Source organism: Diabrotica undecimpunctata, chromosome 9 (genome assembly GCF_040954645.1).
Source record: "Diabrotica undecimpunctata isolate CICGRU chromosome 9, icDiaUnde3, whole genome shotgun sequence".
In the NCBI taxonomy this organism is placed as follows: Eukaryota; Metazoa; Arthropoda; class Insecta; order Coleoptera; family Chrysomelidae; genus Diabrotica; species Diabrotica undecimpunctata.
The window spans coordinates 7,950,595-8,238,952 of record NC_092811.1 but is presented as its reverse complement, the minus strand read 5'-3'; the positions used below and the strand labels follow the sequence as shown (position 1 = coordinate 8,238,952).

Below are 288,358 nucleotides of genomic sequence, written 5' to 3'. Positions count from 1 at the left end.
TAGATATTTTCAAGTCAGCAGCAATTTTAAAATAGTTATTGACGCTGATTAAGACGCCTTAAGATCAAAGAAAATTATTTAAGATCCGGCCTTTATTTGAAAGAATAGGAAGAGGTTGCCTGACACTTCCTTGTAGATAGTGAGGTTGATGTGTTCAAGGTAAACCAAATCCAGAAGGATTCAAATATTTTGTTTGCGCCACTCTCAAAGGATTATTATTAGACTTCGATATTTATCAACGGAAAAATACATTTCTGTTGAATAATGATGATGTTAAGAAGTTAGGTGTTGGTCCATCCACACTTATTAAGTTATCTACAACATTATTAGAAGAAACACATGTATTTATGGGTAGATATTTCACCACGTTACCTTTACTTGAGTACATGTTAAACAAAAATATTTTTTTAACTGGTACCTACAATAATGAGATCCAGAATTCCCAAAGCAGTTCATCAGATAAGGTGATAAATCGATTAGGTCTTCGTTCTTCTGAGCAAGATGTAAGATCTAATGAATTAATTAACATAGTCCAATGGTATGATATGAAATCAGTTATGCTAGCGTCAACTGCGTTGCAAATAGAACCTTCAGATTAATGTAAGCCATAGTCAAAAAGGACACCCGATATGTTGAGGTACCTAGACCAAACGTAGTTAAAAAGCACAACGAATCCATAAGGGGAATAGATTTAAATGGCAGGATGATCAGTTATTATCGAATGGGAGCTAAAAGTCAGAAATAGATAGTCAAAACCATTTTTTACGTATTTGACCTTGTGATTGCCAATTATTTAATTCTATACAGAGATGACCTAACTAGAAACAGGTGCAAACCACATGACTTCAAACGTCCACTAAGAGAAAGATACAACACATTTCTGCAATGGCATCCGAGTTAAAAAACTCTGTTAGATGTAAGCTTGCAGGTTGTAATGGTAAAAAATAAGTTTATTGTGGATCATGTGACATATTTTTATGTTTAACGGAATATAACAACCGCTTTAAACGATTTTATTTACAACAATTTTGTATTGATGCGATTTTGATGTCTATTTGAAAAAAAATTTTTTTTTATACAAAAAATCATACGAATTCTAATATTTTATTAAAAAAAAACAAAACAAAAAAATCAGGTCAAGTCTCAGGAGGATATATCTTTTAAAACTTTTAAAAACCGGTATAAGATTTTTTTAAATGTATTTTTTATTTACTGGTCTAAATGAATAGCACAGCTAAGCAGTTGTTTAAATAAAAATTATAATTATTAACATTTATTCTCCGTTCATAAATTGTTGAGAGCACGAAATGTGCCTCAATCTCATAAAACGGTCGTAAACCAAAGGCGTTCCTGAGGTGTTTATTCATTAAATAATAATATAATATTTTTTAATACTGTTAAATATATATATAATATTAATAATATTTTAATACTAATATATTTAGCAAAAAAACAATTAAAACTTTCACAGCTAATGTTATGTAATTATATTATATTAATAAAAATAAGAATTTAACCATTAACAATTTTGTAAATAAGAATACCTTATCTCTTTGGATATTTCAATACTAATCTTCGCGTTTAATCACTTTACTAGAAAACCTGGAATTCATATCCGAAGGTACTATTCGTTGCAAGATAATAAGGATGTTATTCCCCAGATTTTTAATAATATAATGGGTATGCTTTGGCCACGTGCCTCGTTTGTTCAGTTTATATTTGAAACTTAACTTAAAAGGGTGAAGTTATTACGAACGAAAACAATTTTTTTGTTTAGTACGTTTTTGATCGCATGTAATTTACGGCTCGTCGGTGTGTCCGCGTCTACGGCAGTAATTAGCGTCTCGAATATTTCTTTTGCGAATTATATGCAGTGCGTGAGTGATTTTTTATTCCATATACCTACGAACATATACGTACCTTTCGCTCGTGCTCGTTTTGTTGGATTGTTTGTGATGATTTCATCATCAACATCATCAAGTTTTACACCGGTACTGTTGCGTACAGTCAGTAAGTCTGTCTATTCACCAAGAGGGAAGACTATTATCCTGAATGTTCACGATGCTCTGGTTTTTCAGAATCCCACAAACACTGTTCGCAACATAGTTGAAAGTTGTGCCAACATGACTGGCGTAGGAGAGTCAACTATATATAGGTTATATATAAGAAAAAAACACGGTATAGCTAACCCAAACACAAACGAACACTTAAAGAGAGGGAAAAAGCCTATTGAAATTGATGAATTTGCCAAAAATGGTATTCGAAGGAAAATTCATGGATTTTTTTTTCAAAAAAGAAATACCAAACCTAAACAAAATTTTACAAGAAGTTAGAGACGACCCGGATTTGCCTCATATCGGACGAACTAAATTGTAGCAAGTTTTAAAAGAATTAAATTTGCGGTGGGAAAAATCAGACCGAAAATCACTTTTGATTGACCGGGAAGAGATAATATCTTGGAGAAGAAATTATCTAAGATCCATACGAAAATTCCGGGCTGAAGGAAGGCCCATCTTCTACCAGGATGAAACGTGGGTAAACTCAGGTCATACTCTAAAAAAAATTTGGTCAGATAAAAATATATTAAGCTACAGACAAGCCTTTATGGAAGGTTGGTCTACTGGTATCTCCCCAGCTTCTGGTAAAAGCAGTAGATTAATAATTTCTCACATTGGCAGTAAAAAGGATTTGTTAAGCATGGTTTGTTGGAATTTCAGTCCAAAAGCACAAAAGACTATCACGAGGAGATGACAGCTGATGTTTTCGAAGAGGATTTTGAGCAGATGATTGAATACATACCACCAAATTCAATTATAGTATTAGATAATGCACCTTATCATTCACGACTAGTAGAAAGACTTCCAACGACTGCGTGGAAGAAACAGGATATTCTTGAATGGCTGCGGAATAAGTATCTGCCTTACGAAGATGGAATGGTAAAAGCAGAACTTCTAAAAATTGCCCGGCAACACAAATCTAAGTTCAAGGAATACGTAGTTGACAATATGGCGGAAAGGCGAAACATTACAGTCCTTAGACTTCCACCCTACCACTGCTAAATAAATCCAATTGAACTCATTTGGGCACAAATGAAAAGTTATGTGGCTAGAAAAAATACGTTATATAAAATACAAGCTGTACGTGAATTGTTATACGAGTCTTTATAACATATTACAGAACAAAACTGGAAAGATGCAGTAAGGCATGTAATAGAAGAAGAACAAAAAATGTGGGATCTTGATAACAGAATTGATGCGACCGTAGAGACACAACCGCTAATTATTAACCCTCAAGACGACTCGGATTCCGAAGTTGATCCTATTTATTTTGAATTTGAATAGTTTTCTAATCGTAATTATATAAGGTAAGTAATAATAGTTATAATCGTAAGGTATTGAAGGGGAAAGGCGCAAAATGTCGCCTGTCAAAATGTTCAATGTGTTTTAAATGTATCCATTTTTTTTTCAAATCCTGAGAAAACTAAACTGCATTTTTGAAAAATTTAAAGGCAGAATGAAATATTTTTTAGAATAAATAAAAAGTTTCTTTTGCATGCAATATTTTCAATTAAAAATTATACTATATTTTCTCTTTTATTTTCACCCCTGTTACATAACATATTAAAATAAACATTGTAGAAGTTTTCAGGGACTTTCTGCCCTGAGTAATAATGTAATCTTTCATTCTGCGTTTAAATTTTTCAAAAATATTTATTAGTTTTCTCCGGATTCGAAAATAATGGACACATTTAAAACACATTGGAAATTTTGCCAGGCGACATTTGGCGCCTTTTTCCTTAATTAAATAAATGTATCTTTTACAAATGGCAAGAAACTTTTTGTTTTTGAATAAAATAAATAAGTTTTATTAAAAAATACAATTTACATAAGTACAATTTAAAAAATATATTTATTTAGTTCAAATAAATGTTTCAATCATATACTCTTCAAAATACCCCCGTAATAGGATTATAAGGTATTGTATTCCTTCAGATATAAGGTGGGTTAGTCGAAAACGTCTTAAACCGTCAGTTTTAGGTTGGTTTTTACTATTATATCGTATTACCTATCCTCTCTGTATTTCAGTTTTCTAATTAGGGTTAAACTTGTAGTGAGCTATCAACAAATTGTGAACCGACTGTAGCTGATTTCGTAAAAAACCCAGTAGGAATCTTCATATTCTCACTGTATACTGACAAATTTATAATGTCTTTATTTTCGAGCAGACACAATGAATTCTATAAACCTTAAATCTAAAAATGACTTACGGTTTTGATACCACATATGTTGCTGTAGGTCATAAAAACTAAAACAAATGATGAAAAGCTAGAACGCAGTGTATTGTCCGGAACACTTTGTACAATAAATAATTTCAGAGAATAGCCTGACACAAAAGAAAGCTTTTCAATGGAATTGGCAATGTCGGGAGTTAATAAATCACCGAAATCTTTGTCAGAATGTTTAGAAAGGACAAAGCTATTTTATGTTTGGTCTCTGTGATTGATTTCCTTGGGCATTAAAGAGTATTTTGGGTAAATTCTATTAATTGTTATAAAATAATCGTTTTTAATGAGTATAATATATTAAAATAAAATTACTTACAATATATTATAGAAGCTAATTAAAGAAGTGTTAGAATTAGTAGAGGAAAAAAGAAATGTTATATGACGACGCTAGTTACTAAAGATTTCGAAGATATCTGTAAGATATCTTCGCAAATATGTGTATTAGATTTAACAGAGAAACTAAAAAAGTGTCGATAAAAAGGGGAAATGAAAAATTAGAGGAAAATGTGATGAAATAGAGTTATCTATAGTTTATTTTTATGAACGAGAGAGTAATTAGCATAATTTTAACTGGTAGCTCCGACCACTCCATGGGCGTGCTCAAGATTAATTGAAAAATTACTTTGAATAATTGTAAAAAATTTTTTTTTTTTTTTTTTTTTTATTCAGTTTGATGGCCTTGGCCGAGCCAATTAGCCAGACAAATTTAAAGACAAACAATTTTTACAATCAGAGGAATTTTTTACAATTAGAGGAATAAACATATAATCATCCGTACAATCTAACGTGCAATTAGTAATAATTAGCAATTAACAATTAATAATTAGTAATTAGTAATTAGTAATTAGTAATAATTCTTTTTTTTTTTTTTTTTTTCTTTTTTAATTTTTTTTTTTTTTTTTTTTTTTTTCCTGCGCTAAGACATAACCCGATTCAACATCTCGGAGGTTTACATCTTTTTTTTTTTTTTTTTTTTTTTTTTGTTTTTTATATTTCTTTTTGATTTTTTTTTTTTAAATTTTTTTTTTTATATTAAATTTTTTTTTTTTTTTTTTTTTGCTATAATACAATATTTACTTAAATATAAGTTAGTTTTAAGCTACAATTTATATTTACAGTTTTTGATATGTTCGTAAATCATTTTTAATATATTGATATCTCTAGAGAAAATCAAATTGTTCAGGTAGACGGGAAGTGGAATTTTTAATATAATAAGATTATCATAAAATTTGTTTATGTTTACTGATTCGTGGGAACATTCAAGAAAAATATGTAATAAGTTACCTTCTTTTCCACACTTGCAATTAGGTGACTCCGCGAGACCCAACTTGTACATATGAAGGGGGGTAAGAGCATGATTAGATCTTAATCTGTTTATAACCCTTATGAAATGGCGATTTGATAAAGTATGAAACCATCTTTTTATGGGTATTTCAGGCTGCATTTGTTTGTAATTATTTCCAGTTCTCGTGTTTCGATAATATGTTTGCCATTTTTCTTTTTGATGCTGTTTACTAATTATATCAATGTCTGAAAAGGGGAGTAAGTTCAAGGGAGCTTCTTCGCCTATGTCTAGGGCAGATTTGGCTAGGCTATCTGCTATTTCATTGCCCTTAATGCCCGCGTGTCCCTTTATCCATGATATAATAATGCTTTTCCCTAAATTTGTAATTTTATTGTAAATAGTCATAATTTCTAGTTCTATATGATTTAGTTGTTTGGACCTATGTACGTTTGTTAGTCTGTCGACGACACTCTTACTGTCTGTAAATATTATGCAGCTGTAGGGTTCGTTACTATGTATATGCCTTAATGCAAGAAGAATCGCTGTCATTTCAGCAGTGTATATCGATGATTCAGCTGGCAATTTCAATAATTTTTTAAATCCACTTTGAACATTAATTAATGCACATCCTACTTTGTTTTGTACTTTAGATCCGTCTGTAAAGTAAAACTGATAGTTTGGCCATTTATGCCGTGTAAATGATTGAAAAGCGACTGGATCTAAATTACTGTCCATAAAAAAGGTATTAATATGTTTTGAAAAAAGCTCGTCTAATATATGGGAATACATAGGTGAAACTTGATTTTCATACGTATAGAAAGTATGTCGGTATTGAGATATCCTCAGGTAACTATTTACCAGAAGAGAACATTTTTTCTTTGTCCAATATTTATGAGTTAGATCTAAAATTGATAAAATATGAATATCCTGTAGATAGTTAGTATTTTTCCCTATGGCTCTAGTAATGAATTTATCACTTAAAAACTCCCGTCGAAATTTCAGAGGTGGTTCTATCGCCTCAACTTCCATTATATTAACAGGTGTAGAATTCAAATATCCAAGACAAAGCCGAAGGCATTTATTTTTTTGTATTTCTAATTTATTTAAATGTGTGTTTGCGGCAGTTCCATATAAATGACAACTGTAATCGAAAATGGGACGAATCATAGTACGGTAAAATAAAAGTGCTACATTTGGATCAGCGCCCCAGTTAGTTCTACAAAAGGCTCTTAGAATGTTCATTGCATTTTCAGACTTTTTTATGACATGATGAATTTGATCCTTCCATAGGAGTTTTCTGTCTAAATAAGTACCGAGATATTTTATACAATTTTTAATAGGGAACTGAATTTGACCTACTTCCAGATGCCCTTGTGGAATTTGATGTTTTCTAGAGAAAATACAAATTTCAGTTTTAGATTCTGATATATCTAAACCAATATTTTCATAGTGATTAAGAACAGCTTTAATTGAGAGATCAAAATTATTTTTACATATATCCAATGATTTGTGGGCTGTGTAAACTACTACATCATCAGCATATTGAATAATTTTTGTTGGGCTATTAATACAATTTTCTATATCCATATTATATAAAATAAATAGTATTGGGCTTAATATGCTACCCTGTGGAAGTCCTATATTCGTAAGACGTGGTGGAGAGATGGAATGGTTGATTTTTAAAAAAGTTGATCTATTAGTGTACAATGTCCTCAGAAAACTAGCTATGGTGATGGGGAAGCCGATGTCTAATAGCTTTTTATGCATAATGTCCAAGTTAACGGTATCGAATGCAGAGGAGACATCAAGAAAAGCAGCCATAGTATACATATTATCAGTAAAGTTTATTAGTATGGATGAGACTAAGGCAGTTATGGCATCTTGGGTTGATTTTGATTTTCGAAATCCATACTGAGATTTTGGGAGAATATGTTCTTGCTCTAACCAATGTTCAATTCTATTTTTTATTAACCTTTCTAACGTCTTTAGGAAGCAAGAGGCTAAGGATATTGGTCTATATGATCTACTGCAATTTTCTGGCTTACCAGGTTTTTTAATAGGTATTAGAATATATTCCTTCCAGCTGTCTGGAATTTGTGACGTATCATTCCAAATGTCATTAAAAATATTTAATAATGATATTTTATAGTGGTGAGGAATATGGTATATCATGGAATATGAAATATTGTCTTTACCTGGAGCACTGCTATTTTGTTGACTAAGCACTCGCTCTAACTCCCACATTTTAAATGGTTCTTCTAAGCCAAACCTATCTCTTGACACTGTTTCGCTGTATTCTGGAAAATGTTGTGAAGGTACCCACTGTGGAGATATTTTCTTATGAAATTCATCTAGCCAACTGGATTCTGGATCTATTGGAATCTTGTTGGACTGTTTGCGGTTTTTAAAAGTGTTTACTTTCTTCCACACTTCACTGATTTGTGTTTTTGAATTTAGGCTTTCGCAGTATTCTACCCAATTCTGTTTTTTCTTTTGTTTGAAAAGTTTTTTTGCGACAGCGTCAAGTCTCTTAAATTCAACTAAATTATTTCTTGTAGGATCTTGTTTATATTTTCCATATGTAATTTTTCGGTTATCAGCGGCGGTTTTGCAACTTTCACACCACCATTGGTTCGAAATTCGTCTCTTATGTGTTCCGTTAGATGAAAACTTTGGTATTGCTAAATTGGCTGCTTTATTAATGTTTGCTATTAGAGTTTGATAGTTTCCAGGAGAATTTACAGCTTCTAGTACAGATGTGTATAATTTCCAATCGGCCTTGTTAAGATTCCAGATCTTGTGATAGTTTTGAGCTGTAAATGAAGTTATATGATCTGTTTCCATGTTAATGATAATCGGAAGATGATTGGATCCATGAGGGTCCTGTAGGACTCTCCAAGTAAAAAATTTTGAAATATCTTGTGTACAAAAGGTTAAGTCAATAGCGGATGGACTCTTACTAGTTGCTAATGTGGGCGATCCATCATTCAAGCATATCAAATTACAATGATCAATACATTCTAAAAGTTTTTTACCATAGCTGTCTTCAATTTCGCAGCCCCATGCGATACTGTGGGAATTAAAATCCCCACCAATAATAAACGGTTTAGGTATGTCTTTAAAGAATTCCAACCATTGACTTTCAGATATCTTGGTCTTTGGTTCAATGTAAACTGACACAATATTGATGGGATTTTTACCTCGGAGAATTTTAACTGAAATACATTTGTGAGTGAAAGGATATCTATTTTTAAGATTTATTTCTTCGCATCTTAAGTTTGATTTTAATAAAATGGCAGTTCCACCATATCCGTCTGCCCGATCTGATCTAAAGCAATTGTAACCTTTAAAATTATAATAGTATTTTGATTTAAACCACGTTTCTGAAAGCAATGCTATGGAAATATTATTTTGATATAGCAGATATTCTAGATTTACTTTATTAGCTACTGCTAAACGACAGTTCCATTGCAGCAAATTTATGTTCGCGTTTGTGTCTGCGAATTTGAAGACAAGGTATGGTTTACATGTTTACTAATTAATTCCACAATTTCAGATTTTGATACATCGAAATTGTTTGTTTGTTTTATATTACTTATAATATTGAGAACTACTTCTAAAACTAAACTTATTGTTGCATTTAATTCCTCTGATTGTAATTTTACTCCGGTTGAGTTTTTTAAATAATGTTGACTATTAAAAATTCCCCCCGAGACAAAAGAGGTTTTTGGTTGTGTAAGTATTTCTTTTCTTGAAATTTCAATGGGATCAGGGCTGGTTGGTCTGTGCCTTTTGTTTGGGTTTGAAGTTGTAGGAGAAGAAAACATATAATTAGTAAAATTGTTATTATATGATTTGGGTTGTAAATTGTGGGACTGTGAGTACTGAGGTTGAGAGGAATGATACTGTATTGTACTAGAAGGGGTAGGTCCAGATTGAGGCCGTTGGGAATAATTTGTCGAGGATATTTGACCACTTTCCATGGCAGAAGTATTATAAGCGACTATGTTTGCGTACGTATTTTTTGGGACCTGTTTATTTGCATCAAAGAAATTAATATTGCAAGAGCTCATGGTTTCCTTTACAATTTTTTGTCTTTTAAATTCTGGACAAGCAGACAAATTAGTAGTAAGATGATTTCCTTGACAGTTAAAGCACCGTGGTATGTAATCTGAATTTTTACAATCTTGTGTGGTATGGGACTCCTGACATTTGCTGCATCTTGGTTTACTTCGACACTGACCTCCCAGATGACCAAAACGGAGGCAGTTATAACATAATAATACTTTCTGGTTATACGGCTCTACCTCCTTGATAACTTTATTAATAGAAATATATTTTGGTAAGATTTGTGATTTGAAAATAACAATGCAAGACTTTGTGGGTACATATTCTACTATTTTACCTTCATCCGTAATTTTTTCTACTTTACGTTTTATTCTTTTGACATTAGATACTTCAAAAGTGCAATGTTGATCAAATTGTCTTATTTTATCTTTTATGTACGCCTCTGAAAAATCTTTTTCTATATCTCTAATAACACCTTGTCTATGAAGAATGAATTTTGGGATATACAATACAAAGTTATTTTTAACAAAAATATTTTCGTTTTTATTATTTATTAGAAAATTTGCTGATTTATAATCCTTTAACTTGATCCTAACCCTATTCCGACCTATAGAATCGATACTTATAATTTTATTGTCTATCTCCGGAAAGTTAGAAAGAATAATATCTCCGATTTTAAGTGCATTTAATTTACCTTTAAATTCGACCGAATTATTCTCAACATAAATATGATACGGGCCTAAATCAGTACTTACGTACAAAAACTCCTGTCTTTCTTTCGATGTGTTATCGTTATCGATGGTCATTGCTGTTGTTGTTTGTATATCATTTGTATTTTTTTGACGTATATCTGGGGGCACTGGGTCGTCTGGGGGTTTCCCCCCGACTAACTGGTCCATTTAATTGTTCTTAAAACTCACAATCTAATTTTATTTTTACACCTAATCTGCAGATTTATAAAAACACAATTTTTAAACGAAAACAGTTTAATTTCGTTCCGCTTTGTCGATAGGCACGTCCGATTCGTAGGTGAACTAGAACACGACTGAATTGTAAAAAATAAATGAATTATTTCAGTGTTATAAAGTGTTATGTGTATGTAATCAAAAGTGACCTCTTTTATCACACACTATATTAGAACTGACTGGCCTACATTAAAAAGGGTTTTAAAAAATTCACATTTTTTTTAATTTTTAAAAATTACAAAAGAGAAAAAGAGTTTTTAAAACCGTCTAAGGTATGTTAAATAGATGAATAAAAATATTAATATAAAACTTACAGCTACTTGTTACAAATCCAAATCAGATTCAGAAGATGAACTTTCAGAACCAAGATTTATAATAACTGGCTCGATCATTTTATCAGTAATATTGTCCAGCTTCCACATTTTTTCCTCTTCTTTAATAGTGTGATTTACTGCCTTTTCCCAGTTTTCAGGTTTTACATTATTTACGGCCTCCAAAAACAACTGTTTAACATCATGAATTTTAAAAGTGGTATTTTTTCTTGAAACTTCACTCTTTATCTGTGCCCATACCAGTTCAATCAGGTTTAATTCACAATGATATGGTGGGGATCTAAGTACTGTCATTCCACGATTTTTGGCAATTTCATCAATTTCGTATTTTTTAAATTTTTCTTTATGAAGGGCACACAACGAATAAAGTTCCTTTCTTATAGATCCGGGATGGTACGTAATATTTTTTGAACTCAGCCAATTCTGCAAGTCTTTTTTTAACCACTTGGTTGTGGGCAGTCCTTCTATAAGTCTGGAGTGATAACTTGCATTATTAATTACTATTACACAGTTTTTAGGAAGAAGATCTATCATTTGTTCGAACCATTCTTGAAAGACATCAGCGTTCATGTCTTCATGGTAGTCACTGGTACGAGTTGATTCAAAAGTTAATAAACCACCTTCAACAAAACCGTCTGAACTGCCAATGTGTACTATTATCAGCCTGCGTCCCTTTCCTGATGGTGGGTTTAAACCAGTAGATAAGTTATTTACAAAAGCGTGCCTTTGACTTGTAACAGTTTCATCCTGCCAAAATTTATTTGGTGTATGACCCTCGTTGATCCATGTTTCATCAAGATAAAATATTTTTCTTTTTTGGTTTCTCATTTCCTTTATGGTTCTTAGAAAATGTCTTCTCCATATGACAATATCGCTTCTTTCTAATAAAATAGACTTTCTGGGATTCTTTTTCCAGCGGAAGCCTATTTCTTTTAAAAGTTTCCATAACGTACTTCGACTCATTTCTGGGTAATCCTTATCATCTCGAACTAAGACAAGAACTTTATTCAATGTTGGAAATTCTTGTCTAAAGAAGAATTCATGCACTTTCCGTCGAAGTCCTTCTTTAAAATGATATTCTATTTGAAATTTTGGTTTCCCTGGAGCATTACGTGGCATTTAAAAACTACCACATATCTCTTCTTTAATAACTCTTGCAACTGAAGTACCTACTTTTAGTAAACTGTTAAGAATTTTGAATACGCCACTTGGACCTTCCTATATACAAAATGGAAAAACCCACTATCACATTTTCTGTGGAATAAGTTTAGAAGGTAATTATCTAGTCAATTACTGTCGTAGATTCCTGGAATTAAAGAATTTAATGTTTGATTGTTGAAACCCTTACTTCGTGGAATGCACTCATTTCAGATAAAATAAAACGTTTTATTTTATCTAAAGAATTAAACTTTCTTTTGCAAATAGGCAAAGAATTAAACTTTATTTTGCAAATAGATAAAATAAAACGTTTTATTTTATCTAAAGAATTAAACTTTATTTTGCAAATAGGTAGGTACTTATTAAACTTTTATTGGTTATATATAACCAATAAAATAAACATCTTACATTTCTTGCAAATTCATTAGTACCTGTTAACCTCCATCACTCCGACACTGGCAACCTTATTTAGGGATTAGTAACCCTCACAACTATTGTATTCTATTCTGCTCCAACCTTTATACCTGGTGGTCATACTCAATTTAAAATTGTTTTCCTATATACTTCTGTAAACTTGTTGACAAATATCTGTTTTTCATTGAGTCACCCGTATCAACAGTTTAGGGATTTGCATACATAATTTATTGTTTTATTATTCTCTCATACATAAAAATACACTATAGAAGAAACAAGAGTTTTATAGGCATAAACTACCATAAAGAATTTGAGAGAAAAAAAAAGATGGAATTAATAAATAGTAAATAAAAAGGGCACTAAAAAGCCCTATTAGCCCAAAATATTCCCTCTATTCTGGGTTAATAGGGCTATATCTATCAACCTCCAAATCTCCAGCGCCAGGTAATACTTCCAATAAACTGGTAAAATATTATCATTAAAATATTATTGACTGCTTAATTAAGGACAAAAGCATCCCATCAGACTGGAATGTTTAATATATAAGATCGATCAACAAAAACAGTGAGAGAGAATGGTTTGTGCGAACTACATATAATAGAAAAACATAAAGGTCTAAATCTACCTAGTCATCTTGCATTAATATATCTGAAAAAAGCTTTCGATGCTGTGCTCTTAAAGAAGCTTTTTAATATTTTGACAAATTAGTAAACTGCATGTTTTTGTAATTTATATATATCTATATATTAAATTCAACAGGTTTCCGGGTTGAACTGGGTCGATTATCACTGCGCCAAGTTTTCAACATCCTCTTTCGTGTCTTCCTTAGGGCTTCCAAGGTCTCATTTTTTCGAAAGCCCAGACACTTCTACGCTGACCATCAATGCACTACTGCTACTGGAAATAACGACAGTTTATTTATACTGTCGATGGTGACGTGGTTTTGTGGAGGTTGGCATGGGGGTTGGCTTGGAGGTGGGTGCGAACATATTTGACGGCGGGATTTTGATTAGAGTTTTAAGCGGTCGAGATTTTCTTTATAAGCGATGTCCATGTCGAAGGTAACCAGATGTCGCCATTGAGAATCTATGATTCCAGAGTTTTCAAAATCAATTTTGTGATATGTATGAAGATGGTATTGACCCAGAGCTAAAATTGAATCAGAATGGAATGTTCATAAATCCTATTTTGGATTCTACGATTTTTTTGGCCTATATAAGATCGGGGGCAGTCTGCATAAGGAATTTCATAAACACCTTCTTAATTTCTTAAACACTACTGACAAAATTCTTAAATTAAGAGAAATAAAGCAAATATTCACCCCCCAACAAAACTTTCATCTCTTGTCTGATCAATCAAAGACAACATTCCAAAAAACATCACAAAGTTTATGAAATTCCTTGTGTAGACTGCACCCCGATCCTACAGTGGTATTAAAAAGTCCTGCATCATCTTACCAAATACATGAAAATAGAAGTTTAAGGCATTTATCTTAAATATTTTTTAAACACTTACTGTCTATATCAAACAAGCACGTACACACAATATTATAAAATGGAAACTTGGTTAATAAAAAAAATGTAGTTCGAAAATTTTTTTATTCAATATCACAAAAGTTAGGCTATTTACATCAAAACGATATTGTACATCACATTGAAGTAATTTAAACTAATTTGAATATTTAATTGGCCAGCCCTTGTTTTAAATAACTAGTTCACATTTTTTGGGCATGGAATTTATTAATTTTTGCAGTTCCTCCATGGTAATACAGTGATGCCAAGCGTGGATTAGAGATTCGATTAATTTCGTTTTATTTGTTGGTTTGCTTTTGGAAATGATGTTTGATATCCTTTGCCACAGATTCTCGATGGGATTGAGGTCCGGGGATTGCGCTGGCCAGTCCATGCTATCAATTTCATTACTCTCCATCCCAGCTTTAACCAATTTTGCTGTATGGCAAGGAGCATTATCATCTTGAAAAATAAATTTTTCTTCGCCAAACAGGTCTTTTCTACTACGCTGCATCTTATTCTGTAATACCTAAATGTATTTGGTAGCGTTCAACATCCCAGAGACAACGTGTAGGCCACCAACTCCTCGAGCGGACATGCAACCCCATATCATAATGGAGGTTGGATGTTTAATTGTGGGAAGAACACATTTTGGAGAAAACTCTTCACCAGGAAATCTTTTGACGTAGGCATTTACAGCATGATTATTAATATTGAAAGTGCATTCATTACTAAACAGTACACTTTGCCACTGCTCCGCTGTCCAGATTCGATGTTCCTTGGCCCATTTCAAACGGTGCAATCTTTGATTTTTTGAAAGCAGTGGTTTCTTCCGTGCCTTACATCCTCCAAGTCAAAAACTAAGCAGTTCTTTTCTCACAGTGGAAGTGCACACGCCTACACCTGTAAATTCAGACCACAGATTCGTCAATTGGGTGGAATTAAGGCTTCTGTCTGCCAGACTTGTTCTTCTTAACGCAGCGTCATCCCAAACAGAAGTTTTCTTTGGTCGGCCAATACGCGGTCTGTCGTCGATTTTTCCTTGTTCAGCATACTTCTGAATGACTCTAATTACTGTAGATTAATTACAGTTTACTGCGGATGCTATTTCGCGACTATATTTGTCGTTTTTATGGTGAAAAATAACTTTAAAACGTTTTTAATCCGATAATTTAGTTTGTTTGGTGTGGGATGACATTTTGACCTTTTTATCAAAAATCAAAGAGCGAATAAATGTGTTAGGGTAACTACAGTGTTTGTATAGTCAAAATATGTGGCAAATTTGTCATTAAGATTCAATTTAATAGTACTTTAACGACTTAATAATCACCTCATAATTTTCTCGGATTATGGGAAATCCCTTCAATCTGATTATTTTAATCTTTTCTGTAGAATTTTGAGCTAGTAATTAAAAAAACATAAGTAAGTATACCGATAATGCTAATTACAATCACAAACTCAAAAAGGAATAAGCGAAAATATACAAAAAACTTGTGTTAAACCTCAAAAATTATAATAGAATAGATATAAAATAGAAACGATATTTAATACCGACAGAAAAATCTCAACCATTCTACCATCCATATTTCATGTGGAGACTGTGACAAATTGTATATCGGACAGACCAACCAAAGAATCAATGTTAGACGAGAAGAACATCGAAATGCCATCAAGAGGAGAGAAAAAACGTCGTCCCTTGCCCAACATGTCTCAAACACAGGACATACAATAAACCTGAACCAAACTACGATGCTAGCTAACTAGCAACCAGCTGTGCTAGCTACCAACTGTGAAAAAAACATCATATTATAATAATAGAGCCGTGAAATAAGCCTTCCTTCTTTTAATCAAATATGTAGTTATACTAGTTTTAAAAATTGTACGGAAATTAAATTGATACGGACTATAACGGTAATATTCAATTTGATCAGACTAAAACACTATTCAGGAGAAATCTAGGTGCTTTTATAGGAATATACGTATATTATATATTATAATTATTAATTAACAATATGTATAATGAATGTTTAAAATATCTGTTTAAAACATTATCAAATTTACTGTATAATTTGAAAATATCACAAAATATTTTAGTCTCCGCACAGTATGCCACTCTTTTTTGTATATTTTTTAGATGTTAAAATTATAATAAAAAGTTACGAGAGCATTATGCAAGAGACGGGAGAATGAGCTTGACGTGTTTTTCGAGATAGTGGTTGGCTAAAAGCTAATGGATAACTCTCCACGATATAACAATAATTTCGAGTGGGATAAAAACACGTTCAGTGTTGTGCGAGCCGCGGTGACATGAATGAATGTCATTTACAAGGCTGACTGAAAAATGTTACAGGACAACTGGGAGAAAAATGTGCGCTATGAATTTTCAATTAGATGTTATTTATGATACCATTGTCTCAACACTTGACTAACGGTTTTTAGGCTTACTTTGTGTTCCTCTCAATTAAATTAAAACTATAGATTTTAGTTGTTACTATTAGGTTTTTATTGAGTATCTTTTTTAATTTTTCTGTCAAATCCAAAAGATTTTATGACATATATTTGGAAATAAGAAAATTTATAATGCAGTAGTGAAGTTGATAAAAATTTTATTTAAAATTTTGTCGGTAAAAATTCTATATCTTTTGATCAAACTGTCCTATCGTTTATTTATCCAAGGACCAAAAGGCACCTCATCCTATCTATCCTCACTACCAAATTTATAATGTGAAGTGTTTACAAGTACTTGTAAACATAAATTGATCTTATTCTGATCTTGCCTTATCCATTATTATGGCAACACGGCAAGCAGGTGTAAAGACGTGTGAAATGTCTCTCCAAAATAAATATTGTAAAAAGTGTAAAAAAACTGTAGTAAATGGAGTAAAGTGCATAAATTGTGACGCTAGCATCCATGTGAGTTGTGCTCGAAAGAGTAACAATGTTAAGTTTATAAATGACGAGTTGATTGAATGTTGTTTACCAGTGAAACCTGAAGATCAAATATTTTTGGAAGCAATGGTAACAGATGATAAGGTAATTGATATTAACATATTCAAATATATAATTAGACAAAAAGATACCCTAATTAAAGAGCTATACGGAAAAATTGACCTTATGAGTCAACATATTGATTTACTAAAACAATTAAATTCGCAAAAAAATGTTGTCGAAAATCAAGAACAACTTATACATCAAAATAAGGTAATAAACAAAGACACACTTATGGATTCAGTCGAAACAAAATCAGTTCGTCAACCCATCAACGCGAACAAAGATCGCACTGTTGCCAGTTCTTCCCAGAAATGTGAAGTTACAAAGAAAGATGTTTCAGAAGCGATATTACAAGTAACTACAGAACAAAAGTTAAATGAGTACATATACGTAGGTGAAAGTAACCAGGAAAAATCTGAATGGACAGAAGTAGATAGAAGGAAAAAAAGAAAGCATTTAGTTGTGGGAAAAAACACTGAAATGATATTAAATGGAAAAGAAATCAAGGGAGTACATAAGTTGATAGACCTACATGTATACAGGGTCGATCCCGATATGACTGCGGAAAATATGAGGGAACTTATGAAGACTACATTTCCCGAAGTAGAGGTAGAATCCCTAAAATCAAAGCATCCTGATATTTACAGTTCATTTAAAGTTACAATTTTTAATAACAATTTTAAAGAAGCTATGTCTCCTAAAATATGGCCATGTGGAGCTCACGTACAACGTTTTTTTCACGTAACACCCAGAAAGCCGCAAGAGATGTAGATAAAAGTGTACGAATAGAATCAGCGGTAGTGCAAAAGAATATAGGAAACACCTGTTTTTGTGAAAGTGATATGATAAGTTCTGATAAACAAAAGTTGGTAGTAAATTCTGACCAAACCAGTTTGGTAAGCATTTTTCATATAAATACACAAAGTTTATTAAATAAAATTGATCAACTTAACATTTTTTTAAAAGATAAAACTTACAATATTTTGTGCTTTTCTGAACATTGGCTTAGAGAATCTGAATTAACAACAGTGATAATTGACAGATACTTTTTATCAACTTGTTACTGTAGAAAAAGTAGAGAACATGGGGGTGTTGCTATTTTCTGCGATGGCAAAATATCTACACGTCCAGTTTCTTTAAATGATATATCTTGTGAATATGAAGGTGAATTTGGTGCTTTGGAAATTATAGATATAAAAACTATTCTAGTATCAGTGTATAGAACAGGTAACGCAGATTTCCAAATTTTCTTAGGCCTATTTGAAAAATTATTAATATTCTGTTCTAATAATTATGTTCAAACAATTATAATTGGGGATTTCAATATTGATTTCAAAGGCACTTCAAATGAATTAAAATATTTTTCCGATCTAATTTCTTCTTTTGGTTTAACTATGAGGATTGATGAATTTACAAGAATCACTGCTACATCAGCAAGTTGTTTAGATAATATTTTAACAAATATAGATAATGAAATAGTTGTGTGTGGTGTTGTAGACCCATGCCTTGCTGATCATTGTGCTCAATTCCTGAATTTAAAAATAAAATCTGATCAAATTGACAATGATAGGATATTCAGAAGACACATAACATGTAAAGGCACCCAAATGTTAAAACAATCACTAAAATCTGTGGATTGGTCGTTAATAAACAATTCAATAACAGCAACGGAATTAGCTGAGTTCATAATTGACACATATGTAAAATTAACTGAAGGTTGCTTTCCAGTAAAAAAGTCAAGAATTCATTTTGAGGCACCTGTTTCTTGGTTTGACGATGAACTAAGGAAAATGCGAGTAAACCTTTCGAAGATAAAAATTACTGCTAACCTTACTAGTGATTACACTCTGTATAATCAATTCAAAAAACACTATCAATTAACAATATCAATAAAGAAAAAACTGGCATATGAGCAGTTTTTCTTAAAATCTGATAATATATCTCGAGATTCTTGGAAAGTCATCAATTATCATAGGAATAAAACTCAAAATAAAAAAGTAACTTCATGTAATATTTCATCAAACGAGTTTAATAATTACTTTACTTCGGTAGCGGGAAATATATTGAACTCGTTAGATGAGACAGATGAAAATGACGCCATGAATTTTTTGGAGAGAATATACTCCCCTTGCCACTCGTTGTTTTTAACACCTGTTAGTGATACTGAAGTTAGGAATACATTATACAGCTTGAAAAACTCAAAATGCACTGATTTTTACTTCTTAAACAAACAATTAGTGATAGAAACTCTGGATATTATTATTGATAAACTGGTCATACTTTATAATCTTTGCCTTATCGAAGGAATCTTTCCCGATGTATTAAAGTAACAAAAGTGTTACCGCTACTCAAAAAAGGATCTCCAGAAGAAATTGAAAATGATCGCCCTATTTCTATTATTCCCATTCTTGGTAAAATTTTTGAAAGTATTTTGAATAACCGCTTAATAGAGTACATAGAAAAGTACAAAATACTTCATTGTAATCAATATGGTTTCAGAAAAAAATGCAGCACTACTCAAGCAATTCAGGAAATTGTAAGGGAAGTAGTTGATGGCCTAGAGAGAGGTCACTTCGTGTCTTTAACATTGTGTGACTTATCTAAGGCTTTTGATTGTGTCTCACACACTTTACTTTTAGACAAAATGCACAAATATGGCGTAAGGGGAAATGCTCTTAATTTATTTAGATCGTATTTAATAAACAGAAAACAGGCCGTTTTTTTAAATAATAACTACTCCAATTTTCACAATGTTGAACATGGAGTTCCCCAAGGGTCTATATTAGGACCTACATTTTTTCTTCTATATCTCAACGATATATTTCATTATACCCACCCCTTAAGGTGTATATGTTTTGCAGATGATACAACCGTTATTAGTACCGACCAGAATCAATATAATTTAAATAACAAAATAGGAAACGATGTGCTTAAAATTAAAAACTGGTTTACACATAATAAACTAAAACTAAACGAGGATAAAAATCAAAATATAGTTTTCAGTTCAGATCGAAGACACATTTTTGGATATAGCATCAAATTGTTAGGGATTTTTATGGATGACAACTTAGATTGGGGCATCCATATAGACAACTTAAGTTCTAAACTCGCCAGTACAATATTTGTAATGCGTAACCTGGTTTATTTGGTACCTAAAAGTACCCTTAAAATGTGTTACTTTTCATTGTTTCATAGTCATATACAATATGGAATAGCTGTTTGGGGCAACTCTGGTCATGCCGACAGAATATTTAAATTACAAAAGAAGATGGTGAGGATACTTGCTGGAGCGGATTTAAGGGATCATTGTAAACCATTATTTTTGAACATGGGTATTATGCCTCTACCTTCGCTTTATATGTATGCAACACTGTTGGAAATTCACGATAATAAAAATAAGTTTACTATAAACTCCCAATTACATGATCATCTAACAAGATCGAGGGATTTAATTAGGTCACAACGATTTAGACTATCAAAGAGCACAAAGAATTCAATTGATATTCACTTGTATAACTATCTGCCTAACGAAATAAAAATTCTGTCTCCACCACTGTTTAAAAATAGGATCAGAAAGCATTTTTTAACATATTGTTTTTACTCAAAGACAGAATACCTCAATACACCTTTATAACGTGTACCCAGTTTGGTCAGAATACTGTCGATTTACTATCTACATATCACATTGTATTATTGCTATTAAAATGTACTAAGTTTTATGTAGTAGTTTATTTTTAGTCATCGATTCGGGAATATTTCTTAATTATTTGCACATTTTTGTTACTTCCATATTTCAAAGATTTTTTATGTGACAGTTTAGGTTTGTTTTTTTTTTGGTTAGAGATTTTTTTATCTTAAATTTTTAATTTTAATTCTTCTGCTAATACTTACATATGTATATTACTTTAGCCAATATGATTAAGTTAATTTTAAGTTTACATTATTATATCTTTTATTGTATTTTTTATACATACTTCAAACTTTATGTAAAGTGGTCAATAAACGTTCTATCTATCACTAACCTATTTATTAATACAAGTCCAAGATATCATGTTTATTGCTTTGCTACCTATTTTATATATTTCAAGTACCTTTATAAATATCTCTGTCTAATAAACTAAGCCACAGTCTAATAATTACAGTATTCTCCACAACATGAAACGCCTTTTGAAGGTTAACTTGATCGAACAATTAATTCTAACGGTAATATCTATTGACAAAGTTTTGGTGTTATGAAAGATAAGGTTTTAAATTAGTTATAAAGTGAAAGAACACTTCTGTAAACTCGCTTAAGTCTCACAGTTATGCGAATATTATTCACAGAGCTCCCTTACGTAATGAATTTTAGCAACTCCTTCAAAACTTAACCCCTTAAATCGGCAGAACGATGGTATAAATTTTCATCACGGATACCGATCTGTGTCCTTGTAATTGAATTTGGGAAGGAAACTTATAACCGAAAAACAGTTTGTCAAAAGAATTACGATCGCGTATATTGATCTTGGCTACGAAGTCTCCATATTAAGTTGGTTGTAATTGAATCGGTGAGCGAAAAAGAACAATATAAGCGCCAAAATGGTATTTTGAACTAAGGTGGATAAAAAAACTTATATTACGTTAATTAAAAGTGGTTGTTGAGAATTGTGAAATTTGTAGCAATTTAAATAAGGAACTTAATACTAAGCAGAAAGAAAATATATTAAAAATTAGTCAAAGACAAATTTAGTAATAAACAGAATCAGAAAGGACAATCGAAAAAAATGTGACCTTGCACTTTACTGACGTCGTCTTTACAGAAAACCAAATATAATTTCTATTTACGTTTACAATCTCTTTATAGATTTTAAACAAGCGTATGATTTAATAGATAGAACAATTCTACCTAATATATTGGAAGAATTTGGTATACCATCAAAATTAATAGGACTAGTGGAAATGACAATGACAGAAACAGAAGCACAGGTATGTATTGAGGGACAGATCACTGATGCGTTTACGATAACGCAAGGACTGAAACAAGGCGACGGACTGGCCCCAACGCTCTTTAATCTTGTTCTTGAATATGTAATTAGACGGTTGACGGTGAGCGAAAATAACATACCCTCAAACAAGTCTACCCAATTAGCAGCATACGCAAATGATATAAACATAATGAGCAGAACAGTGAATGCAGCGGAAGAAACCTACGTTGAGTTGAAACAGAGTGCAGAAGCAGTAGGGCTAGCAATAAATACAAATAAAACAAAACTACTCATACAAACCAGATCAAATAGACCGGTGCAACAACACTTTATTGACGATATAGAACATGTAAATAGACTCACATACCTAGGAATGGATCTGGTCGCAAGCAATGAAGAAGAACCGGAAATAAATAGAAGGCTTATGCTGGCAAATAAAGCCTTTTTCGCGATGGGCCACATATTCAAATTGCGAGACGTACACCGGAAAACAAAACTCCGGGTCTATAAAACAATAATCAGTCCCATAGTAAGTTATGGTTGTGAAACATGGGTGGTGACACAGAAATCTGCCAATGCATTAGATGTGTTTGAAAGAAAAATATTACGTAGGATACTGGGCCCAATAAGTGAAAACAACAACTGGCGAATTAAGTATAATAGAGAAATATACGAGCAATATAGCGAACCAACTCTAGCACAATACACTAAACTGCAGAGATTACGGTGGGCAGGGCACGTGGTCCGCATGCATGAGAAAAGAATCCCCAGAAAATTACTAAATGCAAGAATGCAGAGAAAAAGACCTGTTGGAAGACCTTAAAAGAGATGGGAAGACGAAGTCGATGAGGATGCCAGGAACTGCCTGGGAACGAGTTCATGAAAAAGAACAGCGGTAAATCGAGATGATTGGAGAAGCCTGTTGAAGGAGGACAAGGCCCGATTTGGGCTGTAGTGCCATTGGATGGATGGAAATATAATTTCTAAATATAATTGTTGCAGTTTTGAGAGAATTTTGAAAGTGATTATGGATTTAAACTCGGGCAGTCTCTTTAGAGCCATGAAAAGTGCTCTTTATACAGGCGTCCACACTCCTTCTGTATTCGATCTCAATTTCCAACAATAGTTACTCTAAATACTCATTCTTCATTCGTAGTTTATCTGTCACACATATATTTAATTTTTTTTCCATAGCTAATGTTAAAGTGTTGCTATAACAACTGTTTTAAGTAGATAAAGTATCACTTTATCACCACAGCAAGGGTAGATAAAGTGACACTTTAACAGCAACAGTAGATAATAGTATATTACTTTATGAGGCGGAGAAGCATGACTTTTCTTGACGCGCCCGATATTACGCGCCGAACGAAGTGAGGCGCGTAATAGAGGGCAAGTCAAGAAAAGTCGCTTCTTTGCTGAATAAAGTATACTATTTTTTCTTCAAACGTAGCAATTTTCAACCATAAATAGTACAATTCATACGCTATTTTTACTCGAAATTAACTGTGACAACTATCAAAGTCATCTAGATGTTAGAAATTAAAATAATTAAGTCGTCGGTGGGATTTGCGTCTCCCTGGTTACAGTTGTTTGCAATTATTAAAGACAGCTTATTGTTATTGCAACCGCAAGCGCAAATTTAGTGCGAAAATGGAAAACCTAAACGAAATTGAGTCCGCGGCTAATGATGCAGTAGCACGTTTGGGGCCCTCCAAGTCCGGAATAAAGTATCGGTTAGCGTACAAGCACTTCCAACAGTGGTGCGATACAAGAGGAGTACGGCAAGTTACCGAAGACGTTTTACTGGCATATTTTAATATAATGGAAAATGAAAATAAATGGACATCTTCTACAATGTGGTCACGATACTCTATGATAAAATCCGAGTTAGTTATTAGAAAAAATGTGGATATAAGCAAATTTTTAAAGTTACGTGCCTTTCTGAAAAAAACAAGCGAAGGATATACTGCAAGGAAGTCTAAAGTTTTCACTAAAGACGAGTTTGATAAATTTTTGTTTGAAGCGCCAGATAAGTTGTATTTAGGATTAAAGGTAAAAAAAATTATATTGCAAAGCATGTAGTATACTCTACTAAATTATAAAAATATTTCAGATTGTTTTGTTAATTGGGGTTACCGGCGCCTGTCGATGCTACGAAATGGTAAAAATGAAGACTGTGGACATTGAGGATAAAGAAAATGTAATAATTATCAAAATCCCAGACAGTAAAACACGACAAATTAGATCTTTTACGATAATTGGTCAAAACTACAATAAACTGTATAAAAAGTATGCATCACTGCGGCCTGAAAATTTCACAGAAAACCGATTTTTTATCAAGTACCAAAATGGAAAGTGTTACCGAAGCGTCATGGGAATACATTCGATCAGCGCAGTAACCCTAAAAGTAGCTAGTTATTTAAATTTAAACGATGCAAGCGCATACACGGGTCACTCTTTACGACGAACTTCAGCAACACTTTTAATTGATGGAGGCGGAAATCTAGAATGCCTCAAACGACATGGGGGCTGGAAATCAAGCACGGTTGCCGAAGAATATATATAGGATTCAATAAGAAATAAGAACGGTAATGCTCAAAAAATTTTAAACCCTCATGATTCGCCAACATCGGGAATGATTGCTGAAAGTTGTTCTCGACCATCAGTATCATCAACAATTACCAATGCGTATCAAGAGTCGGGAACATTTTTGCACGGTTTCAATTTTGAAAATGCCTCATTAACTAATTGTACTTTTAATATTACTATAAATAAAAATGATGTTTAATTGTTGTTAATGACATTTGTATTGCTGCTTTGTGACATGTTTCATATTGTTGCCATGACAACATTTTTCCCTCCGCCGTAAAGAAATGGGAAAAAAAACTGCTGCCGGCGGAGACATCAAACTTTGACAGGATCAAGTTAGATAAGTAATGTCATCATTATTTGACGTTTGAAGAAAAAATGTTTTAACTTTTTTTTATTCAATAAAATTTACAAATTCAAACACATTAAGGATTAAAAACAACTGAAATTTTACAATTAACATTATTAGAAATATCTATTTTTGGAGCATCACAACTTGTACTCGTTTGCTAAACACTTGATTCGAGGTACTGCATTAATTTTTTTCCGTCCAGTTCGTATTTATTCATTTTGTACACAAAACTCAACAATATTCTCCGCAAAAACCAAAATGTAACATTTGTTTGACATTTGTTCACAGAGTAATTCATATCCCTAGCAACGGAGCAACACAATTGCGATTTTTGTGCTAAAAATTACAATTTTCTTTGAAATTCTATTTTTCACCCGAACTTGAAGTCTTGCTATAGAAAAAAATGTTGTATTGCACACGACGATAAAATCGCATTATCTTGTCGAGCATAATTAGCGTCTCGACTGACGTCTCGACGCTAAAAAACGCTCTCGAAGATAAAGTACAATTTTATCGTCTTGTACAATAAATAACTATTGATCGATTTTAAATCTAGTACATTTACTTCCAAAGATTTTTATCCATTGTTAAACGTTCACATTTTTATCTCTGAGTTTTTCTATTACAAAATTTTTTTCATATTTGGTTTTTTCTACAAGTTTCAGATTTTTGTTTCTTATTTGATATAGTTACCTCTCTAGATTTGTTCTAAAGCTTCCATTTTTACCCAGAAATATATCAAAATTTTTTTTCCAAATTTAGGCCAACTGTCAAACTTTTATTTTTTGCTGTCAAAGCATAGACTAGCCTCATCTTTGAGATGGTTTCTGATTGTTTCTTTAGCTGCTTCAAAATTTTCAAGATATTGTACTTTCTTTTTTAAGTTATTTATGAATGGAACTAGGTATTATTGTCTTACATCCCCGCCAAACTGTATCACATTCCCTGAGCTTTGGATGAGTATTTCTCTCCTGTCTCCCATCTCTCGTTTTTGCGTCTTGATTTCCGCAATTTGTTTTTCGTTTTCCTTAAAGTGTTGCTCTATTTCTCGCCTTTCTTCTTGTATCGCGTTTTCAAATTTGATTTCCAATTCTTCTAATTCTTTTTTCTGGATATTCTTGATTTTCTTTTTCTGAATCTTTATCTCTTGTTTCTCGCTTTTTTCCTTCTTGATACTCTCTATATTTCTGTGGTTTTCTTCTAAGGCTTGTTTTGTCTCTTGTTGATTTTTTCCATGGTTTGTTTTGTTTCACTTTGATTTTCTTTTATGGTTTGTTTTGTTTCATCCATTTTTTGTGCTCTTAACCGCATAAGTTGTAGAATTTTTTCTATTCCCGATTTCTTCTAACTTTCTGTCTCTATAATTGTTGCTTCTAACATATCTTCTTGTTCTAAATTTTCTTCATGTTTTTTGTTTTCTTTGCTCTTATGTCTTATCATAGACATTTCTTTTCTCGAAGTAATATCCCCGCAAAATATGAAACTTTAAAACACCGTAAAGCTGCAAATATGAAAAATTTTCTCTCACCCAATGTAATAAATTGTCAAATATTTTCACAAAAAAAATGTTATCAAATGCAAATATCAGATCAAAAATAAAAAAAAAATATGAGAAATTGTACCTACAGAAAATTAATATGTCATAAAATTCAAATATGTCAAATTTGACCATTCGATAAATAAATTTTCAATCACCTGTTTTTCCTTTGGCTTTCCTTTCAAAATTGCAACCAGAAATACTTTAAAATGCCTTGGCGTTCGGGGCCAGTTTTTATGATATTTTCTTTACTACACAATAAATTTATTTTACTTTCAATTCGTGGCCTCTAGTATTTCCTGGAGGCAGGTTTTTTTTAGGATAGACAAAGGGAATAAATATTATAACACAATTTATAACCTTTTAAAACAATCACTATTTATTTCAATACCATATATAACTATCAACATAAAAATTGTATACACTGAATTATCTATTCCTCAGAGCAAAAGAAAACTTAATTCTGTTATTTCCCTTTTAAAACCAATTTATTTGATTTACTGCAAAATTGTTCTCATTAACTTTCTTAAAAATAAACAAATTTTATTATATGCAAATTTTCTCACTTTATCAATTGCTTTATGATATAAGTTTAAATAAAATATATGGTGTACATACAACTGACATTCTTTATCTTCTTTCTGCGATGTCTCCCAAAGGGATACTGATTTAGTCTCCGGATTGTGTTCCCGAAATACTGTCCAATTTTCCAAAACACGCGTTGCTCTGTTTCCTCCCTCCAAAAACTATTGCACACAAAACAAGATTTGGTTCAGTTCCTCCTCAAATAAAAAAACAAACACCTCCGACTCGTTTCACAATAATGGGACTCTTTCCGCAAATTGTGTCTCCAGCCTCTAATGGTTATCTTGTACAAACTTTATATAACTTTTTCCTTTTCTTACAGATTTAGGAGTCTCTTCGGATACAAGGAGTTTGAGATTCTTGACCTGGGTCTCGATCCGTCTACAACTGTTCTGTTCACCAACTTAAAATCACAGACAAAAATTTCTTTTTCACACACTGTTCTCAAACTGGACTGCTTGTTCTCGCTGTTAAAAACAAAATAGTGATTCCACACACTGTTCTTAAAGTGGATTTCTCGTTCTCGATCTTAAAAACACAATGATATAAATCTCCTGGTTCAATTTTCAAGTCAACTGTCTTATTCTCCTATCCTAGTACTTTCTAGCCAATATTCATTCATACAAATTTATCCCACTGCCAAACTTCAAATTTTCCTAATTTTAAATTTCAAGAAATTAAGTGTGTTTACGGTAATTGGTTTTTCCCCCCATTAACAGAATATTAACAGGATAAAAAAAAATTCTTATCTGCTACAAAACCATGTAGGTATAATTATGTGTAAAATTTTAAACAATACCTTCTTACTTTCTAAATAATCCCGAATTGTGGTTTTATACAAATGTTCTTAGAAACTATTCACTGTTTTAAATCCAGTGTTCTCCGAAAACACTTATTACAAATATATATATATATATATATATATATATATATATATATATATATATATATATTGTCATACTTTTTCTTTCCCAACCGAAGAAAAAAATAAATAAAAAAATCCATCGGAATAAAATTTTAAGATATCATTATAAACAAAATGTATATAGTAATTTAAGATAAGATTTAGTGTAGATAAGAATAGAAATTTGTTTGGCAAACGACCTTTTTCCGTTTCAAACAAAATTATCAAAAAACCTTTGTTTAGAATTAGAAGACATTTTACCTATAAGTTAATCTTTTCATTGTTTGTATAGTCGAGTATTAAATGACCATATTCTAATCTTTTGAAATATGTATAAATTGTGTATTGACAAAACCAATTTTAAAGTAAGCTATTTAGTTTTTCTCTGAAACCGAAATTAGGCTTTTCCAAAATCATGTTAAACACAATTTGAGCTTTTGATTGGATGGTCGTTTTTAAATGGGAATTTTGTGAGCCGATCATGAGACCGGAGAAGTTAGTTATAATTTGGTCATTGACAGAAACAGTTGTTTATCTCAAGATAGAGTGTGGTTCGTGAGTTTGGATACCGGCGTAAAGAAAAGAATTGAATAGTTCTGCAGAAGGAGATAACAAGTAGATTAAAAGAGGTCCTTGTATCTACCGTGGGCATCTTGTAAAGTATATGTGAAGTATTCTTACGGCATCAAGTTGACAAAAGAAGGTCCTTGTGTCATTAATAAGTAGCTGAGTTTGGAGAAGTGAATTAGGTGTTTTTTGTATAGTCTGCAGGAGGTTTGCAGAGACGTTAACAAGGAGCCGAGGTGCCAAAGAGGAGAGATCACATTGTTGAGGAGACTGGACTTTTCTGGGTATGTTCCAACATACAACTCAAGAAGAAAATAAGCTGTAAGTGTTTGTACAATTAAATTTTATATCTGTGAAGGATCGGTTTGACATCATGGTCATTAGCATTCAAATTTAAGAACTGAGGTTTTGTTAGGCTAATCAAAAGTTTAAAGTTTTGTTGTTTCTTGTTTCAAGTAAAGAAAATTTTAAGCAAAATTGGTTTTCACGTAATATAAATGTATGTAGCTTTATAATCTTATTATTATAAAAATTTGATTTATTTTCTTGTATGCTGATTGATAAGATAACGACAGAATTTAATAATTGTTTTATTCGTTCATATAAAATAAAGAAACGTAAATCTTTGTAATATAATATATTTGTATTCTTATCCTTTCTTCTCTCCCGATAAAAGACAACTAGAAAATCTTTTGAATCCATCGAACACAGGTAATATAAGGATTATTTTACTTTTGATAACAAATAAGTTATAATTCTTTTTTATTGGCTCAATAAACTAAGATTAAAGTCAAAATAAACAATCATAATAATATATATATATATATATATATATATATATATATATATATATATATATATATATATATATATATATATATATATATATATATATATATATATATATATATATATATATATATGTTCTTCTTCTGTTTGAAGAAAGACCCAAAATTAATATTTAAGTTATTCCCGCAGTATATTTTAACTCTGTTGGCGTATAAAAATTAATTACGCTCAACCGTCAATAAGTTCAGATGTCACCGAAAACCGCACTTTTCCCCTTTATCTTTTATTAACTTTTCTGCACCAAACCTTCTTTGACAAGGAACTTCGACTTGCTAACACAAAAGCAATTAGCCACCAACTTTTAATTAGATTTTAAGTATTTACAGAATCAACACCAAAAACCCTTAAAACAGTTTATTAATTTGAAACTAAACAAATTATAATTGTGAAAGCTTTCCATTACCTGTATTCCATCGGAAAAATGTTTTTTGTCGGTAACATTTTACTGGAGCGCCTAATTTATTTTTCACAATCATTTTCATTGACATTTGTCGAGGTTATTCATGCGTACACTCTTTGAACACTGTGTCAAAGGTTCTGCTTTACTTCACTTCTTTTTAATAGGGACGGTTAAAAAGAATAAATTGTTCCTGTTTAAAATCCGTTTGAAATTAGGCAAAATTGCCAGAGTATATAAACGCTTTGGGATATTTTTATAATAAAATGAAAACCAAAACATGAGAGATTTTAAAAATACTTCGAAGACTCGGAAATTATTTACAGCGTTGAAAAATTTACCACATTGGAAAGCATTTAAAATATTACCTATTGTATTCCGAGCAAAATTGGCCTTACAATTGCATTACAAGTTTTAGTCTATATTTTCAAATAAAAATTGTTTTGTTAAAAGTTTTGTAGTATCACCTCCTATGTGTTATCTTTTCTATTACAGAGTTGAGTCGTGGACTCTTACAGATGCTACCTGTAAGAAAATTGAGACTTTCGAAATGTGGCCTTACTGTAGAATCCTGAAGACATCCTATACAGACCACGTTACTAACCAGGACGTTTAATTTTTTTATTTATTATCCCGGTTTTTTTATAGCGTTCTCCGCCTTCCGGTTTCCAGTTTCCAGCTACGTTGGTCATTCCATTCGCCAGGGTGAAGGTTTCTTTCCGACATTGCCTTCTGAATGCCGCCCAGCCAGGATTGTTTTGGCCTTCCCCTCTTCCTTCTTTCCCTTGGCGTCCATTTTAAAATTTGGTTTGGCAGCCTGTCGTCGTCCATTCTTTTCACATGACCATACCAGATCAGTTGTCTCCTTTGAATTTCGTCAATGATGGTTGCCTTGACTCCCATTATATTTCTGATATGGTCATTTTGTATTCTATCAAGCCTCGATTTTCTAGCTGATCTTCTCCAGAAGTCCATTTCCAATGCAAGTATGCGTCGCTCAAGGGGTTTAGTAAGTTGCCATGTTTCGCATCCATAGAGCACTATACTTTTAAAGATGGAGTTAAAGAGGAGATGCTTTCTTTGATTTGATAGTTCTTTTGACCATAGAATCGGGTTTAGGCATCCTATCACCCTTTTTCCTTTCACGATTTATTGCTCTATCTCTTTTTCGGCGCGCCCACTCTTGTTGATTGTTGATAGAAAATGATATAATAATTATAAAAAAAAACTGGAGAAAAAAAGCGAAACAGATCAGAATGGAGAAGAATCTTGGCCAAGAACAGACCAAGATCCAAAAAGGGTTGTCGAGCCAGTGATGATGATGATGATGAATGACTTGCTGGACCAGCAGAGATCCAAAGATGGTATTTCTAGATATAAGCAAGTGATCAGTAGAATAAAGAAAATTTTATAAAAGAATGTTATGGTAAAATTTTGTGTGTGAACAAATTCAATGAACAAAGTTTAAGATTTAAGATAGTAGTTGGAAATTTATGAATAGAACATGATTTTCTGTCAAAGATTAAAGAAAAAAGTTTAAGTTCTCTTTACGAATGTTTGAAATATTCGAGACTGACTAATAACCCATTGTTTAGGGAGCCAGTGAACAGAAAGAAAGTTAATGAATGCAAGATCGGTTTTGTTTGGTTATTAATGGAATAACTAGAGGTATAAACGTAAGGAATTTCATAGAAATTGAAAAATTGATTTGTGTGTTTGAAAATAAGATATGATTGGTTGATAAAGAGATAGTGGAAAGGGAAGTGGGATGTTTGGTGTGTTACTAAAATTAGATTTGGGTTATCTATTGCTATGCTGTCGACAGAGTAACATGAAAGTAGAGAGAAGTTAATATGCCGAAAGGTTTTATCGGTAGAAAACTTAAATTTTGTACCAAGAAAGAAAATTTGTTTTTCGAAAGTGTTCATTTAAAAACAAAAGTGAAAGCAGTTTTGGTTTCTTTGTATGCTGACTGAGAGGAATGAAACAGTTTTACTAGCAACAGTATCTGTAAGTACGAAAAATGTATACTTGTATTGAGACAACTTAATATCCTGAGGGTAAAGGAATTTGTTTCGGACGAGAGATCTAAAAAATCTAAAAGTAATAAATTTGTAAAATACTTGTAAAATAATTTCACACCATTACACCACTTGTAAAATAAATTCCAAGAAACGAAAATAAAACAACAGTCACTTAAGTTACTTAAGTGGGGGCACCAAGTCTAATAAACCCAAATAGGCTATAACAATAAAGATAAAAGTCTGGCAAAAGTTCTCGGCTCGACGGTCGATGCAATAATAAATATTAGTAAGGTACCAAGAGTACGAAGTTCATAGTTTAAACTCCACTGTTTCTATACCGTCTAGTCCGACGCTTGGGTCTGAGAGACTTAGCGCCACCACTGCAGGGTTAAAATTGATTTCGTGCGTGTTACTACACTATAAATTCAATAGGATTGTCAGGGCAGACATTTTGTAGTTCGTTAACACTCGGTGGTAAACGGCTATATATTTATTTCTTTATTAGCACACAAATCCACTTCTCAATTATCATTTTTGACGGTTACATCTGTTGGAAGTCCGAACTAGAGAAAGTACACTCGCCTTGTTGCGAAATTTATTATTTAGTACCGCTTGCAGCTTATCCGTGCCATTGAGGTATACCCTGAATGCCAATAGAGAGGCAGGCGGACACCGTTATTTCTTTTCGAAAGTAATATTCTTAATGCAATACGGCAACATTGTGAAAACTCACCCACAAATAACCATTAAAATCAGGTGGGTGGTAGTATTTCATGAGCGTACCGTCGGGTAACATCATGGCATCAAAACCAACGTGCAGTACGTCTGTTAATAAACAAAATAAAAAAAGGTGGTTGTCTGTGAGAGAAAAGCAAATGATAAAATCGGTTTATGAGGGATTGCGTAGAAGATATCCAGATATGCTTATAGAAGACGTCGCGGCATTGTCTGGAGATTTAACGAAAGTATCGGCTCGTACGGTTTTCCGAATAATTCAAGGTAACAAACCTATCCAAAAACCAATCCATAAAGGACGTGCAAAAATTGTATTGGACGATAGTACGAAAAGTATAATCCGAAGAAAAGTTCATGGATTTTATTTTAGGAACGAACTGCCCACGTTAAAGGCTATTCAACGAGAAGTTAATCCAGACGCAGATGATACTTTAAATAAAATATCTATGAGAGTATTACAAAGAACTTTACATGAAATGGACTTTCGGTATGTGAAGAGAAATCGGAAAAGTTTGTTGATCGAGAGGGACGAATTAGTGATATGGCGGAGAAAATATTTGCAAAAAATTCGTGATTTTAGACGACGAAAAAAATTTATTATACGGACGAAACGTATTTCATACGAAATCCAAAGTATGACAAGACTTGAATATTAAAAGTGCGCGACAAGCTTTCATTGAGGGACTTTCAACCGGCTTAAAAGCACCCTCGGGGAAAGGAAGACGTCTCATTATAACGCACATTGGAAGTGATTCAGGTTTTTTACAAGATGGTTTAAATGTATTTACCTCAATCAAAACGGGCGATTATCATCAGGATATGAATTCGGATGTGTTTGAAAAGTGGTTTTCGTCTATACTGACTCTTGTAGATCCTGGTTCGGTAATTATAATGGACAATGCACCTTATCACAGCCGTCGTATGGAAAAAATACCGACTTCTGCACCTCGAAAGGCAGATATAATAGATTGGTTAAGAATTAAAAATATAGATTTTGATGAATTCATGATAAAGGTTCAATTACTTGATATAGTGCGCGAACATAAGAGTTCATACATCAGATTTGCCGTAGACGAAATGGCAGGCGAGCATGGCATCACCGTATTAAGAACTCCACCGTATCATTGTGAATTAAATCCCATCAAGCTAATATGGGCACAAATAAAAAATAAGGTAGCGCAAAAGAGTACAACCTTTAAATTAAAAGATGTCAAATTATTATTAGACCAAACCATACAAAATATAACCGCTTCCAACTGGCAGTCATGCATTAAACATACACAGAAAGAAGAAGCTAAAATGTGGGACGTAGACACGCGTGTTGATGTTCTTATCGAGCCCATTATCATTACTCCAGAAGACAGTAGTGATAGTGAATTAACAACAGGAAGTGATTCAGAAATAAAAATATTTCTTTAAAAAAATAACTAATAGGTACAGTTCTAGAGATTTTTTGTTGCTACATTCGGAGACTACCTGTGAGATCCTTCGTCTTACCTGGTTATAATTTTCTAAGTAGGTATGTACCTAATAACTATATTATTATTATTATGGCAAGTTTGTTTTTCACAATTGTAGTTTACATTAGGTTGCTGGGTCTAGAATTATTATTTTCTGTAAAGAAGTTGGTATTTATATGTTAATATGGATTTTATTTAAAAAAAAATATTGTACATTCTACCGATCTCAAAGTCGGTCACAAAGCGACTAAGTTATTTCGAAAATATTACCTATTTACAAATTCATTCACATTTACTTAAAACTCTCCTGTAGAAATTGATTATAAATAAAAGTTCAAAGGAAAAAACAAGGTTGTTTCGGGAATTCTATTATTTCCATTTTAATCGTATTTAATTGGAAATTTTCAGGTATTATATTTGTGTTCTTGGAAATTGCTCAATTTGAATGCTACGTCGTGTTTAGTTTAAAACGCATATTATGACTAACGAGGATTTTTCAAAAGGTTAATCTGACAATTCATCTACAGTTTAATGTCTTAACGGTGGAAAATTGTATAAAAAGCAGTGGAAGATATTCTATTGAGGAAATGCAAGGCGATACAATAGTTATTAGTTATTCTTACGTTTATTACTAAAAGTTCCGTTTATATTTTTAAGTTATTTTCTTTCTTGTTTGTTATGAATTTAAGATATTTATAAATAATAGATTTTGTTTATTATAAATTATTACGAACCAGAAGTATATTCGTGACATTTCATTATTATAAGGGAGAAAGTTTTGGATTTAAAATATAATATAATTTAGCACCTCGACAACGTAAGGTACAAAACGACGGCTTAAGTAAGTAAGTATAATTTAGCATTTCAGATGTTGTAAAATAAACATGTACATATTTCTTAAACTAAAAATAATATAAATGAATGAAAATATTGTGTGTACATCTGGCTTGCACAATTAATTGTTAAGACGTAATATTTTGAATATAATATTTTTACATGACATTCTAACAAAATATATTTAACATAAATTAACAATTTTACCGTGGACGCAAAAATATTTTTATGTGCAAGTTTCCTATTATTTTCCTTATTTTAAAAATATACACGCCACCATTGAACTACACGCGTCTCTCATCTCGGACCCCTCGAGGATCTATTATTTCTAAGCGATAACCTGACAATCCTATTGAATTTCGACTATAACATTCAAAATCGCCGGTCACTTCAAGTATTGTTTCTGAGAGAACGGTTTATTCTACAGAAAAAGTGCTAATAAACATTGTTGTTTAAAATTACCTCAGGTTTTTAATTGAAATACTTTTTCTACGGCGTACAGAAGTATCTCCCCTCCCCCCGAAGTAATGTTTTAATTCCAGCTTGTTCATCTCGTTTTTAGTAATAAAATCCCTGACGACTGTACTATAATAAGAATATTCATTAAGAATTTTATTTAAAAAAAAAATTTTTTATTTATAAAACGAATATCATACTTATAGGTACTGTTCTTTATAATGAACTTATACTTTTATGTTAATTTTATCTATTTTTCAATTTAATGTTTGCAACAGAACATCGTAAGTATTTTAGCATACATTTTGTTAAACTATGTATAAATTTTCTGCATTATTGATCCGAGAAATAGCTTTGGAACTAATAAACATAAATCTGCATACATTACTCGCCATAAACCCATCGAACACACATTCAAAATTAAGGGTCCATTCCAATTATGTGCCAACTCTATTGCAAACTATGTGTGGTCAAACACACCCTTTAAATAAACATTGCGAAATTCGTCAGCACTTTGATGCTTTAACAGTCATTGGTTGACATCTAATGGCCACTTGTAGATATACGATGCTCATGTGAAGTAACGTGATAATATTTACTTTTTCGTCCGTTTACTATTACCCTAGATTTTGTGGAGGTGCTTAACTCTCAAGAGTCTTCAAAAACTAAAATACGGTCTACCGCTCGAAGAGACACACCTTCTAGCAGTTACATGGGTAGCAGCGAAGGGTTTGGGAAATCCAAAGATATAAGATTAAATATTTTAAATTTAAAAAAATGATTAGGATGATATTCAAATTTAAGCTAGGTTCAAAAGCATTTATTCAGGTTCAATAAATTTACAAAAAACAAAACAATAATTGATTTAATTAATATTCGATTCTAATATATCTCAAATTTTTTAATTCATCATCATCATTCTGGTTTTACATTTCTAGGGGTTCTAGCCTTCTCAAGAATTTCTCTCCAGTCGTCCCTATCAATCGCCTTTCTCCGCCAAGCACATATTCTCATATTTCTCATGTATTCATTGATCTTGTCAATGCACCTTGTTCTAGGTCTTTCTCTTCTTCTCTGACCAATGGATCTATTAAGGAGCGTTTTTCTAGCTGGGTCATTTTGTTCCATCCGCATTACATGTCCTATTCACCTCAGACGTCCTATCTTAACCTGTTTTACGATATCAGGTTCCTGGTATATTCTATAAAGTTCTAAGTTGTATCTTCTTCTCCACACTCCATTGATTATTGTTTTGTAGAGTTTTATTTTTGGATTTCTCGATATAATTGTGGATTTAAGGAGGAGATTGAGCCCAAATAGCATCTGTTGGCCGTGCAAATTCTGCGGTTTATCTCTGCGGTAGTGTTATTTTCACTGTTGCAGATGGTAGGAAGATCTCAGTATTGGGCTACGCAGACGATTTAATTCTGCTATCCGAATCGGCCAAAGATGATAACAGACGAGACGAGAAGGCTTTGAAGAGAAGAGGGGCATGACGATTAACGCTGGTAAGAGTGCAGCTATTACGGTTAAGGCCGATTCACATTAGACGTTCAGGTCACGCTCCGCTCAAGTTCCGCTCACGATCAAGAATTGTGTACATTATTCACAGTAGGCGCTCAGGTGACGCTCCGCTCACGATCAAGAATTTCGGTATACTATTCAATTTGGCGGGACTCAGAGAATAGGCACAGTTCTTTGCATATATAAATTTGTTTAACATGTTTAAAGATTTTTCTAACAGTGATTTGGCTGTCATTGCTTTATGTTTGGACGAAGAAGAGCTTCAGTCAACCAATAAACAGCCAAGAATATGGGTGCACAATATTTTAAAAACCAGGAAAACAGAAGGGGAGTTTTTTACTCTGTATAAAGGTCTCTATAACGATGAAACTAAATTTTTTCAGTACTTTCGAATGACAAAACATAAATTTTATTGTACCGTATTTTATGTACAGTATCAAAATACAGTATATCTCCCTGGTTGTACAATTCCTTACAGCAGAGCACCAATTCAATCAACTGTTCATCATACATCGAGCTGCGAAAATCGTACCTTCACCTGACTGTTACTAATTCACACTACCCTGCCGCTCCACTCCACTCAGATCAAGTCACGATCAAACTACAAACTATTCTCCTGGAGAATCGCCGCGGTCAAAAGAGCGGGACGGAACGTGAGCGTTGTGTTTACTGTGAATAGCACCATTTAAGATGCGTGTAAGAATAATTGACCGAACCTTGAGCTGATCGTGAGCGGAGCGTGACCTGAGCTATAATGTGAATCGGCCTTTAACGTTAACCGTGGTAATAAGCACTCTTACTGCGTGACGTGTTTGCTCTTCTCTGTCGGCAACGATAGGATTCGGCAGCTGAAACCAAGTGAGCTGGTTGGATACCTAGGTCGAAGGTATAATGCACTGGGACAGGCCAAGGTAGCCTTCAACGAGCTGCAGACACAGCTCGATCGTATTCATCGAGCGGGGCTCAAACCAGCACAAAAACTGCTGGCACTGAAAATATACCTGCTACTGAGATACATTAACAACCTGCAGAGTCCCACCATGGGAGAAGGTCCTAAAATGAACACAAACATTGTCTGGCAGTTCAGCATCGATCGCACGTGAGTTGAGCCAGAAACTTGAGGACGCCTATAGTGGAAACGGACTTTGTCAGGGCTCTTCACCACACTCCGAAAGCTCTGTCCGGTTAAACAATCCACTGTCCTACTGGTCGGGGAGAGATTATATTAGGGCAATACTGCGAGGAAATCTACTTCCAACTAGAGGCATCCCTTTAAATCCACCACATGAAGGTGTCGTAGGTGCCGAAAAGGATGAGAACGTAACGAGAGCCTTAGTAACGTTCTATAAAAGTGCCCCACAGCATACTGGTACTGAATAAAGAGACATGATCAGCTTGTTACGTATCTTCGCAAAGCAGCTGAAAAGAAAGGGTGGATTTGCAAGCCAAGAATAAGATGCGCCGACGGGACTGTTAAGATACCTGACCTTGTCCCGATATCCTGGGAAAACTCTTTGCATGGCACGTACAGCCGCTGCTAATAAAACGGCACTGTATACTGAGCCTCGATTCCTTCAGACCATGCCAACCTGATATCCTGAGAAAACTATTTGCATGGCACCTCTAATAGTTGGAGCTCGCGGAACATGGTGTCAGTCGAATTCTCGTGTCCTGAGAATTCTTAATCTATCAAAGTTCGATGTCCGCAATTTGACTACAAAGGCCAATCAGGGTAGTATCCATATCCATAGTCATTTTATGAGGCCTTAGCATAAGTGACTTAGGTAATTTTACTTCGAGTGTAAGTACCGGCTTCTTCCTATCGAGGGATCTACGCTTGTTTAGTTAGGATTTTATCTTATATTGACTTGGGTAGATGTTTTTTTTGTCTGTTTGTGTTTGTGAATGTCAATTTTTGTATTAACTATTTAAAAATTTTTTTTTATATATTATTGCCCTCGATTTGTTGGCTTGGTGAAATTAGTAAATGCAGGGGGACGGTGGTGAAATTTCGCTAGATATTAGCTGGTCAAACATCAGACCATAAAGGGCCATACGCTGCTGGTTTGTTACTTTTTGGATCGGAACGGAGAGGAACGGACCAGCAGGAGAAGGCCGGTTTTCGGATGGCGGGGTTTGGTGACATGATGAACATAGCCGGCATCGCCCGGCCTACAAACTAAAAGAGGATAAGACAAAGGAAGGATAGACAAATTCGTTCATTGCTTCGATGACGTCGTTTTCTATAACGAGTGGTCGTATGATTTGTGATTGCGTGCTTATTTTTATATAGTTCGTTTTGTTGGTGTTTATCATTAAACATATTTTTGTAGCTGATTCTTTTAATGCTACATACTTCTCTCGTACAGCGTTTTCCGTTCTCCCAACAATATTGGTATCATCAGCATAGGCCAGGATTTGCACTGATTTATTATATATTGAACCAGTAGTTGTGATTTTTGACATACGTACTACTTTTTCCAGAGCCAGATTAAACAGTATACAGGAGAGAGGGTCTCCCTAACGCAGCCCATTATTCAGACAGCTCCCCCTGAATTCGTACTCTACATTCAACTTTTTCAAAAGTTAGTTTTGTTAAATTTACCATTTGATTTGGTATTCCTAGCTCTTTCATTGCTTTGAACATTTCTCTTCTATTCACAGAGTCGTAGGCTGCTTTGTAGTCTATAGATATGCGATGAGTACCAATGCCATATTCCAATGTTTTTTCCAAAATTTGTTTTAGGATTGCAATCTGATAAATTGTAGATTTACCACCTCTGAAACCAGCCTGGTATTTTCCTACTATCCGTTCTGGATATGGTGCCATACGGTAACATAGTACTGTGGAAAATATTTTATACGCTGCATTTACAGCATTCAAAGCTATCTCCTTTTTTGTGTATGGCGCAAAGTATTCCAATTTTCCAATCATTGGGAAGAGATTTTTGTGTCCATATTTATTTTATAAGCTTCTGTAATGCCATAATGGTATCATGGCCAACTTCTTCATATAGTTTAGCTGGGAGATTATCTATTCCGGGTGATTTGTTTCTGGCTAGTTTTTTAACTGCATCTTTAACTTCAAAAATCGTTGGTGGTTCCTCTTCCCCCTCGTCTGCAACTCTTACCTGATCTCTTTCGTCTTCCAGGTTTTCTTCTTCTTGTCTGCCTTCCACATTAAGTACCTGGTTAAAGTATCCCACCCATCTATTCAATATATCTTTCCTTGTTGTTAATACTGACTTCTGGATTGTCTTGTGGTTACCTTGAATTCTTTTCTGTTGATTTTAACTTTCTTATAGAATTGAAAGAGTTACAAATTTTGAAGTAATGCGAAGGATAGGAAAAGACCCAGAAATTTTGTCAACGATCAAAAGAAGAAAACTCGAATATTTGGGTCACGTGATGAGAGGACATAAATACGCATTACTTCAAAATATAATGCAAGGAAAAATAGAAGGAAAACGGAATCCAGGCCGTAGAAGAATGTCATGGCAGAGTAATTTGAGAGAGTGGTTTGGCTGTACCACCAATGAACTCTTTAGGTCAGCTGTAAACAAGGTCAGGATAGCCTTGATGATTTCCAATTTCCGATAGGAGTGGCACAAGAAGAAGAAGAATAGAACGCTCTGAATTTTTTCTCTCTGTTGAGGTTTTCTATATATTTAAGTTCCTTATTTAAGTGGTTTTGTTTTTTTCTTTTGTGTATCCTCTATTCTTCTCTTCTTTTTGTCTGGTAATTCTCTACAATTGTTCTAGTTCGTCGGCTTTCGTATCTTTCTGTAGGCTTCATTTTTTTTTTTGTTGCAATAAAAACATTTTTTAAACCAGGCGCCAAATTTTAATTCACTTGTTTAGTTATTATCTAGCTATTATCTATCTACCCCTTATCTGGGGTAGCGGGTGGGTACTTTTCACAATCCCGGAGGGAACAGACCTACTTCAGAGATTAGCGACCCTGCCCACGCTAGTTCATAATATTCCACCATCCCACACCGTGGAATCTCCCATGGAAGGTCCCATATCCTTTATCCTACACCCTCCATATGTATCCCTCCTAGTCCTCGACCCTGGTGAAGGGCAGAAGCGATCACCAGTACCAACGCAAGGCGCAAAAGAAATTATCTTGGACCGGCTTGTTATTGGAATTCCACAGGCATGACTAGGACAGTTTGAATGGCTGTGGTACTGCGGTGTTAAAAGTAACGGGATACCACAACACTACCTTTTCCCCAGGATAACTCATCTCATTATGGCAAAACAAAACAAAACAATGGCCCTCAGTCCCGGGCAGGCCTTAGATGGTCAGAGGGTGCGAAGAATCTCCCGGTGCCAAATAGATGATATCCAACGAATTTCAACATGGAATGTTAATAGTCTTTACGAACCAGGAAAACTACACAACCTTATAATGGAAATGAATCGACTGAAAATAAATATAATGGGAGTCAGTGAAGTCCGATGGACTGGATCTGGACAGTTTACGAAAGATAAAATTACTATGTATTACTCGTGTAGTGACCCAACAGATAGACATCACCGACATGGAGTGGCTATTGCTCTTGACAGGAAGACCAGTAAATCGGTGACAGATTTTGTTCCAATTTCCGAACGAGTCGTGTTGATCAAAATGACAGGCAAACCAGTAAACATAAATGTGACACAAGCATATGCAGATAAGTCAGAAGAAGAAATAACTAAGTTCTATAAAGATCTGGAAAAAGCAATAAGACTAACAAAGAAAGAGGACATAAACATAATAATGGGCGACTTTAACGCCAAGGTGGGTAAAGGAAGATATGAAGACATAATTGGAGAGTACGGCCTTGGAGTTAGAAATGAAAGAGGCGACCTGCTTTGTGAATTCTGCCAGGAGAACAGTTTTGTCGTCATGAACACATGGTTTCAGCTCCCACCTCGTAAGTTATATACTTGGAAATCACCAGGAGACCGTCCAAATCGAATAATTAGAAACCAAATTGACTACATTTTAATAAACAGAAGATTTCGTAACGCTATCAAAAGAATCGCAGCATATCCAGGTGCTGATATTGCATCCGATCATAATCCGCTAATAGCAGATGTGAGGTTAAAACTAGCAAAAATTAAGAGAACAAATACAAACACCAGCACGCCTATAAATACAAGAGAACTGATGAGAGACGAAAATCTGAAGAAGAGTTATGCAAATAAAATTAATGAAAGCATGCGAATAATAACACAAAATGATGATATCGAAGAGATGGTCAATGATATTAAAGGAACGATTCTGGCAGTAAACAGGGAAGTTAAAACACAGATCAGAAAGAGAAAGCATAACGAATGGATGACGGACGAAATTATGGATCTAATGGAAAAGCGAAGGCAACATAAACAACAACGTAATCAAGACAAATACAAACAGATACACAAAGAAATTCGCCAGAAAATTAAGAAAGCAAAAGAACGTTGGATGGTGGAAAGGTGCAACGAAATAGAACAATTGCAGGAAAAAGGAGATAGTTTTGGACTACATAAGAAAATCAAAGAAATATCGAATATACACAAAAGCCACCACAGAACAAGAATACGCAACGACAGAAACGAATACATAGAGTCAGAAGAGGAGATAGCAATGGCGTGGAAAGAATACGCAGAAAGACTTTTTAATGACGAAAGACCAACACAACCAACGCGCAAACTTCCTTCCGAAAACTTATCAGGGCCATCAATAATGCGAAGTTAAATAGAATATGCAGTTAGAACCACAAATATGCATAAAGCAACAGGTCTAGATGAAATTCATATAGAAGCAATAAAACTACTAGACGAGGAGAATATCGAAATCTTGGTAAAGCTGTTCAATAAAATTTATGACATATATGCTGGTTACATTCCGCGAGACTGACTGCAGTCATCCTATGTGATGATCCCAAAAACAGCTAATGCCACAAAATGTAATGAACACCGCTTAATCAGTTTAATACACTTTAATACAAAACTGTTTAGATCAAAGAAAAGATGTCTACCTCACCTTCATCGACTACGAGAAGGCATTTTACAATGTTAAACATGATATCATAATGGAACTACTACATAGGGCCGACATTGACCAAAACGAGATCAGAATTATTCAGAATCTATACTGGAACCAAATGGCAAAGGTGAGGATTGATCAAGACTAATATACGGATGAATTTGAAATCCGGAAAGGTGTCCGCCAAGGCTGCATACTCTCTCCAATGCTTTTTAATTTATATGTTGAAAATATATTTGCGGAAGCATTAGAAGACACGGAATTAGGCATTAAGGTGAACGGCATACCAATTAGCAACCTACGCTATGCGGACGACACAGTGATTATAATTGATAATTTGGAAGATCAGCAGTTATTACTTGATAGGGTGAATAGCATAGGTAAAAAATATGGCCTCAAAATCAACATTTTGAAAAAGAAATATATGGTCATTAGCAGCAACCCTCCAGAAAACCCGATAATATGCATAGGTGACGATCGCATAAAACGCGTGAAAACTTTTAAATACCTTGGCACCACAATCAATGACCAATCGGATCCACAACAAGAGATAAAAACCCGAATACAAATGGCAAGACAAGCTGTTGTGAAATTCAGACCGCTCCTATGTAATCAAAACCTAAATTTCGAAATACGCTACAGTATGGTCAAGTGCTACATATGGTCCATCTTGCTTTATGGCACGGAAACATGGACTTTGAAAAAAAACATCTATCAACAAACTTGAAGCATTTGAAATGTGGTCATTAAGAAGAATGATGCGCAAACCTTGGGTGGATAGAGTTCGAAACGATGACGTCCTTAAGAGAGCCGGCGTGGAAAGGGAACTCTTTGAATTAATTAAAAAACGCAAGATTGGTTACCTTGGGCACATATTGAGAGGAGCAAAATATTAAATACCACAGTTAATCCTACAAGGGAAGATCGAAGGTAGGAGAGGAGCCGGCCGCAAACAATTATCCTGGTTAAGGAATATTAAAGAATGGACAGGAATACACAATACAGGCGAGCTGTGTCACGCCGCCAAGAACAGAATTCTAGTAATGAGATAGTCGCCTACGCACTTTGGTGTATGGCATGTTAAGAAGAAGAAGAAGTTATTATCTCAGGGTTTCCTATGGATTCTGAAATACCTTTACTCTGTAATAGTGTTAAAGTATACAACAGGAGTAAAAGGAAAATAAAAGAATTGTCAAATAAAAAGAAATTATTTAAATATATTGTTGATTAAATACCTTGCACAAACAGTTGTGACATCACAAAACAGCTGCTGCTTAAGGCGTATTAAAATTTATTTGCAAAAAACTCATGTATATAAATTTTAATAAGGAACAGATAAAAATCAATAAATCCCAAAAAAACAGCAATGTCATAGTGATTGATGCTTTTTCCGCTACAAATATTTTACGAGGCGAATTTGCCGTTGATCTATAAAAAATCCCTCTCCAAAAAAAGACCTAATTCTAATTTAATTACGTTTGCTTGCAGGTTTTCGTGTTCTTTCTGTTTTTAGCAGACCGTTTTTTGTGACTGGTTTCTTAAGATTGTCCTGATTGAAAAGAACCAATTAGGATTTTGACGTCTTAAAAGCGAATTCGCATTTCTATAAATTGGAAAATAAATTGAAAATGTTTTATAATTTAATACATTTTGAATTTATAACAAGCTTTAATAGACAAATAAAACCTATACGGGATGTTTCAAAAAAAGGTAACCCTGTCTCTAGGGTAGGTAAAAACTGAAAAATAATTAGGGTTTGCTTAGTAAAAAATTTTTGTAACGCCATCCGTTTTCAAGATACAGGGCGTTGAAGAAAAAAAAATTTTACGCATTTTTTACGATTTTGCCGAAACTACTGGCAACATTGTAATGGAATTTTATACGAATATGTTTTGGAAGCTGATACATCCCATGAATTTGTTTTTATATCTGATTCTCATAGAGGGCGCTAGTTACACGGATCGTACTAAGTATTAGTCAATATAACTTTTTTAAGAGTATAATTATTAATCAAAATTTCAAGTAAACTTAAACATCATTCAATTTTACACGAAAAATGTAATCTTGGTAAAACTCGATACTGTGTACCGTTTTCGGAATATTTTGATTTGAAAATTATGAAGTAATAATTGATGCTGGTATAAAATAGTTAGTGATTAAACAAAACTCACAAGAAGAAAATTAAATTAATGACTAAGAACATAAAATAAAATTCAATTACAGTAAGTGTTCAAAATGCCCTACGTTTTCGCGAATACACAAGTCTATTCTTTTTTCTAAAGATTCCATTAACCTTCTAAACGGTAGGGGATCAGCTATGATGTCATTAAATTGACGTTGAATTCTTTCTTCCAATTCTTGGCGTGAATTTACCTCTGTAGCATAGACTTTTTCCTTAATATACGACTAAACTGCGTAGTCCAAAGGGTTAAAATCGCATGACCGAGGAAGCCAATGAATCGGAGCTTCTGCACCTCTACCAATCCATCGATTCGGAAAATGATTACTCAACCAATTACGACACCTTCTATCAAAGTGTGGTGGAGCTCCATCGTGCATAAAAAATAAAGATCTTCGCTCGTTTAGCGTTAAATCTTCTAATATCTCGAATAAGGAATTGTTTAAAAAATCAAGATACATCACCATTTAAATTTCCAGGTAGAATATGATAACCTATTAATTTGTTACCTAAAGTTGCTGCCCAAACATTAACTTTAAATGAGTGTTGGTAATGTGATACCCTTTTGACTCGTGGATTCTCATCACACCAGTAAAGTGCATTATGGGAGTTAAACATACCTTGTCGCGTAAAGGTGGCCTCGTCCGTAAAAAGAATGCATTTTAAAAAAATTTGGATTGTGGGCTGTCCTTTATCCAGTATCCGCCCAGTACTTGAAGAAGAAATATTTGTTTGTCTTGCTATATTCCTTACGCTAACTGTTGGATCTTGATCAAGTAAATTTAAAATATTATTTTCTTTATTAATTGTTCTTGGTCTACCAGAATTTATTTTATTTGGTCTCACATTCCCAGTTTCTCGACAACGTCGTTCAACGGCTCTAAATGTTTTTTTGCTTGGTAAGTTTCTTCTAGAAAACTTTTCTGCATAACGTGTCATAGCTGCACTAGAACATCCTAAACATTCGCCTAAGGTTAATAACATGTCAGTGTATTCAACATTTGAGTACATTTTGATTTGATTTTACAAAAAACAAGGTTTCAAAACTCTAATTATTGTTGATTTATCGTCATAACAATCAATAAATGTCAGATTTCCATGGCACACTTGGAGAAAATAGTACTTCAGAATTACTTCATAATTTTCAAATCAAAATATTCCGAAAACGGTACACAGTATCGAGTTTTATTATACTCTTAAAAAAGTTATATTGACTAATACTTAGTACGATCCGTGTAACTAGCGCCCTCTATAAGAATCAGATATAAAAACAAATTCATGGGATGTATCAGCTTAAAAAAACATATTCGTATAAAATTTCATTACAATGTTGCCAGTAGTTTCGGCAAAATCGTAAAAAATGCGTAAAATTTTGTTTTCTTCAACGCAATGTTTCTTGAAAACGGATGGCGTTACAAAAATTGTTTACTAAGCAAACCTCAATTATTTTTCAGTTTTTTACCTACCCTAGAGATGGCGTTACCTTTTTTTGAAACACTCCGTATAATCTTAAAAAAACATTATACCACAGTCTAGAAAATTATTGTAAAACAGGTTGTCATTTTATGTATTTTTGTAAGTTCGGTATGTAGTATATTACATATTTTCATCATAATATTCATTGCAGTAATCCTTTGATGTATTTAAATTACAAACAAAGATCTTAAATTAATTTTCGAGCATTTTCTCGCATATAACAGAATTTAAAAGCTGAAGCAAAAGTATTGAAGACTAGTTTTAAATTAAAACTCATTTCTGAGAATATCTTTTATTACTATTGAAAAGAGACTACAATCTATTTGTAACGGTATATCTTACTATATTAAAGTAAGACTTTAATAGTATTTACGAAAGGAAATTTAACGTTCCGTGTATATTGTCAAGTGTCCTTAAAATTCGCTATTTTTTGCGACTGCACAGTGTATTTAAAAAATGTAGGTAAATGCAAAACAAAGTTGAATACTATTTATTTTTAACAACGGTATAACGTTCACCAGCTCTTTTCCATATCCTAGGCCGACCATCTGATGACTATCTGTTGAATCTCAATTCATCCGTGAAAAGCACAGCACTCCAATAGTCAACATCCCAATTTTAAGATGTGCGCGAGCGAAGTGTAAACGTTGTAAAATCCTAAAGCATTTGAGATGTAACGAATGCTCCGCCCATCATCCTGTAAAGCAACAGCTTGTGTTACTTCCTTTGGTGTCATTATTTTTATGCAAGTTTTAAACAGGAGACAATACAAAAACCTACAATCGAACTTATAATCAGGTACAACACAATAAACTTAATTAATATTGAGCCAATATTTCACATTAATAGAAAACGTACGTGTAAAAATGTTGTTCACACAAAACATCTTTATATCGCTAATAAGGCATAAAATACAATTCAAACAAATTAAACAAGTTTTGGTCTAAACATCAACAAAAAACAAAAAAATCTGCGTGTCCAGGTAATTTTGCACCTCACTGTACATTTTCTTATATAAGATACCTTATTCTGCCTTCTTCTAGTATTGAGTATGATTCCGATTTTGCATACACGCCCTTTCCTTTTTTATTGGTTTACAGTTTTATCGAATAATATCCAAACGCTTCTCACACAATTTCAAAAAAACAATCAATTCGGCAGTTATTTGCTAGCAGTGTGACTAATAAAACGTAGTCCAGCCCAAAACTATTAATACACCAATAAAAATGCAAACACTCAAATCTAGTTTTATTTCTAAGACAAATAAAAAACCTGCTCTGCATTCACTAAATATAACTAAGTGACACTCCCTTTCTTTCTTTATTGGTTTACAGTTTTATCGAATAATATTCAAGCGTTACTCATACAGTTTCAAAGAAACAATAAATACACCAGTGATTCGTTAGTGGTATGACCAGTAGCACATAGTCCTACCCAAAATTATCGATTTACCAATCAAAGAGAAACGTAAAACTAGTTTTACAACAAGACGAGTAAAGTACCTGTTCCGTATTTATTTTATAATCTCTAAGTTTTTGCGTGGATGTACTTTTTTATGGATTGTTTTGAAATATTCAGGTTTTATTAATCACAAGACCCAACGTTTAAGGCAATATTAAAGATTTAGGGTAAATTTGACAAGATTTGTAAATACATAACGATTTTGCGCTAATTTCAGTTTTCGGAGCACAAGTTAATTTTTATAATAATTTATAATTTTACAATTCTAAGGCATGAAGAAGATAAAATTTCAAGTGTCCCATAAATAAAACACTGTCCTATAATGGAATGAATTATTAACTCTTAAACAATTCAATTTTATAGCTTATGTAAATAGGAAAATAAATTAAAATTATATATCTCTTAGTAAAAATTCTATATATCGCTTGAAACGTCATCAGGCATATTTCACTGGAGCATTCTCTGAACAAACTTAAATGAAAAGTCTTTTAGTAGACCACAGGGGGCTATAAAAATTACACACTACATCCGCTTTTCCAGTTGTTCTGGATAACTTGGAACTTGTCACAGACATTTTCCCGGATAGAGAGATTGAAAACATGAAACCGTCCTTTTCAAACATATCATGACCAGGGCCAAGACCAAAACAAGATATACTTAAACTTGTCTTGAAAACTAATCCCAAGAAATTGGTTTTGAAAATAGGTTAGTGTGAAAATAAAAATACAATAATTGCACAGCTTTAATTAATTTGGGAGAAATTTAATCTGTAAATAGTTGATATTTTCTATATGCTTGTCATTATTTAACACTAGAACAAAATAATATTTTTCTGTTAACTCGATTTTGTTTATTTTAAATATTAAATTGTTTGAACGTGTAAAACTATTTTCTAAATATTTAATCAAAATTTGATCTCAGGGCTCCTTTTATCGTTAATTATAATAAGTTAAAGTATTCTTCAAGAGTTTGGGTTTAGCAGCCAAAGCGAACACACCTGCAGACAACGACATCGACGAAAATAAATTCGCATATCGGACCTTTTCACGGTGTCGGAAGTCAAATAATAAATACAAGTGATTAAAGTAAAATATAGATAATAAGTGTTTATAAAAAAGAACTATCGATTCGTCTACATTGAAAAAAAAAAACTTAATTTAATTAAAATAGTGAAAGTAGCATTGATAAATAAATTAGATTTCGGCAAAGTGACAAAAAGATAAAAAATATTTATCGGTTGGTTTTTAAGATCATTAGCTAGATAATTAAGTAAACAATACAACAGGAAATCGTAAGTAAGCAGAATTTTAGTTTTAATAATAATAATAGTAGCTTTGATACAAACAATATAAACATATAGTCAGGGCCGGCTTCTGAGTTTTAGGAATAAAAGTGTTGGAGTATTGGACGCAGCCAGCGCAGGTGTGGGCGGAAATTTGAATTGAGTAGAGTTTTCGCACAACTGCACCCGTGACGCAGTGACTAATAACCCTAGCACAGAAAATTACTATAACTAAAGAACAATGAATTCAGATGAGGAGTTAACTGATGAAGGAAAAAGGAGGAGAGAAGATGATGAATATTACTCCAAGAGATAAAAAAAAAAACACTGAGAACCCCACAAAAAAGAGAAGAAGAAAACACAAGTGGAATCGACCAAATGATGAAAATGATGAAAGAATTAGCAATGGATGTAAAAGACATAAAAAAAGAACAATATAGATCACGAGACGAAATTACGCAACTAAAGAGGGAAATTACAGAACTAAAAGATCAACAAAGCGACTACAAAGATGAAATAAGAAAGATGCGAGAAACAAACGAAAAAGCTATTAAACAAATAGACCAATTAGAGAAGGAAATTAACGCAGCAAACGAAAAAATTGAGAAACTGAAGAGAGAAAAAAAGAGGAAAAATGTAGTAACACAAGGACTAAACATTGACACAAATGATCAAAAACTATTGCGAGAGGCCATAGAGAACTTTCTAGAAAAAGAACACAAGTGTCAGTAGATGTAAATGGAGCGAGAAAAATAGGAGAAAATACTACCTTAGTAGAACTTAACAGCGTGAAGAACAAAATTGAAGTAATGAAAAATAAAAACAAACTAAAAAACAAAACAGACGAGCGAATCTACATAAATGATGATATGTCAAAGGAGGAAAGAATTATCCAGAAAGAAATTAGAAGTAAGGCTATGGCAGAGAGATAAAATGGAAAAAATGTAAAAATAGGATTCCAGAAGCTAATCATAGATGGAGAAATATGGACATGGAATAACAGCCAACGACAATTAGTAAAAGATAAAAATGTAAAACAAAAAAACTAACAGCAAAATTTAAACAGGCTAAAATAACGAAGACGACTTGGCAAGATAAAGGTACAAGAGATGAACAAAATGTAAAGATCATTACTGGAAACAAAGTAATAAACGAATGCATATTAGTAGGGACATGGAATGTAAGAGGAACGTACGAAGAAGGAAAACTAAAACACATAATCGACGAATGCAAAAAATACAAGTTCGAAATAGTAGCACTACAAGAAAAAAACAATTACGGCAAAACTCAATGGAAATAAACGACTATTTATTTTTCAACAGCGGGGGAGAAAATAGAATGTTAGGCACAGGCTTTGTGGTAAATAAAAAGCTGAAAGATCTAATCGTTGACTTCAAACCAATTTCAGAGAGAGTATGAGTATTAAGAATAAGAGGAAAATACCAAAAAATAACATTTATAAATATACATGCACCGACTGAAGACAAACGTGTAGAAATAAAAGAAGACTTTTATAATCAAATAGATACAGTATTCGAAAATATCCCCAAATACGATGTAAAAATAGTGCTAGGTGATAGTAATGCAAAAATAGGAAAAGAAGAAATATATGTACCCACCATAGGAAAATACAGCTTGCATGAAACAACGAACGAAAATGGCCACTTCCTAATTGATTTCGCGAAAGAAAGAAATATGATCATTATGAGCACGTACTTCCAACACAAAAGAATACACCAAGGAACGTGGAGATCACAGGATGGGAAAACCATAAACCAAATTGATCATGTGCTTGTCGAAAAAGATATGCAAAAATGTATTAAGAACATACAGAGGTCCAGATGCAGATTCAGATCACTTTATAGTTGGAATACAAATGAAACAACTTATTCCAGTGCTTAGAAACCAGCGGAAGAAAAAGTATAAAGCAACTAAACCTGTGAGACTACTGACAGAAGAGGAACAAAATAAATATGAAAGAATAGTCAGTAGAGGATTAGATAATATTGCAGAAAGTGGGGATATTGAACAAACATGGATGCAAATAAAAGTATGTATGACCAAAGCAGCTCAGGCCAGTAATAGAAATATAAAACACGAACACAAAAAATGGTTCGACGATGAATGTAAAATGGAACTAGATGAACGAAATAAATTAAGAATGAAAATGATGCAAGAAAAAACAACAGAGATAGAGAGAAAATACAATGAACAAAGGGAAAGAGCCAAAAGAATAATAAGATCTAAGAAAAGAAAATACAATGAAGATAAATTAAAATGTATAGAACAGAGCTATAAAAATAGAGAAATTAGAAGCTTATATCAAGGGGTGAAAAATGAGAAAAAGGGGTACCTACCAAAGAAAACCTGTACACTACAAAAACAAAAGTAGAAGAAATTTAGTAAGTGACGAAGAAATATTGAGCAGATGGAAAGAATACTTTGAAGAACTTTTAAATGAAATTCCCACAACAGAATATGAAGAGGAAGAAAAAGCGAAGGAAAATGTCGATCAAGAACGAATAAAGGAAAGACCGCCTAACGAAAAAGAAATAAAAGAAATAATAGAGAAACTAAAGTTGCTAAAAGACATATGGGAACAAGAAAAATTACCGAAGGAATGGACCGAAGCGACACTGTGCCCTTTTCACAAAAAAGGCGACAAAAGTTTATGCCACAATTACAGGGGAATAGCCCTACTAAATGTTGCATATAAAATACTTGCAGTATATATAAAAGATAAGCTATCTCAAAATATAGATAATGACATAGGGGAATATCAATGTGGATTCAGAAGAGGGCGCAGCACAGTGGATCAAATTTTCCTACTGCGCGAAATACAAGCAGAAAGCTACGAATATGGGAAACCTACAATGACCCTATTTATCGTCTTTAAACAAGCGTTCGATAGGATAAAACATAAAGAAATATACAAAGCACTACGTGAAATGGGAATTAGTGAAGAACTGATAAGAATGGTAAAAGTGACACTCCGAAAAACAGAGAATAGGGTTAAAATAAATGGCGAAGAAACAGATAAGTTTGAGGTAAGTGAGGGGGTGCGACAAGGAGACCCACTGTCATCGCTGTTGTTCAGTATCGTCCTCGAAGTTACCATCAGAGAAGCTGGAATCAACAGGTCAGGACTTATGTATCAAAGAAAACACCAATGCTTAGCATTCGCTGACGACATTGTACTGATAGCCAGAAGTAAGCAAGAATTAAAAGAAATAATAAAACGATTAGAAATGAAAGCGAGAAAGAAAGGGATGTACATAAATGAAGAAAAGACCAAATATATGGAATGGACAGAAAGAGATTACCTACAAGAACAATATCTGACAGTAATAACAGATGAAAAAACATAAATTCGAAGAAGTAGACATATTCCAGTATTTAGGAGCGACATTCACGAGAAGACCAAATATGAAGGAAGAAATCCAAGTGAGAATTATGGCCGGTAACCGTTGTATTTTTGCACTTAACAATTTATTAAGAAGCAAAAACATATCTAGAAGGGCTAAGATAAGAATATATAAGACAGTAATAAGACCTATCGTATTATATGCCAGTGAAAAACGGACAATGAACAAGGAGACAATGACAAGTCTTGCTGCAACTCTGGGAAAGAAAAGTCATCAGGAAAATATTTGGAGGTAAATTATGGAATGGTATATGGATAAAAAGACCAAATATGGAATTAGAGGAGATGTATGGAGAACCGAATATCGTAGGGATCATAAAGTCACAAAGACTGAGATGGTTGGGACACATCCAAAGGATGGAAAACACGAGACTGCCAAAAAGAATGCTAATGGAAGGAATAGGAGGGAAAAGGAAGAAAGGCAGACCGAAAACCAGGTGGAAGAAGGATGTTGAAAAAGACGTAGAAAAACTTAAAATACCAAACTGGAAAAATAAAGCAACAAACAGAAAAGAATGGAAAAGAATAGTAACCCAAGCCATGGGCCTTCTAGGCCTGGAGAGCTAAATTATATATTATATAGATGTTTATTATTTTAATAAAAGTCAAGTTTTAAAACTAAAATTTCTCAGTTTTTAAAGATGCCATAGTTACTATATATTCAGAAACATGGATTTATATAAATAATCCGTTTTATCCCTGGGTGTTACCAGCAATTCCTCATATGTCGCCTCGATCAAAGGGAAAAGATAAATTTTAACTAAACATTTCCACAACGTATTGCAGGAATTGTTTCATACGTACACAGAATTTGTCGTCCGAAGTATCATTGTTATGTTTACTGTAAAGCATTCCAAAGCTAGAGCTAAAGCTGCTGCATTATATGCATCAAATTGGTAACGCTGTGTAATTAGCAAAATAATTTCTGTGGACTTGCGAAAGCCCAGAGACAAGTTGCAAGTGTTTATTTTCCAAGGATAACTAGCAGTTTGTTGAATTATTTACAATCTCTCGGATGCTTGTGGCGTACAATATTTTCTGAAATGGATTCCAAGTTTGAATTAGCGCAACTTCATCAACGCTTTCGCTAAATCCTTCAAAATGCGGTAAGTTTCGAGGCCAGCAAATAGAGAAACCGGATTTGCAATCTTAGTTTAGACTTTGAATACAATATAACTACTGCAGTGTTTATTCCGTTTAAAGTTTGTTGTATACTAAGCGCAAAATGTAAAATTTAGCTGTGCAAAACATCAATTTTAATGTATCTTAGTTTTTGGGGTTGTTTACGAAATGCTTGTTTAAAAGAATGGATATTAAAATCCACAAGAAAGAGTTACTTTTCTATAATCGACTTAGCCCAGTCTGGTTAAAAACAAAGAGTAAAAATGTTTCGCAGATACCTGAAGCATTTAAGACATAGGTGGGGGATACTAGATGATGAATAGATGAAAAGATACTCCTAGTTTTACCTTGCGTTTTTTTTAAGCAATAATTTATGGTCACAATTTGATTTTTTGTCTATAAATTTTTTGCCTTATATTTTAAATAAACAATATTTATGTCATTTTTTTATGTCAAGAATATCTTTATTTTCCCGATTTTTTTAATTAAAATTGATAAATAATTTACAGAGATATTTCCAAAAAAGCAGTTTTTTTGCACTAATTTAAAAATTTTATTAATTAACAAAATAAAATGGTATTAATATATTTAAACATCAAGGAACTACCATCTTTTAGATTTGTGCCAAATTCCCCCCCCCCCCCCAGTCAAATATTTTATAAGTTATTTAATTTGTTTATCCCTGAGGCTAATTATTTAAACTATTGAGCTTGCCCTATGCATGATGCTAGACACATTCAGCAAATTTCATAGGATTCTTTAAGACTTAGACTATCTCAGAAGTTAAATGCATATTGATTTTTCATCGAAATTATTTACAAAATAAACGTTTGAAAAAGGGGTATGTTTTTTACTTATAAACAATTGTAATAACTTCTATATTTTTCAAGCTACAGACTTATACGTACAACCATTGGGTAGCTGGTTAAAAAGCTCACATTAAAAAAATAAAAAACCTTCTATGACCAATAGGAACGAAGTTAGTGACTATTTTTAAAAAAATCATATCTCCATTGTTTATAAACATTAAGAAGTAAAATTTGCACAAATTTTGAATGAAAATCTAAACTTTATATTGAAACTTATAGCTATAAAATTTATCTAATTTTTTTAAACGAAGGTACTTTCGAAAGATCGACATAGGAAAGTGGAGAGGATATCTGTTTCAGCTCCTTTTTTTTTCGGCATCGGAACTTCAAATTGCAACACGTAGGAAAAATTTACATTATCTCAGCTTCCTTTGCAGCTGCAAGCCTCTTTTTTTATTCTGGGGTAGCTCGTCAAAATATGAATAACTACATAGTTTTCACTGGCCGGAAAATATGTGAAAACTCGGAAAAATTAAGTCCATTTGAAATTCACCCTAAATACTTACTTTTTTTTAAATGCTCGAATAGTCTGTCGCAGAATTAATAATGATGACATAATTTTCACCCCCCATAAATCTCGGAAAATCCCGGAAAATCAACATATGTTTTTTCATTTTATATCAATGATGTAATAATACTTATATATTTTATAAATTAAATTTCAGGTAATTTTTTACACATTAAATTATTATATTCCTTATATTAATTATAATTGTTTGTATTTTTATAATTAACAATATTGATTTTTATTCTATTTTTCTTACAAATATGATATACAATATTAAACTAATCTGCCTTACTGCTTTGATAAAATAAGTCGATTTTTTCATCACTTGCCTTATTAAATTTTGCAATGTTTATTGAACTTTGGTTACATTGGTTTAAAAGTAAAAATTTGGTTCATTTATTCGACTTCACTGTCAGGTCTGAACCTTTTTGTTGCAGGTTGTTTGTCTTCACTTATTAAGTCAGTCTTTCCATACATCAACATATTAATGGGCGATCTTAATGCCAAGGTGGGTCAAGGTAAGGTAGGAGAACAAGTAGGAAAATATGGGCTTGGAAACAGAAATGACAGAGGAGATCGATTGATTTAATTTTGTCAAAGTAAAGACTTCGTAATAACAAATACCTTTTTCAAATGACCTCCTCGACGGTTATATACATGGACATCTCCACAACATACCAAAGAAAAAATAGTGAGAAATCAAATAGACTACATTATGATAGCAAGGAGGTAGCATAATGCTGTTAAACGTACTAAGACGTACCCAGGACCTGATATAGGCTCAGATCATAACCCGGTAGTTACTTTGATAGAGGAGAGACCAAAAAAGATTAGAAGACCACACAGAAAGGCACTAGATTTAAATAAACTTAGAAACAAAAATATACGACAAGAAACAGGAGAAGAAATAAATGAAAACCTCCGTTCAGTGCAGCAACAAATTAACGATACAAACAACGTTACCCAAAAATTAAAGTACATAAATACAGCTATAGAAACAGCAGGAAAGAAACATCCCACAAAAACAACAACAAAAAATAAGAGGTGGATGACACAAGATATACTAGACTTGACGGAGCAAATAAGAAAGATGAAGAATTACCCAGACAAATACAAAGAAATAAATAAACACATAAAAAAGAGAATAAAAGAAGCCAAAGAGGAGTGGATTAAAGAACAATGTGAAGAAATGGAAACCTATGAGAAAAAGTAGGATGCGTTCAATATGCACAAAAAAGTAAAAGAGATAACAGGAAGCACAAAGAAATGCCAAATAGGTAAACTTAAACACAAAGATGGAAGTCTTATTTTAGATCTAGAGAATAAAATAAAAAGATGGACAGAATACCTGAATAAATTATTTTGCTAGGCAAGCTACGTCTAGGATATTGTAAAAGAAGGCTACTGGCTAACGCAAAGTTCTGCGTTTAGTGGAATAATGAGAAACCATTTTGTCCATGTTGTCTACGCCTCCTTTAGTTGTATTATAGAACTGAATTATTTCAGGTTTATTTTTTGGGCCACTTACATTATCGTTGTTATGCATTGTTGACAGCAAGATAACGCTCTTTTTTTTTTTTGGTACATATGAACAAATAGTAACACGATCTGCACTGAATCCGTGTAATGACGATTCAGGCTCACGCTCTGGCGAAGGCAGTATTTCTTGTGGAATATATAGTTTGTTTCTTTTCAAAGTACTAACTAATGATAAATTCCAAGACAACAGGAGACGGGCTAGTGGAAGAGTTGTGAAAAAATTATCCATTGTTATGTTTCGTCCAGAATTTGTGTATCGGTAAAACAAATCTTTTACTACGCGTTCACCTTGATTAGTTTCACGTCCAGTCGAATTTTTTCCAGTATAAATTTGTCCAGTAAGTCGATACGAATTATTGGAGTCACAAACCCACCAAACCTTGATGCCATACTTGGCAGGTTTTGCTGGCATATATTCCGTGAAACGTGTCCTACCTCTAAAAGGAAATAACTGTTCATCCACAGTAAGAGAATCCGACGGTACATAGTTACGACGTAAATTATCATTGAGAAAATGGAATATATCTGTAATAGCTGCAGCTTTATCATTTTGCAAACGTTCTGCACGTGTTTTGTCATTGTCAAACCGTAAGAATCTGCTGATGCTCCAAAAGCGATTTATGCCCATACTTGCTCGGTACAAAGGATGAGAGTCTGTTTTCCATAAATCTTTCGAGTGCTCTGAATTTGAATGCCGTACTCCTGCTGTAATAAGAATACCTAAGTATGCATCAAATTCTTCTGTTGTGAGTGACTTCCAAACATTTCGAGGTTTGTCGGGGTTTTCAACATTATACTTTTCACAAACGCTATTAGCTTTTCGATTGGTTTCGCGTATAATTATGTCACACATTACGTCACTGAAAACACATTTGAATGTATCTCTAATCGAAAGAGTTTTAGTAGAACGTACTGGGCCCGTTTTTTCACGCAAAAGGTTACGTTTCAGTGTTCGACTTGCAGTAAACGGTTTTCGTTGCGAAATTGTTTTATCTTTTGCAACCAGAACATCACTTTGGGAAGAACTTTCTTGAAAATCGTCAAAATCTTCATCACTACTATCGTCGCTGTCGGTATCGATTTCAATCTTATTATTGATATCAGTAAAAACGTCCTCTACGTCAGAAGCTTCATCTCCATCCGGTTTGCTTTGCGAAACATAGTCCTCATCTGATTCCTGGTTTTAGATATTTTTGTCTACTTCCTCATCTATATAGTCTATAAATTGTTGCAAGTACTTCTGTTGCTTTCCATTCGTCATTCTAAAATTGAATGATCTATGTATAAAACATTGTAAAAATAAACAGTAATAACTTACCTTCTAAATTCGTTAGCACTCATTTCTGTTCTTGCCATTATTACAAGTAATTACAACATAAAACACGCATATAGTCACAAAAATATTAACAACTTGTAAGCATAGTTAAATAAACCCTGATAGCAAACAAAGAAAAATCCCAATTGTCTGTTATTTTCGGAATGTACAAGCGAAGTTTACCGAAACATTGCCGGGTACCTGCGTAGCACGGGTATAGACTCCCGTATCAGGTACTTGGGTATTGACATAACGGTTAAAGGAGTTGGAAATCAGGATGAAAGAAACTCCCGTGCCATTTTCTACCGAAAAAAGAAATGATATCCAAGCCATGCTACCACATTTAGCAAGAAAATCAAAAACTTTTTACGAAAACCTTACAAAATGCTGATTTTTGAATTTGTAATTAAAGTTAATGAAGTAAATAAATAAATGTTATATATCTAAACTACATATTTAGAAAACTTTCTTGGGAAATTGTTAAAAAACCTTTATTTTGGTTGACGTTTCAGCAGGTTTCAGCATCAAAATAATATCTAACACATATCAATGGATTTTATCAAAGTATTTAAAAAAAAAATTAAATAAAATCTTACCATGAAGAAACGTAAATTAGTCCACATGGTAAGTTTTTTTATGTTATGGTAACAAAATTTTGAATAACAAATTTTAGAACATGACGCATATTCAACCTATTTTAGAACTACACTAAGAGTTGGAAATAATAATTCATTTATGGAAATATGTAAAAACTGTACTAAAAAACATTACTGTAGTCATTACAGTGAAAATCTAATATATCTGTAAAAACGTACCAAATATATTTAAAATTGTATTTCTAATCATCTCATCATCAAATATTGTCATATATATTTACAAAAATACCCTGTGAAATGCATTTAACAAATTATTTATGAACATGATTAGACTGATATATGCCTTATTATGGAGTAAAATGTTATTAAATTGCATACTAACTTTAAGAAGTTATATATATTTCTCTCCTAAAACAAATATTTATGTAAAATGCCTCTCAGCATCTAAATTTGTACTCTGCTTTAATATTTAGTTCTCACGACTTGAGTGAATACGACGAAATAACTGTAAACTTGAGCATACTTTGTAGTTATCTTCTACCGAATGAAGATCTCAAATACCCGGAATTAAGCTTTTCGCGGTTCTAATGCAAATGATCTTATTAATGCTAAAAATATGAGGGTATAAAACTTAATTATACAAATTTTGTAAACAGTGGTTTAAACCGAATGGGAATATGAACTAATGAAAACTATTGTTGTGATCCAAATACCGTTTTAGCTTTGAAAAAATGTACAGAGAGTTCTACCAATTCTTTAACATCTGATTAAACTTCAAGTAATCATTTGGTGTTGCAATTACATTTTTTTCACCTATAACTTTATATGTCTTAAGTGATAAAGGTGCAGTGGAAGTTTTAAAGAAATATATCCACTTCTAGTAGAAGTTTTTCCCAAATTTATATTGAATATGATCTTCATTATATTGTCTGATAATATGGAACATTAAAAATATTATTATTTTAGTATTTTGTATACCTATAGATACCTAAGTATTTTATATACCTCTCTGTCAACTATGATATCATATCTGCTTTAGCAGACACATATTGGTGGATGCTTTAGCAATTTGTACAATCTGATGTGCAGAGGTATAATACCAGATAATAAGGGCAAATTAGGAATTACCTTTTGTATAAATTCATTTATGTAGTTTTTTAAACTGATGTCCTCGTGACAATCTTTCGATTTAGAACCTAATCATCATCAATGACGCTACAACTCTTCGTGAGTCTTTGTTGCGTTTACTATTGCCTTCCATGTTTGTCGGTCCTGTGCCAGTAATTCCCATTGTCACACTCCCATTTTCTCTAGATCTTCTTTGACTGCATGAATTTATTTAGAACCTAATGTAAAAATTAAAAAACTTTTTTTCCACAGATATGCCTGACGTACAATAAATTATACACCACAAATATCTTTTAACTTAGTTATCTGTAAGGAGCATATTTCTTGATAACCGCCTAAATACTTTCAGTATTCAGTAATCAACCATATCTATAGTGTGTAGTTGTAGTTCTGAATTGCTGGCTTTGAAATATTTGGCGATAATATTGTGATAAAGTTTACAGTTTTTATAACATGGTCGAATTCGGAATACGATTTGCTAAGTAAGTAAATATTTTTCTGAAGCTATTTTCTTGTGGCATTTTAAATTAATTACTATTTAAATGGGAATAAGCCACAATTAAAGGTTAAAATACGTTTATTGACGTTTCAATTTCCACTTCGGAAATCGTTCTCAAAATACAAACATTAGTATTTTAACCTTTAATTCTGGGTTATTCCCATTTAAATAGTAATTAAGTAAATATTTGTTATACTGTATACAAAAAAAATATTCTTTTTGTGTTTACTTGTAGAGTTGTATAAAACACATTTATATTTCAATTTAGATTTATAAATTGGATAAATTATTATTTTATAACTAGAGTTAGGTTATTGTATGACAAGAAAATACCACACTATTTATTTTTAGGGGCATTTCATTGGAGGATGCGCTTAGTATGTTAGAAGACGATGAAAATTTAGTAGCAAATGTAGATAGTATTACTTTGATGCCTCCATTAAATGCATGTGACGTCCTAATAGACGAATAGGAATAATAGTCAATTGGCAGAGGATAGGATAGTACGAATAGTACTATCCTATCCTACTACCTACTACTTACTACCCTAGATAAGTAACCAAATGGACGAAGTATTGGCAGACCAAGAAAAAGATGGTGCGATAATTTAAACAATTTAGGATGCTAATATTGAAGAAGAAACAGGCTTTAAAGCCTACATACAAAAGAAAATAAGAAAAAGAACAAATTATTACACGAACCCTGTAAATGTTATTTTTAATGTCCTTGATAAACACGTAACTGTCCAAACCCTTATTCGACCTCCCACGTACGAATGAAATAGACACGTGCATTGCAACATGCTCACGGAAACCAAGAAAACATTTCTAAATGTGAAGACGTATTGTCGTTTTGTCTTTGTAGGATCTCAAACAACATCCGTCTGTTTAATTTAAATTACCAGAAAATTAAATTTATGAACAGTTGTGCTATATACCTATTAGTTTTTTGTTTCTCGTTGAGTCGTTATATTAAGTCTCTGAATTCCACCATTGTTATTTTTTATACCATTATTTACTGTAGAGAATTAAGAAGATTTAAAAAAATAAAAATGTAGAACGTATTCTATTGAATTAACCCTTTAACTGCGGGAACCTTAAAAATTGATGCCTATCCCATGCGCGTTAAATCCACGACTGCGATTATACTCGTTATGAGCAGTTGACTAGTTGACACTCCGGCGATTATACTCGTCTGGAGCAGCGCACCGTACAGGACCAATACACCAGCAGAACAGTTTTATTTTCAATTTCTAGTTCAGATTTTTTCGGATATCTGATTATGAAATAAGAGTTAACAAAGTGACAGACAGTTTTTATTGATAGTACAGAACAAAATTCGAAAAGAAATAAGAAACCACTTATTATTTTTACAGAGCTATAAAGATGATGTCAATTTTTGTAAAGCATTTAAATCAAAAGTCTATTTTTGTGTGGTAAATACCAAAACAAGGCAAAACACAAAGTGCTACATGACAGACGGAGCACATATATCTTGATTCTGCTTTTTTTTTATTTTTGTCACATACAACGCACCTCTTAGTCCGTTTTTTTTATAGGTTATCGGTAGAACTACATCAGGAAAATGTCTTTCTGTGAGCCTCAGGTAACATTCAGCTCCACATCTTCTGCCTCCTCCCATGCGGGAAGGTGGAACATGATATTTAGCTATAATTTCTTCTACTAATCTGAGTTGGAATTTGGCTACTGGAATATTTTCGCCAGTTTTAGCTTTATAAAGCTGATAAGAGTTTAATACAGCCAGATCCAACAAATGGAAAAACACCTTCTTGTACCATTTAACGGTTTTCCTGACACCTTCTATCGATGAAAGTAGCATGTCGCATTTGTCGACTGATCCCATATTATTGTTATATTCAATGATACAATGTAGTTTTAGTACTAGTAACAGCTAGTGAGCTTGCAAACTTCACGCTTATCTTGACATTTCAGCATGAGAAGTTTATCTGTAGATCTGGGCACAACTTCACCACGTTTAAGTTTTCTGTCAATTTTTGGCATAAATTTCCTGTTTGACTTTACTGTTCCACAGGTATTCGTTTTTAGATCGTGAAGGTGTGAGAATAATATAGGACTTGAGTACCAGTTATCTACAAATAGACTATGCCCCTTGTTAAATTAAGGCTTTAAAAGTGACATAAAAATGTCACCAGATTTTTCCAGTTTTTCAATTTCATATTCATCAATATCAGATGTGGCTCCCGTGTATATGATGATGTCGAGAACATAGCTGGTTTCACAATCACAAAGGAGAAAAAATTTAACTCCAAATCAAATGTCTTTTTAAAGGAATGTACTATTTGAAAAAAAGTCTGCCTTTATATAATAACAGACTTTCATCTATGCAAAGATTTTGAAACGGACTGAAATTGTCTCTAAATTTGGATTTCAAATGATCGACTATAATCCTTATTGTACGTAAACTCTTTTGACAGGCTCTTCATCATTATCAACAAAATGCTTCATCCGCAAAATTAGTAGAAAGCGATCTCTTGACATGAGGCTCCCAAAAATTGGAGTATTCCTAAAAGGTTTACTAGTCCAATAATCATTGACATTCGATTTTTTCGTCTGAGGCATCAACAGATTGATTGCTAAAAGCAGTACATTTCATTAATATTAACTGATTTCCATCGTTGTACACGTGAATTCGCATCAACCTGTCTACTTTCCTGTTCATAGTATCGGTTTGTCTCATCTACAATTTTCTTCATTATTTGGGGCGTGAAAAAGCTTTCAAAAAAATCTACAGCATGTGGCGTATCTGATAAACTGTCAATTTTACATCCAGAATTAGTATTGTCAAAAAGGTGTATGACCGGTAAAAACGTTTCATCTTTCCAAACAAATGCCGCAGCTTCCATAATTGTTGTTAATTGTTCGGCTGGTGTGTTGTTCAATTCATCTCCAGTTTTATTTTCTGCATCATCTTCAACCTCGTTTTCAGCAACATTTTGTGCTTTTTCCACGAGCGTTGATGCTAGAATGAAAGAAATGCTTATACAAAATCAACACAAACACAAAAATATACAACACACGTTTTGAGATCAACGTACAGTACAAAAAGCTTAATAAATATACATTTAGGTTTACCTTCTGCATCTTCTTTATCGCTTTTTGGCCATCCATCGTCACTCTCATAATCGTTCATAAAATCATCTTCAAAATCACTTTCTTCTAGCGTACGCGCGAGATCTGCATCAGTAAGATATTTTCGACTTATTTTCGCGACGAGTAGAACAATACTGATTCGGATTTGAGTTCAAATTGCAACCAAGCAAATATTTTGTATAGTACCTTATGCGAGTTAACTCGTCTAGAGCAGTCTGAGCGTATGTACTGTCGGTGTGCGCGGACAGAGACGGAACGCAAGATTCGACTTGTCTATGAGCAGGTGACGTCATATATCGAATAACAAAGCTCTACTGCATATTAAAACAGTTCTGATGATTTATGCGAGTTTACTCGTCAAGAGCAGTCAGTCTATAAAGCAAGTATACTTGTCAAGAGCAGTGAAAGGGTTAATAAAATAGCTTATTTGTTTTATTTGTTAGCATCTATGGCCGATTAATATATATATATATATATATATATATATATATATATATATATATATATATATATATATATATACCCGGTATTTTAGGCGTCACGTCCTTCCGGTAGGAATCTATGGAGGAGTATCACCGAGCCGCAAGCCCTTATCTCTTGCCGTACTGCTCCATAATAGGCCGATCAGACACCAGCATATTCTAGTCTAAGCCACAGATTCATCTAGAATTTTAAACTGCTGCTTTATTTTTGTTTTTCTGTACACCGAGCTGGGGACCGAACCCATATCCACTGAACCACTCGCAGTGAAGCGAATGAGAAGCCGGCTGCCCAGCCCGCTTGGCTATCTGACCGATTAATCCATCTGCTAAATACATATGTATATATATCAGTATTTTTATAGATAAAAATATGTAGATTAGAATTTTTATAGCAAAATAATGTATGAAATTTGTGATATAGTTCCTGTTTAAATTTTAGTCTACTATTTGAAATTTATAAATAGGGTTTATAATATAGAACCTAATTGCATTTCCAGTTATTCATAAGTTGGAAATTATTTAGTTGAATAGACAAACTTGCGGAACATTCACCAAAATTTCATTGCATTGCAACATGTTCATTAATTTAATGGGATCCATTCTGTATTAAGCATTGTTTATAAAGTGTTTTTAGTCTATACTGAATTACATTTGCAATGCAACATTGTGGCGAATATAATTTTATTGAACTATTGCAATGTATGTACAAAATAAAAACTCTAAATTAGAGGATCAACTTTTTCCTCATTCCCCAATTTTTATAATAATTTTAAACAAGTGACAATTGAAATCTATGCCGAGGTAACAAATATTTATAAAAAATTCTATAATTAAAATAAGTGTATTTTTATGTTCACGTTCATATATACTTCCTCCTTATTTACAATCTTCACTAATTTTGACTTATATCTAACAAAATCAATATGTTATATTTAAAAGTTTTGTAAGTTATGTAAAGCTTTTAATGTAAAATAGATGCAAGACCTAATGAATGTATCCAATATTACACGATCTTGAAACAATTTGAAACTAGGTTAAAAGCTTCGTCGAAAGTCATTTATTTGTGGCATGCTCAAATTTATAATGTTATTGGAAAATAATACGACAATGCTTGTCAAAAATGAATTTACCGTTAATGAATCCTGAAATATTAGATGCAAACTCCGTGTCGTCTTACTAAACCTATTTTTGTATAAAAGCTGCAGTCAAGTTTTTTTTTATATAAGTAGTGAGGGTCAAAAACAAATAATTTTTACTCTTTTTTGTAGTTTTATTAGCCATAATATTCTACAACTACTTATATTTATTATTCCTTATATATTTTTATAACCTAGACCTAGACTTCTCCATAAGAAAATTAAAGAAATGTGTGGGATCAGAAACGCTAGGCAATGTGGCACAATAACAAGCACAGATGATAGAGTCCTGACCACAATAGAAGAAATAAGGGTTGAATGGCAAACATACATACAAAACCTATTCTCAGACGATAGAACAATAAATATTTATAGACAAACAAACATCGAAAATAACGACTTGCCCATCTTAACATCAGAAATAAAATACGCCTTAAAAAATATGAAAACTGGAAAAGCCTCTGGACCTGACACGTTCATAGTGAAATTATACAACTTTTGGAAGAAGACAATTTAGAACTATTATCAAGACTCTTCAACAGTATATACAAGACTGGTATAATTCCACAAGATTGGTTAACGTCTACGTTTGTGCCTATACGCAAATCAAACTACGCAAAAAAATGTAACGACTTTCGATTAATAAGTCTCATGCCCAATATTCTGAAGCTATTTCTAAAAATTATCCATACCAGAATTTACAAAAAATGCGAAGAAGATATGGGTCCGGAATAATTTGGCTTTCGAAACGGTATGGGAACTCCAGAAGCTTTGTTCAGTTTCATCTTTCTCATGCAAAAGTGTCGGGATCAACAAAAAGATGTCTACTTGTGCTTTATAGATTATGAAAAGGCTTTTGACAAAGTCAAACATGATCAGCTAATAGAATGCTTGCAAAAAAGAACCTTTATCCAAACGACATTAATACAATACGTGAACTCTACTGGAACCAAAACGCCTCTGTCAGAACTGAAATGGGTGATACTGGAACCATAAACATCCAAAGGGGAGTTAGACAAGGTTGTATACTATCACCATTATTATTCAACTTGTACTCAGAGGACATCTTTGCACATGCTCTAGATGAAGCACAAGAAGGAATAAAAGTCAATGGAAAAATCGTGAACAATATCAGGTATGCCGATGATACAGTACTGATTGCTGGCAGTGAATAAGAACTACAAATTCTGTTAACCAAAGTAGTGCGAGAAGGAGAACTATACGGCCTTAAGGTGAATGTAAAAAAAACCAAAACAATGGTAATTTCAAAAAAACACACACCAGTTATAAACATACTAGTCAACAACAATCTAGTTGAACAAGTGAAAAAGTTTAAGTATCTAGGCTGTTGGATACATGAAACCTTAGACCAAGACCAAGAGGTTAAAGGTAGAATAGAACAGGCAAGAAACACCTTCTTAAAGATGCCACAGTTACTCACTACCCGTAATCATGATTTGTCTCTACGATACCGCATGATAAAGTGTTATATATATAGTGTACTATTACATGGCGTGGAAGCTTGGACATTAACAGTCAGCTCGTTACGACGTTTAGAGAGCTTTGAGATGTGGGTATTTCGTCGTATGCTGAAAATTCCATGGACCGACCGCGTTAGAAATGAAGAAGTTTTAAGGCGTATGCATAGAGAACGTGAACTCACAGAAATTGTCAAGAAGCGTAAAACGTCTTATCTTGGACACATATTTAGACACGACAGAGACAACTTCCTTCAGCTTATTATAGAAGGGAAAATAGAAGGCAGACGCGGCCCGGGTAGACGACAAATGACCTGGCTGCGCAACATCAAAGATTGGACAGGATTAGACTTTCAAAGTTTAATAAGTTATGATTAATAGTTTTTCAAGTGAAAAACATGTTACAAGAATAAATAGTTTCAATGACAAAGTAAAAAAGAAAACTATTTTTCTTTTTTTTATTTATTTAATTATTTTATTATTATTATTATTATTCGATTATTTAACTAAATCGATTCAGCCAAATTGATTATTAGCGAAACAATAGTAGCGAACAATAATTTGTATTACATTTATATGTTTAGATAGCATTCAGAATTTTAATTAAAGTTAAGAAACTTTATAGGTTGAACATATTGCACTGTAGACCTAAAATATCACTTAGTTTGTTGGGTATATCGTACAATATGCGCTTTGGCTACAAGATTTTTCTTGCAGCCAAAATCTTGTAGTCAGCGAAGATATATGCGTAGGAACAAGATCCATAGACCAGGTAATGGCCTTTAAATACCTAGGTCATGAGATTCGCATAGGAAAAGATAACCAAACCGTTGAGCTTCTCCGTCGTATAAGACTGACTTGGGCAGCCTTCGGCAAGCTGAACCATATTTTCAAATCGTCTGATATACCAATATGCCTTAAAAGAAAAACATTTAATCAGTGTGTTTTGCCAGTGTTAACTTACGGTGCGAAAACGTTGACCATGACAAGGAGAACAGTTCAAAAGATCCGTGTGTGTTAAAGGGCGATGGAGCGTGCTATGTTAGGTGTTTCACTACGAGACAATATCCCAAATCGCCAGCTACGACAAAGAACAGGAGTGGCTGATGCAGTAGAGAAAGTAGGAACACTGAAATGGAACTGGGCAGGTCACGTGGCTCGAATGACAGATAATAGATGGACAAAACAGATACTGGAATGGAGACCAAGAGATGGTGCCTACCGAAGCAGAGGTCGTCCACCAACACGTTGGAATGACGATCTAAAACGTTGTCATAGGAATTGGATGCAAGAGGCACAAGATCGAAATAAATGGAAAATTATGAGGGAGATCTATGTCCAGCAGTGGATAAGCGAAGATTGAATGATGTGATGTGCTTTGGCGTTAATGCTGGACATCTATCTAATATATGTTTGATTGTTAACTTTTCATCACAATTGTCATGCAAAGTTCTAGAAAAAATTATCAACAAGATTTTTTTTGTACTCAGAACAAGAAAAGCATTAAATTCGTGTTTTTGTGTTGTCGACGAAAAACATAATCGTACCAAACTTTTAATTAAAAAATTGTATTAGTACGCAACCTTTTATTTTATAGCGTTTCCTTAAAGCTTGTAAAACAAAAATTGTTTTTAACCAGATAACTTTGCGGAGCAATTAACCGCATTAAAAATTCTCTTTGTAAGAAAAAATTTTCCAGCTCTATTTAAAAGCAGCATAATTGTTATAAATATTAATATATTCAATTACGCAGGTAATTACGGTAAGAGCTTTTGCAAGGCACTATTTAAATTCAAAAAAACTTTGGTTTTATGTTTAAAAGAGAGTTTTGTTCGAACAAACTCGGTAAAGTTTGTGCTAATTTTAGAAGTAACTAAAAAAATTGAACAAGAGAAAACCGCAACACAATCTTTCTGGAAATTTTCTAGATAAATGACTCTGTCGGTAGTGGTTACTGAGAAAAGACGTTCTTTAAAAACCTTATTTAATTTGAAATACCAGGAGACTCGTATATATAAATAAAGTTTAGATGTATATAATAAATATGAAATCCTAACGAAGTATATTTTAAGATTTTTATATGCGAGTGGAGAAGGTGTTATCTAACGTCTGACATGTGCGGCATTATTTGTTTAATATTACTTTTTATTCTGTTTTTTTCATATACCTAAACATTTAGCTCTATTTCCTAGTAGTTTCAGATTTCCTGGTGCATGAAGGTGGTAACTGTACATCTCATTTACAAATTCAGTGGAAGAGGCGTTAAAATCAATTAGCATTTTCTTCAACTTCAGTTATGCGAAATTTAATCTATAAAAAGATCATACAAGTGTTATTACTGTGAAAGAGCTGCTAGAAAAAATCTAAGATTTTATTTTTTCCCGTGATAACTTGATGAAAAATTTGACAACATAGCTTTCCACTCGTAAGTGCCTCGAGGAAGAGTCTAGTAACGCGCATGTCCAAGAGTACCGGACAGCGTATATAAATATGAGTAGAATTGACTTTTGTAGTAGTAATCTAGTGCGCGACCAAGCTTGTCATCTTTTCTGTTAGATAAAATATTTACCTAGATGGATAAAAAACGTGAGGTCTAGCTACTCAAGTGGCACGAAGAAATTCCATACGATAAGGAATGCCGGTAGACTCTGTCAACGATATTGACGATGCTCTTGATACTGTGGAAGTTGAAGTGGACGATGAGCAGTGTAGTGAAAGTCACGATGAACAAGAATGTCAGTTCAAATATCTGTCGAACCGATATTTGTTGGAAAAAACGATTCAAACACAAATTAAAAGTACTAAGAGGGTAAACATCACAAGCTAACATGTTGGAAATTGTTTTTTTCCAAAATACCGTTATTAAAGACATAGTAAAATATACGAACCAGCAGTTAGAGCTTACGAGACCAGCTTTTCAGCGAGAAAGAGATTGCCGCCCACAGATTTTGATGAAATTAATGCTTTCATTGAGATTTTATATTTGGCAAGTATTTAAAGAAGTCATCATCTCGATACTTCTGATTTATGGGTCAGTGATGGAACTGTACAATAGCAGTGTCAGAAAAGATAGAGCAGAATTTGATGACTTAGTTTCAATATACACGATGTTTGACAGTTTCATCCAGAAGTGTTTTACACTTTGGGGCAATATACAATAATGAACGAGATGTTATAGGCTTTCTGAGGAAGATGCCGGTTTAGAAAATATATTGCTAACAAGCCGGCAAAATACGTAAGAAAATTTTTCTCTTTGATAGATACAAAAACCTGTTATAACTACGTATTATATGGAGATTTATACAGGAAAGCAGCCTGAAGGTTTATTCAAGTTACCAAAAGATGCCTCCAGTGTACTAAAACGTCTTTTTTAGCCTATAAATCAGTTTCGAGTAAAACTGATATTGACAAAAACCTTACTAAATTCTGGAAGTTGGAAAAATGTCCTAAGACTACCTATCTCTCAGATGATGATAAATTCTGTAAAACTTATTTTAACGAGACAACTTTCGAATACACTGACGGACGATTTACTGTATCTATTCTTCTCAAACTCGTCTGTTCCTGTTTACGTGATTCAAAGACTAATGCTATCAAACCATTTCTTAACTTGATAGGAAACCTGGAGAGAAATCTCGACCTGAAACTTTATAAATGAATGCATAAATTTGTCAATACAAAATTAAGAGTGGTTTCAATGGAAGTCAATCTAGCAGTTCCGGTCTTTCGGTTAAGAGCTTGATGTTACCTGAACCAACAGTACAAGATTCCTCATTTAACATTTTATTCCGTTTTAGAACGCATAACATTGTGTTAGGCATTGATATTGAGTATGGTCAGGTAATTATAAAAGAGGATCAACATAAATATTAAAAAACAGTACTGTAATGTTATAAACCTCAGATCTCTACTAATTCATATTTGAATAATTATTTTCTTTATTAATTTATTAATTACTTTAACTTTATTTCTCTTTTTACTATTTTTTATTTAAAAAGTAGTTGGCGCCCTCTGTTTTTCTCTCTCCCTCTGTCTTTCTTTTCCTTCTCTTTCTATCCAGTAGAATAAATATTCGCCCTCTCTATTTCTGTCCGGTAGACTAGATATTTTGTTCCCATGTTGACAAAAGCTATTTCTATCATAGGCTTACGTCCTATGTCATCTGTGCTAACTTCATTTCAATCTCCCACTTAGTTTCTGTCAGTCAACTTTTCTAACGTAGTGGGAATATAATTTTTTGTCTCTTTCTGAAATTTATAAAAGAAGGCAAACATTATTATAAGCCTCATTTTATGGTCTACAAAATTCTCTTGGGGTAAGTACTTTCATCGTAATCTTTATTCTATAATTCTGACAACGTTTCCGATATTCTTAACCTTACTTCTTTCGAAACCACGCTTCTTGAATTAATTATGATTTTTTCTTAATTTTGTGCAGTGGAAATCTTAACAGAATTTAACTAAGTGTAATAATAATTCTATTTCATTTTATCCTTGCCATTTGCTATTTGTTTTATTGTAATTTTTGTAAAATGGCAAGGAAGTTAAACCCCTTTTGATGTGTCTAATGCAAATTGTTGTATTTTTAGTTTATTGGGTTTATTAACAACATTCCAATTTTATTGACCAGTTTGAAAATTTATTGACCACGTTCGAGTTTATTACAAATCATAAATATTTATTAACCATTGGAGGACCTAACCTAAATTCTTAACAAAATATGGAAATTTATTAACCATTTGAGGACCTAACATCTACAACACACAAGCAGCCTATTGAAGTCATAAGTATCCATAATTATTGTTAAGCTTTGGCAGGGTGGATTATTGTTTGTTTTTTATTCTTTTTAATAAATATGTTTAGTTAAAATTTGTCTCATATGCTATCAGCTGAGAGTTCAGGTTCAATTCCTAGTTTAAGACAAGACGAACTCACACTTGAGATACTGAGCTAAGCAAGGCATAGACGATAAGCTCCCATGGTTAATCAAGGTATCATTTTTATAATAGTACTTCAATTCTCTTTGGTAGTCTTATCGTTACAGTACAGCAATTTTATCAAACTAATGAAATTCCACTCTTAAGACCGTCACTTACGGTTAAGTGTCTTCGACCCTCTTGGTTATTAGATCTTTACATGTGATAATTCATCTAAATTTAGAGGAGCATCCTGATTTGTCATTCATTCTAAGTAGACGATCTTTTTACTGTTGGTGAAAAACCTAAAGATGTTCTAAAGATAAAAACTAAATTATCTGATCTGTTAAACCGTTATGGATTCACCTTGAGGAAGTGGAAATCCAATGACAAACGCATTGCTGATTCTGACGAGGAATTATCCATCATACAGATTGGTACTGAACCACAAGAAAAACTCTGGGTTTAGCTTGGAACTCTGAAAGAGACAAATTTGATGTTCGATTGCCAGATTGCCGATTAGTACCAGTGGATCAAAGATATTTGATCCACTGGTACTAATACCTCTAGTTACAGTTACTTCCAAAATCATTATCCAAAAACTTTGGAAGTTATAGGTTTCATGAGATGAGTCTTTGCCCCTTCGACTACAGAGTGTATGGTAAAATTACAGATCAGAGTTGGCTTTACTTAACAGTCTCAAAATACCCATACAGTTTTTTTGTCCAAATCCTACTTCGGTTCAACTGCATGGATTTTGCAATGCTTCGGAGTTTGCATTTCGTGCTTTTGTCTATGTACGATGTATTGACAATATAAGGAAACATAACCTAAAACTTATTTTGTGCTAAAACAAGGGTAGCTCCAATTAAGATCATCGTCATATCCAGACTTGACCTATCCGGGTCGAAGGACCAGTACCGAAATAGTACGGCGAAAATAACCTAACTGGCTCTTGTCTTATTTTACCAGAACTAGAATATTTTAAATATTAAAATATTATTTTATTTTAACAGACAACTGTATATATCTATTTTTGGCAGAATAAAAATAATATGATTGAAGTTAGTTTTTTTTAACCCCTTCTGATTAGCACATTTAAAATCTGTTTGGACTTATCTGGTTTTATCATTCATTCTTTTAAAACCTTCACATATAAAGGAATACTTAACTCAGATTCGACATAAATAAAGTGGAGTTAGCTTGTTTTGGCAGCAAGTCGACGATATTCGGATGTGATAGCTAGGTAATGACTCAAAGAGGTAAGTATAAAATCTAAGCTAACAAAATGAGATTTCTTAGAAGAATGAAAAAAATATGTTTATTTTTGTATGGGTTTTTTTATTTCTCATCCTATTTTATTTATTGGCAAACATTGCAATTTCGTACGGATAGATTAATAATATAGATTTCAGACATTCACTACACGTTTATAATTATCATAAAAGTGAATTTTTAATTTTATTTAGCAAACACTCTCTTTTTTTTTAAGAACATAATAAAATATAATAAAAATATCTGGTGACATATTTTGTCCGATCTCGACAAAGAAAAATATTTAGGCCGTAATATAGTTTCTTTTCTTCGTGAATGTATATTTCAGAATGTCATTTGTGTAGACCCATTTATATAAAAGGTAACAGAACGTCCATCTGCTACATGTGCGCCCCCAGAATAAAAAATATGCTAAAAATATATTCGTCGCTGGGCAAATCATTTTTTCAAGCTTGTGTAAGTCGGTTATTTTATTGCTGGACATTCAAATAATATAAATATTATATTTAACATTTAAGCAAGAAAATGTAACGTGAGTAATTGTGTGAATTACTGTGAGCAAAAATCATAAGTTGAGATACGTTTATTGAGTAGTTCTAGTAGTGACCATCAGACTATTTAGTGCAGCTTCCATCACATTGGTGATGCCCAATCGTACTAATATCCCAATACAATACTTGGTTTGTCAATCTCACTCTCAATTAATGTTATTGTTGCTTATTTAATTTGTTATTATTTAGTGTCATTTATTGTGTTTCAGTTGTTTATTGCTCGTTTTATGTTGTTTTAGCTTTTAGTTCTTAATACATATAAAAATAACGTACTGGGACTGAAGAACAATAATAATCAACACAAAAACGTACCTGAATTACGACACGAAATAAAAATCAGTTTTCAGGAAGTAGAGATAACCATAATTTCACATAAAAATAGAAAGTCACCAAGACCAGACGGAATGACCAAAATCAGAGGAGAAAGTATAATCCAAGAGATGACAAAACATATACATAAATTAATATTGCACTGCAAGATACCAGACACATGAAGAAATAGCATACTGATACCAATGTTAAAGAAACGAGATAAAGAAGGCCCCAACAATTATAGAGGTATAAATCTACTGAACACCGCACTTAAGCTTACCACAAAAGTTCCAACTAACAAAATCAATAAACTAAAAACTTTATCAGATAAGCAACAAAGATTCAGATCCGGAAGATCCTGCGAAGACGCCTTATTTGTACGAAGACAAATCACAGAAAAGGCCATCGGGTACAATAAACCAGCATATCTATGTTTTATAGACCTGACAAAAGCTTTCGATGGCATCCAAGTCGAAGATGTTTTACACCTACTGTATAAAAAAAACATACCAATCAATATTATACACACCATCATAAACATCTACTTCTATATTTGAATACAGTCCGCGATAAATGGAAAACGAGAGAAACAGAAGCCAAAAACATAAGAAGAGCATGCAATATAGAAGACATAAATGGATGGGTGACAAAACGGAAACAGGAGTGGAACGAACACATTAGTAGAATGGCAGAGGATAGGATAGTACGAGTAGCACGAGATAAGTCACTAAGTGGATGAAGAGGTATTGGCAGACCAAGAAAAAGATGGTGCGATTATTTAAACAATTTAGGAGACTTATACTAAAGAAGAAACAGGCCTTGAAGTACTCATACAAGAAGGAAGAAGTATGGACTCTATAGCGACATTTGATAATAAATAGCGAAAGTTATAATTCGAAGATTTCTGTTGAAGAAACCAAAATTCAGACTTTGGCTTTAATCTGTGCCTTCTAAAAATTGCAGGGTAATACAGACAATGGTATAAGATATAAGAGAGATATCAAGAATATTAAAGTTATATTCCACAACATATCTCCTAGAAACTACTAAAAACCAATTCGCCAAAGATTTTTGCTTAAATGAAATAATATATATTGTTGTCATCTGTATTACCTTGCAATTCTTAGAAGACACATATTAAGGAGCTGTGTATTATTTGTGCACATTTATTCTTGAATAAGTATAGGTATGATATTTTAGTTAACATTTGCTTAATTTTACTTTTTAAAAACTTTTATAGCACAAAAAAAGCAAAATTACTAATGCAAAATGTAAGATTGTATGTTTCAAACCTGCTTTTTTAATAACTCCAAACTTATAAAGCAGCTTTTCTGCTATAGAAAACTTCAAAAATTTAATTACCAATCAAAACATCAAAATTTAAAATCCCTGCTCGAAAAAACATTTTGCCATTCACAGATATCTCCTGGAGATATAAATTTAGACTCAGTTATAATTAATTTGTATGCACAGGAGTTAAACAACGCAAAGTAATGAATTTATAAAATTAAATTGGTCCCGCAGTCACTCTTCCGAGTTATTAGGGCATAAAAAAGGTGCGAGAGATGAAAAATATATTTGAATTTTCATTAACCTTCCTTTTTAAAAGGAAAATTTTTGAGCACAGGCCGTTACAAACGGGGGTGGGGTTACCTTCAATGGAAAGGTATTTCGTGAAGTGGAATTTTGTTAAAATTCGTATTAAGAAATAATTCTTTAGTGAGGGAATTCAAGGTACGTGACACGTGGAACTCTTATATCGTTTGTTAATTACATGCAACAACGACCAAAGCCAGGACATTTTTTATATTGCTTTGATTAAGCGGCACTTTTCAATGAAAGTTAAATATTTCGGTACCTCGGAGGTAAAGGACACTATGTCCATTTTCCTACTTTTTCAGGAGAGCAGTTTTAAAATTTTTTAAATTTGTAGTAAATACTCCAATGTTTCTTATATTTAACCAAGATTAATATATTATTATTGTGGTGTGTATAATCGTTTTTCATTCCATTAAGTGTTATATACCTGAGGTTTACCGTTCCTTATTTAAAATTTTTTTAAAAATGTTTAGTTGGACATAGTGTTGTTTACCTCTAACAACTTTTTTTACATAATGTGGCATTGCATGTTAAGGTCTTTACGAAATAAACAATACAGCCACATTAAACAGCCTATACTATTATTTTATTAGAGGTAAATATTATAATGTTATAATAATTAAGTAAAATTATAGACAAGTTTCAAAAGTGTTAAAGATGCTCTATATCATCTTCATCTTCTTGTGGGTAATCGTTTGTGGTTACATCGCTATGTGTTAAATTTTGATAAAACGCATGACAAACTTACGGAACAAAAGGCAGTAATGCAATTAAGTCATTGTACTTTTGTTTTGTGATTGGTAATGGGATTACTGAGACTTGATTTAATTGGGTTGGAATCGTTACTTGCTGTCTTCGATACCTCATGAAGTCCACTTCATACATATTTTGATTATTGAAATCGGTCTTATAAAAGAACCTTCCAATGTGTTCTGGTTGGACTTGTAGGAAAATACATGTTGACAGTAGAACAAGGTCTTTATTAACATTTTTTTTTCTACTTACAAAAGGAGGATTAGATGACAATTTCTTATCGAACAGCGTTTTGAAGTTTTTGAAATCTGCAAGTTCCATATTGTGCACTGTGTATTTACCTGATGTTTGCCTAACTAGTTGTTGCCAGTCCCATGGTGTTAAAAGGCCAAATTGGAGAGGTTCTTTCTTTTTCTTTCGATTAAAGCCTGAACAGTGTCTGCTTCCATATGTGTGTGCCCTTTCAGTAAAAAATTTTGAGTGATCGTCTTTATTTGCAGTATCCAAAAATAGCACATTATAATACTTATATTTTTATTTTATCCATAGCAGTTATTGGTCCAAAGAGTGATGTCCTCTACTTGACTACCTGGAATTGTATTGTCAGCCCATTTCAAAATTGACGAGGCAATTTCATTTGCACCTCGGGTCCCTTTCGATTCGTCCCACAATATACATTGTACAGAAGAATCACTGGCATCATGTAATGTAAAATTTAATATCCAAAGCTTCCTTTTGTAGAAACTAATACAATTGTTTTTTAGTGGTGAAGGCAAACATTTTTGCAAATCACCAGATAGTACTTTGTATTTTGGTGACTCTTTAGCTATTATAAAGGCCAATTGTTTTAAGTTATACCGAGTTTTAGATTCAATTAGGTGAGAATCATGATCAGCCTGTACACTGGGTAGTTCATCTGCAGTAAGATTATTTTTTAATTGAGCGGTGAATGTACTGCATGTATCGCAAATGTCTCTTTCGGGCGGTTTAAACGACAACTTGAAGTCTTTATTAAAAATATCTGCGTACAACCACTTTTTTGTTCTGAGCTTTGGATCTACATGTCTTTCATTGCATTCATCAATGTACAGTTAATACATCTTTTCTATTATAAGTTCTGTGCCCAGATAATCTCTCTTACTCCTTTCTCTGGAATAATGACTCTCGTATTTTGGGAATGATTTAATATTTTGATGTATACTATTTATGGTTTCGGTAGGAGTTTTATTGGTTGGCGTGTGTTTACTCTTTGATCAGCTTTTATTAAACCTCATGGCTCAATTTTTTCAACATATTTACTACTACTAAATTAGATATACAAAGTGTGTTTACAAACATAACCTTGCACACCTTCAATAGCTGATTGTTCACTGTAAAATGGTAGTGTAGTGTATTATTTTTAGATTTGGTAGAATTTAGATCTTTTTTTCTTGATCGAAGAGTAGGTTGGATGTCGATACATGAGAAGATAAATTGCTTTTTAAGATCTGACACGTTTGTCTCAGTCCAGTATGAGTTGAAAATTTTTTGTCTTTCGTATTCTGGCCATCTTTCAGAGCATTTCATGCGACACATGCAAGGAGGCTTTAACATTTTTACAGGCATGTCTTTGCTTCTTTTACTGAGATACTCTTTCCCACCAGCTATTTTTCGTTTGCGAACATTACAGGCCCAATTTTGTTCATTTACTACACGTTTTTTACCTTTTTGTTTGCACTTAGTTATATTTTGTACATTTCTTTTAACACTTTTCTCTTCTTCTAAAATAACTTCATTATGTTCATTGAAATTGCCTGCATCACTGCTTAGGGATAAATCGTCCTAAAGAAGTTTTTTTTTATTGCGCCACTAATACGTCTCATATCATTGTCGTCCGATTCTGAGCATTCACCAATTAGAGGCTCATAGATTTTATCAATGTCCAGCTAACAAACCAGCTAAAAGAAGGACTTGAATCGTGTTTTATTATAATTTATGAAAATATTTTAATTCAAAAATAATGTTAAAAAATAAAAAATTTTGACATGACTTTAAATTACGAGTATTATGTTTAATTTCAAATCGAGAGCTGTCATTCGTTTCTCGTAAAGTGTAGCACAAAACTGTATTGAGTTGTGGCGTACTAGAATAAATAAACCAAACTGGAAAAATTAAAAATTTAATTTGAAATTAATATAAAATGAATAACTTTTACAGTGAACAAGTCTGGAATTTAAATATATGTATTATAATTCGAAACTGCTGAAATAATAGTATTTTGTCATATCTCCATTATTAAAAAATTCTTCAAACATTTTGGACATTAACTCAACCGTCTCTCTGGTTATTAAATTTATTAGATACCGTTTTTTGGTGTTAATAATAAAAATGATATTTAGCTAAACACATTTTTGAACGTTATTTTTTTATTTAGATTTAGTGCAATTCCGTTATCTGTCATGGCAACAATGAATTGTTTCACGAACCATTGTCTCCAGTCTGAACCAGAGATATGTAAGAGAGGCTCTCTTATATATCTCTGGTCTGAACACTGGTTTACATTGGGAAAAAAAGTGTACCATTTCTATATGACGGGAAGTGTAGAAGGCTACATAACACTATGTCCGGATGGTAAATGACGGTGCACACATATAGTAGAGGTAAACAACACCAAGTCCACATGGTGTTGTTTACCTCTGACTGGAAGTGGACTTGGTGTTTATTAAAAAGTCGGTAACTTGCAGTAAAATTGTCTCTAGACATAGTATGGTTTACCTATGTGTAGAGCCAGAAAATTGATATTCAAAAGTGCAATAATCTAAATTTCGATAAAAATGGACATAGTGTCCTTTACCTCCGAGATACACATTTTTATTTTTCATTTATTAAATATTATTTATGTGAAAACTATCATAAAGCACTGAAAATGTTGTTCCTTAACTTGATGTCAGGGTTTTTAATTTAGCCTTATGTAGTGACCGTAGCTCAGCAGCTTAGATGCTGCGTATCAAGTTGCTGTATCTGCTTAAAAACTCGAAAGTGATAAACTAAAAAACTTAACACTATACCTTAGCCAGAATATTACACAAACTTTGTAGCATTTAATTTTTCTGGTCTTTAAAATTTTGGTTAGCACCGTATATACAGGGTGTGTTTTTAGTGTGGCATCGGTCGATAATTCCATTATGGTATAGATTATTCAAAAAACTTATATAGAATAAATGCAATCTGCAGGAATAAACTCTTTTAGTTCTTGTAAATGGGCATATTTAGTATGTTTATAATGGTAGTGTTGCCAGTTACATCACCATAATTTGCGATGATGTTGTTTATCGCAGATATTATCTACCGTTAGAGAAATATATAGCAAAATTAGTAAAAACGAGTGGCAAGAATACCACGTAGAACTACTTACAGAAAACCGTCCCCAATTTCAGGAAGAGAATATAGAACATGCAGGAAATGGGGCATACGACCAGATAGAAATAAGCCTGGCAGAAGTTAAGAGAGCAATCAAGACATTGAAGAACAAAAAAGCCAAAGGACCCGGAGGAATACCAAACGAACTAATTAAAAACGGAACGGAAAAGTTATTCCGCATGCTACATAGAATGTTCGAAAGAGGACTAAATGGAGAAGAAATACCTGCGGAATGGACACAAGCATACATCACATCCATACATAAGAAAGGAAACAGGAAAAAATGTGAAAACTATAGAGAAATTAGTATAATATCGTCGGTAGGTAGACTTTACGGGAAAATTATTAAAGAAAAACTAGAAACTGAAATAATAGGAAAAATTGGAGAAGACCAAGCAGGGTTCACAGTAAGAAAATCATGCCTAGATCATACGTACACATTAGAACAACTGATAGAGAAGAAAATGGCAAAAGGTAGACCGGTCCATCTGGCCTTTGTTGATCTAAAGAAAGCATATGACTCAATACCGAGAGTCAAATTATGGGAAGCAATGAATGATCTCGGAATCCGACAAACACTAATAAAAGCAGTTAAAGCACTATACAAAGAAAACAAAGTAGCTATTAAATGTGGAAATAAAGCCTACAATCCATTTAAGACGACAAAAGGACTTCTACAAGGCTGTGCTACGTCCCCTACTCGGTTTAAAATATTCTTGGAAAAGACACTCAAACCATGGAGGAGAAAGTGCGAAGGAATGGGCATACCAGTAAGAGACGAATACCTATACACCTTAAGTTTTGCCGACGATCAAGTAGTCATCGCACAAGATGAAGAAGATCTCAGCTTTATGCTCAGAAAACTAGAAGAAGAATATAAAAACAACGGAATGGAAATAAACTTAGAGAAAACCGAATACCTAACAACAGAAAACAAGGATATGAGAAACCTAGAGATAGAAGAGGGAAGACAAATAAATGGAACAGATAAATTCAAGTATTTAGGAACCATAATATCGAATCAGGGAACAACAGAAGAAGATATAAACAACAGACTGAGACAAACAAGAAACATTATAAGACAACTAAACTCAGTGTTGTGGGATAAGAACATTACGATAAAGACAAAAAAGAGAATATATAATACCCTGACAAGAAGTATCCTGACATATGGGTCCGAAAACTGGACAATAAACAAGAGAAATAGAGGTAGAATAAGAGCAGTAGAAATGGAGTTCCTGAGGAGAAGCTGTAGACTTACAAAAAGAGACAGAATTGAAAACGCAGAGATTAAGCGGAGAATGGGAGTGCAATCAGACATAATCGACTATATAGAGGAGAAGAGGCTATCCTGGTACGGCCACGTCAGAAGAGCGGATAGAGGACGCTGGATAAATAAAATCACAGAATGGAGCCCGACTGGAAGAAGAAAGAGAGGAAGACCCCGAAGGTCATTCAGAGATGAAATCGACGAGGCTATGGAGAAAAGAACCCTGCGAGATGGAGACTGGAATGACAGGGAAAATTGGAGAAAACGGTTGAGTGAAGAAAGACAGTGAAAACTGTGGAAATCCTTAGTAGTAGTAGTAGAGAAATATATCAACTACAATATTGCAGATAACTTCAAGTTTAATCATACACACTGACCAGTTTAAATCTTTACCAAAACATTTGAACAGTTTTAAAATAGACCAGTCAACTTATTAAAATTGATTTCATATAAAATTAAATCTCTTCTATATCAACGCATATTTTCTAAACAGTCAGAAGAAGAAGTTTTTTGTCAATTTTTAAGAGATTAAACAGATTTTTCATTAATCCTCTAATTTGTTTAATAAATAATAAATAAATTTTCTTCTTTTGTCGGAATAAAAATGAAGTTAAATGTGTCGATAGCAATTAAAGTAAATTGTATACTCACGCTTAATCAAGCCATTAAGAGCGATGCTGGGAATATTTATATTCCACTATGCATCAACAATTTACCTATATAAATTACCATCTTTCTTGTACTCATTGCGTCGAGTAAGGACGATAAATATGCGAAAATGGTTGCGTTTCGATTTAATTTGAGTTTCTTACTCAACTACTCTAGTAGCATACTCTGGTAATTATTTTTTCTATAATTGCCGAGTAGTCGGTGCGTTTTGGTTTAGTTTGAGTTTTCTTACAAGCTCTCTCTGATGACGGGAAGACCCAGAAACACGTGTTAGGGAGTGGTAAGAAACTCAAATTAAATCAAAACGCAACCATTTTCGCATATTTTTCGGAATAAAAATATTTTTTCCATAGAGTAAACGTTTAATTTTACTGGCCTATAAGAACCATTAAAACATGAGTCACTTTCTACAATTGTGATATTAGATTGTACCTGTGGTGTTTTATTATTGTAACGGAATATTTTAGCCTTCTTGCCATACACGGTGGAGTGAATTTAATACAAACACTTTAAAAATTACAGGGTTGTAAACAAAATCAGTTTACAACCAAACATCCTTGAATGTAATTGAATTTTACTCAAGCTATTTATCCAAGAATCTCCTGGGTCCATAACCTTTTAAATATTAATTTAGAAATGACTTAAATAAACTCGTTATTATAAATAAATTATTTTAATAGAATCAACATGCTACATTGTTTTCTGCATTATCATTACCTCTCTTACAAAACACAATGGTGGCATAACTCATAATTACACAATAGCAACCTACACTTACTACCAATATGTATTTAACAATAAATTGGAACACTTTTGTGCATGGTAGAGGAGTTGTCCTTATTATGCAGATATTTATACCGTATTTTATCTTTTGCCTTAATTATAAATTAGTATGCATGCACAGTCTTCGCGGAAGTAGTAACAATACTTTATTAATCTTAAACTTAATTCATAACTTATCTTCATACACAAAATTCACGCTAAGTTTAGAAGTAAGTCTCGCAGTTAGAGGTGTGTATAGTTGAAACACAAAAATATGAACTTTATTCAAAATAAACTTTAGGAAATGTAGTTGTGTGTAAAGTTAAAATGTTGTTGATTTCGTAATTTTGTCAGAAAGTTTATTTTGCTCAGTACAATGCCGCAAGTTTGCTAAAAGAAGTTGTTTAAACTAAAACTACATTATATATTTACACAATATCTCCGTTTCATTGCAATTTTTCTACTATTAGTAGAGAGTTGTTAGTCTGAATTTACATAAAAGTACAAAATAGGCATTTAAGTATCAAATTGATTTATAATAAAGTAAATTTACATTTAATTTCTATTAAATAAATAAATATTGATGAACTACCATTGTCTTTCCAAAAAGGAAATTAAGATTAGAGAATGCCATTTTAGAATTATTTCAGAGTACCCTTAAAATGGAACTAAAGAATGTTATATACTCTGAAAACTGTCATGATGTGGTGTTAATTCTGGATAAAGCAATCCATACAAGCGCCGAAGCTTTTATCGAAAACACACTCTTCATTCCTAAACATATGTAGAAAAAATTCGATTTGGTCGGATGATGACTGTGACACACAGATTGAGAAAGATGCTCTTAAATTATACAAAATTTTATCCACTCTGAGTCAGTTCTCTAAATATCACTGCTCAAACAAGGCAAAATTTTTCTGTTTTTTGTGATGTCAGTGTTCTTCCAAACATTCACGCTGCTGAATGCAGCATACAAAATAATGTCCAATGTCATTTATGAAAGACTTAGACCACACGCTGAAAAAATAGTTGGCAAATACCAAAGTGGCTTCTGTAGACAGAAGTCAACAATAGACCAGATATTTGTTCTACGACAGATCCTCGAAAAAACAAGTGAATATAACATCGACACCCATCATCTCTTCATAGACTTTGAAAGCGCATATGACAATATAAACCGAGAATTCTTAATAAAAGCAATGAAAGAATTTAATATACCAACACAACTAATAGAACTGATAAAAGAATCTCTAAAAGTAGAAAGTAGAATCCAGATACAAAATGAATTAACGGAAACAATAGATGTGAAAAAGGGACTACGCCAGGGAGACGCTCTATCATGCATCTTGTTCAACATCGTGCTCGAGAAAATACTGAGGGACACAACAGTCAATACACGAGGAACAATCATTAATAAAAGCGTGCAAATACTAGCATTTGCAGATGATGTTGACATAATCGCAAGATCAAGAAGAGAAATGATAGAGGCATACGACCAAATAGAACGAGCTGCACAAAATAGTGGTCTTAAAATCAATCAGACCAAAACAAAATATATGCAGGTAAGAAAAAATGCAGAAATAAGGCAGCCACAAAATATAACAATAGGAGAATACAACATAGAGGAGGTAAAAAACTTTATATACTTGGGATCCCTAGTCACGTCTGATAATAACGTTACGGAAGAAGTGAAGAGGCGAATATTTATTGCAAATAAATGTTACCATGGCTTAATTAGACACCTAAGATCAGATAACGTCGCAAGAAAGACAAAATGCCAAATATATAAAACCCTAATAAGACCGGTACTCACATATGGCTCAGAAACCTGGACACTTACTAAAAGAGAGGAAACGTTGTAAGCCACCTTCGAAAGAAAAATCTTGCGACACATATATAAGGGCACAAAAGAAAACGGAATATGGCGAAGACGATACAACTCTGAACTATACAAAATATACCAGGATCCGGATATTATAACATTCATCAAAATAGGACGGCTGCGTTGGATAGGACATGTAGAAAGAATGGAAGAAGGCGAAATACCAAACAAAATATTCAAACAGATGCCAGTAGGAAAAAGAACAAGAGGAAGACCGAAACTGAGATACTTAGAACAAATAGAAAATGATATAACAACCTTAAAAATAAAAAACTGGAGAAAAAAGCACGAAACAGATCGGAATGGAGAAGAATCCTAGAACAGGCCAAGACTCAAAAAGGGTTGTCGAGCCAGTGATGATGATGATGAGTGTTCTTCCAAATTTTTGTGAGTTTGGCTGTTACCGATCTGGCCGTTGTGATGCGTCGATGGATCTCGTCTTCGCATTCTCCACTGTTAGTAATAACGGAGCCTAAGTAATTAAATTGCCTGAGCACTTCCTAACCTGCCATGTTTCTTATCTCTCCTTGGTTGTTTCTGATTTTATCGATGATCATTACTTTGGTTTTCTATATATTTATTTTTAAACCATATTCCGTCGTCACCGTGCCTAGCCTATTCCTAATTTGTTCCAGTTCTTCTGGTGATGACGCCAATATAACAGTATCATCAGCCTAACGTAGGTTTTTGATTTTTCTTCCTCCTATCGTTGCTATACCTTGACATTTCTCAAAAACTTTTCGAAACCACATTATTAACTCTTACATTAGCAGTATTATATACATATAGTTTTTGTAATAAATAGATTAGATGTTCTTGCACATGCACATTTTATCCCATTTTATAGTATCGAAGGCCTTGGAATAGTCAACAAATTATAAATATGTTTCTATGTTAAACTCTCGATAATTTGCCGAATATTAAGATTGTGTTCTCTTATTCCTCTACCTGAGAGGAATCCGCGTTGTTCTTGGGGAATTTGTATTAAGAGAATTGAATTTAGTCTTTTATTGATGATGGTTAGAAAAACTTTGCTCGAGTGTGATATCAATGCTACTGTACGGTAATTACTGCAATCTGTCAGTGAACCTTTTATATGTGGGAATAAACGTGAGTTCATTCCGGTCATTTGGCCACTTTCCGTTATTCCAGATCTTATTGTAAAATCTAAGCATTATTTCCGTCCCTAATTCTTTCATTTCTTTGAGTGTTTCAGCTGTTATTCCATCTTCGTCGTCTGCTTTTCTAAATTTTCGCTTTTTAATTACCGCCTCAATTTCTGATTTCAATATTTGAGGTTCTTTTTCATAACCTCTTTTCTCTATATTATTGTCTGGTGGGTCGTTGTTAGAGAATAGTATTTCGCAATATTGTTTCCACATCTCTGTGATAATGTCTGGGTTTGTTATGTTATTTTCACTTTTATCTTTGATGATCTGTGTCTTGGAATGTGACATCTCTGACCGGCAAGGAAATAGAAGATACGGAAGCAATGGAAAAAATGAACGTACAATTAATGGGAATAAGCGAGACAAAAAAGATAGGGAAAGGACACATCAATATCAATGAGAAATATAGTCTATATTATTCCGGAGTACCACAGGGTCACAGAGCAAAAGAAGGAGTCGGTATAATAGTTAATAAAAGAATAGAATCAAGAATAACAAACTACGAAGCAGTATCATCTAGAATAATCACAGCCCAAATAGAACTAAAAGACAAGATAGGAATAATACAAATATACGGACCAACAGAAGGTAATGAAGAAGAGATAATGATAGAATTCTACAACGAACTACAAAACGCATTAGACAAATTAAGAGAGACAAGAGAAAAAATAGTAATCTTAGGCGATTGGAATTCAAGAGTAGGTAAGGATATTAACAGGGGATTAGGATGCATTGGACAATATGGGGAAGAAACATTAAATAGAAATGGAATTCTGGAATTCTGCCAAACCAATGACCTGATAATAGGAAACACATTCAGTGAACAAACCATTAACGACAAATATACATTTGTGGCTGAAGAGAGAAATGCGAAAAGCTTAATCGACTATATAGTCTATACGAGAAACCTATAACAAAATATAAAAAACATCTTAACGGAAAAGGAACCCGAACTGTCCACACAACAAAGGATGGTCACTGCAAAACTGGAGGATGAAAAAATGGAGGAAGTGGAAAGAAAAGAGTACAAGAAAGTAAATGTAAACAAACTAAAGATAAAAAGTGTGCGAGAATTTTACACGGAGAAAACTAACAAAAGACTGAGACAAATAGAGCGCCAAAAAGAAACATAGACAATGGAAGAAAGACGGAATACATACAGTGAAGTATTAAAGACAACAGCAACTGAAGTGTGTGGAATCAAAAAATATAATAAACAGTTAAAAAGGACAAGGTGGTGGAATAAAGAAGTGAAGACAGAAATAAAAAAGAAGAAAATAGCATGGAAAAAATTCCACGAAACGGGATTAGAAGAAGATAAAGAAAAATACTATAGGCAGAGACGATTGGCAAAAACGACAGTCACACAAGCAAAAACAAAAACATGGAAAGAATTTGGAGAAGAACTTCAGGAAGAATATATAACAAATAATAGAAACTTTTGGACGACAATACGGCATATAAGGCAGAGAAAACGAAAGGAAATAAACGCAGTAAGAGATACTTCAAACCAAATACAAATAAGCCCAGAACAAATAGCTTGGGTATGAAAAGAATATTATGAGAAAAAATTTGATACCGAAGTGATAAAGGAAGACAATATAATCAATGAAGGCGAAGAAAACACGGAGCCAGAGCAAATAAGTAGAGAAGAAGTAATAGAAGGATTATCAAATATAAAAATAGGCAAGGCAGGTGGAGATGATGAAATTGAACCGGAAATGGTAAAATACATGGGAGAAGAAGGAATAAACTGGCTATGGAAAATATATAAAGAGGCGTGGGAAAAACAAACAATCCCTAAAGACTGGAAGAACAATATCATCGTGCCAATATACAAAAAAGGAGAACATGTAAACTGCGACAACTATAGGGCAATATGTCTGTCATCGGTGTGCTTTAAAATATATACGAAAATAATAGAGAAGAGACTGAGACAAGAAGTAGAAATGGTATTGGGAGAAGAACAAATGGCATTTAGACCGGGAAGACAGACAAATGACAACATATATATCATTAGAAACCTAATAGAAAGAAGCATTGATACGGGGAAAAAACTAGTATTAGCATTCATAGACCTAAGAGCAGCATTTGACACGATAGAAAGACATATTATAGGGAAATGCTTGAGGAAAATTAACGTACCTAATGCATTGATAAAAATTATAGAAAGTACTTACAAAGAGGTAAAAGGAAGGGTACAAATAACAGGGGAAAGATCGGAAGCATTTAATTGGAAGAGAGGTATTAAACAAGGAGATAGTCTCAGCCCTTTGCTATTCATAATAGTAATGAACGAATTAATAAGAAACACTAGAGTCAGAACTAATAAACTACAGACAATAATAGGTTACCGCAGATTACAACCGGTAACAATAGAGTCCTTAATGTATGCAGACGACATAGTACTAATAGCAGATTCCGAGAATAAAATGCAGAAACTAATGGATATATGGGTAGAACAAATAGAAGAACTTAAAATGGAGATAAACGAGGAAAAAAGTAAGATAATGATAATCAGCGGCAAAGGAGATAATGAAGATAATCAAATACAGATAAAATGTAAAAACTCAGAATTGGAAATAGTAACAACTTACGAATACCTGGGAAGTATAATAACTAATGATGGAAAAATAGACTGGGAAATAACAAATAGAGCAAAGAAATCAAACAAGTTATATTATGCGTTAGCCCCAATAATGGGAAAAAGAGAACTTGCACGAGAAACAAGAATAAAAATATATAACACAATAGTGATACCGACTGTGCTCTATGCAAGTGAAAACTGGACAATTCTGGAAAAACATAAGAGCAGGATAAACGCAATGGAGATGAGACATCTAAGAAGGATAGTTGGAAAGACAAAATGGGATAGATTAAGCAACGAGACTATTAGGAGAATGGCCAACCAGGAACCGATAATGAACAAAATAGCAAAGAGACAAATGAACTGGTATGGCGATCTGATGAGGATGCAATCCAATAAAATAACAAGAAAAATTTATGAAGCAAAAAACATCGGAAAAAGAAAAAGAGGCAGACCAAGAAAAAAATGGATACAGCAAGTAGTAGAGGCGGGAAAACTTAAACAAAAATCACTCGAGGAATTGAAAATAATGACAGGAAACAGAAAAGAATGGAAGAGGTGGGTAAATGGAAATTAAAATAGCTAGCCCAAATCCGACACCCTGTTAGGGTAAAAGGAAGGGGAGAAAGAAAGAAAGAAAGAGATCTGTGTCTGCGGTTTGAATTCTCTCGCTAGATACTTGACTTTTGAGAAAAGTTCTCTAGATTCTTACCGCTCAGCGCGTTCCTCCAGTTGGACACATGTTTTTAATACAATTATTTTTATCCCTTTTGCACAAGTGTTATATACACTGCTCCAAGAAATTAACGCACCACTTTAAAACTTACCATATAATAGGAAAATATTAACTGACATGAAAAGCATATTATTTTGTATTACTTTACTTTGTAAAACAATCATATTTAGTGATGTTGTCGCTAACCATCTTCAATATTCATAACCTTAACACAATCTTAAAACAGTTAACAACAAAATCTCCTATTTCTAAAAATAGAAATTGTTCAATTTTTTTGCTTAATAAGACGTATTTCCACCCCTGCTACGAATGACAACTTGGCATCGACGATTCATACTTAAAATAAACGGTCTTAAAGTATTCTGATCCAGTTCGTTCCAAATTTGGACAAGACGTTGTTCCAGTTCCTGCAGAGTGTTTGGTTGATTAGGAAAATTCCGTAGACGTCTACCAAGCTAGTCAAAAATATTCTCTATAGGATTGAGATCGGCACTATTCGCTGGTCATTCCATAACGTCGATTCCAACTTCCTCTAGATAATTTTGCACTATATTTGCAACGTGCGGTCGTGCATTAGAACAAAATTTTCGCCAATATAAGGAGCAAATGGCACAACGTGGTCTTGAAGAACGTCAACGATATATCGGTGAGCGTTGATGGTACCGTTATTCAACACCACCTCCGACCCTCCACCGAATAAAGTCGCATGTTACACTGTGCATACCGTTCGTTCGGACGTCGGTACACGCGAATACGCCTATCACAATTGTAAAGACAGAATCTGCTCTCATCTGTAAACAGAACTCTATTCCAATCAGCCTCCAACCAATGGGTATGATTTCGTGCAAATTCTAAACGCGCTCTGCGATGAGCTACGCTCAAGGCTGGCGCTCTGGCAGGTATACGATTTACCAAGTTACCTTCCTTTAGACGTTGGCGAACAGTTTCATTGCTAATTCGAACATTATGAACATCTTCAAGTTGGTATTGTAAGCTTCTGGTAGTTACAAATCGTTGTCTTAGGGTGCGAAGTCGTAAAAAACGGTCTTGAACGGACGTTGTTACACGATGTAGACCTTGTACTGGACGCCTAGAGTGACTACCGGTCTCTCTGTATCGTTCTATCATTCGTGAGACCGATGTATGGTGTACGCCGAACCATTCCCCTAAATGTCTGTAATTCCAACCTTCTTTGTGCAAAACCACTATTTAAGTACACTCTTCATTGGTCAAATTTCTCGATTCGCGTTGCATTTTGATTAAAACAATAGCAAAATGTTACCAGCAAACAGCAATAATTCACACAACGTCTGAAAAATGACACTAACCTCTTATCGACATTAACAAATTTACAGCACCTTTCTTTGTGTTCCTTAGAAACCGGTTGAAAGAAAAAAACAATACAAGTAACCTGATAAAAACATTCCAAATACATGGTATACTCCATACAAAAATGAATACAATTAAATTTAAAACACCAATGAATCGCTTTTTTTTTGGTTTTTGTTAATGGTGCGTTAATTTTTTGGATTAGTGTAGTTGCATTTATGGTGCATATCTCCATTTATTTTGGTTTGGAATTTGATGTGCCGTTTCTAGTTTTTTTTTCTACAAGACTGAGAGTCTCTTCAGTCATCCAATGCTTCTCTTAACTTTTCCGGGTGTTTTAGAGTTATTTTTGTCTTTATTTGTAGCCCAGTCTGGTTATACAAAAATCATCGATTTCAGGGCAAAATGTATCGCAGATATCTGAAGCTTTTAATACATAAGTGGGGGTTACTAGATGACGAATAGATGAAAGATACTCCTATTTTTACCTTGCGTTTTTTTTAAACAATAATTTATGGTCAGAATTTGATTTTTTATCTATAAGTTTTTTCCCTTATATTTTCAATAAACAATATTTATACCATTTTTTTATATTAAGAATATCTTTATTTTCCCGTTTTTTCAATTAAAATTGATAAATAATTTACGGAGATATTTGCAAAAAAGCAGTTTTTTTGCATTAATTTATAAATTAAATTAATTTTTTTATTAACAAAATAAAATGTTATTAATATATTTCAACATTGAGGAATTACCGTCCTTTAAATTTTTGCGAAATTTACCCCCGATCGGTCAAATAGTTTAAAAGTTATTCAATTTGTTTATCCCTGGGACTAATTATTTAAACCATTGAACTTGCCCTATGAATGATGCTAGACACATTTAACAAATTTCATAGGATTCTTTAAGACTTATACTATCTCAGAAGTTAAATGAATATTAAGTTTTCATCGAAATTATTTACATAATAAACGTTTGAAAAAGGGGTATGTTTTTTACTTAAAAACAATTGTAATACATTCGATATTTATCAAGCTACAGACTTGTACGTACAACCATTAGATAGCTGGTAAAAAAACTCACATTTAACAAAAAAAATAAACCTTCTATGAACAATAGGAACGAAGTTAGCGACAATTTTTTTGTTAATTATATCTCCATTGTTTATAAACATTAAGAAGTAAAATTTGCACAAATTTTGAATGAAAATCTAAACTTTAAATTGAATTTTATAGCTATAAAATTCATCCAATTTTTCGAAACTTAAAACCTTTCGAAACGAAGTTACTTTTGAAAGATCCACATAGGAAAGTGGAGGAGAAACTGTTTTAGCTCCTCGCTGCAAAATTTAATATTATGGTTACGGATTTATCATTCAAAAGCTTCAACAGTTCTGTAGGAATTTCATCAGGTCCATTTGCTTTTCCATTTTTAGCGTTTCTTATTGCGTATTCTACTTCTTCTTTCAATATGTCTGGCCCAGTTGCATTGATTATCTGAGTTAAGTTGTTTCTATCGTCTTCAAATAATTCATTCAGGTATTCTGTTCATCTTTTTATTTTATTCTCTAGATCTACAATAAAATTTTCATCTTTGTCCTTAAGTTTACCTATTTGGCATTTCTTTATGCTTCCTGTTATCTCTTTTACTTTTTTGTGCATATTGAACGCATCGTACTTTTTCTCATAGGTTTCCATTTCTTCACATTGTTCTTTAATCCACTCCTCTTTGGCTTCTTTTATTCTTTTTTTTATATGTTTATTTATTTCTTTGTATTTGTCTGAGTAATTCTTCATCTTTCTTCTTTGTTCCATCAAGTCTAGTATATCTTGTGTCATCCATCCCTTATTCTTTGTTGTTGTTTTTGTAAGATGTTTCTTTCTTGCTGTTTGTATAGCTGTATTTATGTACTTTAATTTTTGGTTAACATTGTTTGTATCGTTAATTTGTTGCTGCTCTGAACGGAGGTTTTCATTTATTTCTTCTCCTGTTTCTTGTCGTATATTTTTGTTTCTAAGTTTATTTAAATCTAGTGCCTTTCTGTGTGGTCTTCTAATCTTTTTTGGTCTCGCCTCTATCACAGTACCTACCGGGTTATGATCTGAGCCTATATCAGCTCCTGGGTACGTTTTAGTACATTTAACAGCATTATGATACCTCCTTGCTATCATAATGTAGTCTATTTGATTTCTCACTATTTTTTCTTTGGTATGTTGTGGAGATGTCCATGTATATAACCGTCGAGGAGGTAATTTGAAAAAGGTATTTGTTATTACGAAGTCTTCACTTTGGCAAAATTGATTCAAACGGTTTCCTCTGTCATTTCTGTTTTCAAGCCCATATTTTCCTACTTGTTTTCCTACCTTACCTTGACCCACCTTGGCATTAAGATCGCCCATTAATATGTTAATGTATGGAAAGGCTGACTTAATAAGTGAAGACAACAACCTGCAACAAAAAGGTTCAGACCTGACAGTAAAGTCGAATAAATGAACCAAATTTTAACTTTTAAACCAATGTATGTAAAGAAAATAAAAAAAAGTAAAGTTCAATAAACATTGCAAAATTTAATAAGGCAAGTGATGAAAAAATCGACTTATTTTATCAAAGCAGTAAGGCGATTAGATTAATATTGTATATCATATTTGTAAGAAAAATAGAATAAAAATCAATATTGTTAATTATAAAAATACAAACAATTATAATTAAACTTTGATCAAATAAAAGGCATATATCGAGCACAGTTTAATAATTTAATCTTGCCCAAGTACTTTCGATCCCTAGATCATCTTCAGGGGCATTTCGTCAATTGCGGCCTATCTGACAAGAACAAAATGTCATAAACATACAATTGTACATTACACTACACTACAAAAGGACAAACAAACACTTTAAAATTATTAAAGAAAAGCTACATTGCGTGCCGAAGCCGGAGACAGAATGATTCGTTCTTCAATTTCCCCCTTTTCAAAAGTTTATTTTGTAAATAATTTCGACGAAAACTCAATATGCATTTAACTTCTGAGATAGTCTAAGTCTTAAAGAATCCTATGAAATTTGCTGAATGTGTCTAGCATCATGCATGGGCAAGCTCAATAGTTTAAATAATTAGCCTCAGGGATAAACAAATTAAATAACTTATATAAATATTTCACTGATCGGGGGGAAATTTCGAACAAATCTAAAAGATGGTAATTCCTTGATGTTTAAATATATTAATACCATTTTATTTTGTTAATAAAAAAATTAATAAAATTTATAAATTAGTGCAAAAAAAATGCTTTTTTGCAAATATCTCTGTAAATTATTTATCAATTTTAATTAAAAAAACGGGAAAATAAAGATATTCTTGACATAAAAAAATGACATAAATATTGTTTATTTAAAATATAAGGGAAAAATGTATAGACAAAAAATCAAATTGTGACCATAAATTATTGCATAAAAAAAACACAAGGTAAAACTAGGAGTATCTTTTCATCTATTCATCATCTAGTATCCCCCACCTATGTCTTAAAAGCTTCAGATATCTGCGAAACATTTTTCCACCTTTTTTTTTGGATTGTTTCGTGACAAGAATATAATCTATTGGATTCTTGTATCGCCCTCCAGGCGAAGACTATGTTGATAATTTGCGTTGTGTTTACTATATTAAGATCCATATCGATGTCGATATAGATCTTAGTATAGTAATGAATAATGAAGCTGGACCTTCAAGTTCCCAAATGCTACAGGTCAATATGACACAAAATAATGCTTTGGTAGAAAAGAATGGGCAAACTACTATAGCTTATAATAATTGTACATTTACAAGGAATGGTATTATTTATCTCTGAAAGGTACCGTTGACCGTTAGAACCGTACAAAATTGGCTGACATAATAGAGATACTGGAGAGATAGTGGCCTGACAGAATCAACCCGTATATATAAGGGTTAATATCAAATAAATTTATGTTTTTCAACGTACTGTTCTTGTCATCATTTCATAATTATAACACGTGACTAACACAAATCCTATTTGAGCCATTATATATATAGCGCCATCCAAACTGATGAGGTTTTACCGGATATGGAAGTGTGAGATACCGCATCCGTTTATTATAAAGTAGGTGCGAGTCAAAACCACTTGAATTTGATAAACCGTTGTATCAACTAAACGTCATTATATAATAAATATGTTACATAGCAGTAGATCGAAATCCGAGAGGATATTAACGGAGTTGGCACATTGGTCTTGAATATAATTAAAATCAATATTTACAAAATGGAAAATACGCATTTGAATTCAAATTAAATATTGTGTACTTTATAATGATTGACAGCACAGTACCCTTATTATATCTCTACGAAAAATAAATTATTTGTTACAGCGTCTTTTTCTCTTCTTGTTTTTCTTTTTAGGTAGACGTAACTCTGTCTGTTTTGCAATGTGCGTCCAATAAGTTGTCTTGCCGTCTCTTGCCGTCTTTACTACTCTATTTATTGTCATTCGTATATTCAAAAATACTTCAAAGTAAAAATTAAGGTGACATCAAAATGAAGTGGGGAGTATTAGAAGAAGATATGAAGGAATCAGCTGAAAAGCGGTTAGGTCAAGTGAAGAAGGAAAAAAAAATAATGTTTTGATACTGATTGCAGGAAAAGCCCTAACAAACAAAACATGGCAAACCTAAAAGATATAGACAAACCAAGTGACGAAACTATAAATAAATACGAAGCATGAAAGAAACATGCGAAAAAAGTATGTAGAAGCAAGAAAACGGAGCCTATGGATAAAAAGCTTCAAGATTGAAGATTATTACAAAAATAAAAACGTGAGAAACTTCTACCTGGAGGTCAACAGGAACAGTGACCAAGGCGCAAGAAAACAGAATTACCTCAAAAGTAAAGAAGGACAACTAATAGGAGATAAGCAGAAGAAGCTGGGTAGATGATAAGGGCATTTCGGTTCTTCATTAATGAAGAACCGAAAAAAAATGATGAGGAGCAAGTGGAAATTGTAGGGAAAGTCGTGGAGGAATAATAAAATCATATAGAGCATGAAAAATAATAAAAGTGCAGGCAGCAATGGTCTTTCTGCAGAACTAATTAAACATGAAGGAGAATCACTTATAACGCGGAACAAAAAACTAAAAGATATGGACTAACCAAGTGACGAAACTAGAAATGAATACGAAGCATGAAGAAAACACGCGAAAAAAGTATGTAGTAGCAGGAAAAGGGAGCCTATGGATAATAAGCTCCAAGAGATTGAAGATTATTACAATAATAAAACCGTGAGAAACTTCTACCAGAAGGTGAATAGGAGCAGTGACAAAGGTGCAAGAAAATAGAATTACTACAAAAGTAAAGAAGGACAACTAATAGGAGATAAGCAGGGGAAGCTGGGTAGATGACAAGAGCATTTCAAAGAGCTGCTTAATGAAAAACCGAAAAAAAAAAAAATGATGAGGAGCAAGTGGAAATTGTAGGGAAAGTTTCGGAAGAAATAATAGAAATCATATATAGCATGAAAAATAACAAAAGTGCAGGCAGTAATGGTTTTTCTGCAGAACTAATCAAGCATGAAGGAGAATCACTTATAACGTGGAACAAAAGGGAGGTGCTAAGGATTTCCAAACTCTTTAAAGCGAAGGCTAGGCAGAATGGACTGATTTTTAATAAGTAAAAAACAAAGTATATGGAATTGAGGCAGACCACATACGAAGACACCCAACTGAAGACTACCACAAACAACGAGAGTAAAGACTATTGCTTTGAAAAGTAACCGAGTTTGCGTATCTAGGAGTAAGCCTAACAAGTAAAGGAAAAGAAAGTTAAGATATTAAGAAGCGGATTTTGAGAGAAACGAAGACGATCGAGGTACTACACAAACTACTAAAATCAAAAAACATCTCCAGAAAGGCAAAATTTAGATTATACCGAACAGTGTTCCAACCCACGCCACGGTTGTATCATTATTGAATATGTTGTTAAGGTGTATTGTTTGGTTTGGTTTTATTGTCATATGAAGCTCTAGAACAACATTAGATCATTGTATTTTTTTCTAAAAAAATTGTAAATTTTAGGTAAAACAGTTTTTTAGAGACTTTTCTTTTAAAATATAAAAATCGGCATACCATAGTTTGACAACTTTTGAAAAATACTACAAAGTTTTGTTTTTTTTGCACCTATGAATATATTTTATCGCCATAATACTGTTTGTATGATGTCATTTAAATGAGTAATGCAAATAACAGAGGGCTACAAACGTCATTAACCATTGTAAACAGAGCAGAAACTATATATATTGACTAAGTAGATTTATAGTTAAAGTTTACAGTGGCGAGTGTTTACATTTAGAATTATTTCAATAGATTAGCCTTAATTACAACGAGCTAGTTTAGCTAATTGCTAGTTTTCAAAAGGTTTTTCGTCTAATTGGAGTACAATTTTAGTGTAAACTGAATATTCAGCATTTATTTTCGCGAATTCACAATTGCGATTGCGAATGCATCGGAAAGTGTAAAGAAAATTGTTTGTCTTTATTTTGTACAAAGTACTCATTTCAACTATGAATAAAATATTAGTTGTCGTATCGGTTGCGTATCACATAATATTTAAATTTGTAGCCCTTTATGTTTTATTATATTTAAATGTATGTATGTTCATGTATATTTGTCTCCTAGTTTTACTTGTTTCTAAATAAAGTTTTATATAGTCCACTCGCACACCCAATGCAAAAGGAAGAAATCAGCGAGTCATAGATTCAACATATATATATATATATATATATATATATATATATATATATATATATATATATATATATATATATATATATATATATATATATATTCTTCTTCCTTTCTGATGGCTTTTTATGTTATATAAAGTTATTGATTAGCCTCTAGAAATTCCTTTAGAGTTTTTGAAATTTTAACTTTACCTTATGCTTAATTAATATTGTTCTGAAGCTATTTTCTTGTGGCATTTTAAATTAATTACTATTTAAATGGGAATAAGCCACAATTAAAGGTTAAAATACGTTTATTGACGTTTCAATTTCCACTTCCGAAATCGTTCTTAAAATACAAACATTAGTAAATTGTTTAAATAGAATATACACCAAATCTTCGTGGACTTTAAACAAGCTTACGATTCTGTTAGCAGAAGAGAAGCATTGAGGGAAACCATGGTAGAAATGGGAGTAGCTGGAAATCTGGAACGATTAGCACAGGTGAGTACAGAGAACGCTTCCGCACGGATCACAATTGACAACACCACGCCGGAGGAATTTCTCATTAACTCCGGGCTTAGACAAGGAGATCCTCCTACCCCCCTGCTATTTATTTTGCACTGAAACATGCGGTAATAAAAGCTCAACCACAAGTGACAAACGGATTTGCCGCCCAAGGATCAAAAATACTATTGGCGTTTGCGGATGACGTGGACATAATTGCATAATCCACCAGAGATGTAAAGGAAGTTTTCACCCTATTCGAAAACGGAGCCAAGGAAGAACCCAAGACCAAGGGTTAGACAAAACGTAACAATCAATGAATACAACTTTGAAGTCGGCAAAGAATTCAAGTACCTGCGAGCGATCATAACATCTGAAAATAAATATGAAAATGACGTAGCAGCCAGGATCATTGCAGGAAAGGGGGCATATTATTTATTAATGACTGTACTTAAATCAAAAATACTCTCAATACCAGCAAAAATAAGAGAATAATTCGTCCTATAATAACGTATAGAAGCGAGATATGGACTCTGGACCAGCGGGAAACAACAAAATTACTGGTACTGGAAATGAAGATACTGTGGACTATCTATGAGCCTTGCACAGAAAAGACAACAGGAAAGTTTAAAAGAAGACACAATGATGAACTCCAGACAGTATATAGAGATTAAAACATAGTACGCTACATTAAAGTAAACCGAATAAGATGGGTGGGCCACGTACTAAGATCGAGTGACGAAAGACTCCTGAACGCCACATTCTGGGAAAGGCCCGATGGCAGAAGGTCAGTTGGCCAAGAAAAAGATGGAAGGACGCAGTAGCCAGTAATCTACGCAAAATGGAAACACAGCAATGGGAAATAGCTGCTCAGGACCGACAACAATGCAGGGAAATAGTAAACGCGGCCAAGACTCGCATAGACTTGTAGAGCCAAATGATGATGATGATATTATATTGTCTGTTGCACATTAAACATAATCTTGTTCATGTAAAGCTAGTACAATGCGAACATATGCGTACAAGCTAGGACATGCCACCAAACAATATTTTGGATGAAACATTATTTTAAACTTATTTTCAAATCCTGAAACCCAATTTTTACATTTTTTTCTCAGAAGTAAGGTCCACAATCTTTTGGAAATATGTTATTAAATACACAATAAAAGTAATACAAAAAATGTTTATTTAACGGTTTTTGAATAGTTTTTGAAAAAATATTAAAAAATATTTAATATCTGAAAAGTCGTTCAAATGTTCAATGTCTTCCAATTGTTCATTATCAGCATCTGTTGGCAAGAACCAATATTTTCATAAAATTTATCAATTTTTTTTCTGTTTAGTGCAATATGCCCACTATATTTTGATTTCAAATCCCTGGAAAATAAAATTGACTTTCTCAAACCTTTCTTCCCAATATGAACTGCCTTATAGCCTTCACGGTCACATGGTAATCTTGTATGTCCTACGACCAAGTATTTGTGCTCAATAGAAGTGAAAATGTCTTCTATAGTAAGCTGTTTTCCATAAACAACATAGGGACCAATTTTTATTTGGCCGCTGCAGTTATCTGTGTTCACTATAAGCTTATCAGCAGTGGGTCTATTAATTCGAAAATGTTTATATAAAATGCTGGCCACATGTACATGTAGGTCTTTCCACTAATACAGTCCATGGATTCCGAGGTTATAAACCCATGCCTTTCTTGAATAAAACGCTGCTCCCACAGTTAAATTTGGCACTGGCACAGCCTGTTATAGGTCAAAACTGATAACCATTGCATTTCCCGTAGCTTTAGCCTCCTCTGGGGCTTAGTGTCCTGTTTAATTAGATCCTGCATAGCCTGGGCAAGTCTTTGATGTAACTCTCAATAAATTTTCAATGCCTTTGCAATTTCTTTGTCAGGTTCATTATTAATTTTTATATTAATTTCATCACATACTTTACAAGTATCGCTCTTAGGTAACTTAAAGCCTATATTGAACTCGGAGTAGCAGAATATGCGCCTATATTTATCTTGGGCTACTGTCACAAAATTATTTTGGCGGCACCACTCAAGATATTGACAGAAAATTGACAGATCGGACTCTGGGTAGACTTTGGGTTTTTTTGCCCGCTGTAATGACTTGTGTATTTTGGTATTAAATTAATATGCTGCCTAACATTCTCACAGTGTTCTTCTGGTATTTTCTTCTTATTGTTGTCATGCGTACATCTTTCATCTGAATTTGGAGTAAAAACACCTCCTTTATTTTGGTCAACTAGTCTTTCAAGACGTTTTTTTAAATGCCGTGTATGGCAAGAAACTTTTGCTTAAAAATTTTAATATTATCGCCATTTATTCTGACTCTATATTTAATGGAATTATTTCTGCATGAATGATCTCGTTTTGTTTCCTTTGGGTAACTTCTCTTCCTTGGAATTACTTTTAAAGTTGAATATTTTGCTTGACAAAATTACCCAGGTTCCAAAAAACAATAAATATATCATTTTCCTTACCCGTCAAAATCTTTCTACAATATTTTGTGCAACTGCAAGGTGCACCTAATTTTTTTGGTTCTATTTTCTCCCCTTTTGTGTTTATATATAAACAACCTAGATTTCTTTTTATCTTTATCTTAATTTTATTATGTCGTTTGGTATTGATGTGTCTCCATCTAAGGCGCCTTCCTTTCTGGTGTTAACAAGACATCTCGAGAAGCCTGTGGAGTATAAAGCTCTTCATTTTTCTGCAATAAAATAGGTATTTTACTAAAAAGGAATAAGCCACAAAAACCTTTAGCACAATCCTAATATTTTTAGCCAAGCCACACATTTAATAAACTTACCGTTTCTATGTTTATATTTTACGAATCGCTGCCACTTCTGAACACTGTGTAGTCTTTGTCATCTTCGCTTTCATTTAAAAACGGATCTTGGTGACTGTGTTCAGAATCAAACTCAGAAAAGTCTATTTTCCGTTTACATGCACGAGAATGTTCCGCCGCCATTTTGATTACTACTGTGGCAATATAAAGTAATGGTGACACAACGGGACTTACTACATTGGCGCCATCTGCAGGTACTCGACATAGATCACCCCTTGTGAATTCCAGAAAATGGTGGCCATCATTATTCCGGTCGATAGGACACTTTTCGCTTTCTTCGGAGCACGTTTGCTAGGTGCCCTCCGTTTGATCTCTGGTGTGTATTAGTGGATTCATGTTGCGCCGACGATTACGAAACGACGTAGAAACTTCTTCGGATTACGCTTAAATAGCGCCAATCACTACTCTGAAATGGTCTCATGGTTGAGCTTGTTACCCGGAGTGAGCAAACGCGGCAATCATCGCGCCGACAGCTTTCTCATCCACAAAATTGCACGCAGGATATGACATACGTCGCTTTTGAGATATATACTGTCATCGATATCTGACGTACCTGTTGGCGGTCTGTCAATACGAGATCGTGGATCTTTGCCATCTTATCCTCCGTGGTAACTAATTTCTATGCACCTGGACGTGACTCATCAAAAACCGACGTGTAACCACTTTGAAACTCATTAAACAAATTTTTGAGGATTGCCGTCAAAGCAGAAGGGTCACCGTAGATAGCGTCCAATAGCTTTTTGATTTCGCTGTGCGATTTACCTTGCAAAAATTAGCGATTTACCTTGCAAAAACATTTAGGGTTTCGAAAATTAGCGAACAGATTTGGAAATCAATGAAAAATAAAATTGTGCCCTAAAACTGTCAGCATGTCACTGAAAAAGCAAGGCTACATATCAAGGGATCAAAAAAAAAATCCCTACAATAACACTTCTGCAAAGGCAACGAAGAATAGATTTTTGTCAACGTTTTCGAGAAAAAATTTTTAATAATGTTTTTATATCTGATAAAAGTTGTTTCCAGCTTGGTGCAAATCATCTAAACGTCTTATCAAGCTTTAGGACGACAAAATCCGCTCCTAGGGTTTCGAAAATTAGCTAACAGATTTGGAAATCAATCAAAAATAAAGGTGTGCCCTAAAACTGTCCGCATTTCTCTGAAAAAAGCAAAGCTACAAATCAAGGAATCCAAAAAATATCCCTACAATAACACTTCTGCAAAGGCAACGAAGAATATATTTTTGTCAACGTTTTCGAGAAGATAATTTTAATAATGTCTTTATATCTGATAAAAGTTGTTTCCAGCTTGGTGCAAATCATCTAAAAGTCTTATCAAGAGAAAATGTTACCATTCAAATTTCCAAATTTTCCACTAAAATAATGGTTTGGGGAGCAATATCTCAGCGTGGTGCTACATCTCTCTGTATAGTTAATAATACTGTTGATAGTGCGAAATATTGTGACATCCTAAATGGTTTTTTTTTGAAACTGCTCATGTTTTATATCCAGATGGGTGACGTTTTCAGCAAGATAATGCAAGATGCCATACTTCCGTTTATACTCAAGCTTGGATGCAAGAAAACGAATTGACAACAATTCCGTAACCAGCAGCATCTCCAGATCTTAGCTCCATTAAAATCATATGGGAACTGATGAAGATTGAAGTGGAACGAGCACCGTCACGAGATAAAGAAGATTTGATTCGGTCAGTTTTACAGCCCTGGAACACCATTACCGAAAATTATGGCCTTGACCTAGTTTCGGGTGTACCTGGACGTTTAGTTAAGTGTTTAGATTTAAATAGAAGTTGTATAAGTAAATGAGAAATTTTGTATTTCAAGTGATAGAAATATAGAATAGAAAATTATAATTTTGCTTTTTTTTTCTGGATACTTTCTAGACGGACTATAGATTGTTCTCTAGATATGGTTGCTATCGGGCGGTGAGGCTACGTACTTATTGAACCACATATTTATCTATATTTTTACTAATCAAATTTTACCAAAATTATTAAAATTGCATATATTATTACGTCACCTTTCCATCTTATTACATTAAGGCAATTTATATTAATTTATGATATGTGATTGTGTTCTAATTAAATATTTTAATCAACTACATAATAACTGACATTTATTATGAAATCATTTTCAATCAACGATGCTTTGTACTTCGATAATTAATTAATTGGGATATAAACGTATTCATTAAAATTAAAATTTTAATGATATGTTTCAGCAGACATTTATGTACAAAAATTCAATTATTTGGTTTGTACAATTTTCCACCTATTAGAACCGTTACTGCGCGTTATTTTTTGATTAATTCGTCCATAATGAGCAATTTTTCAGATGAATAATTATTATTATTATAATTTTTGAATGAAATTACTTCGATAACAATTTATTAAATATTCTATTTATTGCAAATAACATACTTCCATGTTAACTTCGCTGGAAACCGCCAAAATACCGTTTTCATCAATTAGACTCCAAATATGGCGACGTGCTCATTTTCGGTAACCATTTACGTAGGCGAGAACGTCTTGAATTCTCTCAAGGACTCTCTGAGACGAACAGTGTCAGAACGTCGATCAAATTATAATGCGTTTTTAATGTGTTGTTTTCCCTAGAGACTTTTCTTGGTAATTTTTCTTAACTTATCTATACAGAAGGTCGATATATTGATGTGATCTTTGCTATAGTTGCGGCTTTTATTAAAATTTAAAGTCTCTAAAAGCTTTTATGATACCGGTATAACGTTCCGTCGACGTAAAAAGAATTGTAAAGTGATACGAAGGAAGTTAATCACTCTTAAAATAAAAATGGAGCCACGAACCCAATACTAAATACTTACCAAAAAAGATATTAAAACAAAAACTTAAATTATAATCGAATTGTCATTGTTCTACTTCGAAAATTTTGTTATAATAGTCTAGGCGGGATCTGTTTTGGGTTGGACATTTTCCATAGGAAGCTATTTTTTTGCTGGAATCCCTTCAGGATGTGCCCAATATCGATAATCACGATATGCGCCAGTCGCAAATCCTGTGCTAAATTTTTTATTTAACAAAATCTGAAAACAATTGAAAATTTCTCATTTTTTTGCTCCTGTTTTCGTTTATAATTCGGAAAATATTGATCCTAGAGAAAAAATTATAGGAAGTCAAAAGTTTCGTTATTAAATTTTACACAATATTTTGTTAGCTAGAAATTGAAAATTTAATGTTTATTGTTGAAAAAATAGCAATAATTGGAAAAAAAGTACAAAAAAATAAAGTTAATCCTTTAAATGTTTTCGACTTTCTAAACTTGATTTACAAGCTACATATTCCGCCTAGAAAAACCTTTTAATATGTTTAAAACGTGTACTAAATTTTGTTAAGATCGGTCGGATAGGTTTTGCATAATAATTTTGCAACCCAGCCTACTGGAAAAAAATCGCAAATTTTCAAATTTATTGTAGGCCCTAAATAAGGCCCTCAGATAGTTGCCAATTTTTTTACACATAAAGGAAGGCTCAATCTTTCAAACGCTTTTTGTAAAATTCAAATCGGTGCACTAGGAGAGCCTACAAATTTTTTTAAAGTTTAAATATTTTTTATATATATTAGGCTTATAAACAAATTGAATAACTTTACGAGCTTTAAACATATCAGTTTCAAAATTTATACACTTAAAGAACATTAAAAGACGCTTCTTTAAAAAAAAAGACACATTCGGTTTACTGGTTGCCGAGATATTGAAGGTCAAAGTTGGCATACATTTGCCGTGTAATCATAAGTGATAGAGGGCTCGTTTTTAAACAAATACCCTCGTCTTGTCAAGTACTTTTTATATGAAAAGTTTTACGTAATGCGCTTCATGGCAACATCCATAAAAAAGACAAATAAAAAACCGTTTTCGCGTAAAATGTCGCTCGGAATGCATGACAGGTGGTGGTGGGGAACATTCACTCGAAATGTGAATCGGTGAGTTCAAAATCACAGCGCGCGCTAAAAATTGCATTATTTCGGCTTCTTGTTAACCAATTTTGCTCTTTTCTTTTGAATCGATGTCTCGGACGACAAGGATTTCAAATATCATATTTTCAAATACCATTTTTAATTGCAAATTGGGAAATTTGCAATAAACAATTGTATGTTAAACAAGTAATTGCATTTTTTCTTCATGCATTTTTTTTGAGCTTGCAATTTATACATTGAAGTAAATTGTTACTTTTAGTAAACAAATATGTATTTATAAATTGTTAATAAATAATTTAAATTGTTAAAACAAAGGCGAACGAAAAAAAAATTTTTCATAAATAAACTTCATTTTGACTCAATCTTCAATCATTTTTTTTAAGTCTTTTTCTTTTTTTTGGAAGGACAAGGATCTTCAGGTCTTATTTCATCCTCAAAACCTTGATTTTCCATTTCAATATCTGCATCCTCGATCTGTAAATTTAATGTTTCCTCTCCTTCATCTGTAGCTTTATCTTGTGCCTCTAGAAAATCTAAGGAATCCATCGACTCCATATCCATATCTCGTTCAACTTCTTCCAATATTTACTGTGTTCAATATTTTTACATGTCTGACCATTGCAGTTAAGACAATAGTCAGAACATTTGAGACCATGTTTGATACAACTGCATGTTTTTGTACAAAGTTTTTTACATTTGCAGCTAATATTTCTGAATAATGAGTCAGGTAGTAATACCTGCTCAGTTTGTATTGGCTCAAGACCATTTTGAATTAGTTCCCACCCCCACTCAGTAGCATTCAGGTTATTTCCAAGCCACTGCTGTACTTGGAAATATACACGAAGCGAGTATTGCTCAGCTGCAGATTGTGTTGGTGGCAGCATGAACAATTGAACATTTTTGCAACCTTTTTTAAAGTACAAGTAGCGAATTTTATTCAATGTAAAATCGCACTTCGAGTGGCCCATATACAATACCGATACAATTTTAATTGCGTCTTTTAATGTTCTTTAAGTGTATAAATTCTGAAATTGATATGTTTAAAGCTCGTAAAGTTATTCAATTTGTTTATAAGCCTAAAAAATGTTTAAAATTTTAAAAAAATTTCTAGGCTTTCTTAGTGAACCGATTTGAATTTTACAAAAAGCATTTGAAAGTTTGAGCCTTCCTTTATATGTAAAAAAATTTGCAATTTTCTGAGTGCCTTATTTAGGGCCTACTATAAATTTGAAAATTTGCGATTTTTTTCCAGTAGGCTGGATTGCAAAATTATTATGCAAAACCTATCCAACCGATCTTAACAGAATTTAGCACACGTTTTAAACATATTAAAAAGTTTTTCTAGGCGGAATATGGTGCTTGTAAGTCAAGTTTAGAAAGTCGAAAACATTTAAAGGATTAACTTCATTTTTTTGTACCTTTTTTCCAATTATTGCTATTTTTTCAACAATAAACATTAAATTTTTAATTTCTAGCTAACGAAATATTATGTAAAATTGAATAACGAAACTTTTAACTTCTTATAATTTTTTCTCTAGGATCAATATTTTCCGAATTATAAACGAAAATGGGAGCAAAAAAATGAGAAATTTTCAATTGTTTTCAGATTTTGTTAAATAAAAAATTTAGCACAGGATTTGCGACTGGCGCATATCGTGATTATCGATATTGGGCACATCCTGAAGAGATTCCAGCAAAAAAATTGCTTCCTATGGAAAATGTCCATTATGGCCTGAATTTCTACAGATCCCGCCTAGTCTATAATTATTTAACAGCATCATAATCCCTCATTCATTCATATAAATATGGTATAAATACAAAATCTTACACATAATACATATTTTGTATTATCATATCGAGACCACGTCTTCGCCTATCCCTTGACAAATTTCCAAACCACTAAATCTTCCCAGACGATACTCCATTTCGGAAATAATACATATTTAAGCCGATTTTATTCTTCTTGTAAAATATTCATGGCCATATTTTGTTTTCCATGTCGTAAGATATATTAAATCCGTAGCTTCTGGGGACTGAATAACTTTTATCTAAGTGACGGTGATGTAGGCCAGTAAAGAAAAATATTCGTTGCAATAAGTTTTTAGTTGATCGTCCAAAAACTTTCCGTTAAGATAATTTTTCAAAAAGTCATTATTTCTGAATTTTTAGAGCATGAACAATATATCTATATTGATTTTTATATTCTCAAGAAATCGAATTTAATAAAAAGCGGTAATAAAACTTAATTTCTATGAGGTGTGGAGATGTAGAAGGATTTTAAAGATCTTAATGATTAATAGACGATCCCTTGAGTAACGTTTATCCAGTTATCCAAAATAATTGCATTCATAGTGGGCTATGATTAAGTATTTTCTTAACTTAAGGACGAAAATATCTTAGATAAAATATCGGAAATGATATTGCAACAATGATTATGAAAATATTTCTAAGTGTTCTTTTTACTTACCGGAAAAGAACGGCTTAGACGCACAATTAAAATAACAAGTCAAATATTCAGAGAAATATTTCTAAGAGTTCTTTGACTTACCGAAAAGAACTACTTAGACAAAGTACAAATCAAAATATAAAATAGAAAAAGCAAGATAAATATTTCTAAGTGTTCTTAACTTACGGAAGAACAACTTAGACACCAAATAAAAGAAAAATAAACAATTAAAATAATCAAATAAAATATCAAACAATCAGTACATGAACAAATATAGATCAATGTAATATTCTAACCTGAAAAGGTCTGAATATACAATAATGCTAAAATAAAATGGTATATAGGAAATCAGAAATAAAACAATAACTTAGTAGGAACAATAATAGCACCGACTAGGTCTACAGTAGAAGAGGCAAGCTCGATTGAACGATGAGAGAAAATTTACCTGCTTTTATGTAAAACAAATACTTTGTTTTACGTAGCAAAAGTGGAATTTCCCTGCATCGAATCAATTAGAAATTTGGATTTGACCGATATCCAAATTCCTTGATGCGTCCGGCACGGCTGTCAGCTCCCGGCTGACACGCCTCTGGAAGACAGGACAGACATAGTTATACAGCGCATGTCATTAATTCAGATATACTTGTCAGTTTACGTCAACTTTGACTTTTCAAGTATTAGTAAACAAAATAACAAAATCATTTTCAAAAATAGTTTTCACGGATGAACAAAAGCAATCTATGCTCGAAATGTATTTTAGAAATGACCAAAGAATTAATGAAGAATAGGTTTACTCCAACCGAGATGGTTTTGAAGATTTTGTTGAAGAATTTTCTAATGTTGCTGTTTATTATGACGTCTTTTACAGTACTATTCGGATATATATGTACATGTTGGTGGTGAACATATACAGCGTCTACTTTGATTTTTTTATTACTTATATTTACTTACAATTTTGGTAATTTTTTAATTTTTGATTAAAGTTCTGAGTTAAAGATTTTGGCTGATTTTTTTATGTTTTTCAATGTAAAGTAACATTAATTTAAAACCAATGATACAAATTCAGATTAAAATAAGACATGAGTAGTTTTTTGCTCGGATAGCCAGTTGTAATGAGAATAATTGTGGATCATACATTACCGTACCTACCGGAAACCCACTCATAAAAACCGTTATCTTAATTCCAAGTCACATCATCACCCCGCCCAACCCAATTCAGTTGTCAACACTCTCATTTCTCGTTCCATAAGACTTAGCGACAACAATCATAGATTATCCGGAATCAATTCAATAAGGCAAACACTCTTACAAAACGGCTACCACAAAACCCAAATCAAAAATAGCATTCAAAAACATCTAAACCCCATTCCATCCAAAAAAGAAATCTTGCCTCCGGATCAACCCAAAGTCTTTCTACCTTTCATTAAAGGTGTCACTGACAAGATCAGTAGAACTCTTCTTCCTCTAAGCATTAAAACCATCTTCACTACTCACTCCAAGTTGTCCAATCTCGTCAGATCCGTAAAAAACCAAATCCCTAATGAAGACCATGGTGTCTACGAGATACCTTGTTTCAGTTGCCCACATACATACATAGGACAGACAAACCGACGAATCCATAACCTTTTTTACGAACATTCTATATCAGTCAAACATTCCGATAAAATAAGACATGAGTAGTTTTTTGCTCGGATAGCCAGCTGTAATGAGAATAATTGTGGATCGCTTTTCATAATATAGTATAACATAGAGAAGAAGGTACAAATATGGGCTACCATTTTGTTTATTGCTGATATCTTGACTATTTTTTAATCGAAAAAGTTCAAATTACATAATTGGCATGTAGAATTGTTTTGCTCTTTTGTGCTAGTCCGTTTTTCTGCCTAGTAAGATATTTTTTTTCTGTAATGTCATAAAAACACTCACGGTGTCATTTAAGTAAAAAACGGAAAGGTGATATAAATATGGGCTAGTAGTAAAAAATTTTTATTTTTATTTTATAATTTTTTATATACAATATTTACACATATTCGTCTCTTTCTGCACCAGAATAATCTACATGTGCCCACAAGTTGCACATAAAGCACTAAATCCATTTTTCACCTCGATAATCCTCATAAAATTTTCCGTCACAGAAAATAGAATTTACATCCGTATTTTCCGGATCCGTTACACCAAGAATCGCTTCCAAATCCATATCTTCATCAACTGGTTGAAATTCCTGCTCATTATCGTTGTCAGAAGAGCTTTCTTTTTCCTTTTTATGCCGCCTCTCTGACTTGTTTTAATTTTTTTTTAGTCACCTTCCTTGTTGACTCAGCCGTAATGTGTCGTTTTACTGCTTGTACATTTAATCTCATAGTTTTAAATAATACCAGATGAAATTAAAAAACACGCCAACGCTATGAAAAATGGAAAGACTCCAGGACCGGGGGGACTATTTCAGCTATTGGCTTATATTTTTAATTTATTCTTGAGAGGAGAAGAGCTACCCCCAGAATGGAAAACTGCATATATCAGCAATCTATACAAAAATAAAGGCGACAGAAAAGATTGTAAGAACTACCGAGGAATTAGTGTAACTAACTCAATCTGTAGAGTCTACGGGAAGATAATTAAAAGCCGAATTGAAGATTGCTGGGAAGACGCTGAAGATCAGAGTGGCTTTCGTACTGGTCGTTCTTGTATAGAGAATGTGTTTCGCCTAAAACAAACAATAGAAAAGCGTTTGGAACATAAATGGAGACACACATGGTATTTATTAATCTTCAAAAAGCGTATGACAGTGTCCCATTAGCCAAGCTATGGCAGGTGCTAGAAGACAAGAATATTCCACCGATTTACATTACCTAATGCTGTAACGGAGTTGTACGATGATATGACGAGTGTAATAAAGATTGGACAAAAAGTGACAAAAAAGATAAAAGTGACCAAAGGACTTCGCCAAGGCTGCTGCATTGCACCTACACTCTTTAAGATTTATTTAGAGGGGGTTTTGGATATTTGGAAAAGAAAATGTGAACCTATGGGTGTTAAAATTGAAGAGCATACACTGTACAGCTTGCATTTTGCTGATGACCAAGTAATACTTGCAGAAGATCAAGATGATATCCACTACATGTTACGAAAAATAGATGAAAAATATACTAAGTGGGGCTTATCAATTAATCCATCAAAAACAGAGTACGTAGTAGTGGGAGGTGAAGGAAAGCACTTAGAACTAGGAAGCAAACAAATTCAAAATACTGATAGCTATAAATATCTCGGTGTAAACATTACAAACAATGGTCGGAATACAAAAGAAATAGCTACTAGAATTGGTCAAGGAAATTCAGCAATACGTCAACTGAATAGTATACTTTAGAATAACCACATCACCCGAAACACAAAAATCAGGATATACAAAAGTATCATAGAAAGCATTGCTACATATGGTTCAGAGCTTTGGGTAATAAATAAAAATGACGCATCCAAAATAAAAGCAATGGAAATGAATTATTGGAGAAGATGTTGCCAACTCACTAGAAGAGATAGAGTAAGGAATACTGAAATCAGAGAGCGTATGGGCATAGACATTGACGTCCTGGAAACTCTAGAATACAAAAGGCTAAAATGGTATGGCCATGTAGAAAGGATGAATGAGCAACGATGGCCAAAGAGAATGTTACAGTGGATCCCCACCAACCGCAGGAAAAAGGGAAAACCAAGAAGATCGTGGACACAAGAAGTAAAAGGTGCAATGGAACATAGGGGTCTACAAGTAGATGACTGAAACGATCGCAAGCGTTGGAAGCTAGGTTGCGAGAAACGGCGGCAGCTGTAATAAACTCTACCACGATTTGTAGATTTTTTCCTGATCGATGGCACTGGCGATATTTCAAATGGAGTTACAAGCTTCTGCAAACCAGAAGGACCTCGTTCACTTATGTTGTTGGCTTCTGGTGTTTTTGGTAGGATATCGGTTCAATAGCTTGCGGAGTTACAAACTTCTGCAAACCAGAAGGATCTGGTTCACTGATGTTGCTGGCTTCTGGTGTTTTTGGTAGGATAGCAGGTTCAATAGCTTGCGGTTCTACATGGCTGTGATTGTTACTTTCAATTTCTGCTGCAATAAAATCTGCATCTGAGAACATAGTCTTATTCAATGGATAAATTCCAGTGGCACGGAATCCATTTACAGCAATTTCTCCAGTTTGGCTTTTTGGGTATGCTTTGCCAAAATGTTCTCCAATATCATAATAAGAGAGGGCGCGGTTATTATGACGTAACCATTATCTGATTTCTTCGCTATAGTATGTCTTAAGCGTCCCCATGAAAGTTTTGTCTAGCGTTTGCATTTTGTGTGTTGAATGTGGAAGTAATGAGATTATAACTGTGTTATTCTTCCTTGTCCGATTGATCACATCTAAATTGCGAGTATGGCTGTAGTGTCCATCCAATCTAAAAAATACAGGAAACTAGAGGGTTTAACGGTATCTATGAAGTGTTTAAACCACTGTGTAAATAAATTAGACTGCACCCAACCAGTAGGATGAACGGCTGATATCGATCCAGGAGGAGTACCTTTTATGACTTGCACATTCATATTCTTTCCTGGAAAGATTAACTTAGGTGGGATAAAATTCCCTCCAGCACTCATACATGCAATTAAAGTGATCAATGATCCTCTCTCAGCCGAAGTCAGCGATGCGATTTGTCTCTTTCCTTTGAGCCCCACTATTGCTGCAATTTTATTTTGCACAATGGTTAGGCCTGTTTCATCTATATTTTAAACCTGATTACTTGAAAAATTGTGTTTACGTATCATTTGTTTTTTCTAGATGATTAAAAAATATTGGACCATTCTCTTTGTTAAAGCTAGCTGCCCGTCCAAAAGACGTTCCAGTTGGTCTCCTTAAAGCCAATGTATTTTTACGACGCGCCAAGAACAAATCTATCTAACCTCTACAAGCTTTTTTGAACTACATAGAGGAATAATTAAATCCATTTGATTCAGCCAGATTAAATGTCATTCGTTTGATATCAGTCCGCGTTAAACCATAGAATTTCTCTTCTATTTGAAGAGTATAGTCCACCAAACATTTTTCTAAATCGGGGCCAAGAATAGTTCGTCTTTCCAGTTTCTTAAGTACTGCTTTATCTGGACTCAGTTCAGTAATTTTTGCTAACTGTTTAACTGTCGATCTCGGCACATATAAGTTTTAGCTGCTTTTAATGTACCCATTGTTTTATCTCTCACAGCTTGAATAGCAGATTTCATGCTATCTGGATCCCAGGACTTTCGTTGTTTTGGACTTACAATACTTTTTCTAGGCATTTTGAAAAGAAAAAAACCCTGTAGATCAAACTGATACAAATATGGGCTAGCTCATATTTGTAGCACCACACAAATATGGGCTAGCTCATATTTGTAGCACCACGCTAGCCCATATTGCAACATAACCAAACATATTCAAATATTAATAACTAAAATGAAACACAAACTAATGAAAAAAGTCGAAAATATTATGAAAATATCAGCCTTTCGCTTACGATGTGTGATAAAATATTAAATGTATTCTTAGTTTTCCGAAAAAAAATTGAAATAAAAACATACCTGAAAAATTTCTTGAACAGCGTCAACATATGTGATTGTTTCAACGGTGACTGGACCTAGGTAACTGTAATCTTTATTAGTTGTTATTTTAGACTAAAGAGTGTCTAGTCAAACTATTGACGTATAGATGGTGGTGTGTATTTCATATTAATTGCGATAGCCCATACTTGTACCTTCTCCTCTACTATATTATATTATATAGTATGGGGTAGTTGGGGCTAGAAACATGCACGGGACAACAGAACACACCTCATTTAAATTTGCCGCTAATGTCCAGTTTGAACCTATTTTAGTGACAAACATTTGGCAACAGATAAATATTATTTTTTACTATTACAGTGTTATAGTAATTTACAATAAATAAAGGATGTAAAAAAAATTTCAAATGCTTTATATGTGATTGACAACATTTGAAGCAAATCTTATAACAGGAGTAAAAAGTATGACACAAAGATGGGCAGTATATAAATACTACATTCTGAACATTAAGGGCTATAAAAGGACCGGCCTAACGTACAACGTTTGACAAATTAATCCAACATAACTCTTTAAACCCTTCTCTAATCCTAATTTAAATTTTCATAGGAATTAGAATTAATTACTCCGAATAAATAGGGTATTTATATGAGTTTTACCCGAGCAATGTTGATTCACCTAATTAAAAATCAATGAATATTCATAAAATGATACTTTGCGTAATCACATAAATCTCATATCCCAACTAATTATGTCCTTTTAAATTGGTTTTATTTTGGGTACAAAAAATGATAAAGTAATATTAAAACTATATATATATATATATATATATATATATATATATATATATATATATATCTATATATATATATATATATATATATATATATATATATATATATATATATATATATATATATATTGTTATGATATGTAAAATCGAGAAAAATATTGGTTTGTTTAAAATATTTCAAAGTTCAAAAAACATTAAAATAATTCAGATAAGTAGGATAATATCCAACAAACATTTCGAAGAAGGAGAGTTATTAATTTCTTGAATTACCTGTACTAAACAAAATGTAAGCTTTGCATAAATTATTTCTTTGTTATACTTGAGTGACCCGCATAATTTTAAGTGAAATCCCAAAGACAATTGAAATACATTAGTGCAGTGATTAAAGACAATAGAAGGGATTATAGAAAGAGGTTTTTGTTAGTTTTTAAGAATTATAGAAAAATATTATTTGTAAATAAGTTTTAGGAAATTTATAATTATAGGTAAAAATTTGTTTGTTATCGAAATGAAAAAATGGGGGAATTGTGACGAGTTTTGATTGGCGGAGATTGAAAAAGGTGGGATAAGTATGTAGGAAAAAGTTTAGCGAGATTGAGGAGAGAGAAAAGATACGGCAGTTGGTTTCCAAGTCTGTAAGAGGAAGAGTGATTGTTCTCTGGCGGTTCCTGAAATGTAGCAAGCAGTAGTGTTGAATGTTAGTGAGTTTTTGTGGAGTTAGTGTATCTGACAGAAGCTGAAGCAGCAAAATATTGTAAGTCATATTTCTCTACTTATATTCCAAGAGTCACTGTTCAGGCCAACAAGAGATTCAGTTTATCGTAAAGAGAAGATATTCCAAGAGTCATTTTTCACTCGGGCCAACGAGAGATTCAGTTTATCGAGAGGAGAAAGGCTATCATAATTTGAATGATTTGTGCTTTTGAAGGAGATCATTAAGGACGATATACTTGCAACAATCTGTGTAAGATTGCTGATTACATAGGGAGCGGTTGAGAGGAGATAATACAGTCTACAAGGAACAAGGATTTGGACCACTCATCATCAGAGAGAGATATTTTTGTTTTTCTGCAGTTTTTTTCTTTTATTGATAACACAATTTTTACACGTAATTTAGAAAGGATATAAATATTTTGATTAGGAGAGTTAGAATAGTTTGGAATTTTGAGATTTCAATTAATATTGTTTGTACCATAAATTTTGGATTGTTCACGTACGGAGAACAAAATTTTGAGAATCCTTATATGAGATTTGTTTATTGAAAACTTTTGAGTGTGAATTATTTCATTATTTTTATTTCAATATATAGTGTTAGATCATATGGTTTTTTTTTTATTATTCCGGTATTCTCTGGACCTTACCTTTCACATGTAATAGCATAGATATTGAAGCACGAATTTAACCCTGAGATAAAAGAATTAAAAATTGTGATAGAGTCATAATCATATCATTTAAATAATTTAAATTAATCAAAAAAATTAATTAGCTAATTATTGCTTGGTGCACCAAGACTTTAAATATCACAATAATATATATATATATATATATATATATATATATATATATATATATATATATATATTTATATATAAATATATATATATATATATATATATATATATATATATATATATATATATATATATATATATATATATATATGTTAGATCACTAATCACGTATTTGACTTTTTAAAAAAGAACTTTATTTGTTACAAATTAAATATTAAATAATGGTACAAAATTAAATTAATTTAAAATGACTACAATAACTGGACTGGTCGAAGTTGCAGCTAAGAGTGATTCCGGCATCTGAGAATGGTAATTTATAGGTTTGGTATGAAGTGCTGAATTGCTGTTCCCATGAATGTTGGCCAACGGTTCGTACAAAGTTCTAATGCGTGCTCAGCGGTTTCTATGGGAATGGGATGATGAAATCTGAAGTCGGCGAACTTAAGCTAGTTCAAGGTTAATATTTTCTCATATAACAGCTCCCCTTATTAGTGAAAAGTCAATGCCATTGCTTTGACTTTTACAAAGTAATTGGTGTTTCTGCTTCGCTTTCCTGTTGGACATTGGGTCTTCTTCTGAAGGAGGTTAAGCTTTGAAGTTTCTGTCTAATAGAATTTCTGCGTGGTAGTGGAGTTGGAGGCTGATCCTGGGACAAGGAGATTGCAATTTTTGGGAATATTTTGGTTCGGTATTTGCAGAAAAGGTATAAGATAACTAGGATAATAATCAGGGATAAGGTTGATATAGTGAATAAGGGTAGATGTTCCTCAATGAATGATTGGCTCATAATATGGTCCAGTTCTTCTGAATATTGGTCCAATTTGTGTTGTGCAATATTTAAGTCATCTACGTTGATTTTACTGAGTTTTAGTGGTTTCAATTTTGATAGGTGACTCTTTGTCTCAAAATGGTCACAGCATCTGTAGGGTACGTTAACTGGGTGACTTCTATACGTGATATTTGTATATTTCTCAATTTGGTCTCTAGCATGAATTCTGGTACTGCCAATGAATGCAATACATTCGGGAATTAATCTTAAGATTGAATTTGTTTTTATTATTTGTGTAGTGACGTCTTTCCTTGCACATTTGATTGTTACTGGTAATGGATCGGAAATGGTTAGTAACCATAAATTTCGGTCAATTTCTTGTACATTGTAACCTTGTGCCAAAAGCATGGACATCTGGCAAGTTTTTGGTAAGTTGCTGAGAGGTTTCAAAAGCTGGGCTTCACATATAGCATCTGTGTCTATGGGATACGGAAGAATGTTTGTACACATTCTTTGGTTTTGACTGATTTGTTTGCATTTTTCGGTGTCCATGGGTAAAACATATGAAATTGAATCATCATCTCGCGCTATGTATTTATGAACAGTTGAAAGTATATGATGAAAACCAGTTTGATTATCTAATATTGGTATTGAATATAATTGATACAAGGTGAATATTTCGGGATCAACTAACGGAATTTCGAGAACGAAAACAATTTTTGAATCAAGCTGGTAAGCTTGCAGTTTTATTATGTCAATATACTGAGCTATATTTGACATATAAGTGGGTAGAGGCAATACGTTATTTTGTAATGACTGTGAGATTTCTTTTAATGCGTCCATTAAGTCTATGGGCGAAATAATAGAACTATGTAGAATTTGCAGGCGAGAGAATGTGATAGAATTTAGTATATCATTTAAATAATTTTCTAAAAATACGTAGCTTTCCATTAAGGACTCACATAAATCTAGTATTTGTAATTGTGCTTGGTAAAAGGAGATGTCATTATTAATGTCCAGAAGTGTAGTTTCGATAGTTTTTAAGTCTTTGTTAAAAGTTTCTTCGTCTATTTGCAATTTTTGAATTGTAGTGTTGAAAGTTCTTATAACTGAAGTGGTAACAGATATTTGATTTTTTAGGAGATTTTCAATTTGATTTTCATCGGAATTTATCTTATTTATACATTTATTAAAGTATTCGCCATCAGAGGCGTCTAAATTTCCAGTAATAGATTTCCAGATTGTTCCAATACCATTTACTAAACCGCGTTTTAGGCGTTTATTATAAGGTACTGTGTCAGAGGTTATTTCTTTATATTTTAAATTAACGGAGTTTGAGATTTGTTTTAGCAGACTAACATGTGTCTGTACTTCGGCTTGAAAGGCAAGTTTTCTCGGTGTATCCACGTTAATAAATTTTTCTAACAGGTTTTCCAAAATTCTGTCATTATAGGATATTGTAGTTTTGATAGGTAATAATTCTTTGTAAACAAGTAAAGTCCATTTGTCATTAGATATTCGTATAGTTCCTTTTTCATGAAAAAATATTCCAATTGTGTTATTAATTGGAGTGAGGAGAATTTGGGATTGGACGATAGGAAGGAGTCCATAGAATCTGTAAAGGAAAATTATTCAAAATAAGGTTTGAGTCTGTCAAAATTTACTTTAGAGGTTTGGTTAGTTTTGGGGTTAAGTATAATTGCGGAATTTGTAAAAACTTCTTGAATTTCGAAAGGTCCATTAAAAAGATTATCCGATTTTGATTTAATTTGGGATTCTTTTACGTAAACTTTGTCACCAATTTTAAAATCAGGTCTTCGTTCTGAAATATTCTCGTCAAATCTTACTTTCGCCTTTTCTTTCTGTCTTTCTGTTTTTGCTCTGGCTACTTTGTAAAAATATTCCATGCGGTTATTCAGGTCTCGAATATATTTACTCATTAGTGTTTTTTGATTGTATAGAGTTTCTGGTGGTCGGCCTGCAGTGTGCCCAAATATAAGTTCATATGGTGTGAAACCGTGGGTCTTATTCTCTGTGTTGTTATAGCATATTATTGCATAAGGAAGTATAGTGAAGGGATGATCGTTTGGGTTCTCGGCTTGATTTGCTCTAATCATTTCTGAGAGTGTGGCATGAAACCTTTCTATAGATCCATTAGATTGTGGATGGTTAACGCTAGAAAATGTTAGTTTAATGTCGTATAATTCGCATAGATCTTTGATTATAGCATTCTCGAATTCTCGACCGCAGTCACAATGAATTCTTAGTGGTGTTCCATAGTGTTGAAAAAAGAGTAGGAGTGTCTTGACTACTGTTACTGCCTTTTTGTCTTCCAAAGGATAGGCTTGCGTGAATTTTGTCAATTCGTCACGAATAGTTAAAGCGTAGTTCCTAGTAGGGTATTCGAATATGTCCATATTTATTCTTTCGAATGGTGTTTTTGGAGTTTCTGTTATGACTAGTGGTCCACTTAAGTTTTTCCTGCAAATCTTAACTTTTTGGCAAATTTCACATGCTTTTACAAATTTCTCTACATCTTTTGTTAAATTCTTCCAATTGTATTTCTGCTTTATTCTTCTGACAGTTTCGTTTATTCCTCGATGTAAATTGTTTTTACCACAATGGTAATGATCTAAAATTTGAGGGATTTCGTCTTCGCTGGCTGTTTTAATTATATTTTGACAGATTCTTAATTTTAATTCTTTGTCAGCAAAAATATAAGAAAATATTTCTAGGATAGGTAGTTCGAGATTATTTTCGACGCAATATATTTTTGATTCATCGAATTGATCTTTATTTGCAAAAAGTACAAGAAACAAGTGTGATATTACTCGTTCGGGATCAAACGGTAATGGTATAATAAAATATTTTCGATCTTTTACAGTTTTGCTGTGTACAATATTAATTCTTCGGTTACTATATTCCATGTTTTCTTCGAATATGTCATTCATTATTTTCTCGTGGAGTTCTTCAAGTTTATTTTGCCAAAAAAATGTAACAATATTTTTGTTGGATTTGTCTAATAAGTCCGTATTCGATGTTTCAATTTTAGAATAATCGATTATTGACTTTGTTCTATACAGTTCGATAAACTTGTCAAGTTCTTCGGACATTTTTTCTATATTTTCTTCATCGTCGTCTTCGTTTTCTTGAGTTTCCGTGTCATCTTCATTCGATGCATGTAATGAGATTTTTGATTGAAAGTTTGCACAATCCTTGAAATGGTTAATCTTTATCCTTGAGAGGGCATCTGCATTTCTGTTTATTTTTCCTGCGCGATGTTCTATTTTATAATTGTATTCTTCGAGTTTTAGGCGCCAACGCGCTAATCGGCTTCCGGGATCTTTTATCGAGAAAAGCCATGTAAGGGGTCGATGATCGGTAATCAGGGTGAATTTTCGGCCAAAAAGATATGGTCTAAAATGTTTGACTGCCCATACGATAGCTAATAGTTCTCTCTCTATAGTCGAATATTTTGTTTCGGCACCGCATAATGTTCTGGAGGCATAAGCTATGGGTAAATCTTTTCCAATAGGGCCTTGTGATAGAACAGCTCCAATCGCGAATGCACTAGCGTCAGTTGTTAGTAAAAATGGTTCCTCAAAATTGGGATATATAAGTATTGGATCTGAAGTTAAAATATTTTTGAGTTCGTTAAAGGCTTCTTTGCAATCAGAATTAAAAATAAAAGGTACGTCTTTCTGAAGTAGTTTCGTAAGGGGTTTAGAAATTTTGGCAAAATTTGGAATAAATCTTCTATAGTAACCGGCTAAGCCTAAGAATGACTTTATTTCTTTGGTGTTCTTTGGTTCCGGGAAGTTTTTGATACAAGATATTTTAGCTGGATTTGTTTTTACACCATTTTCTGTTACAAGGTGGCCCAAATATGCTACTTCTTTTCTTAAAAATTCGCACTTGTCTGGCTGTATTTTTAAATTTGCTTTTCGTAACCTTTTAAAAACTTCTGTTAGTCGTGACATGTGATCATGAATAGTGGGTGAGTAGATAATTATGTCATCCATATACACTAAGCATCTTTCGTTTTGTATTCCTAAGAGGATGTTGTCCATTACTCTCTGGAAAGTAGATGGAGCATTCATTAGTCCGAATGGCATGCGAACAAATTCGTAATGTCCATTTTCGACGGAAAAGGCCGTTTTCTGGATGTCTTGTGGCTCGATTTCAATCTGGTGAAATCCAGACGCTAAATCTAGTGTTGTGAAGTATTGGCATCTTCCTAGTTGGTCCAATAGTTCTGATATTTGTGGTAGAGGATAACGGTCTTGTACTGTGAGTTCGTTGAGTTTTCGATAATCAATAACAACTCGCCATTTTTGTTTTCCTGACGCATCTAATTTCTTCGGTACGACCCAGACTGGACTCGACCAGGGCGAGACGCTTTTCTGGATTATTCCTTCTTCTAACATTTTATTAATTTGCGTCTTTACCTCTTCCTTATGTATTTGAGGATATCTATAGGATTTAGTGAAGACAGGTTTAGCGTTGTTTGTTTCGATTTTGTGTTTGATTTCGTTTGTGAAGGTCAGTTTGTCGCCTTCGACATAAAATATATCTGCGTATTCAGTACATATATCTAGAATTAGTTCTTGTTCTTCGCAATTTAGATGATCAATTCTTAGTTGTTCTTTAATTATTCGTGTTCTATCTACTACGGGTTCTTCAAAATCATTTCCGTTGTAGGATAGGATTGTCTCCGAATTTTTGAAAGGTTCGATGGAAATGTCTGAAAATTCGATTGTCTTCGGCATAGCATTAGCATTTAGTACGGAAGTTAAGAATTCTCCATTTTCATCTACATGGACTAATGCATGAGGTAATCTAACTTTTTCTATTTCTTGAGCTGATAATATGGCATCTGTATTTGACAAGTTGCATTTTAGTCTGCATATTTGTTCGGTCCGGCTGTCAATGGTAATTCTGTTTTTTCCTTTTATTCGTTTTCTCTCTGGTCTTTCAAGATTTTTGTCTTGATCTCGGTTTTTTACGATAGCATATTTTTCATTTATAGGGTTTTGATATTTTAAATTTGATTCCTGTTTAGAATCTGATTTAATATTTATTTTAGGTTCGTTTTGTCTTGTTTCTGTAGGGTGTGTCGGTATTTTGTCTTTAGGAGGTGTGTTTGTCTCGTGTCCTACTTTGTGAAGGGTGACAGTTTTAAAATTTGTATGCAACTGTCGGGATTTGAGATCTATTACGCATTCATAATGATCTAGAAAGTCTAGGCCTATTATGCCATCGAAATCAATGTCTAAATTGAAAATAAAGACTTTGTGAGGATTATTGTCAGTGAAGGGAATCAGGACAGATTCTGTTATTAACAATTTTTGATCGGTTATACCTTGAATAGTAACGTTTTCAGGAAATCTATTATGATAATTGCGTGCTGTGTTTTCTTTGAAAACAGTGATTCCAGCACCTGTGTCGATTAAAAGTTTAAAAGTGTTGGTAGCATCGTTAATGTAATATAAATTTTTGGAACTCATTGTATGAAATGGGGTTACATGAATGTCTGTTCGGGAAAATTGAGATCCGGATGAAAGTTGTCTAAGTTGAGTGCTTGGATTTGTTCTTGGATATTCGTAATATCCGTTGAGGGGTTCGTATGATTGGGAGGATGATTTTGATTCTGAAGTGAAAGAAAATCCTGATAATTTTGTGTGTTATTGGTTTCGTAAATGTTATCAGTTTGTGGATTATTTTCTGTATAATAATCTGTTTCATAGTTTTCATAATTATCGGTATTATAATAATTATCTGTATAGTATTCGTCTGTACAATAGTTAGTCGTCATTTCATCAGGGTATTCGTTTAAAACATGTGCTCTTTGGAAGTTTGGGTTTCTTTGAATAACAGATGGACGATTTTGATTTTGAGATGAAAAGGAAGGTCTCTGTTGGTTGAAATTTGGATTGTTGGACGAATATTGATTCCTATTAGGGTTCTGATTGTTTTGATAGTTGTTAGGTCCATTATTATATTGGTTTTGATAACCGTGTGGCCTAGAAAAAGTTTGGTTTGGCTGTACGAAACGTGAAGAGCGGCATTCACTATTTAGATGACCAATGCGGCCACAATTTGTACATTTTGTAAACTGAGATGAGGGTCTTCTCATTGGTTGAGAGGGTTTAGGAATAGTTGATCTAGAATTAGATTTTTGTTCTTCAAAATATGACAATTGAAGTTCGCGTCTAATACGATTGCTTGCTTCAATGAGATCTTTTGGATTACTAGCCCTAATAATTTGTCCTAGACGAGGTTCTAAACCGGTTAAAAGTGTGTTTAGGGCCATGGTATCGATTAAGTCACATTGGGCAGTTTTTTGATCTGGGGATAAATTTGCTACTTGGATCGAGGCGTGCATTTTTGCATTCAGAACTTGTAAACGGTTAAAGAAAGTTAGAGGAGATTCGTTAGATAGTTGTCTTAGTCTTTGTAAGTCTTGTATTAAGGAGGTCAGGTCTCTACTGTCTCCGAAATGTAGATTTAGTAATTGTTTTATTTCTGTATAAGAAATTGGTTTTCTAGAATTAATAAGCTGTGCAGCTTTACCTTTAAGTTTATTTTTTACGTGAATCGTTAATAGAACGCGCTGATCGCCTGTGGCCATTTTAAAAGCACAGTCGCACGCATCTAAAAATGTAGAAAGAGAAATCGGATCGCCTTCAAATTCTGGGATAATAGAAAATATTTCCGAAAGCTTGTATGGTTCGATTTCTTGTTGAGTCTGGGAACGTGTCTCAGGCATTTTTCGAGATATTTTTAAACGAAAATGAAAAATAGAAGTATGGAGAAATATAAAATGTATCAGTATATAAGGGAGAAAAAAAAATGTGGTGGTATATAAAGGACAAAAATGTATCAATATAAAAATATCAAATAATATATCAACAAAAATGTATCAAATATACCAAATAAAAATATATCAAGAGAAAATATACCAAAATATAGCAAGTAAAAAAAATATGTCAATAAAATATCAGTATAAAATAGTATGTAAAGAAATATCAATAATTTCAAATATTAGATAATCAACTTGTATTTTCTTTTATGTATCTTGATTAATTGACTTGCAGTATAGTCAATTTCGTAAATTATTATAACAAAATTATTAACGAGATGATTCAAAATCCACTTACATAAAGAAGAACATCGGGACGCCTTGTTCTCTCTGCTCAGCTACCAGGGGCTTCACTAGGTGTTCCTTCCGTAGATTACAGGAGTGAGGTTGTTCGGAGATGCTTTCTTCTTTAAGGGTTGTCTTGTTCTCTCTGCTCGGCTACCAGGGGCTTCACTAGGTGTTCCTTCCGTAGGTCACAGGAGTGAGGACTTCCGTAGATTCTTGGTTCCGTTAAGGGATGAGAATCCGCCGCTGCCAGTGAGTATACACGTGTTCTAGCAACGTTAACCGGATCCTACTGACTTTGCGCCAATTGTTAGATCACTAATCACGTATTTGACTTTTTAAAAAAGAACTTTATTTGTTACAAATTAAATATTAAATAATGGTACAAAATTAAATTAATTTAAAATGACTACAATAACTGGACTGGTCGAAGTTGCAGCTAAGAGTGATTCCGGCATCTGAGAATGGTAATTTATAGGTTTGGTATGAAGTGCTGAATTGCTGTTCCCATGAATGTTGGCCAACGGTTCGTACAAAGTTCTAATGCGTGCTCAGCGGTTTCTATGGGAATGGGATGATGAAATCTGAAGTCGGCGAACTTAAGCTAGTTCAAGGTTAATATTTTCTCATATAACATATATATATATATATATATATATATATATATATATATATATATATTGAGATGATATTAAACATAGGAGAAAGAAAAATAGTGTTTAAAAAAATAATTTATAAGTTATACACTAAATAATATTAGATATAAAAAGTATTTGGTTATTTTAATAAGTTATATACTAGAGAATATTATAGAATATATTTATATGAGGGCATTCTTAAGGAATTAACATAATAATAAGTTAAAAAGTGTTTTTGCAATGAATTTGTTTATTTTAATAATTATAATATTGTAAATATATTTAAGTGAGCCATCTTTATAGGCAACTAAGTATACTCTTAAGTAAATTGGATAGTATGAACTTTTATATAGAATTATGGATTAAAAATAGTGTTATTTATTTATTTAAAATGTGTAATTTATATATAAATTTGTATTCTGATCTGAAAAGCCTAAATTTCCATAAAATTCTAGATATAATTTTAGTTAGAATAGTAATCTTCTAGATATCATAAAAATAATTATCTAGAAAGACGTCAATAGACAGAATTTAACCTTTGTTCGCACTAGGGTCTTCGCGAACATGGTTATGTCTATGAAATAGAAAGATTCGAACAGATATTTTTTCAAGAACATTCGTGAACAAAAGAAAATGATATAAATATGATGCTATTTGGATTCAAAGAGGTCAGTAAGCAGTCAGTAAGCAGTCAGTATGAAGTCAGTATAAAGTCAGTCGGTCATAATTTCAATATAGTGAAGTCAGTTGTTCAGTAATTTTAAGATAGTAAGGACAGAAAGTCAGTCAGTTAGTCAGATTTTCAAGATAGTCAGTCAGAAGGTCCAGATGTTCAATATAGTAAGTTCAATGAAGATTAAGAAACAGAACAAAGAGAATATTATTAAAGATTAAAAATTATGTTATGTATATTGTGATTGGAGATATATTTATTGGAGTTAATGTATGTTGGATCGGAGTTAATATATGGTGATTGGTGATTGAAAGAAAAAAAAAGATTATTAGAACGAAGAATAAATAGAAAAAAAGAAAGAACAATATTTTACTGATTTTTAAATACTATTAAGAAAAAAAAAATTCTAAAATAGTGGAAGCTGATATTGAAAACATTGTGGAGTATTTGGCAAGGCAAGTTTACAAAAGAAAGATAACCGAGGCTGAGAACGAAGACATTGAGTGGTGATTAAAATCTTTATTTTGGAGAACAGTTTCATTTCGGGGTCGGGATCGGGCTCAGTCGCCCGAGCCCCCAGACACTACTACAGTGCTCACCAACCAATGCATTACTGTTAATGGGAACAGAGGACGGTTCATTTATACTGAAATAAATAAAATGAACTCAGACTGAGACCTCGGAAGCATTGAAGAACATTTCATCATATGGGACACTATATTATGAATAATATGGGAAAAAATATGAATTTCATTTCGCTTAAGTACCTTTGTTTTTCACAATATTGAAAATTGTTATTATGAAAAGTTGTTCAAAATTAACTTAAAATTTCCGTTTCAATATGTAGTTAGATGTTTCCAATTGATATTTTGTTTTTATTTTCAAGATTAATGTTTCTTGACGTACCTCGTATAAGATTGAAAAAACGTATTATCTGATAGTTGCATCTTAGATTATAGATCATGCAGAACTTTATGAAGAATATATTTTTTTCGTAAAACTACCGAACTAACTTTCGTAAAACTACTTACCGAAATTATTCATAACGGCATTAGAGTATGCCTTTAAGATGGTCCACTTAAAGAAACTTGACCAAAACCAAGTTTATGGCAAATATGGTAACCAATAACCATTTAACTATTCAAAACAAAGTGGTAGAACTGGTGGAGAAATATACGTATTTGGGTGATGAAATAAGAATCAACAGGGATAACCAAATATGCGAAATCCAAAGACGAATTACTTTAGCGTGAATAGCGTTTGGAAAACTGCGAGATAGACTTAGGACCAACGTACCAATTAGCCTCAAAAGACAAGTATTTGACCAATTCGTATTACCTGTCATGACCTATGGGACAGAAAACATGACTCTAACCAAGACTACGGCGTCGAAATTGAGAGCGGCACAGGGACGAATGGAACGGTCTATGCTGGAAGTGACGTTGCAGCAACGAATAAGAAACAAAGATCTGCGAAAAAGGACGAGTATTGCTGATGTTGTGGAACGGATAGTGGAACTAAAATGGAATTGGGCAGTCCATGTAGAGAGAATGTATGACTCACGATGGACGAGCAAAATTACACATTGGAGGCCAAGAGCAGACAAACGTTGTAGAAGAAGACCACTTACATGTTGGGCTGACGACATCAGGCGTATCACCAAAAATTGGCAACAAAGAGCACAAAATCGCAAAGAATGGAGGAGTTTAAGGGAGGCCTATGTGATAAATGAAGGCTGGATGATGATGATGATGATTAAGAATAAAAAAGTTTCCCAAATGATGCCAACTTAACCCTCGGTTAGTGTTCTGGGGTATACCGTACCCCAGGTACTCCCTTTATTTCTATAAAATCGAAAGTAGATGAAACAGCTTCTTCTAGCGCCTAGTAGCTGTAGTTTATACATGTTTTCTCATGATACCCTTGTTACCAGATGTACATACAATTTCAATTTAAATTAGGAGTTGCTCAAAGACGGCTGGGGTGTGTGATACCCCGGTACACTACTGTTGTAACTTTTATTAGTTGTTTTGTGTTCTAGAGGTAAATATACATATTTTTGATATTTTTCCGAGATGTACTATGATTTTTATTTTTCTTTCAGCGATACTGAATTATAGAATAATTATGTCTTACGAACAAGAGCAGGAAAGGTTAAAACGTTTATGGGCGGAGTTTGGCAGTATTTCTGACGATGATAAATCGTTCATTGGTAGTGAATCTGAGGAAGAACAAACAGCATTAGAAAATTAAGAGACAATCATATTAGAAAAAAGGGCTCAAGGAGAGACAGCACACAAAAGGGAGGATTCTGAAGAAGTGGAGGCTGAAGAAGAAAGTGATTGGGCTAGTTTCTGGTACTAAACATAATATTACTTTCGATAACTAATTTACCAGTTATCCGCTCATGTTCAATCTACTTCAGACTCATCATCTTACATCGGTTGGGACAGTTAGGAAGAAAAAAAGGCAAATTCCAACAGCACTTCTAAATACACGAGGAAGAGAAATCACAGTTCAAAATTTGCCTTCACCTTCAAAGAAGATATAACGGCTGTCTCATATGTGCCAAAAAAGTCAAAAAATGTTCCTCTTTTCTACATTGCATCATGATGATACTATAATTGAAGACACTGGTGAAAAGAAATTACTTGAAATTATCGACTTTTACAATTCAACCAAAGGCGGTGTAGACACATTGGATCTGCTAATTACAGCGTACCAAGAAATAGTCGTCGTTGGACTTTGCCACAATTTTTTTCGTTTTTGAATACAGCTGGAGTGAATGCTCAAGTTATATATAAAACAAATATAAAAAACTATAACTAACTAAACCTAACTTTTTTATTTTTTAATGTATTTTGGCGAACATTTTTTTATTTAGTTTGTAGAATCTTAGGCTATAAGTTTATTTAGAGTTGTGTTGTCAATAAAATTTTTCATAATATCTAAGTGTATTATTGTTCACTCGTGTTTTTTGACTAGCATAATTGCAATATGTTGGATAAAAGATGTTTACCATTTAAATATAAGACTTTTACAGTACCATATTTAATTTATTTGAATCATAAATAAGTAAAAAACCAAAATTAACTATTTTAAAAGATTAAATTTAAAAATTTTAACTTCCGCGTTAGTTTAGTTTGGGGTATGACATACCCCGGAATACCTCTTGTGCTAATTTATCTAGGCACACTAACGCAGGGTTAATTGGACCCTGTATATAGAGTAAGGGGCAAAATTATAGAATAAAAACATTTTTTCCGGACTGGGCGGCTGTCATATCAGTGACATTAGCCATCTGGAATCATCTGCTATCTCATTTGAAAGTTCAATCAATTCAATTGTGGATGATTTCTGGAGTTATTTTACGAAAATATTTTATTTTATAAATTGTTACAAATCTGCTATCTCATTTGAAAGTTCAATCAATTCAATTGTGGATGATTTCTGGAGTTATTTTACGAAAATTTTATTTTATAAATTGTTACAGCCCTGTAACATATTTTGTTTCATTTATTTAATAATTATAGAGAGTACATCCCTGTACTTGAGCTCCCTGCAATATATTTACTCTATGGCTAAAAAATTCAAGCTTCGCTAAATGTCTTGTTAACGTTTTTATTATAAATAAATATTTTTATTATTATATTATATTATCTCATAAATCAGACCCTTTTATAATATTTTAAGAAATATTATTTACATTATATCTGACGCATCAACCTGAAGCGATATTAATGTATTAATTTTATTTATTAGTATAAAAAACAATTAAAAGCAATATATTTTACCTCCCTGCCTGATTTATGGTCCTATTGTTTGTTTTCTCACTAAAAGGAGTTTTTAATAGCCTATCGTAAATAATTTTATTATTTTCGAATTAAAAAAACTGCGAAGCCACAAAAAGATACTAAAAAAATCTCCCCTCGCTTTGAAAGTTTCTTTTAAACCTGATTTTCCCGTATGTAATCATACACACTTTATCTTGTCCTCAGTTAGAACAATTAACTCAACCGTCTTTGCAATTATCTTGTCTTTAAGGAACTGATATCGGTGTTATCAGTAAATAGAACCATATTTCGTATTATTTATCACACGTACAATTAAATACTTTCCGACCGACATAGTGAAGGATTGTTTAAACTCAGTTTTTAAGAAACATTCAAACAAAAGTGTTTGTAAAACTCAATTGTGATCAAATAAAATTTTGTCGTCAATCACTTGAAAAAATCAAGTGGTGTAAGATTTGGAGATCTTAAGAGCCAATTTGTTGTTCTCTGTCTACCAATCCGTCTCCTAGAAAAACATCAAAAATCACGAACAGGGGCAAAGTACAAATATGCACCATCTTGCTTAAACAGTATGTCTTCATTTGGTAAATTACGATTATTTTTATTGACAAAAATAACTGTACGGGCGGGCATACATATTTTTTTTTTAGAAATCAAGATATCTTTGCCTTGTAAAAGGCAAAGATCCAATTCTATCCTCGAATATAATAATAATAATAATTTATTCATCCTGAAAGATCATTTATATGATGGGAAGATGATTGAAAAGTCTTATACCCATATAATACTGGGATTTTTCAAATCGTGCTGTATTATGTTTTGGTACTCTGATGAAGTCATTTTGTCTAATTGAGTGCTGGTGGTAATCAGAGTTTAAATGAAAAGTAGTTATATTGGCTTTTACATGTCGTATACATTTAAAAATATATATAGAAGGTATGGTTACATTCATAGAGGGTACTGTTAAAATGTTGTATTTTTTTAAATATTGTCGACAAACACTCTTGTAGAATTCACAGCACTACCCCAAAGATTTATATTGAAGGCCAAGTGATAATAAACAATTACACAATAAACATTCAATAACTGTTCCATTTTAAGAAAACTTTTTAATTGCAATATTGCGTAGAAACTACTATTTATTCTTTTGCAAAGATGATTATTTTGAGATTCCCAGCTCATGTTACTATCAAGATAAAAACCTAAAAGTTTAGTGGAAGTTGTAGAATAAACCAGGCTATCGAACATGAGATTGCTAAATCACTTATGCACAAGTTGCATCAAATCGAGAAACTGTATTCGGCAATTTGGATCATCCTCCTGGACATTATACATTTTAGGCGGATGGTATTTCTCTTTTTTTTTAGTACATGTAAAACAAACCATTTAGAATGTTCATATTAGCTGCAATTTGTCTTAGCCAAAGCCTCTTAGTGAGGTAAAAATTTAACTCTGTGTTTTGTTTCAGAAGCGTCAACAGAACCAAATACCTATGACACAAAAGGTAAGCAGACATCACTAGATCCTGCAAATTTGTACCAACCAGATGATCCTGACATCAACCCATACCAAAGAGCTACATCGCTGCCTTACGATAAAATGTTATTTTCTCTTCCACCACAATTAACCACGGGAACATTAGAGTACTTCTCGGATACAATCTACAGCACCGAAACAACGTTTACTATGAGTGACAGTGCGGTATTTATAGACAAAAGCGTGAACAGTTCGAAAGGACTTCAAGAGTATCCGTGGCCGGTCAAGCGCGAAGCAGTAGTCGAAGGTGATTTGGTTATTGGTGGTCTGATGATGGTACACGAAAGAGAAGATAGCATAACGTGTGGTCCAATTATGCCTCAAGGTGGCATACAAGCTTTGGAAACTATGTTGTATACGATTGATCAAATAAACGCGAATAAACTGATAGTGTTACCGAATATTACTCTCGGTGCTCACGTGCTGGACGATTGTGATAAAGATACGTATGGACTGGAAATGGCAGTTGATTTTATAAAAGGTAAGTGTAGGGTTTATAGTCGAATAATTTCTAAATTTCACGTTGTGTATTAATATAAAACAAAATCACTTAAACTAAAACTGTATTGATGAAGAAGACATGTATAACTCCCTAAAAAAAAAAGAAATTTAAAGTAGCGCACAAGTCTTAACGTTTAGTTTACGACAAGGTTTTCTCCCTTTCCTTGGCAGAGGTGTTACCAAAAGATGTATGTGTAACACTAATGCAATCACTTGTATAAACACCGTTTATATTGTTCTGTATGCACATGCTACCCTTAGCAGTGCTTTTCTTTGGGCTTTTTCTAGCATTCTGCTATATGTCTTGATATTAAGAACTTGTTGCCATACCGGTGCCACATAAAGTATAACTTCCATTAAAATTATCCTTTTGGCATTCCCTGTCTTTCCACATTGAGCATAATTCTTGTCAGCACCAAAGTTCTCCTTTTATCCTCTTTCGAATGACGTACTTCACGTGATTACCAAAGGTTTGCCTCGTATCTAGGACTATCCCCCAAATTCTTCACTTTTTTTGCAGGTAAGTTTTTTTCTCCTTCCAGTGCAAAATCTATGTGGTATCTGGTCCTCGGACCTTTCAGGATCATAGCTTCAGTCTTCTCGAACGGCAGTATGAGATCCCTGCTTCCCATCTACGCATGATTGACCAGTTTTCGTTGTTTTTCACCAGCACCACCAGGTCATTTGCATACGCTGTTGCCTGTACACCAATGCCCAGGTCGGCCTTCAAAATCTAGTTGTAAAGAACATTATAAAGCAGTGGTCCCAGGACGGAGCCCTGTGGCTCTTCAAAAAGTTACCCCTCACAATATTGATGCACCTATCCGTGAAGTAATGCCTAACTAAGTTCTGCACATACGGAGGTATATCCAAGTCGCCCAGTAGTCTGATGATAATTTTATATTACTATTAAAATCTTTTCTTATATCGAGAAAGAAAGCCACCATCCTTCTGCTCCTACATGTGGATATGTTCTTCTTAATTCAGCTTATGGCGTTTACCGCCGATTCTTCTTTCCTAAACCCATACTGGTGGCATATCTCACAGATATGTCACCTTTTTGCATTATTTCCCTCTCCAGTCTTGTCTTTACAAGAATCTTAAAGATTTTGCCTAAAGTATTTAACAGGCACGTAATGTAGTACCATTACCAATATACTGGCAATATCATTAACTTATGCCGCAAAGTATATCATCATCATCATTATCATCATTCTCAACATATTCTACTGATTATGGTGCATCCTATCCTTCCTTACTTATTCACTCTTCATTTCTGCCCGCGATTGTCTAAAATTCTCTTTTCTGTACCATTTTGCACCGGCTTGTTTCCTTATATCATAGTTCCATCTTAAATTCTTCGTCTTGGTCTATTGACGCCTCTTAGATGCCAAAGTGTCATTCTAGTGGACCAGCTATTGTCAGCTCTTCTCGCTAAATGTCCCGCCCAGTGCCAGTTAAAGATTTAATTCTATGGATTATATCAGTGATCTTTCGATATTATCTCTTTCTTTAGTGTCCAAGTTTCGCAGCCGTATGTCATGATTGGTAGTATACACTAATAGGATGTTTTTTCTTCATGGAAATTGGCATCTTAGATTTGAATATAATTACATTTCTATATAATGTACCAATGAACATCAGGCAGTGGCGAAGGAAAGTATCCGACAGGGCAGAATGGAAGAACATTGTTAAGCAGGCCAAGACTCACAAAGGGTTGTAGCGCCATTAGAAGAAGAAGAAGAAGAAGAAGACATTTCTACCAAAAGATGCCCAAGTCAGTTTTATTCTTCTGTTGATTTCTGGAAGTGAGCAGTCAGATTTATGTATTAATTGTCCCAGGTATACATACTAGTCTACTGTCTCTAGTGCAGTGTTATTTATTTTTACATTTTGGACATCCACTAGTTCGTTGTAAATGGTTTTTGTTTTTGTCAAGTTCATTTTTAAGCAAACTTCATTGCTAGCTTCATTTAGGTCGCTTATAAGTTCCTGTAGTTCTGCAGGATTATTAGCAATCAGAACGATGTCGTCTGCAAATCTTAGATGGCTGAGGTATTCTCCATCAATAGATATTCCTTTGTTCTGCCAGTTCATTTGACTAAATATATTTTCTAAAGTTACAGTGAAGATATTTGGTGATATTGCGTCTCCTTGTCGAATAACTGTGGTAATGGTAAATTCTGGAGTGTTTTCATAAATTTTTGCCTTAGCTTTTGCTTGCCTGTATATATTTTCTAAAGTTTCTATGTACGGTTTGTCAATGTCTTGGTTATTCAAAGCTTCTATTGCTGCCTTGGGATATATATAATCGAAAGCCTTTTCGAAATCTATGAAGGTTAATGCTAGCGGTATTTCATATTTTTGAGCTCTACTCATTAGTTGTCGAAGTGTATAAATATGATCCATGGTACTGAATCTACTTCTGAAGCCAGCTTGCTCTCTCGGCTCTACAGCATCTAATGCGTTTGTTAATTTGTTGTTGATGATCTTTGTCAATATTTTATATATTGGTTGGTACTAGACTTATAGGTCTGTAGTTTTTGATATCCTCTTTCCATTTTCCATATTTAAGCAGTTTCACTGTTATAAAATTTATTCCAGCTGCTTTACGGCTTTTTATTTTTGCAATTGTCGATTCTACTTCTTCCGGAAGGATTTCTGGTATATCTTCTTGTTTACTGATTACTTAGCTGAAGAATTTAGTCACGAGGTGTATTATTTCTGTCTGTAATTTTGGTGTTTTCGTTTGTTAGAGCAACGCTTTACTTCTTCCCAATGAATAATGCGTGTCTTATAGTTTTCTTATAGTTTTTTTTTATTTTCTACTGCATTTTCTACCAGCCTTTCATTGTTTTTTCTTATGTCTTTCTTAACCCAGATACTCCTAAAACTTTTTATCTCAAAATTTTTATTAAATTCTGCTATGAATGGCTTTCTACTTCAATTATATATGAGTTTGACAAATAAAATTTTTCATTTAGGTTGGCCGTTTTTGAGTTATCAGGTGTATGTTATAACCAACAGTAGGAATTCAAGCTACATAAGGATCAATGATGTCATTATACAATAAATGAAACTAAGTATAAAAATTAAAGTTATTCTTTATTATGGTAACTAAAAAAACATGATTTAGGGTGAAGTGCAACAACGCACTTGTTACATCTGAACGCTGCCTGCTTATGACATACACAACACCTTGTTTGTTTTCTTGATAAATGACGATATGGTGTAATCTATCGTACCTTGACTCAAAATGTGTAAGTCGACTTTTTTTTGACGGCCTGCGTTTAGTTGTTTTCTTATACATTTCCAGTAATCCTGACGCTATGCATCTTCTGAATGCTAGGTGATCCATTTTCCCACCATTCCTTTTATGCAATTGCCAGGCATTGTGCTCTGCCATAACAAAACAATGCGAAAATAAACTAAAGTACCATTTCTTGCTTCTAATACCTATTCTGTATAAGCTCATATTTTGGTCTGCACGGTATACTCCTCCTATATTTTCATTATATTTTTTTATCATAAATGGCTGTGGGATGAGTATACTTTTCTTTTCTTTCTGCGAATATCTTTTCACTTGTAGGGTTAGCAGTGGTGAAGTAGCATTTAATGCAATAATGTCGTTATTATTGTCGTTCCATTTACATACTATAATATTTTCGTCCTCTACGAGTGAGTATTCAAATACACCTCTCTGATCTTTTTTGAAACGCTTGAAATTTTTTAGAGGACAACCCGGAGCTCGATTTTCTCGAATTGTTCCAGTGCATTTTAAATTTATTGCTGTTAGCTAACGTAGTAATGGAAGTGAGGTAAAAAAATAATCAAAAGTGAAACGGCGCACCTGGATTATTAGATTGCAATTTATCGGCAAATGACAATACGACACTGGCTCCTAATCCTAATTCCTTGTATGTATCAGAAAGTGGAGTTGTGGCACCTTGATAAGGTTCAAACCACTAGACATATCTCTGTTTTGTGGTTCCGACCCATAGTTTATAGCCCCATCTAATGGGTTTTCCTCAGATAAACTGTTTTGATCCATGCTGCCCATAGTAAGGGACCATCGCTTCATCAACACTGTGATCTTCTTCAAATGGACAAAACATGAAATTTTTTATTGATTATGTCAAATAGCGGACGCATTTTAGCAAATTTATCGCCTTTCTGTAATTCGATATTATCAGAAACATGTATATTTTGCATAATAAAATTAAAATCTACCTCGCGATATAGCCGAATACATCAACTTACACCCTGCGTCATCGTTGTTTTCCCAGTACATAGACCTTCGAGGAAATGAGAAATATCCACTTAGAAGTAATATCCCAACAAAACACCTAATTTCATTTTGATTTATATCTCCAGAGCGATTGTGTTGAGATGCATATAGATTACTAAAATGTGTAATTAGGTCCACAACTTCATCATCAATGAAAAGGGAAAATAACTGTAAAGGCGTGAGACTATTTTTTTGGGCACTTACTGGCTTCCAGTCGGAAAAATTGGGATCAATATTTTGTTTTTTCCAGGAATACTCTCATTTTTTCTTCGATTTAGGTTGTGGAGCACTTACACCAAAGCGAGACACACACAGACAACGGGAGGTTATCTTCATTATCAGAATCTTCAATTGTAGTATCTTCTGGACCCGAAATAATAATTTCAGCTTGTACTTCTAATTGACTACCTGGAAGGTTATTTATGTCAATGTGGTTTACATCCCCCCGGAATCTTCGTCGGTATCATATTTTTCGGATGAAGGGAAGACAATTATACCATCAAGTAATGAAGATAGATCATCTAGGTGTTCAATCTCATCTAATAACTCATTGAGAGTCAATGGTTTCGTCCAATAACTAAAAGTTACAAAATGTTATGACTGAGTAGCATGTTATCCTACCGTATGTTATAACATACAGTCGTTTTTGAGCATTATTTTTCCCAGAAAAAAGAATAAAAATTGATAACAGTAATAACTATAGTAAAATATAATCCAAAACGAAAGTAAATGTTAAATCTTTCTGAAAAAATAATGCCAAAGTATCCTCAAAATACTTACTTCCTTTTATCCATTTTGTATATACCACGTGCGCTAATATTTATTGCAAATTTTCGACACCCTACTTAACTAAACGATGACTGCAGATAAATGCAAACCACTACTGATGCGTATTTAAAAAGCAGGCTACGTTGTGACATCTAGTAAATAATAGTAAAAGTCGAATAATACAGGAATTTGTAAAGCGTATGTTTTAACGGACAGTAGGAGTATCTGGGTTAATACTTTTAAGTTTTTTAAAGCTGTGGTAACACAGCTGTATACAAATAATTCCATAGGCTATATAATCCAACAACAGTTATATCTTCTAAGTTTCATTTGGGTCATATCTCATACTGTTTTGCAAGACAACGAAAAAGCTGATCATGATTTACGTGAAGCAATACAAAATGCGTCGTCGTTATTAGTGACTACACTGTTGGTACTATTTTTTAAGTGTTTCGTTAAACAAAAAGTGTCGAGTGTGTGGGAAAATGTATTGCACTAGTCACAATCGTTTCTTCATAATATTAAGACTACAATACATTCATGGTTCGTAAACCAACTGAAATTATAATGTACTCTGTAATTTTACACTTCCTCCGTGGTTGATACGGTTGATAAACAAAAAAATAGATATATGGAGAGAAAACGGAAAAACGTATCAATATAATATATGAGATACTTATCAAAGTACTATCTGTAACACCTCGAAGAAAAGAAAAATTTTTGGGTGTATTCAAGAACCCAAGAAGGGATAAAGTAAAATTTCGAAATGTTACAATTGAAAAAAAAAAAAGTTACATTGACAAATAGTAGCATAAAGCATTTTTTTTAAATGCTCTACAGACAATTTCATATTTTATCAAAGAAAGTTTGACAAATACAGCTTAAAATACTTTAAAATGCATAGAATTTTTTTTTTATTTAAACAAATATACCCGTATCAACCACTAAGGGTTATTAGGGGACATACACAAACTAAGGGGACAAACTTTAATTTGATCTAGAATAATTGGAATATCTTCTTGGGTTTTAGGCTTTTTCTTAGGTTTTTGAGTATCGAGAGGGGGTAGGTCATTTTCAAGAATTTCAGGAGAGGATATTTGTCTTTTAGTTGCAGGAGTAATTTCAGTGGTTTTTCTATCGCTTTCAATTACTAAGGAATTTTCTTTGAATATTTTTGGTTGATTCAAAATTTGTAATTTATTGTTTTTTTGTGAGGAAGTGGTTTGGTCCTTTGTAGCTGATGCATAATTTTGTATGGTATTGGGTTCTGGTTCCATTAATGTTTCGGTATCTTCTTGTTATTGGTTTCGTGGTTGATCTTGTAGCTAATTATATTTTTCATTGGTAGAGTTATGTATATTCACGTGGTGGTCAGTTTCCATTTGATTAATTGAGTTGCTTGATGATGATAAAGAAGGACAGTCAGAATCGTGATGTCCGACAATCTTGCATCTGGAGCAGTTTAAACCATCTATGGAAATGTATAGTCGATATGATGTATTGTCGAATGAGATTAGAAATGAATCAGGAATTGATGCATTTTCTAAAGGACTTATGAACATTTGCCTCCTAAAACTGAGTACGTGGCTGTATTCTGAGTCTTGCATGCCTACTCGTAGAAACGTCATGTTGGAAGCGGATTTTATACCCATAGTTTTTAAGTGCTCTTTAATTATGCTATTAGGTATAGTAGAACATACATTAGATATGATGAGTCTCTGGGCAGGGCTTATAAGTCTTCTTACTTTAATCTGGTTACCATCAATATTTATATATTTGTGGGAGCTAAGAAATTGATCAACTACATATATTTAGAGGAGAGGTAGATGCAGATGCGGTTGTTTGCTATTTTGGATGCCCAAACAACATTTTTGGGCTGTACTATTGATCCAACAGCTTTTGTATATTCGAAAACTTTTATTCCTTGTATGGTTGAAAGTATAATACCTTGGTATTTTGAAGGATATTTGAAACTGTTTAATGCATTGGAGTAAGATATATGTGATGTAGTGGGTATATTTCGTGAGGTAGTAGCTGATTCCGGTTCATTCATCTTCCCGCTGAGAATTTACGTACATTGGCAGAGAGGATCTGAAACCGGACCTGGCCACTTAATAAAATTGAACAGCAGCCTAGCCTAATTACTTGTTAGAAGCAAGAACCAGCAAAAAGTTGTTGTCGATAATCGATAAGTTGAATTGAAATCGATAAAATATTTTGCCTTTTAAACTTCTGATTTTAAGGTTATTAATAATGCAGTTTTGTGCTCACAGAATTCTACGATTTTCAGTACACTGTCACATTTAACTTTAAGTTGCAAACAGTATAAAAATTAAATTGACTGTACGATATTAGTTGACCTTTTTTTACTAATCACATTTCGTTCGTGTCTTGCTGTCCATATCCCGCATAGAAAATTAAAAATTGATTATAAGTGTTTATACGTTTCAAATTATTTCATTCCATTTAAAGAGAGAAATACACAATTTAACGTTATCTCATAATAAACTTATATCTCATAATGAACTAATACCTATGTATATTGTTGTAAGTGACCCGTAACACTGCTCAAGAACGGCTGTCTCTTCTTCTACCATAACCTTATTTACAAGTAGAGCCACATTCGTCATCCTTTGTCGTATGTCCTATGAGAATTTGCATAATAAACAGAGTGAATACACATTACGCTACGTTATTACAAATTCCTAATTCCATATCATCGATCATTGCGGATATGAGGTACACCGCAAAAGGAAATTGGTGTCTTTGAAGCCGTATATTGGTATATTACGTATTTTGCGGAAAAGCTCTTAGTGGAGTATTCGCGAAAACTGGATAACTAGTGTCTTTGAGATTTAACTTTTCTCATATTATTACTCTATTTATTAAAGTAAAAAGGTTTTGACGTTGGTTTTCGTTTAGTGATGGAGTAGCTTCCTGCATAATATGCATTTTCTATTAAATATATTAATGTTTTTGGTCTTTATTATTTTGTCTAGGGCTTGATCAATTTTAATTTACTTTTTTTTGCAAAGACGCGGTTAGCTGATATTTCTCAACATTATAACTATCGATCCAACTTTTAATTATTGAAGATTGTGAGGTGCAATCCTGGTAAATCCAGCGAGTTTAAAAATTTAAGCGGATAGTTGACGACATCGTCTTGGTTAGTACTAGCCGAATCAACTGATTTATATATCCTTAATTCGCCTGTAATTTGTTCTTGAATTTTGAAATTTAATTCATTTACATCTATGTTTTTTGCAGCCAATATAGCCCGTTCGCTTAATCAATTATGGTTTCTGTAATTTTGAGCAACATCTGGAAAGACCTTTTGAATAAGTTTATCTTTTGATCGAGTTAACTGACAAAAACTTTGAGGAAAGTTAATGCAACCAGTCAACACCAATACAGACACCCTACAGGAAATTTGCCATTACCAATGTCAATGAGTTGTTTAGAGAATATGTCTTAAGATGGGCCATTTTGCAACTCGACACGCATATTCTTGCTTAAGTGCAATACCTCGACATGTTCCCACAAATTGGAGGACTTTAAACATGGATTGAGTTCATTAGCTGGCGTTGATGGTGGAATCACTGGCAATTTTTGACGAAAATCTCCTGCTATTAAAATCATTGCACCACCATAAATGATTGCTCCGTAGATCTTGTAAGGTTCTATCTAAAGCCTCTAAATATTTTTTATGTGACATCGTGCATTCATCCCAAACAATCAATTCACATTGCTGCTAAACCTTTGCCATTGCAGAGTTCTTCGAAATGTTGCAGGTTGGAGTTTCATTGCTTTGCATGTTTAAAGGCAATTTTAGTGCTAAATGGGCTGTTAGACCACCTTCAAGCAAAGTTGCTGCGCTTCCCGACGAAGCGAGTGCAAGTGCAACTTTATTTTGTGAGCGAATTGTTGCTAATATCAATGAAATCAAAAAGTTTTTCCTGTACCACCAGGTGCATCTAAGAACCTCCTGTTTTATCATTTGTTACTTTCATAAGTGTATCAAATACACTTCTGTTCATTCAATAGTGAAATATTTATTCGAATTAATTCTTTCAAAGTGTTGAGATCATATAGTTTTTTTCAGTGCAACTCTTAGTTAAAAGCATCATGCATTGGACGATTGGGAGCGGTCAGGCCTAATTTAAATAATAGTTTGTTTGACATCATGAAGCACATGTCCTCAATTGAAAGCAATTCTTCATTGTAACTTTCTTCGCTTATTTGTATATTTGGATTTTCCCTTCTAATCCGTATTTTATACAAAATATCATCACACAATATTATCTTTGTACTTGATCCACAAATCATTTGGGTTTAATGGGAAGCATGTAGATATGATTATAGAAAACAATGTTCGTATTTGATGAGCTTGTGATGATATTATTGCATCATTGAGAGTTTGATCCCAATGAGCGTTATTTTCTAGCAGTTGCAAACGTTGGCAGGCTTCTCTGTATAATCCACACAAATCACCATCAACAGTTCGTAAATGTTGGAATGATGTTGGGCCACATACATTGACCAATAGCAGTCGTAAATAGAATATATATCTGGGTATCCAGGAACTGGTTTTCCTTGTTTCCGTCGTATAAATCTCTTTGAGGATTGATTCCAAGTATGATATTTTGGCATTTCAAATATGTTTGTTATATGTTTAAGCAAAAGCATCGTTTTGACATATCTCAAAAAAAAACTGGTTAAAGTAGTAGATGGTGGCTGAGCAGCTCTTTGTACTGCGTTCTGTGCTGTAAGATATACTCATTGTCCATTTTCTAAATGCACAGCTAAATGAACAACAGTAGGGTGTCTCTAATGAATAGGAAAAGAAAATATTCGCCAAACTGCTTCATTACTACTAACATAGCGACCCATTTGGTATTGGGTAACTTCATCATTGGAATTCTCTGCATTAACACCAATGACAGCCATATCACTTTGGTTACATATTTGCAAATGTATTTAATAGATTTCACTGAATGGCAAGATTCAACGTTGATGTGCGCTTTGAAGGTCTTTGGTAAAATGGGTGAATATGGAACAATCCAGCGATTATCTATTTCAATATCTTGAATTTCAAGATAAACTTGAATTAGAATGATTAAATTCAAATTGACTCTACATTTCGTTAGAAAATATTGGTATAGGATAAATAAAAGGGCTGTTTTAGGGTTTTCCCGGTAATTATTTATATATTTCTTGCCGTAAAAACCATAAACCATCCTTAGACTACAAAGATCATTTTAAAAAAAGAATTGTTAAGATTGGTCCATGCGTTGTTGAGTTATGCGCTTACCAACACATTTTGCGATTCATTTTTATATTATAGATAGTTTTATTAAACTTACGACAGCCCAGTTTTTGTCCACTTTTACTTTGTTTTTCAACTTTTAAATCGGGTAAAGGCCGACCTAGTTCTTTAAATTACAGTTTTTTTTCTAACCACCAAAAGAGTTTTTAAAGATATTAATTTCATGGTGAATACAAGCAAATGGGTTGCTTCCATAAAGTCCTCGTAGACACACCGTCTCAGGACTTGCAACTTCAACGTAGAGTCATATGTCGCCATGTTACCCAATCCAACGGTAACTTTAACATCCTAATTATTTATAAGATATAATGTCAAACAAATGTAACTAATTATTTGTTAACGGGTTTTTACCCATATATTTAGTGGCTACATTCATGTACTCCTAGACACCGATGATGGATTCCGAAAACGTTTTGTCTAACACAGCCCGTTTGGGTTTTTAAATATATACCTTTTACAAAGGATTTTAATTAATTTTTTAATATATGGTATACAGCCAAATACAGGAACGTAGATTCCTTGTGGATTGTTTATTTTTAATTTTAGTCACATTATACCATTCTTGCTTAATAGATGAGTTAAACATATTGTCTTTTTACCATGCAACGACAACATTTAACGTTGGACGAGATGAATAGAGCCGTGGGCCTCCTTCAAGCTGGCCTCCTTAAAGCGTCGTAAGTCGTTTGTGGCGTCGGTTTAGAGACACTGGGAGTCCAGCCGGGCAACATCCAGGACGTGGTCGCTCTACAACCGTTGCTCAAGACCAATATTTAATTTTAAATGCCAGAAGGCAGCCACAATCACAGCACCCGAACTGGTTAATGAATTACAGCTTGCACATAATGTAACAATTAGCAGCATTACTGTGAGGAATCGTCTCCATGACGCCAATCTTCGTAGTCGGCGACCACTGAGATGTCCACCTCTATCTAGAGGCAATCGCGCTGCAAGATTAACCTGGTGTCAGAATTGGACTGACAGTGACTGGGCCACAGTTTTGTTTAGACGAGTCTAGATATGGATTTCATCCAGATTCTCGTCGGACATAAGTTTAGAGACGACCCAGAAATGGAGAACAATAACGACAACTTCAAGAAGTGTAAGCATACAGAGGTGGTACATTAATAGTATGGGGCGAAATCATGATTGACGGAAGAACTGACCTTATTTTTCCACGAACTTTTCTCACAAGTCAGCAATATTTGGAAACTCTTCTTGAACCTGTCGTGCGCCCGTTTGCTGCTGCTGTTGCAGAAAATTCTTACTTTATGCATGATAACACTCGACCACATGTTGCGCATATTGTAACAAACGTGCGTTGGAGCATGTATGGGACATGCTCCAACGAAGAATTACTCCACATATGGGAATATCTACAATGAGTTTCAAATAAAAGAGCTTCTGAGAGAACAATGGACACAACTACCTTAAGCAGACATTAACAATGTGAATCGGAGCATGAACAGTAGATGTAGAGCCAACGTGGTGGCCACACTTCATTTTAAGTTTACATTTCGTATTTTTGACATTTTATGGTGGTATGTAAAACATGGGTGATTTGCAATAATTTTTTTTTTGCTCGAATTTTCTATTTTTTTGCAATTTATGGTTTTTGACATATTAAACAAATTTTGTATTATTTTTTTTAAGTTGATTACAGATAAACAAAATACGTCTATTTATAAAAATATCCCTAGACTTTTGCGTTGTGTGTTTAATATAGTTCTATCTCTGTCAATAATATAGGATGCTTGTAAAATCTTTCTCTTTTCATAGGAGCCACTATGATGCAGATTATCCGGTCTACAGTGGTTGCTAGCATCGGTTGTGAGAATTGTATTGCGCGCACAGTTGCCAGATTTCATATAATTTATGAAGATAAAAAGAAATACATACAAAATAAATAACAGACATTAAGATCTTTTAAAGATGAAAAAATATGTTTCTGCATAGTTAGCAAGGTAGTGCCATGGCTATATGACGCTACTTAACGGACCGCCACTAGAAGAATATCTTTTGGTTTAGAGAAACAGCGAAAAACGTTATTAAATATATTTTCTATTCCCAATAAGTAATTAAGAACCTATTAAAATGTCATTATTTATTATCGCAGTCATTAAAACGAATTTGTTTACTATCCATGTAATTAGTAAAATTCAGTTTCTTCTAATATATACTTAAAATGTAATTAGAAATGTAGAAATCTCTGATTGGATGTTGTTCGTACCGTTGCTGCCGTAAAGAGCGGCAACGTTGTCAAGAAAATTCTCATTTAGTTTGCACGGCCATATCTTTCTTACACTTCATTGCATCTCTGAAATACGCTGATAAATATAGCTAATTTATTTATGAAAATGTTGAAACAATAAATGTATCTCACAATATTAACAAGATCTATCATTTGTTGCTAATAAATTCCACAGAGTGTTATTACATTTCCCTTTGCTTTATTTCATCTTTTTACAGATAACATTTTAGTCACATTCGTAGTATAAATAATTTCGTATTGGACCCGCATCGTATATCAGAGTGAAAATAGCCGCAGTTTGGACTTAATGCCCTGTTAGGTTGCTTTCAGTGGAAACATGTCCATTTACCCAAAAGGTTACAAATTGACGTAATTGATACCGTCCCGCAATATTATTAGGAAAACATTTGGGAACAGATCTTGTAAATGTGTATGTTGTCTGGTGGTTTTTGTTAAGTGGATAGTAAATTTTATATTTCGATTTCTTAATATAAACAGTTTTTTGCCTGTCGTAGACAGATTTGCAGGTAATCTGACAGGAAAAGTTTTCCATTCCAACTAAGAATGTATAATTTTGTTAAATATATTTTTGTTTGTATAATTAATTGCCTTTAGGTCAACTATAGCGAAGGCAGAAATGATAGAGGCAAACAACTACTGACTTTCCTTTTGGAAAACAATCTCTATCAAATGAACAGCTTCTTTAAAAAGAAAAAACACAGAAGATGGACATGAGAAAGTCCTGATGGAAAAACAAGGAACGAAATCGACTATTTCTTAACAAACAAAAAAGAATTATTTAAAGACGTAAATGTGCTAAACCAGTTCAGTACAAGCAGTGATCATTGGTTAGTAAGAGTTAAAATAACGATATCAACCGAAAAAGAAAAACTCAAAATGATAAATAAGAAACAACTAAAGAAATGGACAAAACCAACTAACATTCAGGAGTTCGAAAAATATATTGGTAATTCATTGAAAGATACAACAACAGCAGACATCAATATATTGAACAAACAAATAATCAACACAATGCAACAGGCTCAAACTAAATATTGTCCGACAAACAAAAAAGATGAAATACTGAGTCAACCCACGAAAACCCTTATAGAACTAAGGCGACAAATGAAAGGAGATAACACTACAAGCAAAAAAGCGATAAATCAAATAAATAAGACGATCACAAAGGCAATAAGAAAAGACATAAGAAACTACAATGTAGAAAAAACAAAACAGGCAATAGAGCAAAATAAGAACATGAAAGTTTTGAAGAGGAGTGTACAAAAGGGGAAAATAGAAATTAACAAACTTAGAAACAGCACTGGAGAAGAAACAACGAACAGAGATGAAATATTAAGAATAGTCGAAGATTTCTACACAGAGTTATATAGATCAAGAAAAAAAGATAACAATACGGAACTTCCAATTACACTAAAAACTGGGATATTAAACCAAGGATCAGATTTAATGCCCGATATAACAAAGTCAGAAATCAAAGAAGCCCTAAAGAAAATGAAAAATAATCGAACCCCGGGTGAAGATGGAATAGTATGAGAAGCACTAAAAATTGGAGGGGATGTATTACTTGAAAAAATTAAACAACTTTTCAATATCTGCCTTCACAGCGCCAATATTCCAACAGACTGGAACAACGCTACTATGATTTTATTACACAAAGCAGGAGACAAAGCAAATTTAGAGAATTACAGACCGATTAGCCTCCTCAGCCATATATATATATATATATATATATATATATATATATATATATATATATATATATATATATATATATATATATATATATATAAGTTGTTTACGCGAATACTAGTTAAGAGAATGGAAACAAAATTAGAGACTTATCAACCAAGGGAACAGGCAGGATTCCGAAAAAGTTACGGAACAAATGACCATCTACAAAGTATAAAAACCCTAATAGAGAAAGCAGTGGAATACAATAAACCTCTAGTTCTAATATTTATCGATTTTCACAAAGCCTTTGACACAGTTGAGCTAAGCAAAATATTACAGGCGCTTAAAGAATGCAGGCTAGATTATAGATATACTAAATTATTATACAAAATATACCTGCAGGCAACAACCACTGACAGATTACATACTAACAGTAATCGCATAAAAATAGAACGGGGGGTTAGACAAGGAGACCCAATGTCACCTAAACTTTTTAATACGGTGCTAGAACATGCTTTTAAGAATTTAGATTGGATGACAAAGGGAATAAAAATAGATGGAGAATATCTAAACAACTTACGTTTCGCCGATGATATACTTATAATAGCTGAAGATCTAGGTATGGCAAGAGAGATGGTACAGGAACTCGTTGTGGCTACAGAAAGTGTAGGTTTAAATATAAATATCTCGAAAACAAAAATCATGACAAATTTGGTACCCAACCAGAACATCAGTATTGGTGGGAAAGAAATAGAACTCGTAGATAGATATAAATACCTGGGACATGAAATTATGATTGGCAGGGATAACCAGACTCATGAACTAAAGAGAAGAATCGGCCTTGGGTGGGCAGCATTTGGAAAACTGAGAGAAACTTTTAAAAGTGAGCTGCCCACATGCCTAAGATAAAGGCGCAAGATAGACGGGGTTGGAAACATGAGGAAGAGGTCTATGTTCAGCAGTGGACTCTTGAGGCTGGATGATGATGAGGTTAACTATCTGGGGATCTCCGATTTATTCCAGGTCGTATTGATGAGAGGTCTTTAAAAAAATCATGCGATAAGTACTCTACTCTGTAAGGATTTTTCAAACGTGCTTGTTGCATATTATTGCACAGTCAGTAGTTACATTAATTGTTGATTTTTCAAATCAATCTTTCTATCGTAGAATGCATGCTATCTGCCTCCATCTCAGAATTTCTGTTTTGAGCAGCGCAACCATCGCTATACAAAATTTAATTAGTTTTTTTTATCACGAGGATTGACCACTACTCTCTTTTTGAGGAAATTTACTATTGTGGTTGCAAACTTACTAGCTGTTACCCGACCCTTTGTTTCATTTTACATAAAACATTAACCTTGCTGGCGCTTTAGATTGTAAATCGTAAAATTATGTACTATAAATTTTGTTTTGTAATAGAGAGAGCTCATATTGGACTTTGGATAGAGTAGCACAGAATGCAGATCAATTGTAAACACTTCATTTGCTGATTCTTTTTTAGTAACATTTTCTTGACGTGCTTTGTTTTTCAGCAGAGTGTGAAATTTGTACTCATCTTGCGAAATATTCTTTGTTTCAAAAGCTACAAAAACATTGCACTTATCCTTTTTAGGCTCCAATAAAGATAAATTTTGCTGATCGAAAATTATGGAAAAGATGCACACAAAAATTTTTGCAGTAAGCTCTATGCCTATGATTGCCATACTGTTTCCAAGAATAACTTTGTAGCATTTTAAAATTCCTTGGTATATATTGAAATCCCCTCGTATATGTAATAAAACACCGAAGAATAATGTCAGTGTATTTTTATTTCTTTTCGTACAAGTTATAACACCAAAACAGTATTTCAATCCGTTTTGCGTCGCCAAGGTCGATAATAAACCATTTTAAAGTTTTTTGGTCCAAATTTTACGTCAAATTTGTAATATTTTCTCGTTTTTTTGTCCCTTTTCATGGAAACTGTGTAGCAGTGGTAAGTTGAATGTGTAGTTACAGTTTAAGTTAAGTTTAGAAGATGGACCATTGAAAGCAGACGTGTTTAGTTATGTCGAAAAAACTGGCAAATTTGATAAAAAAAAATGATTTTTACTCATTGTTATGTGTCAATTTTGGACGAGTAATCAATGTTTTTTTATTTTTTGTAAGCCGTCTTCCATCTGAGATATTTGTAAAACGGCGTTTACAACAATTTCAAAAATACCCACATGGTTCCAGTTTTTTTAAGAAGCTGAGTCTAAAGTTTGTGTCCAGTGCCAATTTTAACCTCAATTTGCTTTGTTCTAAAAAGCCTTTCCAAAATACTTTTTCACAGTTTGGAGATGAATTTGTTCGTGTGGCAGAGAGTGTACGTCTAGTTTCCAACCCCAGAAATTTTAGTGAAACCCAGGTAACTCTTTTTGTTTTTTTTTTTCTGATAATAATTGCTTTCATTAAAATTTAAGAAATTGTAATAATTGAAATTGTAAATCTTAGGGTGTGGCTTAGCTGTCATTTTATTTGTTTTCAGTTTTAAGATTTAGTATTGACATATGACAGCTAGCACTATTTTTGACATTTGGTAAATATCTAAACATATTTGAGATTTTGTTTTGTTTTTTTTTTATGAAGGTTAACCTCTATGCATAGTTTCACTTAAAGGATAATTTTTTATTTGTAATAATTTATTTCTGATACAAATTATTGAGAGAGAAAGGTATTTGCATCGTTAACTTAGGGGTGGTTCTCCTGTTACGTATTGTAAACTTTCAACTGGTGTCGTTCGAAACGCACCTGTAGCTATTCGTAGAGCTGCATTTTAAACAGTTTCTACGGTTTTTATTACTTATACTTTGCTTGATGAATAAATTATTGCACCATAGTCGAGTTTCGATCTAACTAAAGATTTATATACATGTAATAGTGTATTTTGATCTGCTCCCCAGTTTTTGCTGGAAATAGTTTTCATAAAATTTAATCCTGCTTGGCATGATTTTTAGGTTCTTCTTTATGTTTTTTCCAGGAGAGCTTTTGGTCGAAAACCATACCTAAAACTCTGATATTATTTGTAAAACTGAGGGTTTGATTATATAGCTTCAGATGTGGAGTTAGAGTGTTATGTTTTCGTGTGAACAAAATACATTTAGTTTTTGTCGGTGAAAATTGTAAACCGATAGTCCTAGACCATGATTCTAATTGATTGATTGTTTGTTGTAAATGTTTTTGAATAGATGTAGAGTTTTTTCCTTTGGCAAGTAAAACTAAGTCATCAGCGTATAATCTTATTTTAACAATCGGTCAGCATTGTTGAAGTATGTCGTTTATGGCTATTAGAAAAAGGGTTGAGCTTATAACTGATCCTTGTGGTACTCTGTTCTCTTGAACTTTTTTATCTGAGCTAACGTTGTCTGATCGAACTATGAAGCTGCGAGATTGAAGAAAATTTAAAATAAATTTTAACATATTGCCTCTGATATTCCAATTATGCAATTTTTGTATGATATTAAATCGCCAGACAGTATAATAAGCTTTGTTAATATTAAAAAAGACTGCGATATAATCTTGCTTATTTGCAAATGCTTCATATATTCCTGACTCTAACGGCCGGTTTCCGAAACGTTATTCAAATCTCCAATCATATAATCAAGTATCAAATTTGATCAATTGTTAACAAGCGACAGGTTTCCGAAACGAAAATTATGGTAAAATTACGTGATCACCGATTATAGATTATTTGACATACGATTTTACATGGAAACAGTAGAATCGATTGTAATCGTTTATTATTTCTGTACGAATTGTTCTTTATCTTGTTCTAAATTAAGAAAGTAATGTTGCTATTTCACTTTACCATCATTCCTGTTTATGTGTAATCTGCATTCTGAAAATCAACAAACAAACATAACCTAACTAACTAATAATTTTGTGTCGTTCGTTAATGTTTACCAATTTGTCATTTATCATCTTCAATTCTTAAACTGAACCTTTATAACAATATATTTGGTTTCTTTCTAAAAAACAGCTTTTTATAAAACATCTTAGGTTTATGTATCTTACAACGTAACCAAAAATTTTATTTTATTTACTTACAACCATTGGTACATAACCAAAGATTATAAGATTAATCGTCCAAAAATCTCAGATTACCTGACAAGCTAGTATGACAGAAGTTTGACATAGATAGAACGATAATTAGCGTTTCGGAAACCCAAAATACTTCTGACAGGCTGTTAATCATCGATTATTTGCTTGTTAGATTAGTTAATGTGTGTTATGTGATTGAAGTTTGATCGATGTTTCTGCAACTCAAAATGCATTTAATCGACTGTTAACAGTAGATTACCTAATTTTGATAATGATTAGCCTTTCGGAAACCGACTGTAAGTCTATTAGGTTATTTATAGTGGATCGATTTTGCCTAAATCTGCTTTGTTGTGGAATAAGGAGTTTTTGTTGTTCTAAATACCATATCAGCCTTTTATTTACCATTTTCTCTAACACTTTACATATAATATTGGTTAAAGATATTGGTCGATATGACTCAGATGATGGCCGGGATTTCTCAGGCTTAAGAAGTGGTAGTATTATTGCTTCGGACCAAGTTGATGGAAAAACCTGGTTACTCCAGATAAAATTATAAAGGTCTAGTAATAAAATCCACAAGGAAACTAAGTTTCTGTAGCTGGCTGTATACCATGTATCACAAAAACATTTTATTTCAAATTTTTAGTAAAAGGTATAAATAAAACACCCAAACGGGCTAAATCACAAATACAAAACGTTTTCGGAATGTAAATTCCATCATCAGTGTAACAAAGTGCACATGCTATGAGCCACTAAAATATATGGGTGAAAACCCTTTAAATGTTATAAATTTACAAATATGTTACATTATATGTTATTTACAATTCAGATGTTTAAGTTTAAGTAAAAAAGGAATTTTATATGGTTGACATTTGCCAGAGATTTTTCCAGGATTCTTTTCTATTCTTTTTTAGAATGTATCTTGCCTTAGCTCTTCGTTTTTTGTAGTTCGTTATACTTTCGTCTGTTTTATGATGCTTTAGTCTATTAAAAGCTTTCTTATACACTCTTGTAGCTTGGCTGAATTCAGGTGTCCACCACGGAAGAGGTTTATGTTTCTTTACAATTTTTGTTTTTCTTACACACGTCTCTGCGGCTGTGTGAGGGTTTGTAAAAATGTATTTAAAAACTTTTTAATGTCGTTTGATGATGTGAAGTTGGCTTGGTTAATGTCCTGTTCGATCTGTTTGGTAAAGTTGGTCCACTCAGTATTTTTAACATTCCACTTTGAGATAGGAGATTCGATATTTGTGGTTTTCTGATGCGTTAAAGAAATTATAATGGGGTAGTGGTCACTACCATATAAGTAGGGTAGAACGTCCCATGTTAACGTAGTGGATAGAAGTGGGTCACACAGAGAAATATCAATTGCCGATGATTTTCGATTTTGTATGTTTAATCTGGTTGGTCTTTCGTCGTTAACTAGATTCAGATTTTGGGATGTTATAATATCTTCTATAATTCGACCTTTCGGGTTGAGTTTTATGGAACCCCACATCGGATTGTGGCAGTTAAGATCTCCAACGATAATTTTAGGTAAAGGTATTTGTTCCAAAATAGCTGTTAAATCTTTTTGGGATATAGTTTGATTTAGTGGGATATACATATTACATAATAAATCTTTTGAGGTATATTTATTGCGATAGTTATTAATTCAATATTATTTGAAGTCACTGGTAACTGTGTGCTTATGAATTTTTCATCCACGTAAAAATATTACTTTGATTCTTATTAACTGTTAAGCAAATATAAAAATCTAGGAAATGCTTGAGGTGTTGAAATTGCAAAAACTATTTTACTACACTATTCTTTATTTTCTCTTTTGTCGAGTTTATATATTTACCAATCACGTCCAGAAACAGACTATGTATATACTGAAATTTATTTGTAAAAGCACTTTTACTAAAGTTTTTTATTACTTTCTTTTACCCGGTTATGGAAACAGTATTAAACTATGGCTGAATGAGTAGCCATATAAAACATACATTACAGTTGTTTTGGTCAGTAAGAGGTTTATATATAGAAGATTATATCAAACGTGAATATTAAAACGTTTTTTACTTTTTTACCGAAAGCGGGAAAAGTTCCAAATTTGGTTTTTAAGGCTTAACATAAATCCTTGAACAAATTTCCATGAAAATCGGAGTAGAGTCCGAAATCCGAAATTATGCGAAATGGACATTTTTCTTTAATCGCTTATTTTTAAATGCGATGTTTTCGGTCCGAATTTGTAAATCTTCTAATACTCTATTATTTGGCACGATTATACTCAGATAAAAGTACATTAAATATATTTAAAAAACATTCACAGTAATATAAAAATATTAATGTTTCTAAAATTAAATTTTTTTTTCAATTGTGTTTTAAATAATGTACGTTTAGGTTCAGAAAACAACAATATTATTAGCATGAGACGGCAGTAAATAATGTTTGGTACTATAAAAGGGATCTTGCAGAATGTAGAAGTCACAGGAGAATGGCAATGCAAAAAAGATGTAAAATTCTAGCCATATCCATTAGAAGAAAAACTGAAACCATACACACACGTATGTGATCAACCCTGCCCCTAAGGAACATGTGTATACCCTTGTAAAGTGGGATCCATATGTCCGAAGATCAAACCAGTCACACTTCGTTATTGAAGTGGTACCTATCTGACCCCCAGGCTTTTCCTCCACCCCTCCTCAGCGTGTGACTTACGTGAGGAGGTTTATGATCTGAAAATTACTTTGTGTGTCCTGGGTAATGGGACTTGGCTTTATTTCTCAGAATATCTTTAACGTGGTATTCCGAAACCATTACTACCTTTATCATTCGGGGAAATCGTTGGTTTGCTTTGCCGACTCTGTAGAAGGTGATTTGCTTTTCCTGACAGCCAACAGTATTCAAAACAAGCTTAACCTTATTCGCGTCGTTATTTTTTCTGCGTTCTGCATCCCCAGAGAACGATTCTGTTACGCCTCTAATTAGAATATTTTTAGCACGTGTTATGCGATCTACAGCTTCGTTAACAATATTATCCGTGAATTCGGTAGACTTAAATAAATCAATCTAACTCAGTTATTTTATTATCAAAATCATTAATTTTCGTACGAATTTTCATTTTAAAATCTAGCAGAAGATCTTTTATTTCTGAAATATTAGAAATATTGGAGCTGCATGAGTTACAAAGTATACTCAGTCTACGAAGTTTTTGTCGAGTGACGCGATCCTCCGAAGAAAGGTCGGTGCATGTGATATGTATTTGTCGCTTACATCCATCGCACTGGAGTTTGCGGTCAGCTGTCGCTATCGTTTTAGAGCAGTTCGAACAAAAAGAGGTGGACGGCATGGTCCGGTTTTTTGTGTATGTAATTAGTATTTGGTTTTATATTAATAAATTGTAAAATGGTACTCACAGTAATTATTTGCTGTAACTGCACTTTTACACAAAATTTTTACAAAAACTACTGACTATTGATATATAGAAAAATCATGCAAAATTTCTTTGCGAAATAATTATTTTCTACAGAGTAATAGTGAAAGTCAATACGAGAACAAAATTTGACGTGTGTTGTCAACCAACTAGCAGGTATTTGAAGCCTGACAATTTAAAGCCAATTTCAATAAATATCTTTAAATCTTTTTATCTTTCTGATTTTTCAATATTTACTTTATTGCAAAAACAAAACTTTAAAACATTTTACAAATGAAATCTACTCTTGAGGTAAAATGGTAACGACAATGATGTCAACCAACTTCATTCACAGTTACAAAATTTTCAATTCTGAACAGAAAATCACTGATCTTTCCTTTGTAGATTGTATTTGGACCATACCCAGAATCGTCCACGCTCCACAGCAATGTGATCTGCCACTATTCTCCTCGGCTTTCTTCTTTTCGTATCTGCAATCCTCCTGCAGCGACTGTACGAAATAACTGACTCAATTCTCCAACAAAAAGTTAACTACGATATCTTAATCCTAGGTCATATACAAACAATGAAGAGATTATAATGAGTATGGGCTTTCTAATTCTATATAAAAAGATTTTACCTGCGAGTGTTTAGAAATCAGTTTGTTGACAGTCAAACTTTCTGTTAATCTAATTTTATCATAATATAATACATATTTTGTTCACCAGGATGTCTTGAAAATTTATTTAAATGGTCTATTTGGCTGAGAAAGAGAAGTATGACAATATGTATATATATATATATATATATATATATATATATATATATATATATATATATATATATATATATATACATATGACATCTGATGATGCCAATGAAAATTGGCGAAATATAATGAATTGTTAAACAGAGTACACTTGGCTTTTAATCAGCTGTATACCCAATTAACCTCAACCCCCCTTTTTTTATATCTATATATATATATATATATATATATATATATATATATATATATATTATATATATATATATATATATATATATATATATATATATATATATATATATATATATATATGTGTGATATTAAAAGTCAGAGGTGCGCCAAGCAATTAATTAGCTAATTAATTAATTAATTAAACTTATTTAAATGATGCACTTATGATTTTATCACACTATTTAATTCTCTTATCTTAGGGATATATTCATGCTTCAATATCTATGCTTTATATATGATAGGTAAGGTCTAAGGAATACCGGAATAATAAACATATATGATACAGAATTATATATTAAAATAAAATTCACACTCAAATATCTTCAACAAAAAATATCTCATATAATGATTATCAAAATTTTGTTCTACGTACGTGAACCTTCAAAAATTAATGTTATATACTATATAAATTAAAATTTTAAATCAAAATTGTTCTTCTATATCTCCTGATACATATTTCTATCTTTTCTGAAGCAATTAAAAAAAAACTTTGTTGATAAAGAAAAACTGACGAATGGTAAAAAAAAACTATCTCTCTGATGATGAGTTGTCCAAATCCTTGTTCCTTGTAGCCTACATTATCTATTTTTAGCAGTTCCATAGGTAATCAGCAATCTTAACAAATTATTGTGAGCCTCTCGTCTTCAATGATCTCCTTCAGATGCACGTATCATTCAAAAAAACGCTAGCCTCTTCTCCTCTCGATAAACTGAATCTCTCGTTCCGGCCTGAACAGTGACTCTTGGAATATATAAGTAGAAAAGTATGACTTACAATATTTTACTGAATCAGTTTCCATCAGGATACACTTAGTCCACGAAAACTCACAAACATTCACTTCTAATGCTTACTATCACTTGGGAACCGCCAAAGAACTACGACTGTTCGCCTTGCACCCTTGGAAAAACAACTGATTATCTTTTTTCCCTCTAAAATCTAGCTAAACTCTCCTTCTTACATAAATCTCCCACTTTTTCCACTCTTTGCCAATCAAAGTTCGTCATACGTATTCCCATCTACCATTTAGATAACAAACAAACATTTTTACCTACAATTATAAATTTCCTAAAAACTATTAACATGCTAATCGGTTCTACAAATTTTTAAAAACTAACGGAGAATTATACATTTTAAATATTTCGATTCTATTGTCTTACTTTACTTTTTCGTGTCTGGATCCGACTACAGTTTTTCTGCCCAATATCGGGCTACGTCTACACCCTTTGTATTTGCGAGCCATAAATCATCGAGGGTGCACTGTGATGGGCAAAGTCTGCATACTCTCAGGTGCTCCATGTTCTGTATTTCCCCACATTCACAAAGTGCGTCTATTGTCTTATTCACCGTATCGGCGTACAAGTCTATTTGGAAAATCCACTTTCATTGTTCCATTATTTCACTTAAGCTACCTCACGTCACTAGAATATATATTTTACAAAGAAAATAATTTATGCATATCTTAAAATTTGTTTACTACAAGTAATCCAAAGATAATGGACTTTCATTTCTTCGGAATATCTTTTATAGTTTATCAGTTGAAATATATTAAGAGCAAACCAATATTATTTTTAATTTTACATAGCATAACCATATATATATATATTTCTGAACATTTTTTCCTAATTCTGTGGAAAAGTCCGTTGAAAAAGCCGACCCTGCTTTTAACTCCCTTAGGGTTAAAATCAAAGAGAATAGATAATTATTTCCATTCCTTTTAGTCACTCCATTTTTTAAGGGCTTAATACAACCGTAGTGACTTATACTGTCATTACGGTTGTAGTTCTGCTTATTTTACATGATTTTTGAGGAAAAGACTAATTACTTGCTCTAGAACGTTGATGTTTTAATCCGCATTAGTTAAAAATTAATATTCTTCTTTTTCCAAGCAGTGTTTTATAAAAAAGTCTATATTTAAAATGCGAACTTTTAGATAGCGAGTTTTCCGTAAAGTCGACGGTGATTATAAAACAACAACTACTTATTAAACGTGTATACGGGTTATCTCCGCATTTTTCTTTAGAAGCAATTTTATGTCAGCCGAAATTCTCAGCGTCTAAAGATAAAAATTCTGGAAACGTTAATAAAATCAACTTATTTCTGACTACATATTTTAAGGCATACCAGTTGTGATAAAGTACAAGGGCAGGCGCTCAGTTCATTTTGTTTTTTATGAACATATTACTGCTATCTTTTATGAGCCGTTCTTATTTAGGTATACTCTTAAGGTTTTATATCAGTGCGACGTATAAAACACGAAAAAGGCCGACATAGTGATAGCTTTTAAATGGGACTAAGTCAAATTCAAAAAATAAACGAATAGATAAGTTTAATGGCTTTTAAAAGTTGGCGAAACGAAGCGAAATAAAAGTACATTTAGATTATGATCTCGACAGATATTAAACTACCCTTTCTCTACAATAAATTCTAAAAACAACTCTTTTGTTTTTGATTTTTAGAGTAAAAGCACCAGTTATTATTCTCTTAAGGAGAGCACGTCAATATATCTATGAAATGTTTTGACACTGAAATGTTAATCTTTCATGTCTGAAATTATTTTACGTGTGTTCTTTTGTAAATGTGCAAATGAACCAGATACTGGCTACAATGTTCGATACGATATGTATTAGTGATTAGCCATCATTTTTTAAAGAGATATTTTACTACTTAACTCGTAATTTAACATACAGTCCATCTAATTTACAAACTGTAGCACGTCATCGGCGTCATAGCCCGTGACGTCACATGATATCAACACGAAATATTTAGACGGTAAGTGTGTTCTTTGTTAGAATCACTTTGCCGAGTACACCGGCATTACAGCCATTAGACATATTTTATTATATACTCGTAGAAATAATATTTAAAGATTTCCATTATTGTTAACTTAAAGAAATACACAATAATATGTTTCATCTAATTTGTATAAATGCATTATAAAGCGTTTTTATGAAGAAGATTTGTTCGGAACACACTGTAACTCTAATCCAGGGATGGCCAACCCGCGGCACGCGTGCCACTCTGTGGCACGATTGAGTCCTATCAGTGGCACGCGTAGCGTTTTGGATTAAAACACTTTCAAAAAAATTAAAACTTGAAAAACAAAAAATAATAAGAAGAAACTTGGTAGGTTTATGGAAGTTACGATAGATGCGGCATCATTGCATCCTCTGGCGAGCGATATTGCTGCGATTGGTGCACGTGATCCTAGCTGTCGTAATGTGCAATAGGACTGCGTTACCCTTGCTTAGTTTATTTTAAACTGCCCCGTTGTATGTGCACATTTTGTCATCGCGCATTGTTTCTTTAAAATTTTAAAAGTATTTGTTCGATATGTCCACGAGTAAGCCTTCGACTTCAAAACGAAAATACGAAGATGATATTGCAATTCGCGATTTTCAACCTGCTTGGGAAGAACAATTTTTATTTACTAATCGTAATACTTCAAAGCCTGTTTGTTTAATATGTGGATTGTCTGTAGCAGTTCCGAAAAAATTTAACCTGGAACGACATTATAAACAACTGCATAAGGACTTCAGCAACAAATATCCTATTGGTTCACATTTGCGAGCCGACTTTATTGAAAAAAAAGAAATGGAAACTATGGTTAAAACATCATATGAACTTTCTCTGCTGTTAGCCCGGAAGAAAAAAGCCTACTCTGATGGAGAGGAGATAATTAAAAATAGTCTGGCAATATTTGCTAAAAATGTGGGAGATGTAAAGATCAAAAATATGGTCGATAATATTGCATTATCCCGAAATACAGTCATGCGCCGTATAGATGATATGGGCCAGGATGTTGTTTCCCAAATTATAAGTGGATTAAAATCCTGCAAATTCTTTTCTTTAGCGTTGGATAAAAGTTGTGACAACACAGAAAATGCGCAGTTAAGCATTTTTGTCCGTTATACCAATGATAATTTTGAAAATGCCGAAGAGCTTCTGGATTTGCGCCAACTAGTCACAACAACAGGAGAGGACATTTTTCAACAGCTTAAAAACGTAATCGAAGTCAACAAAGTTAAATGGTCAAAATTAGATAGTGTTTGTACAGATGGAGCTCCTTGCATGGTTGGTAGACTAAAGGGGTTTGTTACATTACTGGAAAACTATTTGGGAAGAAAAGTTTTTAAGTACCATTGTATTTTTCACCAGGAAGCTCTTTGTGCCAAGGACCTAAACATGTCATCTGTTGTTGACCATGTAACACGCTGCATTAACAAAATACGAGCTCGGGCATTGAATCGACGACAATTTCGAGAACTGTTCGCGGAAGAAACGGAGCAAGATGGAGAGTTACTTCTCCATTGCAGTGTGCGCTGGCTCTAAAAAGGAAATGCACTCGAAAGGTTTTGGAACTTGAAGGAGTGCGTCTTAAAATATTTGCAAGAAAACAATGAACTACCCAGTGAGTGCTCGTTACTTAATGATAAAGATTGGCTTTGGGATTTAGCTTTTCTCACTGATATTATGAGACATTTAAATTTATTAAATTTAAGATTACAGGGAAAAAATTGTATTTTTCCTACTCTAGTTGGTCATATATCTTCTTTTGTGAATAAACTTATGCTTTTTTGTAACGATTTTGGAGAACAGAGATTGACACATTTCACATTAATGCAGGAATTAGCCAAGAAGGTCAGTAGAACTCCAAATTATGACAAATTTAAAAACCTTATATCTATTTTGCTAGGTTCATTCAATACCCGGTTTGAAGATTTTCAAAAAGACAAAATGAATGTTGACCTTTTCATAAATCCTTTTTCTATTTCTCTGCAAGATATCAATTGTTACTCAGCTGAAATACAGATCGAAATTATTGATTTACAGAACCACACTATACTAAAAACCAAATATAGGGAAATTATTTCAACTGTTACTGATCCCAATTATATTGAATTTTGGAAATTTGTACCAGCAAACAATTTTCCTAATTTACACGAGTTAGCTCTAAGATATTGTTGTAGATTTGGTTCAACGTACGTTTGTGAGCAAATGTTCTCTATTATGAACATAATAAAATCAAAATATCGGTCACGATTAACTGACATACATTTAAAAAATCTAATTCTGTTGGCTAGTTCCGAAATTAATCCCAATATAGATGAATTAATTAAAAAAATACAAGTTCAAATACCACATTAAATAAGTAACTGTTTAATAATTTGAATTTTAGATAATAAGAAAATATTTAAGTTTTTTTGTTTAACGTTTTTATTTTATTTTTATTAACAATAAAGTAAGTTTGTTGTTATGTTTTACTTATTACGTTATTTTTTAAACCTCCACTATCTTGACTAAATGGAAAAATGTGGAATTTACATAAGAAATACATATTGTACCGTATATTATTAATGTTAGTATGTCGAAAAATTTTAGTGGCACGCCAAATTTTTTTTGTTCTCATATTGGCACTCGACTTAAAAAGGTTGGCCACCCCTGCTCTAATCGAACGAAGGTGAAATTTTGGCATAAATTGGTAACACTTATTTGACAGTTGCGGTGTTGACAGTTTAGTTTTGTTTTTATTATTTACTATTAATTAAACTATGTTGTTTTTTAAACAAGTGGCTCAAATTGTTTTTAACAAGATTATTTTTTAATTCTTGTTTTGTTTCTATTTATTTACATTAAATATTAATTTGTTTTCTTGTATAATCCACTTTTGCAATAATTATGTGACCTATTTGATTTAAAATGGATTCAGGATTTTTTTATACTTTGGCAACTATGTCAACTTCGATCTCTGACGTAGATAATGACGTGCAACGGTTTGTAAACTGGATGGACTGTAGGTAGGTAGGTACATATTTGCATAAGCAATGATTTTGTAGTGAGTGTGAACACAAAAAAACAGTATGTCAAAATAAACTTTTATTTTTTATTCTGACAAGATTCGCAAATATATACTTGATCTGTGTACCCATGGAATCTAGTTACGGAAGTTACATGATGTGTTCTAAGACATATTTGGCATCTAATGTCTTCCTTATACTTAGTACTATTTTAGTACACAAAGATAACATACACCTTTAGAAACTTTTCAATTTTTAAAATGTGATGGAATGTTTGATACCAAGTTTGTATTTTTAGAGCGCGAAAGAATGTTTGATACCGAGTTACGATTTTGGAAGTGTGAAGTAATATTTGATTATGAATTATCAGACAGAATTGTAAATTTTGTTGAGGACCGTTTTGTAATATCATCAAATCATTTTCGTTTGGGTACAATTTTTTTCTCAGGGTTTGGAGATTTAGTGTGAGCGAGAAATATTTTTGGAGATAATCTTAAATTCGATTCTGGTGTAGCAACTTTAACAGATTTAGGTAATGGAGGCCCAAAAACCTTAATATTGTTACTTCTACTTTCCTGGTGTAGAGGTGTTAACATTTTGAAGGAAAGTCAACTTTTACAACTTTTTTAGTTTCTTTGAGATTATTTCTATAAATTGTCTACTTTCTTCTTTGGACATATTTAAAGTTTTAGCTTATTTTTTTAATTTTTATTATCCGAGCTTTTTATTTTCTTTTGCTGTTCTTTAATAATTTGTTTTTTTTTTCTTTCGAATTCTCTGTGTTATTTCTTTCGCTCCTCGTTTAATTTTTTTTCCATTTTTTCTTTTTCTACATTTTATCTATCTGATGAAGTTAGAATATATGGAAACTTTTAAGTTTGCTTCTTGCCTTTTCATTCTGGAGTATCTGGCCATACTAGGTAAGTCGCAATAGATGTATTTGTAGTATTGATAGGTATATTTTCAGAGATGTTTAGGGTTGTTGTGGGTTTTTTGGACAAGTTCGGGTTTATGTTTACAATTTCAATAAAATCTATTATTATAGGTATATCATTTATCTCGAAAATTGATTCACTCGTTTTTAAAACTTTTGCTTAAAAAAATAGTGCAGCAGCCGCAAGGCGTTATGCAGTAAAATACCCCAATCGAAATACACCCGATAGATGATTATTTCTGACCATTGATCGTCGTTTACGGGAAACGGGTACAATCCAACCGCAAATTCCTGGCAATAGTGGTTGTCCAATAATGGATGCAACTGATGAAGACATTTTAGAAATCATTGAAGAAGTCTCTGGAACAAGTACAAGGGTAATAGCTGCTCAACTAAATGTTCCTCACGTAAGGGTTTGAAGGCGTTTGAAGGATCAGCTGCTTAAACCCTATCACTTAACAACGGTTCAAGAGTTATTGGTTGAAAATTATCCTAAAAGGATTGGCTTTTGCGATTGGTTGTTAATGGAAAACACCCGAAATGTTAATTTTATTAGAAATATTTTGTTTACCGACGAGACTACCTTCAGTAGAAATGGAATAACAAACTATCATAACGAGCATATTTAGGCCGACGAAAATCCTCACGCCAAAAAAACGACTCAGCACCAAAGGACTTTCAAAGTTAATGTTTGGGCAGGAATTGTGGATAACAATCTAATAGGCCCAGTATTTCTTCCCAACAATTTAAATGGTGATAATTATTTGCAGTTCTTGGCAAACGATTTACAAGAGTATTTGGAAGAAGTGAAGATTGCAATAAGGCAAAATATGTGGTTTCTACAAGATGGCGCTCCACCGCACTACGCCTAAAAGGGCCGTAGCTGAATAAAAAAAAATGTATTTTTGAAAAAAGTGATAAGAGGCAAAAACATTTTAAAAATAATGTGTTAAACTAATGATGCCACAAAATTCATTTGATTTGAACGTACTCAAAAGTTTGGGGGATTTAGGGCTCAAACACTCAACGGGTCAACACCCCCCTTAAAATTTTTCTGTGCGCTTAGATTTTGTTGTTTCTTTTTTATAAAAAATTCTTTCAGAACAGAAAAGTAACGTGTTCATTTTTATTACAAAATGTCAAGTAGTTTAGGAAATAATGCGAAAAAACAATTTTTATTTTATAACTTCAAAGGGCTGTAACTTTTTTTGTGTACACTTTTGTACTAAGGTAAGTTGGATTCAATAAATTTATTTTTGTCCCCGGAATGCGTGATTTATGACATACCTTTTTTACAACACCCTGTATAGGATGATTCATTTAAAAAAATTGAGAAAATCGTAATTTTGTTTTGTAATTCACCCTGTATACAAATTTTAGTCAATGATTTTAATGAAACTTAATTTAAAAACTACAATCTATTCTAAACTACAATATATAAACTTCATTCACAATTATTAATAGAACTGACTTATGCAGAATTTAAAAGTATCCCGCTGATAAAGTCGAAGCCATAAAGGGATTTGCCTCTTCAGGTAAATAGTAAAAAGGGCCGGCTTAACGAATTTTATATTTTATTTGTCATTTACATTACATATTTAATTTAAATAAATATCTAGATAATTAAGGGAAAAAATACATAAACTGATGGAGTATTAGAATTAATTAATTATTATATTTTCTGTGTCGATTCTTTATTAAATATATCCAAATTTTGAAAGTAATAAACAATTTTTGTTTTGTTAAATTGCAAGTGAAATAATAAAATGGTAAAGTGAAAATTAAAATGAATTAATGTAGCATAATGTATACATATAGCTAAATATGATTATATTTTATACTTCATGTAAGGGAAGAAGTTTTTCAATTGTTAGTAAGGTATTCTGAAAAAGTTGGCATCAAATGGGAAATTTCTTTATTATTAATTTCATGAAAAAAACTATTCTTCATAAACATCTCTGCATTGCATAGAAATCGATAATCAATCATCAAATTTATAAAATTTTAAGTGGTATACAGCGAAAATCAAAAATATTGATTTATGCTTAAAAGTGAAGTGCTTTTAAATTTAGGTGCAGCATAAAATGTTATTTTAATTTGGTTGTAGGAATTAAAAATTATTTTTAAATTTAGATTCATGGCCTTTTAATGATGTATCAGTAGGTGCATTAATTTTTAATTTTATTTCTAATTTACCTTATTCAATATCCAAAATCAACAAATGCAAAAGTATTTTTTTATTTACTTTTTACTTTAAATGTATTATTTAATTATTAGAAGGCCATGAATCTAAACTTGGACATAATTTTTAATAGCTACAAACATTTTAAAATTACATTTTCTTGCATATCTAAATTTAAAATCACTTTCCTCTTCAGTATTAATTAATAATTTTGATTTTCCCTATCTACCACTTAATATTTTATAAGATTATCGATTATTGATTTCTATGTGATGCATAACTTTTAATTAAGAATAATTTTTTTTCGTGAAATTATTAATAAAGAAATTTCCTATTTTTTGCCAACTTTTTCAGACATGAAACGAAAAAGTTAAACATAACAAGTCAACGTGAATAAATATGAACCTTTTAAAACGAGTAAATCGGTACTCACCGAAGGGACCTCAGACGTTCAGATACAATTAGCGTCTCTTTGTAAAGACAATGAAGTCGACTTTACTAAAGTAACAAGACATTTACTCAACACAGACACTACACATTACTCCCCTGAGTTAGTGATAAGTTATAGTCTAAAAAAATCAATATGAAATTGACTGGCCAGTGTGAAAACCAGTGCCAATAAAACACAAAACCCACACACAAAACATTTTCTTCGTTGAGACTTAAAATAATGATTAATAACAATAATTATGGGAAATATCTATGTTTATAAAAAGAGTTTTTTGAGTATTCTTGAATGATAATATTTGATCTGATTATATGTACCTATATACAGTTATGCTATGCTTGGCTATTATGCCGGTCTTGGCAGCTTTGGTAGCTGTGATAATTATACAACAATAGAGTATTTACAAGGAATTAGGTTATTAGAATAAGGTTTTACAGCTGTTATTAAAATAACTTTTATAATGAGACACTAAATTTCTGGATACTGTATACATCGTGTTGATTTCATAGGGATTTCGAAATAAAAATGGTCATAACTTTTTAAATACTGTATAAAACCTGTACAGTAATGCAAAACCCAGTACTATAAGAACAATAATTATGAGGAGAATACACATTTGGAGCAGATGGTAAGCAAAGGTAGTTTTTTATGCCAAGTATTAATTATTGTTTCCTTCGTCAATTTCGTATTTTTTTTCGTAGTTTATCCAATTTTTTTTAATATTCCTCCCTTATAACTGCCTTTATACTTAAGTCTTGCTGTTAGCAATGATAAAATGGTTTTGTTGATGGCAGTTTATTCCAATTTGCTGTATTTGTTCAATTATACACCTATATTTACTTGCAAATATTTCAAATTAATAAACCGTGTACACAAAAGGTGTTTCAATACAAACAACTATTAATATTCTCTCTCTTCTATTGTTATTTACGATGCAGCTTAAACGTACATAACACCAACTATTACCGAACAATCACTATTAACACCACCAAAACCACAGTACACCTGAACGCCGTTCCTCTTCACCAGTACCTAACTCTATTAGTTGTTAACAATCGAATAATAAATTGAATTTAATCCGGATTTCAGCCACGCGTGTTCTCTTACAGAAGTGCTTAATTCTCGACGAACAAGTTGTGTTAATGGGACCAGAAGTGTATCTACGACGGGATAAAAGAAGAGATTTATTTTAGTTCTGACACTATAATTTATTTTCGCTCTTGGAGTATCGATTGGTATCTCTAAAAAGCTTTTTATAGCCTTTCTTTAAATTACGATCACGGCATTAGAAAGAACATGTAAAATATTGGCCTTATGCTTAGATTTTTGTATGATTTAATAGCCGTTAGTAGATAATAGAAGACTACGGCAAAAACCAGTAAACTATTTTTTTTTTTGAAAATGAGCTGAAATAAATTTGAAACCAGATGTTAAAAATAAATTGAGAAAAATGTAATATTGTATTGAAAAAGCAACTTATCAGACCCTACACAAAAATCATTTAATAAACCTTCGAAAAGGGAACACAGTTTCGATGTGGCCGCCATGTTTTGGTGCCTGTACGTTGCATATTACTACCTCTCGCAGGGTTTTGCTATTGCTATTGATTTTTCAGTAGATCTACTGATTTTACCTTTAATTTACTGATATACTGAAACACTGAAATACTGAAGAATTAAAATATGACCTGGCAACCTTTCTGGAGCCGGTTTGGCTTCAGTCAATTCCATACGATGATGCGTCCCCTCTTTTCCTTGTCTTAGTCTGTAAGAATATTTATATATTGTAGTAATAAATTAATAAAAAAGTGACTATTTCACTAGACTATTTTTAATCGATAAAACGTCATAGCAACGCCACGTTTGGTACTGACAAAATTTTTTCCTGCCCGTGATTTCTCAGCGAGAAAATTGTGACAGATCCGTCACGAAGGTGTCTAGTAATTATATTATTATCAAATTGACCCTTTCTTAGATAAATCTTTTAAATATGCAAGACTGGCCAGAGAAACCAAGCAAAGGCAGCTTCAAAGTATTCAAGAAAAAAGAAAACTCAGTACAAAAGCATTATCCATCGAAGACCTTTAAAAAATCATCCAAAGCTACGACGAGGCAACCCCCGATGGAGCACAAAAAAGTTTTTTCACCCTTGTGTATTTGAACTTGCTTGCAGAGGCAATGAGGGCGTAAACTGTAAGATTCACTTTTTCCAGAAGGAATTTGATGTTATGAAAGAATTTACGGGCTAAATTGAATACAACAGCATTTTCCAAAACCAATCAAGGCAGTTCGAAAAGTTTGGCAAGGAGCAAATTCCTGGTAAGAAATTCATCAAACAAAAATTTATGCAGTTAGATTATTTTTCAAATTAATGGAAAAATGGGGACTAAATATTTTATCAAAAAGACTCTTTCTTACCGTTCACCATAACTAGCAGGATTAATCTTCGGTCAAAAACTGTTCACTTGAAATCAACACCGTATCTAAGTGGACAAAAATGTCAGCTGAAAAAATTGGAATGGACACAAAAAAATAAGTCCAACCATAACAAAAGTGATTTAAGTTAACTCACTGTATTGTAAATCCGAAAGCTAAAACTCTAACCGAAGATTGAGATAACTTATTTTCTTAACTAAAACTCCCTTGCATTATTGGAGAAGATACCATGACCATAATTATCTGTAAGGCTTACCTAAAAATGATAAAAACAGGCCATCAAATTGTGAAGATAATTTAGAATCAAGATTATGCAGTAATGAATAATGAACAACAAACTTGCCAAACGAGACCAGGAAACCCAGATTGATTGATGTCACATTTTGTTTACTTTCTCTTTGACAAAACTTCGTGGTCTGTAGATCCTGATACTTTAGGATTAAATCACTTCATTATAAGAGTTGTAATTGATATCTTGAGAACTAATGCTTCTTCTTCTTCTACTTCTTGGAGATCTTTCGATCTGTTTAATTCTGAAGCTGCCTCTGGTTAATTTCCTCGGAGGTAGATTGCCAACTATCCCTCTATCTTTTAGGTGGTCTTCCGGGTGGTCTTGAACCGGGTGGGTTGTTTTCTAGGGCAATTTTTGGGAGTCTATTCTCATTAATTCGTCTTACATGATTGTACCACATCCTTTTACGCTGCCTTCCTCATCTTACAATATCTTGAATTTTGCACTGCTCTCTGACGTTCGTATTTCTCACCCTGTCTCTTCTTGTTTTGCCCACTATTATTCTTAGGGTTTTTATTTCGGCAACCCTTAGCATCTGTTTCGTTTTGTTGGTATCTTCGCGCACTTCTATGCCATATGTCAAGATCGGCCGTATGCAAGTCTTGTACATTCTAATTTGTATATCTGTGCGCATATACGGATTTGACCAGACTATCTCTCAGAAACATCCCGACAAAGTGAATGCTTTATTGATCTGACTCCTTAGGTCCTTTACTGGGTCGTGTGTGCTTGATATATCTATGCCCAGATATCTACATTGCATCACCTATTCTATGGTGTTGTTCTCAACCACTAATTTACATCTAAGCGGATCTTTTGCTATTGTCATACATTTTATTTTGTTGGTAGAAATTGTCATATTTAGTTGGCGGCTTATTTAAAAGAACTGAAAGAGCTGTGTCTAAAGATCATCTTCTGATTCGGTAATAATTGCTGCATCATCTGTGTGACACACCATACCAATTCTTTTGTTGCCCATTCTGTATCCGAGATTGAGAGATGTTACTTTGTTTATAATTTTGCCCATCAGTAGGTTAAACAAGAAGGGGCTTAAACTGTCGCCTTGTCTAATTCCTCCCGGTGTTGGAATATTTTCAGTGAATTGGTCTCCTGCTCTAACTTTGATTACATTGTTGTTTTTTCGGTTATGGACTATCTTTGTTATGTTGGTCGATGTTTTATTTTCTATTACTATTATCATGCTAACATCATTTATGCACTAATGCTAATATCATTTATCCCAGTACTAAGTGGAACATTAAAAAAGTCAATTGGTCTAACCTAACCTAACTCTTAGTTTGTTTATAGCTTATTAACTGACAGCTCTCACACGTCCTTAAATACCCAAGAAAAATATAATTTTCTTATTAACTGTATTATTAAAGCTTCTAAAAAATTTACTTGCCAATATAACTAAATGTAAACGGACTCTCCTTCTGTGGGCGGATTCGAAATGTGATCAATCCGTTGCGAAAAGAAAGAAAGATTAGTAAACTAACAAACATCCTTCTCATGAAAATTTTTGTCAATGTAAAGTAGTAAATGCTTGTGCTTAAACTTTCCTGAAATTAAAGGCCAAACAGTTAGGTTGATTGATGTTAATTAAATAAACAAACTCAATGTAGTCTTATTTGGAACCAAGTAATAAAATGACAGGAAAAAAGTTAACTTTCCATTGCCTCTAAGTAAAGCTTCCATCTGATCAGAATCATTTTCTCTTAATACATTTTTCAATAGCTGAATTATACTTTGTCATTGATAATCGAGTTAGTACTTCACCAGGATTTGATGCAGTCAAATATACTATGATATCTAAAAAATCCGTAAAATAGTTTCGAAACAAATCAGATGTCGCTATGTCAAATGTCAGATCTATCAGATGTCGCTATTGCGTCCATAACGAAGCCATTTTATTGTAGCTTCTAAAGACACAGAAGATTTATTTTTCACGTTGAGAACGCCTATGAATAGCTGTTCTGATGAGCCTTATTAAGGCGAAATACGTATAAACAGATACATAGACGCTTTGTGCGTGAAATCAAATCTTTGCTGTCTTTTTCATCCTATGATATCTGTTGATGAATGTTGTCTTATACAAATAAATACCTTGATAGGTACCTAGGTGAGAAGAGTGTGTCCCTGTTTTCCTAATGTCAATGTAAATTTAACTTTGTGTTGGGGCATTGAGGTATACTATAATAATGGATACTGTCTTATTCCTTTTATATCTGGCTGTAAGTCGAAGCGAAAAAAAAATTGCATAACAGTATAAAAATATATAAACTAAATATTTACTGTGCTTAGAAGAAGGAATGTAGTTCTTATTATTCTTATTAATTTTAATTTCTGCTAAAAATGAAAAGATTTTTGATCTAGCAGAATCCAGCTAACCTACACCGGCTCTGTCAATATAATTTACTAAGAATATAATAAAAAGAAGTCACTGGTAGGTACAATTTAATTTTTAAATTATGGGATTTGATCAGTAAAGACGTACTTTTAAGTGACGTATAATTTTTCATCTAGGGTTTACAATTTCTTCAAAGAATATTTTCCCGAGCAAAGCATTACAGCTTTATCAAAATATAAAAAATTGATAACTGCAAAATAATTAAGATAAAAGTACTCGACGTTTTGTGGATAATCATGAATATTAATGTCCTGGGAAGCCATCGTTAATTATGTAAAATTATTTAAAAGAAATTTTGTAGACGAAGGTCTCCCTTCTGAATACCGAAACTTGGAAAATGCCGAACTTAAATCCTTTAGGGTTTGCTTGTGATCATTTTGGCCGTAATTGCTACTCCACAGGACGCAATGTCTCCCACAAAATCTATAATGCTGCTAGAATCGAGTATATCGGTATTCAAGGACTGCGGTGCTTAAAACCGATCCAATAGAGGTAGTATTTATTGTGATATGGTAAGTTAACAAATAGTGAAATATTTCATATCATTCAAATCATTTTAATTAATTTTATATATATATATATATATATATATATATATATATATATATATATATATATACCGTAGAATGGGGTGACTTTGATTCTATAAGGTGACTTTGATAAAACATGAATATTTTGTTTCAAGAGAGTATACAACCCAAATGTTTCGTCCGTTATGGTGGTTGTCTGAACTTGATTTCAGTGCACATGTTGATTCACTATAGCAGAAGGTGTTTGTGGCCAATATCAAAAGTATACGGTTGTAAATTCACCATTGAAGTTTTTGTTTGAATTTGAAGATTTTATATTGTGTTACTAAATTTAAACATACAGCTCTTACAATAGAATTGCAGGTAATTTTGTGTATGTTGCCTTAATGTAGGTCTAGTTGTCATTATTTTAAAATATTTAACCTAACTTATTTCCGTAACTACTCCATGAAATTGAATGATTTCTTATCCGGGGTCACTTTGATACATTTTTCGGGGTGACTTTGATACTTTATTTCTTTTTATAGTTTGCTTAATGAAACTTCAAACCGTTAATTATTTTCAGGATTTCGTCATTATCTGCATGAAAAGAAAAAATGCCGCGAGTTTATAAACGAAAGTTGGGATCAAGAAGCTACAAGAACTTCTCTGACGAAACTCTTGAACATGCTCTGCTTCAAATAGTAAACGGAAACTTGTCTGTTAAAGCCGCTTCAGAAAGATTTAAAATTCCGTATGGTACTTTATATAATAAATACAAAGGGAAGCATGTGAAGAAGCCAGGGGGCCAAACTGCGTTGACGAAGCTGGAGGAAAAATCAATCGTGTCCTGTATTGTCAAATGTGCAGATTGGGGATTTCCATTATCGACGCTAGATGTACAACTTTTCACTAAGAGTTATTTAGAAAGAACTGGAAGAATTATCTCTAAATTTAAAAACGGGGTAAGTCCTGGTAACGACTGGGTAAAACTTTTTTTAGAGAGACATAGTCAGCAAATCTCTGAACGACTTGCGTCTAACATTACTAGAGCTCGGGCAGGTGTCACAAAAGAAACGATAGAATCATATTTCAATAATTTAAGAACAACTCTCTCAAATTGCCCTCCATCACACGTTTTCAATTACGATGAAACCAACGTTAGTGATGATCCGGGGAAAAGAAGATTGCTTTATAGAAGAGGGACCAAATATCCAGAACAAATCACTAATCATAGTAAAGCCGCCACATCAATAATGATGTGCGGTGCTGCTGATGGTACACTACTCCCTCCTTATATAATATATCGCAGCGAACATTATGTGGGATGCATGGACATTAGGAGGTCCACAGGGCTCTCCTTGTTGTAGTAGTGGATGTTGCGCAAGAGGAGCTAGATATAGCCGAACAAAAAATGGGTGGATGGAGGTAACTTGTTTTACAGACTGGTTTGAGACCATATTATTACCCCACGCAAGACGGCTGGAAGGTAAAAAAGTTATGATCGGCGACAACTTGGCGTCTCACTTTTCAGATCATGTTTTAGAATTGTGTGAATTGCACAATATTGAATTTGCGTGCCTTCCCAGTAATTCAACACACATATGCCAGCCTTTGGATGTGTCTTTTTTTAAACCCATGAAAGTCTCTTGGCGAAAAGTTTTGACGGAATTTAAATTGCGACACCCAAAAATTACTGGTGTACCTAAAGATCAATTTCCGTCGTTATTAAAAAAATGCTTGGAATTAATGGATCAGACAATTGCATAAACTGAGTACAAATGTAGAGATTGTGAAAAAAGTGCAATTAAGAAAGTTTTGAAGAATGGGTTCGAGGCTTGTGGCATGGTCCCTTTCGATCCAAATAAAGTCTTGAGTAAGATTACACCAATCAACCATGATGTTGATTATGTAGAACCTCTGATTAACGACAGCCTCACAGACTATCTGATGAATAAGAAGTCCGAGATAGAGGTTACTAAACGGCAAAGTAAAAAGAAACTTCATATCCAACCTGGTAAAAGTGTAAGTCGACATATAACGGCAGATGACAGCTCCTCCGATAGCTAGTTAAACAGCTATAATAGTGAAAGCGAAAATGAAATTGAAAATGAAGATTCTGTGGAGGAACAATCATATGAAGATGAGATGAATACAAAACCCTCCCTTGCTGAATTGAATGTTGGAACTTACGTGCTTGTAAAAATTATGTCAGGTAAACAAAAATGTAAAAATTACGTATATGCCGGAAGGATACAAGAGAAATCACCTTTTTTACGAATACGAACTCATTGGACTTAAATCACTGGATGAGACCCATAAACATTTTAAAGTTGTGGAGACCGACGTTTTTAACGCTCCTTTCGATGATATCTTAGCAATTCTGAAGACCCCATCGGTTGAAACAAATGAAACAGCAACTACATGTACATTTCCTGGCAGAGTTGATGTTAAAGAAAAATAACTTTGATTTTGTTTCCGTTCAAAATACATTCTTTTGGCTTTTTTTACTATTTTATACTGTTTTACTAATTTGCTAAAATGTTTTTTACCTGAATAAAGTATTAGCTACCTGTAAAATTATTTATTATATACTAATTATTGTGCCTATAGCAGCTGTCAAAGTCACCCCAAAAATTAAAATTGAAATATCTAAAAATTGGCTTAATCGATTTAAAAATGGGTTGACATTGACACCTCTACAGCTTTTATGCATCGTCCAAGCTATTTTAAAATAGGGTATCAAAGTGACCCCACATCAATGGGTGATTTTGATATACCATTACTTATTTTTTTTTGAGAAAATCCTCAATTTAAAGATATATATATATACTAACAGTATAAATTACATAAACATAAGATGCATCCCAATGGACATTTTTCCACATTTTTGGGATCACCCATTCAAAAGTTACGTAAGAAAATATAAAAAAAATTAACAAAGTCACCCCGTTCTACGGTATAGATAATTCGCACCATTAATTCCATAATTCCATTACGGTATAGAATATCCAAAAAACCTATTTAGAAAAAAAATTATTTAAAAGTAAAAATTTCTTTATAAAAGGTATAATATTAAAAACCCTATCGGGCTACATCACAAATTAACACCTTGACTGCAGCAGTTAAATACTTAATATACTAGTTCTTGCGTCACATGCCCCCGGAGATACGTACACACATGCCCCCTATGGCTTGTGTGTATGTGTTAGTACATTATGCCATCTACTACACAGAAGTATAACTTTTGCATATATTATATACAGAAAACTATCTCTTAAACACGACATGCCGCCAACATCCGGTGTAGCACAGATAGCTCAGCTAATAGTCTACGCTTTTTTTGCAGAGTTGTAATCAATTATACATTTTGGTTTCACAATATCCTGTTTTTGCCTATTCTGCGTTCCTATTGGAATCAACTGTTTATGGGCTGGGACACTTGAAATCATTAACACAGGTCTCTTATCCATCCACTTAACAATTCTTAATCTATCTTTCATTTTTCAATGACCTCTGTTCGCTTCATCTTCTTATACTGGTTAAAAATAGGTGGTATTCCTTTTCTGTTTCCTCTTAGAGTCCCACAGTACAACATATTTTCTGCTAACAATTTTTGACCAATTTTACTACAGCACAGTTGAAAAATTATGCACATGCCCCTAGAAATACGTGACGCAGTGAAGGTGTTAATATTCCATCATCAGTACTCTCTGGATATACATATTAAAAGCCACTAAACACATGGGTAAAAACCCTTTATATGTTAAATTAACTTTGAGTTACATTTTTTAACTTCATAAACTATAATATTTAGGTTACAATAGAAATTGATAACATGACATTGTTATCAATTTGGACTCCACTGGAGGTTGCTAGTCCTGAGACGTCTACGAGGACTTGTTGAGAGCAACTGATGATGAAATCTATAACTGTACGCTCACCAACGTTCAATTGGCGTTTGTCATCTGGTGGTTTCTCAGTGTTAACTTTGTAAAGGATAAAAATTGGAAGCATGGCAAGCCCAAAATTTTTTTATGCAATATTTTGCAGGTTTCGAAGGTTTGTTCTCGTATTATGTAAACTTCGTGTAATTACTATTTTAATGGGAATAAGCCACAAATAAAGTTTAAAATAAGTTTGTTGTCGTTTCAATTTCCACTTCGGAAATCGATCTCAAAATACAAACATTATTCGTGTGACCTCTAAAAGACAACTGTTATACAGTCATATGACTTATAATTTTTTTTCAAGTTCCTCTTCAGCTTTGTCCAAATACTACGAATTGGAGCGAGTTTGTCTGTTTTTGCACATTCAGCACGTGTGTTTTGATTATCAAAGCGTGTAAATCTTAGAAATATTTTTAACTGATTACCGCTCATAATGTCACGAAAAAGAGGTAATCTTCAATTTTAAAACCAATTTTAATTTTTATCGACGATCAAACAATATAGAATTTTAGCCTTGGAATGATTAAAAATTTTATTTAAAAAATTGATTATGCCGTTGTTTGGGAAAGTATGTGGTATTTATTTTCATGTTTTACATTTAATATTTTTCTTTTGCTGTACTATAATGTGATCTAATTCAATGTTGTATTCTAACGACTTTGTTAAACTATATTGCTTCCTGTTACTTCGTAAAATCGAATTGTTAAACTTATCTATCTATGTAAATCTTATTCATTATGTTTTAAGTACGGAGAATTTGACTTCTTTTATTATTTTTGTGTTTCCAATACACACAAGAGTAAAGTATCGTCAAAGAATATAGACGCTTAGCTTAGCTAAGCGTCTATATTCTTTGGTATCGTATTACCGTGATAATTAACTTAAATTATCGCCTTTCAAAATCGCAATACAATAGAGTGATTTATAGGTATACCCTCTTGGTATACGGACCACCACGTAACGGTTAGAGGATTCTTTCTGACCATCTTGACCATCTCTGACCTTCTGAACCAAGTCTCGAGACGACACTTTCAACATCGAAACAGCGAACAGTAACACGGGGCGTCCTTCCTTCTGTGCCTCGACTGGGGTCGTGACACACCGCGACCAATTCTTCTGCCTGTCACGAATACATCAATATTTTAAAAGATGAGTCTATGTTCTTTGTACAGACAACAGTATGAGTTAAGACCAGCTAATTTCGTCATTTATTCACAGTTGTATTTGCTATTTTTCACTAATTTATTTACAGTCAAAATATTCCATTTTTTCTTCATTATTATCTCTAAATTCATTTAATCAGCAACCTCTAAGTTTTATACAAAACAGCCGTCGTAACTGACATATTAAATCGCAGGTCACTTCACTTTTAGATCGGTGCATTCTATAGAAAAAATGCTAATTAATCTTTTTGTTAAAAATTATCTCAGCTACATTTTTTATTTGAAACATTTTTTTCTACGGCGTACAAATTCTTAATAAATCGATGTTTTACGTCCCTACGAGGGGAATTTTAGGAGGAATCTCGGAGGTGGGGGTGGCAAACCTTTTGCAACTTTTTTGAGGTCTTAAATTAGCATTCTCAGCAAAATACCGCTTGTTTGTATCATTTTTAATGGTCAAATCTATGACGACTGTACTATTTGTATTGACAAATAATGGATTCGCCAAACAAGAATATAATAAACTTCATTAACAATTTTGTGCATTTTAATGTACCTTTCTACTATTATTATTTTTTAATATACTACTTTTCATATAGGTACTCGCAATAGAGGTATTATCTTTTAGAGTCGCCAGAAACCACATTAAATCGTGAAGTTCTGAACTAGATCTTACTTAATATTACTTCTACGAGTTAAATATTAGCGTCTCCATTATTAATTTCCCTATAGAAGTTTCTCTTTGATGTCGGCTTTACTAAGTCGAATATTGTGCACTATAATGTGAACTTAAGCTTATGTAACTAAAATAAAACTATAACCTCTAAGCATTGTACAACTACCATTATCGTATTATCCTTATAGGCGTATTTTTATCTATATTTAATATATTATTTCACAACGACGTTACCGTTATAAAATATTTATATTTCTGACAAATTATTAAAAAATATTACAGCATTTTTTAGTAATATATACACAGTAAGATCTCGTTTTATGCGGTTGATACCGATACCTTTTTGCCATAACATCGTAAGTCTCGTTTAGTAAATTTTACAGTACGGCAGTTTTTTCAATGAACGTGTTTAGAAATGTCCAATTGAAGTGAAAATTGGCATCTGGACGTATTATGATGAGTGTTTGAAGTAAAGTAATGATTTTTCTTCAAAATAATTTCAGTTTTTTTGTAATTGGACTTACGTTACTTTGGAAGCATCAAAAATAATTTTGCTACTGTTGTTTTATACAAGTCCAACACTTACGATCATTTTGGTAAATTCAGAAATAATTTCACATTGTGATTTTTATCGTAAGCTCAGCACTTACGATAAAAAGTATGTTTAGACAAAGCCCCTTAAAGTGGCATAAATAATATATAAAAAAATACCAAAAATCGTTTATTTAAGGTAATTTATTTGTAAAAAGTAAAAAGTACAATAGGCATTTAACTGAACAACAAATCGCTTTAGTCATAAACTTGCAAATAGTCATAATCTAATGTTATTGCATGTGCTATAATAAATGTGAATCATAGCTAGTCAGCAAAAATCTAATTTTGGGGTCCTTCATTGCTTTCGTCTTTCTCATCGGATTCTGCTAGCTTATCTGGCGTAGCTGACGTTTTCATTAGCGTATATTAATTTTGAAACCTGAGAGGAATTATATTGCAACATGATAAAATCTAAAATATTCTGCTTCTGCTCTTTCCAGTCTTGTTATAGGGAACATGCTTACCTCTCTGATCTATTTTGGAAAATGAGGCTGACGTAGAGTTTTCTTTCGTATATCTCAAAGTTATTTGTGAAATATCCAAGGTTTTCAATAAAAATTGTTGGCACACCTCGTGTTCCACATCATTCCACCTAATGATATACTTGTACGAACATTCTCTTCTGCTTCTTCCAGCCTCTTGTTTTCGACGTTTTATTTCAACATCTTTTATGCATGAAAGCAGCCAGTCTCGTTGCCTTTGTAGGCTTCCCAAGTCCCAATAAAAATCGAAAACATGTTCTCTCACTATCTCTGGTAATTTTGAAATACACTGTTTTGGGCAATTAATACTGCAAGGATTCTCTCTAACAGACTTTTTGGCACCGAACTTGTGATTACTTTTCCTTATTGCCTTTTTGCACGGTTTTTTCTGTTAAAAACAAGGTTTTCCCATTGCATCTTCTTTATTGTCAGGCGAGTTGCTGCCACCATTGCTAATATTTTCTTCAAAGGAATATTCTGAAGAGTGGCGACGAAAACGTTTAGCTGTATTACAGGTACGACTATTTTGATCATTTTCGTTACTGGAAGAGTCATAGTCAACGAGTTTCACAGAGGGTCGTGTTGAAACTACTGACTGGTTCTGGTGAAGGTCATCATCAACTGAAGAACTTGGCACATTACATTTGGATTTTATTTCTGTTCCGTCGGCAGTGATATGGTAAATTATAGGTTCATCTAAACTAATTACGACCGCGCCTGAAGATTGTAAATCTTTCAAGTTCGAGATTTAACCAACTTGTGAAGGAATACTGGTTCTAGAGCATGTGGTTGAGTCTATAATGGTGTCTAAGGACTTTTGTGATACCAGTGAAATCTCTTCGAATTCGCTTGATACATACAAAGATGCTGAGTCTTTTACATCATACGAAACTGAAGATATTTCAAATAATTCGCTGTCAAAGTTAGTCACCCACATATAGTGAGAGGGACTCCAACTCATGTGAAGACTCAGACCGAGTGGTTACCAAAGACGGTATGGCATTTGATTCTTCCGTTCCTTGAGAACTAAGAGCTAATCTTACTAGATGTCTTGATCTACTACTCATGGCGATAATCTGAAATAAAAGAATATTTTATCTTGTTTGTCGACTTTAAAATATTACTTATAAAAGTTCTATTATTTTGAATTATAAGTGCGCCCAATGTGGCCTCCAGTCTTCTTGTCTTTTATTTTTTTTTTTGGCAATGTGTGATTAACGGTGTGGCCGTCCGATATTTATTTATTATCTTGTATTATTCAATCTTACGCAATATTACGCGTGAGATGAAACATCTAATATTCACCAAAAATGTGTCAACCGAGGTAAGACACCTTGTACGAAAAATATGGAACTTGTAGTACCTTATAATACTCACTACAAAATAATACAAAAAGATAGGAATACGATTCCCTTGAGACGAAATAAATCTAGAACAACCATTACCTAACACACCAATACAATTACTAAGAAACCTCTATAATTTAAAAAAAAACTGTTATGTTGAGAAAATTTTGATTTTCAACTACATTTTTTACTAAACTTACATAAATAATAACCGAAAAAATTATTTTGTGGTACTTACGTTCTGACTCTGCGGCTATACACAGTGCACTAATAGATCGTAACGCACTTCGCTGCATCGTAAGTAGCAATTTTTGTACCACGTGACTTGCACCTTACGATGTTTTAGTGACCATGCGATGTTTTCACAACTACAAAATAGATTTGTTCACATTTTTATGTAACTTACGTTACAGCAAATTCGGTTTTTTTTCCAACACTATGCTATTATACCTTACGATAATTTTGCTGGGAGGTGCCTGGCGGCTTGATAGATATGATGCTTCAATAAAACTGTTTTCCATAAATTTGTCACTTACGATGTTATGGCAAAAAGGTATCGATACGTACCATAGAAAAGCGCATATAAAAAAAACGGGTATAGCAGTCCAATGTGACGGCTGGTATAAGTTATACTTCTATACACGCGTTCATCGTTACAAATTTATATGGGAGTCAATCTGCACAATAATTACATATGTAATGCTATAGGTAAGAGACAGCAGAAAGAGAAACATAATTAGGTATATAGGTATATGGTGCATCGTTTGCTTTGTATAAACAACATTTGACCTGTAATAGGAGTCTAGTAAATGAAGGATTGAATCAATATTTTGATGAAAAGTAATGGAAATAAAATACCATTATTACTAATATGCAGCTACATTGTGCAGCTATGGAGTCTTGGACAAAGAAGTGAGAAATCAAGTACAAAAAGCAAAAAGACTGACAGGATGAATTAATAACACTATATGGCGAAACAGTCACATTACCACTAATGATATGTGCCAATAATGACATATGCCTCAGAAATAAGACCCGACACAGCCACAACACAAAGGCTACTGAAAACGGCAGAGATGAGAATGAGAATACTGAGAAGAGTTACAGGAAATATGCTGAGAGATCGAAAGAGAAGCTAAGACATTAGAAGAAAATGTACCGTACAGTGTATAAGCGATTAGACAATAAATAGAAAAAATTAAAATGGAATAACCCCATAAGCAGAATGGGGGAGACCTGTGTCGTCAAAATAGCAAGAGGTAAGTCACCAGAAGTATCGGACGGCCGGGAAAAAGACGGATTGACAACCTTCCATAGATATATTAATTCGTCAATGAACAAGCAGAAATGCTTATAAAGAATAAGAATAAGAAGAAGAAATTCAATAGGGTCCGACATTGGACCAAGCTATGTATTAAGTATCAAGTTTTTAGGATTTTTCCTTTATAGTTATAGCACATAAAGGCAGAAAAATAGACAGATAATAACTATTGAGTCCTTAATAATAAATATTAAAAGGGTCAAAAATTTTAGTATATAGTTAGTTCTCATAAATTATGGAGATAATTACAACATATTCAACATATATTCTAGCAAAAATGAATGAATTTATTCAATATGCTAACGTGGAAAAAGAACGAAATAACCCAAACAACTCTTTTCTGAACCTTAAAACTTGAATTACTAAATTTTTAGGTAACTGAACTAAGCCTCAGTTTTATTAATAGCGTCTTGGCGTCATTTTGTAAAATACTTTTAAATGGGACCATGGAGAAATTAATATATTATTTGAAAGCACTTGTATAAATCATTAGGTCCCTTGTTTTTATTTGATTCTTTGTGGCACCATTTCAAAATCCCCACTAAATTGTAAAAATCTTATGGATTATATGGATTATATATGAAAAAATATATGGATAACGCTAATAGTATCATATATATGCCAAAAAATCTTAATTTACAAATAACATCTACCTTTTTTGAGATTTATCTCCATACATATTACATATAAACATATACATAAAAAATTTAAAATAACAATCATTCTATTTGCCCCTTTCATCTCTACGCCCATGTCTACTATATGCACTAAATATTCAATGATAAATAAAATAGTTTAAAAAATTAAATAATGTTTAAAATTATCGAAACAATTTTAAAAAAGATATTATGATTTTTCCATTCTTTGATTTTTAAAATCAAAGTGACAAAAATCAGAACATAATAATTAAAAAAATATATTCCCTCATTGAGATCGAACTCGCGACTTCTGGTTCTAAATACCGCGCTTCAACTCATTCGACCAGTAACCTTAAATAATAACGTGGCTAATCAATGTCATTATTTGACAAGAACATTATTAAGATGTCAGTTTTTGGTTGTATTTTGTGTTTGTGTTTATTTATTTATTGTATTCTAAAAATAGAAATGTTATTACGAATCATAGAAGTTCCAGGAAGAATATTTATTTGTAAAAGACTTTGGCCAAATGTATATTTCTATCGAATTATTATAAAATAATAATAATATTAATAAATATTAAATATATTTACAAAAGGAATTTTTATTCTCGAGAGAGAAAGAGAGAGAAAATATATCTTCTGTCTCTCTCTTACCTATAGCTTACATATGTACATACGTAATGATTTTGCCGATTCACTCCTGTACAAATTTCCAACGTCGAACGCGCATATAGAAGTATAACTTCAATAAAACTATAAATCACAAATCACGCATCGTAAGTGGTTAAAAGGGTGGAACCTTGTACATTTACCGACAAACGACGGGACTGGATGCTCTAACTATACATACCAATAGTTTTGACTGATCGCAGGGATCGTAAACCACAAATATTGAGGGTGGAAATGGTATTCCGAGTTGCGTTGATCCTGTTTTTATATTTTATCTTTTTCTAATCTTTTTTTATTATGAAGACATTGGGACCAGAAGGGGACATGCCACTAAACAATATTTTGAAGAAAACATCTTTTTAAACTTATTTTCAAATCTTGAAATTCAATTTTTACGTTTTTCTCTTAAGTAAGGTTCACAATCGTTTGGAAATATGTTATTAAATACACAATAAAAGTAACACAAATGTTTATTTAACGTTTTTTGAGTTTTTGAACATTTTTCAAAAAAATATGAGGCTTATCCCCTTTTGTATAAAAAAACTTTATTCTTAAAAATGAACCTAAAATACAAAAATAAAAAATTCAGTTGTCAATATTTACAATATCTGAAAAGTCGTCCAAATGTTCAATGTCTTTCAATGGTTCATTATCAGTATCTGGTAGAATCTGTTGGCGAGCACCAATTTCTTCATAAAATTTTAGGAAAGCTGGCGGAATAAACTGTAAGAGCTGGGCAATATTTTTAATTTTTTTTTCTGTTTAGTGGAATAGGCCCACTGTATGTGAATTTTAAATCTCTGGAAAGTAAAATTGACTTCCTCAAACCCTTTTTTCCAATATTAACTGCCTTATAGCCTTCATTTACAAGATGTTTGATATACATTATGTTAGGTTGTCCAAATGAAAACTTGAGGCTTGATATTTTGGAAAAGTTACCATTTTCATTCTCATCTGTATAGCCTTTTTCATAATCTAGCTTTGTAATTCTTTAAAAGAAAAAAAATCAGATTGTTTCAATACAATTACCTTAAAGCAGGTTTTTCTTTTACATTTTCTCACTGCTTCGTACCAATCGTCTGGAGTATTCGATGACGCTTATACTTTTCAATTGCTGCGAAATCACGGTCACATGGTAATCTTGTATGTCCTACTACCAAGTATTTGTACTCAATAGAGGTGAAAATGCCTTCTATAGTAAACTGTTGGCATAAACAAATTAGAGACCAATTTTTGTTTTGGCCACTGCAGTTATCTGTTTACAACATAAGCTTATCAGAAGTGGGTCTATTGGTTTAAAACTGTTTATATAAAATGCTGACAAGTTCATCGCTACCTCGCTTGGCAATAATTTCTGGCCACATATACATGTAGGCCTTCCCACTAATACAGTCATGGATGCCGAGCTTATAAACTCATGTCTTTTCTAAATGCCTAAACTCCAAATCAATTTTCATTGTCTTTGCAATTTCTTTGTCAGCTTCATTGTTATTTTTATATTCATTGCATCACATAATTTACAGGTATCGCTCTTAGATAACTTAAAGCCTATATTAATGTCGGAGCAGAACATGCGCCTATATTTATCTTGGGTTACTGTCACAAAATTATTTTGGCGGCACCACTCAAGATAATAATCATGATATACACTGGAAATTGACAGATCGAAATCTAGGTAGACTTTTTTGGTTTTTTTTGCCTGCTGTACTTACTTGTGTATTACTTGTGTATTACAGGTTTCAAAAGGCATTAAATATATCATTTTCCTTGCCCGCTAAAAGCTGTTTACACTGTTTTGTGCAACCGCAAGGTGCACCTAATTTTTTTGGTTCTATTCTCTTCCCTTTTGTATTTATATATTCACAACCTAGATGTCTTTTAGTCTTGTACTTAAATTTTTGATGTCGTTGGGTATTCTTGTGCCTCCATCTAGAAGGCGTCTTCTTTTCTGAAGTTGGCAAAACACCTCTAGAAATCTGTGGGGTATAAACATCTTCATTTTCCTGCAATAAAATAGCTATTTTACTAAAAAGGGATAAGCCACAAAAAACCTTTAACACAATCCTAATATTTTTATGGCTTTTGTGGCTTATTTCCTTCTGTAGCAATATAACGTAATGGTGACACCATGGGACTTTCTACAGCAGCGCCTTCTATGAGAAAACAGCTAAAATTTTCTATTTGGTACATTAATATGGTTGTATAGTGTGCGATTTCTACTTTAACTCATTTTTGACGAAATTGTGGCTTGTCCCCTTCTGGTTCCAACGTTTTTCTATTTCTCTTCGCCGATAAAAAACATTACTTCACGTTCTATCGGATCATAGCTTTACAATGTCAAACTTCAACAAAAACAAATATTGTATAATATACCTCTAACAATAACTTAAATATCAAAAGAAATTTTGATGATTATTCTTTCACCGACTTACAATTTTTGTAAAGTTTTTTTCTAAAAACCCGCAGTAGAGTCTAATTTATGATTAGAGGCTGCGTTAACTTCCCTAAATTGTAATTATCTTATCAGTCTACCGTCTGTCTAATTAGTGAAGGCGGATGCCGGCGTAGAGGTTGTACAAAGACGGAAACCTTTTTATGCCAACTCACCTTGTTCCCCCAGGTGATGGATGATTGTTAAAGATAAAATTCAAATTAATGATTAGCTAAGTATTCTATGACAGAAATAATACTGGACCTCAAATATGTATTCGATTGTCGAGAAATATTATGGTATTGTAACTTAAAAAAAAAACATTTAAATATAATTATACCACTGTATACATATATATATATATATATATATATATATATATATATATATATATATATATATATATACATATATATATTGTACCGCAAACCTAACCAGACACGTGAAATTAGGAATCTGACATCTCTATGACGGTTCTGATACAAGTTTGTGGCGTCTTATGAAAAATTGTGGGTTTTCATACAAACTAGAAAATAGTAGTAGTTTCTCACTATGTGAGAAACCATGTATTGTCTCCAAACGACTGTATTTTTTGAGGCATCATATGAGAAATTTTTTAATTCCAAGCCACTTCAGTTCGTTTTTTTTTAGATGAAACCTGAATATTCCTAAAAGGGGCATATAAACGTACTTGGCAAGATGACTGTGTGAAAAGCATCAGAAAAGGACACGAAAATACAGGTAAACGCTTTGTTGTTTTACATGCCGGAAGTAGGCAAGGATTTGTTAAAGATGCTGGATTACTGTTTTCTACGAAATTGAAGAGTGCAGACTATCATGATTATATGGATAAAGAGTCTTTTAAAAAGTGGGTTTTCGAAAAGCTGATACCAATGTTGGAGGAACCATCTCTAATTATTATGGATAATGCCTCATACCATAGCTCTTTAATAGAAAAGTTACCGAATGCCAGTTGGAAAAAATCGGACTTACAAGAATGGTTACGAGCGAAAAAAATAATTTTTTATGACGATTTGGGCAAGACAGAGCTATTGAGTCTTTGTCGCCAGAATAAACCACAAAATACCAGGTACGTTATAGACGAGCTACTCCAAGAACATGGGCATCAGGTTTTGAGATTGCCTCCATATCACTGTCAATATAATCCGATTGAGTTGGTTTGGGGCATTTCTAAACAATACTATGATCGTCATATTGGAGAACATGGACGTGGAGATGAAACAGTGAAAAAAGTTTGGGGCGATGCATTAGCTGAGACAACACCTGCAGTGTAGGCGAGTTGTGTTAACCATACTGAAAAATTAATTCAGGACAACTGGGTAAAAATGGTCACATATGATGAAAATGAAAGTAGGATTATCATCGATTTGGCGGAAGATTCCAATGATAAAGACAGTTCCAGTGAAGACGCTGACTGATTAGCTAATTAATCAAGGTCAGTACGTTGTAACAGTTCAGAATTCGCTACAGTGCTTAAAACTTAAAAAAAGCTGTATCATTTTTTAATTAAAGTGGGTTAAATAATTAACACTTTTTTGGGTATATTTCAAAATCCTTTTAAAATGTACTTTTCGTTATATCCTGTCCTATTGTACTGCAAGCTAGAAAAATACTTCTTCGCAATTTATACGTATATTCCGTTATTAGAAATTTATTGAAAAATAATTTATAATTTTCTTTTATAACTATTATTTCGTTTGACATGCTACATTTTGCTCCGCCACTGGAGGAGGTAAACGAATCGAGCTTAGACAAGGAAAGACAGATGAAACAACTTATTGCAAGTGTTTTTAACACGCACACGCCAAGAACGATGAAAACGATTATAATAAGTTTTATTTCTAAAAATATTTTTGTATAATTTGGGTGGTGTTCCATTGTGGTATTGCTAAATCAATTTGTCTATCGAGATACGAAGCACTGCGTGCAGATGCCCATCTATATTGTTATTTATTACTTACGGTATTGCCGTCCCACGAAAGTTATTAACATTAACCGATTGCGGTCTTCCATTCCGGTATACCCAATTAAACAAGTTTCGCCATTTTCTGTCTATCGTAAATAGTAACCCTAATAATACACTAATTTACTCCACGTTAATACTACGAAGTGTGTACCTCGAGGGACATCTGTCGGATAATTATTATTCAAAGGCTCTCCTTTAGTCCTTTGATAATTACGTTCGAATTTCGAGACCACACGTATGGTGTTAATTTGTATGTGAATCTGATTTCGCACACGCTAAATTAAAATCTCCGGAATGTATCTGCTTCATAATCTACATGCTAAGATTAATTACAACAACAACATCCAATGTCCGCCCAAGGAGAAAGTATAAGTTAAAGTAGTAGTACAAGGTATTTGACAACACTTTGATGAAACAATATTTTAAAACGTGGTTGCCCTATAATCGTCTGTATTTCACAGTTTTATTAATTTTTTTAAAAATACCTGGTTTGAATCGTACTTGAAGAAGACGAAAAATATTTTTACCAGCTTCTTCCTTCACTTTAAAAAGTTTATTTCTTTTTTCATAAAGCTGTTAAAGCTTTAAAATTCGTTAACCCTCTACCGCGTACGAAATCTTTTATGGTTTCAAAATTTAAAAGTGTTGTAGTATGCATAATATTCACCACCTATCGAAAATTTTGACTACGTCAGAACAAGTACTCAGTATACTACGCGCCTGTATGTTTAGCTGCCTACTAGTCAAGAGATAGGTCGTTATAACCTTATTCGTTTGTACACGTGAATAGTAGAAATCCTCAATTTAGAAGAGTGATTTCATAGTTTTAACGCCGAATATCCTTAAATTTAAATTTACACAGTGATCCTCGAAAACTACCCGTTTTCTCAATTGCAATTTGCGTTTCCTCATAAGAAATTACAGAATATATTAAGTAGTATATTTATTTGTGCTTCTTTATAGTAGACTTGACCAGAAGTTGTCGTACAGTGTAGCCAATTTTTGTTCACAAGTAGTAATTATGGTCATAAAAAACCTGTATTCTTCCACACAGCGATTATTACCGTCATGAAAATACCAAAAAACATAATTTTTTCAATAGTAAAAATTAAGCACAAAATTGTAATGAAATAAATTTTATTTATGTGTTTTGTTTCGTTACATATTTAAATTTATAAAATGAAAATCGATATTTTAAAACATTATTTTTCAATCGTTTGGCAACGTTGAAATTAGCAAGGAAACTCCGATTTAGAATTCCGACCCAGGCATAGCTGTAAAACTAGTTTTTAATATTTTTTCGCCAAAGAAATGCCCATCAAGACATAGCCGATGGTTCATTTACATTGGCGTTTCTATGGGTAGTACATGTGTTGCATTTTGTGAGTATATTTTATGTGATAAGTTTGTAAACTTATTATTGTCAATACTGTTTTAAAACGTGTTATTGATAATAAGAGTGTTATAGTTTGTCGTTTTATAGTAAATTTTTAGTAATATTCTGTGATTATTTAAATACAATGAACGAAAAACCGAGTTGTTCCAAGAGAAGACAGCAAAATTCTGATGTTGATTCCAAAAATGAAAAGCCGCAAAAGAGACGGAAAATGTTAACGTCCGAAGAGAAGGTAATGATACAATACGTCTATGAAGGAATTGTCGGCAGAAAAATGGCATTCAATGTTAGCCAAGCGGTCGACATTTGTAGCAGTTTAACAAAAGTATCCGTTAGCTGTATTTATCGTGTACTTAAAAATACATCGGAAAATAAAAAGCAAGAAAAAGGTAAAACTAGAGGTAGGAAAAGCATTGTTTTGGATGACGAGACAAGGAATATTATACGTCGGAAAACTCATTCATTTTATTTTCGGAGTGAAATTCCAACACTGAAAAAAATTTCTCAAGAGCTCGAAAAGGGTCTTAATCAGGGCCATGCGCGAAATGAACTTTCGATATGTAAAACGCAACAGAAAAAGTATGCTATTAGAAAAAAATGAAATTATTTTGTGGAGAAGAAAATATTTAGAAGAAATACGAAAAATTCGCAGCACTGGACGCAAAATATATTATTTGGATGAAACCTGGATTAACGAAGGTCATACAGTTGGAAAAGTTTGGCAAGATTTAAATGTCAAAAGTAAACGCGAAGCATTTATAGAAGGCTGGTCTACAGGATTAAAAGCTCCACCAGGAAAGGAACGGCGCTAAATTTGAGCGCTGGTTTAAGAGAATCTTACCAAAATTGGAATCTGGGTCTGTGGTTGTTATGAACAATGCACCATATCATAGCCGCAGACTAGAACAATTACCGACGACGGCATGGCGGAAAGGGAGAATAAAAGAATGGCTTACAAAAAAGGGGATTGCATACGAAGAATCAATGCTCAAAATTCAGCTACTTGACATTGCACGGTTAAGGAAAAGTGAATATCTTAAATACGCTGTGGATGAAACTGCAAAGGAATATGGTGTCAAAGTTCTGCGTCTACCACCTTATCATTGCGACCTTAATCCAATTGAACTTATCTGGGCGCAAGTGAAAGGAGAAGTAGCACGCAATAACAAAACGTTCAAATTAAACGAAGTTACTTTTTCCGAAGAACTTTTAATTCAAGCAATCTCCCATGTAACTCCAGAGAAATGGGCTAAATGTATAGGCCACATAATTAAAGAAGAACATCGTATGTGGGAACTTGACACTCATGTCGAAGTTTTGCTAGAGCTAATTATAATTACACCAGGTGAAGATAATGACAGCGATAGCAGCACTGTATCTTCAGATTTAGACAGCGAATAAAATTTTCTAATAGTTTAGTAGGAACATCAGCATAAAAAACCAAAAACAAAAAAAAAACGAGAAGAACATAGTAAGTGTGTATAGTGTTTGTGTTTAAATAGAATAGTACAATGTATTGTTACATCAAAAAATAGTTTTATTTTGTTTTTATAGAATTTTATTTTGTTTTATAGGATTTTATTTTGTTTTGTGTTATACTGTTTAAGTGTTTTGTTCATTTTATTTTAATGGGACAATATGGCTCTTGGCGAACACCCAGTTAAAAACAAGTAACGCGCCACAAAACATACCTTTGGGGTGTTGTGGAAACTGTCTTAAAATTTGTTTTTAAATAATTTTATTGTGTAACTCTTTAAGGACGGGTCACGTCAAAAAACGTTTTAGCGTAACTTGTGCGACAGCCGGGTGGCATCAGTAAGCTTTCTGCAAAATTACTTGTTTTTTATAGCTTTTTGTTTGTGGCATTGTAATGCATTTTTAGGAGACTATAGGGAATAAGCCACAAAATATTTATTTATAGGTTTAATTTACTGATGTTTCGATCTCTATATAAAGAGATCGTTTTCAAATATACAAGTGATAGTAATATTTATTTTTCTATGGCTTTTTGCGTGCCTTTCTGTATATTTAGAAATAATGTTGGGGATAAGTAACAATATATTTAATTGAAATGTTTAATTTACTGACGTTTTGATCTCTATTCCAGAGACCGTTTTTAGAGTTAAGAAAAAAAAAAGAAAATAAATAATATAAGATTATATAAATATATAGTAATAAACAAATAAAATAAATATAACTATAATTTATATCTTTGAAAACAATTTTTGGAAAACTTCAGTAAAAACCTGCAGATAAATATATTGGGGACTATTTAGAACAATAATATTTAAACAATGTAATATAATTAACGTTGAAATAAAAGTGAGTGTACGCCACCTGAATTTTCATACGTCTTTCCCCACTTCTCCGCCTTCAAACGATGAATTACTCTTATCTCCCAAATAGTGAAATTAGAGCATAGTAAATGAACTGTACCTTATGTATGACTCCAATTTGAAGCAATATTTTTTATCGAAATAGTGAATATTTGTTGGACAAAATATTTTTTGGAGAAAGTAAGTATTATTTTTTAGTGTATTAATATTTTTCTATATCGAATTTCACATTATTATCTAGCTTTATGATGTCATTTATTATCAAACCATATACGGTTTCGTATGCATTCCGTGTAAATTGGTATAAATCCGTAAAATCAATAAATGATTTCGAATGCTATTTATGAATGTGTTGCTTGTGTGAGTCCATTTCAAATAGGTAAAAGAAATAAAATGAGACTTACTCACAATCATTAATTTTAGTACCAAATCGACCGGTTTCGCTTTCTACACTTTGCAAGCATCTTCAGGTCAAACGGTACACAGTATGTCAATTTAATGCTAAAATGCTATGGATTGGCATCTTCTGGAGATGTTTTCCCACTCGCCTCCCCTCCACTGGTTTCGGCTTGAGGGGGCGCGTCGTCGTTCGTAGTTGCTTTTCTTTCTTCGTGTTTGGCGGGAAGGGTGTTTGTAGATTTTAATATTGGTATCCATGTCTTGTTAATTTTCAGTCCTTCTTCTATCCGATTAAAATTATTTGGGTGCTTATATATTTCCACCGCTTCCCGATACAACCGTGGGTAGTACTGTAAAGTTTTGTCCAGCATCTGCGTCTCTTCAAACAGTATTCGATGTTCTCCGCTTCCCAAAGCGTGTTCGTCCACGGCAGATTTGTCGATATGTCCTAAACGACAATGGCTTTTATGTTCATTTATCCTTGTGTTTGTGTATCTTTTCGTGGTTCCCACATATACCATTCCACATGTGCATGGTATTCGGTATACTCCAGCCGTCGCTAATGGGTCGCGTTTGTCTTTCACCGATCTTAAGCAGTCTTTGATTTTCTTTGTAGGCCTGAAAGTGGTCTTTACGTTGGCTGAAAGCCTAACGCAGTTTATCAATATTGTACTTGTCTGACAACTAACAAGGAAGTTTCTTGAGGGGAGAGATGTTAACAAATAAAATATGAGTAAAGTATATGTGATTGTTTGTTAAATGAAAGTGATGTTTTATATTATTTAAATTGCCAAAAGTTATTTATATTTATTTAAGAGATATATTTTAGAAATGTGTGTTAATTTATTGAAATTTTTTTTTTAATTTTTACAGTAAGAGGATAGTTGTATGACAATGAATAAATGAATTTCATTCATTGTCCTAGAACTGTCCGCTTACTGTAAAAAATTTTACCTTTTTTTTATGTCTGTAAAAATATTCTTTTGAATTTGCATATAATATGAGCAAAATATCCTTTTGTTAAAAAATGTTGCACAAAGATTTCAATGATCATTAGTTTAAATCAGGTATGAAAAGAATATTATTTTTATGTCAAAGTCAAAAGTTATACAACATGAAACTATAAAAGAAATATCAGTACTAATAAGGCATAAAATCTTAATTTCAAAAAAGAGTTCACGCCGTAAAGAGAAATAATAAAAGTACAACATTACCCTTGTTCGTCAAGAGAAAAATATCGCGAATATTAAAAATTTGCAAAAAGTACGCAGGATAATTAAAAATCCAAGCAAAGTTCCGTGGAAAATAACAATTCTTCTGCAGACGGAAATGCGATGGGTTTATTCTGAAACGAGAAGTAGGTCGTGATTTTTCATTCCATAAAGTTTAAAAATAATATTGCGCTGCGTGCATATTTTTCGTGGATTTATGTTTATAAAAAAAGAGAAATTAAGATGTAATTTAAATTAGGGTTCGCTTTAATTAGTAACCACCTAAGCTACAAGAGTGTACGTTTTAAAAAGAAAAAATATTTTTAGCATTTTTGTGGTTTTGCATAGTTAGGTAGCTGTTGGCTTGTTCAGTCGGAGCTTTTATAATGCGGTTAAAAAAAAACAAAATATTTAATGATTGGAATAAAATAACTCAAAGTACACTAGAGTAAATGTTAAATTATTTATAGTCCATTTCCAACATATTGATAGCACATTATGTATGCAAATCCCTAAACTGTTGATACGGGTGACTCAATGAAAAATAGATATTTGTCAACAAGTTTACAGAAGTATATAGGAAAACAATTTTAAATTAAGTATGACCACCAGGTATAAAGGTTGAAGCAGAATAGAATACAATAGTTTTGAGGGTTACTAATCCCTAAATAAAGTTGCCAGTGTCGGAGTGATGGAGATTAACAGGTACTAATGAATTTGCAAGAAATGTAAGATGTTTATTTTATTGGTTATATATAAAATAATTTGTGGCCGTAACAGGGGCCGATTTGTAAAAAAAATGAATATTATTTTAATCAAATTCCATTTCAGATTGACTGCTTTCTTCAGAATCTAAGGAATCTTCAACTCCAATGTTAATTATTACCGGTTCCATCAATTATATATTTTTTATAAGCTGCTTTATGTTGCCTTACAATAGGTAATAATTCCTTTTTTGTCGAGTTCTCCTTGTACTCAATTGCGTGTTTATCCAACCATTCGATTATCTCTCCTTTTTTTCCATGCCGTTGTTGGCAATTTTTCTGCTAGTCTTGAATGGTAACTAGCATTATCCATGACTATGACAGAATTTTTTGGAATTAAATCCAACATTTGCTCAAAATATTCTTCAAAAACTTCAGCAGTCATTTCCTCGTGGTAATCTTTGGTTGATTTTGAGGCAAAACTTAATAATCCACCATTGACAAAACCGTCTTCGTTTCCAATATGGGTTATTATGAATCTGCGTCCTTTTCCAACGGGAATATTGTTTATTTCAGTAGATACACCTTCGATGAATGCCTGACGGGAACTTTTCACATTTGTATCAACCCATAGATATCGTACAGTATGACCTTCATTTAGCCAAGTCTCGTCCAAATAAAAAAATGTTTTCCCTTCTTCTCGGTACTTTTTAATAGTTCTTAGATAATCTCGTCTCCAACATACAATGTAATCTTTTTCAATTAAAACGGATTTATTTCTATTCGTTTGCCAACGAAATCCCATCTCTCTCAATAGTCCCCATAATTTCTTGTTGCTTATGATTGGTAACTCTTCGTTTTCTCTAATTAATGTTTGGATTTTGTCCAATGTTGGAAATTCTTTGTTAAAAAAAATGAGTGGAGAGGAGTCTTATCATGTTTTTATGTATTTCTTCAATTTCCAAGGGTTTACTCCCTCCACTCTTCTTTTCTTTCTTTTAGGAATCTATAAATTGTTGCTTTTCCAACCCCTGTCATATTTGAACACATGTTAACGATTTCACGAACATTACTTAAAGGGCGTTGATGTACAAGTGCATCGTGTACATTTAATATTATATTTTTCTCTCTTAGACTGAAGGCACCTTTAAAACTACACTTAACCGGGATAAAACCTGTTGTCGACGTCATTTTTAAATGCAAATAACAAAATATCGACACCAAAAACGTAGGTAGGTAAGACATGAACAATGTACATCTACAAACTAAATGGAAGATGCAAACAATTTCTAATTTATATTATTGACATAAGCTGTAATGTGGCATACAAACTACTTAAACTATCATTAGTGAAGCCTTATCAGTAATTCCAGGTAATCGTTCAAAGAAGGTATTCTTTTTGTGTCAGGCGATAACTTGTATAGAAAACAATAATCACCTTTAAATTACTGTTTACATTAATTTATTTCGTGAAACATTAAATTCTCTCGTTAATCACCCGTGTATAATTAATAATAATCGTGTGGCATATATACCGACGATTTTTACGCACAAAAAAGGTATAGTGACATTAGTGGACACTTATTTTACAGAATATTTTTTAAAAGATAATGAATTGTTGACGACATCCTAAAATAATAATTTTTTTTATTTATTTCAAAACAAGTATAGGGTGACGCCTATGGTTTTTTGACCTGTTGAGGATTTGCATACATAATGTGCTGTCAATATGATGAAAAAGGACTATAGATTATTGTTATATTACAAGAAATGCTTAATGTTCAATGTATAAGCAGTAGATCCAGAATAATTTTAGGAGCTGATCAATTAGTTTAGCCATGAAACCAAAGTAAATTTAAAGATTTTTAATCCCAAGTACACTTAGAGCTAAAATATTAAAAGAATTACACACAGGACATTTTGGCATCGTTAAAATGAAAGGCTTAGCCCGCAGTTACTGTTGGTGGCCTAATATAGATAAAGATATAGAGTCACTTTGTAGGAACTGTTATAATTGTAATAAATTTAAAAGTAATCCAACTCCTGACGATACTTATGTATGGGAAAAAACAAATTATTGTTTTGAAAGATTACATGCAGATTATGCTAGACCATTTAATGGAGGCTAGTATTTTATATAAGTTAATTCCTTCAGTAAGTGGCCAGAGATAGTTTACACTAAAAATATCACTACTGCAACTACTATTAAAATTTGCAGGAAAATTTTAAGTAGATATAGAATTCCTAAAGTATTTGTTAGTGATAATGGAACACAATTTACTCCTTAGAAATTTAAGAATTTTATGGAACATAATGGAATTATTCATAAATGTACAGCTCTTTTTCATCCAGTTACAAATGGTCAGGAAGAACGTTACGTAAAGATAAAAAATAGGTTTAAGAGCTATGAGTTTAGAGGAAAAGAATAGAGAACATGAACTTTGCAAATTACTGCTACAATATAGGAAGGTCCCACATTTTTTAACAGGAAAAAGTCCTTCATTTTTAATGTTTGGGAGAGAGAGAGAAGAAGTTTAGACTTAATAAAACCAGATACCGTAAATAAGAATTACAATTGTAAATGCACCAGAGATATTGAATTAGGTACCAAAGTTTCTGCAAGAGATTATTTTAATTAAACATGGAAGTTTGGTAGAGTTATAAAAAGATTGGGTCTTTTACATTATTTAGTTGAATTAGATGATATGCGGATTTGGAGAAGGCACATTAATCAATGAAGGGTTATAGGGGAAAAGACACCAACTGAACAATTTTCGTCTACACCTTGAGTACCGTTAGTAGAAACAAATGAATCACGTATTTCAGAAACCTATAGTCTACGTCTACCTATAAACGCAGGAGTGGTGCCTTGGCGCCTGAAGTGAACCAAGGACCAGACTGCAAGTAAGCCTTAAAGCTTAAAATATTACTAACTAGCTAATCAATATCTAATATTTTATTATCGTAATTTTAATGATACTTATTTTTAAATGTCGCCAAAAATGCTTTTTATGAATTTTTGAAAAAACATGCATTCAAGTATTCCGAAACTTCAGATTGTTTGCTACAATAACTTATTTCAGTCCATGAAGCTGCACGTCGAAGCCGCATAAAACCAGCTGATATTTCTTGCAAGCCTGATCGACTAGCTTCTTTTGAATATACACTTCAGGGACCAACAGGTACAAATAAAATCTGTCGAAAAGCATTTATTACCATTTTTGGCATTACCAACGATCGGTTGCGTCGCCCATGTTAAGACGAGAGGACAAGTTCCTATAGATAAACGAGGTAAAAATCAATCTGGCAATGCGAAGTCAGGACTTGTTATAGATTCAATCATACAATATATTGCTTCGTTTCCGGTCAAAACTGCCCATTATACTAGTATAGAATATAGGTATTTAAATAAAAAATTAAATATTTTTATAATGTATAAGTTGTTTAAAGAGATTCACCCAGAACAAAACGTCAAATATTCATATTATAAAAAGATTTTTAAAGAACAATTTTCATTGTCTTTCAGTCGCCCACAAGCCGACACCTGCTCTACATGTGAAGAGTTAGAAACTAAAATAAAAAGTAAGTTCTTAAATGAAACAGCAAAAAGAGTGGCACTGGCAGAAAAAACTGTTCATAAGAAACGGGTAAACAAATTTTATGACAAACTTAAAACCATTTCAGTACTTTGTAAAGTAGATGATAATGTAGGTGGTATTTGCATTGATTATATGCAAAACCTGCAACTATCGGTTATTCCTGTCTAGGAAACATTCTATTTAAGACAACTTACTGTTAATGTTTTATGTATTCATATTCTGAAAGATGATAAGGTAACATTGTGTGTGTATCATGAGGGAACAGGAACTAAAGGGCCTAATGAAGTTGTATCATTTTTATTACATTTTCTTGACAACAATCCAGAATTTAAAAATTTTAACCATTTTCACTTATTTTCTAATGCATGTGCCTCCCAGAACAAGAACTATACAATAGTTACACCTTTTTCTGCATTAGTTTCAACTAATAGATTCAAAAAGATTGAACAATATTATCCCACCGGGGACATTCATTTTTACTGTATGATCGGGATTTTTCCGTTCTTAAAAGGAAAATTAAAAAATCAGACAGGATTTACACGTTAAAAGAGTATATAGAGCTTATCATAACATCTAACAAGATTTAAACCGATTTACTGTAGTTTTGCCGAATTCTGATAACATATTGAACTTTAAAGGATGGTGGCCCATGTATTTTTAAAAGACGATGCTCTCCAATGAATCTTTGAGCTGAAATATTCCAAGAGATCAAAAAATTGCTTTTAAAATATCCAACTTTCGAGACTTTATTAATTCGAGTGATCGCGATGGAATTGTTATTACAAAAGAGTACCTAGATGGCTTGATAGATCATTCTTTTCGGCTACGAAATAGCAACAAGGATGTTATTAGTTTCCCTACAAGAAAAGCATACACCGAAGGACATATTCCTATTAATATCAAGAAGATGCAAGACTTGAGAAAACTGGAAAAGTATCTACCAGATAATGAAGAAGTCAAGGACTTTTACGGAGAAATTTTTAATTTGCCAACATGCGAGGGAGATTCAAATGAAATAATACAACCAGATGAGTGATTACTACAGATATATTATTCTGTATACCCATATTTTTGAACAAATGTTTATATAAAACATAGTTTCTAATTTTTACACCTTGAAAAATGTGTATATTTCCAAAACCCCAAAAATCCACCAAAGGAAAAAAGAAAAAAAAAACATATATAAAGCTAAAATTCACCACTTTTTTATGCAAACTAATTAAAACACATTAATCTTATGATTTTATTACAAAAGCAAAACAGGTTTTTTAAAATATTTCATGAAATAATGTTTTTTCTAATTTCTCAACATTTTATAAAAATGGAATTATGGGGTTTTTGAAATATGTAATTCAAAATACAAATTACATTCAAAAAATTCATGCAAATTTACTTGACAAAATAATTGAAAATAAAATAAATTCACTTTCCAATACAAATACATTGCCTGTAACAAATGATAGTGCAGAATCATCTAATCATGAGGCTCCAGGTTCTTCATCTATAACAACTGATGTGATTTCTGATCTCGAAGTTACACCTACCTTACGTAGATCTTCAAGAATACGTAAATCCATTGTAAAAATGAATTTGTAAAGAAATTCATTGTCAAGGGAAGAAAATTGTTGTTTGTTGCATATATTTGAGTTTGTATTACAGATGGTAAGAGAGAGAAAAAAAAGAAATTACTATTTAAATGGGAATAAGCCACAATTAATGGTTAAAGTACGTTTATTGACGTTTCAATTTCCACTTCGGAAATCGTTCTTTTTTCTTGGTATTTTGAGAACGATTTACGAAGTGGAAATTGAAACGTCAATAAACGTACTTTAACCATTAATTGTGGCTTATTCCCATTTAAATAGTAATTACTTTAAAATGCCACAAGAAAATAGCTTCAGAACAATAGAAAAAAAAAAAAGAAGAAGACAACCGTATGGCAGAAGGTTAAGGTTAAGAATCGTAGTTTTTAGTATTGTACTCACATATTAAAATAAAATAGTTTTCAAATTTGTATTGTATTATTATATTGAATTATGTTGCACTGTATTGTAGTGTATTTTTTTAACTATATTGTTATTTTTTAATACTTACGAATATTGCATTTTAATTTGTATTGTATTATTATATTAATAACAAAATAAACAATGAATTTTACTGCAGAGTATGTGTAAAAAAAATTTTTGCATTCAACTCCTTTCATACATATATGAAAATAAAAATATACATTTTCATCAAAATATTGATTCAATCCTTCATTTACTATACTCCTATTACAGGTCAAAACTTGTTTATTAGTTGTTAGTAAGTTGTTATTAATTCTGTTTCTCTTTCTGCTATGTCTTACCTATAGAATTACATATGTAATGATTGTGCAGATTGACTCCCAAATAAATTTGTAACGGCGAATGCGTGTATAGAAGTGTAACTTCCATCGGCAGTCCCACTGGACTGCCACACCCGTTTTTTTAGTATTGTACTCACATATTAAGAATAATAATAAGTAGTTTTCAAGTTATATATATATATATTGTGACGATTAAGGTTTATAGAAAATAATTTATAAGTTATATACTACATAATATTAGATATAAAAAAGTATTTGATTATTTTAAATAAGTTATATACTAGAGAAATTTATAAAAATATATTTATGTGAGGGCATTTTTAATAAATTAGCATATAATAATTGTAAAAAGTTTTATTTAGTAATTTTAATTTTGTAAATAGATTTAAGTGAGCCATGTGCCTAGGCAACCAACTATACATACTCCAAGTGTCAAATTAAGAATCATAATACGAATATAAGTGGGGTTATTATAATAATATATTGTTTGAAATGTGTATTTTATTAAATTAGAGTGTTAGTTACTAATTTAATTATATATTCTGATCTGAAAAGCCTAAATGTCAACAAAATTATTAATAGAAAAGAATGGAATTCTCTGGATCTCCGGAGATGGCCATGTTTGCGAAATGGTTTGTTCCAGAAAATTCAGACAAGTATTAAATAGAACAAATTGGAACATGATATCTTACGAGATGGTTCTAGAAATTCAAAAACATATAAATACCCGTGATTTGGATTCAAGATGGCAGTTTTTGAAAGTTTTTAGTCAGAAAAGTTTTAGATAGTGCAGTCAGAAGAGTTTTTTGGGCAGTTTTTGGAAGTTTTAGTCAGAAGTCAAGCAGTTTATTATGAAAGTTAGTTGGAGTCAGTGAATCAAGTACAAATAGTCAAAATGTTTAATATAGTGAGTTAAATGAAGATTAAAAATTATGCATATAATTTAATGCACATTTATAATTATACACAAATAATTATTGAAGATAAAAAAAGGTATATTGGAAGAAATTAAATTATATTATGGTTGGAGATTAGTATAAATCAACTTATAATAATTGGATATTGGTATATTGAAAAGAAGAATAAATATAAATGCTGTTTGCTGGTTTGGTTGGTGGTGTATACATGCTGGTGAAGAAAACTATATCTTAAATTGGTAGAAGCTGATAATTGGAAAAAGAAATTTCACAAAAACAAGGATAACCGAAGTACGAAGACTTTCAGTGGTGACTAGAATATATATAGTGGAAAACAGTTCATTTAGGCATTCAGTGAAAGAAAGGTACAAAATTTTGTTAATATAATTTAATTAGTGTCATAACAATTTCAATTTTGAAGATAGTTTGTTTAAATTTTAGATTGTCTATAGAATTTAATTAGTTTTATAAGAATATCAGTTTAAAGATAGTTTATTTTAAATTTACATTGACTAGGTTAGATATATATGTGTGTTTCATAATAGTTATAATAAAGATAATTTAAAAAAGTACTTACAAGCTAATTCTTTGAGAACCGCGATAAAAACCCTATATATTATATTATTAAAAATACTCATTGCTCATCATTCAAACAAAAAACACATCATAACAATTTGGCACCCAACGCGGTGGCTCTCTATTTAAAAGAATTAGTTTGGGAAGATAAGTGCTCTCATATAATTAAATTAATTATCAGTAGAAAGAAAAAATTATAGATTTTATTTTAATTATATTTGAACAAGTAAAGTCTCAAAATGTCTCAAGGAAAGAAAGGTACAAGAAGCAAAAAGAATGAAGAAGATGTGGAAGTAGAAACACAACCTATACAAGAGGAGAGTTTAGTTCAAGTTCCACAAGATACTGCAGAAATGAATCCAGAAAGAGAGGAAAATGTCAATATGGCAGCTTTGATGTCATTAATGATGCAGATGAACAAGACAATGGAAGAGAATTCAAAAGAAATCAAAGAAGACATGAAAAAAATGGAACAGAAAATGGAAGAGAATACGAAAAAAATGGAAGAGAATTCAAAAGAAATCAAAGAAGACATAAAAAAATTGGAAGAGAATTCAAAACAAGTCAAAGAAGACATGAAAAAAATGGAACAGAAATTGGAAGAGAATTATAGAAAATTAGAAAAGAAAATAGAAGATAATAATAATAAAATTGTAAAACAAATGGATAAAAAACTTGAAGCTGCAGAGAAAAAAGTAGCAAATGAAATAAAAAGTATACGGAATGACTACAAGAAAAGGATAGACAATGAGAGGACAGAAGTAAAGAGGATTATTCAAGATAATAAGATAGATATAGAACAGAAAATAGAGTTACAGAAATGTAACTTAGAAGTAAAAATTAACGAAGACAGGAGAAACACAGAAGAAAAATTAGACGATATACAACAAAATATCCAAATAAATTGTAATCAAATAAGAAATGTGGAACAGAGAATAGATGATATTTCACAAATGAGAGACATAGGGAGACCTTACTTAAATTTAACAAATGAGACTGGGATTAAATTCTCTGGTAATATAAAAAATTTGCATCCTAGAGTATACATAAATAGTTTAAAACATAAATTAAGATTTGTGAATAATATTAATGATATTAAAGATTATATTAGAATGACATTAAATGACAATGCAGCAACTTGGTTTGCTAGTATTGAGAATGATTTAGATAATTTTCAAACATTTGAAAATAAATTTTTAAATTATTATTGGGGTGAATTAGAGCAAGCCAAGTTTAGAGAAATTCTATATTTTGGAAAGCATAATCAAAATTTAAAATCAAATATGGTAGATTATGCATTGAAATTGATAACAGTAGCAAAATATTTAGAACCACCACTTAGAGAGGATGAAACAGTCTTAAATGTATCTAGACATTTTGATGCTGATGTTGTGCAAACCGTAACTGTACAAAATATTCAAACAATAGATAGTTTTATTAATTTTATTCAAAGAATACAAAGAGGCAATATGACAAGTAATAATAACAACAGAAAAAACAATAATAACTTTCAATATAATAAAAATGATATTCAACAATATAGACAATCATATAACATTAATACTAGGTATGGTAATAATTTACAAAATTTTAATAATAATAACAGTAATCCAAATAGACAGAACTTTAATAATAATACTAGTTATAATAGACAAAATTTTAATAATAATACTAATTATAATAGACAACATTTTAATGACAGTACTAATAATAATAGACAAGATTTTAATAATAGAAGAAATACAGAGCGACCTAACTATAACAGACAGGTAAATTGTGTTCGAAGGAATAGAAGCTGTGAAGACAGGGAACAAAATAGTACAAGGCAGGAAAATGTGAGTAGAAGTCATAGTAGGGAAAGACATAGGACATCAGATCCAAGTGGTCAGATACAATCTGACAATTCTAATAATCAAAATTTTGTGCAGTAAACTTTCTGAATTACAAGTTAGGCCATTGCTATTATGAAAAACCTTCTGAATTTATTTCTTTAGATGAAGATAAAATTATTGAATCTATTAATTTAATTTATATAAATGCTTTGGCCAAAAATAAAATGATTAAGATTATGATAGATACTGGTTCAGAAAGTACTTTAGTCTCGGAGAATTTTATTTTTAATACATTAAAACTATCAGATATAATAAAGATTCCAAAAATTAAAATTATTGGTGCAAATAATAAGAAGTTGGGTGAAATTGATAAACTAGCCAATTTTAAAATTAATATTCTTAATAAAGAAATTAATATGCAAGGATTTATTGTCAAGGATTTATGTGTTGATATATTAATGGGAAATGATGAATTGGAAAGGAAGAAAGTAAAGATAGATTTTGAAGAAAAAATGGTAACTTTGGAAGGGCAAATAATTAAATTTATGCAGAAAGATGAGGTAGAAGAAGGAATAAGAGTTGATAGGATATTATTAAAAGAAAATAATGATGTTTATGAAGAAGAAATGTAATTTGATGATAGGGAAATGTCCCAGAAGAATGTAAAGAATAATTATTGTAGTGAATATTTAAGGAATGGAAATTTTAAGCAGATAGATGCCTACGAGGCGGAGTGCGTAAAATTGGAAGCAAGGAATAATGAGTACATATTGAAGAATAATGTGATTTGTAAAGAAGAAGATATGATGAAAGTTTTAAATTGCCCTGAAGAATATAAATCAATAGTCATTTCCATATTGCAGCAACACAAGGGACTTGTCAATAAAGAAAATAGAATTGCACAAAATTATATCCATAGTATAAAAGTTAAAGAAGAAAAAGATTTTAAAACAAAATCATACCCAATACCATATAAATACAGAGAAGAAGTAAACAAAACAATTAATAATATGTTAGAAGATGGGATCATTGAGAAGGCAGACACACGTTTTATTAACCCCATAGTAGTAGTACGAAAAAGATCAGGTGAAATCAGGTTATGTTTGGATGCAAGGAATATTAACAAGATTACTGAAAAGCAATTTGAAGCACCAATGAGTATAGATGGAATATTAAGAAGAATTACAGGAATGTCATTTTTCACTAAAATCGATTTACAGCATAGTTTCTGGTTAATACCTCTAGAAAGAAAAAGTAGACAGTATACAGGATTTCAGATAGATGGAGTAGTATATCAATTCAAAGTAGTACCATTTGGACTTCAATCATCTTGCAGTGCTCTATGTAGATGTCTTCATGATATTTTGGATCAATATGAACATTTTGTAATTCACTACATTGATGATATATTAATTTTTTCTAAAACGGCTGAAGATCATGAGAAACACCTAAAAACTATAATAAATAGATTAGACAAAGTTGGACTAAAAATAAATCAAGAAAAATGTACATTTTTTCAAAAAGAAGTCATATATCTAGGTTATAAACTTAACACTAAGGGAATCGAAATGGATCCAGAACGGACACAAGTCATTCAGGAATATAAAACACCACACAATTTAAGAACTTTAAGAGGATTTATTGGAATAATTAATTATTATAAAAGGATGATACCAGATCTAAGTATAAAAGAAATTCCATTACTTGAACTACTGAGAAAAGGTGTAAAATGGAGATGGGATCAGAGAAGAGAACTAGCATTCCAAGAAATTAAAAACATTTTTCTGTCAAATTTGAAAATATACTATCCTGACTACACACAGCCATTCATATTAAGAACAGATGCATCAATAGAGAGATTATCAGGGGTATTATTACAAATACATGATGGGGTCGAATACCCAATACAATTCATTTCAAGAATCACAAAGCCACATGAAAAGGGTTACTCAGTTTCAGAATTAGAACTAGCAAGTATAATACACTGTGTCACAAAATTAAGATTTTATTTGTTGGGTAATGAATTTACAATAGAAACAGATCACCAAGCTTTAACGTCTATATTAAATAACAAATATGGAAACAGTAGAATACATCGGTGGAGTCTAATACTTAGTGAATACTGCTTTGAAATCAAATACATTTCTGGAAAATCCAATATAGTGGCAGATGCTTTATCAAGGTTAGAAAATACACCACAAAAAGGGCAGCGCACAATAAAAATTGGATTAAATCAATTAGTAGAAAGTACAGGATTATATTCTAAAGAAGAAATTATAAGAGATCAGATCAATTTGAGTGAAAAACAAAAAGTCCTTAGGAAAGATGGGGTATATTATAAAATAATAAATGGCATAGAAGTATATGTAATAACTAGAACTTTAGCAAAGAAAATATTGAAAAATTTACATAACAATTATATGCATATTGGTTCAAGAAAGCTATGGATGCTATTTAGGGACAATTATTTTGCAAAGAATGACATAAGTATAGCAAAGGAAATTACTACCCAATGCCCAATATGTCAACTAAACAAAGAAAAGAATTTCAAAAACCAGAACACATATAAATCTAATGTGGTATATGAAAAACTAAATACAGTTTCCATGGATTTTATTTCAAATTTAGTTCTCAGTCCAACAGGAAAAAAGCATATACTAGTGATAGTTGATTTATATACAAAATTTATTAAACTATATCCCTGCTCTAGAACAAATGTTAAAACATTAAAATTATATATTAATCAATTTTTCGAAGAAATAGGACCATTTAGAAATTGCATAATAGATAATGCTACATATTTTAACAACCAAAAATTTCGGACATTTTGTGAGAAAAAGGGAATCAACATTCATTTTACAAGTATCAGACATCCTCAGGCAAATCCTGCAGAAAGATATATTAAAGAAGTTATAAAATATTTAAGGATACTGTGCCAAAATCAACACGAAACTTGGCAGCAACATATACCAAAAGTAGAGTATTTTTTAAATAATACACATAATTTGAATACAGAGGAAGTACCAGAATATTTAATGTTTGGCCATATAGGAAACAGAAAGTGGATTAGTGAATATAATCAGGATATGTTAGAACAAGTAATGCAGAAAGTGAATAACCGAATTAGGAGGAAAGCTGAAAAATATATCAGAAGACAAAATCGAAATATAAAAAAACCAATCACATTTCAAAAAGGAGACCTAGTGTTAATTCGTTCACTTAGAAAAAGTAATGTTAAAGAAAACCGTTGTAAGAAATTACAACCAATGTTTGAAGGTCCATATACAATTGAAAATCAGAATGGACTAAATAGTTATGTGTTAATAGATGCAGAGAACAGACTAAGAGGCATATTTCATATCAACGACATTTTTCAATATCATGAAGAGATTGAATAATGATTTCTATACCTTTAACACAAATATGATAACACTAATAACTTACTGATAGATCCATTTCATAGATAGATGGTAGATTTCTTTGTTGTGAATAAATTTGACATCATACTTGTTGAATTTTGTACATATGGAAATTGTTTGGTACCCTAAAAATCATAATTTGGGGTTAGATACTATAATTGCTATAAAAATGTCTTTCTAATATAATAAAGTGGAAAAACTTACCAATTTATATTGATGAAGTTATTTTGAATGGAAATAATTCCTAGATTTTGTCTATAAATAAACAGAACACCATATCTATTATGTTTTTAATTAAGGTTATATTTTATTCTCTGATATCGCATCCATTGCTCCATTTGACATGACAGTTTGACCATAGAATAGCCGAACTGTGCTCCGTTGTTCTCTGTTTTGACATAGACAGCGAACAGGGATGTATTTAACACATTTTAAATAAAAAAAAATTGAATTATTAATTTATTAAATTTAATAAGGTATGAGAAAATTAATATTTAAAAAAATAATAAGTAAATTATTTATTTTAAATATTATTTTTGGGGTATTGTGACGATTAAGGTTTATAGAAAATAATTTATAAGTTATATACTACATAATATTAGATATAAAAAAGTATTTGATTATTTTAAATAAGTTATATACTAGAGAAATTTATAAAAATATATTTATGTGAGGGCATTTTTAATAAATTAGCATATAATAATTGTAAAAAGTTTTATTTAGTAATTTTAATTTTGTAAATAGATTTAAGTGAGCCATGTGCCTAGGCAACCAACTATACATACTCCAAGTGTCAAATTAAGAATCATAATACGAATATAAGTGGGGTTATTATAATAATATATTGTTTGAAATGTGTATTTTATTAAATTAGAGTGTTAGTTACTAATTTAATTATATATTCTGATCTGAAAAGCCTAAATGTCAACAAAATTATTAATAGAAAAGAATGGAATTCTCTGGATCTCCGGAGATGGCCATGTTTGCGAAATGGTTTGTTCCAGAAAATTCAGACAAGTATTAAATAGAACAAATTGGAACATGATATCTTACGAGATGGTTCTAGAAATTCAAAAACATATAAATACCCGTGATTTGGATTCAAGATGGCAGTTTTTGAAAGTTTTTAGTCAGAAAAGTTTTAGATAGTGCAGTCAGAAGAGTTTTTTGGGCAGTTTTTGGAAGTTTTAGTCAGAAGTCAAGCAGTTTATTATGAAAGTTAGTTGGAGTCAGTGAATCAAGTACAAATAGTCAAAATGTTTAATATAGTGAGTTAAATGAAGATTAAAAATTATGCATATAATTTAATGCACATTTATAATTATACACAAATAATTATTGAAGATAAAAAAAGGTATATTGGAAGAAATTAAATTATATTATGGTTGGAGATTAGTATAAATCAACTTATAATAATTGGATATTGGTATATTGAAAAGAAGAATAAATATAAATGCTGTTTGCTGGTTTGGTTGGTGGTGTATACATGCTGGTGAAGAAAACTATATCTTAAATTGGTAGAAGCTGATAATTGGAAAAAGAAATTTCACAAAAACAAGGATAACCGAAGTACGAAGACTTTCAGTGGTGACTAGAATATATATAGTGGAAAACAGTTCATTTAGGCATTCAGTGAAAGAAAGGTACAAAATTTTGTTAATATAATTTAATTAGTGTCATAACAATTTCAATTTTGAAGATAGTTTGTTTAAATTTTAGATTGTCTATAGAATTTAATTAGTTTTATAAGAATATCAGTTTAAAGATAGTTTATTTTAAATTTACATTGACTAGGTTAGATATATATGTGTGTTTCATAATAGTTATAATAAAGATAATTTAAAAAAGTACTTACAAGCTAATTCTTTGAGAACCGCGATAAAAACCCTATATATTATATTATTAAAAATACTCATTGCTCATCATTCAAACAAAAAACACATCATAACAATATATATATATATATATATATATATATATATATATATATATATATATATATATATATATATATATATATTTCATTCTACATTACATACACAGTACACAACATTCTTCTTAAAGCAACTAAAAAATAGCCGAAATCCTCATGCAAATGGTATCTTTGCATGTCTAATGGTTACACTTTATACAATTTTATAATTTCTTTTAATAATATTTTCAGTACTAAATACAATTAATTACTACATTTGGATACGTATATTTCTGTCTATACAATATGGTATGTTGACAAGTAACACCGTCATTAATATTAGCTCCAAATCATCTGTCAATCAACTGTCTAAGTTGTTTGTGTTGATCTATTCGCCGATGTCTCCTATTTGTCTATATTATTTACTTGCATGTAGTAAACCGTATAAGCGAGACACAGTAAACTTATTGTATATTATATTATTAACAGTTGGGTACATAAAGCACCTTGCAATATTTTATATAATTGAGTTAAAGGGATTAATTTCACTGGCATTCGTCAAAGGGTAACTCTTTTCGTTGACGCTTAATTAAGGGTTAAATGGTTTCCTGGCATACATCTATCTATATAAAAGACTGATAATAAGTCACACCGTTTGTCCAGATAAGCTGACAGATAAAATAAATTCAAATTATCTGATTTATAAAATATAAAATATTTATTTGCCACATAAAGTACTAAATAAAAAGTTAACTGGAAAATAAATTGTCTTCATTGTAGTTCGTTATAATGTTGTAGGTGATCGCGAAATCAAAAATATAACCTAAATATTGTTGTTTAGTGTAGGTTAGAGACATGGATATTACAAGATTTAATGAAATTGGAGAGTATGATCAGTATGATGTTTAATGTTTATAAACTTTTGTTTGTAATGATGTTTATGTAATGATAAACATTTTTTTAAGGTTAAGATTAAGTAAACCGACAATCATCTATATTCTGAGGAAATATTTGAGTAAATAGTTGTTAATACATGAGTATAAAAGTAGGTGTATACCTATTTTTATTTACTTAGTTTAGGGATTCAATATTTTCATAATCTTGACAAATAAAAAATGGATTAATTAACCTTTTTCAAGAGATATTGGTGCTATTGATTGAATAATAGTAGTATCGGAATCCGAAATGAAACATATGCACATAGTACCTGTGATGTCAGATTCTTTTAATAATTATAAAATGCATTCAATTATATACAAAAAAGAATAAGTATACAAAATATCCAGAAAAAAGGAAAAATTTCCAGTAGGAAATTTTCAAAACTTTCAATAAATCTTCTATATAATATATATGGAATATTGGTTTTAAATTCTAACAATTTCGTGATACTTCTTGGATATGTTTTTCTAGGTACCTACCAGGTAGAAGTAAATAATTCTGTATTCTTAAAAAGAAGTTTAAATGGAGATAATAGAAATGGGTTTTTACAAGAAGATTCTTATTATAAATATAGTCATTTTTATGAAGTCCACTAAGCAATCAAATTTCTATAATGAATTTTATATTAGAACCAGATATGCAACATAACTTTTTATGTATGGAAGAAAAGGTTTAGGTACCACAGTAGACTCGCGATTATCCGAGGTAATTGGGACCGTGACTCGTCTCAATCTCGTATACCGAAAAAACTCGGTTAACACTGAGATTGGTTATATTGATAGAAAAATGTGTACCTACGTAATTAATGATTAATGTGTTTATTTAAATAACTATCTATCTATCTATCTATCTATCTATCTATCTATCTATCTATGTATATAAGGATTTTTACAGCTGTCGCCGCCTTCCTACTTTCAGCCAACGTCTCCAGTCCTTTCTGTTCTTCCATTCTCCATCTCTAAGGTCTCGTCTTTCCATGCCCTCGTCCCCTTCATCTCTATTGGGCTCCATTCTGAAATCTTTGCTATCCACCTTATATGATCTGTTCTTCTCACATGTCTATACCAAATTAAACGTTTTTCTTCGATGTAGCTGAGTATGTCTTGTTCTACTGCCATTCTTCGTTTTATCTCCTCATTTCTGATGCGATCCATTTTTGTCACTCTGCAGCTTCTTCTCATAAACTCCATTTCAGTTGCTGTGATTTTGGACCTGTTTCGTTTATTTATTAAACAATTCTGTGCTCCATAGGTCATTATACTGCGTACCAAGGTGTTATAAATTCTCTTCTCTGTATTTCTGGTAATCTGCCTATCCCACAGTACCCCGTTCATTTGTTTAATACATGTTCTTGTCTGTGCTAATCTGCTGGTTATCTCTTGCTCGGTGGTTCGATTTTTTGAGAGTATGAATCCTAAATATTTGAATTTGTAAGTGCCGTGAATTTCCCTATTATCGTCCATTTCCAAGTTTCTCACTGGTTCTTGCTCTGTTGTGAAATCTTGTTATGTATCATGTTATATAATATATATAATATTTATTTTAATAACTAAAAACTAATATAAAAGTAGTATAGAAGATAAAAAAATTTACCTTATAAATGTCTTTCATTGATTTTTGTTTCAACTTCATTCCTCTTTTTGAGGCGTCGATGCTGCGCCAACGTTGAAAATGGAGGACGTCGAATGGTGTCGATTCTTCTTGTTGCTCGATGTATGCGAGAGCTGCTTCAAGGGACTTCAATCCATCGGAATTAGAAATCTTTTATCTGTATCTTCTTCTTCTTCTTCTTTATGGGTGACGTTTAGAACTAGATTGGCAATTGCAACATCTGTCAATTCCAATTCTTCATCTAAATTCATCCAATCGATGATGTCTTGGTTTCCGATTGTTTGTTCTACTGGTAATTGATTGGCTAGGTTGGCTAGAGAATCAACTTCACAGTCATTAGTTACATTTTGAACATGTTGTGTTTTGTTGTCTATCTTAAATAATTTTTTCCAATACTTCTGAATAGTGGACACTTTTACGTCGTCCCAAGCAGATGCAATCCATCGTTAATCGTGATCTTCAATGCCTCAATTACAGTCATCCCTTCATTTCAGTACCTGAAAAAGCTTCTGCCAATAATTCCTCTTCATTACTTCTGTAACGCCTTGGTCTAGGGGTTGAATGAGAGACGTCACATTGGGTGGAAGGAACACAGCTCGTATGTCACCACTAATCAATTCACTCGCATCTGGGTGGGATCGTGCGTTGTCCAACAACAACAAAGCTTTCTGGGGCAGATTTTTGTTTATTGGGTAGGCAACAATGACTGGCACGAAGTCATTAAAAAACCAGTCCTTAAAAGTGTTACAGTCCATCCATGCATTGCGTTGGTTGCTATAGATTATAGGTAAGCAATTTACATGCCCTTAAATTTCTAGATTTTCCAATTAAAAGAGGTTTTAATTTTAATGAACCAGAAGCATTGTTGCAAATCATGATTGTGCCTCTCTCTGCTTTTTTTTAACCTGGTGCAGTTCCTTCATTTTTAGCAGCTAGTGTTTTTGATTTAAGCATTTTAAAGTTAAGGCCTGTCTCATCATAGTTAAATATTTGGTCTGAAGTTAGTCCATCTTTAAGGATAATGTCTTGTAATTTTAAATAAAATATTCTAATTTTAGTTGAGTCAGCAGTAAGTTTTTCGCCTCAAATATTTAATTGTCGAATGCCACATTTCTTCTTCCATAAGTCAATCCATCCTTTACTAGCACAAAAATTTTCTCCTCCATCCATAAACTTCTTTTGGAATTCAATAGCTTTTGCTTGGAGTATTGGACCACTTATTGGACTGTCCAATCCTTTTATTTATGAAAACCACAAGAACAATGCCTTAGAAGTTTGTACATGGTCCTCTTTCTTCACAGTCTTCCGGGCCAATCCACTACCACTACTCACACTTCGGCTGACTGTTCAATTTCATTCCACTTACGCTTCCAATCTCCAACAGTTACTTCTCCGACACCTAAATCTAAAGAAATCTTCTTTATTGATTCACCCTTGTCCAACCTCTTAATTGCATTCACTTTTGTTTCCAAAGATACAACTACTCTCTTCCGCTTTCCACTCATATTGCATAGAAAGATGCTCTCTTACACACACAAAAGTAAACTTGAAAACTATGAAAAATTAATTATGAAACCGAAACTAATAAACTCGAATAAATACACAAAACAGTATACAAAAGAAAAAATTTTACCGTACAGTAACTTGATTTGACGATCTGAACGACAGCAAACAAATCGGTAGTTCAATTCACACCGATTGACATAAAAAGGAAAGTTGTAGACAAAACGCGACACAGAAATTTCGGGAAATAAGGCGGTGACCAATTTCTGAGAATACCGACTCAACATCAGCTTGACCTAAAGCATACTTTACACACAATTCTCTTCTTATCAATAATCCACAATTTTCAATGGATTGCCTATATAACAGACGCCGATATAACTTGTGACCATCGACCCCTTTGTTATTACTCGATATTGTGATTCAACAAGTACGACTATAAAAGTAAAACCTGTCATCGAATGCTATAGTCTGTGGACTAGTACGCATTTCGATGCGCATCGCCCCACCTTGAACCCCCATTGGCTCTTGACCTGGAAATCCCTATTTATCGCTCGAACAGCGCATATAAATATTGGCGATTTTCAGGTCAGCAGGTCAGTCCCTCACGGGCTCTCCGAGAGCTTAGTGCTCTCGGGGCTCTGCTTCCTGCATTTATTTTCCATACTCTGTGGCTGAGAATTGTTTCAACTTAACTTGGTGTTTTTATTTCGACGAAGAAATTGTCATGTAAGAAATATCTTGCCTTTTTCAAGGCAGGACACCGAAAATAAATATTTTTTAAGTCCATAACCCGAAAATGGACTTAAGTAGAGGAGCTCTCAACGTTTACTCCGAAGCCCTCTACAGAGCACCCAGGGATATCAGAAGGTGGTTAGACCCTTAATTGTTCCCCCGAGGTGACAAACCAAGGCAAAATTTTGACTCAGTTAACCGAGGGACTCGGATAACCTAGACTCGAATAATCGCGAGTCTACTGTATTTCATCCAGTGAAAGTGGCTGTAAGGTTGAAAATATTCAACCGTTCTAATCTACAGCAACATTCTACGGGTATAACCTAGCGAGAAATCAATATTAAGACAATTTTAAAGATGAATTTCCTAATGAAGACATTACTGAACTTTTTGAAGTTGAAGATGTTTGAGCTAACCTTATATATTATTTTATTGTTATAGAAAAACATAAGAAGAATCATTAAAGATTTGTATTATTTTTTTATTCGTTATTAAATTTTTCTTTACATAATTTAATTTATTCCTGCCACCTCAAATTGTATAATCAAAACAGATATTAAAACATTATTGCCATTTCTTTGACAATTAATTAAACTGATATGTTTGAATGCTCGAATAAATGAATTTGAATAAAATGAAAGGCAGATATCGAGCACAGTTTATTAATTAAATCTTGCGCAAGTACTTTCGCTCCTAGAGCATCTTCAGGGGCATTTCGTCAAATTTGGGCTATCCAACAATATATTGAGAATGTCATAAACATTAAAAATGATACATTTACACTACACGACACAAGAACAAACAGTTTAAAATTTAAAAAAACCACGAAGCTACATATTGGTGGGCATCAGGAGAGAGAATGCCAACTCTCTCCTGATGCCAACCTGTTTTAATGTTTATGACATTCTTAACCCTTAATATCCTAGCGTGACATATAAGTTATGCAATATTGTGTAATTTAAACAGCGCCCTGTAAAGAAACTTGTGATAGGATCGCATTGTGCAATTTGACACTTCCTCTAATGCATGTTTACTAGTTTCCAGACATATTGTGCGAAAATTTTGTGCTTGTAAACATTTAAAATAAGCTGTCCATAAATATTTAGACAAGATGGACATCAATCTAGAGTAAGTACATTTATTTTTTTATCTTGCAAGTTTTTAGCTCAAAAAGTAAGTTAAGCTTTACGTAAAGGTGCATAACCTACATCTTTCAAATTTTATTTGAATATTTCACTACCACTTCAGTATTACATATATGCAACGCTAGGATAATGTACTACCGTATTTCAGCAAAAATAAACATCAGAAGTGATTTCATTGCCAGTGAATTATTTACTAAGATTTATAAATCATTGTTAACTGCCAGTTGATGTTGAGTAACGATGATCATTGACCAGATAATATCATGTATCAGGTATCAATTTCACGGTCGCTGTGTCATCAGACGCGTTTTTACCCTTGAAGAAGCACTTCAAATAGCTTACGGTGATGTAGAGTTAGATTTAGATGCCATCTACACAGAACCTCCAGAAGTAAACGTCCTCCCAGATGAAGAGTCTGAAGATGAAATTGATGATGGAGATTTTGACCATTTGCCAGGGAGACAACTTCGTGCCCAAGCCGAGGTAAAACTTTTAAATATGAATGATAGAATTAGCCCCACTGAAGCCAGCGCACCTAAAGATAAGCCATCAAATTTTTCATATTCTTGGTTAAAAGAAGGTGATTTTCAAAATCGTCTGGATACTTTTCCAAAACCAAATTTTTCTGATTATGAGAATATAATACCTGTTGCATTATTCGAGTTATTCTGAGATGGCCCGTTATTCCAATACTTAGAGTCAGAAACTAAAAAATATGGTCTTTTCAAAAATATTGCCGACCCACATATCTCACTTGAAGAACTAAAATGCTTTATTGGCATTTTGATTCAGAGGATACGATCCAAAACCAGGAAAAAAATATTACTGGGATTCAAAACCAGACATGGAGCATCGTTTTGTTAAAAATGCAATGAGGCGTAATAGATTCGAGCAAATTAGGCAATTTGTACAGTTGGCAGACAATAATAGCATAAACCCAAAGGATAAAGCATGGAAAGTCCGTCCCCTTATGGAATTATTTACAAAATAAGTCCATAAAGAACTTCGTGCCCGAAGAAGAAATATGCTATGACGTATCTATGGTTAGATACTATGGAAAGCATTCTTGTAAACCGTTCATAAGGGGAAAGCCAATGAGATTTAGATTTAAAATGTGGTCGCTAAACACAAAAGACGGTTATCTAAATAATTTTAATATATATCAGGGAAATAACCCAAAATCCAGCTAAGTAGATGAAAAAAATTATATGGAAAAGCTACTGCTCCACTGCTAAACATGTTGCGTGAGTTACCCACCAATAAGAGAAACCTACCATATAAGCTCTTTGTAGACAACTTGTTTACCAGTGTTAACCTACTATCCAATATGTGAGAAAATGGTATTTGGTGCACTGGTACCATTCGTGAAAATCGTTTACCTAAGGGTATACCTTTACCCTCTAAAACCGATTTTCAAAAACACACAGATCGGGGTGATTGTAGTGGCGTTATTGAACGTAACAACATTATACTTTTTGTACGTTGGTCCGACAATAATATTGTTACTGTTGCGTCTACCTCTTATGGCACTTAAACCATGACACATGTAAAAAGGTTTTCTAAGAGAAGAAAATTATTCAAGTACCTCGTCCGTGTCTTATAGGAAAATATAACTCATCGATGGGTGGGATGGACTTGATGGATCAAAATATAGGAAGGTGTAGGATTGGTATTAGATCCAAAAAATAATGGTGGCCATTATTTACATGGTTACTAGACGTATCATTGGAAACCGCTTGGCATATTTATAAAAAGACCGGCAATTCTATAAAACAAATAGATTTTCGCAGAGATATAGCCACCTCATATCTTATGAAGTGTGGTACAGAAGCTAAAGGTGCAGGTCGACCAAAACCCTCAATTTCAAGCAGTCTCGGTAGTCGAACCAGAGACACCGTTAGACTTGACAGAAAAGATCACATCTTGATATATATTCCAAACAAGAAAAGACGACGGTGCGCATTTGAAAATTGCACTTCTGTTGTTAGAACCATGTGTAGAAAGTATGATTTGGGGTTGTGCGTTGATTGTAATGAGCAGTTTCATACAAGATAATTCTCTATACATATGTAAAACATAATTGAAGGGCCACGGGAAAGAACGATCAGACTCCATTTTTGGTCGGAATTTAGATATTGGCGCCATATTTTAGCTTATCTTGGAAAGAACCCAAGCATGGTTTCATTTGTACAATAACGATCACCGTACAGAAGATATTAAAGGGGAAAGATATAAGCCAACGGAAAAGAACGATCAGGTTCCTCGCGCTGACGGCTAATAACGATCAGATTCCGACGACCTTGTAACTAAACGTAGATTGTCGTTTGCATCTTAGCGTCAGTTTTATTCTGTTATCGCTAAGAGAGCTGCTGCCGTTTTATAGTTTTTATTAGTTTGTTTTTGCGAAAATTCATAATGTCAAGTGATCTTAGTGATAGTAATATATCTAATGAAAATAATCAGCCAGGAGATGTCAAAAGGGGAAGACTGTAAGTGTATTCGTTACAACTGTTTTCAAGTCATCCTTTTGAATGAAAGACAACGATTAATTTCTCATTTTAATGAGTTAGGGGACTACAATGTTCAAAACAAATATTTAACAGGTCTTGTCACGGTTATACCTGTTGGTAGACGGAGAAGCCAAAACCCTGAAGCTGAAGCAAATTTTAATCAATCTTCCTATAGCTATAGAGTTCGGGTAAATGTGAGTGGCTGGTTACAAGATACTGTTGTTTGCTATAAAGCGTTTTTATCTTTACACGGCATCACTAATCGTCGTGTTCAAACCATAAAGAAAAATTTACTTGAATTTGGCGATGCTAAAGAAGATGGACGAGGCGGTCATAAAAACAGACATAATAAGTTGACCGATGAAACAAGAACAATGGTAATGAGCTTTATACAGTCCCTGAAAGGTAGGAAATCTCATTATTCTTTGCATGATACTAGTAAAATATATTTACCTGCAGAACTTAATACAGCCAAACTCCATCCTATGTTTAATGAATCACACAATAATAATAAAATAGGCTACACTACATTTCGTAAGATATTTGTGGGTGATTTCAACATATCATTCGGCTACCCACGTAAAGATACATGTAGCTCTTGCGACACTTTCAAAGCTAACATTGCCATTACGACGGATAAAATTGCTAACTGCACTGATGCAGAAAACAAAACATCATTGACAACAACACTGCAGACACTAATGCATGAAAAGACAATCCATTTACGGAAAAGCGAAAAGTTTTACACCATGAAAAAAATATATAGAAAAAAATCACAAAAAAACGAAACAATGGAAGCCATAACGATGGATTACCAAAAAAACCTCCCCACTCCCAACATATCAACATCTGATGTTTACTATCGCCGACAACTCAACTTCATATGACTGGTGGAAAGGGTGCCGATGATGTTTGTTCGATGTTGGAACATTTTATTTTGGATATTTTAGACTCAAACATACGCGATCTGATAATTTTTTGTGATTCGTGCGGCGGACAAAACAAAAATTTTACCGTAATTCGCTTTCTCCACTATGTAGTGTACTAGCTTAATCGATTCGACCTAGTGAAAGTAATATTTCCTATTCGTGGACATTCTTACCTAGAATGTGATAAGGACATGAGTTGTGTGTTGTGTGTTGGTGAATTCCAAATCGTATACGGAAATACCGGACGACTGGAGAGATGTATTAAAGAATAGTCGCATTAAACCATCACCATTCAAGGTAATAAACTGTGCAGATGAAGTTGACTTTCAGACATGGACCGAGTATTTGTCCCATCTTTATGTGCCAAAATGTCCTACGGCGACTAGGCCTATCAGGATTTTAAAAATAGAAAAAAACCACCCACGGTTTGTGTTACACAAAGACCACTATTTTGGCCTATATCTTACAGCCGTGTTAGTTCCCTCAAAAAATCAGGCACGTAAGAGAAAATTGAAACCTGTTCCACTAAAGAAGCTATATAATGAACCTCTGCCTATTAAGACTGCTAAGTTGCACGATTTATTGCACCTAACCCAATTCCTGACAAACTCTGAAGCGCATTCCTTTTACCAAGGACTAGTTTCCGATGCCGGTACGAATGAAGGTAGTGATGTGGAATTTGCCGACGATCCACCAATCGACATTTAACGCGCAAAATAGATCAGATCCAGATCCAGTTCCTTAATTAAAAATTTGAAGATTTCAAGTACACATATAATTAGCAAACTATTTTTTTTTCATTTTTGTATTAAAAAGTCATATAGTAATAAACTAATAACTAAACATTTTGTATTTAATTTTTCTGAACAAAAATAAACGACTTGAAACTTTAAAATTCGATTTGTACAAAATGAACAAAATGTGAGTCTGATCGTTCTTTCCCGTGGTCCTTCAATTTTTGTTTAAATATAGAATTCAGAGTGACATATGTCACAGCTAATAACTTTTTTTTAAATAAGCTCAGAAACTCGACTAGAGGACTCATACGAACAATAAATTACCATAAAATATATCATTTTTCAAAAATATAATAATTCAGGATATTAAGGGCTAATATACTGTTGGATAGCCCAAATTTGACGAAATGCCCCTAAAGATGCCCTAGGAGCGAAAGTACTTGGGCAAGATTTAATAAAGAAACTTTGCTCGATATCTGACTTTTATTTGATTAAAACAAATTTAATTAATTAAATATTGGTGTGTTCGAAAATAAATTTTAAATTTATCTTTCAGGTAAGTAACTATGCATTTTGTTTTTTTTTTTTGAGGAAATTAACATGTTAAATTTTCTGGCGGTTATATTAACTTGGTGCAGCATACTTTGTTGCACCAATTATTGCTAGGTATAATTTGGCTTTGTTTTGGATTGGTATGGGAAATAGATTGGTTTTAGACAATGCAATTTTTTTAATCAAAATACTGTAAAATTTCGTTGGATAATTATTCATCTCCAAAATTTCTTTAACTTTTTTCAGATACAAGATCGTTACGCAAATCTGACAAAATATTTTAATTAAGTTAATTATTTACAAAAATAACTTAATATAATAAAGTTTTATGTTATAAAATGTACAAATATTGAACCTGATTCTAAACTAAACTTCGTTGAAGGATTGAATTATAATGAGATAGCAGGATGAAAAAAAGAGAGTAATGGAATAATTAAACATCCAACTTTGCTCAATCTAAAGTTTCAGTATATTAATCTTCACTTCTTAAGTCATTAACAAATGCTTAAAAATGGATTAAAGAATTTTAGGCTTAAACTTAACTCGCCTTTTTTCCGTCTTGAACACATAAAAAAGTTGTTAAAAGTTAGTGAAAGGTTTAATGAATTTTTAGTTTAATGATTGGAATAATTAACGCGGTTCGTATATTTTAAAATAAGTATATCTTAAGTAATAAAAATAAAACTTATACTTAACATTTTAGACATTTTTAATTTTAATTAAAATTTCTATTCGAAATTCGAATAGAGAACATCTACTTCCATAATCGAATACAGGCAAAAATAAATCATAACATCTAAGTAATACAGGATGTTTCGTTAAGCCCACTTATCCCACTTAGACCACTTATATTGGACGAAATATTACAAGCAGTAGGTAAAGGTTATGGTTACAGAATGGGAAACAAAGAAATTCAAATATTATATGATGCAGACGACGCCGCATTAATCACCGAGACAGAAGACGAGCTCCAAAAATTATCACACATCTTCAATACAACAGCCAAGAAATACAATGTGATAATATAAGCAGAAAAAACCAAATGTATGACAACACCTAAATACCAACTACGAAGTAAAATCAAAATTGAGGGGAAAACAATAAAGCAGGAAACAAGGTTTGGCAAACACCTTAGACAAGACACAAAAACAAGAATCTGTAAAGCAGCAATTAGACCTACATTAACATACACGGCGGAGACGAAATAATTCGACAAATATTAGTGAAAAGTCTGTTGAATAGGGAGAGAAACGAAAACATAAGAAGAGCATGCAACATAGCAGACATAAATGGATGGGTGACAAAACGGAAACAGAAGTGGAACGAACACATTATTAGAATGGCAGAGGATACGATAGTACGAATAGCGCGAAGTAAGTCACCAAATGGACGAAGACAAATATGGTGCGATAATTAAAACAAATCATCATCATCATCATCATCATTTAACCCGGATCTATCCACTGCTGGATATAGGTCTCCCTCAGTCTTTTCCATGTATTTCTGTTTTGTGCTGTTTGCATCCAATTTTTGTCGATCCGTTTTATGTCATCAGACCATCTTGTTGGTGGACAACTCTACTGTTCTCCGTCTTATTTCCTTGTTCGTGATCCGATCCCTACGAGAAATGCCTAACATCGTTCGTTCCATGGTTCTTTGGGTAACACAAATTTTATTTCTTACTTTCTTGGTTAGTGTTAATGTCTCTGCACCATATGTAAGTACTGGCAACACGCACTGATTAAAGACTTTACTTTTAAGACACATAGGCAGTTCTGATTTAAGCACATAGCTTAGCTTGCAGAATGCCACCCAAGTGAGTCCTATGCGGCGGCTTAGTTCGCACGTTTGATTATCTCTTCCTATGCGTATCTCATATCCTAAGTACTTATATGAGGTGGTTTCTTCAATATGCATGCCATTTACTGAAATCTTTTCGCTTAACACAAGATTTGTCATGATTTGTGTTTTTGTGTGGTTGGTTTTTAATCCTACTTGTAGGGAGGCTAGGTATAGTTTCTCCAGTTGCGATACTGCATCATCGATTCTGTCAGCAAAAAGGACAATATCGTCAGCAAACCTCAAATGACTAAGCATTTTTCCATTGACATTAATTCCTTTTTCACTCAGATTTGCGTTATATTGAAGAAGAAACAGGCTTTCACGCCTACGTACAAGAAGGAAGAAGAAGAATAATATATGGATCGTAGAGGTGTCGATAGAAAAAATGTAAAATAAATCTTTATATTACTGCATTGTAAGACCTCCAAGAGGCTCCCTATATCGCTGTAACATCCTTTACTAGGTTCCACTCATTCTCGTTAGAGATCATAAGTTAAACAAGAAATTTTACTTTGATCTTCACACTTTAGCCCATTTCATAATCCAGTATTTTTGCCAGATGTCCCCTATTTACCAATCACTGTCATAGTAGAAGCAAGTTAAGCATAACCTTAAACACCTACTTCTGTAGTCAGAGGATATTTTACCCCTCTATTTCCACGATTGATTATATCTTGATGCGAGGTCTAACCAACAGCCTGGCTACCATCGATTCGTACTCTTCGCCATTTATTTATTATTTTCTCCCACATTTTAGATGTATCTGTCTTTCTTTTATCTTAAAGTATTCATCTTCTTCTCATTCATCAAATCTATGATATTTTAACCAATAACTGCTTAGAACTGCTTTTCACTGGATATTTGAACCTTTGTAAACCTACCTTAATTAATTTCAAAAACCCTATTTAGGCATGAACTCTATTTATTCTGAAGTATCATCTTCATTGATGGTTGGAAACAATCTCTGATCTGATGGACAAAAAAAGACAATGCATGTCATCACGTGCCCTAGTCGTGGACTAATACACACTCCAATGCACAACGCCTTGCCTCAAAACATCTACGATTTTTAATACGGACTAACTGATCTCAAAATGCTCATATCGAAACATTTAAATATGAGACATTTTCAATTCACACCTAGTCTTGCTCCGGCTCCCATATAGGTTGTCCTGTGCCCTGGGAGTCCGTTGCCGGGACTCTGCTTTCGTTTTGCGAACCGAAATTCGTGGCTGGACATTTTTGACTTTTTAAAAAATGTTTTTATGCATCAATCATGTGAGAAATGCCAATAGTCCACCAAAGATGGAACATACGATGAGGACACTTTGAATGAACTGGTCGAAGTTCCTCTGTAAGGCACCGTGGCAATGGATAAGTGGCCGTAGTTTTCCAGGCACTTTCTGCCCACATGGTGATATGCCCCACGTTGGGCGCCATGTCGTACGGTTGGATCATCCTTCACATTGTCTGGAGTTCCAGAATGGTTACCAACCGCCGCTCTTTTTCGCCAAGGAGGAACGAAGGTTTTTCGATTCCATCCTCTAGTTACTCGGGGAGATATTTATCCTTGACTTAAACTTAGCGAGAGGTTCACTGGGGGCTGTGTTGTCAACAAGATGCTACCAGCAGTGTAGAATTTTTAACAGTTCGAATTTCTTAGACTTGAATATATATATATTTATCTTACATGAAATATTTGCCAGTATTCTAATCACAGTAGATACCTCGAATATTAACAAAAATGCTGGCTACTCAAGCCTCAACGTGTAACCGAGTTTACATTCCTCGAGGTATAGGACTGCCGGCAGAGTGTCGACTCTTCGACTAGCCCTGGATTGCGGAATAATTGTAAGTCCGTTCGGGTATTTTATTTATTCTCGCAATCACGCTCGAGAGCGATGGGCTCATTCCGTACCGCCACCTCTCATGAAATAAGTCCCGTAGGGGCCTTTGGTATAGGTGTGAGGGATGAGGTTTGGTATAGGTAAGAAATAAAAACGCAGAGGTTTCTTTGAGTGGGCTATTTAGCCAAAATAGGTCTAGTAAAAAATAAAATTCCACGGTAGTTTTTGCACTGGAGTTTGTCTTTTTTTTTTACTGGTCTATGCCACAACAGGAAAACATCCATTGTACAATAAAACAAGCGGGAATGGGAAGTTTTTGATAAATTTTGCCACCAGTAAAAACATGGTTATAAGTTCCACGTGTTTCCCACATAAAGATATACACAAAATGACATGGACTTCACGAAATGGAACCACAACCAATCAAATCGACTATGTGCTGATACACAAAAGGGCAGCCAGTAGTATCTCAGACGTGAGAACACCACGAAAAGCATGCTGTTATGAGAGTTAACAAAAAAAAAAGAAACAAAAGACAACAAAGAACAAACTAACTGGACCTGAAAAAATGAAGATTCAGGAATGTAAAGAGAAGCTCTAAGAAGAAGTCGCACATGAATTAAGGACGCTAGAACTGCACTTCATAGAGAGCAAATAAAATAATATTAAGTTGCAAGACGGAAAGCATGTTTAGTCTTCATCAAGACAGGTTATGTTTAGAATAATGTTAAAACTAAAGTAATTATTTTGTTAATATACAGCTTTTTTAATTATTAAATAAAATGCCTCTAAATTAGAAGCAGCAACCGAGCTTAAAATTAATTACATCATTTCCCTGCAAATGTGGCATATTTATTCCATAAAATGTTTTTTGAGGTTTAATTACCTTGAAAACTTTATTTAATTTTAGTTTTATTATTCTGCAGTTAGCGCCATATAAACATGCACAAAGTTTAAAGCAAATAAAAGACACTTGAAAATTTTATTTACCGAGAAAAACGTTGGCAGCTGAACTGAACATTATCTGAGTCGCAGCGCAATAGCGAAACATAGGTACAAACATGATTAGCAAACAGGGAAATGTAGTCAAAGCTGGCCCGTCGCCAAATGGATATTGGGGACGAGACAAATCAGAACAGGATGGAAAATGCTGATACGCTCGACAAAAAAATAAAAAAATAAATCACCGCTTAATCTGTGTTGCAGATAACATTTTGTGGGCAAACGTAATTGCCTCGATAGAAATATAACGCTTTGTTTACCGAGTTATAGTTTCATGGATGAAAACTCTGCAACAAAAAAGATAGATCAAAGAATCAAAAAAGAAAGATAAATCAGAGTGATTTTAGTGTAAAATTTGGATTATCTCACTTAAAGAAAACATTAATTTTGTCAATTTTCTTAACCTCTGTCAATCACTTGTTTATAATATCCATTTCAGAATTTTGGAACCGTGTAAACCGTCTCCATACAGACACCTGTGACCCAGGTAGTGTTGGGTTCCTAATACCCTAACGAAGTTGTGTCAGAACGAGATGCCCGAGGGTGTTGAACCTTTGACACTTTGTCCCGTGACCACTCCGAGATAGTCGGCGTCCAACTAGAAACCTCGATTCTGTGACTCTAGACATCAGGATGGAAGGACTGGTTAAGGAAAAACATTTCTCCTGATGTCCTGCTATCATCCGATTTCCAATTTGTTTCTACACATTTATCGGCAAAACCTTACTCACATGAACCAGCAAAGAGAATTTTAACCCACTGCATTAGGTGGCTGTCATCTCTTCTGCACTTAACCTAGGTGCTACCAGCTCATTTCAAAATTCTGTTGCGAGTTCCCTCTCCTCTTAATATTTTGAAGAGAGCAGCTCCCTGATAAATTTGTGGATCCGTGTCCACCACCACTCATCCCTCATCATTTTCTCCACCATTTTTCTCACGGAATCAAACATTCTGCAGTTACACTCTCCTTCATACTTTTCTTGGCTTAAATAAGTCTATCCGATGGGTACTATATGCTGGTGGAGTCACTTTTCTTCTTGTAATTCCTTCCCATATCTGAGTTTAGTTATCATCATAATATATCTCCACGCAACAAAAAAGTATGCTACATTTTTTTTTAAGAAGAGGGTGTAACGATGTGCATCATTAGCACTTTCCACCAGCTATTCACCTCTTTGTACGCACTCAGTCCCACCGACACCTACCACTACCATTGATGAGCGCTGGAAATGGAACACAAGCCAGTAATATCTACCGTAACAAAGAATCGAGTTGGAGCTGGAGTACTGATCTTAAGTTTCAATTGGTCGTTTTGCGTTTCTCGTTCGTATCGAAGATTTACAAACTACAGCAACAGCTTTGCTACGGCTTTGATAAATTCAGAAGCCTAATATCCAAAAATAACATGGCGTTAGACAGTCGAGTAGATACAAACTCAAACACGGAAAACCAGCGAATATGTGCTACTATTTCCACTTCTACAGTGTTAGCTGCAAAAGCCCCACCTATTTTGATAGCCTTACACAAAAACGACTGTAATTTTCTGTATTTTTGACTGTACGAAACTTTGATGAATTGAGAGCAAAAACGTTAAAAGCAGAAAACTTTAGAGATCCGTATCTTGCTTAAAATTAGCCCCAGATTCTTTTACTATAGACTGTTTTCAAGGTAATTAATTTTTCTTATATTTATATGTAATTATAGAACGATGTTTGCGAAAAAATGGGGAAAAATGACCAAAAAATGATGTGAATGGCAAACTTTGAAAAGTTATATCTGGGATAGATATAATCCTAAATATTTTTATTAAACGTCATTATAAAGATTAAGAATAAAAGTTTTTTTGTAAAGAAATGCATATACCTATACACAAAGAGAAATAATAACGAGAATAGAACACTTTTTTTACACACTGTAACAAATTTTAGAACACTGTAACAATTTAGTACTTAGTATTTATTCCTCTAGCTCTAGTGATAACTTGTACCCTTCTAGGCATGTTAAGCAGAAGGTCTTGGATGGTTCCTTGCGGAAGTCTTTTCCGTTTTTCCTGTGCACTACTTCTCAGTTCTGTAATTGAGTTTGTTGCTGAATTTCTTGCTCGTATGTCTTTTGTATACTCGACCACGTCCATCTGGCTTCCATAATTGTATCCTTTTTTCATCTGTGAAAAGAAATCTTTTACATTGATGTTGGTTCCAGTTAATATGGGCTCTTACAAAGTGTAACCGTTGGGCTTTGTGCCGTGTGAAAGCCGCTCTGGTGCAATCACTACTTTATCGTCTGCAAAGCTTAGCGTGTACACGTATTCGTTTCGTACCGGATTTTTTTTTTTCATATAGTCAAGGCTTTCTCTAAGTATATTTTGAATAGAGTTGGAGATGTGAAACAACCCTGCAGGAGCCCTTGTGTTGTGGTGAAGTCTTTTATGAATCTTGTTCCCATTTTAATGGACACTTTATTTTCTTTATACAGAGCTTTTGTAGCTTTTATGAGTTCCGTCTGTATTTCTAATTTGTACATTGCCTCCCATAGTTCTGACCTTGGTACAGAGTCATACGCCTTTCTCAGGTCCACAAGTGCTAAATGTATATCTTTATTTTTTGCTTTTTTCTTTTCCAACAGTTGTTCCAGTGTATATGTGGTCTATGGATGATCTTCCTACCGTTCATGCCTACCTGATCCTTCCCAATTTTGACTTTTATCGCTTGCTCTCTCTTTTCTCGCAGTATCTTCCCCTATAATCTTCCTATTGATGATATTATGCTTATTAATCTGTAGTTTTCGCATTTTTTTTTATCTCCTTTCTTAAATATAGTTGTCATATATGCCTCCGTCCATTCCTTTAGAAGCTGTTCTCCATTTATAGCTTTCTGAAATATCCTATATTTCTAGTAAATTTTAATATACGTAAAACATTTCAACATTCCATTCAGCATTAAACAAAAAATATATAACATTTCAGAGATAAATAATAAACAAAAAATAATGATCGAAAATAAAATATGCAATATTTTTGTCTGTGAGTATATAATTGTTCGCTTGTTTGAAACTCCTTCCTCTTGTTTCGTTAGTCTATTTCCCGAATACAATCTGAAGACGAACATCGTTAGAAAGTCGATCGATACAAACTAAACATTTAAATTCAAATAGGATTTGAATGAATCTTTAAGCAGTCATCTGCAAATCTGACGAAGTGAATAATTCTATCATTGTAAAAACGGATCTAATTTAAATAATGTACAATGTTTTAGAGTAGAAGTAGAAAGGACTTGTAACGTTATAAACGTCACATCTTTATTAATTTATATTTAAATAATTATTTTACTTTAATTTCTTTATTTATTTATTAATTCCTTTGCCTTCAGCTTCGTTTTTACTATTTTTTCTCCAAAAAGTAGTTGGCGCCCTCTGTCTTTTTTCTTTCTCTTTCTGTGCCGTAGAATTAATATTTGCCTTATCTCTCTGTCCGGTAGACTAAATATTCTGTTTTATGTTAACAGAAGAGCTAATTTCATCGTAGGCATACGTCCTAAGTCATCGGTGCAAACTTCATTTTAGTCTTCCTACTTTCTGTCAATAAACTTTTCTAACATAGTGGGAATATAATTTTTTGCCTGTTTTTAAGGCAAAAATTATTATAAGCTTCATTTTATGATATTTATATATTTTATTATATTCTATAATTCTAACAGCATTTTTCAATATTCGCAACCTACCTTCTTGTAAAGTCAAGTTTTCCAGTTTTGTGCAGTAGGAATCCAACAGAATTTAACTAAGTTTAATAGTATTTCTATTTCATTTTATCCTTGCCATCTGCTATTTGTTTTATTGGAATTTTGTAAAATGGCAAGGAAATTAAAACCCCTTTGATATGTCTCTAGTACAAGCTGTTTCTTATATTTTAGTTTATTGGCTGTATTGGAGATTTTATTGGCTATATTATGAACTGTATTACCAGTTTATTGGCTTTATGGGATATTTCTAGAAGTTTATTGGTTTTATTGGTTTTATGGGATATTTACTGGAGAATATATGGAATAACATGCTCTGGAAGACCTAACTGCAGCTGTCAGGAGGACCTAATTACCTAATTGGGAAGCCACAGATAATTGGTGGTAAGCAGCCCATCGACGCCATGATGCCATAAGTATCATCCAAATTTTATTCACTGTAAAGCATTGGCAGGGTTGATTTTTGATACTTAAATATGGTTTTTTTTTTATTTTTAATAAATATGATTGGTTAATAATTAATTTATTTGCTATCAGCTAAGAGTTCATGGTTTAATTCATAGTTTAAGAAAAGACGCATTGACACTTGACAGACTGAGCTAGGCGAAGCATAGACGATAAGCTCGCATAGTTGATTGAGGTATTATCATATTTTTATAATAGTATTTCTCTTTGGTAGTCTTATCATTAAAGACTGGAAAAACAAAATGTAACATTAAATTTACCAATAGTAAATTTTGCCTTTTTGTGCTCTAATACGTTGAAGTCATAATAATAGTAGTACAGGGAAATAAACAAAAAAAAGATACTATTCGAAAGATACTATATAAAAAACGTATAAGTTTTATGTAGAGATTTCGGCGTCTTTTTTTAATACACTTAATCGTCCCACTTCTAACGTTAGATGTCGAGAGAGGTGATTCTAGCTTTTTATAAATTTTCTCCATGCTTTTCCGTTTCCGCCATTTGTGATGCTTCCTGTGAATAAGGTAACGAGTACAGTGATTGGCCACTTAAGGAATTACCAATTTCATTGAAATAAAATTGTAAATTAGTATGTTTTAAAGTGAAATATTTTGTAAGGGTTTTTTAATAGCAATAAAACATCAAATTTTATAAAAAATCAGGTTATTTTAATCAGACATAATACTGTATACCAAAAATTAACACAAATTTGAAAACTTACAGAACCACACAGTTATTGGCCATTTGCAAGGTAAAACCAATGGTAAAAGATCCATAGGAAGACGAAGAATTTCCTGGCTAAGAAACCTAAGAGTGTGGTATAGTTGCAGCTCACTAGATCTTTTCAGAGTAGCCGCCAATAAGGTACGGATAGCTGTGATGATAGCCAATCTCCGATAGGAGACGGAACTTTATAAAGAAGAATCAAAAAAGTACAAAAAATATTATTTTTCTTACTAAAAATCGTTTTGCAAAATTACTGTTATTTTGGACGTCTACACAATGGGAATAACTTTTAAGCAATTACTGGCCCGTGGATAAATTAATTTTTTATATAACATAATGACGGTATTAGATTTTTGTTTTGATACAGGGCATCGACAACCGCTTATACGTATTTCGACCTCTTTAGGTCTCGTCAGAACGGTATAGCCACTGCTCTGAACAAAAACAAAAATCTCTCCCTCTCTCCTATAAGCGGTTGTCGCTGCCCTGTATCAAAACAAAAACCTAATACCGTCATTATGTTTTGTTACTTACTTCGTTTGGAGTACCAGAAACTGAATTCACTACGAATTTTGACCAGGATGAACGGCATGTGGAATGCAATTTTAGATTCCCTTGCCGAGTAATTTATCCAGCTGTTTGTTTCGCAAGTTTTAGGAAACACAGTGGTAAAAATTTGAATTCGGTTTCGCTAGGTAGAAATCGTTTGATTTCTCTTTTTGTTTTTAGATGGCGTAGTTACGTCCGTATATAGTTATTTTGATAACTATTGTCTAGGATGGGAGAGATTTTTGTTTTGGTTCAGAGCAATGGCTATACCGTTCTGACGAGACCTAAAGAGGTCGAAATACGTATAAGCGGTTGTCGCTGCCCTTTATCAAAACAAAAACCTAATACCGTCATTATGTTTTGTTACTTACTTCGTTTGGAGTACCAGAAACTGAATTCATTACGAATTTTGACCAGAATGAACGGCATGTGGAATGCAATTTTAGATTCCCTTGCTGAGTAATTTATCCAGCTGTTTGTTTCGCAAATTTTAGGAAACACAGTGGTAAAAATTTGAATTCGGTTTGGCTAGGTAGAAATCGTTTGATTTCTCTTTTTGTTTAATTTTTTATATCTAAAAGCTGACAATTTTACAGTCCAACTTAAATAAAAAACAAAAGTTATTCTAGAACGATTAGGTAACAAGTAGTCCTGTAAGTTAAATTGGATTTATAAAATTTAAAGTATTAAAATCTCCATAACATATTATGAAAAAGAGAGCAAAATGTTTCGAGATAAGTGAAATTTTTAATTTAGTTTTGCTTTTACGTTCTGCATTTTAATAACGTGAACATATTAGTCGAAAACTTATCGGCAGTATCAAAGTTTTATATATTTTTTATTCCTAATATCGCACGCTTGCCTTAAACTTATTAGTTTTTAAAACTCAGGATATTAAACTTCTAAACGTGGGATAGACAGTTGGTGATCCGAGTGATCGATAATTTAATTTCAAGTTCATATAAAGTATTAGATTAAATTAAATATGAAACTGATGTGTTTCGCGTTTAGTGAATGTGTGCGTTTTTTCGTAAAGTCGTAAAGTTTGGTCATAATGTTTGTAGTTTACACCAAAAATTTCGTGATCTGTTCCTTTGTGATCATATTTTTATAGATTACACTAAAATTGATCTTTTTATTTTCGTACAATACTGGTACATTTATACTAAAAGTTACCTGACTTTCCTTTTACTTTACCTGTGTTCGGCTTTCGGTTATAGCGTTGACTAAAAGTTATAACATGGCTATTTCTACACTGAAAAAAATGATTTTCCAAACGTATTAACTCTTTGGAAGTTAATCTTGTTTATTATTTTTTTATAGTTGTTTTTTGCTATTTTTATATGTTTATATGTTTATTTTTTATACGTAATGTTGTACAGATCGATAATAATAGTTTGACAATTAGTGGCTAGCATATTTTTGCTTCTATTATGAAAGTTTTCTTCGTTAAGTAACGTATGGTCCTAAAGTTTTGGGAAAAATTTCAAAAGCATATAACTCACAACCGCATATAACTGACCACAATAATCTTATATTTTTATTAAATTATTTAACCATTTAACTGAACTATCCTTATTATAAATCAAAATTCAAATGACAGACAAGGGACCATTATTTTCGATTTGCCTAATAATTCCCCTGACACGTTGCATCATCCTTTGAACGACCTCGGCGTCAATTTCTCTAATTTTTGTATATATGCGGCGCCTTAACTGTTCCTGATTTTGTGCTTCCCATTCGTTATTATACACTTTCCGACTTAATATTGCCCAGAATTCTTCAACTGGAGTCTGAGGTAGGTTGGGGGGATTGTCTGCTTTCGGTACAAAGGTAATGTTGTTAGTTTCGTACCAGTCCCTTGTGATCCTCGCGTAATGACATGAAGCAAGATTTGACCAAAAGACTATTAAAATTTGATGATTTTCATGATGTGTGTTCACAAACTGAAGCAATTTAGAGAGAGACATCTTTGAATATAAATATTTGCGTTTAAGGCTTCGCCTCGAACAACACCAATGTAGGGCTGTGAGATAAAGCCAGCCTCAGAAATTGCATACCATACCAAAATTTTGTCCTCAAATTTTTTCTTACTTTTGAATTTTATTTTATCAGGTACATTTTCGTAATCGTTCGTGTAAAACCCATCGTTACCCTTCATCTCAGAGTTGGACAAAGTAAAATATTTTTCATCGTCCATCACGATCAACTTGTTGACGAAATGCACTCGCCTTAACGCACGGCAACATCTCGGAATTCTCTCTTATTGATCCTCTGTGTATTTTGGAGCTTTCCTTCTTTTCCCGTAGATAATATTGTTACTCGATAGGGTCCTGTATACTGTAGTCTCTCCAACATGAAATCTTCTGGCCAGTTTTCGCTGTGAGACCCCAATTTTGTTCTTAGCTGCTTCAGTCAGTCTTGCCTCTCTTATAACTGATGATATTTCAATTCCATGGCCTTCTTTGTTAAATGTATTTTGCTTCTCAATCAGACCAGGTAAAATTTTCCCAAAACTTTAGGACCAAACGTTATTGTGAACGAGAAGCTTTTTATTATCGACTTTTGTCAGCTGTTTTGCCACACTTTCTCCATGATTATTTTAAATATATATGAAAAGCGTATTATGTAAAGAGCGCTTAAAGGCAGAAAAAAATATCGGTAAATGTCTGAAAAATAAACAACTTACGTTTTGCAGATGACAGGCTTCTTGCAAATAGTCAAGAGAAGTTAATATTTGGTCTGCAGTTAAACATATCAAAGATATGAATAATAATAGTGAATAATCTACATAACAATTATCCACACATAACTATGAGTGATTGGTTTGAGATTGTGAGCTCATACTTATATCTGGGATCATTGATCACAAACACAGGGCACCAGAAGAAAAAATAAAACGTAGATATAATCTAGCAAGAGTAGCCGTAGGAAAGATGGCCAAAATATGGAAGGACTCTTAAATTTCACGAACTCTAAAAATGAGCTTGATCAACTACTTAATATTCCAAATACTGACATACGGATGTGAATATTGAACCTTCTAGCAAGCAAAAAAAAGATAGATAGACGCGACTGAAATGTTATGTTGAAGAAGAATGTTACAAATTCAAAGAACCAATATTTCAATTTTAAATGAGCTTAATATCAACAAACGGTTCCCCAGCAAAGTCTAGCTGTTACAATTACAATTCTTTGGATATGTTTAGGAAGCAGTCACAGAAAGGAGATTTATTACCTATAAATTAAAGGACAGGTTATTATTCAAGGATAGGTAGAAAAGCGAAGATCACGAAGAAGATCCTTAACCAGATGGATCGATCAACTTACAGGAATATTCCAAAGAACTATGCATGAGTTACAAGAAATGACCAAAGATAGATATCTTTGGAGACGGAAAATACACGATATCATGATGACCACTACACTCTCTCTGAAGGGTCAGAACTACAGAGAGAGAGAGAGAGAGAGAGAGAGAGAGAGAGAGAGAGAGAGACAGGGAGAGTTACCAATTAATTACATTTGCATCGCTTAAGAATTGATTTAGTAAGTTTTTTTGATAGCCTTCTAGATTTAAAGAGTCCAGGACGCTGATACTTTGTCTATCCCATATAGAACAATAAGTCAGTCTGATATTTGGTATTAGAAGTTAATTATCACTTTCACACTCTGCACCAAGGTACGTTTGCAATTTATGGCTGATATCCCATGTTGAATCAAAATTCGTGTATCTGGGCTACGCTACATGTACTTTTTTGGTGAAAGGTTATTATATATAACTATAATTTTCGCTGAGACGCAGATGAAAAATGTTTTTCGCATATACAAGTCCCAAAGAATGTTGATAAATTGGATACTAACACCTACGAGATAAAACAACAATGGGAAATATTAAAAAACTGCCTCCTCGTTCCATGCAAAAAGATATTTAAAGAACAAATATTCCGACGAAATATTCGACAGGATAGTCCAAAAAAGACAAACCAAGAAAAAAGACAGTCACAATTACAAAATCATTAACAAATAAATCAGAAAATCAGAAAAATGATAAGGGAGGCTAAACAAACTTAGTATGAGGGAAAATGTAAAGAGATAGAAGACTTCAGTTCTTTAGCACAAATTCGACTTGTTCAACCCACAAGGAAACCCACAAGACATATCTTTCGAGGGCATAGAAACAAGTATAGAAATTACAAACAAAGAAAAATATTGTATGCACTAAAGAACACCAGAAACAGAAAAAGCCCAGGGTCAGATCAACTGCATATTGATATTCTTAAAATAATATAAACTAAGTACATGGATGTCATCTTCACATGGAGCACCGACCACCGCACCATAAGCCTGATGTTAAAATGTTTTTAAAGATCATCCATAAACGCATTTACCAAATACTTGACATGGATATTAAGGAAACATAATTTGAATTCCGTAGAGGCGTAGGTATCCATGAAGCTCTCTTTGCATTCAACGTACTAATCCAGAGATGCTTGGTTGTGAACCAAGATATATACGTCTGTTTCATAGATTACAACAAGGCTTTTGATAAAGTCCGCCACAAAGAGCTAATGGAAGTCCTCAAAGCAAAAAAAATTACAATACAAAGACCTTTGTATTATAACAAATCTATATTATAAACAGCAGGCACACATACGCCTTAATGAACCCACATCAGAAGAGTTAGAAAATAAAAGAGGAGTGCGACATGGGTGTGTTTTATTGTCAACATTACTATTCAACGCATACTCTGAAGAAATTATGAAAAGAGCTCTTGAGAGAGAAATACCAGAAATAAAGATTAATGCAACACTAACTAACAACATTAAATGTGCGGACGATATTATCACAATAGCAGGCAACCTCCAAGATCTCCAAAAACTAATGAACAAGTTAGTTAAGTATGGACAAGAATATGGATTATCAATAAACATCAAGAAAACTAAATTTATGAGGATATCAAAAACCCAAAATAATGATGAAAGCCTGACAATTAACGGTAAAACTCTAAAACAAGTTAAAAACTACAATTATTTTAGCACATATAAACACACACACTGGCACACTTATAGCTCAATAAAATGCGAAAGGTACTTTGCGCAAGAGAACTGAAATTAGATTTGAGAGTGAGACTGGCAAAGGGTTATATTTTCTCAACTCTGCTTTACTGGATAGAAGCACGGACACTCAACGCGTCGACTAGTAAAAAATTGAAAGCGTTTGAACTGTGGGTGTGTAGAAGAATCCTGAAGATATCATGGACCGAGCATATAACAAACAACGAAGTTATGAGAAGACTCAACAAAAGAATAGAAATATTGGAAACCATCAAGACACGAAAGCCGTAATACCTGGAGCATTTTATGCGCAATGAAAAAAAAACAACATACTTTAATTAATTATTCAAGGGAAAATCCAGGGCAAGAGAAGTGTAGAAAGGAGAAAAATCTCATGGTTGCGTAACTTAAGGAAATGGTTGGGATGTACATTAATCTAACTATTCAGAGCGGCAGCATCTAAGATCAGAATAGCCATGATGATTGCCAACATCCGTCGCGGAGATGACACGTAAAGAAGAAGAGATCTATAAAAAAATTTTCGCAGCAGACTTTTGAAATTTTCGGCTTCACCCATGCATTAGTATAAATTTTATTTTTCACAGTCACCATCTTCAATATAGTGCTTTTCGCCGCAAATATTTCACTAGTGACAGACACAAGAATAAAATTTTATACATAATTTTCAATTTACTTTAATTTTGTTGGTTTCTAATGTATTTCAGAGACCAAGTGCTTTAAATTACCATCAAAAGCATATTTCCTTCTTATGAAAATATATAAATAGGGCATATTTTCTAGAGCTTTACTATGTTAGAGTAAAGTACTCGGAGTTTTACTTAAACACTAATGATGTGGAAATGTGGAAACAGGATCTTAAAGGAAAATATGCGAATGCAATATCTACATGGAACTCAAGTCAGAAAAGTTTGCAAATTATAACTAATGAAATCGCTATGTTACGTTTTATATTCATGCACAAATGCACATTTTCTTTTAAAAGTACACTTGGGATAAAATTTTTGTTGATTTTGTTGGATATTTTAAAAATATCTATCAACAAAAATATTTATCTATTGCGACATACATTTAAAGCATTTTTAAATCCAACACAACGATCGATGCATTAAGTGGAAACTGTCGTACATAAAAAAAAATTCAAACATGTTGAGAGAAAACAAAAGCTTTTTTGAGTTAAAAAGACTTTATAGAAATAAAAATATTTGTATACTGGTAAATTATGCAATTAATCGCGTATTATTTGACTAACTTTTTCTTTAGTATATTTCTCTCATTGGAGAAATTCCAACAAATCTGAGATTATAGAAGACGGTATATCTTTTAAACGTTTGAATTCTGCATAAATACCATTTAAAAATCTTTTACTTAAAATCATTTGTAACATAGAAAGTTGCTTTATCTTCACTTGATGATGAAGCATTCATATCTTTGTTTTGAGAGGGTTTATCGGGCTGGTAATGTTTGTCTGCTACAGAATCATCTGAATCCTCGTGTTTTAAATAGTCGTAAATTGTAGAATTTTTACGTTTTCTACGTAGAGTCTTGTAGTTAGTTACTATGTCTATTTTGGCTCTACCACTTTCAGGCGGAGTAGACGAACTTCTGCTAGAAGATCTTTCTGATGGTGTATCAAGTTCTACTATATCCTTAGCATCTGAGTCCCCTTTAATCTGGAAATGTTTAGCTTGATCATCCGGTATTTCATGCAATATTTTGGCTAACTGTTCAGTTGTAAGGCCCCTCTTCCAATACTATTTACCAGTTTTCGGACATCTGAAAAAACCTACATGTTGGGATATTGTGGAAAATATTTGCTGAGCGCAAATAGATTGGTCCATAATCTATGACGAAAATATGTACAAAAATGACCAACACAACATATGAAACCAATTTAGCATATTTGTGATTGTTATAAATATTTATATTTTAGAAGAAAGTTTGAGGTAACATTTTTCTAAAATATTATATTTAAAATAATTTTCAATTTTCTTTACTTTTGATATATATTTTTTATTCTTAAGCTATTGTATAGTATCCTTATGTTGGTAGTATAAATCACTTACTTTTATAGCACTCCTCAATGGTCAAATTTTGAAGAAACAGTAAAAAAACACATTCAGCCACGTGATAACTGCAAAAAAAGCACACTAGAATTTACTGGTACAAATAATGTACCACTAAAATGTTTACAAGTTGAACGTTCCGATATTGGAGCCATCTTTGCATTGAAAATAGGTAGAAATCTGATTTTTACTACTTACTTACTCTGGCGAAAATGTGTGGTACAAGAGTAATACCAGAGATACTTATACAGTTAAAATCAAAATTTTGTTTACGTGAGTCAAACTTTTCCTTACTAAATAATAAAAAAACAGACAAGGACGAAGCGAATTGATTATTAAAATCGATGTATTATAACAATTCTCTACACGGATTGCAGACTTTCGGATGTCTTCCGGGTATATTAATTGGAACATATTTAATAAACTTGGCGTAAGGTGCAAAGGAAGAAAAAATACAACAAACATCTGTTCCTATAGAAAAAGTAATAATAACTTTCAGCTGAAACGTGAAAGAAATATTTAGTGTGTATAAGTTAGTTGGAATGATACGAGACACTTGGATAAGTTATGCTGTATTTACAACACATAGTAAATTACCAGAGGCAAATTACCAGACAACTGGTTAGAATCGATATTTATAACTATTCCCAAGGAAAAGAATGCCAGACAGTGTAGCGACTATCGACTTATCAGTTTAATGAGTCACACACTCAAAATGTTTATGAAAATATTGCATTGTCGCATATATAAACTATGTGAGGGGATAACTGGTGATGAGCAGTTTGGTTTCCGAAACGGTATGGGTACTCGAGAAGCTCTTTTTTGCATGCGAATACTCTTACAAAAGAGCATTGAGTTTAGGAAAAATATTTACGTATGTTTTATAGATTTCGAAAAAGCCTTTGATAGAGTACCACATACATTATTATTTCAATGCTTAGACTCAGTTGGTCTGGACACGTATGACATTAGATTGCTTAAAAATCATTACTACAATCAGACCGCTTGTGTTAAGGTGGACCAAGACGTTTCAGCCAAAGTTTCTATTAAGCGTGATGTCAGACAGGGATGTGTTATGTCACCGATGTTGTTTAATGCCTACACTGAACTAGTTTTTGAAATAGCGTTAAATAATCGCCGGGAAGGTGTTAAGATCGGCGGTAAAATTATTAACAACATCAGATACGCCGATGACACCGCAATAATGACAGAGAGTCTAGAAGATCTTCAAACCCTGTTGAATGCTGTAAACAACGAATGCACTGAAAAGGGCTTAACGATCAACGCAAAAAAACAAAATGGATAGTGGTCGGAAAAATTAATATCGATGACTCAGTGCTAAGATTAGATAACAAAATCCTGGAAAGGGTGAAACACTTTAGATATCTGGGTAGCTGGATTGACTGCAGGGTTGAAAGTGACGAAGAAATTTCGACCAGAATAGAACTAGCACGGAAAAACTTTATTAACTGGCGTTCTGTATTATGCAGTAGAAGTCTGTCGTTGACCACACGTCTAAGAGTATTGAAGTGCTACGTCTGGTCCACTTTGTTCTATGGATGTGAAACCTGGACAACAAAAATAAAAAATCTCGACAAGTTAGAAGCGTTTGAGTTATGGTGTTACCGTCGCATGCTCAGAATCCCGTGGACAGCACACATATCTAACGAACGCGTGCTAGAGACCGTGCATAAAGAGCGAGAATTGATCAACATCATCAAAATGAGAAAGGTCCAATACTTTGTTCATATAATGAGAGGACCTAAATATCGCTTACTCCGGTTAATCATTCAGGGCAAAATCGAAGGAAAACGTTGGGTCGGAAGAAAACAACTGTCCTGGCTGCGTAACATCAGACAATGGACAGGTCGAACGGTCGAGGAACTGTTTCATCTAGCTGCCGACCGAGAATCATTTCATCATCTTGTCAATATGACGATAGCCAACGCTTGAATACAAGCACGGCACACAAAGAAGAAGAAGAAGAAGATCTTGTAAAGACATTAGAATAATATTTTTAAAATACGACTGTAAATCTGTATGTAATTGTATGTTTTCAGTCTTCATATTAGAAGATGCGGCATGTTTTGCAAGGAGGTCGGCTAGTTCGTTACCAGGGATTTCTACATATACCGATTCCAGTTCATGGTTATGGGTACTCACAGTAAGATTAAACTATCGAAAGAGTTTTGAACAGCTTTAACTAAAGTATGTACCATGTACATACTTTTGAGAAAGTAGATAGGCGCTAAAGAGTTTTTTATATTCTGGTGATAATAAGTTTTGTAGCTTGGAGAATAAGGAATAATTCACCAGTATGTTCGCAGCAGAAGAGAGGGAGATTACAAGATTTGTTTAAATCTTTGTTTAAAGTTACAGCACATCCAACAGCTATAGAACTCTTAGAAGCATCTGTGTATACAATTTGGTCAAATCTGTTGTTGGCAATTAATTATTTAAAGGTTTGCCTTAGACATTGAGAATTTATCTGATGCTTATCATAATTAGTTACTGAGAGATTAAAATCTGCTTTTAATTTGTTCCATGGAAGTTTGAGTGATATTAATACTGAAGTTGTGGCTAAAAGATCGATGTTATTCAAATGTAGCGAAAGATATCTACTGTTTCATAGATTACAGTTTAATAGCAGATAGAGAGTATAAAAGGTCATTACTTAGTAATTTAGAAGCTAGACTTTCTGTATTAGCTGAAATTCGAAACAAATATTTTAAAAGTACATGCCGGCGACGTAGCCAGAGAAGAAGTTCATTAGACGGATGGAGAAGAATGAAGAGAGGCACATCTTAAGAATTTTATTTATGGTTGTCTAGTTCTGGGATCAAGTATGTATGTATATAATTGGAAAATCACACGTCCTGATACCGTTAAAACAAATTCAACATATAAACGATATGATGGTGTCTTTAATGTATTGTCTAATATTTTACAACTCAATTTAGAAATTATAAAATGTTTATAACAATTTTATATTGCGGTATGTCTTCCCCATATGCTTTCTGTTAATAACTAAATTGTAATTTTACATTTTGAAACATAACATACAAATTTTTGACTAATACATATTCAAGAACCACATTTAATCACACACATTCAGTTGTTTTGGTTTTTTTGTCTATCAGTGAACGTATTTGAAAGCCAACATTAAAATTTATTTTGTTGATAACTGAATACCAAAAGAATTTTTCAATGCCAAAACGTTAACAATTTAATTGTGTTTTAACATTTTAAATACAAGAGATTCAAGTGTTTTATGATTCAAATGACTCAAAATGAAGTATTAATTGAATGGGCTAATTATTATCGCTTGACTAAAAGGGCTAAAATTTTATATAAAAAATAAAAGCTTTGGTAGTCCCATTCAATTAATATTGGAAAACAAATTGAAAAGGCAAAAGATTGGCCAATTTACATATTGAAACATCAAAAAGACAAAGTTTTTTAGCATTAAAACAAATAATCAGCATGTAAATGGATTTTGTGGTAAAATTATCAGTCAGAATTCAAATAATCCAGTTTGATATGAATAATTTAACTGTATTAAGTTATCACTCACTGGGATTCTATTATGACGAAAATGTTTTATGTATGTAGGTTACATTACTTGATCAACATACAATGATCAACATTATTATTAACACATTTTATTAAACCATGTTTTACACTTTTACGTCAATATTAAATAAACATTTAAGGCCTATTTTTTAAAATCGTTTTCGTTGCTGTCATTTTAATATATGAAAGATTTAATTCTCCTTCGCTCTTCGAGAAGTTGCAGCGTTCTGTCTGTCATCCAGTGTTTTCTCTTGATGACTTGATCTTTTAAATGCTGTAAGTTAAGTTATCTAGTTTTATGAAATAAGCTGATATTAATAAATGTCTAAAAATTTTTAATTTTAAATTTAGATATCAAAGTTATTTGATGTGTTAATATTGGCATACTTTAACAAACTTTAAATAATTAGATTTCAATGTAACAATATAAATAATTGTAATAATAATTCAAAACAAAAATAAAAATCTCAATAAATAACACACATTTCATAAATATATCTCCAGAATAAATATAAATAACTTTAAAGAATTTAATGGTATAGAACATTACTTTCATCAAACAAACAGTTACATTTACCTATCTCTACTTCATTGGATAATATCTGTCTCCTCAAGAACTTCCCCGTTGACTGTTAAACAATTACAATAGTTGACTTGAGTTCTCCAATCAACAATACAAGATAGTTTGAACCATGTTCTTTCAACCATCAATTAATAGAGTACCGGCATGTAAGTAATGTTTTATTTATTTGTTTATTTATTATTTCATTACAGTTTAATTGACTATTTCACCAATTTGTGGGTCTTACTTTGTCTGCTTAAACATTTTATTCATTTTTAGAAACCACAGACATGTAATATTGGCATAATTACTGTAATTTATATAATTTATATCACCTATCTTTGTTTTACCTTTATTAGACAACACCCTAATATGGGTTTATTATTTTCAGCATTTAATTAACTTTGTATCGCGACCTGAAGATGCTTTGCATATTGTAGAAAGCGAAACCGGTCGTCTGATAGTTAAATTAAATTGATTGTGAGTAAGTCTAATTTATTATTTCTTTTACCTTTAGAAAATATTTCTATTCAAACAAAATATTAAATTAAATAATAGGTACTTACCGGTGGGTCACATAAACGTCTTCGTAAACTACCCATTATAAAAACTATCTAGCTAATTAAATTTTCGTTCTTGTTTCAACATTATTTTTTTGATCCTACCGAGAGATTGTAGGGTATATACCTGGTAGCTTGATATCGACAACAAGGACAGCCTGTGTTGACCAAGAGAGATAACTATTAGCAAAGCTTCGAGCTTTTCTTAATAAATTTAAACGAAATAGCTGCTTTGTGTTACATTTTATGTTAAAAGTACAAACAGATTCGGAAAGTGAGAAAAATTCTATAGTGACGTAAGTTTTTAAATTGTTTTTAACGGTAATTTTAAACAAAAAAATTAATAAAAAATATTGTTTAAACAATTTGATAATTTATAAAGAGTTAGTGCACTAGAATTTTTTAAGACCAATCATATAAATAAAGAAATTATCTTAATATCTGCCATAGTTTTTACGTTGTTTTATTTAAAATTTCACATTGTAGATAGATAGATAGATAGATGGTTTATTGGTAATACATCAATACAAAAGTATTTTTTACAAGTCAAAGATAAAATATGTCAATATAGTTAATAAACACATAAATATAAACACAAAACATAAATACAGTGTTTTAAAATATACTTACAACAATTACAACAAATTAAAATTGGAGGTAAAATACTCCTCATACGTAAAAAAGGCATTCACTATAAGGTAACTCTTAATTTTCGCCTTAAACTGATGAAAATTAAGAGCTTTTATTCTAGCTGGCACTAAGTTATAGAATTTTATGGCTAAATATCTTGAACCATTTGTGGATCTCTCAAGACGGCTAAATTCTGGTATAAAATTATTATTAAATCTGGTGGGATACTTGTGAAAATCTACATGCGCATTATATTGACCAAGATTTTGTTTAATGTGCAACAGACACTGCATAATATATACACAAGGTAAAGTCAAAATTTGTAAAGCTCTAAAGGAGTTTTTACAATCTGCTCTATAACAGAGCCCAGAGATAATACGAACACACTTTCTTTGTTGCGCAAACACTTTATCAATGTGACAATAGTGACCCCAGGAGAGATTAGCATATGTCAGATGAGAATGAAAATTACTATGATAAGCTGTTAAAATAGTTTTCCTGGAAGTCACCTGTACAAGGTTCCTAAAGAGGAAAAGTTGTCGGGAAAGCTTTTTCGATAGAATAACTATATGTTGTTCCCAGGTTAATCCTGCATCCAAATATATCCCCAGAAACTTCGCTCCGGTTACACATTGTGTTAGAGCAGCGTTTTCAACGCAAGTGTTATTTCTTAGAGTAAAATTAACACTTTGTGATTTAGAGTTGTTCAAAGAAAGACGGTTAGTTAAAAACCAATTGAATAAGTTTTTTTCAGATGTTTGGTAATCAAGGATGTCGAATTCAGAAGGGTGATAGCTTGTATAGAAAGTAGTGTCATCAGCAGATAAAACAGTGTTAGAGATAGTTCAAACACTCCTGACCATGGAGCTGCGCGAAGGCGGAGTCAAATTCACGTAAAGGCAGAAAGATTCAATTGTAAGTGGAATTATACAGTGCATAGTACAATGCGTTTCGCATGGAAGTGGGGACTAAACCAAATTTCGTCTACTGCGCCGTGGTCAGGAGTGCTTGCACTCTAACTGTTTCATTTTGAGAGTACACTAGATCATTAATATAGATAAGAAATAATACTGGACCCAAAACCGAGCCTTGAGGGACACCAAACAACAGAGATTGTTTTTGAGAATCACACTGGTTGAAGTAAACATATTTATCACGATTTGATAGATATGAATCAATTAATTTTAATTGTAATTTAGCTATGCCCAGAATAGCGAGGAACGGCCTTAAGTGCAAAAATAAAACACAAACCTTTCTCTTTGTATTTCTTACCTCCTACTCTCTCTACCAATATATTTCGATGGACCACCCATGAATATACCACTGGAACGATAATTAGGTAGCATTCATGCATTTCGCACAAAATTTCTTTTATGGAAATACTCTTTGGTAATAGTTTTTCAAGTTTTAACATAGAGACGTATGTTATATTATAATATAATCTGTGTCAGCATAAATTCCACAACTCCGATGATTCTAAATACATCATTAACCTCGCCGCAAATGGACTACGAAAAAGATTAAAAGAAAATAAAACGACGGCAATCAAGCAACATTTTGAAGCGCACAAAACGGAACCATTTCGATAGCTTCTACTTAGTATTTCCTCTCTTTTTACGTAATTACTACAGGGAGAAATTAGGACAAGGATCTATTAGGAATAATTGGGATAGTAAACTCGTAGAGTCGTAACCGCACAGTGTCTTTTTTATGGTCGTCATGCATTGCTGTACTAAAAGCTGATTGTTGGGACGAATATTATGTTGGAGATTTATCATCACAGCGATTAAAAACAACACCGAAGGCAATTAGAATTAACTAATGGTTAGCACGTGATAACAGCTTATGATTTTTATTGGGGCAAAAATCTACAAAGATATAAAGTTTACCAGAATTGTACGAAAACTACGCTTGAATAAAAACTTTTTTCAATACACTGCTTAAATTTTGTGACGTCAAAAATTAATGTTACCAATAGGATGCCAAAAGATATTCACAACGAGCCGCCTACTTTAGAAAGTGACTTTTAAAGTTATACAATATTAGTTTTCTGTTTACAATTGAAATAAAAGTACTTTATAGTACTTATAGTTAAAGATAAAGGATAAATAGTTTTTCCAAGAATTTTTCTCTAGAACAAGGTTTATTTACTAGGAGAACAATTAATTAAAAGTGGGTCTGTGCCATTTTCCAAAGTGCCAATTTGTATTCTGTAATTTGTACTAATTTTGTTTATTGCAGCACCGTGATAATGCAAATAAATATCACGTTGCGTACGGCTGTACAAAAAAAAATATACCCCCAGCCGGCGTTTTTTTATGTATCTAGATTCATTTTTATCTAATTAACATGCCACAGTAATTTTCGATATACCATCAGTTTTTTTAGAATATACTTTGTGGCACAACGTTTGTTTCACGCCGGCCAAGGATTAATTTGTTTATTCCAGCCGGCGTGGTTTGTTACGCGTACCACACGCTATATTTCGCGCCAAATGCATATTCATGGTTCTTGGAACAGTAGTGGGGTGACTGAATTTGCAGATCGTTTGTATTCTGTGTCTAGTTAGAAGTAGTCTTAGTTGTTATTAGTTGTTGCTGACGGAGTGTTGTTATAGTGCCATTTATTGCAATATGGGAGATTATGAAAAAGAACAGAGCCGTCTGCAAGCCATTTGGGATGAGATTATGTCCTATGATGACAATGAAAGCGAATTTGCCGATGTTTATTTGTCAGAAGAATATGAACCTGAATCTTCCAATGAGTATTCTTCTGATGGTTGCGAGGAGCCAGTTCCCAAAAAGCTTGTCAAGAAAAATGATGAAAAATCTGGCAAAGGTACTTCTAATGCAGTTTCTGCAACCGTAAGTTATTGAACTTTGTTTTTATTTTGTCAACAATAAACAGGTAAACTTTTTGTAGATGGATTTGGAATCTGGTTCATATGAAACTATTTCAATCCAAGGAACAAGAACTGTTGAACAACAAACAAATATTATTGATGTAACTATACAAGAAGTAATTGATATGGCCACAATTACTGAAGAAGTGTGTCATAGCGAGCAATTTCAGTGAAGGGAAGTTGATGGAACATCGCTGAAAACATTCTATTACAGTGTAGAAAACGGCGGAATAAAATCTTCGTATTACGAGAATTATGTAGATCAAGAACCATATGATTGTTTCAAGATCTTCCTTACTGACGACATAATAAATTATATAGTTGAACAAACCAACTTATATGCACAGCAGGTTTTACAAAATTATACTACACCGTCAAATAAGAGGAAACACAAAAAGTAGTGGGTTCCCACAAATACTTCTGAAATGGAAAAATTTTTTGGCATTATTATGTGGATGGGATTAGTCAAATATCCTCGAATATAAGCATACTGGAGTAACGACATTTTGTATACAAATTCGATAAAAAGTATAATGCCTCGAGACCGTTTTGAAGAGCTATTAAAGATGTGGCACTTTAGCGACAATAATGACCGATCTGTAGTAAATGATCGGCTAAGAAAAATTACTCCACTTCTCGAGAAGCTAGTTGAACAGTTTAAAGCAGTAATGGTGCCATGTGAAGAAGTATGTATAGATGAGACACTTGTGCCGTTTAGAGGACGCCTAACATTTAGGCAATATATAAAGAACAAACGGCACAAGTTTGGCCTAAAACTGTACAAATTATGTACTATAGATGGGTACACATACAATTTCAAAGTGTATTCTGGTAATGATAAGACTGATGATGGTAGTGCTTCCGCAGGAGTTGTGTTGCATTTGATGGATAATCTACTTGACTGTGGGCGTACTTTATACACCGACAACTATTATACAAGTGTGAGTCTTGTAACCAAGTTATTAGAAAGAAATACACACCTAGTTGGCACTGTAAGAGCTAATCGTAAACTCAATTATCCCAAAATGGTTAATACTAAATAAAAAAAAATGCAATTGTTGCTGAAGAAAGTTCTACTGGTATAGTAATGCTAAAGTGGAAAGACAAACGTGACGTGATGATGCTCACGACAAAACATCAAGCAGACACCACTAAAATAAAGAACAGACGCTGTGAAATAGAGAAACCAACTGCTGTCGTTAGTTACAACAAGCGCAAGAGCTACATTGATTTATCAGATCAACTTAAGTCTTACTCTCACTGCCTTAGACGAGGTAATAAGTGGTACCGAAAATTAGCAGTTGAACTGATTTTTGGCTGTGCCTTAGTAAATTCCTTTCTTATATATAAGGAGGTAACACAGAAAACAATTTAAATAACGGAATACAGGGAGCTGTTAGCTGCAAGGTTATTATTCGGTAAACATCGTGTGGACCACATGGAGAACGAAAAAGCAGATGATATAGAACAACTAGAACAGGTTTTGGTACACCATAAACGAAACCGTTGTGTTGTGTTATAAGGCCTTCAAGAATCAAATGACAGGAACACTGCAGCGAATACTTGTTCCCGATCAGTTTGGCAATGCAATGGGTGCAAAAAGAATTATTGTATTCCTCGTTTTTTTCAGGAACATAAGATGAACAAGAAATAATATTTTTTTCGTAATTTTACATGTTTTGTTATGATTTACTAATATTCCGATGTTCCATATGCTTAGTATAGCTTTCCACTAAAACAGAATTTTTACTATTTACATTTTTATATTCACCTTACCAAAAATAGGTTCATAAAATCAAAACAAACGTTCGGCGCATATCAGCCTCTCGCTAGGACGGCTCTTTTTGTATTTCTGCTTAAATAGCACAGTCGCATGAACTGTTTTGTAATACGCCGTCTAAGTGAAAGTATTCCATGTGGTACACCATTTGTGCCACGCCGTCCAAGGATCAAATCGAATGTGAGACACGCATTGTCTCACGCCGTAGTAGTTGTGTTTGTAGTATATATATGTTGTTATGCTATGTAAAATTAAAAATAATATTGGTTTGCTCTTAATATATTTCAAATTATAAAACATAATAATTCAAAATATTTCAACTGATAAACTATGAAAGATATTTCAAAGAAATGAAAGTCCATTATCTTTGGATTACCTGTAGTAAACAAAATTTAAGATATGCATAAATTATTTTCTTTGTAAAATATATTTGAGTGAACGTAGTGAATTGAACAATACGACCGGGTTTTCCAAATGGACTTGTACAGTGAATAAAGACAATAGGGTAGAATTTAGAAATTATATTTCTCCGTTAGTTTTTAAGAATTTGTAGAAACGATTAACATGTTAATAGTTTTTAGGAAAGTTATAATTGTAGTTAAGGTTGTTGTTTGTTATCTAAATGGGGATAAATATGACGAACTTTAATTGGCAAAGAGTGAAAAAAAGTGGGAGAGATAGATGAATAAGAGTTTAGCTAGATTTGACAGGAAAAAAAAGATCATGAGTTGTTTTCCAAGGGTGCAAGGCGAACAGTCGTAGTTCTTTGGCGGTTCCCAACTGATAGTAAGCATTAGAAGTGAATGTTTGTGAGTTTTCGTGGACTAAGTGTATCCTGACGGAAGCTGATCCAGTAAAATATTGTAAGTCATACTTTTCTACTTATATATTCCAAGAGTCACTGTTCAGGCCGGAACGAGAGATTCAGTTTATCGAGAGGAGAAGAAGTTTATCTTTTGAACGATACGTGCATCTGAAGGAGATCATTGAAGACGAGAGGCTCGCAATAATTTGTTGTAAGATTGCTGATTACCTAGGGAACTGCTAAGAATAGATAGTGTAGGCTTCAAGGAACAAGAACTCATCATCAGAGAGATAGTTTTTTTTTATTCGTCAGTTTTTCCTTTATCAACAAAGTTTTTTTTTAATTGCTTTAGAAAAGATAGAAATATTTATCAGGAGATATAGAACAACAATTTTGATTTGAAATTTTAATTTATGTAGTATATAACATTAATTTTTGAAGGTTCACGAACGTAGAACAAAATTTTGATAATCATTGTATGAGATGTTTTTTGTTTAAGATATTTGAGTGTGAATTTTATTTCAATATATAATTTTATATCATATATGTTTATTATTCCGGTATTCCTCAGACCTTACCTATCATATGTAAAGCATAGATATTGAAGCACGAATATAACCCTGAGATAAGAGAATTAAATAGTTTGATAAAATCATAATTGCATTATTTAAATAAGTTTAATTAATTAATTAATTAGCTAATTAATTGCTTGGTGCATCTCTGACTTTTAATATCACAATAATATATATATATATATGTATATATATATATATATATATATATATATATATATATACTATTATATTCGGTGAGTATTATTATTATTGTTTAACCACAATTTATTATCTATGTAATCAGCCGAAATATTTACGAAACAATGCTGACAGTATAGAAAAAATCGTTGAACAAATTATCTGCCCTACGTTAATTACATTTATCACAGCGCCCTTTATCTAAATATATCGCTCAATATGTGACGCGTTCAACCGTGACACTGTGTGCACGTCTGAATTGTTTAGATTTTGCGGGTAATCACTGAACGTAATTATCACACTGTGGATACATCACACAGAGTGATATTAGCTTAATTAAATGAAATCGGTGCAAAATAAAATAATAGTTTGATTTAGAGACGTACAATGGAAGTATTCAATGAGTATTTTCGATATCATCGATCCAATAAAACAAAAAAAGTAGCCGCTCTCGTAAAAAATTCATTGGATTCTATTTTAGTGGGTAAAAAAACTAGAGAAACACACGACGACTACAGTTCGCAACGAAGCATAACTGTTACGCAATAAATATCTTCCACAAGAAAAGGTCGAGATAAAAAATAGATATTGCAACTTTAATCAATCTCGCTATAAAAAAATATATTACATAATATTAAGTTGAAAATAAATGGTCCAAGTTAAATAAATGTCCTAGTAATAAAGCAGAGTGTGTTCAGCACCCTAATATGGGCTTTTTATAATTTCAGCACTTAATTTACTTTGTACCACTGACCTGATGATGCTTTGCAAATTTTAGAAAGCGAAACCGGTCGTTTTGGGTAGTAAAATTAAACTGATTGTGAGTAAGTCTAATTTATTTCTTTTACCTCTTTTTTAAAATGGACTTACACAAGCAACACATTTATGATTTAATTAATAATTATATTAATATGTAATTAATACAGTATTATTAATTAAACGTATTATTCCAAAAACAAAATATGATTAAAATGTCAAATGGTGGTAGTTCAGATTTCGTTTCTAGATGGCGTTGTCAGTTTATTGGACAAACGGTGTGACCTGTAATCATAGCCTTTTATACTACTACTACTAAGGATTTCCACAGTTTTCACTGTCTTCCTTCACTCAACCGTTTTCTCCAATTTTCCCTGTCATTCCAGTCTCCATCTCGCAGGGTTCTTTTCTCCATAGCCTCGTCGATTTCATCTCTGAATAACCTTCGGGGTCTTCCTCTCTTTCTTCTTCCAATCGGGCTCCATTATGTGATTTTGTTTATTCAGCGTCCTCTGTCCGCTCTTCTGACGTGGCCGTACCAGGATAGTCTCTTCTCCTCTATATAGTCGATTATGTCTGATTGCACTCCCATTCTCCGCTTAATCTCTGCGTTTTCAATTCTGTCTCTTTTTGTAAGTCTACAGCTTCTCCTCAGGAACTCCATTTCTACTGCTCTTATTCTACCTCTATTTCTCTTGTTTATTGTCCAGTTTTCGGACCCATATGTCAGGATACTTCTTGTCAGGGTGTTATATATTCTCTTTTTTGTCTTTATCGTAATGTTCTTATCCCACAGCACTGAGTTTAGTTGTCTTATACAGTTTCTTGTTTGTCTCAGTCTGTTGTTTATATCTTCTTCTGTTGTTCCCTGGTTCGATATTATGGTTCCTAAATACTTGAATTTATCTGTTCCATTTATTTGTCTTCCCTCGTCTATCTCTAGGTTTCTCATATCCTTGTTTTCTGTTGTTAGGTATTCGGTTTTCTCTAAGTTTATTTCCATTCCGTTGTTTTTATATTCTTCTTCTAGTTTTCTGAGCATAAAGCTGAGATCTTCTTCATCTTGTGCGATGACTACTTGATCGTCGGCAAAACTTAAGGTGTATAGGTATTCGTCTCTTACTGGTATGCCCATTCCTTCGCACTTTCTCCTCCATGGTTTGAGTGTCTTTTCCAAGAATATTTTAAACAGAGTAGGGGACGTAGCACAGCCTTGTAGAAGTCCTTTTGTCGTCTTAAATGGATTGTAGGCTTTATTTCCACATTTAATAGCTACTTTGTTTTCTTTGTATAGTGCTTTAACTGCTTTTATTAGTGTTTGTCGGATTCCGAGATCATTCATTGCTTCCCATAATTTGACTCTAGGTATTGAGTCATATGCTTTCTTTAGATCAACAAAGGCCAGATGGACCGGTCTACCTTTTGCCATTTTCTTCTCTATCAGTTGTTCTAATGTGTACGTATGATCTAGGCATGATTTTCCTACTGTGAACCCTGCTTGGTCTTCTCCAATTTTTCCTATTATTTTAGTTTCTAGTTTTTCTTTAATAATTTTCCCGTAAAGTCTACCTACCGACGATATTATACTAATTCCTCTATAGTTTTCACATTTTTTCCTGTTTCCTTTCTTATGTATGGATGTGATGTATGCTTGTGTCCATTCCGCAGGTATTTCTTCTCCATTTAGTCCTCTTTTGAACATTCTATGTAGCATGCGGAATAACTTTTCCGTTCCGTTTTTAATTAGTTCGTTTGGTATTCCTCCGGGTCCTTTGGCTTTTTTGTTCTTCAATGTCTTGATTGCTCTCTTAACTTCTGCCAGGCTTATTTCTATCTGGTCGTATGCCCCATTTCCTGCATGTTCTATATTCTCTTCCTGAAATTGGAGACGGTTTTCTGTAGGTAGTTCTACGTAGTATTCTTGCCACTCGTTTTCACTAATTTTGCCGATCTGGGTTTTCTCTGTCTTATTTCGTTGAAGTGCTTTTAATATTCGCCATGATTCTGAATTTCTCGTTCCTCCGATATGTCGTTCTATCTCTGTGCATGCTTGTTCCCATCGTTCGTTCTTTTCATTTGTTACTCTTTTCTTTACCTCTCTGTTTTTCGCTCTATATAGGTCTAAGTCTTCCTGTTTTTTGGTGTTTAGGTATTTTATGTGTAGTTTTTTCTTTTCTTTTATGCATTTCAATGTGTCTTCCCTTAATTTGATATTCTGATGGGTGTTCCTTTGGTCGTCTTCTCCAAGAGCTTCTAAGGCCGCTGAAATCAGGCAGGTTTTTATGTGTTCATGCATTTCATCTAACGTGTCATATCTGAATTCTTCTAGTTTTTGGTCTAGTCTTCTTTTGTATAAATCTTTTATTGATTCTTCCTGCAATAGATGTAATTTGAGCCTCTTTTCGTTTATTGTCGTTCCCGTTGTAACAATCGATGTATGTTTTTGTTTTGTCCAGATATAGGGGAATTCCATCCATGCCACCACAAGTTTGTGATCTGTTCCACACTCTGCCCCTCTTTTCACTCTGATGTCTTTCACTTTGATGGAGCTTTTGTGGTTCATGATAATGTAGTCAATAATGGATCTTAGTTTTCTTGTCTCTTGAGTCCATGTGTACTTATGTATATTTTTGTGTTTGTAAAATCCGTTCATAATTTTCAAATCATTTACTTCACATAGTTCTACCAATCTTTCTCCGTTGTCGTTAATTGTGTCTTCTCCAAATGGACCAACTGTTCTGTCATTGTCTTTTCTTCCGACTCTTCCATTTAGATCCCCCACTATTATTATTTCTTGTTTAGGTTTTCTCTTATCCATTTGTTCTTGAAGTTGTTCGATAAATCGTTCTTTCTCATTGGCTGGACTGTCTTCCGTTGGACCGTATGTTGCTAGTATTATAATTTCTCTGCCATACATCTTGATTTTCAGTTTGGCAATTCTCTCGTTTATGGGTTCCCAATCGTCTATAGATTTTTCCCATTTCTTCTTTAGTAGAATTCCAACTCCAGCTTTTGCGCGGTCTTTCTTTTCTACTCCGCTCCAACAATGGATTAGTTCCCCTATTCTTTCCGTGCCGTTTCCTTTCTTTTTTGTTTCCGTTGTGACGAGGATATCGAGATTCATCTTTTCGAATTCTGATGTTACTTCACTGGCTTTTGTTCTCCAGCCCTGCACATTCCATGTGCCGATTCTTAGTTTTCTCTGTCTTTGTCTTCGGTTGAGTTTCGAAGCCGGGTTTGTTGAACTCAAAGCAGAAGTGCCCCCCCCGTATCCGATGGGGCTCCCTCCTTCGGAGGTGTGGATTGCCACCCGGGGATTAATTTTAAAATTTTTCATTTCTGCCAATTGTTCGTTAGCCCTTGGATTTTTTTAAGTGTGCTAGGTTGCTAACGCCTAACGCCACAACCCCCTTTTGGAGGACCTATTGTTCAGCCGCCCACTCTGGGTCAGACGCTGTTTGCAGCCGCCCACTCTGGGTCAGACGCTACTGTTGTCAGTTTTGGTCCGCGTCGGGTATTTCATTTCCCCGATACCACCCATATCTGGGAGGCATATCATAGCCTTTTATATAGATTGATAATAAAAGAAGTTTATATGAAGTTAATAATTTTTTAAACCGAGGCAAACATGCTGGTTAAATAGAGAAGTCAAGAAGTAAGCAATTTTAAAGAAAATAATTAAAAAGCATTTCTCTGATATTGATAAACAATTTTTGCGTTGGTCACTGTTTAAATATTACGTTTTTATTAAAGTGTAAAAGCTTTTCCCAACTCTTGATGAAAAGTTTATTATATTTACCTGATATCAATACATCTTTAATCCACCTTTGATATTTGCAAATTTACCATAGAGATTAATTTGCTTAGTAAATGAACTCCGAGTACGGCTTTTAATGCTACCTTTGTATAAACTTGTAATTAACTGGTTTATGGAGAATAACCCAACAGCACATTTCATTGGATCACTCACCTACTAGGTAGCTAATAACTTTACACTTTACGAGCTGCATCAATTCATTTACATTTACGGATTTCAATAAAGGTTGTAGGTTAGTTCAATTACGATTGAGAACGTCGAGTGTGGAAAATAAAATTTTGATTTGTTTTAATGTAGAAAATACTAGGAAAAAAATATGAAGAAACTAGTAAATATAAAGAACAAATCCTCCTCCTAAGTGCCTTCTCTGTTGAGGTTGGCGATAAATATGGCAAATTTCTCTCTATTCTGGGTTTGATGAATTAATTCATTTCCTTTTGTGTGGGTCCAATCTCTGATGTTTCGTAGCCAAGATTTTTTCTTTCGTCCTATGCCCTCTTTACCTTCAATCTTGCCTTTTAATATTACTTGGAGCTGCTTAAATTCCCTATGGTGCATTATGTGTCCTAGATATGACGTCTTTCGAATTTTGAGAGTATTGACCAGATGAGGGCGTGTGTTCATTGCTCTCAGTACTTCTTCAATCGTAGTTCTGCTGGTCCGCTTATTCTTAGCATTCGGCGGTACATCCACACTTCAAATGAATTTAATTTGTTGACGTCACACTGTTTTAATGTACAGGTCTCACAGCCATATAGTAATAGAGACCACACATAACACTTTAGTGTTCTCAATCTTATTGAGACTGATAGCTTGGGGTTACAGAGCATTTTACGCATATTCATGAAACCAGATCTTGCTATTTCAATGCGTCTTCTAATTTCTTTTGAGTGATCTAGTTCACTATTTAGTTCTCTGCCCAGGTATATGAAGCTTTGGGAACTCTGAAGGGTGATACTATTTATTTGTATGTTAGGTGTAACTTGTTAATGGGGGTTTTTGTGGAATACCAGAATTTTGGTTTTGGAAAAGTTAATGTCCAAGCCCAGCCTGTGACTTTTTTCTGATAATATGTTCATCAATATTTTTAGTTGGTCTTCTGTTTATGCTAATACTACGGTGTCATCGGCATATCTTATATTGTTAATGATGATTCCAGTGGCTCTGGCGCCTTCAGGGCGATCTTCAAGAGAAGCTCTAATTATATGTTCGGCATATACATTAAATAATAGGGGGGATAAAATGTTGATGTACTTGGTGTTTCCGTTCTATCTTCGAACGCATCCTGTGTGGTTCCAGTATGTATTACCTATGATAGCTATATCGTGTCCGTCCAACCCTACTTCTTTTAGCACCTCGATCAATTTTCCGTGTTTGATGCGGTCAAAGGCCTTTCTATAATCGACAAAGCACAGGTACAGCCGTTTTTGAACCTCAAGATACCTTTCTGCCATCAGTGTCAATCCCATAATTGCTTACCTAGTGCCTGTACCCTTTCTAAAGCCATATTGAGAACGACTCAGGTATTCTTCACACTTATTTTGAATTCAGGAAATGAAGCATTTCACCTCGCAATTTTTTCGTCCTGCGTGGATTGACTTGAAATTTTAACACAAGGTAGGTAATAGCCTAAGCATCAAAATCTATATCGAACCAAAGTGCGCCAAAGCCTTGGGGGTTGGTTGCCACCCCATGTCGGGGGTGAAAAAATTTTTTTACGTTTTAACCACAGGTTTCGATTAAAAAAGTGATTCTAAACAAAAAATGTTTTATAAACATTTTTTTGTAAAACTGATTTTTTAAGTTATTCGCGATTGAAAGTAACAACTTTTAGACGAAAAAATCGACGTTTTTAATCGATTTTTCGCGAATAACTTGAAAATGGTGCATTTTATCAAAAAAATTGTGGAGAACAAATTTGTAGCTTTTAAAAAGACAAATACAATTCATTTTATAAAATGTTTTTGCGATATAATAGGAACCGATATACGGCCTATCAATGTTCAGCGGTTTTCTTCAAATGCCAAATTTGAAAAATTCAAAGTCAAATATCGGGAAAATTATGCATTTTTGGAAGAAAACTCATAGAACCTTTTTAAAGAGCATAAATAGACCTATCATAAAAAAAAGACTCTAGCTCAAAAATTGAGTGAGTTATGATGAAAATAAGGTCAATACCTCATTTTTTTACGAAAAAATCGATGAAAACAACCCCCTAACTACCTCCATAATTAAAATCGATCTTCACCCTTCTGCAATTCTCTTTGTACATGTATTGTTAATACGTCCAAGAAGTTTGACCCATTTAAAATGCTTAGTTTTAGAAAAAGTACAGCTTGAAGCGAGAAACGATTTACAATTTCATATTTTTTACCCTTCTTTTTTTAAATATCCCGAAAATACTGAATATATGAAAAAAATAAAAATGTACTAAATTGTAGCTTTTTTTATGACTAAAATTTTCCTTTATTTAGATTTGTTGTACAATGAATATTTGGCGAGACATAGCCGTTTAAAGCATCGATTTACGATCAAGCACCCTTTAAACTCACCCCATTTAAAAACCAAGGGTTCCAAAAAGATTTAATTTACAGATCCTTGTAGCTCTTAAAAACCTCTACACAATCGTTTTTGAAGAAACATTCTATCGTTAAAAATGAAGGAAATACGTTAAAAAAACCAATTTTTGAAATAGGGTACCCAGATAGTTCAAAATTAATAGCTTTTTTCCATGCTTTTACTGGCTGTGATACTGTATCTGCTTTTTACAATAAAGGTAAAAAAAAAAATTTTGATATTCTTCAAAAAAGACCGGACATGAGGGAACATGCCGAAATTTTTTACAGTAGTACTGGTAAGCTTGAAGATATTTTAGATGCTGGCAGATACTGTGCAATAATGTTGTACGGAACTGTTAAAGACACGCAGCTTACCAAGTTAAAAAAAATGAAAGATTTGGAAGCTTTTCTCGAGCAGATGCAGTACGAACAGTTCATCAAAGATACAACTGTGCGGTTAAGCTATCTTCCCTTCTGCCCATTGTTGATGCCTTAGAAGAGCATTCAAAAAGATGCTATTACCAAATTCAACAGTGGCTTGGCAATAAAAATATCAGAGCAACAGATTGGGGATGGTATTCCAAAGATGGTTTGTTATTACCCGTACGCACGAACAAACAACCTGCAACCTGCACCCGATGAACTTTTGAAAATTATTTTTTGCCAATGCAAAAAAGGATGCGGCGTTTCATGTGGGTGCAGAAAAGTTGGTTTATACTGTAACTCTACTTGTTCTGGAGTGCTCAGGTGAAGGATGCAATAATAGTCCACCAATAATTGAAGAAGATGAGGATGACACAGATCACGATGAAGATGTAATTGTACTAATTGTTATAATATGTATATAATTGTGTAATAATATTATAATTGTTTTACCTATAAATGTAAATATTTTTAACTATTTATGTAAATGTATAAGAATATATCGTGCCTTTTTATGTTGATAATTTTTTTGCATTTAATTCTACTTTTTTCAATTTATATCTATTAAATTAGTTTATAAAAATATTGTAAAGGGTGATTTTCAAAAGTTGAAAAGTTGCAAAATTTTGGCAAAAAATTGTTTTCACCTATAGCACTCATAACAATTGATTTTTAAGGGTTAAAAATTAACTCAATCCATGCAGGACGAAAAAATTGCGAGGTTTTAACTTTTTTCGAGCTTCATTTCCTGAACTATATATATATGTGGATGCGTCTTTTATTGCCTGCAAAGCTTTTTTCATCTTTATCTATTTGTGGGGGCTCTTCTGTTCTCTGATCACAAAAAAAGAACAAATAATTACAATAAATGATCAAGAAAATAAATACTGGCCAAACCAAATTATGCTATTTAATGAAAAAAAAAAAAAAGAAAATACGAATATATTATTATACGTATAACTGAAATATTTAAAAACAATTCCCTTTTTATCTACTTATTCATGACTTTACACAGCATATTCAGCTTTCACCACATACCAATCGCCAATCCGTCTAGATTTAAACCCAATTGAGAATGTGTGGGGGGTTATAATAAAACTGTTGTATTGGCGTAATTTTATACCTCAAAATGCTGAAAAGCTGTGGCATGGTATACAACAAGTTTGGGAAAAGCTCTCTAAAGAAGACGGTTTCATAGTTCCTTTCACGCAAATGGACCGAAGACTACAAACTGTTATCAATGCTGATGGACATATTACAAAATATTAATTTTATTTTTACATACCTAAATTAAGTATAGTTTTGGTCTTCTTTTCGAGAGTTTCTTGTTCTTTCCATTTTTTATTAATAGAATAACTGTGGTTCTGCTTATATTAAAATATGTTGCTGCCTCTGATAGTGCCCAGTTATCTTTTAATCTGGATACAATTCTTGCTTTAATAAATTGTTGATTTAAGTCGTTTATTTTATTCCTTAATAATTGTTCCAGAAATGAACATATTGTTTTAAAATATAAAATAAAAATGTAATTCTTCAGACTTTTCTTAGTGTAGAATAACTAGAATAGTCACTTCATCAAGTTTGTTCGCGACACCCGACTGACTGGCGTCTGACCCTCTTAAATATTTTTTACACCTAAATAAAATAGGAGTAATCTTTACGTTCACGCATCAAGTAGTGATTTATCAGTTCAAGTTCACACATCGCCATCGAGGCATAGTTTATTTAAAAACTCTCAATTCACGTATTAAATACTTCTCTCCGCTGAAATCGGGCATTTTCTCATACCGGTTTTTTTTACGTGTTATAAAGAAAGAATTTTTGATATTGTATAGTAAGCTACGGCCGTGTTGGGCCTCTCTACTCTTAAAAGATTTAATTATAAATGGATAAACTCAAAAGTGCTTTTATTTCTCTGGAGCTATATTTGCTCATATTAAGAATCCTTATCCTTCAACAGTCACTGAAGAACCAAACCTATGGAGATACATCCATTCACAAGTCCTTTGAAGTAAAACTTGGAATCCAAAGATTTCCAACCCTCTTATGTAGGTAGCCAGTTACAAGGCTCCCTCAATAATAATAAAAAATAATAACAACAACCCTATTTTATGTTAAAACTATCATTTATGTACTCGCTATAAAATGCAGGAATTTAAAATAATATCAAAACTTAGACCTTAATAATTATTACAATTTATAAATTAACATATATATGTAACTATTTATTTGTTATTTGTTTGTTTATTTTATTATCTGTCTGTCATAATAAATATAATATAATGTCAGACTAATTAAATACACTGCTCCAAATGCTTTAATCTTACTAAGAGTCGTATCAGTTTTTTTAGGAACCAGCTGTACATATGGGCTCTTTATCAGCTATTGATTTATCATTATGTGTTACCCTGATTATGTTATTATTCATATTATTAAAATGACTAAAGAAAGGGGAAACATCTGAAATAAGATGAAATAATTTGAAATAATTTTAAAATTCTTTGTCATTCGTTTCTGATATTGTGTCCATGAGTATCAGACCTATCATGTGTGTGTAACATAAATGTGTTCAATTCAATGTGTTCATAAATGTAATCAATAATTTTCAAATAAAGCGTAACAAATCTTACGTATATTCACAAAAAAAAAGATGCAATGTTTTTAAAGGTTGAAAGGTTCGCTAAATGAACGCAACGATTTTTAATCGTAGATTGACCTATTTTCTCATAATATCCCAATTAAATGGTAGTAAACGATTTCGAGTAATTAGTCTGGCTGCCACTCCAAACATGAACACGTTGTTTAAACCGCTATTTTCAATTTGAACTAAATGGGTTGCTAAACATATGGCTATCGAAACTCGTACAAAGGTTTAATTATTTACACCCTTCTTTACCTGACACGAGTACTGAGTACTGACACGCCATCCATTACTTTAGCGAACAAATTAACGCTATCAAAGAAATGTGAATTAATCACAAAATAGAATTTAAACCTAAATTAAAAATTTGATTATCGAGGTCGATACAACACAAAAAAATTGTTAGCTATCTGGCTGGGACAAAGTAAAAAACAGGGTGCTTTTTTACTTATTTCTCTGAGCTATTGGGGTTTACTCATCATCATCATTCAATCTTCGCTTATCCACTGCTGGACATAGATCTCCCTCATAATTTTCCATCTATTTCGATCTTGTGCCTCTTGCATCCAATTCCTATGACAACGTTTTAGATCGTCAGTCCAACGTGTTGGTGGACGACCTCTGCTTCGGTAGGCATCATCTCTTGGTCTCCATTCCAGTATCCGCTTTGTCCATCTATTATCTGTCATTCGAGCCACGTGACCTGCCCAGTTCCATTTCAGTGTTGCTACTCTCTCTACTGCATCAGCCACTCCTGTTCTTTGTCGTAGCTGACGATTTGGGATCTTGTCTCGTAGTGAAACGCCCAACATAGCACGCTCCATCGCCCTTTGACAAACACGGATCTTTTGAACTGTTCTCCTTGTCATGGTCAACGTTTCCTTACCGTAAGTTAACAATGGCAAAACACACTGATTAAACGTTTTTCTTTTAAGGCATATTGGTATATCAGACGATTTGAAAATATGGTTCAGCTTGCCGAAGGCTGCCCAAGTCAGTCTTATACGACGGAGAAGCTCAACGATTTGGTTATCTTTTCCTATGCGAATCTCATGACCTAGGTATTTATAGGCCATTACCTGGTCTATGGATCTTGTTCCTACGCATATATCTTCGCTGACTACAAGATTTGTCATCATCTGGGTTTTAGATATATTTATTTTCAATCCCCCTTCTAGCGAGGAAAGGTAGAGCTGATTTAAAAGTTCTTTGGCCTCATCTATCCGCTATCAGCTATTAGTACAATATCATCTGCAAACCTTAGATGGCTAAGCTTTTCTCCGTTTATGTTTATGCCCTTGTCGGTCAGTTTTGCCCTTTTACATATATATTCCAAAAGCGTAGTGAACAGTTTCGGCGATATGGTGTCGCCCTGGCGTACTCCACGTTGTATCGGGAATTTCTGGGTTTGACGATCACCCACTCTAACACTGGCTGTTGCGTTTTGGTATATGTTTTTAATTATATTTATATACCGATAGTCAATTCGGCATTCTGTCAAGGCTTCCAACATTTTTTGTTGATTTACGGTGTCGAATGCCTTTTCATAGTCGACAAATATTAAAGCTAGTGGTTTATTATATTCAGTGCATTTTTCTATAAGATTTTTTATTACCAGTAGGTGATCGTTTGTTCCATAGCCTTTTCTAAAACCCGCCTGTTCTATGGGCTGATAAAATTCCAATTTATTTTCTAGTCGTTTCGTAATAATTATTTTTGTAAATAGTTTATAAATATGTGAAAGTAGACTTATGGGCCTGTAATTCCTGAGGTCGGTAGCATCCCCTTTTTTATGAAGTATGATAATTTCTGCATTATACCACTGGGTTGGTGTTATTGCTTCCTGCAAACATCTAGTGAATAGTTTGGCAAGGACCTGCCATAATCTTTTTCCAGCCACTTTTAAGGCATCTGCCACTATTTCATCGCCTCCGGGGGACTTATTGTTTTTCATTTCTTGCACTGACCTTCGAACTTCATTGGGTATTCGTCCGGTAAAATTTCAGATCCCTGATTGATTATCTTTGGTAATGATCCACTCCGGCTACATTGCTGTTCTTTGTATAGTTGTCTATTAAAACTCTCTATCGTGTTCATAATTTGAACTCTATCCTCAATGACTTGCCCCTGTTCATTTCTTAATTTGTGGACGTTTTTTCTTCCAATGGACATGCTCTGTCTGAGTACTTTCAAGCTTTTGTTTTCTTCTATTACTCTAGTTATTTTCATCGAATTGTATCGTCTCAGATCTTTTCTAACTTCCTTTTTAATTTTCTTATTCAAAATTCTTAGTTCATTTTGGTTATAATCCTGATTTTCCCTAAGTTTTCTTCTTTCTAAACTTTGGGGTTTACTATCGCTGAATATTTCTTATTTGCTAATACAAACAACAATGCAAGTAAATATAATTTGCTGTGGGGTTCAGAAGTGATCTTCTAACAAATAAATAGAAATTAATCACTTTAGTAAGTTTTCTATTTTATTAAAAATACTTTCTTTTAGAGCCAATTCCAAATATGAAATGCATAAACCAGTAACACAATTGTAAATTCAAGATATCGCTTCCACTATCTAAAAGAAAGTGGCACGTACTGGATTAATCAGTAATTCGTAGTATTGATTTTGTATGAAATCGGTAAATTCAACGATGAATGCACAAAAGGAAATGATTCCGAAGTAGATATTTCTATTTTATGAGAGATTTATCAAAAGAAATATAAAGTTTGAGTTTATGTCTTGAATTTACAGTTGAATCAGTTCGAACACTCTCAAAATTCAAAGTTGAAATTTACTTTTTTTATGGGCTATGGTTCTACTTGCATATAGTTGTAATAATACAGTCCAATATTTTTATAATAATTAGTTAGATGACGAAAAAGTTTTTTTAATAATAAAATAATCTTCTAGATAAACATTCGGGAAATTTCTAACCCAGAAGAGCAAGTGATTTGAGCCTACACATCTCCACATAAAAATCTGTTGCTTTTTGTACAAACGATGACCTTTATATAACATATAAAGCAATCAGAAAGGAAGATATTATATATGTTCAATCTTGAACTCGCTGGTTTTTCCCTTTCGCATTGGATATGTATTATTACCAATAGAAAAATTTATTTAAAATCCTTTGTAAAAGTCTATATAATTAAATCCTATAATATCCTATATAATTAAAATACTTAATCGGGCTATATCACAAAACCTCTTCGGAATCTGTAGTCCATCATTAGTGTTTCTAGGTGTACACGTTTTGAGCCTCTACATATTTGGGTGAAAATATGTTAAATGTTATGAGTTTAAATTTAGATTACATAAAATTCGATCTTATATGTTAAGATGTTAAAGTTACCAGTGGAATTGATAACATGGCAACGTACGAATCTACAAGAGGTTGCTGCTCCTGAGACAAAGTGTCTACGAGAACTTGTTGATAGCAACTGATTGAAATGACAATATTGACATGTTAGGACAAAAGTCGGAACAAAGCAGTCAGTGTAACTTAAGATATATGTCTAAATATGACAGAACCCAGCAATATTTAAAAACTAAATATAAGTTAAAATTATAATAATATAACAGTAGCAACCATCAATGTTGTAGTTTGAAATCTGAATTTGTCCCAAATTTATGTAAAGAACATTGAAAACAATTTGTTTAATTAATTAATGTAGGCGGACTGAAGTGTGGTGAAATTTTGTAGGTACTGATAGGCAACCAACTATACATAAGTCTAAATTAAGTGGTTGTAAACTAAAGATTTTTACAAAAGGCCATTTATGTTTTGCAACATTTGGTACCTAGAAAATGGAAAAATAGACATATGTGGGAAGTTTGTTCTTTAAACTTTATTGTTAAGGAGTGAAATAGTAAATGATGTATTTGAAAGTGCTATTGAGATGTAAATAGAATAAAATATTTTTGTAATGTAATGCTCATGTAGTGCTTTACTTATAACTTAAGTATGGAAGGCCCTCTATGTTAAAAAGCAACATTTGGTACCTGAGAAATATAAAAAAGGGGGGTAAAAAAACATAGAAAAATAGTAATGGGTAGACTATATAAAACTATATTGAGAGACATGTAAAATCAAAAGACAAATATACATAAATATACAAAATATAAAGAGCTACAAATTTAAATATTATGTTATACGAAATCTTATACGAAATCAAATACGACTACCAACAAAGGTATCTCGAGGTAGGGAGTACTACCCCAGAACTCCAACACACTTCTATGTTGACTAACGAACCTCCACCCCTACTGGATGGAACGACTGTCTGTAATTGACTGATGGTGACCAAGTGCTTGATGATAACTGGTGACTGAATGTCACGGCCGTTGGGCTAAGAGTTGTTTTGTACAAGCAAATGCTAGGTGTGGGCGATAAATACCCAGCGATCTGCACTTTTAATAAAAGCTATCCAGTTTTCTATCGTTCTTTGTTTTACATAATGTAACTAAATATTTTGCCTACCACATAGGGTATTACTGCGGGGGTTGACAATTGGGACAGAAGTTACTTGGGAGGAGATAGGGTAAGCAAAATAAACGATACTTGTGCGAACGGCACTCAGGGTTTATTTGGAGAGCTGGGGTCGTGGATAAGTGAATGAAACAGGGGGATTGGATTGGGGCAACTACAAAAAAGGAAACAAATGGGTACTTACTTGAATTCCTAGACAAATGGGTTACAAAAACAACAAAAAATCCTGTAGCTATTTAAAATAAGGACGCGCTTTGAAGAATCCTTGTCTTGCTGGATAAAGGAAAAAGGCTCTTCCTTCCTAAAAAAAAACACAAAAGGGGTTAGGAGACTTTTCTCAAATAAATAGACAAAGTGGTTCAGAGAAATAAATTAAACATTTATTACTCTTTTACCACAATCAGTTAAATCCGTTTACAAGGTGCTACAAAACTTACAAAAAAATACTGAGCTGTAACTGTGGAAAAAAAAATTATTACAAATAAAGATATCTTTTTAGATAAAACCATTCACGAAGGTTAACTTTTTTCTAAAAACTAACACAAATTAATGACAAAAATAGTAAAGCAAGCAAGAACAAAAAAACTACATCTCCACTGCGAATTGCATGCTGAAACGCTTTCGCAGCACACTGAGGATTGAGCAAGCAAGCAAGCAATTTGATTAAACCCAGCCTATGAGACATGTTCACCCCTAAGAATTACGTTCGGGTGTAACAATTCATTGGAGCGAGGTGTGTTAACTCGTGTATATACAGGAGTCACCCCACCGCGCTCCAATGCTCTAGACCATCCCTTTCCCCCCTATAGCACTCTGATGCCCGATAGGGGCACAACTATCAGCCAAATGCTCTTCATGTGGAGGTCCTGGGTAATAGAACCCCAACCTGGTTTCCTAACCGATTGCAAAAACTCAGGATAGCGCATTGTCACTATGATCCTGTTATCATGATGTGGCTTATCCGCGAACTAAAATTGCTTACTTGGGCCTCAAGTCTCCGCTCTGAGCCTAGGCTCAGTTCGGCGACTTGGTACTCAAGGGGTTGGACCCTACGTGCCCGGGTTTTGGGGTTTTTGTTAATTTTTTTGGTGGCTTGCGCCGGTTTTTGTTGGTATTTTTTAATTTTTTTGGTGGCCGAAGCCGGTTTTTTGTGTTTTTTATGATTTTTTTTGTAGGTGGCCCTAAAACAAAAAATCAGAATTAGTGTAAAGTCCATACTATAACATTGAATATATATATATATATATATATATATATATATATATATATATATATATATATATATATATATATATATATTGTTATGATATGTAAAATCGAGAAAAATATTGGTTTGTTTAAAAATATTTCAAAGTTCAAAAACATTAAAATAATTCAGATAAGTAGGATAATATCCAACAAACATTTCGGAGAAGGAAAGTTATTAAATCCTTGAATTACCTGTACCAAACAAAATGTAAGCTTTACATCAATCATTTCTTTGTTATACGTGAGTGACCCGCATAAGTTTAAGTGAAAGCCAAATAATTGAACGGGGTTTTTCAAAATCCATTAATGCAGTGATTAAAGACAATAGAAGGGATTATAGAAAGAGGTTTTTGTTAGTTTTTAAGATTTATAGAAAAATATTATTTGTAAATAAGTTTTAGGAAATTTATAATTATAGGTAAAAATTTGTTTGTTATCGAAATGAAGAAATGGGGGAATTGTGACGAGTTGTGATTGGCGGAGATTGAAAAAGGTGGGATAAGTGTGTGGGAGAAAGTTTAGCGAGATTGAGGAGAGAGAAAAGATATAGTCAGTTGGTTTCCAAGTCTTCAAGAAAGAACAGTGTTTGTTCTCTGTCGGTTCCCGAAATGTAGCACGCAGTAGTGTTGAATGTTAGTGAGTTTTTGTGGAGTTAGTGTATCTGACAGAAGCTGAAACAACAAAATATTGTAAGTCATATTTCTCTACTTATATTCCAAGAGTCACTGTTCAGGCCAACGAGAGATTCAGTTTATCGTAAAGAGAAGATATTCCAAGAGTCAATTTTTCACTCGGGCCAACGAGAGATTCAGTTTATCGAGAGGAGAAAGGCTATCATAATTTGAATGATTTGTGCTTTTGAAGGAGATCATTAAGGACGATATACTTGCAACAATCTGATGTAAGATTGCTGATTACATAGGGAGCGGTTGAGAGGAGATAATATAATCTACAAGGAACAAGGATTTGGACCACTCATCATCAGAGAGAGATAATTTTGTTTTCTGCAGTTTTTTCTTTTATTGATAACACAATTTTTACACGTAATTTAGAAAGGATATAAATATTTGGATTAGGAGAGTTAGAATAGTTTGGGATTTTGAGATTTCAATTAATATTGTTTGTACCATTAATTTTTGATTGTTCACGTACGGAGAACAAAATTTTGAGAATCCTTATATGAGATTTGTTTATTGAAAACTTTTGAGTGTGAATTATTTCATTATTTTTATTTCAATATATAGTGTTAGATCATATGTGTTTTTTATTGTTCCGGTATTCTCTGGACCTTACCTTTCACATGTAATAGCATAGATATAGAAGCACGAATTGAACCCTGAGATAAAAGAATTAAAAATTGTGATAGAGTCATAATCATATCATTTAAATAATATTAATTATTAAAACAAATTAATTAGCTAATTATTGCTTGGCGCACCAAGACTTTAAATATCTCAATAACTGGCTTCCAAAACGTGGGGCTTGAAAATATCGCAGCTTTACATTTGAAGGAAGGGAAAGAGATCTGGAATAAGTACAGGTGATCCAGAGATAAAAACATAACATTGAGGGAATTTGAATTTGAAAGTATTTTGACAATTTTCCAGGGAATATAAATTTGATTTATTGATTGATCGTAGTTAGTGGATATTTACTGCTATTGAATTATTTTATTTTATTTTCTTTACCAATCGTACATTTGATATTTATTTTGAATTATTTGAATTTTACTGATTGCATATTTGATATTTGTCGTGAAAATTTAATACATTTGGGGAGAAATATTGTCGTGTTCTGAAACATATAGAGTGTTGTAAAATTTCACATTTGGCGGGGACAAAAACAGTAACGAAAAGAAACAACATGTCGACCACAAGGAGTCAAAGCAAAATGCAAGAAAGGAAGGAGGATAACAGAGAAGAGGAAACAATTGTTGAAGAAGGATCGGATAATGAAGGAAATGTTACAATAGTTGAGGAGAAAAAAGAATTATCAGGAATAGAGAAAATATTACAACTAATGCAAATACAGACACAAACAATAGAGAAAAACCAAAATGAAACATCAAAGAAAATGGATAATATGAATAGAAATCAACAAGAAACATCACAAAAAATGGATGAAACAAAACAAACAATGGAAGAAAACCAACGGGAAACAAGGCAAGCAATAGAACTAAATAACAGAAATATAGAGCAGCGTTTGGAAAACTATGAACAAAAATTAGAAGAAAATGATAGAAAAATGGAAAAGCGTTTGGACAAATATGAAAATGAGGTAAAAGTCTGTTTAGAAAAAGTCAGAGAAGAAACAGAGAGGAAACTAGAGATGCAGAGAGAAGAAATAGAAACTAAAATGAAAGATATTAAGACTGTACAGAAAAAGGAATTAGAACAGTTAGAAACAAAATTTGAAATGGCTTTACAAGAAGACAAGAAAGAAATAGAAAAACAAATTGAGGATATCAGAAAACAACGAGATATGGGAGACAGGAGAGAAGTACTCATCCAAAGTCCGGGTGACATAAAAATACAGTTTGGCGGGGATATTCGGAAAACACACCCAGTACCGTTTGTTAAAAATTTGAAAACCAAATTACAACATATTAGATATTTTGACGATTGCAAAGAAACAATTAGAAACCATTTGAAAGAAGGAGCAGCGTTATGGTATGAAAGCAAGGAAGATGAGTTTGAAAATTGGACAGATTTTGAAAATAAATTTCTCAACTATTTCTGGGGGAAAAATAAACAGAGAGAAATCAACCAAGAGCTACAGAATGGAAAATATCACGAAAAAATGGGAATATCTGAAGAAAGATATGCTTTGCAGATATATAACAATTCAAAATATCTAGAATACAAATATTCTACCGAACAGCGGGTTGAAATGATCAGCAGACATTTTGAGGAAACGTTGGAAGATCACGTGATTTTGAGAAACTATCAAGATATTGATAGTTTGTGCCAATTCTTTCAATTAAAAGAAGCAAAAAGAAAAGAAATGAGAAATAGAAGACAACATGACCAATATAATGGACCGGAAAGAAGGTATTCATCAAATTATGACCAGAGAAACCGACATCCCAGATCAACAAACGAATATAGGCCGAGAAATTACAATAATTACTATAGACAACAAAATTACGATAACAGGAATGACACACAACATAGAACATATGAAAATCACAATAGGAATAGAGATGCACAAAATACTCCGAATAGGAATACTAACGAACAAAGGGATGATAGAAATAACCAGAGCTTCCAACAACAAAATAGAAGGGAGATGAATCATGTAGCAATAGGAAACGAAAGACAAATCTCTAATTCTAATCTAATATTTTTAGATGCATTTATAAAACATAAAGCAATTAAAATTGTGATTGATTCTGGCTCGGAGATATCGCTAATCAATAAAAAACTAGTAAAAGAATTAAATTTGGACAGATTTGTGTATAAGATTCCTAGGGTTGATTTAGTGGGTGCAAACAATAAAAATTTGACGACAGTAAACGAAGGTTTGGGAGTACAGATAAGAGTGGGAAACAAATTCCATATTATGAAATGTGTGGTGATTGAAGATTTAAATCATGATATGATAGCGGGAATTGATGAATTGAGGAAAAAAGATATCACCATAAATTTTGCGGAAACTAAAATGGAAATCAGAGCAGAACCAGACAACACAGGAGAAGAAAAGCAAACAGATAGGAAAACAAATTCTGGAAGGATCAATGCACAGGAAAAACACAAAGAAATCGATATGACTGTAGAGAATAAACCGAAAGTACAAGAACAAGATCTAACAGAAGAGAAAAAGAGAAGGAAGAAAAAGAAGAAGAGTTCGAAAAGAAAGCAGGAAAATAAGATGGAGACCAGAGAAAAACAGGAAATAGAAGGTACAGAAGAATTGTCGGCAACCGACGATAAAACAGAATGGAAGCAGGAAGAAAAAGAAAGTATCATCAGAGAAATGAAAGGAATAGAAACATGGTGCTCGGAATACCAAAGGGAATTAGAGGATAAAAGGAAAACAGAAGAAAAAATGGCACTAAGGGACGAGAATCCAGAATTGTGTGAAGAAGTATTATGGACAGTGAACACATATGAACAAAAGGAGGATGAAAGAAAAATAAATTGTGGAGAAAACATAGAGAAGATTTTAAGAAACCATGGAGATCTTGTTAATAAAGTAAACCGAGTGGCTAAAAATTATGAACTTTCTTTGAAGGGAAAATACTTGGAAAAATTTAAAACGAAAATATATCCAATCCCGTATAAAGACAGGCAATATACGGGGTATTTTAACATTCACGACATCTATCAATATCATGAATAGATTTTAATAACATAGTGAAATAATTTGATCCTAGAAAACTTTTGTCATTTTTAAAATTTAACAAAGAGTTTTCGGCAGATCAAATGGCGGGGATTTGTTATGATATGTAAAATCGAGAAAAATATTGGTTTGTTTAAAAATATTTCAAAGTTCAAAAACATTAAAATAATTCAGATAAGTAGGATAATATCCAACAAACATTTCGGAGAAGGAAAGTTATTAAATCCTTGAATTACCTGTACCAAACAAAATGTAAGCTTTACATCAATCATTTCTTTGTTATACGTGAGTGACCCGCATAAGTTTAAGTGAAAGCCAAAGAATTGAACGGGGTTTTTCAAAATCCATTAATGCGGTGATTAAAGACAATAGAAGGGATTATAGAAAGAGGTTTTTGTTAGTTTTTAAGATTTATAGAAAAATATTATTTGTAAATAAGTTATAGGAAATTTATAATTATAGGTAAAAATTTGTTTGTTATCGAAATGAAGAAATGGGGGAATTGTGACGAGTTGTGATTGGCGGAGATTGAAAAAGGTGGGATAAGTGTGTGGGAGAAAGTTTAGCGAGATTGAGGAGAGAGAAAAGATATAGTCAGTTGGTTTCCAAGTCTTCAAGAAAGAACAGTGTTTGTTCTCTGTCGGTTCCCGAAATGTAGCACGCAGTAGTGTTGAATGTTAGTGAGTTTTTGTGGAGTTAGTGTATCTGACAGAAGCTGAAACAACAAAATATTGTAAGTCATATTTCTCTACTTATATTCCAAGAGTCACTGTTCAGGCCAACGAGAGATTCAGTTTATCGTAAAGAGAAGATATTCCAAGAGTCAATTTTTCACTCGGGCCAACGAGAGATTCAGTTTATCGAGAGGAGAAAGGCTATCATAATTTGAATGATTTGTGCTTTTGAAGGAGATCATTAAGGACGATATACTTGCAACAATCTGATGTAAGATTGCTGATTACATAGGGAGCGGTTGAGAGGAGATAATATAATCTACAAGGAACAAGGATTTGGACCACTCATCATCAGAGAGAGATAATTTTGTTTTCTGCAGTTTTTTCTTTTATTGATAACACAATTTTTACACGTAATTTAGAAAGGATATAAATATTTGGATTAGGAGAGTTAGAATAGTTTGGGATTTTGAGATTTCAATTAATATTGTTTGTACCATTAATTTTTGATTGTTCACGTACGGAGAACAAAATTTTGAGAATCCTTATATGAGATTTGTTTATTGAAAACTTTTGAGTGTGAATTATTTCATTATTTTTATTTCAATATATAGTGTTAGATCATATGTGTTTTTTATTGTTCCGGTATTCTCTGGACCTTACCTTTCACATGTAATAGCATAGATATAGAAGCACGAATTGAACCCTGAGATAAAAGAATTAAAAATTGTGATAGAGTCATAATTATATCATTTAAATAATATTAATTATTAAAACAAATTAATTAGCTAATTATTGCTTGGCGCACCAAGACTTTAAATATCACAATAATATATATAAACAATATAACAATATAGACTTTATCGTCTATAGGCAACTGGGCCCACTCTGTGCTTTGCGATAGTCCTTTGGTGTTTTGAGCTACGAACTGTCTTCTGTGTGCGTTGTTGTTATTTTTGCTGAGGATTGAGGTTGAAACGGACGGCACTTTATAGGCCTGGAGACGGCTTCTTCAAAAACTGGGAACATGCTGGTATTTTTCAGAGCTGTTGCATACGACACAAATCTTTTAGGTGCTTTGAAAAATAGAAATAGTGATAACTGTTCCAAATTTAACATATTACATAGAGTAAAATTTACTATTTTCAACAAATTTTGCCGACTTCTGCAAACTACATATCGACGTCTGTCTTCAATGGGACATCTTCCAAACATGACTTCAATTCCCCTCGACCTCGGTCTAATACCGGCCGGCTACCTATGCCGCCCTTTTCCCCACGCATCAAAAGGGGACTAGCTAACCTTAAATTGTTGTTAGACCGCATCAAAACTATCGTAAAATAACCTTGAATCACTTCCAGTTTTTAAAATCGTAGAAATAAACACGTGTTATATTAATTATTTTCGTTAACTTCGTAACCCGATTCTTTCTTTGGGGGATTTGAATGTAAACAAAGACTCCAAAATTTATATATAGCCCAGTAGTGTACTACAACATTTTTATACTTGCATTTTAAAGGAAATTATTATGCTACAATACAATGTGCGAAAAAACAGTCTTTTTCCTGAAATAAAGTATTACGACCGTTCATTGTTCTATATCGTCTGTGTTTTTGTACTCGTAATCTTGGTTAAATATACGGGAAAAATCAAAACTAACACAAAGTCTCTTAATAATTTAACAAGGTTTATATAAAGTTGCGAAACTGCAATAAAATCCAAAGTGGTAATATTCACGAGAGATGGCATTAATTTTATTTATAGTTTAGTAAATGACTATCAATGAAATGGAATTCAAATGAAATTATAGTAAAAAAAAACTTACTCGGGTATTGAATGTTGAAAAAATTAAGACTTTAAAGAGAATTAAAATTCAAAAATTGAGAAAAAATGCAAGAAAGTTTTTAATTTTTTAAAATCCATTACTTATGTGAACTTGGGGAGGGGGCGGAAAACTTTTTTATCGAGCATTATTCACGAGAGATGGCATTAATTTCATTTCCAGTTTAGTAAATGACTATCAATGAAATAGAATTCAAATGAAATTATGGTAAAAAAACCTACTTTTATATTGAATGGACGCTATAATTTCGAACTTTACCGCTTCTATGACAGACCTGATATTATTAGGTCCATCAAAATAAACCAGCTGCGGTGGTTAGGTCACATAGAGAGAATGAATGATATGGAGCCGCCGAAACATATAACCAAAGAATAGATGGAGTGAGAAAAAGAGGCAGACCCAGAGCACGATTTAAGGATCAGGTGGAGGAGGACTTGAGAATGTTGGGAGTACGAAACTGGAAAGCCAAGGCGAAGAATAGGAGAGAATGGAGACTTATCCTTGAGTAGGCCAAGACCCACCATAGGTTGTGGAGCCAATGATGATAATGGGTATCGAATGTTTAAAGGATTATGATTTTAAATTGAGAATTAAAATTCACAAATTGAGAAAAAATACAAGAAAGTTTTTAATTTTTTAAAATCCATTACTTATGCGAACTTGGTGGGTCCTCCAAACACTTCATAAAACTTTTTATCAAGCATATATAAGATTATTCATTGATTAACATTAGGTCTTATCTTTCTATGCTTACATAGAAGCCAGTTTAAAAAAAAACTAAAGGGTTTTGCTACTTTCATAGATATGTCAAAAGCATTCGACAGAGTTTGGTGCGAAGGAATGATTTACAACTTTTTACGCACTATTCCTTACAAATTCACCGTCAGACATACGGACCTCAATATCAACAAAGTTTTGATATGCTGATGACTGGGCTTTATTATCACAAAAAAAATCCTAGAAGCTGAAGAGAAGAAAAGATTTTAATAAAGACCCAAAGTTATTAAAAGGTACTTTTAAAAATAAAGAGATTGAACTAACGTCTCTAAATCCGAAGTAACCAGTTTCACCTAAACTACAATTTTACTTCAAGAACACTTAATTTTCACTTTTCATAATACACTACTCAAACATAATAAACATTCACACTCAGGTTTTCAGGCTTTGCTCTTGTTTATTCTGTAGCTAAATATTGTGCATTAATATGGATCAACAATGTTCTGGTTTAAAATATTGTAGTCTAGCTGTATAACGTCAGAATGATCGCTGGAGTAATCAATCTACAACAACCCATTTGCTACCAGTGCTGAGCGACATTCCACCACCACACCTTCGCCGACTCAATATTCTGACCAAAAAATATAGGAAAATCCTTAATAACATAGCACTGCCGATACGTTACTATATAGAAGTTGCAACCAATAGTCGACTGCGTTCCAAAAAATCTCCCATACACTTTGTAGAAACGGCTGCAACCATGGGATTCAACATGTTCACCAAATGGATCCCACAACGGTAGGAAGCTTTACGAAACAAATTTTTTTTGTCTTTATTTTACCGCGTAAGACCTGGTGCAGTATTAAACGCATCAAAACTCAATATAGTCGATGTGTGTATATGCTGCACAGGTGAGGTAAGCTAATATCCTCGTCGTGCAGTGTAATTCCTATTACCTTATCAAAGTAGTTCATTTTCGTCGTCATAATTTGATAAGCTAATATCTCGCATTATCCTTACAAGGATTAGTATTACAACATTTTACTAATATTCTGCGAAGAATGTTCCGCATACCATGGACAGATAGGGTGAGAAACGAGGAAGTCCTAAGAAGAGCAAATACTGAGAGAGAATTGCTCAGCTTGATCAAGGCACGAAAGATTGGATACCTGGGCCATATCCTGAGAGGGGAAAAATACGCAATCCCTCAACTAATTATCCAAGGAAAGATTGAAGGCAAGAGAGGAGTAGGTCGCAAACAAATATCGTGGCTGCGAAATATAAAGAACTGGACAGGCGTAACTAACACTGGCGAACTTTTGCATGCCGCAAAAGACAGACGTCTGACCTTAAGATAATTCGCCAACGCACTATAGGTGCACGGCACCATAAGAAGAAGACTAATATTCTAAAAAATATTTATATTTCACCCTCAGATATACTAGTTACTTTTGGCATTGTTTCTTTATTCATCAACATCCCTATTGATGAAACCATTTCCATCTTTGACTGTAAAAATCAAATCCTGAAGACACATTCTCCCTTATAAAACACTGCATCTCTAATACATACTTTTCATCCCGATATAATTTCTATCGTCACATAAAAGGTGCCCCAATGGGATCCCCCTCTCTCCCGTGATAGCTGATATTTACATGGAACATTTCAAAACAACAGTCCCATCCTCATCAAATCTCAAACTCATCTGCTGGTTGCGGAACGTTAATGACACCTTGGTCATTTGGTCCTATGGTAAAGAAAAATTAGAATCCCATCTGAAATGAATACATTCCAGTATTCAATTCACAATGAAAGTTAAGTCTGAAGCATCTTTACCATTCTTTGATATTCTTATTTAGAAACACCCACTTCACAGTTTTTTCCCATTCCTTGTACTAGAAACTCACTCATACAAATCGTTATCTCAATGCCCAGTCACATTTTCAACCCAGCCCAACTCATTTGAGTTATCAACCCTTTGTTTACCATTATATAAGACTTAACGACGCAATCACAGATCATCCAAAATCAATTCAATAAAGCACTCTTACAAAACAGCTACCACAAAACCCTAATCAATAGGTGCATTCAGAAACATCTAAAACCCATTCCATTTAAAAAAGAAACCTTGCCTGTTGATTAATCCAAAATTGTCTGTCTTCTATTAAAGGTGTCACTGACAAGATCAGTAGAATTCTTAAACCTCTAAACATAAAAACCATCTTTACTACCCATTCCAAGTAGTCCAATCTCGTCAGATTCGTAAATGACCAAATCCCCACGGTGTCTGCGGGATAACTTGTTCCAGTTGCCCGCGAACATACATAGGACAGATAAACCGACAAATCCACAACCGTATGTACGAACATACTATATTTATAAAACATTCCGATACTACTTCAGCCCTAGCCCAACATCATATTCATATAACATTTTTGACCACAACACCACGTATCTAATTCAGTTCCCATACCAAAACCGTTGAGGGCTGGTTTGGTGGGATTATCGTCAACAAAAGTAAGTTGTTGTGTTGCTTTCCTGTAAAGTTAAAGAAAATGAGGAAAGTTGTGTTGCTTGGTTGACGAGTAAATAAATAAAAATAGCGCATTGAGTATTGTTGTACACTTTATGAAACAGAGAATGAATCTAGTCTACATAATCGGGATATTATACAAAATAGAGCACCAGAAGTAGGTACGGAAGCAATTAAATCTATACCTGTTAAACACTCAAGGGCCATCGAACCCGTCTTAGGACCCAGAAGATGATTTTTAGCAAAAATATGACAATTAAATTACTAAGGAAATGATCACCTATTATTGGCAATATGTAGGAACAATATATTATATAATATGTCATTATACAATACAAGTTTTTTCTCCTCTGTAAGTCCTTTTATTTTCTTTTGGTTGTTTGTCTACGTATTAAATTATATCATGGCATTTGCGCTTTACTAAATGATCGAAAGATAATAAAGGCGAGTAACGATGTGACCAAGTTTTCCCTATTTTTACGACAGGTTATAAAAGGACTGCTGATTTCTACTACATCACACAATCTTCGAGTTCGGCAAATTTAGCTTGGATTTGAAAATAAACCAGCATTTTATCGTCTTGCTGCTTTATGATTTTTGATTTGAGAGATTGATTATAATCATTTATTTTACCCAACAATATCAAATAACTTGACATAAATTTTTTAAATTATTTACTTTTTTTCGGAAAAGTAAAATTTTAATTTTAAATTTAGATAAAATAGATTTTTGATTACTAATAACGAAATTTCAAGTAAAACAAAACATTTTTATTACTAAATATTGTGTTGTTAAATGTTAAGTATTTTGAATTTTGATAAAGTTTAAATCGTCATAATCTTGAGCCATTATTACATGATCGTCTGCAAAGTTGAACGAAAATTAATTAAAGAGTATGATATATGGGGTCTAGAAGTAAATAAAAAGAAAACCAAATACCTGTGCATTGGAGTAGAACAAAAAGATCTCATCTTAGTCGATAACACCACGATAGAGCACTGCTGTGACTACAAATATCTAGGTATTACTATTTTACAAGATGGAACATTAGACAAAGTCATAATAGAGAAAAATACGTCAGGGAGAAAAGCCATTAGAATGTTAAACAGCGTTTTATGGGACCAATCCATCAGCAAAGAAAATAAAAAGAGGATATATGAGACTATAGTAAAAAGTATCACTTTATACAGCTGTGAGGTATGGCCACTGAAAGAATGAACGTTGGCAACGCTGAAAGCGATGGAAATGGATTTTTGCCGAAGAGCCGCAGAAAGATCTAGAAGGGAAAGGATTACCAACGAACGCATTAGAGAAATATTGGGAATCAAACGAACAATCACAGATGACCTAACAACAAAACAACTTATCTGGTTCGGACACATACAAAGAATGGATGAACAATGAATACCAAAAGAAATATTAAAATGGCAACCAGAAGGAAAGAGAAAACGGGGTAGACCGAGAAAAAGTTGGAGCGAAGGAATAAATAAAGAATTGAAAGAGGGCCATAGAAGAAGACCTATGGATCAACCGGACTAAGTGGCGATTGGAAGTCGAAAAACGACGGAGAACATTATAAACTGACAAGTAGTAAGGATAGTAATTTTAAAGGAGTTTGCCCCTTTAAAAATTAAGAGATAGTAATTTTTCTTGCAGATTGGCCCAGGAGTAATTTTTTTTTTGCAAAATTCGTTTATTTAAGTATTTGAACAATAACATAGCTTCCTGTTAAAAACAAAATATTTGTAGTTTTACTGTATTTATTCCTTTAGAGCAGGATCGTCATCGCCAGTTTCCTGGACAATCTCCCTCTACATAAGCTCCCATAGATTTTCGATCAGATTGAGGTATGCGGAATTACCTGACCACTTCAGTACTTTAATTTAATTTTTTTCCAGGTACAATGTTACTGTTTTTGCCTTATGGCACGGTGCTGAATAGTGCATAAAGGTAAAATCCTCCAATTCGTCAAACCAGTCTTTGATTTGTGGCATGAGCTTTCTTTCCATAACTTCAATACACTGATGTTGGTTCATCATTATCTTCACAATGTACAGCCTCCCTGTGCCCTTGCTACTTATTACAGACCATACCATGATCTTGAGAGGATGCTTTACTCGCTCCACTATGCAATCCTTGTGATATTTTTCATCCACTCGCCTTCGGACGAAAGCCGACTTATCCATGAGCATCTCCACTGTGGACTTATCGGAGAAACAAACCTGTGAATAAAAAATTGTCCAATTTTGGTGTTCTTTGGTCCATTCCAGTCTCTTTTTCATCATTGCGATGGTCAACTTTGGTTTTTTGGCAGGACGACATGATTTGAAACCTTCCTCACCAATCCTTCTGCGGACTGTCATGTCAGAAACTGGCATTCCAGCTTCACGAATAAGTCCTGTGAGGATTCTTCTTGGCTTTTTTCTATTGTTTACGAAGATATACCTCATTTTTTTTTTCGTCTCTGGGTATAGTGACATGCTTTCGGCCACATTTTTGGGCACGCTGGTGAGTCAGGGGTTTGTTGGTATCAATTTTTTTTCTTGATATTGCTGTTGCTTGCTCTACTTGGCATTGTTGAGCTATCTGACTTTGGGAAAGCTTTGTATTCAATAAAAGTGTCTTTATCATTACCATTTTACACACAGGGACGTCATTAGCCTTACTCATTATGATTTTCTTCTCAAAAATCAAAATGTTTTGAAAATGTCTTTAAAATTAAAACTGATAGTTTTTTTTCATCCACAATCACCATTAATATATTAATAAAACATACTACAAAGATAAAAGGATACTAATCTTTTAAAAACAATACAAAAACATACAAATTCAGTTGTAAACTTCAGGCGTAAATTCACCACAATGTGTAAACGTAATTTGACACAAATGACAGTTCTAGAGCTGTAAACGTCAAAAAAGTAGCAGCATATGATTTTATTATAAAATTTTTGAACAAATTTAGAAAACTTTTGTGACTGATCATAATAATTTGATCACCCACTGTACTAAGTGTTCTTTCTTTGTTATTTTGGTATTTTGTTATGTTTGTATTATCATTTATATTTGTAACTCTTTGTGGCGAGATATCAATAAATGTTTAATGTTTTTCCCTAAACCAATTTGTTTACTTCTTTTGTTAAAAAAGTTTATAAACCCCTTCTGTGTTTTTTTTAGGAAGAAAGAGCCTTTTTCTTTATCCGGCAGAAAGATTCCTCAAAGCGGCGTCCTCATTTTGAATAGCTTTAGGACCTTCTTGTGTTTTGTTTTGTCCAGGAGTGTAAGTACCCCTTTATTTCATTTTTGTAGTTGCCATAATCCAATCCCATTGTTTCGTTCACTTATCCACGACCCAGTTCTCCAAATAAACCCCGAGAGCCGTTCGCATATAAGTTTCGATTTGTTTTGCTTGCTCGATCTTCACATCAATAATTTTTGTCCTCAATTTTCAACCCCCCATAATACCCTATGTGGTAGGCAAAATAATCTTCACAAATTTTATTAATAAAAAGAAATAAATATTTCTAACAATAAACCATTAGTGTTTTCGTCTTTTCTTTTGACACAAAAAGGATTTTCTTGAAATTTTAAAAGAGTAATTCGTAAAAACTTTTAAATATTACATCAAGGACTTACACCATTTATATTATAAGAATGTCGAAGGATTTCCCTTATTTTCAACAAGAGGGAAACTGATTTTCATTTTCTGGATTCATTTGTAAGGGAGTCTCGTAGTCTAGAAATTTTTAAATGATTTATTTCCTTCACGCAGCCCGAACTTTCCTATCTAGGGCAATACGAAGCATGGAGTCAAGTTGGCGAAGAATCTGTGCCGCGTTTAATCCTCGCGGTAGCGGTAGGGTCTTGAGCGAAAGGAAGGAAGACGCTCGGGGTCGGTATCAGATCTGTAAAACAGACGTGAAGTCCACTTAATGAGGTATGAAGTATGGAGGTACGAAACCGTATTTTGGATCCCCATAAAACGTCTGGGACTATTATGTACGATGAGGCTAGAGCAGTATATAATAAAAACCATTCTGATTTTACGTTATACGAGAAATATATGGTTGCTTGGAAAATATTATCAAAACATAGTCAAGATTTTTTCCCACTAAGTTAACATTTTTGGTTTTTATTTATAGTATTATAGAAATATTACATATTTTGTATTGCGTTTTGATTAACCTTGCTACTCTCCCGAAGTAAATGTTACATTCTTTGTCTATGCGTACGGGTGGACCCAGTGGATTTAACTCATACCTCTTGTGAATTAAATTCCAATTTTTTTTATTAAATCGTAGAAGCTTTTGTAGTTTCATCTTATCGATGTATCAAAACTAAAAACATCTTCTTCATCTTCTAAATAGTTAAGCCAACGTGATTGTGATGGGGCTTGTACTAACAATACCGAAGATATTTCATTAATTTATGTTATTAACAAGCAACCAGAATATGTAATTATTAAAAAAATACATAAGCTTCTACCAAAAAACTTTTTTCCTGTGTTTGACCGACCCCTTTCTGGCAAAACAGAATTCTGCTTTTGTTTATTCTGCCTAATTAAAAAGTGTTTTTTTAATTTAGACTTTTTTCCGTAGAATTTCAGTTATAATGAATTTTTTTCAGCAGAATATTGGTAATGTAGTCGCCAATCTCACATGTAAAGCTTCCTTTAAAATAAATATTATTTAGTAAATCAACAAAACTTCGAGACTTCGAGAAATGTATAAAAATATACGAGACTCCATTGGAGTGAAATCTTAATATTCATTAAACATTTTGAACACTAATACTTTTAGTATTTTTTTCTATATTTATTTTTTTGTATCTTGCCTATAGTATGATTTATATACGGGGTGAGCATTTAATGCGACATTGGTCGATAACCCTATTATGGTACAGAATATTCAAAAAAGGTATTTAGAAAAAATATAGTGAATGATAATTACTTCGAAGCTGACTAGGAAAATATAATCTTTGAAATCACCTAGATTCAAAACCCGACAAGTCCAGGTAAATGAGATTTGAGATAATGAAGAAAACTTGTAAAATCTATATCCTATTAAATTAAGCAGCGACTTTTTGAGAAAATTGAGGTTTTTGATAATAATACATAAAAAACACTTTGAAAAAATCTATGGACCTCCAGAAACAAGTAATTGTATGATATATTTTGGAAATGTCGGGGTTTGCAGATGAATTTAATATTTTGAAAGAAAAGAAAATCGAAATCTATTAGAAAAATAAGTTTAATTACTCAACAACGCAAGATAACATTTATCCACTATTTTATATTGCAAAGCTAACTGTTTTTGCTTCGCAATTATCTTCCTCTTCGTTTGCCTCACTGCCTTGTCCCTCCTCTATAGCTTCGTGGAATACTTCTTTGAAAAAGACCAGTTCATCTCTATCTTTCCATCCCTTTCCGTAGTGTTTCTCCAATAGCTTAGTAATACTTTTTTCTTATCTTCTTTAATCGCTATCCTAGCCTTCAGTGTTCTTGGACTAATTTGTGAGACTTTTTCCTCTCTTTGACGGTTGGAACTTAAATGCCAATAGCCTGGTTGTTTTATTACTTTTTGAGTTTCAGCCTTCCAGTCCTTAATTGCAACACCAATTCCAGCTCTGTAAACAGTGGCAAACTTTTTAATTTACATATTCATCAGAATGAACAATTAATGTGTGTTTTTTATAAATTCTTTCAATTTGTCCAAACACACGATCAGGGGGAATATAAGAATGCCCCACAACGGGAAACGCTATCTCAATTTCCTTTATTTGTCTTAAAGCTTCAAACTGAAGCCAATAGCTCAGCATGATGATGACCGTGGAATTTTTATTCTGTGCTCCACACCCATCGCAAATAAGCCGAAGAACACGTACATTATCCACAAAATTAAAATTTGAAAGGAAGTGGTGCAAGAACTACGATATTTCGTTTGAACTTCTATGATGGTTTAACTCCGTCCAAACATATGACGTAACATTTTCTGGAGTTAATTTACTTTTTTTGAAGATTCACAAACTACAGTTAGGTGATAAAAATTAAGTTGCATACTAAAATAAGCCGACTGATCCGGAAGTTTTGATCCAAATTCTTCTGACAATCAAATGAAAAAGTGACCATGTCGTCTCTTTCTTCTTGAAGAAGTCTACAGAAACTCTCACTTCTTACTTTGTGAAGACGTTGTTATGCTTCCAGACTAGTATTTTTGCTTCGTCAGTCTCGCCTTTTATGCTGGATTTGTACTGTAAACAAGTTGAACACAAATCTGTCTTCGGAGTTCCAAAGCCAACGTTAAAATTTTTGTTAAAATAATCTCCAAAGAAATATTCTTTGACTTTAAAGTCTTCGTTTTGGGCCATTTTGTCGTTGTATATTCTCCATAATTTTGAGATACTTAATTCAGCAGGCAAATAAATTCTGTTGAATGATTTTAAACGGCAATAATGAGATTCCACACATTTTAGGGACTCGGTGAATTTTTTTATAGATTGTTTTTTACCTTCGTTTTTTTGTCCAATTTGATCTCCTCCCCTTCTTTCGCTAGGAATAAGCGAATGCTTCTTGTAGTTTTTCATAATGTTTAAAATTCTATCTTTCTTAATTCCCAGAATATCTTGGAAAGCTGTTCGACATACAGGAACAATTAGGCTGTCACTTCTCTTCAATTTGTAGGATAAAATACAAGATTTTGGTTTATTTTTGTTGGCTGTTCGTTTCCTTTGTCTTACCGGGATATGTGAGTTAATGTGGCGTATAATGAACATGTCTTGTCCTCTTTTATCCTTATTTTGATAAAAAGCTGAATGAAAGTCTCTTACATCGTTCATGGACAGATGAGATGTACATTGAAATGGTTGATATGGCTTTCCCTTATGGCTGCAAGTGGGGTACACAGGTAATGTTTTAGTAGCATACCTAAAAATAATTATTTCATCACAAATAATGTACTAATTTATTGTAATATTATAGGTTATACCTTGCACGTTTTGCTTTTTCTCTTCTTGTTTCGACCTTCGCTCTTTTTCGAGCCTTTGTCACATCACACTGTTTTACATTAATAAACTGTCCAACAGTATTTAAAGTTGGTTTTAAGTAAACTTACTTAAAAGCATAAACTAAACTGATCTGCTTGGCTAACAAGTTGTCAACCGAAATCAGGTGGCGAGTAAAATACTACGTGTCTATTAGCGGATTGGAAATGTCGGCTTTTGCATTTAAAACGAGAATGGACCTGTCGGTATTTGCATCTAAGGTACATTTTTGGGAGCCTATAATTATCGGATATGTCGGGATTTGCTTGATAAATGTATTATGGACTTGTAGATTTATGTATTTCAAATTCTTATTTCTAATAAAAAAGGTTTTGAAAAAATTGTGACTTGTCGGGTTTTGAATCTAGGCGACTGAAATGTACTATATTTTATTTTTTTTCATAATTATTCATTTATGATACTCTCTTATTTTTATTATAACTAAACCCATTACTTTTTGAGATATTTTGAATTTTCTACAAATTTCGGAATACCTTCAATTTTTGTTAGTAGAAATTACTTAGACTTGTGTAATAATATACCAAAATTATTTTTATTTATTAAATATCTATTACATAATATAAACCATAACAATATGCAATTAAAATGTTCATCTCCAACGTCTATGTAAGTTAGTAAACGATATTCAACTGACCGAGCCACATTTCTTAAGATTTGTCAGTCAATAATATTAAAATCTTCTCTTATTCTATTTTTTGTGCCATTTTGTATTATTGGGGGTTTATGGTACATGGAATTTTTTATAGCTTTACACGAAAAAATCAATTTTGGACAAATTTGGTGATCGCGATGGCCAAATAGTTGGTCCTCATCTGGCTCTCCACCTCGCAGGAAAGTTATTATTTAGATATAACAATAAAATACTGAAAACTTCGTTTTTAAAACTTTCACAAAATTTATTATAATATCTTATCCGTACAGCTGTTTCGGCAGAGTGCCTTTCTTAAGTGATCTATTTTTGGTATGTGTTTACACTTTATAGTCTATAACTGAATAGGTTGACGATGTGAGAACTGTTTGTCTATTCAGAATTATGTCTGTATTATTTAATTTGTTAATTTCCATAGCTTCTAATAAAGATATAAAGTTCTTTTGCGGATTGGGTAAAAAAGGTAAGCATGGAATGAGTGATTCGAATAAACAAATTGAAGAGACATTACCCTGTTTACTGAATTTTTAATATTTTTAACATTTAATGAATTTGACAATTAATAAAATTAAGAGAGATAAATTTGACTTTTGTGTAAAGTATAAAGTTGGTCAGTTTGCAGAAGATGACTACCAACTTCATATACTAAAAAAGAAGCAAGAGGGGAAAAGCAGAAAGATAAAGAATCTGGTGTATGCGTATTGGCAATGGATTTAGACGCCATTAAAATCTGCCCGTTCGTCAAAGTTAGTGCAATTTTTTAAAAAACAAAATTATCATGTCACAACTTTTGTACAAGAGTATTTGTCCAAGCGCTGTTATAATGTAAAGGGTAGCTTGATAATTTACAGCGATGGATGCACATACCAGAACCGAAATGTGGTGTTGGCAAACGCACTCTTGCAATAGTCCGAGGAAAAAGGGATTGTAATTATGCAGAAGTATTTAGAGGTAAGACACACGCAAATGGAATGTGATTTGGTATATAGTTATATTAAAAGGCAGTTTAAAGGGACGTGACATTCATTTGCTAAGCAATTAGACCTGGAAAAGTGAGTACCTACCTACTATGTTGAGATAAATAATATGTAAATATTTCTAGGTATTATTATTATTTTTTTTTATTAAAAAGAAACATTGCCGCATCCACCAACAGGTTATTAGTGGCGTTACTCAGTAAACAAAACTTTAAATCTGATACAAAATATTGATTGACGTTAGGTAATTTAATAAGTTTTTTACGTGACAGTTTTCTCCTAATAAATCTGGCAGAGTATTTGGTATATTATTCATTGAACGTCAAGGGCTGTTTAAGATACAGATGCTGTATTGTAAGAAGAGAGCTGAGCGAGTCGGTGAGAAATAGGTTTTGTAACTGAGGTTTGCATGTTTTACAAAGCAAACAGTTCAGCTGTGAAAACAGTTGAGCTAGGCGGTAGTTTAAATTTGAAAGTAGACGTTGGAGTAACAAATGCACAACCAATGGCATCGGTAAAGATGTTTGTGCAATTAAGGTAGTCTCGTTCAAGAATCTCGTTTAGTTTGTTTTTGATGTTGTTAGTATGTTGTTATTGCATTTTTTAGAGAACTCTATCAGAGAGGTGGTGCAATTTGGGGACTCGGATGTTGGATCTTATAGTGAAATACATCTGGGATTGTTGTATCAAAATTATTCAGAATTGATCTTACTCGTGTGTAATAAGGTTTTCCAGTACGAGGTTTATTAAAGAGACAGTCAAGATTATTTTTAGAAAAAGTATTTTCGACGAGTGGATGATCCGTATTAGCAGCTACAGAAGAAGCATGTGAAAGTGTTAAAAATGCCCGCTCATAACGCAATGATGGTTCTTTAGTTTCGGAATATAAGCTTTCTAAGGTTGAAGTGTGAAAAGCTCCAAGAACGATCCGAAGTGCGGCATTGTGGATTGTATCTAACGGTTTTAGGGTACTCTTGGTTTCAGAGGCATAAAGAATTGAACCGTAGTCGAGTTTGGATCTAATTAGTGTTTTATACAGAACGAGTTGTGTAGAGAAGTCGGAACTCCAAAAACGATTTGATACGGTTTTAAACAAATTGAGTCTTTTGTTGAATGTTAGCGCCAAGTGTTTTATGTGCTTTTTCCAGGAAAGTTTTTGATCCAGCCACATACCAAGAAATTTCATGGAGTTTTGGAAGGGAATAATGCTGTTTTGAAGATAAAGGACTGGTGTAATGGATGATTTTTTCGTAAACACCATACCAATTGTCTTTGTAACAGAGAATTCAAAGCCTGTACTAGCTGTACATTCATCTAGTTGGGTTAAAAATGTCTGTACTATTTAATATTTAATATTTATTTAATATGTTGTTTATGGCAACTAGGAATAGGGTGGGACTAAGTACTGAGCTTTGTGGGGTACCGTTTTCTGCAGTATAAAAAATTGGAATAAACGTTATTAACTCTTACTTGGAAAGAAAAGTCTTTTAAAAAATTTTCGTTATAGGCTAAGCAGTGTCTTGTTATATTGGATGCGTGCAAATTTTTAATGATGTTGCATCTCCAACACGTATTGAAGCCTTTCTTTAGATCTAAGAAAATAACTATGCACATTTGATTAATGGCTAACGCTTCTTGGACATCACTTTGTTAGTCTACGATATTGTCAATTGCTGACCGGTTACGTTTGAAGTCGTTTTGCTCTGGTAAGAAGAAATGAGATTTTTCCAGTGTCCACATAAGCCGGGCACTGACTATTTTCTCCATTAATTTAGTCATGGCACATTATGTTAGAGAGATGGGTCTGTATGATTCTTAATCCAGTCGATGCTTTCTTGATTTTAAAAACGACAAAATTGTGGTTTTTACCTATATAGACGGACATTGTCGTTGCTGCCAAATTCGATTGAAAATTTGCAGTAGATGTTGTTTTGCTAAGATTGATAATTGCTTTAGGAATACAACAGAAATACTGTCGGGTCCTGGACTTGAGTTTTTCATATCCTGTAAGGAGTTCTATAAAAGTAAGAGGTTGAGATATGGAGTTTGCGTGGGATTGTTTTAGAGACAAGATGGTGTGTTCTTTCTTTAGCCTGTAGTCCCTAAAATTAATGTCGTAGTTTTCGCTAGAGGAATGTTGTTCAAAAGTGGAAGCAAGAGTTTTAGCATTGTCTTGCGAAGAAGAGACTGTGGTAAAGTATTATTGTTATTATGATTTGATAATTCTTACTTTTGGAAAGCAGGCGATCTTACAGTAAATGGATATACGAAACCCAAAGTACAAGGAACTATTTACTATAAAGCACGTGGTGTTTGTGTGTATTAAGGTATAAAAAATGCTTATTAAAAGCTTAAAATTTTTATTTTAAAGAAGATCTTTTCGGAATTGAATCATTCCATTATCAGTTTATAAAAGAGAGAGTAAAAATACCAATATTAAAAAACAAGTAAGTTAAAATTTAAATATATAGAAAGAACACGTTGGTTTTTAACTACTTACATAAAAAGTTGTTAAAAACATTGTATGGCCACATAAAAACATTGGAAGGACATCCGTATTAAAAAACAATCCTCATGGTATTTATGGAGGTAAATGCAATAGACTGTTAACTTGTTGATTAATAAAAACTGAAAATGGGGGCATCTTACATCACCCCCTGTAGCTGGTGAGATTTTATCGACTTACATTACCTCTGATCTGTGCTGGAGTCTTGGGCTAACTGATAGAAAGATGGTATGAAAAATCAGTTAGTACCCGTCAATGTCAAGTGGAATGATGTAGTAGGACCAAAAGTCATTGTGCTTAAGGTTGTGAATAGGCCGTTTTTAGTGAAGAATTATGTTTTGTGTGTAGTAGGATCAATAGCAATTTTTGGTATTATAAAAAGGTGGGAGAATGTAAAACAATGAGTGACTGTGATGTAAAATAAATTTGGTATACCAGGGTAAGGCAAAATTTAAGTTAGGTAGTTGAAATTAATAAATCATTTTAAGGCGATAAAAAGAATGTTATTACCTATAGATAAATTCACATTCAGATGGCAGCGTTCCAGAGATAGGCCTGTACTTTCTATATGCCAGAAATAACTACATTGTTGTCAGTTTTTAATCGTACCTACAATCGTACGTTATGGGCCGGCTCCTATAAAAGAATTATAATTTCGGAAATATTTATGAATGTGAAACAGAAAAATACTACATTTTTTTAATTATATAATTTTTCTGTTGGTATTTTAAATATAGAAAGTTATATTTCGGAAATCTGGTCTTTTCGGAATTATATCTTCTGTTCAAAATTGTTTACAATTCGTGGAAATGAAATAATTATTTGTATAATCCGTTTTTGATCTTAATGTCCTATTAATGACACACTTTCTCTACCTGCATTTACAGTTACAGACATTAAAAAATAATTTAGAATTAAAAAAATATACCTATTTATAAATTCAAAATTATTGTCTATTGCCAGCAATTATAAATTCAGGTAAATACTTGAGAGTCATTAAAAGAATTTTCAGTTGATATCAGACGTTTGTGTCGTGTCAGTGTCAAAATGGCCGCGAGTGTAATAAAATTCAAAAACGGTAATTTGTTAAATAGTGAATGCAAAAAAATAGTGTTAAATGTTTTTAACTATTTATCAAACAGTAATAATGATAAAAGTGTATCAACAATAGTGCGGGAAGTTTCTGCTATGACTGGAGTCTCTGAGCGAACGATATTCCGATATAGAAGTGAAAGTAAAAATGGTCCACTCGTAACTCCTATAAGAAAAAAAAGAACCGGTTATTTGAATAGTCGTGAGAATAGATATGATGAAGCAACTCGGTCTAGAATAAGACAAGTAGTGCACGGTTTTTTTATGGACAATATTCCTCCAACCCTTGACGTAGTACTAGAAAAAATTAAGCAAATGGAGCATCTTCCGAATTTTTCCAAGAGTACGTTGAGAAGACTATTGCACGACATGGGTTTTATATATGGCAAACAAGGTAGAAATTCAATATTAATAGAAAAACAACCTGGACGTGAAACGAGTGACCCATGTTAATTGTATATGTTTATGGATATATATGTGTATGTATTATTTATATTTTTTCTCTTCTTTTTGTTAAATGTTGTAAATTTATCTATTTTAGTCTATTCGATTGTAAATAACTCAAAAACTTTTTACTGTACCTAATGAGATTAAAAGATCATGTAACTGGCTGTATGGCAAACTGCCGAAGCCATAAAAATAAAAAAAAAAAAAAAAAAAAAAAAATAGAAAAACAAGAAATAGTCGCTTGGAGGCGTCACTATCTCCGGGAAATAAAGAAACTGAGGAACGAAGGAGCCAATATCATTTATATGGACGAATCATGGGTTAATACTGGAATAACTAATGGGCAAGTATGGCAAGATACAACAATAAAAAATAGCCGACAGGCTTTCGTAAATGGACTTACCACAGGTTTAAAAACTCCGACCGGAAAAGGACCAAGATTTGTTTTAGTCCATGCAGGAAACAAAGACGGATTTGTTGAAGGTGCTGACATCACTTTTCTTGCCAAAAAAGGTGCTGAAGATTACCATGAAGAGATGGACGGAGATCTATTTGAAAAATGGTTTGAAGAGATGTTAATACCGAATCTCCCAAAAAATAAAAAGAATGTCATTATCTTGGACAATGCATCTTATCACTCTAGGAAATTAAATTTTCCCAAACAATATTGGGTGAAACGTCAAATTAAGGAGTGGCTCTATGAAAAGGACATTTATTTTGAAGAAGATTACTTAAAAAATGAACTTCTGGAAACTGCTAATGTATTTAAAAATATTTATGACAAATACAAAATTGATTGTATTGGTGAAAAATACAGGAATCACAGTGACGAACAATGCCGCGTAGATGTACATATCTTAAGACTTCCGCCTTATCACTGTGAACTGAACCCAATAGAAATGATGTGGAGTGAAGTGAAACGGTACGTGTCCTCTAAGAATTCAAGTTTCAAACAAAACGACGTTAAAACATTGATTTATGAAGGTTATGATAAAGTACAGAACAATGGACATTGGAAAAATTACGTCAACCATGTTATAAAATTGGAGAATAATTTTTGGACAGTAGACAACATTCAAGATGACATTGAACCTATTAGAATTTCATTAAACGATGACTCTGAAGATGAACTAGATTATGAAAATGAAGATGATTGATAATTGTTTTTCGGGGGTATTCTTTTCTCAGTAAAGGTAATAAAATATTTAGTTGATCTGGTTGAAATGTAGCACACTTAAATAACTCATTAATCGACATAATTTCAAGTAGTTATATTAGACGTCATTATGCAAAAAATAAAGTTATGAACATTTAATAAATTAGTGCACAATTGAGGCCCCTAGAACACAAGGGGTGTAAGTGCCAAAAACATAGTTTTGAAAAATCTTTGTTCAAAGTTCGATATAAATTTAAAAACCTAGGTAGCACTTTTTCAGTTTTCAGCATGTTTTCAATGACATGTAATTTTTGATGGTGTTATTGTTGTTAATGTAGAAAGTTTGAAGCCAAAAGTACGTGTTGTTAGATATCAGTTGCTAAGTGATAAGCAACTGCACTTACACCCTTGTGTTCTAGGGGCCTCAATTAGGGGTTTTTTGCAATTATCCCAGTCATTTGTTTATGTATTTTAATTTACAAACTAAAAAATTAAAAAACTGTTTAAGATCTGCAACATTTATTTGAAACATTTTTCCCTAAAATGCACGAGGAACAAAATAGGCAAAAAAATGATTTTTTCCAAACTTCATCTTTCTTTAAAAAATAAACAAAGCAAAATTGGCTGTAATTCTTCAAGGAATTATCATCAGTTATCCCTTATCTACCGTTTAGAACATTAAAAAACCTGTAGAATATTTTTCATATTTTTTTCCCTATTAACTGCGGTATTATGTATAAAAGCATTTTAGGAATTATTACCATTTATTTCATTCACGAATTTTCTATTAACAACTTTAGCTTACCTAAACATATCTTAGTTTACCGTGAGTTTGGCCCTGCTTATTTTACAAAAGTAGCAAAACTTACAATGGCAGTAGAATTGGCAACGCTGTTATCCTATATCCGTACACTGCCATCTCAACGTGACTTTATCTATAAGTGTTTCCTTGTATGAGGTAAGTATAGATAAATTTGGTTTGAAATTTATGGAAGATAAATCGAGGAAAAAGAAATAAAAGAAAAAGAAAGAAAAGGAAATAGGAGATGAATGTAAAGATGTAAGTTGGGGATACTGAAACTGATTGTGATAATAGATTGATAGATGTAACGTGAATATTTATAAGAAAACCTGTGTGATTAGTTAGATGGTAGTTATTGGAGAGGATGGGAAATTGGATATTGGAAAAGGGGGATGTTAGTGTATTAATGGTGACAAAAATAGAGTTAAGTATGGCGGATTTTAATATTTACTATAAATTAAACTTTGACGATGACTGGAGTTTGCTACCTCAAAGACTAAGGCTTGTTATATAGGGTATATTATCGGATTGCTGGTTGCATACCATAACGATGGTATGCGTGTTTAGTAATACGGCTATATTTGATTAAAATGAATTTATTGACAAATAGGCACCACTAGAACTTTTTTAAATTTCGTGAGACATATAGGTCCCTATAGACACGACAGGGTTAAATCATCAATGAACGAGTAACACCGAGAAGCAGTCATCTATAGGTCGATCCATACATCAGCGTATTCTAATTTGGGTCGCAGATCGATGTGGATTTTATAATAATACATTGGACTTTTTGTTTTTTTTTGTTTTGATGTCGGACCAGGCAACAACTGCTTAGAGCCTAAATATCTTAGAGGAAGATGATATTTAAATATACATATGCTAATAGAAGGAAATTATTTTAAAATTTTATTAAAATAAGGTACATACTTCAAATTATATTTTGCTATCAATTCTGCAAATTTGTCTTATAACTGATCTATTTCCTGAGATACTTTAATCTAAATAAAAAAATCGAGAATAAATTATCTCTTCATCGATATATTTTTTCGATATCCCTTGCTAACCAAAACATAAATATTTTTATTAATAATACCCGTTCCTCTACCGCTTTGAAATCTGTCTTATATATTTCAGTCTGGATCAATTCGAACGACTGAGTGAATTTTTATTGAAAGATAGCTACCCCGAGGGCACGTTTTATTGCTTTCCAATTCAATTATGTGTCCGTGTCACTTTTGCAACGTCTTCAATTTATTTTGTTGATTTTGGTAATAATTTTATTACTTGTATGCCAGAAGTAGCTCTCTACTAAGTTTTCTATAACACTCAAGTAAGCGTAGGCCTAAAAGTAATATAGTCATAATAGTGTGGATCTGATATCTTTATGATGAAAAGTGACTGCAATTAACGCTAAGGAAGAAAATTTTAATCTAAACAAAATAATTCCCAAATGGGAGTATATCTAATATTTAAATATTGCTATTGTTGTTTATTATACCAAATAATTGCAAGTAAAACTGCTTAAGGTAACGCGTAGTTCACTAGAAAGTACTTCGCCACTTCACGTCACTTCGCAAGAAAAGTGACACAAATCAAAATCATTAAATTTTCCTGAAATGTAAAAATAAAAACTTTAACATTTTTAATTAGATACAGATTGAAATTTTAAGTCAAAACTGATTTTCAGGAAACATATATTTCCTTTTGAGCTATATTTTAGATTTAAAAAATAAATTTATGTTTATTTAGCTTTATTGTATTATTAATATTATTTTTATTGTTACGTACGATACTTATATACGATATAATGTACTTATATTTAATAGGAAACATATCCTAAGTCTTAATATGTTTATTTGTCTCTTTAAATTATCACAGAATACAACAGGAAAAACGGCACAACTCGAAATATGTCGGTTTCTTAAGCAGCAGAAAAACCTTACTCGTCAGCGATCGGGATGCAACTGTAACGTGTTACTATTCGTGATTCAAATGAGGTGAATATCGAAAAAGCACATAACGGCACTAACTTTATCTCGGGAGAATTATATGAGATCAACTTTTCCTGATTGGAGATTTGGATAATGTGGACATAAAATGACTGTTACAGAATTTGGAGTTGTGTCACTTTTCTAGCGGGGGTGCGATATGTCTCTAAGATTTGGAATTTTTTTTAAAATAATCTGTTTAGTTACATATGCCATACATACTGTTTAAAAGCCAGTCCATTACAAAGATTGCCAATTGTTATAATGTTTTTAATAATATTTTTGTTCACCGTCTTCATTTGATTTGCCTTTATCCCCATACGGGGTCGAGTCAGCTTCCCTACTTACATTTGTCCATGAGTTTCTATCTTGAGTAATACTTATTTCAATCTCATTTAACGACTTGTCCTGTCTAAGCGTTTTCCATAAGGTCTTCTTTGATTTCCCTCTTCTACTTCAACCAGGAACTTCCGTCTTAGCAAATGTTTGTATTGGTTAATTAAAGCCTCAGCGTCGAACATGCCCGAACTATATTAATCTATGTTAAAATCATGAATGTGTTGCTTGTGTGAGTCCATTTCAAATAGGTAAAAGAAATAAAATAAGACTTACTCACAATCAATTTATTTTACTACCAAAACGACCTGTTTCGCTTTCTACACTTTTGCAAACCATCTTCAGGTCAAACGGTAAAGTAAATTAAATGCTGCAATTATAAAAAGCCCATATTGGGGTGCTGTCTTATAAAGAGAAAAATCAAAAAAAGGTATAAGATTAATTAGACGAACAACATCCAATGTCCGCCCAAGGGAGAAAGGGCCACATTAAGTTTAATGTAAGATCAGCCCTAACAATTAATAATCTTTATTCTAAGATAAAAGATAAGACTCCCATAGATAGGCTTAGTAATATTGTCTACAACATTCCATGTCTCTCTTGCAACAATTCCTACATCGGTCAAATATCTCAATTATTGAAATCACGTATTACACTACACAAAAGTGATTCTCGACTTCACCCTGACCATTGTGCATTAGCCAAACATGTCCATTCCACTGGTCATCTCATGGACTATACCAACACCACAATTCTCCACCGTGAGAACAATAAATCTAAAAGAGAGTTCATTGAAATGTCTTATATTTTCCTTAACGATTTCTCCATTAATGTTACGTGTGACATCAAGAATCTAAGCGATATATACCACCTGTTACTTAAATCAGATACCAAGAACAATACTATATCACAGATAACTAACTTGACTGATATATCCATTAACAATTAACATACCTTTATAATTAATTTTCATTAACAAAAAAAATATATAACATTCCCTTGCTTTTCTTAGATACATCTCAATAAGATTCAATAGTACATGAACAATATAATATAATTAAATAAAGAAAATCAAAATAATATTTCCCTTTACTGGGATTTAAATTCATTCGTTTCTTACCAATGAACCTTAGCGACATAAAGATTCATACGAACTAATAATGAAGTTGTCAGCGCTTGCATTCTGTCTCAAACAGAACCTCACTTTTAACTGTCTGAAAATCAAAAATTTAGTTATTGCCGACAATTCAAAGAATTACCTCCTTTTAAATGTAGTTACATTGGGTTTTTCGATTAACCTTGGGTAAGCCTTTACGTGTCAAGTTCAAAGCTACCATACATTTCGAACCTTATAAAAAAACTTTTTTTGCACATAGTAACAAAAAACACCACTATGTTACTAGCAAAGTTTTTTAATATTCTAACTCTACAATTCTAAGTTACGGTAAGATCAATAATGTTTTAAAAGATAATATATGGTAGCTAATTATAATTTATTCTCTTTCAGCCCTGAAGAAGCCAAATTAATTCTCTTTGGCGAAAACGTTCGGCGAAACAATTGATACACATTAGAGTCTTTCTTGCAGATTTCCCCAATATTTAAGAGTTTACTATTTAACTAATCTGCAAAGATTAAATTTCTTTTCTATATATATATATATATATATATATATATTGTGACGATTAGGATTTATAGAAAATAATTTATAAGTTATATACTACATAATATTAGATATTTGGTTGTTTTAAATAAGTTATATACTAGAGAATTTAATAAAAATATATTTATGTGAGGGCATTTTTAATAAATTAGCATAATAATTGTAAAAAGTTGTATTTTAATATTGTAAATATATATAAGTGAGCCATGTGCTTAGGCAACCAAAAATACTCTCGGAGATTGACAGATATTTATACTCTGAAGTGACGTTTAAGAATATTTACAATATAAAGTGGGTTATAATAATATATTGTTTGAAATGTGTATTTTATTAAATTAGAGTGTTAGTTACTAATTTAATTATATATTCTGATCTGAAAAGCCTAAATGTAAACAAAATTATTAATAGAAAAGAATGGAATTCTCTGGATCTCCGGAGATGGCCATGTTTGCGAAATGGTTTGTTCCAGAAAATTCAGACAAGTATTAAATAGAACAAATTGGAACATGATATCTTACGAGATGGTTCTAGAAATTCAAAAACATATAAATACCCGTGATTTGGATTCAAGATGGCAGTTTATGGCAGTTTTTGGAAGTTTTTAGTCAGAAGTCAGGCCAGTTTATTATGAAAGTTATTAGACACATTTAGTGAAGTAAATTGTTCAGAATTTTCAAGAAGTCAGTCAAAAAAGTTTAGTAAGAAATATTAAAGATTATTTGGAGTCAGAGAATCAGGTACAAATAGTCAAATTGTTTAATATAGTGAGTTAAATGAAGATTAAAAATTATGCATATAATTAATGCACATTTATAATTATACACAAATAATTATTGAAGATTATAAAAGTATATTGGAAGAAATTAAATTATGTTATGGTTGGAGATTAGTATAAATCAACTTATAATAATTGGATATTGGTATATTGAAAAGAAGAATAAATATAAATGCTGTTTGCTGGTTTGGTTGGTGGTGTATACATGCTGGTGAAGAAAACTATATCTTAAATTGGTAGAAGCTGATAATTGGAAAAAGAAATTTCACAAAAACAAGGATAACCGAAGTACGAAGACTTTCAGTGGTGACTAGAATATATATAGTGGAAAACAGTTCATTTAGGCATTCAGTGAAAGAAAGGTACAAAATTTTGTTAATATAATTTAGTTAGTGTCATAACAATTTCAATTTTGAAGATAGTTTGTTTAAATTTTAGATTGTCTATAGAATTTAATTAGTTTTGTAAGAATATCAGTTTAAAGATAGTTTATTTTAAATTTACATTGACTAGGTTAGATATATATGTGTGTTTCATAATAGTTATAATAAAGATAATTTAAACAAGTACTTACAAACTAATTCTTTGAG

At 32.8% G+C, this 288,358-nt stretch overlaps 1 protein-coding gene across 1 annotated transcript; it reads left to right on the top strand.

The window, feature by feature from the left end:
* Positions 1 to 33,328: 33,328 nt before the first annotated feature.
* Positions 33,329 to 33,928, top strand: LOC140450016 (uncharacterized). The gene has a single exon (XM_072543438.1). The coding sequence runs from the start codon at positions 33,329 to 33,331 to the stop codon at positions 33,926 to 33,928; it is 600 nt and encodes a 199-aa protein (XP_072399539.1).
* Positions 33,929 to 288,358: the final 254,430 nt, after the last annotated feature.

Bases quoted from the DNA above. Each gene is read 5' to 3' on its own strand.
- LOC140450016 (XM_072543438.1), top strand. From the start codon at position 33,329: ATGAATTCGGATGTGTTTGAAAAGTGGTTTTCGTCTATACTGACTCTT.